This window comes from Polyodon spathula, chromosome 2 (genome assembly GCF_017654505.1).
Source record: "Polyodon spathula isolate WHYD16114869_AA chromosome 2, ASM1765450v1, whole genome shotgun sequence".
Lineage (NCBI taxonomy): Eukaryota > Metazoa > Chordata > Actinopteri > Acipenseriformes > Polyodontidae > Polyodon > Polyodon spathula.
The window spans coordinates 77,635,433-77,923,790 of record NC_054535.1 but is presented as its reverse complement, the minus strand read 5'-3'; the positions used below and the strand labels follow the sequence as shown (position 1 = coordinate 77,923,790).

Genomic DNA, 288,358 nt, shown 5'->3' with positions numbered 1-288,358 from the left:
TCAGTTCTTTCCGCACCAGCCAATCCACTCCCTGCTTGCTTGAATGAGGCCCCGCCTCCAACAACAAGTTTTGAGTCTGACTCAATTCTACATGTCCAGATAAATTATAATAAGAAAGAGTAAGACCCTAATAAATAAATGTTAGCAATAATAATAATAAATAATAATAATAATAATAATAATAATAATAATAATAATAATAATAATAATAATATTTTCTCTATGTGTGTGTCGTTTTTCTATTATAATTATGTTAGGGACTATTTTCCTCAGTGGAATGTTACCTGCCGAAATATCAAAAGTTCAAGGTAAATATAGGTTTTAAAGTTCTGTTGTTTTTTTTTTTAAAGAGAAACTAAATAAATAAATATTTTTCTAATAGCGATAGAGACCTTTCGATGCGGGCTCTACCGTGTGGTAGATGACCTTGACTTTTGATTGTCATGCCTGCATCGACTGGCTCTATCGCTTAAATATATGGGAGTTGCTCTTTCCTTCATTTAAGATGTGCTGTGTGAAGATTAATCTAAATTTAGACACTCATTCCCTACATGTTATACCAGTATACTGTGTATTGTATATCAGGTTACAAGAAAACAAGTAAAGACTGCTGTATGATGGATGTATAACTTAATAGTGACTCCTGTAACTTTTTATTCCAATGCACAACCACCTGATTGACAATCTGTACCTGGCTTATTTTCATTCCTCTGTTTCATTTGCTGGTGTTTAGTGTAATACCTATGCTAGGGATGGATTGACAGCCCTTGTGAATTGGCCCATCTATATGTAAACCACTAATTACACAAGCCTAATGTCTTGGGATTACACTGTGACCAGAGACTTATTTAACCAAAGGTGTATTATTATAATAATAATAATTATAATTATTATTATTACAACATGTACTGCGGTTTTGTTAAACATTTTTCCTCATACAGTAGGCCTGTATTGCATGCTTTCATATCCCTCCTTCAGACTACTTTGTGTACAGGTCTTATATGTAGGCCTGTATTGACCACTCCTTACATACAGTAATGCATGTGCCGTGGAAAATCTGTTTTTTGCTACAGTGGTAACAGAGGAGCTTGTTAGAGGGTTGCAACTGGTAGTATCATAATATATCATCACTTCAGTTCAGAATATACAGGGTGTGCCAAAGTAAAAACTGGCAAATTAATTGCAGGAAATGTGGTTGTATCAGAAAACCAGCCAACTAACTAAACTCCTTGGTCTTCTATGACCAATAGAAGACTATACAACATTATAACTATTTATATATATATATATATATATATATATATATATATATATATATATATATATATATATATATATATATATATACTATCTACTGAGTGGTTGTACAATGCTCAAATATTGTGTTTTTTCTTTTAAATCATACTTGTGAATATTTCCTGTTTTATGGTTCTGTGACTCAAGTCCTGGAGCTTCTCTTCTGTTCTTGTTGCTGCTATAGAAAGCCCAAGCTAGATTATCCAAAGTGTTTATATAGAAATAAGAAACATTGCCATCTAGGAACAGGATCAAGGTTGTTTTTCAAGTGCTGTTTTACTTGAGTCAGCCTGCGGAGATACCGTAGCTCTACCTCTCCACTACAATTGTGTCCACACTCTGCTTCGCCATTTAATTCAATGGAATGAAATCTATTAAAATACGAAAGCACAGTTTGTATGGAATTTTTATTAAGCAGATGGTCGCTTTAACAAATAGTTTTCTTTTAGATTTAGCAGTTCAATGCACAGACCCTACTGTTTCCATGTAAAGAAAGTGAGCTACTACACAATACTGTAGATGCTTAAGAAAAAAAAATCTGTTTCTACTTGATTTACACCCACAGAGTGAAACTGATACTTCAAAGGAGACCATCAAGTAGTCTACGCACACTGAGCAATACCTTTATATCCAGATGCTTGCCCAAACTTGCCAGTGTGGAATTTGCTTTTTTCAAAAGACTTGAGAAACATCAGAAACCAGACCCCAATGACTATGTGGAGATTTCAGTTATTGCATTTGTATTCTGTATTCGGTTTCAAATTCTTGGATGATGATGCCTTAGCCAGACATATAATTCCAAAAGTACAGCTTTTTCTTTTCTTTTTGCTAAGCAGTAGACAGGAATGTTATTTTGAATACTGACTTTAAATAGATAATGTTTGACACTGAGACACATTCTCATGACATTACACAGTCTTTAAAAGTTGAACTGTACTCAAAATAGAAAGGCTCTCTGAATGCTCTGTATATATAACAAATGCGTCTCGCTGAGGCAGTTTTGTTAAAATAAAATCAAGCGTTTGGCCAGTATTTCGATTTTCTTGTCAGCTTTCTGGGTCAACTGGAAATGCAGGCCGCTGCCTTTCTTGTGCCACTGTTACGTCGTATCGTTGACACACCAGTGAACGCCGGCAGGGTGAATTATATTGGATTGCAAAGCGTTCGGGTGCAAAAATAACAAAGGAAAAACAGTAACAAAAAGTATTTTTGTGTGTCTAAGCCTTTTAACCAACAAAGGGCAGCCATAACTAAACAATGGCTACATAATATAGGAAGGGGACAGCCGCTCAATAGAATACTGCTCAAGGAGGCTGGAAATGCGTCAGAAGCTTTAGTTAACATGTTTTCTGTTGAAATGACTATATGTTCATTTGCATTACAGTTCTCCTTTAATTTACTCCTACAGAATTTACTTCAACAAAAGTACTCAGTCATATGATTTTAGGTCTTCAGTTCTCTCATTGTTTGATTCTCATTTTGTAACATTAACATGGACATTTCACAATGCATTTTAATTAAAGACTGGGACTTAAATCTATCCCTTCATGTGTTATCAATGTTTCAAAGGGTTCTACACCAAGGACCAATTAGCCAATAGAATTGTTATATTTGAAATGATATATTTGTTTTATCTACATTATATTGCAGCTCGGCTGTCTCCTAACAGTGAAGGATTACACTCTATTTTATTAAAGCAGTTTTGTGTCACTCTGGAAGGGTGGTGGGTAATTCACTGACACAGGAGACAGACAGGTGTACGTGAAAACACCACACATGTGCCCAGTTTTATTTTCAAGGTGTGGTTTTTCCTTTTAGCCCGCAGAGGGGGCTGTTGTCCGTGGTCTGCTTACCACCTATGGTAAATAGAACCACAGGAATACCAAAAGACAGTAAACAGTTCAGAGTGCAGGAGCACTTACAGGTGCTCCAAAGAATAATCCAAAAACAGAAGGTGAAAGGAAAAAGGAAAATAAAACAGTAATAAAACTACAAACAAAACATGGCAGCGTTATCCTGGTCGTCGCTACCCGCACGACCCGGATCTCTAACCTACTCTAGAGGCTCCCTCAGCCTGCTATATAAAATATTTCAGGGTCTGCCTAAGGTTTCCCCACTGTCTCAATCTTTCTCCCGGCAGACTTGAGGAAACAGTAAAGCGTTATCTTATAGGGCTAACAATCTCCCCAAGACCAGCCTCCCATCCACTCAGAGAGAGGGAAAGTCCACACACACCCTTTTCCCCCTCCCCTTGTCACTGCCTTGACCCACAGGCGGGTATTGAACGACTGCTGCTCTCTTCCTGCAACACTATGAACACGCCAGCAGAGTCAGCACAGATCTCCCCCTGCTACACACTCATTCAACTTTTAGCTTTAATTCATTTTCTATTCTAATGGAAGAAGGTGATGTGGCAAATGTAAAGAGCCACTTGGTATGGGTTTGATTATTTTCTGTTTCCATTCATTTTGGATATAATGTTCTGTTTCTGATGCCACCTCCTTTTGACTCTAAAATGCAGAAGTTTGAAGCACCTTTGTGGCCTCAACAGAGCGCTCAAACATGTCTAATCTCTAAGAACAGCCGGTACAGCAAAGTATCGCCAATGCCATGCCCCCCTGCAGCACCCTCTTGGAGATGAAAGAAACACATCAGTAAGGAATACCCAAGAGAACCAGTGTGACATTTCTTATTTCCACTGGGGGGCAGAGTGTTGCTGATGGACAGGTTAATGGTTACACTGCATATGTGATACAGTATTTTATACCAATACAATGTCGCTTTTAGATATATTCACTTTTGCAATAGTTATGCATAGTAATTAAACATGTACTAAATAAATACTAAGAAAAGAAAACTGCCCTTTATCCTTGCACCCACTAGCTTACAAATGTAAAAACTTAAAAACTTAAGTATTTATCTTCACAACACCTATAAATAGTGACAGGTCTTAATGGAAATAAGATCCCAGATTCAATCATGGGTAGTTATCTTCAGATAAATGACACACTGCTTATTCTTAGCTAGAAAGCATGGAAACATCTAAATCTAAATTGGTTTTCGTTGCTTTTGTTTACCCACCCTGTCACTGATAACATGCTACACCCCCACCCACAGCACAATCCACCCGGAATATATGATGCCTCTTTAGCTGGAGCAATCGCCTTGCTACTGACTGGACTGTTTTGCTTCATATCTGCCAAATCTTCACTGAGTTTCACCAGTTGCTATTCATTGATAGGGGCAACACCAATTGCAATGTACTGTAACTGCACCTGTCAAATAGGCTTGAACTTTTAACAGCAGCAGTGCTGCCAGAAATCTAGTTTCTACAGACATGTCTTCTCTTGCAAAGACAGCTTGCTTTTGTCTTGCATTTCATTGAAACCTGTTGATAAATGTTGGTTTCCTTACTTTGTCATTGAATGAATTGCACAATACCCACACTGGATTTTGAATTGTAACTAAGCTGTAAAAAAAAAAAAAATAAGACAAACAACAATAAATAAAGACTGGCAGCTTGATTTTTGCTCAGATGTACTATACAGTATAAGGACCCTTCGCTGATTCGTTGTTTTCAATATCATAACATGTATTTCATGGATTACCAGTATGCTTTGTTTTTTTTTTGTTTTTTTTTTACTGTATTTCATGTATTATGTATTTCTCTGTATTTGAAGTATTATGGATTTTCTTGTTGTTACTGCATCTTGTAAAGTGCTTTGTGATGGTGGTCCACTATGAAAGGTTTTGTGATATGTACATCAATTAGCGAAATAAAAAGGGAGCACTGTAAACGATTTACTTTGATCATTGTTGAAAACATACATACAGCTCTTTAATATTGTAACATTTCAACATTTAAGGAAACTAGAGAGATGACGGTGCAGTTTCCAATTTACGGTTTATTTGTTGTACAATTGCTGGGTGCCAACGGAACTTGTGGTAGGAGCTGGCAGTCCCTTTAAACTAACAACAGAAGCAGCTGCAATTAACTGTTTACATGCTTCTGAATGCACTTGGTCGCTGCTGGCTTCGACCACGCAAAACAACCATGTACTGTATACAACGCAACTAGTCTCTTCATCTGCTCACAACGCTCTCCTTGTGGTGAGGACGCACCACTGCTTTTATAGCACCCCTCACCCCACCCCTCCTGAAGTCAGCTCACCAGTCCCATGCAGTCATAAGAACATAAGAACATTTACAAACGAGAGGAGGCCAATTTCAGCCCATCTTACTCATTTGGTTATTAGTAGCTAATTGACCCCAGAATCTCATCAAGCAGCTTCTTGAAGGATCCCAGGGTGTCAGCTTCAACAACATTACAGGGGAGTTGGTTCCAGACCTTCACAATTCTCGATATATATCTCTATATATTCGAGCATCTTGTTGGCCTTTTTTTATAGCTTCCCCACATTGTCTAGATGAAGAAGTCCCTTTACAGCGTTCCATAGCAGCCTTAGTTCAGTGTCCCTTTTCCTGGTAGTTTGACTCTCCATTAACAATACCTTGCAGCAAAGTCTGGTGACATTAACCTTGCAGACTACTGATGTTACAATACCTTCTATGACACTGACCTCAATCAAGCTTTATCCAGCCTGAATGCAATAGTTTTGTACATTTTTCCTAAAAGCTATGTGTCAATTTCCTAAGTTTGCATTATTATATAAACAACTATAAACTATACAGCATCTGGATTTCCCACCCCACTTCTTATGAAGGCTGCAGAGCCCTAAGTATCCTTCCTCTGTGTACGTTGTCATGCAAACAAGACGGCAGTGTCTATCGATTTTTATACAATGACACTCATTGACGTCATCAGACTCATCAGTGTTATGTGTTTTCATACTGCTACAAAACGGATGTTTATGGAAATGGTTCAGGTGACAATGAGTGTTAATTTAATGTATAATGCACTTTAATAACGCGATGGGACATGTTTTCAAAGCGTTTACGCAAGTCTTTAATTAACTCCTATTTTTTAACAGAGAACATTTAATATTAAAGTTACTAAATGAGATGCGAAGGGTCGAGGCTGCTTGGGAGACTTCTAAAAACTACTTCGTTTTTTTTTGTTTTGTTTTGTTTTTTTTGGTTCTAGCTTTGACAGATGTTTTTCTCCAGCCAAAAAATAGGAATAAACACTTTGAAAATATAGAACGATATACAGTTTCAACATAAAAAAATCGCAGAGTCACAAAAAGTGTCAATTTAGAAAAACGAGTCTCTAAAAAGACATGTCTTAAAGGTGACCAGTTGAAATGAATGTGCAATATTTTACAATCCTGTAACTACTGATCATGGAGAACGTTCACTTGGTCTAAACACAGAATCCATAAAAGAAGGGGATAGTGTGTGTGTGTGTGTGTGTGTGTGTGTGTGTGTGTGTGTGTGTGTGTGTGTGTGTGTGTGTGTGTGTGCCTCCTACTTGTACTTTTGCCTTTTAAAAGTATGTCAGATTACAGGTTTTAATATTTACATGTTGGTGATGTTAAGATCCACCACGGTTTCACTATAGCAGTACGCTTATTGCCCAAAGTAAATTATGTTTTGTGATGTTTTTAATGATATAAATAAGTAAAAGATGATAATCAATAGCAACAATATGTGATTAAAACAAACTTCAATGTAAAGGTTATGCAATCCTTTTTTTAATAATTAAAAAAAAAAAAGTTGTACTGTTGTGGAAATATTCCCATTACAATTACAAGCACATATCAATTAAAATTATAAAATTGTATTTAAACATCTAATTTAAAAACAACAAAAAAAAAAAAAAAAAAAAAAAAACACGTAGAAATAATAATAAAACAGGTTTTAACAAAAAACATTTCATTAAACTCTCTCTCTCTCTCTCTCTCTCTCTCTCTCTCTCTCTCCAAGTGGGATTGGCTTAACCTGCTAGTTTAACCTGTCATCCACACCACATGTTAACTTTCAATAAGATCTTGATCGCAAGAGGAGTTGCTGGTAGTTTTTATAAGAGTAAGTGAAGTGAAGTGAAGTTAGAACTTTTGGTCATCTTCAAGGACAAAAGCGTGACAAGAAAAATACATCTGAAGGGTATCAAATTAAAATATTGTTATACGTTTTGGCAAGACAGTTTACTTACATATTCCTGTTTCTAAAGAGACCTTTCTTCAACAGCCGAAACACTTTGAATAAGCGTTTTTGGAGAAGTATTTTTGAACTGCCTGGACCTAGCTGATTTACACAGTTTAGGGATCTAATATAACATTTACAATGTCGGAGAAGAAAAGTGGAAGACGTGGAAATAAAGGGAAAAATAAGAATGAAGAAAAAGAAAAAGTCGACACTGCTCCCATAGAGGACACTTCAGAGCCAGGTAAATTAAGCATAGCAAGCAAAGGCAACGTGACACGTAATCAAAATTATATAGTTTACGCTTTTGTCAATTAAATATTACCTTCCTATGCAAGCTTAGTTGTGTTGGACATCAAAATACGCTTTAACAAACGTACAGAAAAGTATCGTATTTACTAACTCTACAGCAGAACCCAATTCCAAACTGTGGGATTTCATGTGGTCAAACCTGTGCTTCAGGCCGGCGAGGAAGCACTGTACAGGTGTAGTCACTATGAGATTACATATCTTTACACAGGTAACTCAAAACCAGTTGTTATCAGTTTTTAAAGCTGTTTCTTTAATTTGTTTTTAGTTTGCTTTGCCAGTTTACTTTGCGTATATTATTAATTCAAATTTAGGTTTCACTTTTTGTATCGCCTTCTAGCGGCAGGTGTAAAAATAACGTCAAATCGATACCGTATGGACTGTACTTATAAAAAAAAAAAAAAAAAAAAAAAAAAAAAAAAAAAAAAAAGAAAAAAGAAAAAACTTTTGCGTGTAGAGAAGGTGATGCTAAGCTCATGCTGTACAGGTTCAAGAGATGCAATACGTTATGTAATATTGTTCTTAAAGCCATAAGGTAGCCTATAGTTTACAGTGTACTGGGCATGAACACAATATTGGAATATATTGAGTGAGGGAGAGAGCACACGCTTTTGGTGCAAACCGGATTCCCCTCACTCGACTGATTTGTCAATAATAGAATAACTTCCTGTTACAATCACGTTTCAGTTATTGATGGGTAGGATACGCATTTTGATAAAGGTTGAGAGTAAGGCAGCATATAAGGGTTGTTAACTGTAACTGTAGCTGAATTTATATGTTTGTTGTTTAATAATGAGGGTGTTAACACACAAATAAAATAAAACAATTGTCATAATACTGTCAACATGGTGTAGGGCCACCTTAAGGTAGGATGCACCTACCAACCAAGCACCTTGTCTGTGTGGACTAGACCTGAATTGGAAAAAGGAGAGGCACCTTTTTGCAAGTTACTGTAAAAGACTGGGTTTTCCATTTGCATAGCATCAGTTATCAGTTAGCCCCTGAGTTCAAGGTGCTGACACAGCTGCTAATGATAGTGTTTGCAAAATAAAATATTTTGTCACAGTTACAGTTCTGTAGGACTTTGCAGTTTCCGGTCATCACAGGTTTGTGTTCATGGATTGGGACCTGCAGGTGAAGGATGCTAACAGCTGTTTATATCACAACCACGAGTATACAGTTGTAGTCAAAAGTTTACATACCCCAATGGCAATTTTATAATTTCTAGAAATTTCTTGAAAACAAGGAATCATAGAAAAAAAACTTTTGTAGCAAAAGTTTTGCTTTTGTGGACGAGGAGAAAGTCCACAAAAGCAAAAACAATTATTTATTTCAGCAGTATTTTTGCAGAACTCTAAGAATGCTGATGTTTTTAAACAAGGTGATCAGCATTCTAATGTGAACAGATAGTTAGGAAATTTAATACAATTAAAGTGCTTTGATTTTGATAGAAATGGAAAACATTTCATTATCACTAGTATGCTGGCAATAGCGTGCAACACTGAGAAAATGTTTTTAAAGAGTAGACCTATACAGTGTGCTACATAGAAATGTGTTTTTAAATGTGTACAACACAGAAATAAACAATTTACTGTCCACGGGGTTAGGATCTGACTGAAGCACAGTGTCTTCGTTTTGCTGGCCTTACAATATGTAGACCCGAATTACATGTAAGGAGTTTGTCTGCTTTTAAAACTCATAACGTTTATGGCAAAATTTATATTTTTCCTGTACATTCCAAATGTTAAGAAGGAGCATTTGGTGGAACAGTAAGTTGGACATTAAAATAATATTTCTGTCTCACTTGTAAGATTTTTCCAAATCCTGGTTAACACTAATCCTGGCTTAGCTCATGTTACCTCAGGTAAGGCAGTCCAACAATAGTGCTAATGAGGGTCTGTGAAACCACCCTACTATAAACCAGTTACTCTCCCAGTTTATTTCTCACATGGAGCGTAATGTTCTGTGTGTATGAACTTCATAGTGCTTCATGGCCAGTGTTCGTGGATATGTAATACCAGCAGCACCTACTTGCCTCAGGACCAGAAAGTCACATCTGAGATGGTTGAATCCTGGCAAAGATTAACCTAGACGTGCACCATCTGTGCAAGAATGAAAGAGATGATGCTACGAGTGATCTAAGACTTGAGTTACTTTAGCAACATTACATATCATCAAAATATATGTGCCATGTTTGTCTTTCATTCAGAGCGAAGTGTGCTAAGTTAACAAGTACAGTTTTCAGTCAGTAAGCATACAGCGCTCACACGTGAATTGAGTTTGGCCGCTCAACTTATTCACCAGTAGTCCGAATACAGCAGAAACACAAACGCGTTTAATGAATTAGGAGAATACAAACAAACAAGGACGACGTTGAATCTAGCTGGCAAGTTAAGGAGGAATTTACTAAGTTTGTGTACCTGTCATAATTCTGAATGTAATACACAGCAAGCCACTTGCAGTGCTGCAAACAGATATGTAGGGAATGAATGATGTTTGTCCCTGTGGCCACAGGGGAACCCTTTTATGAACAGTGTGTCAAATACAACTATAACATGTTGTAGGTTCATGCTTGTGACTATCTCCCCAGATGCCTGGCTTGTCTCTTGCTTGTTTAAATTGCCTCTTTCCGAATACAGCTCATCATTATGCCGCTGACCCCCTTTTTGTTTATATGAGTGGTTTTTCGGTGCATACGTACAAAATACAATTATGTTTATGCATACACTAAATGCATACAGTACTTCCTGTGTCTTTTACTCCACTTATCCCATTCTAGCCCTATGAACAAAAGGGCATGAGTTTCCGTGACCTACCTCTCGCTAATAAAATGCAAAAAGGAAACCAGTGCCACATATGTGGCTGTGGAGTTGGACGTTCCAGACAGATCTATTTAATCAAAAACAGATATCAATTACGCAAAGTAGTCACAATATTCCCTTCTTGTAAGCTGGAAGGTTGCTCGTTCCTAATGCTATCTGAAAACAGTATTAGATCATAGAATTCCTTGGTAACTTTGCCGGCATTGAAATGGAATGTGGATCTTTATCCGTGCTAATTTGCGGTTGAAAAACATGCTGGAGAGCCCCAAAGGGAGAAGCACCATGACATTGTAAAACAGCTGGATGGCCAGACCTCAGTCTGTGGCATCCAGGCCCTGAGAAAACAAAGGGATGTGAGTGGGGTGATTCTTTACCAAAGTAACACTTGCACTGTCTGACCACATGGTGGCTTCAATGCAAATGTTTTTGAAAGTAGAACTCGACATGTCATCCATGGTTTTGACTTCACGCGGCATCTTGGATTGTTAATAAAAAGCTTGGAATTTTGTAAACCTGTAGTCACTGGTATTTTTTTTAAAGGGTCACCTTTTAAAGTCAAGGCATTACTGATTTTTATCAGGAAACTAGAGAGATGAAAAAAGAATCAGAAAGAGCCGGTACAAGACTGACCCCTGTGGTGTAAAGGAGGTAGTGCATGCTAGGAAATACTTGAACCTTGGCTGTCGATCCACATGTTTGCACCACTCCAATGTATTCCTTCCCTAATATAATAGTTTTGAGTTATCATTGGTTTTGCAAAAAAAAAAAAGTTACAGAACTGTTATTTTTTAACAGCAGAGGGCCAACAAAACATTCAGCAGAAGAACTGTTTGAGTCTATATGACTCAATATGAGTAAATTTCCCTATGTGTGTGTGTGTATATATTGTATTTATGACCATTATGCAAACGTCTTCATGCACTACTGCTGTCAGCGAATGTTCCCAGAATGTTATCAAGCAACTTCTTCAGCACTGAAATATCGAGGAGGAAACAGACAGTGTAACTGGTAAAACATAATAAACATGATCAAAATCAGTTGAGCTGCGGCACACTGGTACAAATGTGTCACTCTACAGTTAATATTCAATTTCTTTTGAGCAGGAACCGTAAATATTTGGATGCAGAGCTGTCATTGTAAACTCATGTGACAGCAGATTTGCAGATGATAAAAAGCGAGTCGGATTCAGATCAAAGAGGAAATGCCACCCATAGTGCTGCACAGAGCTGCTGCTGGTGTTTCTCCAGGGTCTAAGTGTTCTGTACAGACTTGGACTTGATAATCCTGAATCCTGAAGCTGGCCTAGTTTATATTCGTTTATTAATAGGTTACTGTATACAGTATAATAACTCCATAGTAAGTTATTTTAAAACACAAAACTACTTTTGTATGTTCTGTGCTTAGAATGACATTTTTTACAGGTCGTAAGATGTGCTTTTTAACAAATCCTTAACTTCATGCCTGGTGATTTATAATATATAGTGTTTCACCAGTAACACCAAGCATTTTGGAACATTTTAATAAGATATTTGTTAAGAGCTAAACAAAAAAAGAACCTATTCAAATGACTGTGTTCAGTACTGTTATTAATAGGTGGCAGTGGTTTAAGGTCAGTTTGCATACATTCAAAAGGCACATGTTCTTTAGTGGCATGTTTGCTACTCCTTCTATGCTGTTTAGGAGTTCTGGAATTTATTTACTGTCAATGAGAAGCACAATGTCACGGAACACACTGAACACGTCTGAGTGTATTTAAGGGCAAAGGTTTTATCTGTTTCAACACCACTGAGTGCATATTTCATTCATTAAAGTACTTTTTTTCATCTTGCTCTTGCAAAAGGCCCAGCATTTGTTCCAGCTCAGAAGGGGATTAGAATGATTATGCTAGATTAGGAATTAAAGACAGCAGTGTTTAAAATAAACACACAACAAATTCAGTAGAACATCTTCTTTGATAGGAACCCAACCTTCTTTCTAAGACCAGCAACGTGGCCTTTTTACGTTTATCTGAAAGTAAAGACATTATATTTTAACCCATAACAAACTTGTGCTCCTCTGTTGGAATAGAGTTTTACGACGGTAATTTACAATGATAAAATAGGCTACCAGGGGATGCTGTGTGCTGGACTGTTGACTTTTTGTTAAAGCTGCAGTGTCCAATAATCATGTTCAGTTTTACATTATAATATAATTACAGGGTGAATACTTGCTAAATTCTTTCATAGTTTAGCCTTCACTAGAAGCCATGCATTAGTTAACCAGTTAGTGTAACTAAAATAGTTTTAGCCGCAGGCACATAAGCTTCCTACCTCCACGAAGCGTTTTAGCCATAATGTCACTCTGGGAACAAAACAGTCAACTTCCAGCTACAAAGAGCCCGGGGGCTTTAATTCCATATGTAAACTCTAGTTTACCTCATTTTTTCACCTTTTGTTTACACTTTTTGAATACCGATAAGAAGAAACGCCTGTGGTATAAGCTCATATTTTCAACCTTTTTTTTTTAAAAACTATTCTCAAATGTAAACACAAGAGAAATATGAACCCACAGGCTGCTTGATTTCAGCAGGAAACCCTGCATTTTCTTTCTAGGTATGTCAGTTCAGGTAAAGCCAGAGGCACCTGATTAATGAAGTCCTGTTCATTAACAGCACAGCGCACCGTCATTGGAGGTAAAGTCACAAGTGTATTTCAAAGTTTCCCTTTGGGAGATTAACTCATTCCTGTCCATTAATGCAGACTCTATAGCAGTTTTTTTCCCCCTTCCCATACCATTCCCATTTCTGATGTTTGCTATCTTTCTTTATAACTGTCTCTGCATTTCTTTAAGAAATCATTTCTAACTGTGGCCATTTCTGGTTGGTACCACCTGCTCTATGGCATAGTACTGTATAGTATAAGACAAGCACTTACCATATTGCATTATTAGTCCTGTATCTAAAAGTGGCTACAGTTTTTACTTTACCATGTGCAAATATGAATTAAAAAACAACACTGTTAATCTACTTTCTTTTCACAGTGCAGTCTACCATTCCACACATGTGTAAAAAATAAAATCATTCAGATAAAACATTGCGGTGTTTCTATACTGCATACTGTGTTGTGCAACTTTAGATGTCAGAACATTACAGTACTGTATAGTCAGCCTCAAGTGATCTAGCTTGATCTCCAAAGCTCTGCAACAGAGAGCCGGTAGTGTACTTGTAAAATGAGAACATTGTCTGGCAGAACTATAATAGATTTGTTATTACTATGAAAATCAAACGTTGCAACCACATCTGAATACATATTAACCCGCTGTCCAGCTACATATGTCAAACCAAATAAAAAAACAGTAAAATAAAAAAATCAGGAGACAAAGCTGATTTCCATACAATATCTACATGCTGTAAATCAGGAACCACTCGGGTCTATTACTACTCAGCACTGGCACCCAAATGCATTGATTAAAAAGCAGTCACTTACAGTATGCACCAAGCTGTTTTAGTGAATGTGCTCAGAAAGGCTAGAATGAACCTGCATTGAATAGAAACAATAAAAGGCTCACAAGTTCTGATCTTGAGCGCAGGTGGTTCCTGTTGATTTTGTTGTTTGAACTAAACAGAATCTTGCTTCCTGGCTTTCTGCATGCTGCCCTCCCAGTGGTCTTTATCTGAAGGGAGGCGATACTGCTTCTGTGTCAACGTATTGCTAATGCCGTCCTACATTGTAACCTCTAGCTACTGTTGAGGTCTTTTTGTCTTTCTTTTGGTTCAGGACACTTGATACAAAATAGAACTCAGGCCACTGCCCCACAGTCATTATAGACACATGCACATGCATTCAGGGCACACAAGTAAAACAATAGTACATGTGTAGTTCAGTTTATAAACATAAATCCCCTTTTTAGATGTCGGAATTAGAGGAACACAATGCACTGTTCTTTAATATTGATAGTGGATTACAAAGATTACGAAGCTGCTGTCACCTCCAACATCTATAGGTGTCTAGAACACCAGACCTTCCAATAAAAGGTTCTGTTAGTTTTGTCGTATTGCTGTATTTACGCTCGTCGCATCGCGTCTGGTGTGTAGGGGCCTTTTAGTGTAGTTGAGGTAAATCTTTGTATAATTTCGCCAGGCAGTTTTTTCAAAGGCTACCACATGTGGATACTGTTCACACATTTGTGATGTTAGTACAGCACAGAGCAGCTGTGGGTGGCAGGGGCTTTGTCAAGGCAGCCAGTGTCTTTGACAGCTGTGGAGAGAGTCGTGAATCAGTGCTTATTCATGGCATCGTGTTTCACATTTATTTCTTTGACTTTACAGAGCACAGGTTTTTTGCTTCCTCTTCATTAACATTTTGGCTATCGTGGGTAGGTATCGAACAGTGATAGCACTGTAATCACATGTTATTAGACAGTGATCATCTGTAAATGTTTATTTATTTATTTATTTTTCTTCATGGTTCTAAATTATTCCAATGATTATTCAAATCCTACTTTGGGAAACCCTAGATATTCTATGTCAACCAATATCTCAGCATGAATTAAAGTGCTATGGACAAATGCTGTCTGCTTGGGAGGGGTTGGGGGGGTGGGAGAATAAACAAATAAACCCTCTCTAAAACAGCTAAGAAGTGGTGTTTCAAGAAATGCAAACTTGATTTAATCAGTCTAAATGTGCTTTAAAAAACAGTCCCTAACAAAACATTCCTTAATGTGACTCACCCTAAATGACTTATTGATGAAGTGTGTGTTTGTAAACACAAAACTGTTGATAAAAACTTGTAAATCAATCTGTTCAAATACATTCAAATGAAGCATTCTATCATTATAATAATGCTGGGAATTAGTCCTTGCTACACCTGATACATATGTTCATTAATTATGTTTGTGCCACTGTTACCAGTGCGAGCAGCTGTGGTGGTGACACATTTAATTAGACACATGTGTCCATAAAGCTCCTTGGAATGCCACTGCATAGAAAAGGGGAAGATATCATGTTTAATAGCAGTTAAGTTGGATGGCCAGTCTTCTAGTTACTGCTGCCACAGATTAGATTGTCTACTTTATAAGTCAAAATAAAGGGAAACGTGAATGGGTTATTTTTTTTGTAATCTCTTTAAAGTGCTATTGAAAAAGATTTGTTTCGGCTACTATAGTGTACAGTGTATATTGTAATGAGTATCGCTTGCTCTTGTTTTTTCTTGCTCCTGTGCCTTAACCTGCATAGGTGTGCTGTAGATTCAATACCACAATAATAAAACAAACAACACCCCCCCCCCCCACCCCCGTAGCCACAACCACACCCCTCACAGTCCAAACCAGGCATGACCTGTCATAACTACTGAAAACAAACATAGGACCAGACAAATATCCATACTGTAGCATGCTATCTTACACACCCTAGGCCGGACTTACTGGTCGACAGTCCTGTGGTCTTGTTATCCCTGGGGGTGGTAATCGTGCATTTCACATGTAATTTTGGTTACTCGGGTTGTAATATCGTGGAGAAATGATCACCATATATATTATTGACCTTACTTTAGACTGTACTTGTGGAGGGTATACAATTAATATCCACCAGGGGGCACAGGTACAGTAGATGGGAAAACTATACTGTCCATCTAGACTAGGGAAAGTATCAGGATTGATAGAGTAGAAAGAGTGGAGTGTTGGTAAAGACATTACAGCTGATGAAATAGCTCCATAATTCTTACCTGCTGTGCAGCCCATTCACTAAAGAGGTCTTGCATGTGTTCTTGTAGAAGCACATGTTATGGTAAACCATGTCGTTTCAGTTCACCTGTGTGTTTGCATGCCCTACTTTCAGGTAGTCTGCTACAGTGTATGTGTGCGTCCAAGATCATTTCACCTGGAGAGTGACATTCTCACTTTCAGCACCTTTTTTCCCCTGTCATAAACCAATCAGCTGGTTCCTGACGAGTGACATGCCTTGCAGCCAGTCACACTTTGATTTCAAAGACATAGCCGAGGTGAAACGACAGAGGGAATGTAACAGCAGTTTAAAGCAAGGCAGTGGGTGCTTTCTTTTGTTTAAGTATGGTACCTGATTTAAACAACAACAATAATACATGAAAATACATATTTCCTAAAAGGTGTGCTTTTTGCAAACTGCGCATGTGAAACCTACGTCAAGAATGGAAGTTCATGACAGGTAAGGTGTATAGAATTATTCCATTAGCTGCTGTATAGTACATCTACCTTAATGGAGAATTAGTTCTGCTGCATGACCTGTGAAGTGCATTTGTTCTGCATCTTTAGCAGGTTTGGATCTGCCTTGCAGGTATGAATAAACATGAGCACTGGTTAAAGTTTGCTTCATCAGTCATTGTATACCCATGGGTACAATATTTTAATTTCCCGTGGGTGGATTTTATCTATGATTATGATCTTTTCACTCTGCGTACTTGTCAAGGGTGGTTGTATGAGGCGGATTTTCTTGGCTGATAAATGGGAGTGGGTGTGCTACTGCGTCACAGGTCATGTCCCGATACTGTGCAGCTTATCCTTCAAGGCGTTAGCTTAGCATCCTTTCCTCTTTTTATTACATTTCTGTCGCATCACTAGAAGCTACTTTCATGGTGCTTGATGTTGCTGTGTGTTGTCTTTGTGTTGTAGCACCTTTGGGAATAGACCAGTCTCCCAGTCCATTCAGGGCAATCAGCAATTAGTCCCAGTGCAATGTAGGTTTCATTTTAGGCTTCAAAAGAATTCCAAATCATCACTAGAGTCTAAATTAAATTACCCAGAACCAATGTAGAGCAAGTGAACTCAGCATTCCCCAGTCCAGATCAGATCAAAATGGAAAGCATATCTTTTACTGTACAGGCTTTTGAAGCCAGTTTCAGTCTGCAGCTGGGTCACATGTTCATTTTATCACAAGTAACATCATTCTAAAACACATTTTTAAATCACAGTTGATGGGAAGGAAGAGTTTGGGAACAGACTATGCTATTAAAACTGATTGCTTTAAACTTGAAATTGCACAACAAAGAGGATTGGTTGATGAATTTCACAAGAGATTACTGTAACACCTGGGCTGTTTTCAAATATTTGGGCACCCAGGAGAATGCAGATATATTTTTTGTACATGTTGCTTTGAACGTTTTGATTCAGTTGCCTCTAGAGCCCCTTTCACACTGGCACTCCTACCCTGGTCCGGACCCGGGTCCTGGCTAATCCTGTGTAGTGTGAAACCACGTACCTGGTGTCGGATGCGGGTCAACCCAGGACCCAGTGACCCACCTCAGAATGTAGTTTGACACGCTTTGCCTTGGGTTGAGCGAGATCAAATGCTTGATGGCCATTTTTGAGCCGATGCAAGGAACGTTTCTGTTTATTCTTTTTAGCCATATTTTTGTTGATTGAGACATTCAGATTGCAGAAGGAAGAAGCATTTGCTCTAATTAAAAATGTGTCCGACAGTTCAATCCAGAGAAGTTTGAATGGAAATGTCAGTAACAAGCTGCTTCCGGGGCATTGATACATGCATTGTGTACTTGCGTCTGTTATCCAGGTCAGCCCTGCTTTATGAAAAGCAGTGTGAAATCACATACCCGACCTGCATTGCATTGGGTCCTGCCCGGGTAGGTTCTGATCTGGGTAGATCACGCCAGTGTGAAAGGAGCTTAGGATCCACTGTCGTATTATCTAATTGTTAAAGCCTCTGTGGCCATGCTTTTGTTTCATTAGGGACAGGAAGCTGTACATTTCTATAAACTCACTAAAGGGGATTTAACATACAAATACAAATATATAACCGTGTAGGTCATGTCAACCTAACTTACTATCAAACTAGCACAGATAATAGGAATGGGGGCATTGATCATTAATGAATGTATAGTATGTAAAAACTGAATTTTCCCAGCAATGTATGTGGCTACAGTATGTCCACTTTAATAGAACAGTTCATTCAATTGTGACAAAGGGGATTTGTCTTTCTTCTGTATGACATCTGGGCTACTTTTTCACTGTAATGACACCTGACTGGCTGAGCTGTAAAAAGGCTTTATCTTGGGATCCTCATGTCTAAATTTGATATAGCTTTGCATGTGCATTTGTTTAGAATGTATTCCACATACAGCACAGTACTGTAAAGGTAACTCATGGTTTGATTTCGTGATGACCTACTTTTGTTTGTGTTTTTTGATGTCTGAAATGTTGTTTCTATGCTTGGCAGGGGATATGTTTTTCACTGACACACTTTGATTTCCTCCTGTGTAGTGGAGGGAATCCAAACTCTTTGTAGTAAATACTTTACAATAAAATGCTTTTTTGTTCTTTGTTTAACAGCAGCCCCAAAGTTAAAGAAACTAAAAAGCCTTGAGGTGGAGGAGGGGAAGAAAGTGGTCTTAAAATGTGAAGCCAGTGCGGGAAATCCCAGGCCGGACCTCACGTGGTACAAAGATGGGAAACCATTGAAAGGAAAAAACAAACCCAAAGACATCAAGATCAAACAAAAGAAAACGTAAGAGGACTTTATCACTTTAGATAATAGATACCTTTCAATATTGGTCATCACTGTTTCATACATACAGTATCAATAGAAGAGGATGGATAATAACTTTCTATGGTTATTTTCCATTCCATGTGCACATATTGTCTTTATCATTACATAGTTTTGTTCTCATTGTATCTAAAAAATATATATGAAGCATAAAACAGTGAAATCACTCAGTGCCTCTTCAGTGTTCAATTTTGTTCAATCTTTAAGGTGTAAAGACTTTCTGAATAAAAAAAAAAAAAATTATTTATTTACGAAGTGGCACCTCAGTGAGCTTTTCTTAAAAAGTCAAAGTGTTGTGTGATGTGTAAATGTATGTTTTTTTCTCCCCTCCATTATATTTTCTGCAGTGGGAATTCATCAAATATTCAGATTCCAAAAGCAAAGCTTTCCCATGCTGGGGTGTACACTTGTGAAGCTACCAATAACCATGGAAAAGTCAGGTCCGTAGGCAACATCACAGTCATTCCAGGTAGGTGTCTTTTCAGATCAGTTCAAACACAAGTACTGGTTTGGTGGAAATCTGTGATGCTACACAGGCATTATTCAAAACTGCACACCTGCTCTTTGGTTTAGGTATCTGAACCCAGCGCTTAGCTCTTGCAACATATATATACTTTCTTTTATTGTTTTTTTTTCTGTCACATGTAAAAATACACTACTGGAATCTCAAAGTTGTTAACGCAAAATTATCGTTAGTGTTATTTTTGTCTGAAAGGAAAAAACACCATTTGCAATTCTGAAATGAATAAGAAAGAATGTCAGATGTCTCACAGATCCTTCAATTTAATGTCTCAGCTGTTTATTTCTGGTTTGGTAACTTCAGTGGATGCATATATGTGCTGTCTGAAAAAAAATGTGCTAATAAATAGCTTTGAGAATCTAGCCCTATGTGATGGTTTTCAAAGCTTGTTGTGTTTTAAATGACCCGTTAAAGTTACCCCCCCCACTTCAAATAAAAAACTATAAATAAACATGTTAAGTGAAGACCTATTAAGTAGAGTTAGTTTTTTTCATGATCTGAAAGGATGTTTCTTGTTAAGTTTTTAAAATAAAATTACAATTTGAAGTAAAAAGCTTTTTAAACCACCCCTTTTGATATCAATTTTTTTTTCTGCTATTATATGCAAACCCATTTGTCCTTTCCACTTTCCCCTTGTTTGACGTTTACAAAAGAGTCATTGCTGTGTAGGCTGGTTGAATCTGGACGCTCAATCATTTTTTTAATTAGTGAGTAGTACTTTTCTGAAGCAGTGCCAAGTTGAAATAGCTGTGTCATTGTTTTGTGTTCTGCACCAAGGAAGAGCTGCCCGGGTCATCTGCCAAAAAGGTTTTAAGGAAAAACAACCCCTCACTGCTCGCCAAGGTCATAGGTAGACAGCAGCTAGAGAAAATTACATTACACAATTGAAATCCAGAAGGGTTTGTCTTTGTAGTTCATTTTTCTTGATGTAATATAAAAACTTTCCGGTTGTCTGCTTTAACCAGACAGTTAACCCCCAAAACGACTTTGCTTTTTCAAGTACAAGTGAATGACTTGGAAATCTTGAATAAGCAGCGACAAATGATCAGTACATTTTGTGACCAGTTAATTCAGGTTTTCTTATGTCTAGATCAGCTGCAGTTTATGTTCATGTGCTGTAGGGGTAAACCAAGACTGTTCATTACCTTTTGTAAGAAGAGGGTTGTGAATAAATTAAATATCATTTTTTCCACATGCAACTTCAAAGGTCATTACGTCCCTATTGATTTTTTTCCCCTGAAAGAATGAATTTAATTCCTTTGTTTTAATGGCATTCATTGTTAATACATTTAGGTAAGAGATAGTTACAGTACTAAAGAATGTCAAAAAAAAAAAAAAAAAAGAACAAAACATTATTGGTGTCGACTGGAAATGAACCATCTCACTGGCATGTTGTTTTAACCTCTGTACAGCAAGGTTCATCCCATCAGTGATACAGATGATTTCACATTTCCATTTTACCAGTGGCCCTGGTTATCTGACCTTCCCCTTAGATTGTGGTACCAGAAGGCTTGGGTTTTGCTCGGTTTGTTGCTGTGGTGAAACTGGGAGTTTTGTAGTTTTAACTTTGCCTCAGGCTAAGCAGGTGTTTTTCCCTGTAGTGCATAATGATTACCAATTGAGGGAATAAATGCCAGTAACCAGTTGGAGGTTTTCTTTCGAGCTCCAGAATATCTGTCTGTGCTCAAGGCTGTCTCTGCAGTATTTAAGTCATTTATTTGCCTTTCACTCTGCAGTAATATTTTAAAAACTCGCTGGCAGTCCTGAAGTTGTGGCCAATGGGAGAGCTTTCCTTGCTCAGTCTACAATATAAATTTCGTCACTGGCTAGACAGCAGTCCTACTTTTCAAATGTAACCCTTTTAAATAGGACAACAACAGAAATAAAAATACACAGCACAGTTCAAGCAATATTGAATGAAAAAGCCTATTTTAAATAATAAAGAGAAATATTATAGAACTGAAAATAACTCATCTACGCTGCTGGTACAGGCAGTATAATAACCCTGCATGTAAAAATGTAATTATACAAAGAATGACTGATCCAGGTAAAATAGTAAAACAATAGATTAGACATAGACAGAAACACTGGCAGATTGCAGTTACCACTAGCCTTTATTTCAGGGAGCTTTTAGTTTCACTTCCCCCCCTAATAAATAATAATAATAATAATAATAATAATAATAATAATAATAATAATAATAATAATAAACCTTCTGATGCTTCCAGTAAGTATCATTCGTTTGGAGTAAAGGCTTTCATATTCTCTTTGTTCTGTATGATAATAAAAAGGACCTGCTCACTGGCTTTGGACTAGATTCTCACAGGTATGAATCTCTTGGCAAGGGATAACCTTGACTGGCTGCATTATACCAACACACCAGCGTGTGTGTGTGTGTGTGTTTTGGGGGCTGTGTTGTAATTGGTGATGTCCTTCAGATAAGGTACCCTGTGCTGTAGAGATATTGCAGCAATCAGAAAAGGCCGACCTTTGTATTATCTTTTACATGTTTAAAAAAATAATTTACACCCTGAGCTCAAAAAATAGAATACATAGCACGTACATTCGCAAAACTCTTTATTTCACAAACATCTTTAATTCTAAAAACAACACATGCAAAACTAGAAATAAACTTCAGAGCTGTTGAAATACTGTATAGGTAGTTTTGTAACTTCAATGTCAGTTTTTTCCTTTCAGAAAATTGTGAGTGAATGTGAAATTTGGAGTGAATTTCACCCCCATAGTACAGTATATGCTTTTCTAAAAACATACAAATATTGCAGAACATCATCCAACTAGCTGCTTATTTCTGGTACTATATGCTGAGCAGTTGCAGTAATGATGAACAGAAAGCAAGGCAGGAAGTCAGAGATGGAAGGTGCAATATTAGAACATTTATTATCAAAAACAACAACAACAAAAAAAAAAAAAACAAGGATAAGTGTGGAAAAATAAACAGAGTCCAAAAAATAAATATTGAACAGGCAGCCCATTGAAAGGTTAAGCTGGGCTTTAACAGAGGATTGGCTTGTCTTTAGCCTGTCCAAACTTACACAGCTCCTGTCTGCTGCTATTTCAGCATATCAAACCACAAAAACAAAACCCACCCTCACTATTGCCTATGTGAGCTTTTATGAAGCTGACTATCATCAGCCCCGCCCTCTAAGCTTATCCACGTGAGAAGGGAGTCATTATTATTTCAAAGTATTTTCACCCCCTGCAGCATGCTACTCGGGGCAGCCCAAACAAACAAATCATGGCCGAATTAAAAGGTGTTTTTCTTTTAACTTTGTAGTTTATATTTTAAAACAAACCTCTCCTACGATATTCTCCTAACAAAAGTGTGCACCCTTTCTTCAAATATTGTGTATTTTGGAGTGTTTACACAGATTACTGACTTTTTCTTTTCTTTGCAACAACACCCACTCCTATCAGTAAGTACACTGATTTACACAAGTTTGCAATACTTGGCATGTGGCTTAAAAGTACAAGCAACTGGTGGAGTAATGTCAGTTCCAGTCCTTGTAACACCGTGCAGTCCTTTTTAAAGCAGCACAACGATAAACACACTACAAAGAAACTGCAGTGTTAGCTTTTGTGGTTTTTGGTGAGGGTTGGAGTGAACAGCTCCCTCGCACTCCTTCATAAGGGAGAAGGTAGTGAGGGAACCATACTGTCCTCATTTGCTGAGATGAAGTGGTCTTGGTGCAGCACGCTATTGATTTGTAGTGCTTCTCTCTGATTAGAGTTCTCTGGCAGGACACACCATGTTAGGAAGGGCCCTGTAATTGAACACCATGTGCTGTCATTAGCCAAGTCACACAGATCCATTTCTAAGTACGTCCGAGCTTTCTTTTCTACTCGTATAGAGGAAGTAATTTTTCATTCATTCATTCTTGGGGCATCATGACCTGCATTTGTCCCTAATATGTTTGGGAAATGAATTGCCTCCGTCAAAGCAGGGAGCCTATTGAGCCAGCATATTCATTTACATGTTCCTGCTTAATTTGCATTCAGTCTTTCTTTCCTGTATATTTGTTCAGCTTCTTTTTCCTGGAAGTTTCAGAACTCAATGTAACAGTAATCTCTTTGAAAACCTACTAGGAACCTACTAGAAACCTACTGTCCAACATTTAGGGAAAAAAAAAAAAAATATATTATTATTGTTTTAAATTCTCTTATAGACTTACAGACTTTATAATTTCTATCTCATAAAAGTTACAGCACAACATTTATATATTAGCTTTTTATATTATTTATTTATTTATTTTTAAGTAGATTGGCAATTCTGCCTCCCTCTTTTACAGGGGTATTTTATTACAGGTCTTTTTATTACGAGTAGTTTAGTAATGTCTAAACAAAGCTACCAGTATGAAGTACCAACATTAATGTTTCTTTGGACGGACACTTAATATAGTCAGGTGTATCTGCATGCAGAGTATGACATATTGGGTATTCCTGCTTTCATGTGCCCTGTGGCAAGCACATCTTACATGTACACCTATAACAGTGTTCCCTGCTTAATCGAATACATTATAACTCAACTCATGTAAGAAACAGTAGGGAACCTTCTGAGTTTTAAAGGCACATTTGTCCTGACATTATCATTTAGCAGCATGACTTCTGCCTGTCATTCATGGGCAAGGCTTTGTAAGAATGCGTTTACACATCACTCTGCCCACTTTCCTGCTTTGAGACTGTATACTGACACCAGTGCAACAAATGCTCAGTAGGTGCAGAGCTTGGTCATCCGTTATATTGTATTTGACAGTCAAGTTAAGGAAAGGGGAAACTACTTGAAAGATGTAAAACAAAAATACATTTGTTATCACACCTGGGGCCAAGTTTATCAGGTTTTACTTCAAAATACAATTGGCACATACAACTGCTAATGCTGCAAGATAGATACCACTTTGGAATAAACCTCATAGATTGTTTGTTACTACATCGGTGACATAAAACTTTGATAAATCTGGCCCATAGTGGCTGAATATTGGAACTGGGCAATTATTTATACAAAAATAGAAAAATAAATTGTGAAGAAAATGTCAAATTCCTCATTTTAACCTGGGCTAGAGGAGGTCACAGAGTTTGAGAAACTGTTCGTAAAGCATTTCCTGTTTCTCGGCTGCGTGAGAGCATCTTTGCCTGCCCTGAGAACACAAGTGTACATCTCTCAGCTACAGAATGCTTGTGAGGCTCATATGCAAAGGGAACAGTATGTGGCAGTCTCATTTTCTTACACCCCCCCACCCACTGACTGATTTAAAAATGTTTATTGTTTTCTTAAAGCACCACCTGTGGCCTTCTGGCAAAGTTTGAACATCTTCAGAATAGATTCCTATTGATTTAAGACTATTCTTTGTACAGCTTTTGAATCCTGGATTGAGAGAGGGAGAAAATGAACTCAACTGTTTAAAAGCTGAACAAGCTGACATTGCAGTTGGAGTGAAATGGATGGGCCAGTTTAAAATGCTTAAATACAGCTGGCAGAACTGAACAGTATTAGAGATCATTAGCTTTATCCATCTGCGTATTTAAGTCTTGTGGAATAAATCAAGGGTTTTAACTGCCTCAGCAGTCAGCTTGTCTGTTAAATACAGTAATTCTTAAATTATTTTCACAAGTCAAATAGCTTTTTCTGAATACCTAAGTAAGTCTTTATGCAAGCTCAGTGTAGGAATGTGGTGGCCTCTCATGGTGGAAGGACACCCTGGATCATAGCATTTTATGATGAACAACTGGTGTAAATACCCAATACGTTCCCTAGTTTTAATGACTAAATGAAATATATATATATCCCTTTTGTTTAGTGGCATAAATGGGTTCATAGCCTATGGTTTCCGTAGGATCCTTTAATGATTTTTGAAAGTTCAGAGGTTCTGATTTTAGAATTAAATCTGATAAAGCGTGATTTCTAGCACACCCAATGGATTAAAAAAATAAATAAATATATATATATATATATAATATATATATATATAATATATATATATAAGATATATATATACTATATATATATATACCCAGCCACCCTGACTCTGCCAAAAGTATCACTCTCCCTTGCTTCGTCCTCCCCCCCTGCCGCTTTCTGGACTTGAACCCAATAATAGTTGATTATGTTTAAAAAAAGGCTTTCTGTTTACCGTGGCTCAGTGACAAGGGTCAATGCTGCAAATCACAAAACCACGCTGTCAATTTAACATTCCTGGTTGAACACACGTTTGTCATTAACAAACCGTCTCACTCAGAAACAACAAGCCCCCTCCCAACGGCAGGTACAGTAGTAACCCACTAATTAGTGGTGAATGTTTTTATGTAGTCAGTGGCGATGTACTTGGAATGGCTTGCAGCTGCAATGTGGTGTTTGTGCTGAGTCCAGTTTTAGAAGGAGACTATACTGCAGCAGTACCTGGTAACACCCTACACCATGGAGTGTGAAACTGCAATTCTTGTCAGACCTGCTGATGGTATTAAATTATGCTGGATAGGTCATGGAGTTGTGTAGCAATATCAGGAAAGGTTTACAAGGGCCATTGAAGCTTCCTGGTGACATCACTGAGTAGTCTAGGGTGACCAAAAGGCCTTGTCTCTCCCGTGGGGCCTTTACTAAATGTGTTGTTGTTCTTCAGAAAACTATGTCATTATATAAGGATTATTGTTACATTTGTCTAAAGAAACACAGATTTTAACAGACAGAGCATTGGAACATTTAGAATATGAAAACTCCAATTTACTCCCGAGTTATTCCAAGCTGAAAACTTGAATATTAGTATATTATATGATGCTAATGAAACAGTTTTCACCCATTCCCATTGTAATATTATATGCAGTCCCATAGTCTCTTAAAATCAGAGTTTCATTCAGATGCATTTTATTTTGTATTTACTGTAGATTGCTACATTGCAATGTGGTATTTATACGATTAGCTTCATTAGTATCAATTATTCAACTGCTGCCTTAAGGACTGAAATAATCAGTTTCTTGTAGAGTAAATATAAGGAAAATTGTATTATATTCCTGAGAAAATCACATACAGTATACTGTGCTTTTCAGCTATGAACTGAGAACAAATTGTATATAGTTCATAGTTTCATTTTTTTATGTTAGGGAAAAGCTAGGCTAGACTACTGCAAATCCTAAAAACATGTTTCCGATGGACTGGGTCACCTATTCCCATCGAGCACTATGAAGCGTATATTCAAGTGGACAGATTGTCCTTCAGTTAACACTAGAGGAACACAACAACATTGATAATTGCAGTTTGTTGCACAGTATGATATATTTTGACATTGCTGATTGAAACATTGAGCATGTTTACTATCATCCTCCTGTTTGTGTGGCACTTATTGGTGAAAGATTCAAACCAGTGGTTCTCAGCTTTGACCTTTGGCCCGTTACAGTCTGGGTCTTTGTTCCAATGAAGTGATTGGTTAACTGGTCCCACCGAATTAGGATACCTACCATGTGGACTGCCGCAGAGCACTCATGTCACACTGTAGGCAGACTTAGGTTTGGACAGGAATGGAATGTAAATACGTTTATTTTAGTGGATTCAAATTTAAAATAACTAACTGAATACATATATAATATAAAACATCTCAACTGTAACACTGACTGCAGGGTTTTAGAATGGGGATGCAATTTAAACACAATTATAGAGATAAAAAAAGACAAATTAAAAAAGGCACACTGCCTTTTGGGCAGCTGCTACCTGGAATTTTTGTGTACTTGTGGAAACTGAGCTTTTTGTTGATCATCGGAAGTACATTCTGACACTTCTTAATAGATTCATCTTTCCCTGTAGTTAATCTTGTTATGTGTATGAGTTATATAATTAGTCTGCATATTGCCATAATATGTATAGTTATAAATAAGTTTGAACTAGAACCTGTATTCAAAATCTGCACACATTTGGTCCTTTCTTTCCCTTTCATATAATGATAATGACAATGCATTGAAGTCATGTAGAATTCAGTTTTTTGATTCACGTTTTCAGGTTTTTGTAGTTTTGTTTTTATTGTTTTATGCAATCAAGCATATGTTTTTACTGGCTATTTGTTCAGCTCTGTATATTTTTGAAATATGTTAGTTTTTTTAATTTGTGTTATTTTGCACTGCAGTGTTATTTAATGTTGCAAACTTATATTTTGGTTCTTAGGCTGCTTGAAGTGTATGTTGCAGTTTAAAACACATTTTGAGATTCTGACAGGATGCTAACGGGGTTGGGGGAATTGTCCCTCGTCAGTCTGGGAGTCTGCAGCTGGAGAAACAGGTGATTCATGGTTTGACTGCTTTTTAATTTAATAAATAACGAGTGGAATTCTCGTAGACAAAACTTTTTTTTTTCCTCAAAAGGAAATCTCGGCTTAATTCAATCAATTACAACATATAATAAAAGAAACACATCCATTATGACCTATTGTCTGCCATAATGTAACCATGATCAGTAATGGTCATTAAAATAAAATAAAATAAGATAAGGAACAAAGCTGGGTCTCAGGAGCTATACAATACTTGAGTTTAAGCACAGAAGAATATTTTACTACATCCTGCTGTACGCGAAGGGATAAAAAATGACTTTTCAATACTCCTTGTGCTTCCCCAACACTTCCAAATGCTGCTAAAGATAGATCAATAATTTATTACAGCTATTAATACCATAGCACTGTGCATTTTAACAGATATTAAGCAAGAAATATGGACCTCCATTTGTGTTAATGTGATTTACTTGCTATGCAACCTGAAGGAACACAGCAGAAGAAATAGCAATACAATATCATTGCATGGTTAGTAATATGCTGCTATGGTTGAGTGCTTGATTGCTGAAGGATTCAGTTATTTCTGAGATCTGAAATAAGACATAACCACTGTTGTGCATGGCCCACTGACTGCTAATCAAATATTGCTGGTGCTACATATTTTTCACTTCATAAAGTACTAAAGGTTAACAGAACCTTTAGCAGCTAATTAAAAGAGCAATGTATGATTTGTTTGTAAGTGAAAAAGTAATACAGTACAACATAGGCTACTGTTAAGTCTTTACAATGAGACCAAATGCTGTACTGTATGTGATATATATATATATATATATTTGATAGATACAGACAGGTCCTTATATACACGCATCTACAAACACAAAGATATTACATAGGAAAGGGCTGTACTCAGTGGGACTGAGGTCTACAGCAGTGTTTGTGATATTGAATTAGAATTACTGGTCTTAGGTCACAGTACATACTGTAGTTCAAAAGTCGTCTCATGAACCATTAAACTGTGCAGTTTGGCTGAAAAGGTAAACCCTTCCCAAGCACATTTGATGATCGCACATTTTTGTCAGAAGGCAGAATTTTAAATCAGATATATAATGGGAAAAGTACATATTTTTTATATTGTACTGGATTAGTGAACGTATCGTCTGTTCTGTATTGAAGAACAACCCATTAGGAAAGTAGAGGGTTCAAGTTTCAGTGAATGTGCTTGCATTTAAAGAATCACAGCAAGCCAACAATATAAAGTCCAATGAATGTTGCATCCCGCATTAGGGTACTGAAGACCTAAGCTGTCTCCCAGGGCTAAGAAGGTCCGTGATGTCCACCCTTTGCACAGCCACAGGGTTTTAAATGAGATCAATGGTTTGGTTTGGTGTCTTTCTGGGGAGGCTGGCTGTTTTGTTTGGTATGATGTTTTTGGTATGGATTTGTATTTTTGTTTAAACCTATTTTTTGCTTTTGTAGAAGTAATAAAAGTGCACTAAAGCACTGAACTGCAATCTTCCATGTGTGGATTTGCTATTTCTGCCCCTCGCCACTACGCTTCAGTGTGCTGCCCATTGTTCTGCTTTAAAATTGAATGAAAAAAAACTTGACTGGGATAACAAATGTAAAAAAAAAAGGAAAAAAAAAAAAAGAAAATGTTTACAGCATTTGACCAACTAATCAAACAGATTGACCCACAATTACGACCCCATTCTTCTGTGCAGAGAAGATCACAAAGTGGCTTTTGACAGCTCTTTCCTGATATGAAGTTGTTAATCTCTGGCATTTCTAAAGGGTACCCTCAAGGTGGAAGGTTAAAAGCATGGCGTATTAGTAGAGTACCAATCCGATCAAAATCCCTGTTGGAAATGGCATTCCACTCTGATCCTGCAGGATTACAGGGTGAACAGGGGTAGGGATGCAACTGTAGCTCCTGTGTTCAGAATACACTAGGGGGGAGGTGTGGCGGCATGCTGGTGCTGCTACTGATTTACCCCATTCTCACAGCAATAGACAGAATCCACAGGGCAGTCAAGTCCTCTAAACAGCGTTGCATGGGGGAAACTCACAAAGCCTTTTAATGCCAAATGCCCTTTTCTTCTAAGAAAGAAAAAAAAACAAAAAACAATGCGTGTAATACACAATTTAAGAATACAGATGATCCAGTGAATTAAATTAGCTTCAGATATTACACTTCACAATACATTCCTGCTAAATTTCACCTTATTTGAACACATTGCGTTGTAGAATAAACGATAACACGTTCCAGGTTTAATTTTCTGCTGTCAAAAGGGGGATTAGCTGTTAAGAGAATGTCTTCTGTGTTTATATCAAACATTTGCCTCTTTTTCAGAATATACAGTATGTACTCATTTAAGGCAAGCTACTATCTTGTAATTGTTTTAAGTGGTTCCTCCGTCAATGAGATTACATGTATTGACTGCAGAGGATCTTGTGTCAGCTAGTAGCTGTTCACCGCTGTGGTGCTGAAGCCCCCACCCCTATGCAGTGTAGAATTAACGATAATGGAAGCTGTTTTTATTGATGGTCGCTACAGCATACAAAGCTTCCTTAACTGAACAACTGTGTTCCTTCCTGCCCTGAGCTCCATTACACACCCAGCAGCAGCCGAGCAGATTGCTGCTCTGTCAGGGAGCCCCAGAAGTCACGATCGGGTGACAAATGAGTCTCTGTTGCAGGCACCGAACTGGCAGGCTGGGGCAGAGATGACATATCTCACGAGCTTCAGACACAACAAGCCAGCAAAGTTCTGTAAACCTGCCACATGAGAACACGTTCGATTTAGATGAAAACACAGTAAAGAAATACCACCTTATTTATTTATTTATTTATTTATTTTACTTAACTGAATTAATTTTGCTAAACGTATATGTGCTGTACACACTGTTCAACCACCAGTCTCTTGGGCAGCTGTGATGGGAAGTTTTCATCAAAACAGAAGGAATAATGTAAAAACTTCCATGAGTATTTTCTATAACCCTCTTCTATAATGTTTTTTCTCCTTGCATGAAGTTGCAGGGTTTGGCACCAGTGACTATCAGATTTGGCTTCTTATCACCAGAAAGTCCTGTATTGATGTGAAGCTTGTTCTCTTCGAGGACAGCATTTACTGACTGTGTACTGACAGTGTACTTATGATTTCCTAATTTTGCTTACAAGTGATAAAATCCCTTTTTTTCTGTGCGTCAGCAGAGAGATGGCTGCATTATTGAATGCAGTCCTACCTCTGAGACCTCGGGCCTTATTTGTTAATAAAAGTTATGATTTGCTGTTTTTGGCTAGATCCAAATCTCATCTCCTAATGCACTGGCAAACATCCTGTTGCCTATAGCTGGATATTCACCCTGCTTCTCTAGCTACAGAGGGGGAATTTTCTAGGTCATTCTCTCTCTCTCTCTCTCTCTCTCTCTCTCTCTCTCTCTCTCTCTCTCTCTCTCTCTCTCTCTCTCTCTCTCTCTCTGTCTCAGGCACACACTATAAATAATACATATAACTTCCTGTAAATGTCTGCTTGTAGAAGGAGATCATTTTTTTTCCCAGTTTAGCTAAAGGAATACGGTAATTACTACTGATTAGAGTCCTGGTTCATCTTTTATTTAGAACCTCTCTGTTGCTGTTTTGCTGTCTTTCCTCACACATCTTTACTAGTATGCAATCAGCTGGTTGTAGGAATACGTTAAACTGCCTAAATGCCACTTTTAAATAGCTTCTGTCCTGCACACTTCAGCCTTGCTTTATTAACCCTGTAATGCCCAAGCATTTGTTTTTTAAATGAGAAAAGCTTATTTATTTATGTAATTAGATTCTGTTTCTTGTAAAATCTTTTTTTTTCTTGTCTGGCAACAAAATGTAGTACATATGAAAAATTCTGGCTTCTGAGGCTGGATTTTAAAAATAATAATATAGGCTAAGTGTTCTATCATATGTGACACATAAATGGGCATTTTATGTGGTTTACAATACAGTAAGTGTGCCAAATCAAAGTATTTAACTGAATAGTGTTGCAGCAGTGATCAGCAATCTCGTCTACCCTGAAAGATATATGGATTGTAATCATTTTATAAAGATGGCATTATTGTTGAAGACTGGGGCCATAAAATATTAAAACCTAGTTGTTTTTTTTGTTTATTTTAGATGAAAACGAGTTCAATTTAAAAAGGAAAATATCTAAATGGATAAATTTAAGTACATTACATTGTACACAAAGACTAAGGTCAAACAGACCAGAGAGCATACATCATCTAGACTGGAGTCTTTATCTTCATTTTACCTAATTAAGGAAATAAACTTGCTTGAGCCTGAAAGCAGGATTATATTCCCCTTGCGTTGCAATTGTACTGCATCATGATATGGACATATCTTTGGAAGGAAGAAGTCTTCTGTAAATTATCATAGTCACAGAAAATGTCACTACATTCTGAAGCATTGTAAGCAAGGTGCTTGAAATAGCACTCTAATAAATCACTCAAAATGAGTTAATTTAACGGATTTCACTTTTCAATGTAGTAGGTTGAAATGCAATCACAACCTCAGGTTACGATGCCTATTAAACGAAACCACACAAGTTAGAGGACTGTAGCTGTATATTTTCTTTTGGAACTGTATCAGGGTGGAGACTGGACCCGCACACCACAAGTCAGTGCCTTAACCACTGTGCAAAAGAGCCAGGCTCGCATGCATTCATGGTTACATCTCATCTCACTGACGGGACAGAAGCCGCAACGGCAGCCTGTCACACAACATTGCCTGTTACAGAGTCATATATTTTAAATTCAAAGGACATTTTAGTTTTAGGCTAGACAAAATACTGTGTCTTCTTGCTAAATCATTTAAACTTCTATAACTGAATGGCACAATGATGGGCCTAATGAGCCGAAATGAATTTGTGTGAATGGGCCTCCAGAATTCTTTTATGGTATTTTATGATAGTGTGGTAAGTTCCATGTATTATTGCGGAAAAGGCTAAACACCGTCATACTAATATCAAGATGAATAAATAAAATAGTGGAAGTGGATTATTTAGAAAAGTGTGCTAGATGGTTCCAGCGGGCTGTTCACACTCCTTGGGTCTTTGGGTCTTTGGTTTGAATAAGAATGAGTTTGAAGGTCTCGGTGGACATTCCTCATACAATTACATCACACAGCCACCACACAATCTGGCAATGGTAAGAGGGGCCCAGAACTTAATGGCAAGAGATGTTCAGGTCTCTCTTCTGATGCACCTGCCAGGACCATGCCTGACCACAGCCAGCACCATAATCAAAAAGTCTAAATTATATACAGTATTTCAGCATTATTCGATGACTTATCTTTCTAAAAGACATTTGTACTGTAGTTTTCAGTGTTTAATAGGATCTGTCACCACTTCCACAGTAATATTTTTTTTCCACACAGTGATGAGATACATGCCCTACAGTAAAGTTCCAGTGGTTGTTAGTGTATATCTGCTTTGAATGAGCAGCTCTGTCTTTGTGCTAGATTCACTCATTACAGATGCTGCACTGACCGGGACCTCACTCTCCCTAATGCACTTATTTAGCTCTGCAGTGGTTCAGGGCAGCATGCAGTGCCCCCAAGGTGCTCATTTCCACAGCACCCAGCTCCCTTTGCAAAGCAGTTGGATGGGACGAGAGATTAGTGTAGCAGCCGTAGTCTGCTCACACCGGATCTATTAACTGTGATACAGTACAGTGCTGTCTAATATAACTATAACTGTTTGATAATCAGATAAATATACAACTTGATTTAGTAATTATTTTTGACACATTCATTGATAGGTTTTGTAAAGTCATATATTTCTTTACAAAAAAATTCAATTGATCTCAAATATGTTTGAATTCTAAGCAAGTTTTTGAAGAAGCATATATATATATATATATATATATATATATATATATATATATATATATATATAGATTGGCAGCATTAATGTGAAGTCGTTTTTACAACTAATGATTAATGTCTGGGACTGGGGGAAGTGATCACTATAAACGTGATGGGCTAGAAAGAAGGTAAGTGTGGCAATATTCCCAAGGGAATTTAATATTTTATGCTTGATTGCTGCTTTTTGTCAACCCTTTAAAGAAGACATAGAGTACAGTTATGTGTGTTTGCCCTTACAGGAGTTCTGTACGCACTGTTTTTAGTTCAAAGTCAATACATAAATGACATAGTCTCCCTATAATACAGGGTTGCATTCAATAAGAAAGCTCCAACTTTTGGTTACTGACAAATAAGAGCAAATAAGTGAAATAGTATGAAAGACAGATATGTCATCGATCTTAGCGTTTCATTATCTGTGGTGCACTCGCAGGTTCGGAAGGTAAAATCGCCAGGGACCTCGCTGGTGGTGGTCGCTGTGACCTTCAGTTCTCCTGAGCTGTTGTTGGGATTTCCCTGTGGTGAGGGAACGTTATTTGACATTCTAAATTAGGCAGAAAAACAGGGGGGAAATAATTAGGGGTAAAAGAAAAAGAGAGAAAGTTGCACCATAGTAGATTAAGTTTAGGATTGGATGTCAGGAAACCCTACTGTGTGATTCTTGACATCTTGTTTTTACCTCCTCCCTTTATCCCCTCCTTGGCGTGAAAGCATTTCCAACCTTGAAATCTTGAAAGAAACTGGACACTTGCTCTAAACAGATGAAGAGTTCTAATAATGAACAGATTCATCTGTATTAAAGTATCTGTGTGCTTGCCTAACAAGACTTTTTCATAAAGGGAACGTTATAGAGCTAGACTCTGTGGAGACAGCTTTCTAGCTCAGAGCAGAGTAGACTTTTCTATTGACCCACAGTCAAAACACCTTTTATATGTGTAAGCAACCCATGCTGACACCAATCTGGATTTCTTTTTACATAATCTTAATTAGCACAGTGAGAGATTTACAGCTCATTGGTGGATTTCTGTGAGCAGCTTTCTATCTCACAGTGCGGTTTAAAGATTGTGTCTCCTAAACCCAACAATACTTCATGAGTTAGGCGACCTGTAATCCTGACCTTCTTAAAGCTTTTGTCCAGCATAGAAAAGGCAGATATATCTGTTGCTAAAGCTCTGCATCGTGCTAAGAAAAGAAAACGGTGTGTGATTGTTATGGTTATATATTGATTTTTAGTAAGGCATAGGCTCTCCTTTTAAAAAAAAAAAAAAAACCTATGCCTTTTAAACAATTTGGTAAAAATGTTCAATAGGGACTGCCCAAACAAGAACGGAGAATTGTAGCAGTGACATTGAATGTATATTGGCTGGAAAGATTTGTAATTTGTTTAAGTTCGAATGTAACAGTGAAAGGTGTTTCAAGGTCTGTGGACACCCAGGGGACACCCAGTTGCAAAGTGTATTAAAGCATATTAAAAGTGCAATTGTGGTCTCAATCAGTATGTGATAAAAATTGTTAAAAAAAAAAAAAAAAACATGGGCAAGTCTGGCAAATGCTTAATGCATTATAATCACAGGAAACTACAAGATTGCTTTGCAAATTCACTTTTATAAAGGTTTATGTACAGGAAAGTTAAGGCAAGAGAAATGTGTTTCACAGAGTTGTTCTCACAGTTTTTGTTTCTACATGGTGTTCACCACATTAGGGATTCCAGGCTGGACCACATGCGTAGTTTCATTGTGTTTATTGGGTTGCTCCCTCTTAGCCTCCCCTCCCACAGCACAGCTACAGGCACTGAGGGGTTAACTGTTCCCCTGGGTGATATTTTATTTTTCCTTTCTAATGAAGTAGAATTTGGACCCTCTGGACATTTGACATTCTAAATGCACTTCTCATCCATATTTAGGGTATCAAGAACCTTTTGTACACTGGAATGGTTAATGAGAAGGCACACCTAATGTGATTATTCTAGTTGTGGGGGGATTGGATGCTGCTCCTTGTCGAAGCAGCTTCATGAACATGTGGCTGTAGGAGTTTTAATCTTTAGTGTTAAAAGGTTTTAAGTGAGTAGGAGTAGGACCAGTACATCCCGTTTGAATGCTTCTCATAAATGTTGCCCTGGTTTTTATAATACAATTTTGGTGTTTGTTTCGCTAATCATGAAATATAATAAAAATAATATATATTTTTTTAAACCTATTGCTTTTTTCTTCATTAGTGTACTGCATTTTTTAAAGGCACGTTTTATTGTTTTTTCTCTGACGATGATGCCCAATGTTTAAAGTCTGTTTTAAAAGTATTTGTTAATTATATGAAGACTAAATGCTTGGGTTTTCTGACAGTGTCTTAATAAAAGGAGGGCTTTCACGTTCACACTAATACACTTCAAGTTGTCTATCTGGTAAAATGTTTATGTTGAGCCAAAGCTGTTTCCTGATAGTCTTGACAACCCTACACATCCCCCGAGTCAGCACTAGACAGCAGTGTCACTGTAATGTGATTATTATTAGTATTATTTTTACAAGAAACAGTTTTATTCACAGACAATAACATGAAACCAAATCAGAGTAGACTGAATTGAAACTGTGGAAATCGAATTAAGATTATTAAAAAGAAAAAAATAAATCAAGAAAGATGAGTACCACGGATAGAATGTAATACTTTCAGAATATTGCTCTATCCGGACTACTGACAAATCTAATGAATACCATAAATGCATTTATATACAACTTGCTATTTTATATGATTAAACAACACCAAACCTGTAATACAAAAACAGCATTAATGGCAGCTGTAGTGCTGAAGCAGAGAAGCAAGCCTCAAGATATATATGGCAATATTAAAACAAAAGCCCAGTTCTCTGGGGAGGCATCCTATATCAGTTCAGCCGGGTTCAGCGCCAGCCCTTCAAACCTGCAGTAGCTCTTTACATTAACATAATCAATTGCCAGCCTATTTATACCTATCAGAAGAGAAAGAGAAGAGAAAAAAAAGAACAAAAAAGTGCGCTCTGCCTCTGATTTGATGGCTTTCTCTTCTTAATTGGATCAAGTAGGAAGTTGGTGCCAGCCCCTCCGTGTGCTGTGTGTTCTGATTTTGCTCAGTCCTTCTCTTCAGTCAGAACAGAGAGAGAGAGAGAGAGAGAGAGAGAGAGAGAGAGAGAGAGAGAGAGAGAGAGAGAGAGAGAGAGACAGAAACCAGGAAAGAAAAGGAGGAGGGTAGAAAAGGAAGGGGAGTATCCATCCTCCTGGTCCTTGTGTTTTTCTAGTCTCTCTGCTAATGATACACTTTGCCAGTGGTGCTTAGAGGACTGGCACCTGCTGCTCCTTGGTGATTCAGCCTCTTACAGCTGCCGTTTAAACATAACAGGATGTCGCTTGTGCCGCTGCTGCTGCTGCTGCCTCTGCTTAACAGTAGTGTTTACATGAGAGCCGGCTCCACTCGCAAAGTCTTCAGGTGAGTCAGCTGAATTTTGAACACTGGAGTTATAGCAATTCTTCTGAAACTGTGAAAAATCTGAAAGAAACTTATTTATTTTCATTTTTATTACTTGGAGAACCACCATGCCTTGAGAACGGTCCCAAAAGAAGAAGAATCATCGTCATTTATTTGACTATTTATATATTTCTATAGCTTGATGTCTGTATCTATGCCCGCACCATCAAGTTATTTTGTGATCAGATAATGGAAGACCCGCTTCATCGTTTTTGCTGGCTGCTGTCTTGTGCACCAAGTTAGAGTTCAGGCCTCTGGAGACTTTTGTCTGACCAACGGTGTGAGGATGTCTGAGGGAGCTGATGAAACCTCCCCAGGCCCTCCCACCCCTCCCTGTGCTGCTGATGCTGCTGCTACTGATTCCCCGCTCTTTGCCTCCACGGCCCAGGAAAATACCCCAGAAGTGTCCGCGGCAACGGAGGGTGTTGCCGAGGAAAACCGAGCTCTGGGATTGGCAGGTCTGGCTGCTACCTGCTGCATCTGCATGGAGACAGCACAAGTGAGGAGCTGCCTGAACTCTGAGAAGATCTGCGTCTTGCCCATCTTGGCTTGCCTCATCAGCCTGGCTCTCTGTACTGCTGGCCTCAAGTGGGTCTTTGTGGACAAGATCTTTGAGCCCCACACCCACCTCGACCCCAATCGGATTGGTCAGGACCCAGTAATCTATGCCGACCAAACTCTGGTGCCCACTGGAGAGCCACCAGCTGCACATACCTCAGTTCTACCCAGCCACAGCACAGGGCAAACAGTGCAGGTGAAAGTTGACCCTTCTGTGGCGCCTGACCCTGTCCACAATCCAACCTTCAGTAGCCCTACCTCGGCTTTAACTCTGCTAACCACTCCTGCCAACCAGAGACCCCTCACAACTCCAAACGTGAAAGGACCCACCACTGGGCATCCTCTGCAAACAGTGGAAACTAACATAATAAAAATACCCAAGTTGCGTAAGTATTTCATTTTTTTTTTTAATTTGTAACCACCCACCACCACCTTTTTTGTTAAGTCATTGTCCCTTTGCAATTAGCAAGTCTGTACTGTAGACATGCAGGGAAATGGATAGGGACGTAGGTCGTAATTACCTCATGTTATGTACTATAGAAAGTGCAACACTTATCTTAGGAAGGCCAGAATAGGACATTTAGGTTTGGTTTAAAATGACCAGTTGTGGGTTGGCATTTTTTCTCAAACACGGGAATAATAAGTACATTACTTTTTAAAAAAAACAAATACTTTGACAGCTCTCTGCATTCTCATTTTAATGGGGTATTATACAAGAGGCAGTGGCAGTGGCTTGAAAAGCAATGTGTACACAGCACATGTAAATAAGTAAGCACATTATATTAGCTTTAAAGGTCAGGCTGTTCTCTTAGTCTCAGTTTATGTATTTATTTATTTTATTACGTGACTAGATTGAAAAAATAAAAACCTGCATGCCTCACATTGAACCTCTCGTTAAAAATCTCCTCCCTTTGTAAAATCACTATAGACAGGCTTCTTGTAATTAGAGATTTGTATTGACAAAATGACTGATTAGATGATCTGAAATACAATAGGAAAGAATCCCAGAAAACCACTTTATGCTTGTTTAGCAAACGGCAAACGGCACTGTCTTAATATCTCACTTGATTTTGTTTAAATCCCTGTCCAGTATTTAAGACTGTAACATTCTGAGTTCAAAGTAAACATTTTCAATCCAAGATTGAAACACTTTGTGTACTTCTTCGACAACCATGTAATGAAACGGCTCATTTTATCAACCCTGCCGTGGTGAATGTTGCAATTTAGCGCAGATTAAAGTGAAACATACCCTGAGAAGCGCTGGCCTTCCTCATTCCCTCACTACAGAATAATAGTGAGGTCCACATTTGATTGAGATCTGCACAGCTGATCTATTTTTGGAATTGCACAAGATATAAGTCAGTAGACAGATGCTATATTAAAAATCAATAGCTGATGATCTGTTACTTCCTGAATAAAATTGCTGTGGAGCCCAGATATTCTCCTTTCTCTCCTCTCTGAGATCTACTTCAAGGTCAGTGCCTGCTGTGGACTAATTGATTCCTCTTTATCCTGGAGTCTATGAGAGAGACAATCCCAGTAATGCTATCTGCTCAATAACTGCAGTGACTTTGGAAGCAGGGAAATTATTACATTTGGAAAGCTGCCAGCCTCATAGTGTTTTGTCATTTATAACCCTTTTCTTTGTTGCTTTTAGTAAGGATTTTTTTTTTAGTTATAATAATGCATTGTTTCATTGTGGTTCTTTCTTTACTACTGTGTGTCAGTTGTGTTACTTGATGCATTACCCGCTCTCTCCTTTGTAAAATGTATGCATTGATTGGACTGATGCATTAGCAATGCTGTTACAGACTGATTAATGAAAATTAGGCATAAGCCAATAACATTGCGTGCTTACACTACTGATCTGGAGTATAGATTACTGGCTGTCATTACATCTATTGTTTCTGGGGCTTAATTTACCATTTGCATTTCTTTGAGAGGTGAATAATGGTGACCATGCGTGTACAAAGATACTATGTTTTAACACTCTGCACAAAAGTTTTTGAAAATATTTATGAAACATGTTTCTTGTTTTCCTTTTTGGTGAAGTGTTCCACTTTGAATACTAGTGAGTAGCTGTACTAGACCTGTCATAGTATACTACAAAGAGAATACACCTATTAGTTAACGCAGGCTATTTTAATGAAGCCTTGTGTTACAGTTCTAATCTACAGAGGTGTTTGGCAGTCACAGGCAATATCAATAGTATTACAGGGACACACACACATATATATATATATATATATATATATATATATATATATATATATATATATATATATATATATATATATATATATATATATATATATATATATATATATATATATATATATTATATATATATATATATATATAATATATATATATATATATATATATATAATTTCCAAAGACAAAACTGTAGGAACATGTAGTCATTTTGGATGGTACAATAGTATTGTATGCGTATTGGTTTTGTTTAAGTGCGTCTATTGTTGCTGCAAAATGCACATAACACATTTGGACCAAATTAGCCATTTGAAAGTTGTACCTTTTTTGGTAAGAAAGATTTATCATGTGGTTGATGATAACAATCCTATTTAGTAGGAATTGAGGTTCTGTTATGAGATTATTTACATCTGTAAATCTACCTTGTTAAGCTGGCTCATACTGATATACAATAAAAGTAATATCTGTTATAGTACATGGATTCAAGTTTACATTTAATACAAAATTGGTTCACTAGGGTACAATAAGATATAAATTCTGCCACCTTATCAGTGTTTAAGTTGTTGTTAATGAAGACCAAATCAGCTATTGCTTTGATAATGGGCGGTACAAACCCAAGTTATATGAAAAATCTCTTTAATACCTTAAAATCTACCAGAAAACAACCTTTCAGAGGTACGGTGAGTAAAAAAAGAAAGATAATCAGTCCATGTTTGACTCCAAAAGATTGAAACGGGACAGTTCAGTATCTCAGGTTATAAACTTACAATACACAAAAATAGCTGCACCACAGTGACTTCATTTAGATACCAATTTATGCTGAGGCAATGAAAGGTTAAATAATATTCCTGTACAGTCGTTCTTACCAAATGTAACTGTAAAGCAAAAGAAGGTAAATGTGTTTGATCTATTCTGCTGACCCTAATGGAAATGCAATAGGCTGTTTCAGAAACCTAACCCTAAAATCAATAGCAGGAGAATAAAGCAGCTGGCTGTGTGTGAGTCAGCGAGAGAGCGTGATAGGCATCTACTGCAAGGGTTACCCGTGAAGGCTGTTCTTCTTGTGTTAGACTCAGATAGAAATTATAAGCTAGAACTATTATTAAAGGCTCTGTGGCAAATGTATTCATTACAGAAGCTGTTTAAAAGCAATGTGAGATTGTTGAGCGGGAAGTTTGTTACGCTTTGATTATTGAGGATTAAAAGCTTTTAGAAATGCTACCTTGTCAGCAGCTGTTGTCTTGAAGCAGTGCAAGCATGCATTTTTAAGTCTAAAGAGTGACAGAAAACAGTTGCTTTGTAAGATGTTAAAAGCTTAGCCTGTTAATAACAGTTCTGTGCTTTAGTTTTCTGAATGAAATATTTAGTTTATATTGTGTACATCATATGGTAATGACTAATGCATAATCCAGTTTATTAATAATCCATCATTTACAGTTTGGACAAAATCTCATTTTGATTTGGGGTCTACCAGAGATGCTTCCTGTGAAATGCAAAATATATAATTGAACATTTTTATCTTCCACCTTGTGTAATCCAGACTGACTGACTGGTTTTAAAAACAGTTAGCTAGTTAATTGTGTATATTATTAAGGCATATGTTTCACTTCTGTATGCATTAGGACACACAGGGCCAGATGTCAAGGTGCAATCTCAACAATTTCAGGTATTTTTTATGAAAATGATACTTTTGCAAATCAAGTTAAACTTAGTATTCTGGGTTGCTTGGTAATAGTCTATTTATGGAGCTATAGCTCCTTTTTAAAAATACGATCCGTCTTTCCTTTTCTGCCTCTTCCAGATCACTTTAATTGATTGAGATGTGGGTCTTCAGCTTACTCCTGTACAAAATGTATTTACAGTTTAAATTGGTTAGCTTAAAATGAAACCAACCTTCGGGCAGCATTTGTTTTATAATTGACCCAGTGAAAGAAGATGACAGTTTATGCCAATGTACAGCACTGCTTTTGTGATAAAAGCGTTCAATCGAGGTCTCAATCCTACAGTATCTGCTAGATTTAAACTGTGGTATGCAGTGCCCTATTATTATTATTATTATTATTATTATTATTATTATTATTATTATTATTATTATTTTAGATAACTGTAATGGACAAATAATGCAGTTTTCTTTGTAATAAGCTGTTTGAGACACTTTGATACAGCACACACACTTATTTTCTCATAAAGAACCCCTATAGTAGTGCCTTGTTAATAAATGTAATAGTGATAGATTGCTACATGACATCCAACTACAGTTCATCCCTTGTTAACTGATCCTGTTGAAGCCATGGAGTCAATGGTGTGATCAATATGTGCGATCGATTGCGACCCATTCGATGCAGCTCCAACGTATGTTAGATCGCATCAACTTTCTTATTACACATTCTCACATCACTATCAGCACTATGACTACAGACGTCGATAATTAATGTCAGTGTAACTTTAAGGATTTACCTAAGTATATTTTATACTAAAGCAGTGGTTCACAGGCATAAATTTATGCACTTAGACCCTTAAGTCCATTTTGAGGTTGTAAACTTATGTTCTCAATTGACTTATCTGGATAAGTAAAGGTTTTGGTTGATTTATTGATTGATTGATGTTTTTGTCACATTTTACACATTTTATGCTAACGGTGCATTAGGTTTAACCCTACATTGTCCTTAATGACAAGATTAATGAGAATCAAAAGTATAAGTCTGCCCTGCTTTTGTATTTCAACTCAAATTGAAATTTCTGTTTGGCTCAAACTTTTTTTTTACGTAAATATGCTAATATGTAAAGAGCATTTTTAGTTCCAGTTGTATTATCAGATATTTACTCCATCTAAGTTACCAAGTTTGAAATGTTGAAGTTGTTTTTACTTTTATTTATTTAAATAATTTATGATAATAATTAAAAAATGTAGAACTTGAAAAAAGGCAAGAACAACTTTGGCAATAAATACGTTTTTTTTGAAAATCACACTTGTATCCTTTTATTTGATATATTAATAATAGATGTTTTCTGTAAGCTTTTGGTTTGTTATATTCTGTAATGTTTTGGTTTGTTATAATCCAATGGGTCAGTTAATGGAGAATGTTCTAGAAGTTCAAAACATAAAGGTTTCCCCCATGGTCACTAAATGTATTTATTTATTTTTTTTCTCACCTTGAAATCGATCATTGGTCAAATAATGATGTCAATGCATGGTCAGAATACTTTATTGCTTTTTTCATTGAAAATGTAGATTATATGCCATACAAAACATTTTACATTTAATCAATATAGATTGATTAATTTCACAGAAAATGCCCAAATGTGGAATGATTACAAAGAGGTATGTTTTAATGTAAAAGAGTTGGTGTGCAAAACAGTGATTCTGCATGCTATTCTCAGGAGGCTGGTTAGGGTTTTAAAGCAAGGCTTTTCCCTGGATAATGAGCTTTCTCCTGACGAAGTGTAATCTCCAGAGATCTGCACCTGAATCAGCAAAGCCAGGAAGCCAGTTCACTTATAACTGCATGTTAGATACCCGGTTAACTGGAATTAGAACTAAAGGGTTATTTGTCTGAGAAATGAAAAATCCATAGGCAGCTGAGCGTACGACTGTAAAGAGTACTTTATCAATACTGCTCCTCTTTAGCCCTACAGTGGATCACTTAGCTTGGTAATGAAGCCAGTAGAGCTTGTTCAAATGAAGTACAAACTGTAATCCAAAATCCTCTCTCCCCTTTAGAGACAACAAAAGAAGTTCCCGGTCATTGTAATTCTTCATTTGTTAGTGGCAAAAAAGAGGTGGGGGGAGGTTGTCGTGTCCACCTAATGTTAAATTTATTTTGAAAATCTGGTAGATAATCATTTTTCAATGATTATCTAAAATGTAGGAATTCTAGTCTTAAAAAGCTACTTGGATACTGATGGGTTCTTCTTGTTGTTAATATTTGCTTTGTGTAATTTTCTGTTTTCAGTCGTCACATTTGTGTGGTGTTTTAAAACTCAGATGTTGAAAGCACCCCTGTGGCTTCACTAGAGGTGTAGCTCTCAGACAGCAAGAGGAATACTATAGTCATGATAGTTCTGATTTTACCCCCCCTGAAAGATAAGACTGAATACAAAATGATTTAAAGATGTCAAGTAAAGTTCAGGCAAGAGTAGTCTGTTCAGCCTTTAACCTGGAGTCAAATGATGTTCAGACAATGTTTTATGTGTTTATGTATTTATGTATTTTTGTGATACTTGTTTTATGTTTGGCCAAAGTTTATATTTGCTTTTTGGAATCAGATACATTTTTAAATGAGTCACCCTTTAAGCCTGTAGCTGAGCAGTGGGATGTACAGTGTAGCTACACTCTATGTTGCTTGCTGCTATGCTGTCTTGCTACCCAGCACTAGAAAATAACCCAGCTCATAAATTTATGAATTCAATTCTATAAGTGATTCTCAGACTACAATATTAGAAGGGAATAAATCAAGCTGAGTAATGGGTTCCCCAACAGTATTTGTTTCCCCAATTCAAAACAAATGCAATTTTTCTTAATGTGTTCAGAACTACCTCTGAAGGTACACTGAATAATTAATAGACTTTGTGCTTGTATCCTTGACTGGTGTCTGCAGTGAGGCAGCATGGTTACTGCACTGTGAAGTAACAAACGACAGAAAATATAAAGGATATCGTGAGTCAATTAGCTGCTGCCATTATTAGCTGTTCCTTCATAAAAGTGATTCAAGGCATTCACACTTAAAATAAATAAAATCCTTAGTTTTGTTCCATGCATTGGTGTATTGATTTGAATAACTGAGCCCTCTACACCAAAATATCGTGGAGTTCTCTGAAAATAACTTTTATTATGCTTTTAAATTGGAAAAAAAAGTGCTATTGTGTTTGCTGAGCTTCAAAGTAAAGAGGCTGTTATATGTATATGCCATTTTTATCTCACTAAGGTGCATATCTTAAACAAAAGCACTTGCTTACACCAATATAATATTCAGTGAAATACATATGAATGTAATTGTTGTCCTGTCAGGGCTTTGTATTCCAGAAGGTGAAAGTCAGCATGTACAAGTTCATTCTTAACTACAAAACCTTAATTAGAATTTGAGGAGGACATCCATGCAAGGTTGGCCTATTTGATGAATTCGTAAAATGGAAGCAGACTTCTTTTTAACAGAGTTGCTTATAAACATAGCAATTTAAGCCATTACAGGTGTCCTAAAGCTCTTAGTGAAACCAATAATGCCCAAACTGGTTTTCAATTGAAGTCTTACAGTATTTCCATCCCAGGTTAAACATTCCAAACATACGTCAATATATTTTAAAACACATGGTTGTCCTTCAGAACAATAGTCAATTACCTTTAAAAAAAAAAAAAAAAAAACTACTAATAGCTGTTTGCAAATTGTAGTAGTGGCTCATATTTACAACCCTTCCTTATGGCTCTGTGCTGCACTGATAACTCATCCAGCTGTTTGAGCTGACAGGGCTTCATAGGTCATTTTTATGGACTATAAAACACAATCTGTACGTGTGGTCTTGCAAGAATCGTTCTCGTCAGTACTTTCTGGTGGTTTTAAACAATGGGAGAAGCATGCAGGCAAACCTGGAGATCTAATTGGATGTCACGGTAACGCAGTGTACTGGTGTGTGCGACGCCCATACAGACATCAGTGGAGGTAAATTCACGAGATACTGTAATTTTTGTTGGTTGGTGCTCCATTTGATTCATCACCCAGCTCACCATTCATAAAGTCACATGAGTCACTTTATTGCACATTTTACTTGACAAAAAATAATGTTGCTTGGGCATTTAACTGAAATGCTATAAAAAAAACCCATAAATTCTGGCTTCTGGTATGTGTGTGTTTGACTTAATTAAATTAGGTAAAACATGCATTAATTTAGTATAGGCAATAAACTATTGCCTATACTAAAATCCACCAGAAAAGGGTGGATTTCATAAAGATTAAGAATGTGTACGTTAGATCAATATACACTGTGCAATTTAAACTGCAAAATTGTACGGTGTTACAGTGTTTAATAAAAGACAAGATGTATTTATCAAGAATGCAGGGGTTATTTATAAAGACTTTTATAAAGACAAAAAAAATTACTAAATTCTTTTTAGACATAAAAGTTCCATTAAATAGGATGTATGAATCTGTCTGTCTGTTTTTTTGTTGTTTTTTTTTGGTGTAGGGGATATTCAGATCCAGCACTGGTGAAACGTGAAATGATGCAGTAATCCCCAAATCTGTTTCTGTCCGCCTTTTAATTCAACAATGAATAAAGTGAACTCTAAAACAAAAGACAGAGATAATTGGTTTTCTAAAAAGGACCCTGCTTTTGTGTTTTGATCAACAACATAACAACCACATTTAGAAGTCTGTAATATGATTATTTTAACTTTAAATGTAATTATACAGCACTGAAAATCTGTTTACCTGATTTATACCCAATGATGTTAGGTCAATTGTTGGGAGAATTGCAAGTCAGAAACAGTTCTTGACACATTTGCATTACAGTACTCTTTATTCCTAATACAACATAAAGAAATTGCTATCTGTAAGCCATTTTTGTCTTGCATTTCCATTTTCAATTAAACCAGACACCCCCTGTTTCCAGAAGTTTGTGATTCCCATTGTTAAACAGCAGTAATTTAGACAAGTATAATTACTAAATAATTAACTATGCAAGGTCAGGAATGTGCTGATGCTAGTCCCACTGGTACACACAATTCCAGTAGAACAAAAAACATCCCTTTCAGGTCATGGCTCACGCTGTTTACCAAGTTATCAATCCCTGCACTCCCAGCATCACTATCAGTGTAGTAAACCATGTAGAGATATTTTCAGTTGTGAAACCTGCACAGTTATGCCACAAGAGAGTCATCTTTTGCATATGAGAGTATTGCCACAATACTTTCTGATTGTGTAACACAACCAATATAAATGCACTAGTACTACGACTACCCTGATGCCAGTGGAAATGACCAGAACTGGTGTAAACTCAATCCCAGTGGTAAATGAAAATGTGGCATCATTTTATGTTTTTATATCCCCCTTGTGGAGGGGTATTAAAGGAGGTTGTGACATCCTTGGATACTGTACTGTAGTCCTGTGAGTTTGATGGGTTGTATTTGACACCTTAAGGTGTGGAACCAGGTAGGTTTCAGAGATCTGGCTACCTGAGCTGGAATGCTAAGCTTGTTGTAATACATAGACAGTCTTCTCAAAACAAAATGTTATTGATTGACTGATGAGCCAGCTTCCTACTGAGTCATTGCAAGACCCTATTCACCCACTGAATCCTTTAGCACTAGGATGACTGCTTTGGATTGAGACTAAGCACACGCTATAAAAAAGGGTAATTTTATATTATATGGCGGCAATTATGTGGTGTTTAAATTCCATTGCCAGCCAATGGTACGGAGATTAAAAATGTATTCAAATGAAAGTATGATTAGCATGTGCATTTTTTTTTAAATATATTTTTACAGAACACACATACGTTTCTCAGTACTTTAATGTAACTGTAGTCCCAGTGCAAACAGCTGCTGGCATTCTGTAGCCTCTGTTCTCATGAGGCATGTAAACCAGGAGGCTGTGCCACTAGATGAGGTGTATTAGTGAATACTGATTAGCAGTTTGTCTTGGATATTCATTTTGCTAGCACTCCATTTAACTGGTTTGAAAGGCTAATTCGTTTAACTTTATGACTAAAGATGGTAAAGAAACACATTTTTGTTTTAAATAAGAACAAATTATTAAATAACTTGAACTGCATTAATTTGAAGTAGAAGCTTAAGATTATATGTAAAAATACAAAACAAAAGACGGTGAACTCGGTTGCTTCTTTTCCCGATTCAGTGACTATAGCCTCCTCTTTAAGAGAGGAGACCAAGCTCAACATCCTAAAAATAGCCGCTATCAGCACAACTCAGATTGCGTTGTTTACCAAAAGAGTTCAGTAGTTTTTAAGAATTCAGTAAGATGAAATGGCAACAGGAGTTCTGTATCGCGACATGTAAATCTAACCCATTAAGAAAGACAATATACTGCTAGCTTTTCTTATGGCAAAATGACATAGCTTAGCATCCAGTGCCATCCAGTTATAATTTGATAGAGACTGATCTGACAAGGCACTGGAGCAAGAAACAATGTCTGTCACCCTCTTTTGAAGGGCAGCGTCAGCGCAAAAGGGAGAAGACGAACTTTGGATTCTGAAGACCTGTTTTCATGCATATTTATTAATACAATAGCTAGTTTTTTGTAATCCTTTTCATATTGTTTTGCAGTATGTGATATTAAGTGAATGTTCTTGATTGTGAACTTCAAAGGAGAAAATGGGCAAAAACAGCACAGCCTTGTATCGTGACAGGTTTTTTTTTACTGGGAGTCTGCTGAGTTAATTTCATGAACTGCTGTTCTGTGTTAATATTGTGAAAGTAATGATGTAAATCAAAACACAAGTTTATTTTCAGCTTTTAGGAAATTAAAAGATGTAAAAGAGCAACATGTAATAGATTTTAACAGCATTTCTTCAATATTGTGAAAGGGTTAAAAAAAAGGTGTTTATTTTGTGTTTTTTTAAATGTACCGTAAAATTTCTACAGCATTTATTAACAGTATTTGCCAGCAGACCCGGTGCGTGTTGGAGACTATTAGATCTCTAGCTTCACATGCTTCATGTGGTCATGGATAAGCTGCTAACACACAACCTTGTATCAACATCGTAACTCAATTTAAACATTCCAGCAACTTTGTTAAAAGGTTGTGTGTCAGTGCGAATTAAGTAACAGTTTTGTTTTATAACAAAATAACATTCTTCCACATTGTACACCCTCAATTACAAAGCGAATGTATTATTACAGTCTTTTTATATGCACTTGTTAACAAGGATATGGTATGCAAAACATTGGAAAATGAACAAGCAGAAGTACGAATTTGTATTTAGAAACTAAATTAGATCTACCATTGTTGTTGTTAATAATAATAATAATAATAATATATAATAATAATAATAATAATACAAACTTCCAAAAGGTTTAAAAAAATTAACAGTAAAAGCAATAAGTATCATTATCAAAAATAGTGTATTGTTGTAACCAAGAGCTTTGTATCTGGCCTACTTTCAGCATGTGCTTAAAATGATTAAAACTTTTAATAATGTAATAACTGCAGTAAACAAATATTCATTACATGTAGGCCTACATTAAATTAACTTTTCTATTATTATTATTATTATTATTATTATTATTATTATTATTATTATTATTTATTAATCCTGAGAGTCATTTTCATCGCTGTCACTTATAAGCAGTTCATTACGCTCAAGTTCCTCCTCATCTTCCAATGGCAATGACAGAGACCCAGCGTTTAATAATGACCCAGCATTTATTTACAATATTTGCCAGCAGACCCGGCACATATTGGGGACAGGCGACTATTTGAAACCCAGCAATTATTTGAAGTTTTATGGTATGTATTTATTGTTAAATGTCTGGTAACTGTTTCCTCCCCAGATCCTAGTCAGTGAGGACCTAAATCTAAAGTAAAAAATAAATTAAAAAATGTACTTCAAGCATCTTCATTTTTATTTCCACTGCTCAGTGCAAATCAATTTTAGGAGATGTATCATTTCCCTTTCCTTGTGCTATTGTCAAGATACATGCTTTTAGACATAAGAATCTTCTATTGCACAGTGTATAAAGGGTAAACAGATGGTCTGCTGCTTTTATCTGAATCCATAATTATCTAAAAAACCTTGAGAAGGAAGCCCTTTAGCTGTTTGCCAATTTCTATTACAGTTGCTGCTCCTTTAGTGTGGCAATAATTCAAAAAGCTCTGCCGTGCACAGGCAGTGTGGTATTTAGTCTTGCTGCTTTCACATTGAGTGAAGTTATTTACTGGACTGGAGTCCTGCCAGCAGTATAATGGGTGATGAGCGAGTCGGTTTCATTCAGCTTCTTAGCAAAGTCAGTATGTCCGACAGCATGTGATTTACTTTTATTTGGGAAGCTTAGCCAGTGCTGGGTCAAGGAGTTTTTTTTTTTTTTTTATTCAGCATGTACAGTGGAATTCAAAATACAGGATGGGCTGCAATAGTGTAGATGTTGATTTCAGTGAAAAAGGGACAGGACTGTGTTCCACTGTTTCGCTTACTTCTGTACGTTTTTTTAAGTAACATGTCTGAGCTTCAGCTTTCCAATACGACTGGTTTATAGATATATAGCAAATAGATTTATGAAGGAATTATGAGACCTGAATCTGAACTCCCTTCTCTCATCTCCCGTCACCCAGGGCTAGCGTTAGTGCCCGGGGCCCGGATGGCAGAGGGGGGCCCACACACATGCAGAAATAAAATTGCAAATATGAGTAAACTCATATTTCATACCGAGTAAACTCATATTTCATACTTTCCAACAATGAAGAATTTCATTGTATGAAAAGCTTTTATGAGAGAAAAATATTTTTGATTTGGGTGTTAAAATTTGGGAGGTCCATTGCCCAAGGCTCACAAAAACCTGGCACCGGCCCTGACCACACCTGTAGTGTGCATTCTCATGCATAACTGACTCTCTCACAGTTAGTAAATTGATATTGTAAATTGAGCTTGTCGTTTAGTCAAAGAGCAGCTTACCTCCTCTTCATCTTTGATGCAACTCCATAGTTTTGATGCAACAAAAATCAACTCACTTTAACATTGACTCAATCAACTTGACAGAGATTGAGAAGTTTTGTAAAGAAGAATGGCCAAATATTGCCAAATGTAGGTGTGCAAAGTCGGTAGAGACCTATCCAATAGACTCACAGCTGTAATTGCTGTCAAAGGTGCTTTCACCAAGTGTTAACTCAAGGGGGTGGAGACATATCTAATTATCTTCCAGTTTTGTATTTTTAATATATAATTTTTTTCTCAATAAAAACTTTTTCCCCCTTAACAGTGTGGAGTATGGTGTGTAGATACGTGCAAAAAATCCTCATTTAAATGCATGAAACTCTGAGGCACTGACACAACAAAATGTGAAAAAAGTTCAAGGGGGTGTAGACTTTCTATAGGCTTTGTGTGTGTGTGTGTGTGTGTGTGTATGTATGTATGTATGTATGTATGTATGTATGTATGTATGTATGTATATATATATATATATATATATATATATATATATATATATATATATATATATATATATGTATTTGAGCATCAAAAGAAACTTATCACTTATATTTGGATAAAATTCACTAGATCTGATCGAAACATGACAAACTCTGTTTTAGAGCAGATGCAGTGACTTTTTATTATGCTGATTAACAATTGACGTCATAAAGATGCTGCAAAATGATCTGTCGATCTTGGGCAGGTGTTGTAACTCTTGGTCTCCCAGTTCATGGTCATTGACAGACTATGTCTGGTTATGCCCTCTTGCCAGGTTTGAAATTGCTGGCTGTGAGCACCCAAGACGGTGAGCCACAGTACGCTGCCCTAGTCCAGCCTCCAACATGCCGATCGCACGAAGGAGCTGCTCTCTTGACAGACATGACATTGTGTTTTTTTCTATGATTTTCTTTTATTACTTTTATTCAAGCTTGCAATTCAACTGCTGAAATCACTCCATATCCAGTGTCCAATCAACTGTCTCACTAATTAAGTGATTAACTGGATATGCTTCAGTCATAGTCACTCAAGTGTGTCATGGTCAAGGATGAATGATTGAGTGATTAAAAAGAAACCAAAAAACATTTCATCAATGTCCATCATTTATATACCTTTGTTTTTTTCGAGAATAAATGTATTATGATAGTGATAAGTTTCTTTTGATGCTTAGTGTGTGTATGTGTGTGTGTATATCTATCTATCTATCTATCTATCTATCTATCTATCTTAGATATATATATATATATAGATATATATATATAATATATATATATATATATATATATCTTATATATAATATCTATTTTTAGTCAGAAGATTCTGAAAAACTCACCACTAAATTATGACTGAAGCCTTCATAAGATTTTTTTTTTTTTTTTTTAATTTTTTAATTTGCAAAGTGTAAAATTTCAATCTGTTAGTAACACCTTAATTGATTTATTATGGTTGCAAACATCTGTCATTATTTATATCTTTTTGCCACTTTACTTTCTTAGGAATGTGTGCAGTTGATTATGTTTAATAATGATACATAGCGATGGGACAGGTGCTGTATTAATTATAATTGAAAAATGACAGTGTTACACTTGCTTCCCTTTCAAATGTAATATTGATGGAGTATGCTGTGTCCCAATCATGGAAATAAACTGAATCATTAAACTAAGTCACTTGTGAAACAGGGATTCTGATTGGCTCAGACACACACAAATATTGAATCTGGTGACTAATGCACTGTGCTGGAATGAAATCAATTTTCCATGAAGATTGCCCTTCAGCACACACATTCAATATTTACATGTCAATCACACTGAGTAAAAGGGAAATGCCGTGCTTCTCTGCTTGCATTCCTCACTTTAAAAACTAGCGTGGCATATTAATAACAACACTTAAAACTGTAAAACAGACCTCCATGGAACGGTGACAGGGTGACCTTCTGTTAAACTATTGCTAGATTTTAGACAATATAAGCTTAAAATTGTGTTTAAAAAGTCAGTAAACTAAAATATGTCATACCTATACACCTTTAGACTACTGGTGGTTTGTTGCTTTTTTAAATGAAAACCTTTTCATGGTGATTTGGTTGAAGCAGAATTTAAAGTGGATAACTTTAAAGCTGCTCAAGGAGATTCTGGGATCGATAAGCTACTAAAACTAAACGAGCAGGATGGGCCGAATGTCCTCCTCTCGTTTGTAAACTTTCATATGTTCTTAACTGCAGTAACTTTAAGCAGGCATTGTAGTTGTTTCTGGTGTTTAAAGGGCTGCTTTGTTTTGATTTCTACATGTAATAGTGTCTGTGTTCTGTGTAGTACCCCGTTGTTGTGTCTGCTTAGATCATTGTTTTTAATGGGGATGCTTATTTTCTGGGAAAGCATGTCACTGTTGCTCCAGTGCACAATGCTTCACCTATGGGTTCAGTGCAGAGCAAAGCACTACCAGTATGCTTCCCCACCTGACTGCAGAAATTCTGCCTCGATGAGGATGAGGCTTTTCAAAAGTAAGCATGGCAAATAATAACAGTAGAGAATGTAATAGGACATTCAATGAATCTGAATTCAAATGAATATAACGTATTCCTTTAATTTCTGTTCTAACTGGATGACTACCGAGCTAAGCAACTAAATGCAATAGTTTCTATGCTGTACAGAGGAGGCCAGTTTGGCACGGCAGTTAAACTGTAGCCCTCCAGGCTGGCGTATGGGCTAACTTAATATGTACTTTTGGAGCAAAGGAAAAATAGCATGTTGCAAAAGAGTCTGATGCATTGCAAAAGTATTTTTCACAAGGCTCTAGCACTGGTTAAATGTAGGCTTGTTGTCTTTTGGTTCTAGGTGAGAGTTGTGAATTCAGAATTGTTTTTGCAATAGTTTTTTTTAATCACCACATGTTTATTACCAAGCTTTACCATGTCTGTGTCTGACCATGCTGTACTGCACTTCGCTATGTTTTTACATTGATATAGATGGGGAAAAAAAAACTAGGGAAATAAAGCGTGAAGATGATTCACAATAAAGGTATTTCTTCACGCATGGGATGTATTGCGTGTGCAGACAACACATTAATCACCGAGAACATCATGATGATGATGATGATGATGATGATGATGATGATGATGATGATGATGATTATTATTATTGTTATTGTTTATTATTATTAGTAATATTATTATTACTACTATCCTTATAAAGTTTACCATGGTATTTTTGCATAGTGTTTGTGCAGTTTTACCTGCTTTTCCCATGGGTATACTATGCATTAATCATAGTTTACCATGTCTATAGTATTAATATGCTTTTCTGCACCTCGCTATTCTTTACAATGCTTTCCTATGCTTTCACTATGCTTTATTTACTATGGCAAACTTTTAGAAGGGTATTATTATTAGTAGTATTATTATTATTGTTAGTAGTAGTAGTAGTAGTAGTATTGTTAGTAGTGGTAGTATTATTATTATACTGTTAATTTAGTTATGTAAACCTCACTGGCAGTGAGCGTGTAAAAGGAAAGTGTTTTAAATGGATTAGGCTCTCAGACTAAGCTATAAACACTTGCTGTTTCCTAACGGGATTGGCATGGCGGCTGTAAAAGAACATGTTGTGTATTGTAAAAGCTATATTTGGATCCATTGACAAGAAACAGAACTGGCAATAAAGATAATGTAGGACATATGCCCCTTGCATATGGATCCTGAAAGAATTGTGTGGGTTTTGACTAACTGAACAATATACATAATGCATGCAAACCCAGTTGCATCTTGACTTTCTTCCATTTCATCTTTAATGTTGTATAAAAGTGTTTTTGCTGCGCAGTTAGCTAACCTTTAGACCTCTCTCTGTCTCCTTGATTCTACTGAGAATTAAAGAAGAAAGCAACGGCATTAAGTTATTGATTAGATCTATCGACTCCCTTACAACCGTCCAAAGGAATGAAGTGTGCCTCTCATGAGCAGGATTTTCTGATGACCAGCATTAAAGGCTTAGCAGTTCATATTTCCTTACAGCTTCAGTCTAGGGTGTACCTCCGTTCAGCTTAAAGGGATCTAATGACCTTTTAGTTACCTACAGATTATAGGTCACTGGATCTGTTTATCTAACAGACAGTCCTGATGATAGAGGATGCTGTACGACTCTTTGAGGTATTATTTGGGCACATTTTTTCTGCTTGACGCTGCAGTCATTTAAATTGTGAGTGTTTTCTGGAAAGAAAAATATATGAAAAAATTAAAATTAAACTTAACAAATGAATAGGAGCTGAAAGTTCCTTGAATTTAGAAATAGGTAAGCATATTCCTTGCTTGGTGTTCTGCTGTCTGAAGCTGTCAGTGCAGTATTCCCTATGATGTAACTTCAATTCATTTCATAGCTATTGTCAGAACAGGTAATGGAAGGTTTGGAATGGTTCTTTTTAGTCCACAGCACTTCCCATGTTGCAGAATGTGCCGCTGTTGTGTCTTTTTGGCTGTGTAAACATTAATGAATGTGATGGCTTGCTGCTTAGCAACAGTGAACTTTATCTTTAACAACACTTCACATATAGCATTTGAATAGTTCTACCAGTGCAGCCTGTGACTTTCTCAACAATTGAGCCAGTTAAATTACTATAGATCACTTCCTTTTTAAGTTCATTTTTGTTAATGTTAATAGATGAAAGAAATCAGGCTAACATACACTGATGGGCTTCTCAAGCAACCCAAGATAAATACAAACGTTTTAAATTAAAAGCTACCATACTTTATTCATAAGAACCCAATACTGGCACAAAACCCAACAGGCATATTACAAATTAAAAAGACGTTTTATTTTTTTACACAAGCTGGAATGCATTTATCACTTTTCAGAAGTTTTGCATCTGCAAAAGAGGCTATGTCTCTGTACTGCTCCAACCATCTCCTTATTTAGTAATTAATTTAAGTTTTTGTTTAAGGGATGTACTGTATACAAGGCTGGCATAATATCACTTGAGTCATATCCATGCATGCTGAGTGCTGTATTTTGGTGCGGCACAGAACAGGCCATGACCAATACAGTGATGCAATTTAAAAGCTCATCATACCGCATGGTTAATTAAATAGGAAATTCTAAATATAAACACAGAAAAAACAACAAACTGAAAATGTCTGATAGGTCAATGAAACATGTCCCCCTTCACTTCAACAATAGCCGACATGCTAGGGAGGACATGATTTACTATGCAGCTGCATGGAGAATGCCTTTGATTACATTTTGTTAATTAACTATGTCTATCGGACATTTTGAGCCCTTTTTAATTTTGTTTTTCATAGTTAAGTAACCTTGTACAAGTACGTGCTTCAATACAGATTTGTTATTGCATTTTTGCATTCCCTATTGTTTGCTGTATGCCAGCACCAAGATTCCACACTCTACATCAGCTAGATAAAATTTATGTTATTTTTCAAAATAAATACTATACGTAACACTAGGAGAACATATTTTATTCCTTTAATATATCGTTTTTAACAGAACATAATCTTGACGGGTACTATCTTATTGTTCTTCTGCTGGTTTGAATTGGGAAAAATGCTTGTCTAGCAATACTTTACTGGTGGCCATTGATCTAGGAGTATTTCTTCTCAACCCGCAGCCAGTTTAAAAAGGGGGGGGGGGGGCGGTGTGCCAGACTAGCGCTGCACTTAGATGAGTCAGGAGACTGCAAAGCGAATTCAGATAAATCATGAAGTCGATTAAGGAAATGGACTAAGGACAGTGCCTTCCTCTCCCCAGTGCAAGGCTGGTTGACACATCAAGATGTATTCATGTAAGAAAGCCCTTCTTTGCGTATTAAATCTTTGCTCGTAATCCATCATTAATTAGTCACTTACTCACATAAACACAAAGGGAGAGGATAGTGGCAGAGAGGGAGAGACAATGTTCCTGCTTATAGGTCTTGCTGCTGAAGGTTTAATTTCACCTTGGAGACTTGTTTGCACTGTCAAGTTATGGATTACCATTTAGAGAGCATTAAAAGGCTCATGGTAACGGAAATACATACTGCTACTAGCAATTTGCCTTTTTATTTATGCTAGTACAGTTACCTTTTACTCATTGTTTTCAGCTTTAAGTTATTGGTTTTTCAAAGGAATGTTTTCAAAGGGAGCTTTCCTTACAGCTACCTTTAACATCACCTTCAACAGTAAGCCTGTCACATGGTTTGGTTTTACAATAACTTACGTAATTAATCCTAGGCAGCTATAAAACAAACAAAACACAAGACTATACATTATAAAACCTGTCCTCTATGGTTTGTTATTAGGGATAGATGAAACTAAGCAAAATATTTCATCTTTTGATAACACTGGCAAGATAGCAGGCTTAGAATTCATAACAGCTCTGGTATCTTCTGTTACTATGTATAGCTGCTTATGAATAGAGTAATTAAACACTTCTGAGCTCTCATGGTAGAATCTGAGTCATAATTGTATGCACTTGCGGTTAATTGCTTGATTGCGCTTACCAGACCTTAACGGTAATTAGCATTCTGTAACAAGCTTACTAAATAGAAATCTCCTCTATGCTGCAAATCTATTTACAAGGAAAAGAGGGGAAGCGATAAGAGTTAACTGAATCAGAAAAAGTCTTTAGCATTAATAAATCATCTTCTTTAGTATTACGAAGATCAAGCAAAACAGAAAGGAGTTGTCTCTAGAGTTTATAAGAAGGCCGGGGCGCCTTTTCTTTGTAGAACTAACACTGATCTACACCCAGTGCTTAGTTTAAATATTGCAGGATTAAGTCCTTAGTCTAATGAAGTGAACTTCACCTTCACGGTTGATGTAATCCTTTTTTGTCAAATAACAGCATTGTTAGCATCTGACAGCTTTCCCTGCTTCACTGATAAATTAGGTTGGTGTGCCTAATTTTTAAATTTTGTTTTTGTATTTTTTATAATGAATTTTTCTAGAACTTTAATGAGGTTTTTGCGTTGGTCTTTAAAGATTTGTTTAAAGCCTACATTGCTTTGCAATGCCTGTACAATAAAAGTACCTACTGACTTAATAATCACAACATAATTATTTTACTATGTGTATATCTGGGACTTTTATTCCTCTTATTTCTGAAATGTTTTTCTTGCTTCAGTCTAAAGTAAAAATGCAGAGTAATAGGTACATGTTTTCCATATTTGAATGAAATGACTCCACTGAACTGAAGGATTTGTGGATCAGTGCGCTCCTGTTGCTTGTCTCCTGACTTTAAGATTTATTACCATGTCTTCTGTTCTCATGGCCACTTTCACGTTAAAATCTGTCAACTCAAAGACAGTTCCATATGTTGGAAATGGAGCCTGTAGCTCTGGCAAGGAGAAGAATTAAAAGAGCAATGAAATTCACAATACAAGCTAATGACTCAACGTATTGTACAGCGCCACAGGCTTTTACACTTGTTTGGAGGACTGCGTTGTTGCGAATACATTCGTCTTATTCACTTCAAGTGCTTTGTAAGGAAGGATAAATAAAGTTGAAGGAGTTTATGCCATGCATTCGTGACAGTAAGGTGTAAAATAGAATGCATCAGTATAACAGTGCATATTGTGAACACATGCAGGCTTATCCAAATCTATATCTAATTGATTCATTTATTAGAAAACAATTGTGTGTACTTTTATCCAACATACTAAGGGTATTGTTGAAATAAAAGTACCTAGTTTCTAAAAGTACCTTCATGTAACCAGTTGTATTAATGTTTAATATAAGGGAATGTTTGTTACACTTTGTCATAGTCCTCTTTATTGATATTATTTACTTCTTTCGAAGCCTGTCTGGTGCCTGGGAAGAAACTCTAAGAGCTAAAAGCAAAAGATAAATAAATAAACCTAACAGCTGTCAGGATTTGCAAGGCTCTGTTTACATGCTGGCATTGTGACAGAAGATTGATGACCGACAGCATGGGAGTAATTAACAGCTCTATGTGACTTCACTAAGTAACAGACTATTTTTAATTCTTGGATTAAAGTAACCTAAAGTAACCATTGTCTGTTAGTAGGATAAAACGCTACAGTTGCAACCTACAGTAATATATTCATTACTTACGGGTGACAATGGCAACCTTTTTAATTGGTGGTTTCCTGTTTAATGGGTGGTATTAACCAGTGCGTCTTATGAGTCTTCAGTATTCTTGTCATGGGCTGCAGCTGAGTTGGGTAATCATCCACAGCAGGCTTTTTTAGGGAATTCATGGCAAGTGATAACAAGCCACCACCTGCCTTGGTTTATTGGTTCAATCAAGTTAAACATGTTTATTCCTGCTGCGTATGTTTTAAAAGGTCTTCCAAATAACTAAAAGCTAAGAAATGAATAGTCGTTTTAGCATGTTAAAGGACGCTTGTACATTGTTTCCATTCTAGAATACTGTATATGGGTAGATAAAAAAAAGTTCTGTCCTCCAGTATCCAATTTGTCAGCTGAAACGAGTCTCCATTTATTCCCAACAACTTCTATGACATGATGCTTATGAAGTTTTGTGAGGTACCCTGGTAAAATGCATGGTACACTATAGTAAAAGATAGTGAAAGTATGGTAAGACATAGGCGAGCATGGTAAAAAGTATAATACATGTACACATAATAGGGTCAGACTTTTCTGTGGACAACACTAGTTATGGTCAAATGCCCTCCTCATGTCCACAGATTACAGTAGCAGTCCTGGTGACTTCTATGCAGCCCCGATGGGTGACACGGTACCAGCCACAAAGCTACAATTGGAACAGACTGTAATAACTTGGATTTTTTATTTAGATGCTAAACCAATGCCATCCCATTTGACTGAAACATTTATACTGTATAAGATCTTTCACATGAGAGTGCTGTAACACTAGGGGGAAATATTGTTCTTGTTTCAAGGTCGCATTGTACCTTTTAGCTTCAGGAAAACGTTGGGCTCGACAGATTTGCTGGGTGGTTGCCTATTAAAATGTAATCTGTAAATTAACAGGTTGAAATTAGTATTCGTTAGGGCTGTCTGAAAGCCGCTGCTGGGTGTTCTAGATAGCTTAATCACAGGGATTTCCAATGACTTCAAAACATTGCTTAAAGCCTAATTAGCTATGCAAGCAAGGCAGATCATTTAGCGGCTGTACTTAGCAGGAATTTATTCTACTGGTAGATGTCTCCACAAGGCTGCTTCATGCTGCAGTGAGAAGGTTCCCTATTTGATGATCAAACTACCCATTTCCTTTTAGCTGTCAGAGCTCGATGTAGTACTGTATTACATGTGAACACATGTTACCACCCATCATGGAAGTTAGAGTTCTTTTCTTTATCAATTTAGTGGTGTTAAAAGCTGCTTTCCACTTCTCAGATTGTCTGTCTTATTTCTGTTCTGTCAAACTGTTTTACCAAATCACAATCAATTGGCTCAGCTGGGCTCCCTATAAAACAAGCATTTGTATAGAAACAGCCCTTGCCATTGATTACAATGTTCATTTGCAAGTAGATTAATAGATTTTCATGTTAGATTTTTAGCCATGCTAATATAACATATCCATATAGTAACACAATGTGTCATTGTTTAAAATCAGAAATTGATTATTTCCACATACTGAGAAAGCAAACATATTTTGCTCACTCATCAGCGCCCCCTGCTGATAGAAGCCGATTTGGATGAGCAGCAGGCTCTCATGCAGACTTAGCATATAACGATTCCTGATTGTTATGTGCTGCCAGCTTTGTATTTTGCAATATATGATCTGTGATGGTATCTCATGCATAAATTCACACACTAGGGTCACTTCTTGAAACTTCACATAAGTTCATAGAAGTTCATTGTCTAGTTTTAAACACACTTTGGTGTGGTATAGATTTTGTAGTTTATAGTCATTTTTTTTATCCCATTGTATCACATATCCAACAATTTAGCTCTTAATACAGATGATAAAGGCAAAGCTTGAGTTTCCCTGTAATCTTGGTTTGGCAATACATGCTTCAAAATCATTAGATTGAGCTGGCTTAAGGTTATGTTTCCAGATATCAACTACCCTTTCCAGCACCTGGGATTATGACCTATGCATGCTGCGTCATTCTCTCATGTTTCAGACTCCTGCCAGGATTCTGACTAGAATGCACCACCTTAGTGCAGAAACACATGGAAGCACTTATTGTCACCTGACTGCCTTTCAGTGCCCCTGCATTTAGTACAGCCAGGCTGTGACACACTAAGCATCTATGAATTTGGGATTTTTTTTTTGTTCTAGGTGAATAACTTAAATGAGGTATTGTCCTCTACCAAGAGGGAGGACACAAAATTAATCGGCACTTTTGAATCCCCAACTTTACTAACCTCTATCGCTTAATAAGCTCAAGTTTTCCCTATCTGTGATGTGTACAAATTTAACATGCAAAGTCAAAACTATTGCTAACATTTGGAATGCCCCCCCAAAAAAAACCCACACAGGCCAGTGACTGAACTTTCTTCACTATTAAAAGACAGGAATGTTGAGCAACGTCATACTCTTGCAAAACAGGATCAAGATTACTGAATCATTTTTCAGTCCAAAGGTTTTGTTTTGATTGATTTTAAAATTTTGTAAAACTTGATCCTTGCAGTGTTCCACTGAGAAACAAAGAATCTGAAGCTTGTTATTTTACTGTTGGGTGTCTTTGTACTTTACTGTGTTGTGCTTCCCTGGTGTACAGCTTTACACTTAACTCATTTTGCTTCATAATGTTGAATGAAACCTGCTGAAACCATACACCTTTGTAGCTTTCCATAAACTTAACGATATGATTTTGTATTTTATTTAATTGCATGATGTTAAATAACAGATATAAATGATGTGTGTGATATATATATATATATATATATATATATATATATATATATATATATATATATATATATATATATATATATATATAATAAAATAATATATATTTTTTTATTTTGTCTGAAGCCTAAAATTCTAGGTAATGCAAAACGTTTGGCCACAGCAGTATAATGTATTCTGTATCCTGCAGTGTTTCATTAGATTATTGATACACTGATGCAGTGCTTTTTAATCTGCCCTTGGCCAGATTTGGACGTGGATTCCTTTGAATAGGGCTGCTTCAAAATAACGATGTGCCACTACAGCTAAAATATGAGATGTATACGCTAGTGGAGTAAGCAAGTAACTGTCTGTGCAGCATTGCAGCTTTTTTGCCTTTAGGTTTTGTGTTACTTTTCCACAGCATATGTAAAGAGGGCCTAATCAATTTTTAGTGTCGAGTTCCGATCAGAACATTAAAAACAAAAAACGCCAGACTCAGCTCTACTGCATTGAAAGGAAATACTTTGTATTTTCAAAAAGACTTGCTCAAAAGTAGCAGCGGCATTCCTGTGTGCAGGAAGTCAGGATAATGTTAAAGCCTTTTAATTAAATTCCATTTTATAAGTCAACAGTTTATCACTGAAGCAATTTATGCTTCCTTGAGTTCTAACAGATACTGCGTACTGTCAATGTTTTTTTTGTGAGAATTTTAATTCACGCAGCATGGAAGTTTTTTATTGACTTTTAAAAGGAGAAAAAACGTGTTAATTTAGCAAGCTCTTTGTTTTATTCTGTAGTTTCTAACATGGGATCTTTCATAAACTTACGTTGTGAGAGTACATTTAAGACTTGAGTAAACTGTTTCAAATGTTGTCACACAATACTTACTGTTCTAATAGTGAATATCTAGCCCAGTGGGCTGGTACCTCACTACTTTCAGTCTCTTGTAGCCTGCACAGAGTCAGTATTGTGGGGAAAAAATGTCCTGATTAAATGTTGTGTTTTGACTTGAATACACGCTGGTATCATGTCTCCGAGCAGAACACACAAGAAACGTGACAGAACACACAAGAAACAAGTTTATTAGAAAAAAAGACACAACGTTCATTCTCGCTGGAAGTGGTTAATGTTTGTTTTCCTTTAAATAATTGAAGTCATTCTTTTTTGATTAGTGTACTGAAAAGGGTTGGAAAATTACCATGGGGTCTGTTTCCATATAGCTTATAAAAAAAGTTAACACCTACAGCACCTAATCCAACCATCAACTGAGTCAGACTTGTTGGTTTTCAACATTACCCATCATTCGCCTATACTGGTTCAAGATAGCATTCTTTACGTAAAGAATCAGTAGCTGGGTAGGGTTGATAGAGCAGTTATTGTGAGTGCTGGGTGCAGTGGTGCTGTAAATACTTCTTTATGACCAGTGTTGTCTGCCTGTGGACATATACTGTACACATGTAGATTTTGTGCTACAATTTGGCTTTTAGAGTCTCAGTTAGATCAGCATGTCTGCAAAGTGAAATCTCTCATGATAACAGCTGGACCCCCTTGAAGAGACTTGTCGTCCTAAAGGACCAAATACTGTGCCAGCATCAGAAGCTGTGCATTCTTAATGATCCAGTTTACAGGGTCTGCTTCTCTTTTCTTTAGGAATCCTGGCGAGGTTTGTGTGAAAGATAGCCTGATAGTGGAGCACAATTGTCTGGAAATTCGATTTACTGTCACTGCGTGTTACTTTTTAACAGTCTGTGGAGCGTGGAAGCACTTTTTGTGTATTCCCTTATGCATTGCATGGTACTGTACTAAAATTAGAACACATGTAAGTGCAGAAGAACAATATCCACCCATTACTGTAGGTTGTGTGGTGATTATCAATATGGGCCCTATTCACAAAACTGTTTTAAGGAATGTTTTTTTTTTTTAACCCTTTCATGAATGGCTATCTTATGTGGGGATGGATGCAAAATCTCCATGGGACATAGGGAAGACGCAAATGCATGATAGCCTCATATGAGGATGCAGTGTTTTCCACATAGAATGATTTTTTTTCAATGAAAAATATGTGTATTGTGTTCAAAATTACTTAAAAAAATATTCCATGCATGAAAGGGTTAAAGAGCGCTTCTGAACGTTCTCTTAGGTTGATCAGTGCTTTGAAAAATAATATTTACTAATAAAGCCTCTCTAAAAGAGTCACAGACTTGATTTACTTAATCAAAATGGAAAAATAGTCCATAACAAAAACAGTCCTTACATTTTTGTGACTAGTTATACTCCAGGGAATTATGCACAGAAAAAAATCAACATTATACAAAATTTTGTGCAAATATCTCATACTTCTCTTATACTGGATACCAAAATACTAGCACATTAGTTAAAAAAAAAAAAAAAAAAAAAAACCCTGCATCATTAATCATTAAGTAGAAACCAATGAATTTTTTTGTTTAACATAGTCTTTCTAAATTGCAAGATTGATATAAAGGAACGCCAGCTCTTTCAGTTTAATTTAAGATTACCTTTTCTTGGTTGAGGTTATACTCATGAGACAAAACACACAACACCAGTCGATGAAAGACACGACAGTAGACTGAAATGTTCACACAAAAAGTTAAAATAAGTGAAATAGCCATGTCACCATTAAATTGAGGTTAGGCTGGACTAGTGAGGGACGACAGTATATTCATGTTTTAAAACTGGCTGTACACAGCACATTTACTACTAGTCCCTGCATCTACAATGTTATTAGTTTTAGATAGCTGATGTTAGGGCACAAAAGAAACAATTGCTTGGCATAGATGATATTTCAGTAACAATTTGTGTTACAGAGGGGGGCCTGGAGAGGTCTGTGACCCATGAAATCATTCCAGATTTTAAATGACAATCTAAGGATAAACTCAGTTGTGTCTGCCAGGAAAGACAGAGGGTTCAGTGATGTCTGCGGTTTTTAAAAGGTTGCATTACAATGCTAATTTCAAAAAGCCTCTATTGATGTCACACAGTATTCGCAATTACCCATCAGGGAAGATAGGCAGGGACACTTGGACGTGCCCAAGTGGGGATGGGTGGATTTTATGGAACACCAGAGGTTTCCAACAACTTTCAACCTTTTGTGATTAGATTAACATTTATGAGGCTTTAGGTAAATGGAGCAATTAGTATGAGAAATCACGCTTGGCATTCTCTGCCTGTACTTGTGGCGCTCCAGGCTTGCGTTCCAGACTGGTACTGATTTATTGTAATAGCATTTTTGGAGGCTGATTTACGTGCTTCCAATCAGCTCTGATCCCAAAAGCACAGAGGAGGAACGTGCCTCTCAGTTCAGGTGGCATACTTGTTTATGACATGCCAGCTCATCTATGCAGATTTTGTTCTCTTCAAGTGTCTGTTGATGTCTTCTTGCCACCAGTTATTGGAGCGCATAAGACCTCTGATGCTGTCAGTGACGTCTGTTTAAAATAGTTATGATCTTTAACGCTCCAGAAAGCGGAAGCCAGATATTGGTGGGGTAGGATTAGCTGAGATCTAGAGCACACAGATAAAAGTCTTGAATCATCTGAGGTAGAGAGCCTAAAGTGAATCTCAGTGCTTGAGGAGAGCCGACATGCATCTGTACCTTCCCAGACACTTCAAAGCACTTTCAGGTAAGCCCTCGAGTAGATACTTCTAGTTTGTATAGTGTTTAAAGTTTATATACTGTAAGCTGTTTTTATTTTTTTTATTTGTTTTGAAGCGTTTTACATTCAAACAACAGTTCCTGTAATATTGTTGTCCATTTTGGGGGAAAGGCAGAACACCTATCTAAAACAATAAACACATACTTCTGAGGTAGAAAGTGATATAGAAATAAAACACTTTCTTCTTTAAATTACTTAATAATAAAAAAAAAATTGTGTAGGTTTATTTTTTTATGGGCATTTAAAAAAATATGTAAATCTATAATATACTTAATGTGATACTTGGACTTTTAATTTACTGACAATATTAATATCAATGGATATGATATTGTCATATTTACTGTTATTAGCTATTCAAAAATACAGCCACAATTATTATAGCTCATTACATGGTCGTTTTGTAAAACATATTTTGCAATAATAGAAAGTAGCTTATTTAACAAATAAAGGTGTTAAATAAATGCTAAATTGTATTCACAAGAACCAGACCTAATCCAAAATGTACTCAGAGCAGTTGAACAGTGGTTCATACAAGTTTCATTCTCTTTGTTTAATTTCTCTTTGTAAAGAGAAGTATATACAGTATGTACATGTGTGACATACTTCACATGTAAAACCCTGTTGAATACAGAAATTACAAATGTGCTTTCAGGTGTTGTAATTCATCTTATTTCAATTCAGATACATACTTTGGTTTATAAAACAGTAATAGAATTAACTGTTTTTTCTTGCAAATACCATATCGTTCAAGGTGACCTGTCGTGGATGGCTGGAATGACATTGAGTATTGTATTCTCCACAGATACCCAATACAGCTTTCATGTGGTAAAAATAGATTTTTTTGGGGCAGGTGATAGGAGGTCCTGACCATTCTCTGTTCTGAAGTATTAAAGTGGCATTTTAATATGTTCAACGATTTGTGGTAACCCGTAGAGGGATTGGAAACAGTGATATTGTGTGTGTGTGTGTGTGTGTGTGTGTCTTTTTAGTTCTTCTTTACCTGCATAGCCAACTGGATGTGTTGACTTTTATACAGTGTCAACCCTGGTGATTTAACATAGCACTTTACAATAAGTCTATGAAAACAAATGGTCATGTCTCGGATCTCCCTGCAAAGACAGCTTTGCAAGCTTTTGAAGCACAGTAGGGTTAAAGAACAATATCATACTGTATGTCCCCTTTTTTATTACTTTGAAAATGATAGAAACGTGCAATTAATGCAACATGTCAGTTTCAGTCCTCAGAAATAGGGATCATGCAGCCAGCTTTGAATAGAACATCTGTTTATAGCACCCTTTTTAATTGGAAGGGAAGCATTACCATAACAAATCACGCAAAGTAAAGAGCTTTCCATTAGAGAAGCTTTTGACAGGTCTTACAAGTGATCACTGTGTGTTGATTTTCCTAATGTACACAGTGCAGTGTGTAAGCAGGGCACACACATTCAGTGTTCTCATGCATGACCTGGAGTTTCTGTGAGAATGAGATATAGAGGATACGCCATGGCCCAATTAAAATTATCAAATTTATTTTACGAGTTAGCCATGGCCTCTTCGCCTTCACGAAGAGGTTCGAATTATCTATGAAGGCATTGATTTCTTAGTCTAGTTACTCTGCCTCACTGTGATTGGTACGTGTGCTGTCTGCTTTCAGAGCTGTACCATTTGCCGGTTCCTGTTCTTCGTTCATTGGATTCATCTCAAAAATTGAATTCAGTCACTTCCCTGTTTTCATTTTGATGGCTTCCGTTTAGGCCTATATATAAGGGTCTTGATCAGACTTAAAACGTTTGAAGTTAATGACTTTTTGAGTGGTGTTTTAAAACAAAACCCCCCCCCCCAAAAACCAAAAAACACAGAACTTCTTAAACAGAAATACTGTACAGTAAAATTAGGTCAGGCTAAGAAGGAAAAAGCACCTCTGCTATGACAGGCATGTCATGATTCTTTTCTGTGATAGGCACAACATGTTATTGTTTGTTATGATGCGTCATAAACATTGTGTGTATATAAATGTATGTGTGTGTATATATATATATATAATATATATTATATAATACTTATATAATTATATATATATATATATTAATATTATATGTACCCACATCACTACAACACATACTGATATCACTTGTCTGTGGTTTATCTATGAAACGCATTGTGTGTGTGTTTATGTATGTGTGTGTATATATATATATATATATATATATATATATATATGATATATATATATATATATATATATATATACACACACACATACACACACATACTGATACTGTATATCTTTGATTTAAGCTTGACCCAGTTCAGTATTAAAATGGCTCATGGATATTTAAACCATTGTAATATTGTACATACTGTACCACCAGAAATCTACTAGATCTAATACATTGTGCTTCAATAAAAAAGGAAAAGGTTATTTGTTTTATTGAGATTCAAAACTATGTAAAATCTGCAGAGCTCTTTATAGATGTGCTGACCTGTTCAGTATTTATGTACGATAGAAAATGCATCCATATCTTAAGTGTTGGAAGCACTGTACTTTCAAGTTTAAAAAAAAAAAATGTTCAGAGGTCATTAAACAAAGTGTTCCTATTTAAAACCATTTACTCATGTTGTTAAGTATTATGTGCCTCAGCTTAGCTATTTACTTTCATATTAACATATCTGTTTTGTTTTAGCAACCACAACTGCTCCTACGCTAGGAACTGGCCATGTCATTAAGTGTAGCGACAGTGAGAAGAACTACTGTGTGAACGGAGGAGAATGCTTCATCCTCAACACAATCCCAAGCAAAACTAAATACCTGTGCAGGTAAGGGACAGCAGAAGCTGAAAAATCACCAGATAAAACAAACAAGGAACGTTTGCATTTGTAATGTACTTGTAGAGTAGATTCTCATTTTTTAATGGTCATTATGTTGATAAACAGTATTAAATGTAGCAACATATTTGCCCAAGATTCAAACTGCAACTATCCAATCCAATTACCTTGGGAACTGAAAATTAATGAGTATTTACTTGGCCATATTGCCTCAGTACTAAAAGGAGATTAAAAAGGGAACAGGTGGAGGCTCCTGTCTGCTGGGAGCCCTGAACCATACATTATAAATGTATTTACTTTTAAAAAGACAGTGGGTGATTTTAAAGCCAATTTACTAATTACAAATATTGATTCCTGATCATAAAACACAGGTTTCAGAATATTCTGTATAGACAGCATTAAAAATGCATTGGAATTCAGTCACTCCCTCCATTCAACTTTTGAAATACTTTATATTCCTATATTGAAATTAATGTTGTCATGTTAGTCCAGTGTCCCTAGTGATCAGACATCCACCACAAACTCAGCATACATTAATTAAGCATACTTGCTGCAGAGTGAGATAGCGTGTAAAGGTAATGGACAGAAGAAGGATTAGGGCACAGTTGATGTGTATTCATGGTTTTGAAAAAGTGGATACTCTCACTGTCACTGCTTTCACAATGAATAACCATCAAAGATTTACATTGACCAGCCACAGCTCATAGGGTACTAACCTACTGGATTCTGTAGTGGTTCTTTGTGTACTGGAGCAAAAGCTACCCCTACGTCTGCAGTCCTGCCCCCTTCCTCTCCTTTGCCCATACGGGCTTGACATTATAAAATAAAACTGCAGCTAGTGAATTCCTTAATAGCACTTGAGAAGATAATTGACAGCGTTACAGAGACACTTGGCTCCTGTCCATAAAATGCATAAGAGAAAGTTTTACAGTCTATCTACAGGCTTAAATTCTTCAATGACTAAGCAGGAAAAAAAATGTTGCTGTCCCTAAGGGCTTTTGTTTCCTTTTAGTAAGTGCTGCATGTTTTTCAGTTATTGCAGTTTGATAGAAGTAACAATGTTTGTTGTAGACAACCTGCAGCCATGGGGGGAGGGGCAGCATACTATATACAAGGAGCGCTGTACAATCTATGAACTACTAGATCATTCTCCAGTAGACATTACACATAGCTAGAATCAAACAACGGTACATATCACTCATACCAACATCAACTGGCAACATTAAGACACAACCACACCTACATTTCCATTAATTAGTCTATCAATATTGGATGTTTTCTGTTCAGTAGCTGTAATCTGCTGGCATTCTGGGGAATAACCTATTTTTGTTAATGCAATTTGGGAGTTAATATAACCTTATTCATAACCCACTCTGACTCAGGTCTCTGACTCACTGCCAGGCAGGTGCTCCAAACACTCAGCTTGTCTCCTCAGCTGTAGGTTGACGTGTGAACTACCACCCATGAAAACACGCAAACACGCATCGGTGACATATGTTACAGTTCTACTATGTCATCATAATACATCATTACAGGTCAAGTGTAGGAACAAATTGACCACTTTGGGAAAACACAAGTGAAAATGTGACAGCAAGTTTTAAATAACAGGAAAATGAGCAATAGTAATGGAAAGAAGAGAGAACAATGTAAAATATTGACATTAGTGTAACACGCTACAGTGACATTTTCTGTAGCGCAGCTGCAGAGGCTCAAGAACTCTGGGAGCTGTCAGCTCTGAGCGATTTGCCCATTGTCCCGTAATTGTACTAAATGCCTGTTTCTCTTGTTTAATAGAAATGCAGAGCTGTAATTAATGTAAAGACCAAGTCAATTGTAGGAAAGCGGAACACAGATTACCCAGATGATAACTGGGATGATTGAAAAGCATTCAAATCTACTAACTGGGCCAAAGGAAAGGGAAGTCAGCCAGAGCTATTTCTTTTACAGTGAATATCCAATGCCCCAAACCCTGAAGAGTGTAAGCTCACCATCAGTATTGCATTTGCAGACTCCAGCAAATGTGTAAAACAGTGTAGAAACAGACAGGTGTGCCACACACAAACCAATATGAAAACGCATCCCTCTTTCATTAGTGAAAATGCTTATTTCAAGTTTAAAGTGTTTCCTTTTTTTTTTGTATTGATAAACTGATTTAAGTTAATATGAATCTGTGTTATGAATTACAAGACAGTACCCAGACTGACAGCTCCAAGTTTTGTTTTTGTTTTATTTTTTTTGTTTCTTATTACGTTTTTGCTCTTTAGGTGCACACCAGAGTTCATGGGAGAACGATGTCTAGACAGAATGCCGCTGAAAATCCAACGTATGTCCCTTCAGAAGTAAAAAGAGATCTCTGGTGTTTAATCTCTGTTAAAAGTATCAACGCCTGTGTCTTCTGCGTCTTCTAGTGGGCTGCTTTAAGCCGGTGCAATCAAAAAATCTAATTGAATCTTCTTACTTTCGATTTGAACAAATTTATTTTACAGGAGGGATTTCCAAAATTGTTTCCATGGCAGGCCAGAAAGGCTAGTCATTGGTTGTTAGCATTGCAGATGTAGTTTTGATTGGACGTGGAATTTTCTTTCCTGTAACACACTAAACTGTACTCCACATTCATTTTCTCCACTCACATCTCTCAAAGAATCATTAGCGGTCAAATTATTTGCACTTGAATTTGATAAACGTTGATTGTTATCATTGCTTTTTTATTTTTACAAAAAAAAACTATATTTGTTGTCTACTGCGGCGCAGACACAGTCTGGTACTTCTTTCAGCTAGGACGTGTGTTACAAACAGACCCAGTCGTACTGTAATTGAACGTCTGTTTGTTAAACACATTCTAGTTTTTCTTTTTAACAGTGATCAACAACGGTGATACTCGCTGAGGTGAAGGCATCTACTCTGCTGTAAACTCACTTCTTCTCTTGTTTCTTTTCTTGGTGGTTTTTGTTTCCCTCTCAGGTGCCCAAATGAATTTACTGGTGATCGTTGCCAAAACTACGTAATGGCCAGCTTCTACAGTACGTCTATTTCCACTTTCTGTCTGTGCTTGAACCCAAACATGCTCAATCAGTGCTATTTCCTGTTGCTTCCATTTTTTTCTCAAATTCTAGACAGATTATTTCTTAATTGGATTTTTATTGATCATGATTTATTTTGTAAAAATAAAACAAAGTAAATATATATATATATATATATATATATATATATATATATATATATATATATATATATATATATATATACATACACACACACACACACACATACACCACATGGAAGATGGTTGCAGTCTTAATTTTTAGTGCTTGCATTAGGGGGGTGAGCAGAGACAGGTTAAGAAGTGGTGCAGATATGTGAGCGACAGACTGACTCATATTAAAAATGCAAACTGGAAGGTGTACCATCCATATGTTTTAAAAACTCAACAGTGCTAGACATGCTAAAATAATGCATTTAGAAATGCTCAAATAAACTTAACAAGTAATGACAAGTGTTTCAACTAGTAATCTTTCTCAAACACTCAATCACAAAATATAAGGGAAGTAGGAAAAGAGGAAATTAGCATACAGGAAAAAAAAAAGATTATTGCAGTTTAGAAGGACTGAGGTCAAAGAGGACACAAACAAAAAACATGTGTAATTGTAAATGCGCTGAGGTAGGTGTTCTTCATGGGTGTACAGCTGTAGCTGAGGAGTTCACAGGCAGCACCAGGAGGTATATACATGGATCATGGGGAAGGATAGATGTTTGTGGTGGTGAGCCTCCACTATAGTTAACTAAGCCAAATAAGATTCATGCAAAATACAGAAACTTAAATGTATATAGTTAGTGACTGATCATTGGAGCAGTTTATTTCACAGTATACATGAGAGCTAACCGGCAGTGTCGGGGTGCAGCAGAATAAAAGGATCCCTGTCCTTTAATATATCTAGTCTGCCTCTACTCAACTTCCTAATGCAAGAGGCTAAACATGAAGGACTGCTCTTGAGCACTTGTGTAACTGCATTGCTGTATTTATCATTTTAGATGAAAAATGAAGTTTAACAACACGATTGCACAACACAGACATCAATATAATGTGCTGTATGTTGGACAGAAAGAGTTTTCAGGAATTAATGTGTTAATTACATTTTAATACAAACAAACCCTTTAATTGTCCAATGTGCATTGCTTCTGTGAGGCTGAACTAAGATACAATGAATACACTGGGCTTGGAATATAAGCTCTAATAAAGCTCTTTTGGCAACAGATAAATACATAAACATGAACATTAAAAATGACTGAGTCTTCATATCCAGCTAAACTGTTTTTAATTAAACCGTCCAAACAAATGCAAGTGCTCAAATGATCACTGCAGTCATTAGTCATTAGTCATTATAGATTTTTTTGTTAGAGGAAATTTAATAGCAAAACCATGACCAATAAGGTCAGTGTGCTTTTAGATGCGGGTAGTCTACCAGAGTGGGACAGGCAAGAATAGCTGCTGCCTAAGATAGTCTTGGCATCTGGGTTGGTGCAGCCTCCAAGAATAAATGGATATATTTCAAGGGTATTTTTGATCAGTCAGAACCTTTCTCAGGAGTTTTATAATTATTCAGAGAAGCAGTATCGCAAGAATCAAATGATCAGGCTATTAAATGTAGAAAGTCGTGGGGGCTTCCGAGTGTGCATCCAGTAAAGGCGCTCCGTCTGGATGTGCACTGTAGCCTAGAGATTGCAAGTTGGAATCCAGGCTATTTTACTGCTGACCATGAGCGGGAGTTCCTAGGGGGTGGCGAAAAAATTGGCCCAGTGCTGCCCAGGGGAGGGAGGGCTAGGTTGTCCTCAGCTTACCGTGCAGCAGCCACCCCTATGGTCTGGCGGGGTGCCTGCGGGCTTGCCTGCAAGCTGCCCAGAGCTGCGTTGTCCTCCAACACTGTAGTTCTCGGGGGCTGCATGGTGAGTCTGCAGTGTGTAAAGATGCGGGAGGCTGATGGCACATGCTTCGGAGGACAGCATGTGTTCGTCTTCGCCCTCCCGAGTCAGCGCAGGGGTGGTAGCGGTGAGCTGAGCCTAAAAATAACGGGACAAGACTAAATTGGGAAGAAAATAATAGAAAAATAATAATTGGTGACGACTAAATTTATAAAAATAAATAAATAAATAGAAAGTCGCGGCAGTAAATGACAAGTTTACTCAAAGAGATTTTTTAGGTTGTTATTCAAAGTTTGATCTGATAAATATGGACTGTCTGTATCCATGTATAAGCAGGAATTGTTTTGGGCAGTTATAAGTTTCAAGTTATACAATGCACCAGCAAGTTCTACAATGCACCAGCTGTTGCAGCTCCCCAGCCTGCTTACTGCTGCCTCTGCCTTGTGTCAGATAGGTAGCTATGTACATTTCTTTTAGTAATTTTTCAATTGGATGGAAGCACTTAGTTAAAGCAGAAACACAATTTTAAAAGTTGTAAAGCAGCTCTGCATTTGGGCTGCTCAGCAAGTCTCTCCTATTTAAAGGGCATATACTGGATTTAAAATCCAGTGAGATGATGGCAAGTGTTCAAAATCTATTGTATTAAGGTGCTCTGTAGCAATGTGCAGTCTTAACAGCAACATACTGGTGGGTCAGTAATGACTTTATAACAACTCCCATCGTGGCTCAGATTGAAAATCCCATTTTGTTACTATGTCTAAATTCAAATGGACTCCAGAACGAAACTTTATGAATTATTTAATGCATGTCTTATTGGAAAATAAGAGCATTGACAAAACTTCAATTGAAAGCAAGTTTCTTTTTTTGTTTTTTCTAAAAAGTACATAAATATTTGTGAAAGATGGGAAATAGTTCCTGGGCAGTGACGTATTTTATAAATGAAGGCAACAGGATATATATATATATATATATATATATATATATATATACATATATACACACACACACACACACACACACACACACACACACAAGTATTTGATTAACATGGTTATTAGAGTACTAGACAGTGCTCTGAATAGTACATTCAGTTTATATTGCTGTTTGGGTTGTGGTTGGGAATGAGTTGTGCATGTTTTTCTCAGCATGTTTTCCTGTGAGAATTATGGATAGAATATATTCTGATTCTAAGTACTTATTTCCCATTGAATTAGTTAGAATTGAAGCTGCCTGGTAAAAATGACTTCCCTATAAATGTGATTACAGTTGAACTACCAGCCTTACATTTGCAACAGAATAACTACAGTGAAAATGTATGCATGAGCATGCCCCTAATTTTGCTAGCTACTTTACAAGCTCTCTGCAGCTAATGCAGTACAGTATGCATCATTTGCAGTGCTCAGATTAAATGTTCTTAAAAAACAATATTATTATGCATGGATTTAACCTTTAGACTACAGGATAATTATGTACATGTTATACAAAGCATGTTCTCATTAACTAAAATCAGAATAGTTTAGTGCTTCTTAACCTTTCAACAACAACAAATTACATTGTCGCATTATATTAATAACGTTACAGTACAAAATGCAATACAATAGAAATAACCCCTTTGTCCGAATTTATTTGTTAAAATAAATCTCATTTTATTGATTTTTTTTTTTTTTTTTTAAGTGGAACTGTTACTACTGCTGTATGTTTTAGTACCATCAGTTTTACTGCAGGCAAAATTAGACAAAGTACAGCTCTAAAAACCTTGAGTGCTTTCACTTTCTTTTTTACATTTGTCTTTTTTTTGTACTGTAAGAAAGAGAGTGAAGTCAATTTAACCAGTCCAATGTAATGAAAACCATCACTATAAAAAAAATAAAGTCTCTCTAGATAACCATTAGCTTATCTGAGCACAGTCTCATTTTAATGTTTGCCACTGGTTACATTTTCTGTGTGAAAGCAGACTAGTCATGTGTAATTTGCTTTTTGAGTACAGAGTAATGCTCTCTTCTGAAACTGTTTTTCCTTTTTTCTTTCTTTTTGTCAACTTTCTGCATTGGCAGAGCATCTTGGGATTGAATTTATGGGTATGGACCAATCATTGCTTTTAGCTTGCGAATTTAGGATTCTTAGGAGCTTAAGACTTTTCTTTCATTCCAACTAGTTTCCTTATGCTTAAGAAGGGATCATACAGCTATAACAGATTTAGTTTTACACAAAAGTAGTGCTAAAGGAATTACTCAATACAATTTACAAACCTCTGAACTTACTGACAATTCATTTTAATTATAAAGCAGTAACTGGCAAAAATGTTTGGCAGTGATTCATTAAACATCTACTACATACCAATTCAATATTTCCTGAAAATAAATGGCATTTCTTCAATTTAATGTAAACATTATACATTATGGTAGTGACCTTCTCTAAATCACGTTTATACTGTAACAGTAGATTCCTGCATGAGTCATACACTTGAGGAACATTCAATATATCCTTCATTCTTTATGCACCTTTCATCTCAAACACTTATGAATGCTGGGAGTCAAGTCCTCAACTCTGCACTGCCATAGGACAGTACAAGCACCATATACACATTTGATGTAGAATTAGTTTACATGTATTGAGTTTGATCCTAAGTCTGCAGAGTCTGAAAATATGCATTGGACACACTTGAGCAGAATGGATATTGATTAGTATCTGTTCAGTTTAAGCACTGACTGACAGTAAAGCCACCTAAAGGAGTATAGTACATGCCTCGTTAGTTGGCCATAGTAATTTAGTCGTTATGCTGTATGGGAAATCCCTTCGAACTTTGCTTCAGCCTTTCCAAGCATTCTTCATACTGTTTTTTCCAGTATCAAGCATGCTGTGCCAGGCCTACAGTTGACTCCTCCAAACTCTGTTTATTTTTTCTTTTTTGTTGTTTTCTTTTTTTTCAACTTCTGTTTAATTGAGTGTCTCTTTGTGTCTTCCTCGTTATGTGTGTCCTGTCATTTACTACACTATTCATGTTAATTTTATAGTTGTCCTTTGTCTCTTTTAAACAACCTTAATTTTTCTGCCAATGATTATTCAATAATTGTATTGTGGTTACATGCTTACCTTACCAGGGTTTGTTCACAGGAAATGTACATGTAATGCTAATTATTATGCTGATTGGAATAATTCAACTCCTACACACAAAACACAAGCATACTGTAGCATGCTACTGTTCTACAAATTAATAAACATTCAGTGCTACATGTTGCTATGCTACATAAAAAATGTAAAACACGTGTATACAGATTCAATTAGTTACATTCCTATTCTAAGGGAAACAACTTAGATTCTCTATTAAGTATGGGATTAAGATTTCCAGTTTAACTGGGAGAGGGCCCTATTATGTGTGACCTGTGAACAAAACCTTACATGTACTGTACAATATGTAAAGATATATGTTCTATATATTATGCGTGCATTGAATGATATGTAATTTAAAATTGTGTTACATTTAAAATATATAATACTTTCACCAAAAATATATTCAAACATTTGAAATAGTCCATGTAAAGTAAACAGCTGTTGACTACATGCATTCAGGAACTTGGTGTACAGCCACTCACAAATATTCTAGTGGAATTCATTTATTATATATATATATATATATAAACCATACCTTATTTAACATTTGGTATGTGCACCCTTGTTTCCCATCACTTTCTGCACTTTATTCAGTATGTTTATGGAAATCAAAGAAGAGCTATTACCAGAGTGGCTTAATACTAACTTCCACCAAGTTTTAAATAACTGAAATAAGGGAAGGAGGCAGGTCTCCTTGTAAAATGAAAAAAATAAATACATTAAAAGAGAACACATCAGTTTTGAAATTAAAATTGTACTATGGTATGCAATTATCTTGTTTGTATGATAAACACCGACATCATGGTTAAACACATAGCTTTAAATAAGTTAAGTTTAGTAAAGAGTGGAAAACTTAAAACTGTATTATTTTTTTCTTTTTAGAAGCTGAAGAGCTCTACCAGAAACGAGTGCTAACGATCACAGGCATCTGCATTGCTCTGCTAGTGGTTGGCATCATGTGTGTGGTTGCCTACTGCAAAACCAAGTAATGCAGTTTTCCAATTAATTCAATGATGACATAGTATAATGTGAATAATTATACATGTTGAGCTGATACAGTACAGCAGTTATCACCCACTACTGTATATACATATGTGTATAATCGTCAACATTTAAGTTCAGTCTTATTTGAACAAAAATATGTAGAAAATCCAGTGAACCTCCTATCCAATTGCGAGGAGACTAAAGTAGAGCATTCTTTAGCTCTGTAGTTAGGAGGTGCTTGCCTGTCTGCCTTTATGCATGTACCAGTGTTCCACCTCCATTTCTACTTACAAAACAGCTTATCCAACTTTGCTATTGTCTGTAGATACCAAATCATGGTTATTTTACATGTATGTTGGAAGCGGATTAAGAAACATTTAAAAAACTTTGAATGAGGTTCAGACAAGACTCTTCTGCACTGCACAAGGAGTTCAAGCCCCTGCTGAAGACATCAGAAGATATTTGCAAGTCCTTATAAACTTGCGGAATTAAAGACCTGATTCTAACTTTTTCTGAATGCAGCTGAAAAGTAAATAACGCATTGAACAAACGTACCACTAAAACAGTGTACTTATCAGTGATTATCTTTACTCAAACAGGAAACAAAGGAAAAAGCTTCACGACCGCCTAAGGCAGAGTTTGCGATCCGAGCGTAACAACATGAATAACCTTGCAAACGGACCCCACCACCCCAACCCACCCACAGAAAGTGTACAGCTAGTGATTGTAAGTGTAAAATGACATATACTGTTTATATGGTAACAAACATGAAGACATTAACCAAAAGTTTGTGTACTTTCTTTCTTGCACATTATGAAATGTGTCATATCACACTCCCAGAACCAGACTGCCATGTTTTACAGAAGTTAAAGAAGAAAAAGTAGAACAAAAAGCAATACACTTACAAATCTGAAAATGCTGTTCTGTTAAAGTACATTTTTGTGATGTAATAGTAGGCACCTTTTGTGTGCAGCTCATGTAACATTTAGTTCATGAAAGAAACTAAATAAATAAATGGGTTTTTCCACTATTGAAAAAGTAATGCAGTAAAATGTAAAACAAAACTAACAATCATGAGAAAAAAGCGTAATCACACAAGACAGTAACGACACATAAATATAATTGGCTAATTATAGGGTTTTTTTTCCTTCATTGACAATTAGTCAAAGGATCATAATGTCTAATTTTTTGTATTTTTATGACATTATTGTTCTGTTGTCTACCATTTTTCATTTTATTGATATTTGTAATGACTTGTTTTTTTTTAATTTCAGCAGCATGCATCTAAAATCACCATGACTGCAGACCATATAATTGAAACAGAAACATCATTCTCCACAAGCCAGTACTCGTCAACCACATGTCACGCTACCCCTGTCACCCAGACATCGAGCCACAGGTAACTACAGACCTTTGTTTCAGTTCAGTTTCATACAAACTTAAACAACCAGCTTCTGGTTCTTGCCAAAACTAACCATGTTGTCCACTTCCCTTTTCAGTGCATACCTACAAAGAGCCATTTATACTGTCTTTGACAGTTACTTTTTAGGGCACATTTACAGGCTGTCTGATGCTATTATTGTAGAGCACTGCCTTCCAGTTAAAGGCTTCATTCCATTGGGTGCATTGTCCCAGAATGAGTACAGTGTTTTCGAAATAGTCTATTATTGCATTGCGAAATAGTCTATTATTCTAATATTCTGTGATGTCTTTGTCATTAAAAGTTGGAAGATAAAATAACGATTGTTATTAGCTATGGTTATATCCAATATGCTGTATTATCTAATACATCTTGACCTAGTTCTTGTATGTGCGGTTGGCTTGCTTAGTGTATGGAAATTGTGATAGATAGATGGATGGATGGATGGATAGATGGATGGATAGGTCTATAGATAAATAGATAGATAATATTTTTACAGATGTTAACAGAAAGTGAAAACATGAACTGAATTTGGCTCTTTTTTTCCTTTGAACCTTTTCCCAGCTGGAACAATGGAAACACTGAATGCATGACATCACAAAGCCGTTCTGCCCTGGTGACATCTTCAATGGGAACCAATGGACAGACCGGTCCGGTTGGGCACCGAGGTCGTCTGAATGGTACAGGCTGTGCTCGAGATCTTACCACTTACTTAAAGAATACACAGGACTCTCCCGAGTCTTATAAGGACTCGCCACACAGTGAGAGGTACGGACGCAATTGCTTTTTGATTTTTTTACTGTGGATATTTCAAAGAGACCAAGGAGCCTCAGAGAACGTCTGTTCCGATATAATGTAACATAAAAACGCATTGCTGTTAATCTCTGTTCAGTTGCATTGCCTTTGAAGTTTTGAGCTTCACATTTAGAATATGGAGGGATCAGCCATAACTTCAAACACACAATCATTAAATCTTAAGTAATCTGAAATTATGAACACTGAAAAGAGAGTTTGTTGAATTGTGTCTTTATCAAAACTTAATCAATAGACTGCTGTATTATGCTGACTGGCCAAATAAATGGAGAAAGTGAGATTCCACTGTCTTGTTTATTGGAGCATCCAAGGAGGACAGGAAGCCAAGAGATCAATGTTTCATCACAGCTCCTCCTCACATGCGTTGAAACACAAAAGTCAGGGGATTAAGAAAAAAATAATCAGCAACTGAATATGTATGGGTATCATAACTAGCAGAATACATGCACATTTGTTTTTTAATTATACATTTACACTTGGAAAGCAGTAAATCCTATTTTTAAAAAATCTGCTTAATATCCCATAGAAAGAGAAAACTGCACATAAAATAATTTGTTTTCCTTCAAAACTTCTGTGCTATAAATCAGAATATAAAGCGATGGTTTTATAAAAGTAGGTATGGTAATTTAGCTATATTTACGCTTTGAACATAGCTTGACATAAACATTTCTCTTCTGTAACACCCATTCCAATGAGTGTTTGTAATTTGAATGGAGAATGTACAGTAGTTCTGATTCTGCCATACTTTTTTGTTATCAAAGTGTTATTCAGTGTATCAAAATAGTATAAAATATATCAAAAGTAGGTTCAGCTTTTAAGTGGTCTGGTAAAGCATTATTATTTCAGAATTCTATTTCAACAGTGATTCAGATTTCTGTTGATAGTGTTGGAATGGAAGCATTTATGGTTGGAGCTCAGGCAGGTTATAACTTTAAACATAGTGTACAAATGTTTCAACAAGGTCCCTTTTACAATGTCTGATATTTTAAAACAAGTCAGTTATTAATAAACACCTTGAAATGTATTTGGGCAAACTGCAATTTAGTGTGGGGGTTTTTACAGGCAAAAGTGTCAGGGTATTTACAGGCAAAAGAAGATACAACATGTACTGACATCTATTTCATTGTATGAAACATCATGCTCAATACAATTTTAAATATATTATCAATGATATGTATTGCCTGTGAATTCAATGTCTTTTTTTTTTTTAATGATAGCATCACTTGTTATGATGCATTATATTTTCTAGAGGGTGGGGGATTCTGAATGCAAAGGCAAATGAAGGAGGCTGTAGGAATAATGTGCCTGCTTTGTTTGTATTTCTGTGGTTCTCTCTGCCCATCTAATACGGTGTCTTTTCCTTGTAATGCTGACAGCCCAGCAAGTAGCACACCTGCCTCGGGGACAGGGGGTCATTTCAGATGAGAGGAAAAAAAAAAGTCTCATCTGTTTTCTCAACACAAAAAACGACACAGCAGTTGAAGCGTAAAACTAATGTGAAAATGTTGATCTGCCTGCTTTTAAATTATGCATACACAAATCCATATAAAATGAACACACACTACACAGTTACGTTTTGTTTTTCAGTGTTTCTACATTTTCGACAAACGTTTTGTCCAGCGCCTTCAGCAGTGAGATGCATTATCCTATGCATTATTGAGATAGTGTCTTCATCAGAAGCTGGACTCTGAAAATGACAGGGTTAGAAAAAGGGCTCCTAGTTTGAACTGTTCTGTGTTTTAAATGAGCCTAATCAGACGCATCTGAGCTTCTTATCTTTACAAATGGATCAAACAGCGTACTTCGATCCCTAAACACCTTTTCATGGTATCTCTTTTTGTTGCAGAGGTTTCTGAAGTCAAAGGGTTGAGAGTACCGTTTATCTGTGTATCCCACGTGTTCACTTGTTTTCTTCTCTCTACTCGCTAGGTACGTGTCTGCGATGACGACACCTAACCGCATGTCCCCTGTGGAGTTGCAGTCCCCTTTGTCTCCGTCTTCAGAGATGTCCCCGCCCCTTTCCAGCTTGGCCACATCTGTTCCCTCCATGGCCATCAGCCCTTTGGTGGAGGACGAGAGGCCGCTCCTATTGGTTACACCTCCACGTGTGAGGGAAAAACGGAACGACAATACCAATAGCAGCCAGCAGCGTAACTCTGCCCACTACAACCATGGTCTTGAGGCCCACAGCCCTCCTCCCAGCCCACTGAGGATAGTAGAAGATGATGAGTATGAGACCACCCAGGAGTATGAACCACAACAGCCTGCAAAGAAGGTTGCCAATGGCCGGCGGGCAAAAAGAACAAAGCTCAATGGCCACATTCCACACAAATTGGAGTCCGACAGCGACTCAAGCTCAGAGAGCAGCAGCTCTGAGAGCGAGACTGAAGACGAGCGAATAGGGGAAGACACACCTTTCTTGAGCATACAGAATCCCATGGCAGCAAACCTCGAGTCAGCCCCAGCATTCCGGTTGGCTGACAGCAGCAGGACTAACACAACCCATCGGCTATCCACACAGGAGGATTTGCAAGCTAGGCTGTCCAGTGTAATAGTTAATCAAGATCCAATTGCTGTGTAAAAAAAATAAATACTTATACATAGTCACCAGTAAAACTTTATTTTATATAAATGAAGTATTCTGAAAAAAAGAAGAAAAAAATACTTAAACTATTTTATTTTAGCAGTAGTGGAATAAAACGATAGTCTTTTATAAATTAAATATATGTATGTAAAATGCGTTTTGAGTTTTGAATGAATGTGCCATATGTAGCAGTTTTTACAGTATTTCAATGGAGAAAATTATCAATGGTGCCTTTTTGTTCTGTTATGTTAAGAGCAGGTTTCGTACAGTGATTGGTGTCCCACAGTATTTCCACAAAACTATTACACTTTACAATGGCTTGCTGTTTAGTGTTTGTCATCAATATATCCGATGCTTCCTAAGTAATGCATTATGGGGATTTGAATAAAGAAACTCATGTTAACTGACACTGGCAAAGGGTAGTCATAAACTGCCTTTCTTCTAGTTTGTTTAATTAATGCATTAAAAGTGTTGGCCATCAGCTAAACTATCTTACTCTGTAAAGTCCTTCATTCTCAAATAGATTTCCCTTTCAAGTGGTTTTGTGTGAAGTACAGAAAGAAAACCATAGCTGTTCTTACTCCACAGACGAGTGCCCTGCCACAAATGTAATAACACATAACAGGATATGTGTTGAGACTGAAAAAACTAAACACACACAACACATAAAAGAAGACTGGTAAAAAGGACCTTGAGGAGTCATACTCCAACCAAATTCAAAAACTATCAATACCATAACAGAGAAGACTACAAGAGGGTTGTAGTGTTTGCATTCATTAAGTAGTTGTGAACTTTGGCCTGAAATCTTTTCAAAATTTCTTATTTTAATTATTTATGTATTTATGTATTTATTTATTTAACTTTTAAAAGTATTATTTTGAAATAAAAACTGCCCATGTACCATGTGTCAGGACATGCTGTATGCCACTGGGGCGTATACACTGTCCCCTGAACAAGTACAGGACACCCTGTGGACAGAGAGTAGTGCACACATAGGAATACAAGCAGGCTCACCCCATGATGCTTTGCTTTAGAACAAGGGGCCAACAGCAAGACATAATGCAGTTACATAGAAACAAAAATCTACAGCTACAGTACAGTTGTTGGTTTTTTTGTCAGTAAAAGTGCAATAGCTCATTTTTATTTCTTTTATTTTTAGGGTTGCTTATTTTTTTTAAACAAGCATGATTATAAAGGTTAGCAGTGCACCAGTAATGTATTCCTATTATGCAGCTGTTAGTAGGAGTAAAAATGGTGCCCATGGTTCAATACCAAAGCCTTATTGGAACTATATACTGCTGAGTGAATGACTGTAACAAAGGCTGTTAAACTTGCTTTGGTAAACCAGAATACTATAACATGCACGCACATTGCATTGACCAGACCTACAACTAGCATGCGGTGCACTTATATAGTGCATGTGCATGGAAGGGTTTGGATGACTTACAAAACAAAGACCTCCTGTAAGTGACAATTATTACATAATGACAGAACTATTGCACCTTTGTTGCTTTAACGCCACTAATTCCCAGTGCAAGCCACTATGAAACAATGTTTCCTTTCTGCAGTGTCCCCCACCAGTTATCAACTGTCAGAAAACTGGTTTGTGTGTGTGTATGTGTGCACATATATATATATATAAAATTCAGTCATTTCCCACAATATATGTAATACTATATAGAAACAGACACATTGTATGGGTATCTGCATTATATGTCATTAAGCTCTTCTTAATTTACCTTGATCAGACTTGACCAGAAACCCCAATTGCTATTGGTCAATGTCTTCTACATTATATCAATTATTTAAATATCACCAGTTCACAGCTACATATCTGATGCTATGGGTCGCATAATAAGTCACTGGCCCTGCAAATAATTCTGCTAGCTATTAATAATGCTACGCCTTTAGCAATGACGCTGTCTTTTTTACTGGTCAGCTCTCTGGTTTTGACAAATATAAATGTACATTTGGCTGTCTTTTATTGTAACCATCTCTTCATAACATCCAAATCCATTTCTGATGTCAAACAATACAATACATTACACTTAGTCTGTGCCTGACAATAGAGTCAAGTCACTGTGCAGTAGAGAATAATAAAGTCAAATCAATAAAAATAATATAATAAAACTCACCTTGTTTTGAAAGCAACACGCTGTAAAATGCACTTGAGATCTTGAAATCAGCAAATCTGTTATTAGCAAAGCTCTAATACTCAGAAACCCTATACAAGGTCAAGCAAGATAAAACTGAACTGTTCCCACCAAGCTGATAACTGGATCAGTGTTGAACTTGTATAATAACTGAAATGCAAGATTTAATATCAGTCAGGTCTGAACCAAACACACCATTCTGTTCTTTTATAAAATATATATGGAACCTGTGCTGCATCATCATGTATACAAATGCTATTTTTTCTCATTGGCTAGTCTTTAGAAGTTATGTACTATAGACAGTGGCACTCTGATCAATTAAGTGTATTTACTTGTCAGTTATTTATGGTTAACTCTTTCCAGAAGATGTTTTGTTAGGCTGTATGAATGTATACTGTATTCATAAAAAATATTTTTGTTTTTTGTTGTACTATGTTTTTTTTTTTTATGTAATTTATTGTTGAGAATAAAGAATGTATCTTTGGAAAACGATAGGAAACGTTGCAAGCTGAAACTATAACTTGGGAAACTCAGCAATATATTATTATTTATTTATTGTTTTTTTAAAGAACTTACATTTTGTACCCTTTTCTTGTTTATTAAATGGTATTATGTCATCAGATTGGTTGTTTTTTTATCGTTGTTTGTTAGTCTTTTTCATTGATTTTAAAATATAAAATGACCACGCTGTCTTTTTTGCTTCATATTCACCTCTATTCACCTGGGATAATGTCATTGTTCTGTTCAAGCTAGGCATTATATTCTCCCTGATATACTTGTACCACCCACATGGTTTTTGTTTTTTCTTAATTATCCATTAATTAAAGGTATGGTATACAGATCTGATGTAAGGTTCAGAGTTGGTTTATGTTGATTTATGCAGAATTAATTTAAATCATAGAGGTTGACATCTTTATGGACGTTTGTAAGGCAAACCTTTACCTTTCAGCAACACAGTGGCATGACCAGGACTTTCTGAAAAACAAGACAGTAATAAAGTGATTGTTGCGAACAAAGTAATAATATAACTTACCTGCCGTGCACTTTCATTCGTTATCTAACGCGTGTCTCAAATGTCCAGTTTGAAAAGAAACACACTGTTGTAAACGTGTTTCTATTATAGACCATGATACCTGATTCTATACCTCTCTTTATCAATGCTTTCAGATTGTGTTGCACTTGTGTTGTGTTGTCCCCACCCCTGAAATTGATTATTTCCTGTCATTAACCATTCAACTGCTTCCCTTAATGACTTGGAATGCTTTCAGCCAGTATCATCCTATGACCAAGAAGATACTACTGAGGTGAAGTGATCCAGGGAGTTTAAATGGAAAGACAGATTCCTGTGGCAGAATGCAGAGAAAATTGAAATGTCATTTACTTCACGTAGTAACAGATATCATGTTTTAAAATGAAAATACATGTTTGCTAAAACATGTTTTCCTTTCAAAACTGCACATTTGAGACCTACAGTATATGGCTAAAGGGCGTGTGTGGAGAGGGATATTTAAGTAATTAATTTGTTATCTGCAATCCCTTTAACAGTAGGCACCCAGCATCACTTTCTGACTGCCATTTTGCAGATGTTTTCTTAAAAAAAAATAATTTTCATAGTAAATGATCAAACTGGAAAATCAAGAGAATCCGTGATACAAGTATACCGTATGTGGAAAAATAAAATCCTCATCGAACCTGAAACAAAAGCAAAAATGATTTAACTTTTTTGAGTCAGTACATGTACATGGTGAAAGGCAGTGCATCCCAACCCTGGTCCTGGGGAGCCCCTGTGGCTGCTGGTTTTCATTCCAACTGAACTCTCAATTACTTAACTAGACCCTTAATTGAACTGATCATATGCTTAATTAGCCCTTTTTAATTGTTTTTGGCTCGTAAACAGTTGCAGATTTCAAGTTAGCAATACAATTTTTGGTTGGGAACCACTGGTGTAAGGAATTACTCCACAGAGTCCTTAACAGCATAGAAGGTAGAAACTGAGGATCGAGCCCCTGCCTGAGCAAACTAGTGAATGCTTAAATATATTAGATATGTTAAATGTGCAGCTGGCTTTGTACCAGGTATTGCCATTTAAATAAATAAATCCCTTCTTTAAATTGACACGCAGCCTAGTTTATAGATACAATTTTTGACCAATCTGATACGATCATAAGTCCAGCTGTCATTTATATAAACAAAGGGAATTAATGGGATGATTACACTGTTAAACTTTTGCTTTTGTGGAATGTACTGCACATGCAACTCAAAGTCCAACTTTAGGCAATCATCAAGCCTTAACATTACATCAGACATGAATTCCACACATATTTCAGAGACGACTCATCCAAGACAGTTTAAATTATTTTGAAAGATATGAAATCATTGCCAAGGTTTTGCCTCTATACCCCGCCGAGATAAACTACCACTGGATTTTTATTACAGCGCTTGGGAATTACCCTGGATTGCATGAACCACCTATCAGTCATTACCCCACGATTACTCCTGAACATAAGTGATGGCTGTAATCCACGTGGATTTTGTCACGCTTTAATCAAATGAATCCTTTTAGTGCAGGACTCAGCTTTCTCAAAACATTGGCTTGACCACATACCTCCCACTCAGAACAGATCACAATATTGTGTATCTGAGTGAAGGGTCTGCTGTATTTGCTGATAATCAGATGATACTACAATTGTCAATACCCAAAAACAAGGCATCACTGCAGCAACTTCAGGTCATATCAATACTGTAGGTAGGGAAACTAAACTTGAGTGTTCACTGGTAGAGCTCTTAAGATTAGGATAGCTTCAGGAAAATCAATGAGTAAATCAATGAGTATCTTAATATAAAACAGTTTTTGATTCATGTTCTTGTTAGTGTAAAAAAAAAACTATTACAAAGAACAAGGAAGAAAAAGCTACAATATTTATAGTTAACAATTTTTGTCAACATGGAATACAGCATGTGCCGCAAGATTCAAAACTCACTTAGTATGCCTATCGATTGACATACTCAACAGGTGTTACAAACACAATCTGATCAATTTCATTGGAAGAATTGTGTCCTAGTTTTATAATACAGTATGTGCTCAATTTTCCTGTGAACCAAATTATCGTATTTTCTAGCCCTGCCTGAAAGATTTGCATTCTTCGGTCAAACTCAGGTCTGAATGTCAAGCAAAAAAAGTTCAGTTTTAGTACTGGTACCTGAAGTGTACTGTATGCTATCTGTAATCTTTGATCTAAAGTTTATTTTCCTGACGTTTATTTTCTGCCTTGAAAAGCAGTCATTTAATGTGCTCCTCAGCTTCCATTTTCAACCCTCAAAGGTCCTGGAGTGTAAAAATTACAAGAGGACAAAATAGACATAAAGCTAAAAACACACCTGAACCGTAAACCTGAATCCTGAGTCTGTTTGGATGGCGGAGAATAAAATCCACTACAGATCAATGAAGAATCCATTTTAACCTTTAAACATTACTATAAATTCCACAGAGGACACTGTTGTCCATAAAGGCCCCAGCAAGTCGTCTTTTTTATGGTCAACAGACCTTCGACCTTGTTAGGCATTGAAGATCACGGATCAGGTTTGTAGTAGTGATTTGAGAGTCTGTATCTACTATGTTATTGCTGCTTGGTGTACATCTACAGTATCTGCCAGGACTAGATATTAAAATTAACAAAAGCAATAAAGGAAACTAAAATCAGTGATCAGAAACTACTTCTTGATTGTTACATGTTATTTATTTTCCTTACACTAATGAAAGCACCAGATGCAGCGTTTGTTTACATGACTTCCTTCATCAATCAGATAGGTGAGCTGTATGCGGTAAAGAAAACAAACTGGTCCTGCTTCTGGAACAGGAGAGTGGATAGAGAAGGGAAGGGAACCTAAAGTATTATTTCTTCTTATTGTGTCCATTCAAATGCATGGGTTGCTATGACGACAATGATATTCTTATGTTTAGAAATGCTTTGTCAATAATGTCGTTGCTCTATAAGAAAAGCAAACTTTTCTACAATAGCAGGACTATTACATTTGGCTTAGGAAATACTGAAGGCTCATGGGATTATCACACATCCCAATTGTGACTTTTTTTTTTTTAGAACAAAGGTTCCCATACCTGCCCAGACATGTTCCCTGAACCGAAGCCATAGTTACGCAATTACATTCCACTGATTGTTTCTCATTGAAATCACAATCCACCTGGGAGCAGGCTAATCCCATTGGCCTGTGGGTTCAATCACGACTGCTTGGAAGGCTCTGCCAAAAGAATGAAGTATGCTGCTCACACAGGTCGTTGCACAGGGTCCCGTGCTGTGTAGTCAGTGACACTGTGATTTTGTGACTGAGGATGGCTTGGAATTTGCACTGAAGTGTTTCTTGCAAGAAATGTTTTTGATCTGTTATGCATTAACTTTGACATATATCACTGCGGACTGCCCTTTCACAAGCACAGTTTGTTTAAAACGTTATGGAATGACAAAGCACTCCTACCATATGAGATCTCACAGACTCCTCACAAATTTGGAGCAAGATCCCATTTAACCGCTGTCCGGCCTGTATCGTTTTTGTAAGTGATTGATTTCACCTAATTCAGGTTTGCCATGTCACTTTATCTGCAACTATCAGTTAAAAGCAGATTCCTCAGTGAATAGCACATAGTTATTGCTTTGTAAAGACAAGTAAAGCTCAGCATTTTCTTTCTGAGAACGTCAGAAATGTGATAAATATATAATTATCTAACCAAGGGGTGGCTGCAAAGGAACTGATTAAAATGCCAGCAATGCAAAGACCTTTCCACCTGCTGTGTTCGCGTGGTACTGAAACACAGGTGCTAAAAATAACTGGCACAGCTTTGCTTTCACACCTGTAATTGATAGCCAAAATATCTGAGCTGCTTTTAAGACAAAGGCAGACATCATGGGGGACTTCCCTTTCCTATCGCTAGCTCTTCCCAAACTTGTTGAAACTTCAATGAAACTCACCTGGCTGTTGCTGGCTTCCTCCTCCTCCTTGTCCATTTTATTTGCAGACAGTCCCCATGATGGTTGAGGGGGTGCGTGGCTTTGTCAGACCAGCTCCTCTTTGAGGGCGGTGTGATCCGTTGGTACTAGCATCACACACACACCAAAAAATGCAACCATCATCCATACCATGAGGCTGTGTGGTCCAGCGTTTAAATAAACGGGCCTTGTAACCAGGCGGTACCCAGTTCAAATCCCAGCTCAGCCAAGTCATTCTACCTCCTTGTACTCCATCTTTCAGGTGAGACATTGTTGTAAGTGACTGTGCAGCTGATGCATAGTTCACACACCCTGATGTAAAGCGCTTTGTGATGGTGGTCCACTATGAAAGGTGCTATATAAAGATTATACATTGAATACATACTGTATATGGCATACTGGGTAGAAACTGTAAATAGGTATTAATTATATTTGCAAGTTACAGGTAAATTATATCCTACTCAATACGCAGGATTATATGACCTAGTTAGTTTATTTTAGTATGTCTTAATTCAGCACTATCAAATGTTTAATAGATATGGATATTAGATATTAGTTATGAATGTTAAATGACCAAAGAAGGAGCAGAGGTTTTACTTGGGTACATTAACAAATAACATGAAAATAGGGTTCTGAGAATCTGATTTACTAATTTACGTTTATGAAAACCTGTTCCTGTCCCATAGTTTGGGAAATAAAACTTAGTTTGTTGTATAATATACTGCATAGTACAGTACATGCTATAAAAATTAATACAGTATATACAGTACTGTAGGTCAGGTATGCTGGAAAGCATAAAAAATAGGGCATGATTTTAATATAAATGTCTTAGTGGTTAGGAAACACTGATACTGTATGTTAAAATATTAATTTTGTAAAAAACTGATAGATAGATTTGGGTACAGTGCAGAATAATACAAAAAAAAAAAGATTGATAAACTTAGACTATAAAAACCAAAAAGAAAAATGTCTCATGCCACTAAAATTTAAAATTAGACTTAATTGATTTACAGTTACGGCTTGCTGCAGTCGTTGTTCTCGAAAGGCGATTGATCTCCCGCTGTTACTGGAATTGTGTGTCCAGATGCTGGCCTTGAAATGTATTGTGCTGGACCTGGAGTTATCCATGAACCCATGTAATGAAAAAAACAAAAAACACCACAATCTGAGTCCCTATGCTCTCTCTCTCTCTCTCTCTCTCTCTCTCTCTCTCTCTCTCTCTCTCTCTCTCTCTCTCTCTCTGTATATATATATATATATATTATATATATATGGATATATATCGTATATATATATATATATATCCGCAGAACATTACCTGCAGCTAATTACTATAGGAATTACCATAGATTATAATTGCATCCCTGGGTGCTGGGTACACATTCTGAAAATGGAGTAAAGCATTAATATTGCATTGAGAGGTGCTGCTGGGCTGTATACACATGAATAAAAATATAGATTTTAGCGGCTGTCCAAACCAAGCTGCCGTTGGTGGAAGTTGCCATCTTGAGTTGCCAAGGGACCTTCGTTAATCTTGCATCAGGTGGTCAGCAAAATAACAAGCACTTCTGAAAAAACACTAAACAAAAAGCAATGTGTGTGCATAGTGTAGTCTGGGAATGTGTTGCTGTATTGGTTACCTTCACTGCAGTATTTATTATTAGCTCTTACCTGATTTTTGAGCACTATGCCTCTCAGTCACTTGCCTACCACGTATCCCACCCTATTCACGTGCAGCATAAGAACAAAACTAACAAAAAAAACCCCAACAACAATAAAAGTTTGTTACATAAATCTTATAAAAAGCTGTGTGGTGTGCAGACACTAAATACCAGTAAATCCACGCAGTAGAGCAGTATGTTCTTTACCTGTCAGACTTTTGTCAGTAGATTTTTTTTGGACTGGAATTTGGAAGGTTTGTGAGTTCTAATCGTCTGAGAAGCCAAATTATGTTTTTTATAAATATTTTTGGTTTACTGCTTCCACAGTGACTGCGCCAAATGAATTGACTGTCAGGGGCTTTATGCACTACCTGAGTCAATTGTTTTGCCTAATTTTGAAAAGGCAGAAGCTTTTATGAGCAGGCAACTCATCCAGCACAACATTAAGATTATCCAAGCTAAACCTGTCTTGTTCTACTCAGAACAGAAACACACACATAATTGTGTACATTTTTTAACTATTTTGATGAAAACTAAAGGTGTCTTATATGCCTAAAACAGGACAGATGCCTCCTGATGTGTTATTCTGTCTGCTCCAGTGTGTGGATCTATTTCTATATCACCAATTAAAATACTGTTCAGCTTTTTTATTTTTATTTTTTTTTGTGTCTGCATAAACTTTTTTTCGCACCAAACTTTATTGGTGCTAATTGTTTACCTACCCAAAAATATCCCATTACAGCCATCTTTTACTTCTTTGCTCAATAATCCCTACTACCGCTGTGCATTCCAGGAACTGCACAGTAGGGTTACATCCTGACAGGCATTTGGCTACCTGAGTACTTCTGTGGTAAGTACATATATGAGATGCAGTGGTGTTGCAAACCCAGTCACTTGTGGTGTCCCCCAAGGATCTGTTCTTGGGCCCCCTCTCTTCAATATCAATGCTTCCCTTGGGTCACTTCATCCGTCAACACGCTTCATGTTTCATTCCTATGCTGACGACACCCAGATCTATTTAAAACTTGACCCTGGTAGCCCCTCTGTCATGGTCCGGCTCTCGGCTTGCATTCAAGACATCGAGGTCTGGATGTCTGCCAATTTTCTTCAGCTGAACACTAGCAAATCTGAACTCCTAGTAGATCTAAAACTCAACTTAAGAATCTAAATATAGCTGCCCTGAACCTCGAAAACTGTCTGCTGCTGCCTTCCCCACAGTATGAAGCCTTTGTGTACTTCTTGACAGCAACTTCTCCTTTGATACCCACATCTCCTCTGTGGTCAAATCTTCCTTCTACCATCTTCGAAACATCTCCAAAGTCCGACTCTACCTTTCCCTCCCAGATACAGAGATACTCTGTCATGCATTTGTCTCCTCTCGACCCGACTACTGAAACTCTCTATATGGTGGTATCCCAGCACACGCCATAAAACAGCTGCAGCTAGTCCAGAATGCCGCTGCCAGGATCCTTACCAGATGTAAAAAACGTGATCACATCTTGCCCAGCTTCACTGGCTACCTGTAAAGTTCAGAATTATTTTCAAAACTCTCCTGCTCACCTACAATGCCCTTCATCACACAGGTCCCGAGTACCTCCTCAACCTGCTGACACGCTATGTCCCTGCCCGCAAGCTGAGGTTCTCCGAATGGCCTGCTTCTTATCCCAAGCAAAAGTGCACCACACTTAGAGAACGCTTGTTTAGCTTCATGGCTCCGACTCTTTGGAACTCTCCCAGCTTTGGTGCGTGATGCTTCAACCATCGCTCGCTTTAAGTCAACTCTCAAGACCCACGTGTTCTCTTTTGCTTTCCATGCTCTCAAAGCCTGATATCTGCTATTAGCTGCTGTGTTGCTGCTACTATTTTATGTATTATGTTACTAACGTGTATTATGCACTTTCCACTGTAGTTAATGTATTATGCATTGTATTATGCACTGTATATCAAATATTATGCATTTTTCTGTATTAAAAGTATTATGGATTTTCTTGTTGCTATTGCATCTTGTAAAGCACTTTGTGATGGTGGTCCACTGTGAAAGGCGCTATATAAAATAAAGATTGATATATATATATATATATATATATATATATATATATATATATATATATATATATATATATATATATATATACAGCTCTGGAAAAAATTAAGAGACCACTGCAAAATTATCAGTTTCTCTGGTTTTACTATTAATAGGTGTGTGTTTGGGTAAAATGAACATTTTTGTTTTATTCTATAAACTACTGACAACATTTCTCCCAAATTCCAAATAAAAATATTGTCATTTAGAGCATTTATTTGCAGAAAATGACAACTGGTCAAAATAACAAAAAAGATGCAGTGTTGTCAGACCTCGAATAATGCAAAGAAAATAAGTTCAGATTCATTTTTAAACAACACAATACTAATGTTTTAACTTAGGAAGAGTTCAGAAATCAATATTTGGTGGAATAACCCTGATTTTCAAGTACAGCTTTCATGCGTCTTGGCATGCTCTCCACCAGTCTTTCACATTGATGTTGGGTGACTTTATGCCACTCCTGGTGCAAAAATTCAAGCAGCTTGGCTTTGTTTGATGGCTTTTGATCATCCGTCTTCCTCTTGATCACATTCCAGAGGTTTTCAATGGGGTTCAGGTCTGGAGATTGGGCTGGTCGTGACAGGGTCTTGATCTGGTGGTCCTCCATCCACACATTGATTGACCTGGCTGTGTGGCATGGAGCATTGTCCTGCTGGAAAAACCAATCCTCAGAGTTGGGGAACATTGTCAGAGCAGAAGGAAGCAAGTTTTCTTCCAGGACAACCTTGTACCTGGCTTGATTCATGCGTCCTTCACAAAACTATTTTGTTCTCTGATGTTTCCACAATAAAGACTTTGTTGGTTCTGATAATTGTTGTCCACACTATTTTATTGCAAAGAAGAGGAACATTACACCCTATTGTTAAACACAGTACCTGGCCTGTCATCACTATCATATGGCAATTTTTAAACAAGAAGTCTGGATTCCAATCTAGCACCTAGCATGCTTTGAAAATGAAAACTTACAAACTGTGATCTAGTTGTACCATATATATATATATATATATATATATATATATATATATATATATATATATATATATATATATATATATATATATATATATATATATATATATACAGTGCCTATAGAAAGTCTACACCCCCTAGAACTTTTTTCACATTTTGTTGTGTCAGTGCCTCAGAGTTTCATGCATTTAAATTAGGATTTTTTCCACTTATCTACACACCATACTCCACACTGTTAAGGGGAAACAAGTTTTCATTAAGAAAAAAAAGATATATTAAAAATACAAAACTGAAAGATCATAATTGGATCACACCCCTGAGGTAATATTTAGTGGAAGCACCTTTGGCAGCAATTATAGCTGTGAGTTTGTTGGGATAGGTCTCTACCAACTTTGCACACCTACATTTGACAATATTTGACCATTCTTCTTTACAAAACTCTTCAAGCTCTGTCAAGTTCCTTGGGGAGCATTGATGGACAGCACCCTTCAAGTCATGCCACAAATTTTTGATTGAATTTAGGTGGGGGCTCTGATTGGGCCACTCAAGGACATTTACCTTTTTGTTCCTTAGTCACTCCAGTGTAGCTTTGGCTGTGTGCTTTGGGTCATTGTCATGCTGAAAGGTAAACTTTCATCCCAGTTTCCGCTTTCTTGCAGAGGGCAGCAGGTTTTCCTCAAGGACTTCTCTGTACTTTGCTCCATTCATTTTCCCTGACAAGTGCCCCAGTCCCTACCGAGAAACATCCCCATAACATGATGCCGCCACCACCATGCTTCATCAGTAGGGATAGTGTTCTTTGGGTGATGCGTTCTGTTGGGTTTGCGCCAGACATAACGCTTTGCATTTAGGCCAAAAAGTTCCATTTTAGTTTTGTCAGACCACAAAACTTTTTGCCACATGGCTACAGAATCTCCTGAGTGTTTTTTTTTCATACTTCAAACAGGATTCAAGGTGGGCTTTCTTGAGTAATGACTTCCTTCTTGCCACCCTATCATACAGGCCAGATTTGTGGAGTGCTTGGGATATCTTGTCACATGCACACTTTGGCCGGTCTTGGCCATAAAAGCCTGTAGTTCTTGCAAAGCTGCCATTGGCCTCTTGGTAGCCTCTTTGATCAGTCTCCTTCTTGCTTGGTCATCCAGTTTAGAGTGACATACACCTTCCACTTCTTAATAATCGTCTTGACTGTGCTCCAAGGGATATTCAAGGCCTTTGATATTTTTTATACCCATCCCCTGATCTGTGCTTTTCACAACTTTGTACCGGAGTTTTTTTGAAAGCGCCTTGGTGTTCATGGTTGAGTCTTTGCACTACCCAGCAGAGGGAACCTACAGGAAATGTTGAATTTATCCTGAAATCATGTGAATCACTACAATTTAACACAGTTAAATGGTTGGTTAACCGATGGTTAAACCTGAGCTAATTTAGGATTGCTATTACAAGAGGGGGGTGGACACTTATCCAACCAACCTATTTCAGTTTTTATTTTTAATTAATTTTAGATTCAAATTTGTAGAATATTTTTTTCACTTGGAGGTTGTGGGGTAGAATGTGCAGATAAATAATATATATATATTAATTCCAGGCTATAAGGCAACAAAAGCTGAACATTTTGAAAGGGGGTGTAGATATATATATATATATATATATATATATATATATATATATATATATATATATATATATATATACAGCTCTGGAAAAAATTGAGACCACTGCAAAGTTATCATTTTCTCTGGTTTTACTATTTATAGGTATGTGTTTGGATAAAATTAACATTTTTGTTTTATTCTATAAACTACTGACAACATTTCTCCCAAATTCCAAATAAAAATATTGTCATTTAGAGGGTTCAGGTCTGGAGATTGGGCTGGCCATGACAGGGTCTTGATCTGGTGGTCCTCCATCCACACCTTGATTGACCTGGCTGTGTGGCATGGAACATTGTCCTGCTGGAAAAACCAATCCTCAGAGTTGGTGAACATTGTCAGAGCAGAAGGAAGCAAGTTTTCTTCCAGGACAACCTTGTACTTGGCTTGATTCATGCCAAAGCTGCCCAATTCCAGACTTGCTGAAGCACCCCCAGATCATCACCAATCCTCCACCACATTGGGTGCGAGACACTGTGGCTTGTAGGCCTCTCCAGGTCTCCGTCTAACCATTAGACGACCAGGTGTTGGGCAAAGCTGAAAATTGGACTCATCTGGGGGTGCTTCAGCAAGGCTGGAATCGGGCAGATTTGTCTTTGTGAAGGGTGCATGAATCAAGCCAAGTACAAGGTTGTCCTGGAAGAAAACTTGCTTCCTTCTGCTCTGACAATGTTCCCCAACTCTGAGGATGGGTTTTTCCAGCAGGACAATGCTCCATGCCACACAGCCAGGTCAATCAAGGTGTGGATGGGGGATTGCCAGATCAAGACCCTGTCATGGCCAGCCCAATCTCCAGACCTGAACCCCATTGAAAACCTCTGGAATGTGATCAAGAGAAAGACGGATGGTCACAAGCCATCAAACAAAGCTGAGCTGCTTGAATTTTTGCACCAGGAGTGGCATAAAGTCACCCAACATCAATGTGAAAGACTGGTGGAGAGCATGCCAAGACGCATGAAAGCTGTACTTGAAAATCAGGGTTATTCCACCAAATATTGATTTCTGAACTCTTCCTAAGTTAAAACATTAGTATTGTGTTGTTTAAAAATGAATCTGAACTTATTTTCTTTGCATTATTCGAGGTCTGACAACACTGCATCTTTTTTGTTATTTTGACCAGTTGTCATTTTCTGCAAATAAATGCTCTAAATGACAATATTTTTATTTGGAATTTGGGAGAAATGTTGTCAGTAGTTTATAGAATAAAACATAAATGTTCATTTTATCCAAACACATACCTATAAATAGTAAAACCAGAGAAACTGATAATTCTGCAGTGGTCTCTTAATTTTTTCCAGAGCTGTATATTAATGACATTCCTTACCACATCAGCTCCTAAGAACTGCTCTGTAGAAGGTCCTTACATCCAGGATCTTGAGAGCAGATGTCGCTGACTACTGAGCTGTAGAGGACAAATGCTAGTCCTACAGGAGTCCACAAGGTTACTGGGCACCTGGCAAGTAGTGTAGCATGTTGATAAGAAACAGTGGCTGCCAATAACTGATGACAGTCGAGTGATGCAAAAACTGCTTTTACACCATTCTTTATTGAAAGCGCAAGGTGATACATCATGCTGGAAAAACAAGTAGTTTATGCCCCCAGGCACTGCTGAAGTAATTCATAAAATCTATTTTTGTCAGGAAGGATAAATTCTCCTTGACTAAAACAGGCAGGTATGTGAGGATGCAGCACAGCACACAGCATGCTAATTTCCAAGCTTCTCAACTGTGTACATGTGGTTTTGAGTCTGGTGTAACTGGCAATGTTGTGTGCTGCACTGCCATTACAGATTTTCATAGTGCAAAATGTGGTATGCGTGGTTGCCAGTTCACGTCCAGCTTCCACTTTGTTACACTGGCACAAGTTACAGGTAAAACAGTTTTTGATTGTCTCAATATCTACTCCAGGGGCACATTAGTTCACCCTATAAACCCACCACATAATTTGGCAAAATTGGCAGCCCAGAACAGCTTGATAAAGACGCAGGATTGAGGTGCGCTCTACTTACATTTTTGCTTCATTCCACCCACCAGTAAGCAGGAACACAATAGAAAAATTCAAGGTGTGCTAACTAAGATTGCTGGGAACTTATTATAATGCTTTTGTCAACATCCTGACAACTTTTACACCTCCACCTGCATACAGCACATTAACAATGCATTAAAATCAAGCCAAAATAGATACAGCGGGTCGGCATCTAGGATCCCTGTTCACAAAGCTTGAAATCATGTTGTATGCATTAAACCTTTCAAAGCTGTTGTTAAGGAAAAGAAAAGTTAAGCTACCTACCGTAACCCTCATTCTCTGAAAGAGAAGACAACCACCGCCAGATAGGTATGGGATAACTTATACCAAAGCCATCGCGAGGGAGAAGGAACGGCAGCAACTGAGGGATGCACAACACTGTCTAACCCAAATGTTAGCGGTGTGAACTTACACCCTCAAGGACCCTTGTGCCTACAGAAGGCAATGCAGGGTCTACCACATTAATCTGGTAGAACCTGGAGAAAGTATGTGGCGTAGCCCAGCTAGCTGTAGTACAAATATCAGACATCGAGGTGCCCTTGAAAAGGGCCCAAGATGTAACCAACCCTCTAGTGGAGTGTGAGGCTACCCTACTCAAAGGGTGCAAAATAGCGCCACCATATGCAGTCGAGACTGTGTCCACAATCCAGTGTGACAGACGCGGCTTAGAGAGGGGTTGTCCTAGGGTTGTGTCCTGTGACAGACAAAGAGCTGGTCAGATTGATGCAGAGCTCTTGTCTATGCGGTAGCATCTCAATGCCCACACTGGGCAGAGGAAATTTAATCTCTCATCCTGCGAAGAAGCAAATGGAGGGGGATGAAAAGACTCCAGTTCCACCAGTTTGTTGATGTGGAAGGCTGTGATCACCTTGGGGAGGAAAGCGGGATGAGATCGACCTGCGCCTTCCCAAACTGTTCCCAAATGCACTCCACCACCTGAGGGTTGAGTCCCCACTCCGATGGATGCAGGCAGCTCCTGGAGAGGAGGTCCGCTGCCCAATTCATTGTGTCGGGAATGTGCATCACCCATAGGGATAGCAGATTCCTTTGAGCCCATATCAGTAGCTTGAAAGCTATGCGATGCAACTCCAGGGACCGTAGGCCACCCTGGTGGTTGACATACACCACCACTGTTGTGCTGTCCATCCGGATCAGCACAGGTCTGCCACTCAGCACTGAGAGAAAGTGGTGAAGAGCAAGGGACACCGCTTGTAACTCCAGCATGTTTATGTGCAGGGATGTCCAGCAGTCCAACCAGGATCCATGGACTCCTCTGCCTTCCCAGACCGCTCCCCAGCCCAGGTTGGAAGTGCCTGTCGTCATCACTTGGCGGTTTAGTACTACTACCATTTGTACACCTTTGCGCAGGTGAGAGGGAACCCTCCACCAGCGTAGGACTGCTGAGCAAGCGTAAGACACCATCAGCCGTCTGTGTCTGTCACGTTTGGCATTGAGGTGAAACGCATTGAGTCATGCCAGCTGAATGGCTGACATTGCTGCGGCCATCAGACCCAGTAGTTTCTGGCACAATCTGAAGGTGACCTGCGTTCCCTGTTGAAACAGGGAGAGGCACCCCTGGATAGCTGCAGCTCTGTCGTATTGGAGTCCAGCTAGAGCCCCAGGTATGTGGTACACTGCACTGGTGTAAGCTGACTCTTTGCATCGTTTAGTGAGGCCCAGCCTGACCAGTTGTTAAGTCACAACCCCTGTGTGGGCTAGTGCTCCCTCTCGCGACCGGGAACAGATCAGTAAAGATCAGATCGAGTTTATTACTTTGATACCCTACAGCCGCAAGGGAGCCAGGATAGCGTCCACGAACTTTGAAAAACGTATGCGGAGCGAGGGAGAGGCCAAATGGCAGCACAAGAAATTCGTACACGCATCCTAGAAAGGAGAAGCACAGGTACTTTCTGTGCTCTAGATGAATGGGAACATCAAAATGTGTCTCACAAGTCCACGGTGGTGAACCAGTCACCTGGTCGAACAGACTGGATGATGTGACGGTGCGTCAGCATTCGGAACCTCCTTTATTTTAAGAACACGTTCAGAAGCCTCAAGTCTAAGATGGGCCAAAAGCCGTCATCTTTCTTGGGTACCAGAAAGTACCTCGAGTAGTACCCCTCTATGAGATGAATGGCTCGCTTGTACAGCAAGGCAGTCACTTCTTTCTGAAGTACCGAGGCTTGTAGAGTGTCTGTCACTAAAGTATTTGTGACACCTCGAAAGGGAGGAAGTCCCAAGCAGAACTGTAATGCATAGCCCTTTTGCACGGTGGTGAGCACCCAGGAATCTGAGGTGCAAGCACGCCAGTACTGCAGCTGTTGTGCCAAAAATGGGGTCTGAGGCCATCAGCCTTCAGGGGCCCTGGCCGGGCTGCTGAGGCTGGGGCTGGGCAGTTTGGAGTGAGTGTTTAGGGCTCTGGCCCTGAAAACATCTCCTCTGACGTGGTTTTGAGGACTGACCATGACCAGCCGGTAGGGCTCGGTTACCAGCTGATGTGCCCTGCAGATGATGCCTTAGGTCACTCAGCAGAGCTGAGGGGACTGGGACTATTCTAGTGAGAGTTCGAGTCTGGGGAGCTCGCCAACGGCTCCACCCACCCCATGTGGACGCATGGGGAGGGAGCAACGCGGCCACCTGACGGGACACTTCACGTTCCCGGTGAGAACTTTGTAGTACCTCCTTCACAGCTGGCCCAAAAGTGTGCCCTGGAGATATGGGCGCGTCAAGTACCACAGCCCTATCCTCATCAGGGACCCTGGCTTGTGTCAGCCACAGCTGTCTACGAGCCACCACCAAGCTGGCTCGCCCTTGGAGACCGAAGTCCTGTAGGAGCGTAACTCGGAGATCACCGGCTCAGGAAGCTGGGCCTCACGCAGTACACTGTCCAAATATGTGGTAAGCACACTCGCCGTATTGGTTAACCAAGTTGCCTGCACTTCTGCTGTGTAAGCTCGCTTCAGATGCATCCAGGGCCGCGATAGTGGAGTCTACCGGGGGAAACCTCGCCAGGCCGAGCTTATCCGTGCCTTCCAAGGAGATGAGAGGTGTGGCCTGTTTAAGTAAACTAGGACCCGAAGTCAGGCGATCCCAGGAGGAGCATACTTCCTCCATAAAATCTGCTGGGAAGGCTGGGAAACTCTGAGGGCGCTGATCCAGCGCCTGTGTCCGAGAAACGGACTGGTGTGGTTCTGCCACTGGCCTCCAGGGGACCTGCAGAAAGGCTGCAGCCCGTTCCATGTGAGCCGAGACCAAGCTGGACAATGGGGTGGAACCAGTCTCTGAGAACTCTCTCTTCCTCAGCAAGGGTCTCACCCATTTGCATATCAGAGGAGAAAGAAGCTTCATCCCCCGGAGGCTGCTATGGAAAGCGTATCTTCCTGTTCCAGCTAAGGAGGCTCTCCCCAACCACCCTGCGCTCCCATAGGGACAGAGGCTGGGCCGCTGGCGCCTGCTTGGTCAAGAGCTCTAGGACCTGTGCCATCTGAGCCTTGAGGTCCATTATGTCCCTCGCCTGCCTAGAACATTTCACCAGTCTCAGCTGAGGAGATGTATGGGGAGTGACTGCTGGAGGCCTGCACATTGGCAACGTCCAGCAGGAGATCCTGGGACATGCTGTTTGGGGTACCCAGAGCCACTGACAGTCCAGCTGTAGACGACGAGGAGCTCATCCTCCTGGCTCTCTCCAAGCGGGCCTCTTTCAGCTGAGGCTGAAGGTCCACACAAACACTACATGCCATGTCCCTTTCAAGGGAATCGGTGGCATGAGGAACACCTAAGCTCCACACACAGGGGTATGTTTATCCCCCTGCGAGATGACAGCGTTACAGGCCATAATGCTACGCAAGAAGCGCAACGTGCAGCTCATGCACTGCTTGCACCGTGCATCCCAAGCATCGTGCGCACTGAGTACCGTATACTACATGCACTGCGTACCATGTTGCACTGTGCGTAATCGCACTACTTGGCAGAGGTACTAGTACGTGTACAACAGGTGCATCGTGCATACTGAGCACTGCATACACCGAGTACTAAGGACACTAAATGCACCACGTACCGTGTAGCATTATAGTGCACTACTGTAGAGGCGCTGGCACCATGTATTACTACTCTAAGCACCTGAGCACCAAGATAGAGGAGGGAGAGAAGTACATCTTCTGTACAAGGCCTGACACACCGCAGTGGTAGGCCTGTAACCGGCAGAACTACTCGACAATGGGGATGCGGCCAGGCCTAGTCCCAGCCCAGTGGAGGAGAACGCTGGTGGAAGAGTAACTTGACAGTGGGGATACGGCAAAGCCTACCCCTGAGGAGAACATATGCACTCTCACAGGCTCTACATGCACTGTGGTACCGCAGCACCGGGAAGGCCACTATGCAAGGTGCCAACTCTACCGCGTGGTCAACCCACACACACACACCTGTCAGCGTGTAGCATGCACCAGGGGTGGGGGGACGGAAGGCCAAAGCCTCGGTGGGCGAGTTTAAGCAGACAGCAAAACACGGAAAGATAGTCAAAGGGAGGGAGAGTACTCCTTTTGTACAAGGCCCTAACCACTGTAGCGGCAGGTCTGTGCCAGCAGAACTACTCAACAGCGACAATGCTACAAGGCCTAGCCCCGTGGAGGAGAACGCAGCTGCGAAGGTCACTCAACAGTCGGGACACGGCAAAGCCTAGTCCCTAGAAGAACACGTGTACTCTCAGAAAGAATAGACAATCATTTGCGGATGACTGCACAGACAGTCACTCACATACGACAAACAGATAAAAAGGAGCGACCTACCACACAAGCGAGGAGGCCACTGAAAGAAAGAAAAGCAATAAAAGACTTGGTCTTTTTTAAGTCGTTGATTCCAGGAAAGCGGCAAGCCAGCTTTCAGCACGAATTCTATCAATACACTCATCTCAACACAGAGGTCTTACCGTACCGTTTTGAGAAGGAAAAAGAGGAGGATCTTCCTGTGAATGACGGTTTTATTCCATCGGTAGGCGGGACCGAGTACGTCATCACGGGAAGGGGCCTATCGGCAGTTCTGGTATAGTGAGCTCAGTGATACCTACCTGAAGGGCAGGAATATCCCATACCTATCTGGTGGTGGTCATCTTCTAATTCAAAGGGAACAATATAACGCAATATATACCATCAGTCCATCAAAACAAAAGTTATGAAACCACTAGCATAGTGATATTAACCTAGTCTTGAACTGAAGACACAGGGGTCTTCTTTAATGACCTGAATAGCAGTGCATCTAAATAATAAAGTTACAGTTTCATCCGCTTTTTGTTTCCCCCAAAGTATTTAGTGTTCAATCTGTTGCTCCTGGCAACATTCTGTCCACAAACCAGGCAGAAAAGTGAGAGGCCTTGCTGGCCTGAAACCATGGTCCCTTTGTGTCATTATTCTGAGAATTACAGAAGTCATAAGTGAGTGAATGACTGTCAGACCCTGCTGTATGTGAGAGACACTCGATTTCACACTTTTAAGTATCACATATTTCAGCCTGTATCTGTTTCTGTATTACAGGTTCAGATCATGTCTTTTTTATTTATCTGATCAGAAACTCCATACTGTTTTTCACTCAGTTTCGTGTGAGACAATCCACTCACTGACATAATCTGGATGGGGGAGTAATAGAAAAAAGTAAATACATCTGGGCTGGATTTTTAACTTCATCTAAATGGTTTGGAAACCATACATCAAAATCTCAATGTTTTTTTTTTATTCATGGAAAAAAAAAGATTATATACTTGTACTTGTATTTTCCTTGAGCAGAGTGACATTATGCTTTGGAATTTACATTTATTTTGAGAGGGCTGCAGGAGGGAGGGTGAAATTGGCAAAAACTTGATGACATAGTACATCTCCATTCCAGGTATTGCTAAGGATTTACGTAACATAGCCCAGTCAGGCTTCATCATTACCACAGAGGATAGTGTATGCATGTTCTTTGCATTATTCAGTGCCAAATGCATATTTTGTGCCCAGAATAGCACCAATCGCACTGCTTCTGTGTCAGAATTACTTCTGAAATGCCGTCACATGACGCATGAACATTAGGGTTTGCATTGTGTCATGTATTGTTAAAACTAGGCTTGAAACCAATGGCTTGAAAAATAACTCACCTCAAACCTCCTTGTAAAAAAAAAAAACACTTTTTTTTTATATTAAGTTATAATTTACAGTGCAATTATATTGTGGTATTCTCAGAAATAGATATATCTTATTTTTAGGTAGTTACAGCATGCAATTCAATTTATTTTAATGGCATTTCAATCCATTGTTATAACATTTAAAGTATCATTAAAATATAACATAAATATTTCTGTTTCCACTTAGCCTTTTTCCCGCCCGTGGGCAACAATGGAACATTCTTAAAGATTTATGTTGTTAATGCTTTAGGTCAACTACCACAGCAGCTGCATTTAGAAAGGAAAAAGATGTAGAGAGCAATGACAAGATCATTTTAAAACACATTCTTCAATATTTCTTCAGACATTCTGTCGATATGAAATGTGTATGCTTACATTTTCAGTCCTTATTTCAAAACCTTTTCAGAAACTGATGTGACATTTTCTTTAGTACACTATTTTTAAATGTATGAAGCGATTAGTGGAAAGTATGTATGTTTGTCTACATGTTTGTCTAATGCATTGGGTTGTAATTAACAAGGTTTCTTTATGTACACTATGTCTCCCTGACTTATTTTCAAATCTTGGTCATTTATGTTGAGTAAACATCTACTAAAACAGTGCTGGGACAAAAACAATGGTGCTCATTTGGTGCACATTTTGTTAAATAACAAAACTTAACTGAAGTTATATTTAAATTGACAAAATAACTTGTGTAAACTTGACCAGTCTCTCAATCTCCTTCTGCCTCAGTGCACCAGCTGTAAAATGTAGCAAAGGCAATTAACTATATTGCTACACATATCTGTGCACCTGCAATGGGAATAGCTACCTTGTTGATTTGATTCTAGGTCAACCTAAATTACTCACGGAGTAAATTACTTACAGGTAGTGGACAAAAAAATATAAAAACCAATATAAAGTCACTTAAAAGGGCGTTGGGCCACCACCTGTGGCCAGTACAGCCTCTATGCACCGTGGCATAGTCTACCAGCCTCTGGAATTCTGCAGGAGGGATGCAGCACCATTCTTCCACTGAGAAAGTCAATCAACTCACTCCTAGTTGATGGAGGTGGAAAACGCTGTCTCAGACGTCGTTTCAGAATATCCCATAAATGCGCGATTGGGTTCAGATCTGGTGATTGCGTAGGCCAAACCTTCATGTGTCATGCTCATCAAACCATTGGGCAACCACACATGCTCTGTGGATGGGGACATTGTCATCCTGAAGCCCCCCCCACCCCCCCCCGGCAGGAAAGAAATGCTGCAACATGGGGTGAAGATGATCACTCAGTACCATTAAGTAGCGATTAGCATTGACCTTGCCTTCTAAGGGAATTAGTGCACCCAAACCATGCCAGGAAAATGCAGCCCAGACCATTACGGAACCACCAGAGCCCTTCACTGTTGGAACCAAGCACTCAGGGCTGTAGAGTTCTTTAGGTTGGTGCCACAAGTGCACTCGTCCATTTGTCGAGAACATTGTGAAGCATGATTCATCTGACCATATCACATTTCTCCACTGATCGGTAGTCCATTGCCTGTGCTCTTTGCACCACTGGACTCGCAAACGTGCATTGCCAGGTGTGATGAGCAGTTTGTGCACTGCAACCTGACTATGGTATCCCACTCTGTGGAGTTCTCGACGGACAGTTTTTAATTAAACTGGCTGCTCATCTGTTTTGCCTTGCACTTCGAATTAATGCACGGATATCACGATCCTGGAGTATGCACTTCCGCCCACTGTTGCCCTTTGCTGATGATGTCTATCCCTCTGAGTTCCATGCCGACATCACCTTAGACACCATTACTTATGAAACATCAACAAGTTGAGCTGTCTTGGTCACTGAAGCTCCTGCCAAACACGCCCCAACAATAACCCCTCTTTCAAAGTCACTGAGGTCTCCTACTGCAGCCATGCTAGCTATAATTATAGGCAACCAGGCCTGTCCAGAATTTTTTATACATGAACCTAAGCATGCTGGGATGTTATTTACTTAATTAACGCATGAGCCACACCTGTGTGAAACCCTTTGCTTTTAATATACTTGGTGTCCCTCATTTACTCAGGTGTTTCAATTTTTTTTGTCCACTACCTGTATATGCAGTAATAGAGTTTAAAAAGTTTTAAAATACCACAAAATAAACAATCCTGTTGTCTCCAGGCAAGTCTTGGGGAAGGCCTGGAGTTGAAATACAACTAGCCCAATGATATTTGTTTTTAATCCAGTGTGTATTTTGTTTGCCTGCATGTTGTTCCTGATTGCTACTAAGTAACAAAACTCATTTCACTTTTTTTTTTCTTTTGTAAATACATTGGTTTTTTGTTAATCTAGAAAGTAAAAAAAAACAAACAAAAAAAAAACAACAGGGTCTGTAATGAATCTAGTGTATGGCAAGTCAGGTATCCAAATACCTGCCAGTAACTTTATTTTGAACACTGACAGAAGTGCAGTGTTCAGCATCACTTCTCTTATTTACTTCTGCTGAGTGCATTTTTTTATTATGCATCTTTTCTTAGTAAAACGCTTCCTGTCCTCTGATTAATCCTTATTCTTGGCACACAAGGGGGTGTTCATCAGGAACCCAATCAAAGCTCTTCTTTTAGCTTCCAAAATGTCTTCAGAATCTCTGCTACCCAGGAGCTTGTACATTCACAGGGGGAGTGCTGTCCCTGAACCTTCAGAGTATGCTTGTAGAATAATTTCATCTGGAAGGGTTTTTCAATAAAAATGAAGCTAGCGTACACATGTTAAACATAGATAACATTTCTCATTAAATCAAAATTTTGCTGTAGAATACGATTTCTATTAACCATTAACAGAACATTAAATAGTTCTTGCTGCTCCAACACATACAGCATTTATAAGTACTTTATTTTGCTAACCCCACCTGAGCCTTGCATTCGTGTTCTTTGCAGCCTATTGCAACTTATGTGTGTTCAGGTAGGTAGGGTCCTAATAACTGTAATGCAGGAAATACACAGTGAGGGAAAACCAATTATTTTCTTCAAACAGAGCATTGAGGCAGGATAAATGGTCTACATTGGCTTTAAAGTGAAATTAAAGTCTGGAAAACAAAGCAATAAACAGAAAAACAATAAAGGGGAATGATGTTATTTGCTAATGAGAGGTAAGGACATTTGAAAGTATTGATTATTTAATCAATAGGACAGGAACATTAGTTATGTCCCAAACTGAAAGGATAAGTCAAGGTCCACTAACAGAAAATTGAGCCTTCACATTTCTTTACAAAGAAGGAATGTGAAATCCAAGACATAAAAAGCTAATGGGATGATGTTACTGAATCATTTAATCCCTGTGCCCTCTTAAACAATACAATGCAAAGCCAATCATTTACCCACAAGGACACATTTCACTGACCATTGGCATTGGATCAGGGTTTTGAAAAACTAGAACTAACAAACGCAAAGTTAAAGCACAGTACAAGGACACACACTTGCTGATTATAGCACATGACCTATTTATTGAGGGCCTCAGACTAGACAGGTGAGCTATTTTTAGGAAAACATATTAAACCAGTTAGCTCTAGGCACTGGTAGCAATCAGGTTGCTGACAGCATGGCACATACTGCATGTTCAAGGAAAGTCCAATGAACATTTGGGTGTCATGGGAAATAGGTTGTTTTCTAATAACACACAAAAAAAGGATTGAAGTGCTGGTGTTGCACCAAGAGGAAGGTGCTGATTAGAGTTTCACACTGTCACAGATAGCACAGTAACAAATTCATTTACCCTGGCTTTTTTCTTGAGCACAAACCTTTCCAGACAGCATTACACAGAATATTTTACTGGTTACTGAATCCCTGCTAGCCTTTGTTTGCTTCAATATCCCCGATAATGATTTGTTCATAAACAGAATTCTACCCCCCTGTCACAAAGACAGCCGGAGTGGGTGGTTTCAGACCAGAGCCAGGAAATAAACAACGAGAGATGGATTTTGGTGGAGCTGAGCGAATGGCTTCATTCAGCATTTAATGAGTCAACAAAATAAACGGTTGTATTAAACAAAAAACACAGGACACGGCACTGGTAGCAACAATAAACTGACAAACAAAACAGAATATACAGACAAAACACGGTGAGCTTCTTTTTAACGATTATTATTATTATTCTCTTTACCTCTGTCTCCAATCTCATTCTCCACTCACCGAACACACAACCCCGAGTATGTGAAAACATGTTGCTTTTATGCAGCTGTACCGAGACTCGACTGCTAATCAATCATTCAGATGGAGTCTCAATACAACTGCACGTGAATAAATAAAGTGCAATTCCCCGTGCTCACATATTATTACTTTTTACCTGCACGTGACGTGCTGTGCAATCCTCATGCCTATATACAAATATACATTTTAAACACTTGTGTTACACAGACCCGTTTATATCTCGTGTACAATGGTTATACACCAGCATTAACTCACAACATATAACAGAAAATACACACAGGGGCGGGCACTTCGCCACACCCCCATAAAAAAGACATTTTTAGAATGACCTGCTTTGAAATATGTTCCCTTGCCCCCCCCCTTTTTTTAACTAATTTACCTGGTATCAATTGCATTTTATTTTGCATAACATAATGGCTTATATGCTTGAAACACACAGGGTGCATGTCATCTCCTAAAATGTTTGGTATCTACCACATTGCCCTATTGCTGCAGTTTCATAAAGTCAGTCCTCCACCGACATATCTATAGAGGTCTGTGACAGAAAGACAATGATTCTTGGTGGTAAATCTCCCTCCCGACTTGTGAGGGCACTAAGTAACGGGAACAGAATACTCTGGACTACTTGACCTGACACTTTGTTCCGAGGGTTAAAAGGAAGTCGGTCACGTAGAAAGGAGACGGAGCTTTGGTATACTAACTCATTAAGCCATTATTGTGTGTTGCCTTGAATTATTGTTTGATCACCAGACCAGGAATATAATAAATAAAACCCCTGTTAATTGCGCACTGCATTACTCCTGCACCTGTACACAATCAACCACGTTGCCACACGTGGTTTCAGAACACAGGATCATGGACCACAATGCACTGGCAGAGCTGCTGGTGGTGCTGGACAGCAGACGGGAGACAGAGGAGAGAAAGAGGGAGGAGCACTACACTGCGCTCATTGAACAGGTAGGGCTGGTGTTTTCCACAGCACCAGCCCCCACAGGATCATCAGCAATGTTGGCACCGAAGGCTCGGGCGATGATGATGTTGGCAAAGGATGACCCAGAGGCGTACCGTTTGAGCAGATGGCCACCACTGTGACATTTTGTCATTATACAATGAAGCCGTGAACAGCTTTGTCCACACTATATTAAATAAATAAATCAATTATTAAAAAAACAAAAAAAACATAATGTACTAAATCTGTGATAATTGATGTATAATTTTACAATAAAGTTAATGTTAATCTATTACATTAAATTGGCCGATGATAATCCAAACAAATGTAAATATAGCACGTTGAAAATGTGTGCTGAGCTGCAAGGTTTGGAGAAGACATGTATTCTGTGTCGTTGACCGTTTCCTTCAAAATCATTATCAAAATACAATATCAGTTCACAAAAGGATCTTCCTCAGACACTTTGCTAAGTACCATCGCTTGATTTAGAAGAAGAGTGTTTGCAGTTGAAAAAATGCGTTAACCGTTGTATAGCCGAGTTATGATAATTGCAGTGTAGAATAAAAGAAACGGTATTAATACCGTAATGTACCTAAACCGCGGTAAACCAAAAAAAAGGTATACCAACCCAACCCTAGTCTGTTTATCATCCACAGACGGACGGTTTGGTGGAATGATTTAATCAGACCTTGAAGCAGATGCTGAGACGTTTTGTAACTCAAGTGCAAAAACATTGGGCAGTGCTCCTTCCCTACCTCCTTTTTGCAGTGAGAGAGGTGCCGTAGAGTTCGATAGGGTTCTCCCCTTTCGAGCTCTTGTATCGCTGACAGCCTCGCGGCATCCTCGATCTGTTGAGATAGGGGTGGGAGGAGCACAAAGGCTTGTTCAAAAATGTAATGAAGTATATGCTCCTACTAAGAGATTGCCTGGATTTGGTCAGTCATTTGGCCCAGGACAACCTCAAATTGGCTCTGCAACGGCAACAGCAGCATTACAATAAAAATGCATTAATTCTGATTACAAGGTAATCCTGCTGCTTCCCTCCTCAGAATCGAAATTATGTGCTAAATGGCAGGGGCCATATGAAGTGATTCGGCCTATAGGAAAGGTGAATTATGAAATTAGACAGCCTGATGGCCGTAATGAAAGTGAAATTTATCATGTAAATTTATTAAAACCCTGGCAGGCAAGGAGGCCTTATTTATAGCCCCAGGTAATGTAGAGGGTGATTTACGCCCCTGTCCAGAGACCCCTAGCACTAAAATCATTTTGATGGGGGAAGCAATTGATTCCAGATCAGCAATGCGAGCTGAGTAAACTTATTAGGGAGTTCAACAATGTTTTTAATGACTTCCCTGGCAGAATTAACTTAGTTGAATATGACATTATCTCTCCACCAGGTGTCACAGTATCAGAGAGACTTTACCGGATCCCAGAAAGTCGACAAAGTGAAAGGTTTGTAAAGAGATATGGAACATGCTCGAACTTGGGTTGATTGAGCCTTCCAGGAGCGAGTGGTGCAGTCCAATTGCCACAGTGGCCAAGAAAGATGGCACCAATCGCTTCTGTGTGAACTTCCAGAAGGTAAATGCTATTGCCAAGTTCGATGCGTTCCCTATGCCTTTGGTCGACGAACTTTTAGATAGACTGGGAAAGGCTAAGTTTATCTCGACTCTGGTCCTGACCAAGGGATGCTGGCAAATCCCCTTAACCTGCAGTTCTAGACTAACCTCAAAACCAAGTCGTTTGGGCTACATGGTGTGCCCGCTGCCTTTCAGAGACTAATTGACATGTTTTTACGCCCACATCGTGAAAATGCAGCAGCGTATATCGACGATGTGGTAATTTACAGCTCCACCTGGCAAGATATTTGGCTAGGGTTACAGCTGTCCTTCAGTGTCTAAGGGTAGCCTGACTGACAGCTAACTTGAGAAAATGTGCGTTTGCTGAAATGAAGTCATTGTTGCTATCACAGTTCGTGATATCTTGGGCCTGTCATACTCGAATAACATTCGCAGCGCACATTTTCAAGACACTTTCAAAATAACTTATTTTGTCAAATACAGGAGCCATTGGAACGTCATTCACATTACCGCCATGTTGTGTTAAGACCTGGCTGATAACAGATTAAGATGTTCCCTTTCCTATTATACATGAGAATATTCTGCTCACTTATTAAGAGTTGAATGACAAAGCAGAAATCAATTACCGCTGGTGTTGGAGTTAACGCTCCAGATATGATTTGACCTTACTTTCAGGTCCTGTTTATATGAAGCAAAATAGCAAATGCCCATCAAAATGAAATATGATTCAAAGTTTACTAAACAGATTTTTTTGTTTGTTTTGTTTTTTTGCTTGGGGATCCAATGGTTTATTCTCCATTTTAGCAAAAACAAAACAGGGCAAGAATTGAATAGTTTGGCAATACCCTCTGCTCGGATTAACCTGGTAAAAAGAAGCTGTTAGCTAGATAGATGGAGGGGGCAGCTGCTGATCTTCAGTTCTCCAGACTCTGTGGTCTGTGGTGAGGTGACATTCAAATTGTGCATTAAGAAAACTGGCGTAAATATACAAAAAATAGATTTTTTTTTTTGTTGAAAAAATTTATGGAGATACAAAGGACAGCTCAAACTCTCGAACTGAAGTAGTTTTTCTTAGAAAAAACAGTAACTGTGAGGTGAGCACTGGACCGGGGTAACCTGTTCACATGTTACCTGTTTACATTGTATTTGACATACTGGACAGGTGTTTACATTGACCAAGCCACATTTAAACACATATTCCCTTGAGGCAAACTGTCACGCCAGCTGGGAATTATCTAGGGTGGAAATGTCTTGCAGCTGGACAAATTGAATGAGATGTTTTCTTAATAATATGTTCTTGACATATTGTCAAGATGCAATTGGTCGAAACACTGTAACTGCTGCCATTTGACATAGTGATTTATTCTAAGGCAGAGTTCTGCTTTTGGTTGACCAGGCTTAAGCAGCAAGCACTGTAGCAGGACTGAGGAATTATATCACTAGAAGAGTATATACAGTATATATCACATAGGAATGATTTGGAATGATTATATTATTGGTTACAGGAATGTTCTTTTCTTTTTGTACAAGCTAGGCTGCTATCTGAATACAGCTAGACTTCTGTATGTTTGTTTATTTCAATATGTTTTTTGACTACACGGCTACATTTTTAGATCCATTTTGGTCAACTTTGCAATGACCTGTGTTTCAAGGCATTATTGCACATCCGTATACTGTCAACCCTGGAGAAAAGTGTCTGTAGGTCATGAATTCTTACTCTCCTTGGAAATGGATGTTACCAGTTGTACAGTATTGTATTCATAGCTATACATTTTTTTAAGTTATTTTTCTAATCTAATCCAGCCTTTGGTGTTATTCGTGCTACATTAATAACTACGCACAAATGATTTGGAGTACAGTTCGTAACATCATTAAAGTGTATAGTAGATTTTATAACGATTGTGTCGCATCAATTCCCTTTTAAGAAAAAGGTTCCCTTTTGTATTACAAAACACAATTGCCTTAACCTAATGTAGTCATATGTTCTATTTTATAGTACAAGGAAGGAGGGAAGGACATACTAGGAATGCAGGCTGCAAGTTGGGACAATATTATTGCTGCAAATATAACTGCAACACTTTGTTTTTATATCAGGTTAATGCTGCCAAATCCTTGTTTCTGACAAAAAAGTTAGTAGAGTAGGAAAACCCTTAAGAACAAAGGATAAAAAACACAACTGGTGCCTGATTTCTCTGTTGGTGCTAACAGAATAAACACTTCGGAAGCACTAAATCCCTTCTTGTTTCATTAATAATAACTGGATTCATATTTATCACACCAAGCGTTGTGCAGTAAACGTATATACTCATGACAGCAGTGCAGGGAGTGAGACGCATGTCAATAAACACTGTCAGCCCTGTTAATGCTACTTTAATTATGTGGAGGAAAGTGCACAGCTCTTTGTAAATGATTCACTGTCGAATAGTCTAATGGTGCATGTGATGGTATTAGTAGAAAGACTCCCAGATGTCAGTATTGTGGAAATCGCTGATTGCATGGGACTGCAGAGTGATTAATTCAACAAATATGTAAAACCCCTTGGGACAACAGTACATGTCTGTACTTTTTAAAAGATATGTCTGGGGCTCCTCTTCTCGGAGTCAAAGTTTCTAGAGAATGTGAGCTTTTTGTTTTTGTTCTTGTTAAAACTGGGCAACGTACTGAAATCTTGTGTGTGTTAATATAGTACTTGTTCTCTATCTCCAACAGTGGAAAAACATTTTGCAAGCTTTACTTATACTGTACAGTATGTAGATCATGTATTTTTGTTATATACAATACATTTAATGAATGTAAAGCAGGATTCCAGAGACAAATATAAATAATGTGCATGACATTAGCATGTTCCCTTGACACATGAGAACAGTGTACATGTTACATTTTTACGATAGCCTTCAAACCAATCAGGCCACATACATGACTATACACCTTACTATATTCATTCCTATTATCTGACCATGCCCTGATCATGAATTCTGAAACACACACACACACACCTGCTGCTGCATTCACATTAACTTCCTGAGCTGGCATGTGCCAAAGCAGTAGCTGCACTGACATGCAATCAGGGTTTTTGTATGGATTTCTGAATACACATTTTGCCCATAATAGATTTTTCTAGCATCTACTATGCCTATTTGGCTGCTGGGTGATCCATTTCAGGACTATCGGTAGAAATGCACTGTATGATTGACATACAACAGCATCAGTGTTCATTAATGATACCTACACTAGAAAAGCCAACATTTTACTTTCACTTCAGAGCTAATTTCCATTAAAGTAAAGCCAATGATCAATCACATACCTAAATAAACACAATTGCCAGGAATGTACAATGCAACAGCATGACAATCAAAAATAAATATGCACATTCTACCTTGCTACATAAAAACAAGTATAAAAACATTCCTCAACATCCATCTGTGAAACTTTCAAAAGAACATAATCTGAAAATCCTGGAATTAGACTTTATAATCTGCAAGACTTTCAAGATATCCACTCAAATGGTCTCAAAATATAATTTTTTTTCTGATTTGTGGTTAATCATGTTTTTTTCTTGTTTTAGAAAGTTTAGTTTCCATGTTAATAGCACAATGAGACATTTTTAATGTTGCACTTGTTTCATGGCAGTAATCAATTAGCTGAGTAATACACACATGGCAAGGATGATAATGAAGGAGGGGGTAGGTATTCATTGAGATGAATTCACCATGAAGCACGTGGGTGCCTAATAGGGTTCGCAATCTTTATTTGCAAAGACGTGGTCCTGCATAAAGAGATGCAGTGAGATGGTGGCCGTCGAGTCCCCAAGGAGCTTCCGTTGCCAATCAGCCTAATGATCCTCAGAAGCGTTTGTCATAGCTTCCTTAATAAGCTTGAGCGGGGATTTGGGCTGAGCAGAATCATTTTGAAAAGAAAATCAAAGAGGCTGTCAGAATCCAAACTCGCAGAAAGAGTTCTAATCCACTCAGGGAGGTATGGAGACAGTGAATCGCTGAATGCAGCACTTCTTGATGACAACTGAAAAGAGCTCCAGGTGGAATGCATTGATATATTATTAAACAAAACAGACTAAAAGGAAAGATTAGTTGAGGAAACACAGAGGAAAGCAACTCTAGTTGCATTCAGTCACAAAGGGCTATTGTGTTCTACACCCCAGTGACATCTAGTGGTAAAGCAGATTATTATTACACCCTCACATCTTACAAGAACCCTTGGCAGTTGGCATTTAAAAAAACAAACATGGGTTGAGGAATATTATATTAATTCCTTTTTAAACTGAACTGGTTAAACATGTTAAATAGAACTTCATATTCTTTTGAATGGATGGTAATTTGTATTGCAGTCTGGGTGTGTGGGAAGGAGTATGTTAATATGCTAATTCAGGGTATTACTCACAAAAAATAAGGCATGGTGAGTTTTGACATTGAGTCTATGTTCAAAATAAACATGGTGCATTGTTTGTTTCTGATTACGATATGCATGGAGGGAGAGTATGTATCTGTCAGGCTTGCAATGGACAGCTAAACGACTGAGACACACTGGGGTCTGCTTAAATCAAGACCCTTTGTGTATATTAAGTTATTAGCAGTGCACTTATTAGACATACTGTACAGCTGACCTTCAAAGAAATTAGACAATCATTTCATCAAATCTCTTTGACAATGATGTCTGTGTTTATACACATAACCATACACACATATATGCAAAACTCATTGAAAGTCTTTTTATTTCTATTGTGAATACACACATTTGCCTTCAAGAAAATGTAATGGAATTCATTGCAACATAAAAAAAGTCAATGTTGGTCTTTAAACACCAGTTTCCAAAATTCCTCAACTGTAAAGTTTGCATTCCTCTCAGCCAGCTGCCTCAGTGCTCGAGCCTCCTTCTCGGACTGCTCAAAGCTGGGTTTCCACACCTCCCTCAGAGATGACCATCTTGTGGGGCCATGTGACAGGCTGAAGGCCTTGGGTTCTGGGCAGCTAAGATGATTTGCTTGTGCCTGCCACAATCTCGGCACCAACCCCTGTCAAAAAAATGATACATGTAAGACAAAAAACTAAAATTAAAATTGACTTAATGGCTTTACACTAATTCTGTCATTTATAAAAAAGCTTTGCAGATACAGAAGGACCAAAAATGAGAGACCATTGAATAGCTTTTCAAATGACAATGAGCGTCCTTCTATTCATTTCCATGGGCTATGCGATGTCATCACCATGGTTACCTTAAAACCTTTTTCTTTGTTGTTTTTAGTGTCATATTACCTCACAGCCATTGAATAATCAGATTATGGCACTCAGTGTGTGTGTGTGTGTGTGTCATTGTGGGATAATGCCACTTCATAACACACCCGAGGCAGATCCAGCAAGAAGATAAAAAGCAGGGTGATCAAACTCAAATCAAAGCACTTTACAGTCCTATTCTTTCAGTATTTGTTCAAAAATAAGAAATGGGGAAATGTAAATGTAAGCTAAGTAAGTGCACTGAACTGTTATGAGTAGCACACAAGCCAAGCCACAAACAAAAGCAGTAAGAAGTCTGAAGATGGTACAGTTGAGTAGAGATGCAGCTGAAGGCCATGCATTATTGCGTATAATCGGGGTGCGGAAAATTGAAGTGTTACTGTACCATAGAAACAGGTGGTGCACAATCTGCTGAAAAGGCAGTAAAAATCAAGGACTTTTCCTAACCTATCCTGGCAAAGAGAGAAAAAAGTAAACTCTCAGGAGTAAGTCCTCAGTACCCAGTCACTGCTTTTCCAATAACTTGTGTGTTTTCAATGTCCATGCAATTTTCATGTTACCCTTCAGGCAAATTGCAGTGATGTGCCACAATGAGATATATTCAAAAGGACTGATCAATAAAATACAAAACCATAAAAAAAAAACAATCTATCAAATACAATGGAAAATGTGAGATGTATGAAGTGATGGTAATAATATTTTGTCCTGGTTAATCCAAAGGAATTTCAATGCAGACATTTCAACAGACTATTTATTGATTAGTACTATAAAAGGGTTAAATGCAAACACCATGTACCTGTTTCTTTCTGTTGATGTTCTCCCACACCCTGTTACACACCATACATTCAAAGGCATCGATATAGTTATCCTGGGACATATCTTGAACTCCCCAACTGCGTTCCTTCATCGTGGTCAGAAGCAACTGGTTTGAGATTTCACCGTTCCACTTCCACTCCAGGTAGGCCTCATACTTTTCGTCATTTTGGTCAAGATCCTTTATATACACTGCCAGGTCTTGCGGGGAGGCAAATGTGTTGACTAGGACCGCGCTTTTATTACTGGGGAGCCACTTTGCAATACTGGGAGATCCATAGTATACAGGGACCACTCCAAGCTTTAGGGGTCGCCAGAACTTTTCTGTAATGTAGTCGTCACACACTGCATTTTCAAAAGAAAGGCTGAACTTGTACTGGGCAAGAATCCCGTAGAAGTGATGGTCATCCATTGCGCTCGGGTTCTTCAGGGGAGGAGGCAAGTCCCTGTTATGGAGACACTCCCCGTAAGAATCCACCTCAATGTACTTCATGAGCTCCCACACGTAGCTATCCCTATCTGAAGGTGGGTCACAGTCAGACTGCACATAAACCAGCGGAGCCAGCTTTTGTCTCCGGCTGTTCTTCTTGGATAAAGGAACCAGGTAGGTGTGTGACTTCAGCACCTCCACACTTTCCAGGTACTGCGTGGTGAGAGGCATGTGGGAGTGGCTGCTGAAGGTTGCTGTGTGGTTGAAAAGAGTGATGGACGGTTCATGGAAGAGTTTATAGTTGTTTTTAGGGGACTCTTCGTGGAACAGGGCCCAGTGATGACTGGGTTTGCGAGGAAAAGGAAGGCTCTCTATGTTGAAGTCAGTACCTGATAAATCAGAAAGAAATTACAATGCGGTTTAAGGCTAGACACAAAAAGTAGACAAGTCCTAAATCTTGTTAGAATAACTAACTGTCAGTTATATTTGTCTACAGAAAAACACACTCCCACATGCTGACCAGCAAAAAAGCGCTTCCCTGTTTCTTTTTTTTTACTATTATTATTATTATTATTATTATTATTATTATTATTATTATTATTATTAATAATAATAATAATAATAATAACAATAATAATTAAAGCTCAATTAACCGCCCTTTAATTGGTTTCTTTTTCGTTAAGAACAACATCCACCAAACATCACTAATTAAAGGATGAGTTATAATAATTAGTAAATGGGCCTTCCTTATCTGGGAGCTCAGCCATTACAGGTTTCAATATAATAAAAGGTACTTGATATTAAAACACATGAATTTACCTAGGGCCTTTCCATCTAATATCAGCAACAATCAACTAACTGCACTGTACTGATACCTCTAAAAGCACAACACGAAAGTTCAAATTCAGAATGTCACTGAAGATCATCCAGATTCTGTTCTGTATTAAACTGCCACTGCATTTCCCCTGGGTGTCTTACCTCTTTCTTTTTTTTTGTTACAGTACTAAAAAATCACGCCTCTTTGCTAGATAACTTTCTGCAAAAATGTGCATGCTGTTGCTTTTCTATTAAACTGGAGTCTGGGAGCACAACCAGCCATAATAAACAGGACTGCCCTGCACAATTTAATTTAGTAAATCATGCAGATCTTTGTCAAGCTCTTTAACCTGGACATCAACACAGAAAACATTATGAACCAAAAACATGAATTCAATATCTACCTGCACTGTGTGCTAGTGATGGGCTAAATATATACACGTCTTATACCAGTATATATATATATATATATATATATATATATATATATATATATATATATATATATATATATATATATATATATATATATATATACACATACACATACATACACACACAGTGCCTTGCAAAAGTATTCAGACCCCTGACCAATTCTCTCATATTACTGAATTACAAATGGTACACTGAAATTTCGTTCCGTTCGATATTTTATTTTTAAACAGTGAAACTCAAAATCAATTATTGTAAGGTGACATTGGTTTTATGTTGGGAAATATATTTAAGAAAAATAAAAAATTGAAATATCTTGCTTGCATAAGTATTCAACCCCCACAGATTAATATTTGGTAGAGCCACCTTTCGCTGCAATAAGTATGTACCAGCCTTGCACACAGTGTCGGAGTGATTTTGGGCCATTCTTCTTGAGATTTTTCTTCTTGTGCCATTCCAGATTTGCTCCAGGTTGTTCAGGTTGGTTGGACGACGCTTGTGGACGCAATTTTCAAACAGTGCCACACATTCTCAATAGGACTGAGATCAGGACTTTGACTGGGCCACTGTAGGACATTCACCTTTTTGTTCTTGAGCCACTCCAATGTTTTGGATGGAGCAAAATACAGGAAAATACTGCAAGAGAATCTGCTTCAGTTTTTTAGCAGACTGAAGCAGATTATCTTGCAGTATTTTCCTGTATTTTGCTCCATCCATTCTTCCTTCAATTGTAACAAGATACCCAGTCCCTGCTGATGAGAAGCATCCCCACAGCATGATGCTGCCACCACCATACTTCACTGTAGGGATGGTGTGTCTTGAGGCATGGGCAGTGTTAGGTTTGCACCACACATAGCGCTTTGAGTTTTGGCCAAAAAGCTCTATCTTGGTCTCATCTGACCACAAAACCTTTTCCCACACCGCAGCTGGGTCAATCTCATGCTTTCTGGCAAACTCCAGACGTGCTTTCAGATGGTACTTTTTGAGTAACTGCTTCTTTCTTGCCACCCTCCCATACAGGCCAATGTTATGCAGAGCTATGATATGGTTGACTGGTGCACCATTACTCCACTCACAGCCACTGAACTCTGTAGCTCCTTCAAAGTGATTGTTGGCCTCTCTGTGGCTTCTCTCACAAGTCTCCTTCTTGTTTGAGTGCTGAGTTTTGAGGGGCGGCCTTTTCTTGGCAGTGCCTGGGTGGTGTGATGCAGCTTCCACTTCATGATTATTGATCCAACAGTGCTCACTGGGATATCCAAACACTTGGATATTATTTTGTACCCTTTCCCTAATCTATGCATTTGTATTTATCTCTAACTTCTGTAGAATGCTCTTTGGTCTTCATTTTTCTTCAGATTCACAGCCTTACAAATGATCTTTCAACAGTGGGGTTTTTATCCAGAAAATGTGACAGCAACTTTAATGGTTCACAGGTGGAGGCCAATGGTAAGGTAATTGTGTCCTTGTTAGGGCAATTTCTTTCATCGGTGCAAACTGGGAGCTTCCACAGCACAGGGGTTGAATACTTATGCAAGCAAGATATTTCAGTTTTTTATTTTTCTTAAAAATATTTCCCAACATAAAACCAATGTCACCTTACAATAATTGATTCTGAGTTTCAGTGTTTAAAAATAAAATATCAAACAGAATGAAATTTCAATGTACCATTTGTAATTCGGTAATATGAGAGAATTGGTCAGGGGTCCGAATACTTTTGCAAGCCATTGTGTTTCTTTATATATATATATATCTATATATCTATATCTATATCTATATCTATATCATATATATATATATATATATATATATATATATAAATTTTGCCTTGCATAAAGAAGGAAAAACATTGAGTGAAATAGTTCACATCCCTTGATTTTCAAGGTGTGGTATCCAAAGCATAATCAACAAGTACAGAGAAACATCATCTTTAATTGACAAACCCAGGACTGGAAACCCAAAAACCTGTCTAACAAAGATGAACAATAATTGATAATATCATTAACAAATAGAAAGACGACAAGCTTTGAATTGGTAACAGAACTGGCAGACAGCTTTCTGCGTCTTCCAGTCCTGGGTTTGTCAATTACAGATGATGTTTCTCTGTACTTGTTGATTATGCGAGCTACTTCACTCAGTTTTTCCTTCTTTATGCAAGTCATGCTTGTTATAATAGAAGAAAACACTAGTGGAGGCTTTGAATAAATTGTTGATGCTCACAATCCAACAGAGCAGAAAAATGCAACATGTCTAAGACTGTTGCACAGCAGTGTGTATATATACTGTAGCGATCTCAGTTAACACAAGCAGGCGCATCACGCAGGGCAAGGCAATCCACACACAGGACGGGTGCGAACCCGGGTCCTCTCGTAATAAAGCATATCGCCGATGCCTCTGTACAAAAGAGCCAGGCCTCTGCAAGAAGCTATATCAGGCTTATGTTTTCTGTGTAATTATGTGCCCCTTCCCCCATGCAGGCTACACTATATATATATATATACATATATATATATATATACACACACACACACACACAGTACTGCTGTCAATGAATAGCATTTAACTTCTGCAATTAACGCGTACATTTTTTGAGAGATTCATTTTTTAACACACATTAATCACACTCCCGTCTTGTCCTTCTTAGCATACCGTTGTTCATTTCCTGCGGCAGTATTTTAGTGCACGCCAGGACTGAACGAGTGTTGTCATCGTTTGAATATAAAGTTTGTCAAGAAACTGCATTAAGTAGCAAAGCGCTCAAATGGAAAGTATCACAGAAGTGCATCTAGTCTGCTGTACCACCTGCGTGCTAAACATGCTTCCACTCCTCAAAATAATAATTCTGCTACAGACAACAACAAATGAAACCCGTCGGTTTCACACAATACTTTTAGAAATTCAGGATCACTGCAAACCCATGAATCAAGCTAAGTACGATACTATAGCCAGTGCTGTTGGGCAGCTACCGACTGCAGACCGTTAACATTGTAACTTTGTTTTATTTCAATAGCCAAATTTATTTTTAAACTATATTATTTACACTTATGGAAGCTATAACTGTTATTATATTATTTAAACAGCAATGAAAAACATCAGTTTATCAGTAAAGGAAACTGATAATTGTAAATGCAGTAAGGTGAGCAACAAATTGACTCCACTGTGATATAGCAGTTCGTTCGAACAATTTTAATTGAATATAAAACTATAACGAGAACCCAGAAATAGGAAAACAGGGTGTTTATGCTTGGTTGTTTTTTGGATAATAATAATAATAATAATAATAATAATAATAATAATAATAATAATAATAATAATAATATAGGCTGGTAAAGTGTATGTGTGCTCTTCAGAGGAGCTGGCCGGATTCATGAAGTGTATAAACAATGTCCAAACGAGATTTCGCTGTTCAGTATTCTTTATTTCCTTGGCACAGGTCTGTTGCTTTTAGTTACAGCATTAGAATACAGCGCTCAAAGTAACCTTTGGTAGGCCGCCAGTGGCGTATTTTTTTAATTGCTTCACAGCCCTAATATATATCCAATATATATGGTGTCATCTCTCAAGTAATGAGCCCCCTCTAGTGTTTTGTTTGTGAAATGGAATAGTAATGTGCAAATGCAATCTTTAAAACTGAACTCTTATAAATTAATTACTTTGAAATATTTGTATTCTTGTTGACATTACTCTTAGTTTTGACAATTTCATTTGAATGTTTAGACGCATTATATATATATATATATATATATATATATATATATATATATATATATAGAGTGGGAAACTATACAGACACACTGCAACGTATGTTGCTGCTTCCCGTAGTATATAGTATATATAGATATATATTATATATGACACAGTATGACACACTGCAACCCTTTTATAACACTGTAGTCGGGAGCCACAGTTGAGACTGTGCTGTTTGTGTTCCGCCTTCTAACAAGAATACTAGTGTTAGTGTAATGGCATTATGGGGTAAAATGGAGCCATGACCATACCGCCTTATAAAGGGAGTGCACTGTGTGTGTGTGTGTACATACATACACACACACACACACACACACACACACATATATATGTATACATATACATATACAGCTCTGCAAAAAATTAAGAGACCACTGCAAAGTTATCAGTTTTTCTGGTTTTACTATTTATAGGTATATGTTTGGGTAAAATGAACATTTTTGTTTTATTCTATAAACTACTGACAACATTTCTCCCAAATTCCAAATAAAAATATTGTCATTTAGAGCATTTATTTGCAGAAAATGACAACTGGTCAAAATAACAAAAAAGATGCATCAATATTTGGTGGAATAACCCTGATTTTCAAGTACAGCTTTCATGCGTCTTGGCATGCTCTCCACCAGTCTTTCACATTGATGTTGGGTGACTTTATGCCACTCCTGGCGCAAAAATTCAAGCAGCTCGGCTTTGTTTGATGGCTTGTGACCATCCATCTTCCTCTTGATCACATTCCAGAGGTTTTCAATGGGGTTCAGGTCTGGACATTGGGCTGGCCATGACAGGGTCTTGATCTGGTGGTCCTCCATCCACACCTTGATTGACCTGGCTGTGTGGCATGGAGCATTGTTCTGCTGGAAAAAACAATCCTCAGAGTTGGGGAACATTGTCAGAGCAGAAGAAAGCAAGTTTTCTTCCAGGACAACCTTGTACTTGGCTTGATTCATGCCAAAGCTGCCCGATTCCAGACTTGCTGAAGAACCCCCAGATCATCACCGATCCTCCACCACATTTCACAGTGGGTGCGAGACACTATGGCTTGCAGGCCTCTCCAGGTCTCCGTCTAACCATCAGACGACCAGGTGTTGGGCAAAGTTGAGAACTGGACTCATCAGAGAAGATGACCTTACTCCAGTCCTCTACGGTCCAATCCCTATGGTCTTTTGCAAACCTCAGCCTGGCTCTTCTTTGCTTCTCATTGATGAAGGGCTTTTTTCTAGCTTTGCACGACTTCAGCCCTGCCCCTAGGAGCCTGTTTCGAACCGTCCTCGCCGTGCACTTCACCCCAGCTGCCGTTTGCCATTCTTTTTGTAGGTCACTTGATGTCATCCTACGGTTGCTGAGTGACATTTGAATGAGTTGGCGGTCATCCCAGTCAGTGGAGAGTCGTTTTCGCCCTCTGCCGGTCTGTAGCTTTGTTGTCCCCAATGTGTGCTGCTTGACCTTGTTCTTATGAACCGCCGTCTTTGAAATTTTAAGGATGGAAGCAACCCGACGCTCACTGTATCCCTCTGCCAGTAAAGCCAGAATTGAACCCTTCTTTTCCTCACTCAAAACTTTCCTTTTCAACTCTTTGGGCATGGTCAATAGTTATTTTTTTTATTCTAATTACTTTTGAGGTACTACTAGCACTGTTTTGCCATCCAGCTGGTCCTATTGCAAGAAGATAGTGATGACCACAGGAGTGGTTTTTATACTTTTTCTTGTTAAATAAGATTTGGTTCATGTGATCCCCTAATCAGCACCTCATTCAGTAGAATGAAGTGTGCCTGTGTTGGAATTCAACAGACACTGGAATGGAATGGCTGCCATACATGTAGAGATGCTGATTTAAGAAAAATTTGCAGTGGTCTCTTAATTTTTTCCAGAGCTGTATATATACACACACACACACACACACACACACACACACACACACACACACACATATATATATAGAGAGACACACACACACACACACACACACACACCAAAAAGCCAGCTGCCCAACGTTTCGATATGTTATACATATCTTTCTTAAGGGAGCCTGTGTTTGAATCAAAACATTGGAGGTATTTATAGGTGTTTGACTGCATGACAACTACTTGTTACTGTTCATATTCAAATCCATGATTTATTCTTACATGATGTAATGGTGTTTTATATATTGTGACCTGTTTACTTATATCTTTAAATCTATAATTATAATTATATTATTTATAATTATATTATAATGATACTTTCATTGTGATAACACTTAAGTATTTTTTATTAATGTATATTTGTGAGTGTAGAAGACTAATTCCTGTTTTCAAACGCTCCTCATAATAAAATATAGCACTTTACAATAATTAAACAAATACTGGAAAAGGAGCGGCCATCTTGGGCTTTTGTGGTAAGGTAACTCATTCTTTTCAGATGTAACTTTTCTGTACAGCATTTTTAATTTTGGGATCTGTTTTGCAGGTTTATCTATAAAAGTCATTATTTTGATATTTGGCCAAAGGGTTTCAATATTTCGTTATTTTTTACTTAACTTATGAATAAATCAAATTCAGTAAATGTGACTGAAAAGGCAATTTTGGTTGCGCAAACGATACTAAACCCTTGATGTTGCTCATTAGTCATAGTTAAATTCCGCAGCCTGTTTGTTTAACATGTTTATATTGATGATACTTACCATAAAAAAGGAACCCCTCTGTCATGGGGTGGTCATAGTAAGTCTTATCAATGGTGAAGAAACAAGTGTTCTTCCCACAGTCTCCTAACCTGCCCACTTCACCAGTCAGAGGAGACCACCACACAAGAATGGGATACTGCTGGCCTGGGTCAGACAGTCTTTGAATACCATTCAGCAGACTGTTATTCTTAAAGAGATTAAGCTGTTCCACATGTTTGTTTCCATGCAGATCAGAGTGACTTGGCTTCTTTTTTTCAAACTGTCCCAATTCCACCAGAACCTAAAACACACAAAAAGAAAGATCCTTTAACGGACATGTTCCTGCATAGATTTACAATAACACACCACTAATATACACACTGCAGCTATTGGCACACGTTAAACGGGACATACTGGAATACTCATAGTATACCTTGGATTTTGTGAATGGGAATCTCAATTAAAAGAGAAATAATCTTGCAATATTGGACAATGTGAATTACTGCCTTTGATTCAGAGTAGATTGCTGACATTTTGCCTATTGTTGGTAAGGGAGTTAGCGTGTACTACAAGAACAATTATGCAGTTCTGGAAGCAAACAATGATTTAAAAATATATATCATAATCCTTGACCTTACAGTAAAAGCTGTACAAAATTAACTGCAAGACATTTTTCAGTGTTCATGAGATATAGTCACAATGAATTATAATAAAAAGAATACAAAACCAACATATCAGACAGCAGTACACAGCCTAGTTGTTTTAAGTTATTGTACATAGAAAAAAAGAGGAAATATTCTCTATTACTATAGCCTGTAGAGTTTCACGATACTACTACTGTAAATCTTTTAAATACCAGGAGCTGTCTTTTACACTTCTAACATAAACACATTCACCTACACTAAAATCTTTAAGAAAAAAAAAGTGGAGAACACATTAAAACACATGAACTTAGCGGCAGGAATAGTTAAACGTGGTTATTAGGAAAGATGAGGAATGAAACAGGCTGAAATACCAGGAGAAAAGGAAGAGCAGAAGGGGTCAGTTTTTCATCAGGGAATGAAAGGAGGAGCAGCAGCAGAGGGATTTAAGTCTCCCTGCAGAGGCAGATCAAGGGAGGCAGATCAAGCCTGCAAACACAAAAGAACAAGCCAGCAGAAATACCTGACCGAAACGGAAATTGCTTTGGTTCTTATAACCTGTACAATGCCCAACACCACTGCCCCACTGCCCCCCTGCCACCCCATCAAGCTGGTAAAACAATACACAAGGCATATTAATGGAATGTACTCATAACCAAATATTTTTAAGTTTAACTGCTCTTAAGTCATAATCGCTGTCTGTATATTTTTTCTCATTTGTATTTGCTCTTACTACTGATTTTATTGTATTTTATAGCTGCTTTTACCTGTAATATTTTGTATTGTGATATTCTGTAATGTGATATTTTGTATTGTGATATTCTGTAATGTGATATTTTGTAACAACGGTAAGTCGCCCTGGATAATAAATAAATTATGTATTGTATTTTGTGCTTATTAAACCATACTTCAACAGTGATTCAGAATATACCCAATGCATAAGTATGTTTAATTTTAGGTGCAGTGAACTATAGCTTAAATATTCTCTTTATGACTTGATGAAGGTATGGCTGAATAATTACTAAACAACCTAATTCTTCAGGAGTCCAAGTAACACGCAGGGAAACATAACATATAAAGCTTGTATTTGCAAAGAACCCCTGTTCTAGAAAACGTTGTTATTAAGAAACATATTGTCAATGAATTTCCAAATCAATACAAAAACATAAAAAACAATTATATATATATATATCGATATGGCGTGCCCCCATATATATATATATTATATTATATATAATATAATATATAATATATATATATGACGGCTGCTCTGCTTAAAAAAAAAAAAAAAATAAATAACTGTACCATTTGCATCTATATATAATTATATCCAGCCATGCGTGCCCACACTTGGTTCTGTTTTCTTAGAACGATGCTGCGCTACCTACTCTTGAATTTTATCAATTGATAACGGGAACTACTCGCTGTGAGTTTGTCGTGTTTATATTTTAGTAAATAAATACAACCATTTTCAGAAAACTACACAGTCACGTGACTTAGTAGGCACACTGTAAACGGAAGTCTGATTATGAAGATTAAATTACGGCGTGCTGTCTATTTAGGGTTAGTATTTTCAGCTGCAGGTGTTAGTTTGTAAACTCAATAAGTTAACTGCTGTTCTGCGTTTAATATAAACCTAATATTGTGCATGCTTTACATTATGCAAAATTAAATAAATGTGCTTTGTTTGTACCTGGAGCGCAACAATAAGAAAAAACAGGACTGAAAAGCAAAAACAGTAAACCCAAAGTTTCTTCACACGCAATCTTGCCATTACTCTGCAACTGCAGTGTTTGAACTCCGCTGATAATACTGTTGTTTTCTGTGAGGTCCTAGTTCTATTTTAGACCGGTACTTTACTACATTGTTTTTATTTCAACACAAATACTTCTGTTCTAACTCCCACCGTCTGGAATTGGAAGGAATTTTCACCTATCCTCACCGCGTTACACCGAGACCCTTGCATATTATTGTACGGTGACTTTGTCAATCAATGACATCTCCTGAAGCGGGTCACATAGCTGCCATGTTGTCTAAACCCTCGTCACGTGACAGTAGATAATTCTGGTATGGTTGGAATTGATTCTGTAAAATAAAATAAAAAACATTTATATCACAATTAAATTTGTTTATTGACTTTTTTATCATAATAATTAAGATAATAAGAAATAGCTTAAATATATTCACATTTTATTTCATGGTCAATTACTTTAAATATGTCAAAAAATATGTTTAAGTATAATCTCTCTCTCTGTATATATATATATATATATATATATATATATATATATATATATATATATATATATATATATATATATATATATATATAATGGTAATTTATAAATAAATTAGTACATGGAAGCTTTCTAGTGTTTGAAAAAAGATATAAATAAATCAAGATGCCTAACTTGTATTAAAATACTTCACCACACACCAACGGGACAATGTACTTGTTATATGTAATTTATCTCATTCGCTGCAGAAAATGCACTCCTGGTTGGCGTGTGGGAGAAAAAGACGATACCAACACAGTGTCTTCAAGGGGCTTGGACCCACCAGTGAGCAGAGAGGGCTGTTTTTCTCAGAATGGACACTATTTCAGACCTTATATCACTGTTATCAAAGGAGACCAGAAAATTACCTCTCTAAGAAGAACTACTACCAAGTTGTTTTTTTTTTTTTTCAGAAATATGCTACTTTAGTATTATATTCAATCGTATTGTTGCAGTCAGTGTGAAATTAAATATCGTGGCATTCATTTGGTTGTATAGATTAATAAAAAATGTGTATAAAAATCAATTAAATAAATATTGCCCTTTATCAAATAGACTGGCAAAAGAAATGCTTAATAAACTATTACAGTCATAACCAAATAATAATGTCCCATGTGCAAGAATGAAGCCTATTTGAAGATGCAATTCACTACAGCCTGTCATGCATTCAGCCGCCCACCAGAGGGAGTCTTTCAATTCAATAAAACACAATCATTCTGCAAGAAAAGGTTCCTTCATTTTGCTGTTTATCTCTATGCACTGTGTTTTAATTAGTTCTGGTCTGTAATTACCTGCTGTCTGTACTTTGGAATGGTTCTGCTGTACATCCGCATTGTGCCTTAGGAAATATGTCAGACATGACCTAGGAACATAATTTCCTTCAAAATGAACATTTCCTTGAAAAGTTCATACAAAAGTGTGCATTTCTATGTTTATCTAAATCAGAGGATGGGTCTCTCTTTAATTTACTTCCAGCGCTAAAGGAAACAAGTCCGTGCCTATCTTTGGAACGGTGCAAAAGTGAGTCCATATTGAGTGAGCGCATCAGTTCTGCAATCCATTAGAATGTTGAAAATAGAGGAATCGATTGTGCTGTTGAAGAAGTGTGGGCCCCATCCATAGCACAACCTCAATCATCTGCCATTTTAGTAAAGCGAAAACTAGCTAGATTTGACAGTTATGATACTTTCAGTAACCTTGATTTTTATGGGCTTGTTCAGATTCCAAATGATAACCTTTTTTTATGCAAAACATCATAAATTTAACATCATCATTTACAAACTCATTGGTCTGATGTGCAACAGGTAAAATTAACGAAGTCATACATTATTCAAACCTTAAAACCAGTGAAGGGCAAGTCATTGATTTCTTTTTTATTTCAGTATTATTTACTCCTTTTTAGTCTCTGCTGATCTTTTCAACGCCGATTATTTATAACTTCTCAGCTCGTTACTGTTAAGAAATGCAGTTAATCAATTGCTTCAATTCAATTTGCTTCAGTCGTCTGACATCCCTCAGTGAACACTGCCGACAAAAAAAGAAAAACATTCTAATTAAAGAACATTCTGATTGCATTGGACCATCTCCTTTCCATTGGCAAACTAGACCATTTTGGACATGGATCCAACCTGCCTTCTGTGTGTCTGCGGTATTTTATACTGTGGATCATTCTGTTTTGCTTCGTCGTCTTAAAGACCGTGTAGGCTTGAGTGGTACTATCTTAAACTGGTTCTTTTTGTATCTTTCAAACAGGAAACAGTTGTTCCATTAGGAGGGTTAGTATCATCCATTTCTGAAGTTGTTTCTGGTGTTCCACAGGGCTCCAGGTTGGGTCCCCTGCTCTTCTCTATTACATGTTGCCTCTGGGCAATATTATTCAGCACCATGGAGTAAGCTCATTGTTATGCTGACGACACTCAGTTGTACCTGTCTGTCAAACCTGATTTGACTGTAGCTGTGCTGTCTGCTTGTCTTTCTGACATAAAAAAAAATGGATACACCAAAATGTCCTTGTGGCAGGCTGGCGAGTGGAAAGAGGCCCAGAGACAGACTGCAGTTCAAAAAAATAACTATTTTATTATAAATAAACACAAAAATGAAAGTGCACAAGGGCCAAAACAAAGCAATTTAAACACAAAGAAAGACAAAAAGCAAAACTTACAAAAATAACAATTTCCAGGCTGGGCAATGCCTTCACTGGATTCAAACTTTCCAAACAACCAAAAAACCCCCCCCCCCCCCCCCAACCCCCCAACCTGCTTCCTCAGCTCCCTCTCTCCAAATGAGAAGCAGAGGCCTCCTTTTATGTCAGGTGGCTGGGCGCTGATTGATCGTTAATTAAACTAATCATCTAATCAACCCCAGCCACCTGAACACAATGAACCAAGGCAGGTAGGGGAAGTTAACCCCATCCCTGCCAATTTAAAAAGGGCAGAGCTTTGCTCTTCCACAGTCCTGAATTCAGATAAAGCTGAGATAATGTTTCTGGGTTCCTGTCATCAGATTCTAAATATTAATTTTACAGGCTTTGTCGTTGATAGTTTTGCACTGAAACTAAAATCTAAAATGCAGAACCTGGGTGTATTTTTAATCATGAGCTCTCATTTGGGGCCCATATTCGTAACATCATTAAAATCTCCTTTTTTCATCTCCAGGCTCAGGTCCTATTTATCTAGCCTGATACTGAGAGACTTACCATGCTTTCTTTTCTTCTAGGACTGATTATTGTAATGCTCTCTTTGCTGGCCTACCTGAAAAAGATCCACGACATGTTCAGGTTGAACAAAATGCAGCTGCAAGGGCGTTACCAAATTCTAGGAAATGTGATCATATCACCCTGGTTTTTACCTCATTACACTGGCTACTGGTATGATTTAGAGCTGATTTTAATATCCTTACCTATAAGGGGTTACATGCTATTGCTCCATTATTTCTCACTGTATTGTTCTCTCCACACATGCCTGGCTGTATATTACACTCACAGAATGCCAGGATGTTGTGACTTCCACAGTTTAAAATGCATGCCAGGGGTGAAAGGACATTCTCTTCCCTCTCGCCTCACCTTTGGAATTCCTTACCACCTTTGGTCAGAAAAGTAGAGTCTGTTCCTGTTTTTAAATGTCATTTAAAAATGTATCTTTTTCAAAAAGCATTTCCTGGTACATTGCCTTATGGCTCTGAATTGATTTTAAATAGCTGACTAACAAGTAAAACGTTTCTTATTCATTTTAAACTATTCATTTCTAATCATATCTACTCTGCTAAAAGTTGTTCAGCACTTTGAGAGGACCTGGTCTTGCAAGGCGCTGTATAGTGCAATGTTGTTGTTGTCATGGACGCAGTTCCACCCTAATTGAAATCCCCCAGGATTCCATTTAATCTCCCATGTTCTTCACATCTAGATGCCACCACTGGGGGCAATAATCCAGAGATACGTTCCTGGTTTTCACCACGATCTAGGTCTAGCTGTCGCTCTTAGTAGTCCTGGATGTGAAAGTCTAACGTCTAACGACATAATGTGTAACAAAAGGGGGAAATACCATAAGCAAGACTATTCTTTAACAATCTTTTCAGTTTACAGCAGCAAAGGTAAAATTAGTTCTCTTCATGTAGTCCTACTCCTACAGTCATACCAACGGGTGCATCAGTTCATAACTACGTCTACGTCTGCAGCTTTGTTTAACTCACCCGTGACTGCTGCTGCCACAGTCTGCCCCCAGTGAGCATCCCAGTCCTGCATGGAGCGTTCTAATTTGCTAGTTGGAGGTCAGTTAACCAATTACGTGCCCTCAATTGGTGCATGTGGATTTCTTTTCCATGCAGACTATATTGTCACCCTGCATCTAATACTGTATACTCACAGTTCTCTATGTGCTGTGTGCACAGTTAAGGGGTAGTGTGTGCAGTTCAATGTCATCTTTTCCACATTGCCCTAAAAGCCTCATCAAGCCTGCCGTGGAGGGCTTTGTGCAGTGCTAATGTGGAGGGGATATGAGCAGTGCTAATGTGGAGGGGTTATGAGCAGTGCTAATGTAGGGTTATGAGCAGTGCTAATGTAGGGTGATGAGCAGTGTTAATGTAGGGTTATGAGCAGTGCTAATGTGGAGGGGATATGCGCAGTGCTAACGTAGGGTAATGCACAGTGCTAACGTAGGGTAATGCGCAGTGTTAATGTAGCCTTATGAGCAGTGCTAACGTAGGGTAATGCGCAATGCTAATGTAGGGTTATGAGCAGTGCTAACGTAGGGTAATGCACCGTGTTAATGTAGGGTTATGAGCAGTGCTAACGTAGGGTGATGCGCAGTGCTAATGTAGGGTTATGCACAGTGCTAAAGTAGAATTATGAGCAGTGCTAATGTAGGATTATGAGCAGTGCTAACATAGGGTTATGAGCAGTGCTAATGTAGGGTTATGCGCAGTGCTAACTGCAGAGAATTTGAGGGCTACATGAAGACCACCTGACCCATTCCACTCACTTGACTTCAGCCCATGAAACCCAAGCCTCTGGGGGGAATATGCTGGCCCAGCCTTTGCCAAGTATTTTTTTCCCTGTAATTTAAAAACCAAGTATATAAATTTGAAGTATGTCATTTTTTTATTATGAATTTGCTCTTATTACATGCAGTAATGCATTTTTATTAATGGATGCCCCACATCACTTACAGCAGAAAAATGCCTGTGTGTACAAAATGGTGGTGTGTCTACAGTGATCAATACTTCCTTTAATAGATTGCCTGTCTTACCCTTTTTCAGCACTCTGATTCAACACACTGATTGTCTTCTTGCTCCCTATAGAAGAAAGCTAATGGAGATAAATGGAATCATTTTAATCTAAATGGAATTTAGTATCCTTTTACACAAAGTTAATTGTTCAGTAACTGATGAGGAAAAACTCTGAAGATCCACAGTAAAAATAATCTTCTTATAATTTATGTTTGCAAACAAGTTTTTTTTTAATGTTACATCTAAAGTGTTATTGTTACATCATTGTGTCTTGACTTCACCTTTAGTGGAATTTGATTGAGATAATCCTAGAACACAGCTGTGTACCAAAAATTAATGCAGAAACCTAGTAAAAAGTTACATGGCCGCAATATGGCAGCCAGCAGTAATCTTACACTGTAAGAAACACATTCTGTGAACTTTCAGAGCCCATAACATTACAAAACTTTCTCACAAGTTTTATAACATCTCTGATGAATCTTCCTGTCATGCAAATAGCACATTGTGTTAAGACTTTATTTTTAAGTTGTGCATTGTATTGATCAATACGTACTGCTTGTGCAGTGAATATCAAGTGCACATATGCACCTCTGTGATACTGTCTTTATTTTCACAAGAATGTTCCACCTACAGAACAGTCCAGTGCATTTGATCAGCTTCATTGCACACTAACCCATTTAACAGAGGTCAGAGGTCAGGTATAGCTGACAAGCAGTCATCAAGCACTGCTGGGGTATGTCTGGCAGCAGACTGACTAACAAGAACTGAGAAGGGTGACTGAATTTTTATTCTTTGTGACCTTCATTTTTCCTACAGGCTTTGATGAGGATGAATTGAAGGGTCTGTTGTTTGCCAAAGATGAGATGGCAGGCACATACAAATTCGAAGCGCATTGGTTTCCTTCTGTCACATCATCTGCTGTACATCATCCGTAGATATAATTTTCCATTACTCATGTCCAAATAACCACAGTGGTTCTATTAATCCCAAGTCTGCACTTATTATAGCAGCAAGCCAAGATGCTGAACTTTGTTTCCGGTACAGAGAATGTAAAATGTTTATTTAAAAATGAGACACTAACAGGATGAATATATTCCTGAATTCAATTGCTTTAATTCAACTGAACCTGTTTGCATTAAATAAAGACATATATTTTTTAAAGAAAATAGTCTATTATGAATTCAGGAACCAAACTATATGTAAGAATTCAAAACAACTCTAATAGAAACATTCATTAAACAAGTTATGAGTTAAAATGTCCCACAGGGTTCAGTTAGTGAAGGGAACTTGGATTGTTGAGAAAAGGATCATTGTATTGGCTGCCACTTGTCATTGTTATACTTATCGAGGCCATCTGTCTCACTGCACCCGATTTATTGTATACAAGTTATATAATATACATATGTATATATATATATATATATATATATATATATATATATATATAATATATATATATATCAAGCACATTTTGTAATTTATAGTCCTTTTATTTCCAGCCTTTTGTCTCTTTTGTGCAGACAAGTTTCCCTATAAAAAGGTTTCACATGAGATCCTCCCTCTTTAATGACCTGAGAAGCTCATGAAATAGTTCCATAAATCTTACATGTCGTGCAGTTCTGTTCAATTTCATACTTTAATAATGTTAAAAATAAAAAAAGTTAACGCTTTAAAAATACACCTCTACACAGTATATACAGGATAAATATTGACCCGCCGTAAAATATGATTTTGTTATCCTCTACCAGTATTTAAAATTAATATTGTTCTGGAAGAAAAGCTGGCATCACACAGGGCATCACATTTGGTTGTTCGGACTAGCTAGCTAAGGCAATTTGTACTAAGCTATGCATTCAGAATGATATCCCCTTTAATGAAATCTGCCCGATTCAATTTCAGCTTGAAAGGCCCAGGTTGCCTGTTCTTAATAATGAGTCATAGCTGAATAATAACAGCAGTTGTGGGTTCCTCAGGATATATTACATCTGCTAATTTTGGTTTTTGGTGGCTTTCTGCTTTCAAGATATTAAGTGCTGTATTTTATGGTCTTTTCTCACATTAAAGTCATTTCTTTGCAGCTCTATCTCCTGGGTCCCAATACGTTACTATTGATGGGTTGTGTGTATATCTTGAAATGTATATTCATGAAAATATAGGGTTATACAAATTGCATCATACTCTTTTCAAGTTATACAAACCCCTTTTTCTAACATCTCTAACCAGTTTTGATACCATAGTAACTGTTAATAAAGCATGATTGGAATGTGATTCTTAGACACAGGCTGTATAAGTTACAGCAGAAGCAGTTGCTAAACTGTATTTTCTTTGTAATCCTCTGATGGACAAAATACAAAGACAATATCATCCAGGTTACCTCAAAAATCACCCAATTCCATTTCCTTTTCTGAGCATTTATGGAATTTTCTGTAAGTGCGAGTTCAGTCTCTCTGACAAGACAGTTAGATAGCAGAGGGGTGCGGTCAATGTGGTATCCATTTAGAGTAGTTTTAGGCAATTACATTTGGAGGAACCCTCTATAGGATTAAGCAGTTACAGATAATGGATGGATGGACATTTGAAGTGGTTTAATGAGCATCAAAGCCTTGACTGACAAGGCTAATGGAAAGCTAATAAAAGTACTAAAACGTTGTACTAATAATAAATATTTAACGGCTACAAATTAGGAAAGTTATATTAATAAAGTTACCTAACAGGTGATGGTGTACTTTTGCTAATCAAGGTAGAGCTTTTTGGATTTTAGTCAAGATGTCCAATTGAAGGACACATATTGCCAACTGCCAACTCAAATGAGTAGGAAATCAGTGCCAACAAACAGCAGCGTGGTCACCGCTGCCAACAGCTAAAAGCTACATTTACTCCATCGATAAACTTTTTAAAGGGAAACATTTAAAGCCTGATACATAAATATTGGATTGCTTTGTATATGCATAAAGATTGCGTACCTAGAATGATAAATGTCATGGAAACGATAAGGACTGAAAGGTTTTTTTTCCATCATAGTAATAGTTTATAGTAAAATGTATTCAATTACATAAAATAGCAAACTACTAAACTACTAATAAACTGCTCTTGTTGTCTTTGGGCTAACATTTTGTACTTTGTATCAGTTACCACAATACCTAGCAATCTGATATGGTTGCTATAGCAATAGATAAAACAATAGATAAAGCAATTTAATTTGGTGGGTTTGTTCGTAATGCCTTACACATATTAAACCATGTCTTTCAAACAGCTTAGAAAATAATTTTTTGTTTTACATTTTAATTTAAAATGGTCAACCCAGCATTTGAATAGAGCAAAACTGTCAATTTAATGATGCAAACAATCTTACATTTTCAGGTTTGCTCCTCCATGAAATTCTGGAAAAGAATATAGATTAGGAGGAGTGGTCTTGGGTTCCCCAGTAACTCACCTAATAAATGCACTGCAATGTGGATTGAGTCATGCAATTGGTATCTTGCAGGTTCTTCACTTAGCTTTGTACCATTTACTGTACATATCCAGGAAAATTACATTTCCATGGCAACCCATTCATGTAAAACCTGACAAATAGTACTACACAAAATGCATTAATTTACTGGAGGTCCAGCCCCTGCTCATTCCTGCATAGATATTATATTTTTGGTATTCTAAATATTTTAAAAATAATACATCTATTGCAAAGCTTTGAGGTTTCTTTGTGTATTCCCCATGGGCCACTCAAAGATTTCAAAGCAGCAAACAAGTTTTGAGATGCAGTGTGTGATTCTTGGTAAAGCAACGGGCGCTTCTAACAGCCTGTGCAATGGTGTGTAGAGAAGCAGACAGTTACAGATGACTATGAAGAAGAGGCTTTCTAATACAGACGCTTATGCTGCAGCATCCATCCAGCAAGGCATTCTCTCAACAGCAGAATACCCTAATTCTTTCGCTAGTTGGAGAGAAGCATGCAGTGCCACTGCCAAAACTGGTTTACAGTAGCTTACCTAAAAAGAGAAACAAGAAATGAACTAGTAATCCCTAACAAGCCACATAAACTCAATAATAAATATACCTATATGTTCAGTATTGGTAACATTACTTAGCGCCTTATGTAATGGTGGTCCACTATGAAAGGCTCTATATAAAATAACGATCGATTGATTAAGGAAGAAGAAAATCATCAAAAAATTAGTCAAATCTTGTCTTCATGACTGAAACCGACTAGCACCAGGGAGGTGCAGCTCTTACAGAGTGAATGCCAGGGAGGCTGTTTGCACAACAGACTCATCAGCTACATAGCAGATCACAGCTGTTTCTAATTGTTTGTCCAATTCCTGTAATTATATACTCTGAACATGATTTCCTGGGGGATGTCACCGGCTGGCATTCTCATCCTGCTCTCATTTCGACACAGATGACAGGATTATGCTCCAGGGAGTGAGACCTTACAACAAAGCCATGCTTACGCCTGCCATGGCTGTAATACCATCCTTTATTTCAGGTTGTTAACTTACATTAAATGTTCTAGAGATTTCTATTCATAACACACGTTCCACATGTTTTTAAAGTGAACTCTTTATTAAACAGCCGTGTATCATTAACACCCAAGTAGTACGATAGTGGCCTGCTACTGTAGTTTGAAAGTACGACACACACAGAGGTAAAGAGTGGACAATAAACATACAACTACTGCAAGGCAGTCGTCACTAAATCTCCCTAAAATGAAAGTAACCAGATTTTGTATATCTTTTTCTTATAAAAAAAGGCTATTTATTAATAAAATAAAATGGATTCATTGTTAATTAGAAATGTCCCTTTAGCTGCATTTTAGTTGACCAGCACTTAATTCGAGAGGAATCATTGTTTTGACACTGGCATCCCTAACGCAGAGCAGCAGTGCCACCCTCTGTCTGTAGAGGTTATGCACTGTTTTCTTTTTTTCTATCAGTTATTTTGGCTGTTTTAACAAGACCTTCAAAAACAAAAACAATGAGTCATTCTCTTTTGTGTTAGTCACTGTGTGCCATAGTAACTGCAAATTGCATTTGCCTTAATGTTTCAAGATATCAGAATACTAAGCTGAAAGACAGCAGTTTGTACTATATATATATAGCAAGAGAGAGCACATAGACTGTTTACAGTTGTGTAATGTTCTGAAAACAAAAACAATAGTTGCTGTGTTGCAATACTACAGCATAAAAACTGGTTAATGTACAATCACAAAACAAATTGATTTCCCATAGAAATGCTTCAATTTCTTAAACTAGAAGACCCCATGGACTAGGTCAAGTGCAGCTTTTATTATTTTAAAATGAGTTTGGCTCAAATCTGTATTTTTTATATTTGAACACTTTGTAATGATGCTGTTTACGTTGAGATGCATGGCTTTAAACTGCAGCTTGTGGGTTCTTGTTTCAATACATTGTTGTCCATTACTGAATCTTAACAAAATCCCACTGCTTTACTCATCACCCTGGTATGAATGTTATTAATCATTATCGCAACATGAAAGTTCCTTATTACCAGATAGCACCCGTTTAGGCGAATACATCCATTGGTTCACAAGGAAGAAAGACAATGCTCCCTTAAGCTAATTTTATTTATGACATTTCCCCACCCTACAAAATATTTGCTGGAGGCCCAAGCCTGCATTCATCTTAATACTGACCAACGGCGTCGAAGGTCAGGGTGTGAGGGGGTAGCCGGGGAGTCTAGCAATGTTTTTCAGAAATAAATGAATATATTATTTTGAGAATGCACTTCTAATTCGACAAAATATTTCACGAAATAAAACTGTAAAATAAATAACCAGACTATAAAATTAAGCCATAGTATAATATTAGACATATTCATTTTGTCAAAATTACAGTGCTTATTGGCAGTGTAGTTCTAAACAGCATTGTGGAGGTGAATGTTTTCCAAGGTAAGAGCCATCAAAGAAAATTTGTCTTTTTTCAATATCCTTACAATAAAAAAACAGCATTGAAATATTTTGAGAAAACTAAAAGAGTTCACCTCGGAGTGTTGCTTTGCTCTTGAAACAATGTACGCTGCTTTTTAGACACAGACTCAACTGACTGTTACCAGAGTTGTAACGAGTCACCAAAACTGGGACTCGAGTCGAGTCAAGTCACTGGGAAGTAAAGACTCCAGTCGAGTCGAGTCTTTGACATTCCAAGCTCGAGTCCAGTCGAGTCACAAAATACTATTGTCTACGATTTTCATGCAATCGGATACAATCGCCCTGGTGAAGTATCCAATCAGTGAGCAAATTGGAGTCACATGACAACATCGACCGTGGCAACAGGAAGGAGCTTGAAAAAAATTAATCAAGTTTCCGCTGCGTCTGTATTCAGTAATACATGTAAAACTGGTAAGTTAGTAAAAAGCTACATAGGCTACATTTAGAAGTATTTTTATCAACATACACGTTTACAAGAACCTGGTAATTAAAATAAATAAATAAATAAAAATAACGAAAGGGGCAATAAAACTACAACGTAAAAAAAAATATGAGCAAATTAATCAGACATTTTTTAGTGATAACTTTCTTCGGGTTTAAACAGTCAACACGTTAGGCTATATTTCCCCTTTCGTAAGTTAATGTTTTAAATAACGATTCAAAATAACAATGGAACTATTTCTCCAGTTTAAGGAATACAAGCTCTCCAGTTTAGATTGGAAACTCAGAACAACAGGTAAGGCTCAGTAAATTAGGCTATGTAAAATTACAACGCAGGATTTCACCTTAAATCCATCTATATAATACTGTACTTTTAAAATGAATCATGAGATATGGAAGCTTCAATAGGCGTTGGCAGTATTTACACTCTTGGTCTTCTCTGTGTCTTTTCCTTTTCTACTTTCTACTCAAAACACCCTTCCCACTCCCCAGCCCTGCTTCCAAACGCCAGTCATGACGTGGATGTGGTCGCGTTGCACTCGATTGCACGCGATCGATTGCATGCGATCAGATTGCACCAGAATTGCATAGTATATCGTGGCCTTAATATTAGTTTAGGTAAACTTCCAAATGTTTGTAGTTTTTATTAGTTTGTATTAGCTTAACAAATGTGCTGTAAACAATGCTCCGCCGGTGGTTCCAGGCGTTTCAGAGCAGGACGTGGTGATGAGCAAGGAAGAGTAGGACGTGATTTCTGTCACTGCTTCCTGGGATGAGGACTCCTTCCCAAGGTAAGAGACACAAGAACAAGACCAGACACAGGAGACAGACCCAAACTCTGAGCTGTGAAATTCCCACGCCCTCGAGCTCAACTCGGGTACTTATGGAGCGAGCCGCCAACTTCTGTGTTCAGACCAGCGCAGGCTTCAACCTACGGTAATTGTATGACTGACATGTTATATTTGTTTTGCCTTATCAGAGCTTTATGTCTGATTTTTTTTGTTTTGTTTTTACTTATTATACTGTGATATATGACTGTTTTTGATATTTATTTTTTTTTACACAAATATTCTGTGCATTGCTGCAGCACGGCATGCTATAACCCATTTCGAACATGGTTCGTGGCACTGATCAACCAATGGTAATAACACAGATGACGCCATGTTTCCAAAGGGTTTTCTGTAATACAGAAACAGTGATTTCAGATGTCAACTTTACTTACCAAAGAGTAGAAAACATGTACATAAGCAGTTATAGATTTTTTTTGTTTTTCAAACTGCACTTAAAATTTTTTTAAAAAGATTCTGTACTCAGCAGTAGTACGTTTTTCCAGCAAATTTGTAGCTTTAAAGACAAAGCATAGGAACTATTTTACACTGGGGGAAGGATAAATTACATAATTTGTAATTTAGAGTGTAAATGTTTTTTTTTGTTTTTGTTTGTTTTATTTGTTAGAAAATTATCATAGAGCCATGTTATAGTGCAGTAACCCACTCCAGGGTTAGCTCGAAGACATATCGTGCTGCATCTCTGAGTGATTGAAGGAACTCTGGCCCAGGCCTGTTTTGGGTTACTACTTACTAAACTAACTGTGACTTACTTTTTCTTATTTGTTAATACTCATTAATACTATTTTTACTTAAAAAATTAATTGCTGCAGAAAACAAATTTTTCTCTTTGCAGATTTTAGGAAATTTTACCGCAGATTTCCATGGGGACTAATTAAAGACTGGAGTACATGCTTTGAAGGTAGATATTAAGAAGATAATCCTTCTAATTAGTATAGCCAGTCATAGCTGTAAATAAATACTGCATTTAAAATGAGGATTTACATGCGTGCAGAAACAAAACCCATGTTGGCAGACACTGTGGCACGTTTTCTGTTTTTATCATTTTGAGGAAGTCAATGCAGTATTAAAAAGGCAATACAAGCTGGTTCAGAAGCACTTCGGAGGTTCCTCACCATGGGCATGAGCTTGCCCTGCTGCTGTATGCTTCTGATTTTGAACATTATCTTCTAAACTGATTGAAATGAGACAGGTGATATGCCTGTATGGATTTCAATCACACCGTTTCAATTCAGTTTTCTTAAAATGTATTTTTCATTTCAGTATGTATTACTTCTAAAGGATTATTGCTTATTCCTACGCAGTCTTCCTACTCATTGTTCAGAATAACTTTCAAACCCGACTGCAAGCAGGTAACCAGGCAACAGACACAACGTCGAGGGATCAGAAGGAGAAGTATGATTAAATTCAAAACAGTGAAATAAGACCTTCAATATCCGCTTTAAAACCATAAAATTGTAGGAACATAACACAGGTTAATAAGATCTAGCATCTTTCTAGAGGCCGGCTAGCCAAGTCTCCATGACAACCAGAGAGATAAGGAGTGGTGACCCTGTCCGTTTGAGTTACACTTATTTATAATTGCACTGCAACTCCACAAATTGTAAACAGAAAATGAAAAAGTGAGTGAGACTGGCTCGAAAACTATAGCAACACAAAGTTTAAAGCCATGCTCGACCAAGCTGATAGCTCAATCCAGCCATTGTGATCAATGAGATATATTGTAAGTGAAAAAACTTCAAAGTCAGAAAAAGAAGAGCCTGCCTTTGTTTCAGTTAGTTTGTATAGTCAGTGAGAGAGTGAAAAGGCAGCATGTAACATCTTGAACTGCCTGCTGCTAATAACATCCAGCAAGTACCCATATGCATGAATCATGTCAGAAAAGGGAAAGGCAGGCACTTGAATTGGCCGCTGCTAACAACATCCAGAAAACCCAAAATAACTGCAAATTGTTGCAACTGGAGAAATGAACAGCAGCATATTGTAGCGTTCCAGGGAAACCAAAGGGAGGTAGACGGCCACAGCAAAAGCTCATTCCCGTTTTATTGAGAAGGACAGCACACCACAACACAGCCCACAGCAGTGTGTAACCCTGTGAAAACATGTAACATTTAGACATAACCAGACACGTTATTGGACAACATTCACAAGCACACTGGGACCACGACTCAGTCACGCTCCCCCCACCCCACAAGTGCACTCGTTCACATGCACAGGCACTCAGGACAATGACAAAACACAGAACAGCAACACAAAACCATATAACATATAACACAAATAGTCCAGATCGCTACAATATGAATAACCAGAACTGTCAGCTACACAGAACATCAAGAAAGCACCCTGAGTGATTCAATTGGAAGAAAAGATTGTCTGGAGAACTTCAGTTACAAAATGCGCCACTAGCTAGGTTTATCAATGAAAAAAAGAACAACTAATAATTAAGTACTTCATTAATGGACTGAACTGACCTACCGTGGATTGGTTAATTGTACTGGAAGAATATCTGTTGTTGCACAAAGCCGGGCTCTGTCAAGTGTCACGCTGTATCAACCCTGCAATCTGAATGAAGTATTTTCTCAAATTGAAATAAAGAATAGAGAATCACAGAAACTATATTTGGGGAATGTAATATGTGTATATTTGCAGAAAGGTTGATGTTTTGAAATTTGATAGGGGGTGTCATATACTGGTTTATAAAAGGACTAGTTTAAATCGTAGAATAATTACAAGGCGATCTATGAACTTGAATAAAGGGTGTTGGATTTTATTTTCCTTAAAGAACAAATTAATTAGTGTTAAAAATAGTTTGTGCAGTGATTCTAATTAAAGGATATATATACAACAGATTGATAAAGAATTAAGTGTGATTTTGTAATATCCTATTAATTGTAATTCACTGAATTTATATTTATTTACTGACTCATAATTGAAGTTATCCTGCTTGCATATTCATATTATATCTACTGACTTACAAATAATGTTAGTTCTTATAGAAAGACAAATTATATACAATTATGTATTCTAGCTTTCACATGTAGTTAATATCTACACTGAAGACCATTATTGCTAACTGAGATTAATGTGCTGATTTATGCTATTTTGAGATTAACATTCTTTTCTAACTTTGTACCATATTTTATTTGCAGGCATTTCATAAAATGTATAAAAGATATAACAGTGTTGCGTATTTTATTGTTCAATTGTTTCCTCGCAATCTTGAGCTCCACTGGGAGAAATTTGTAACTAAGAGTGCTAACTGAATTAAATAACTTACACGCATGAATTAATTGTTTTTATTTGGGTATGCTAAACACCAATTCTTCCTACAAAATAAAAGTGGACCATTCACTGCAAGTCATCTTGGGCAGTAATTATCTGCTTTATGTTTTTTATAAATAAAGCTTTTAAATATTTTAACCGACCGCTCCGAGAACTTGCTTTCAGTTTGTTGATTCTCTTCAAAATTACATTGTTTTTAAAAAAATCCCATGAAAGAAATGCTAGACAAAAAAAATTGTTGCATAATTGCAGATGGTTTTAGTTCTCCCACCTCAGCACTTAATTAATTTATACACACAAACTTCTGATTGTATTTGATGCTATCTGCATCATAAAAGCCATTTTAATTAATAATTCCAAAAAGATGAGAGTACCTTTAGAAGAAACAGAACTGAGGTAGTCTTGATTGAGAAAACACAAGTACTCTCAAAATCTTATTAACCCTTGTGGCAAAGTGGCTGGTGAAGGGGAACAGGTGTAGCAGTGATGCGGTGCAGGAGTGACAGGCAGACAACGGTAATCCAGTGAAAAAGTGCTTTATTTCTTTTCCAGGTCTGGTGACCGTAAAATAAATCAATCCCCGGCGATACTCAACAATATGTAAAGCACGGGGATAACAAAAACGGCACAGTCCCTAACAAAACGAACAGACCAGTCCTGGGTGAGTGCAGTCGTGATGGTGGTCAGTGCAAACACAGATAGTGCGGTGTGCAGTGGTGCTCCGGACAGTGCTGACCCTCGGCAACAGCTCCGGAGTAGTGCTTTAACTGTCTGGTGGTGAAAAACACAGACAAACACGACAAAACACAACACGTAATTCTCTTTAACAACGAGAGCTCCTCAATCCTCTCTCCAAACGTTAACCTAAACGAAGGAAAAGATCAGCGTTACCCTGGCCCCTATATGTAATCCCGCATGACATCTAGGTAAACGGTTGCAGCTGCCTTATTACTTGCAGCTGCCCCTCGTTTACCTTTCAGCTCAATAGGGTCTTACAACAGAGTCTCGCTTATTTCCAGGCTGACCCACTTCCCGGTCAGGCCAGCCCTTCCAGATATTTCTCCTCCCGTTCTTTAGCGCCCTCACAGGTCGGGAGGAAGATTTATCACCAGAACTTATTTTATTTCTGTCACATATCCCACCGCTCAGAGTGGAGCCGAAGGAACACTCGGCTAAATCTACCTTTCCCACTACTCCCCCCTCCCGGGAAAAATAATTTACTTTAATAATATTTAATATTATTAATATTTAAAATAATTTGTTTAGTAATTTTCATTACTAAACCTTATACTAGATAAGGACCTTGATTGGTGCTCTCTAATCAAGCTAAAGAGCACTTAACATCAGAGTCTGGCTTCATGTCACTACAATACCACACCGGTAACACTTCCATTGTTCATAGGTCACAACAGACAGGGATTATATTGTACACTTGTGAATCACGTACTTGCATACACAATAATAATGTTGGTTCATGCTGCCAAAATATATTTAAAAAAAAACAAAACAAAACAATAAATCCCAAATAACTGTATTTTAACCTGACTAGTATTTAATATATTTTTGATAACTAAAATAGTTTGCCAATGAAAACATGGAATATTATGATTTTATTTTACACTTTACATTGTGTCTCTAATTACTGTGTATTTACATTGTAATTACTTAGTAAATATGAGTGTGCTTACACATAATTACAATTGTATTATGCAGTTTTGTATTTATTGTGTCTTTTTGCATAAATAACCCTAACCTCAACCCTATTCCTAACTCTTAACCTAATCCTAACCCTATTGCTTTTTTGATGCAATTGTACACTTACAACTTTGCATAATAACATTGCAATTATGTGTAAGAATACATTTATTTACTTAGTAAAACTACTATGTAGATACACAGTAATTAGAGGAACAATGTAAAGTGTGACCTTTATTTTTGCTTTGCATTTCTTATTAACCTAATGTTCTATTACATTCTAAAAAACATCAAATAATATTGTGCGTATTATAGCTCAAAGTAAGGGCCTGATCAATAAAGATGATTCATGAGGTATATCTCAAATATTTACTGTGGAATAGCATTCTAATATGTCTTTGCAACAAACCCCTGATTATCAGGTATTGTCTTGGGAGTTGACTTTGTCTGTTCCTGATGCGGTCCACTATCAAACAGCAATGCCCTCTAATCAGGACTCCATTACTCAATTAGACATTCCAGGATTCGTATTTGATATACCTGTATATTTTTGTTTGAAATGTGCTGTACAAGCTGTTACCATTTTTGGACATTCCAATGGTTTTCCATCACTATAGTGATATAGTGGTAAACTGTTGCCTTATAAACAGCCCCCCAGTTCATTCTACTGTATGAATGCACTAATGCAAGTATAACTTTGCTGGGAAAACTCTTATCTGTTTTACTTGTGAGGGCCTGTTTTAACTGTAGGGACAATAACTTTTTGACTATTGACTGCTAAGTGATATCAGGGGTCTATAGTTCTTTCAATATTGGATTCTGAGTGTCTATTTGTAGAGCAGTTTGTTTAGCTTTACTTAAAGGACTGTCCACAGGTAATTACCTCCAATCCTTATGAACCCTAAAACAGCATTGTATTAATACCTATTTATGCCTCTGTGGCAGAGCAAAGCTCTGCCCTTTAAATTGGCAGGGATGGGGTTAACTTCCCCTACCTGCCTGGGTTTATTATGTTCAGGTGGCTGGGGTTGATTAGTTGATTAGGTTGATTAACGATCAATCAGCGCCCAGCCACCTGATATAAAAGGAGGCCTCTGCTTCTCATTTGGGAGAGAGGGAGCTGAGGAAGTAGGTTGGTGTTTGTTTTGTGGTTTTTGAATTTTCTAAATCCAGTGAAGGCATTGCCCAGCCTGGAAACTTTATTTTTGTGAGTTTTGTTTTTGCTTTATTTGTGTTTGAGTATCTGTTATTTTGCCCTTGTGCACTTTATTTTTGTTTATTTATAATAAAATAGTTATTTTTTTGAACTGCAGTCTGTCTCTGGGCCTCTATCCACTCGCCAGCCTGCCACAGCCTCCTAAAGAAATCTTTAGCAATGTACTTTTATTGTGTTACATATATACTGTATATATTGAAAACATTCTCTACTGTGAACATCAGCAGTGTTTATACCTTGTACAGAACCCCCAGCACCAAAAGACATTACACAGCAGTGAAATGATACATTATTGGGTTCCCTCTGGGGCATCTGAAGGTACTGCCTATGCTCATTATAGAATTTAAATTTGTTATCTTGCAGGTTTCATCACATTTACCTTGTAGTAAAAGTCACTGGAGCTAAGTCCTGTTGTACTGTATTCCTCCCCAGAGAGCCGTTTACCTTGCGGCAGTCAGCTGTCAGCCACTGAGAAATGAAAGACGTTTCATTGTTTTCCATTTAATAGCAGCTATTCACCAAGCAGGCTCTCCACAATCCTATCCCAATGTGTGTCCTTCCATCTCAGTTCCAGTGAGAATGGATAACAAATTGGATGATATCGGAAAAGAAAGTAGGCACGACACAGATAAGACTTAGAGCAGGTAGCTGTAAAACATATTGATGCAAAGATGACTTAAAGGACTGTGGCTTTCTAAAGCAGGGATGGAAATAAGGCCCCATTGCACAGCAGTTTGATCCATTTCTGGTTTTACAAGTTTAATAAGACACCCGAGCTTGTTACCTATACATGTATATGACTAATCAAGCTCATTTTAAAACCTGGAATGGGCGAAACTGCTATGCAATAAGAGTTATCTCTATTCCTCTAAAAGCATCAGGCAATGACCACAATAACCAAGACATTGAATCCAGGTAGAATGTTAGTATCTGCAAAGGAGATGACACAGTATACACTTAGCAAGCAGCAAGCACCTCTTCCAAGGGCACGCAGTATTGTATTCACTTAAACTCTAGTACAAACACATAAATATACAGGGGAATAGGCAAGGTACCAATCTGAGCAATCCAAATGTACGTTAGATGGGATTAATAAGACATATTTACAATTGTGAAGCATTTTGTAAATACAGAGTTTATATTACCGAATGAGAAATGGCTTTTGAAAGACTGGAGAATGCAAATAACTTTCAATATTACGAAGGTCTGTGTAATTAATCAATAATAACTAGTAAAGCTTTGTTTTTATTATTTCTGTAAAGCATCCTTCCATGGGTAATTACTATAATTGAGCTCCTTTTCAGCTTTATAAAATATCCAACAAATCAGGCTGGAAATCATGTTGATAGTTATTTATGCATTTTAATAAATGTTCTGCTCTATTGCTCTGTTGATACTGTATTAACATTACAGCTCACTAAATGAATTTTTCTATTGTGCCTGGCATTAGATGCCTTTTTCAGGGAGGAGTGTAGAAGCTAAGGCAAGAACACCCATAATTATAGAAACATATGAGCAGAAGAAATTAAAACCTCTTGCTATTTAAGTGCATCATTTCCCCTGGGGGAGAATTTAATTACTCCTTGAATGATCACAATGTCTTAGGCTCCATGACCTCACAATGCAGACTATCTACAATGCCCACATGTCATTTCCTCAGTAGAAACAGTAGGGCATCCCTGCTTCTGTTTTCATTGTTTGTATGCTCCATTAATGGCTCCTGCTATTACTCTTGTTTATTGAAACTAATTAATGTTGTGTAAAATATTCACATAGCTAAGTTTTTCAGAGGGACCAGTCTTAACAAGATTCAATAAACAGATACATTTATGCAAATATATTTTGATAAATTAATGACAAATCTGGTCTGAAAGTGCTTTCATAAATCTCACCTGTTGTCCATTTGCTATATGGTCTCAATTTGTCTCTTTGCAGGTTTAACCTCTGAAAAAGAGTCAGGCTTTTCTTCATTTGTGGTTATAGATCTTTCAATCTCACCTCAGACACAGGGGTCAGAACTTTCTGTAATTAACCAATCAGCTACATTGTCCCATATCCTGAGTAAACAGGATTCCCAGATTGAATGTCTGTTTATAGAATAACAATCTTGTCATTTCTTTCTTTTAGAGTCCCTTTGTATATATGTCAGATGTTAACAACCTAGCCGGTGACCCTTGCAGGATACTGTCCCAATACTGTCTCACAATGAGACATGTCTTACAGGCACTTTCTGTTACCTTTATCAATTCTTTATTCAACCATATACTTTACCTCTGATTTCAGGCTGCTTTAGAAACAGTCTATCATGTACAGTCTATCATGTAAAGCACCTGGACAATCCAGACAGATTTTGTCACGTGCCCTGCTGCTGTCTGCTTTATCAGCAACACCCTGAAGTCCAGGAGGTGAGTAAGGCAGTGTTTCAGGAACACATAACTCATCAGATCTATGCTGATATATATACTGGTCTGGCTAACGTCTTTAATATATTTGCTTTATCTCACTGCTGGTTTTATAACACAGTGTAACAATTTTTTTTTTTTTTTGGTTCCTGGGTAGTAAGTGTTATTTCCTAATTGCTTATGCCTCAAAAGTATAGAAAATGGCTATTATTCCCCACAAACTTTGCTTTTGTGACCAGGACAGTGATATTTTGAAATTTACCTATTTTCCAGAACATTCCAGATAGATTCAGTGCTGAATAAACTTGGAGTAACTTCTTGAACTTTCTAGAACTTTCCAGTAATATAAATAGTAGTATAAATACAGGGGCCTTAAGCCCACCAGTTCAGTTTAGTTCCAGCTGCCTAAATGAATATATATCTGCATTTTTCTGAGATGACATCAAGAGGCTGCAATGGTGGCATTCCTGATGGGTCTCCAAGGCAGTTTTACCAAGTTTCTCTGCTATCTTTGCCTTTGGGACAGCAGGTACACCAAGGCGCACTACCACAGGCGGGACTGGTCACAACGGACCGAGTTCTCTGTGGGGAGGAATAATGTCAAGTGGGAGCCACTGGTGGACCCCCGGAAGGTGCTGATGCCACCACTGCACATCAAATTGGGCCTTATGAAACAATTTGTCAGAGCTCTAGATAAGGAGTCGGCAGCCTTCAAGTACCTTCAAGACTTCTTCCCTAAGCTGTCTGAGGCAAAGGTCAAAGCCGGTGTCTTCGTCAGATCACAGATAAAGAAGATCCTGGAGTGCAATGAATTCCCCAAGAAGCTCACTAGTAAGGAGAAAGCGGCTTGGAACAGCTTTGTCGCAGTGATTCGGGGCTTCCTGGGCAATCACAAGGCCGAAAACTATGTGGAGCTGGTTGAGACTCTGGTGAAGAACTACGGCACAATGGGCTGTAGGATGTCCCTCAAAATCCATATCCTTGATGCTCATCTTGATAAATTCAAGGAGAACATGGGAGCGTACTCGGAGGAGCAAGGCGAGCGCTTCCACCAGGATGTGCTGGACTTTGAACATCGCTACCAAGGACAGTATAACGAGAACATGATGGCAGACTACATCTGGGGGCTGATTCGTGAAAATGATTTACAGTATAATCGTAAATCCCCAAAAACTACTCGCTTCTAAATCTTTTGTAGTCATTTTTGTATTACTTTAGTATAAATACATGTTAATTTGGATTCATATGTTGTTTTTTTCTGGCTTTATGTGAACGAAAAGACCATTTTCTCATTGGAAATAGGTAAATTTCAAAATATCACTGTCCTGGTCACAAAAGCAAAGTTTGTGGGGAACAATAGTCATTTTCTATACTTTTGAGGCATAAGCAATTAGGAAATAACACTTACTACCCAGGAACAAAAATTCTGTTACATAGTGTAATCATTGTTTCTACACTGAAGTAGTGCACTGTGCTCACTTAAATGTTGCCAACATAATGGCTTTGTAATTTGACTTACCCGTTGCTATTATTCACTTCCTAGTTCTTTGTTCAGTTTATCTAGTTACTGTGAACTCTCTTTTACTTGGGTGCTATTCATTTAAGCTATTTTGTTATGCATATAAAGGTGAATCAAAAGGGCTTAAAAAACTGAGTATTCTTCAATTTTTGCCTCAGTTCTGTTCTTCATGAAATAATTGAAACTTGTTTTTAATAAGTTAAATCTCAGCAAGGTTCATAACCATTACCCAGCTGCTGAAGATCATTTCAACTTGCCTGTTCAGTATTCCACAAGGGCTTCTTGCATTATCACTGTGAGACTACAGGTGAGAGTGAGGCAAATTGCTTTATTAGTCTCATCTTCTACACCCTGCTGTCAATCAACTCAACCAAGCACAACAGTAAGCAGGGGACTCAAATAACATGAATGACACAAGGATACGAGAACAATCCATTTTTCAAGCCCTTTCTGTTCTACCTTTGCATTGCATACTACGCAATACAACAGGTGTATACTTCGTATTCTTTGTCCTTCATCACTAAAGCAGATAGGGTTGGATATAAAATGGTATAAAAATATAAAACTGTAGCCCATGACTAAATATACAGAGAATGTAAAATAGGCTAGGAGAAAATAATTGAATATATACACACACAGTATGTACTGGTGGTCAAGCTAAAGCAATCGGTAGCTTATGTAATTCTTTGTACACTAAATGCAGATATTCAGTTAACATTAGCCAAATTTGCAAATATATAGACTTGCAAATGAGTTTGAGACAGATTGAAGGGCTTGCATTGTGTACAGAAGATCAAATCACTCAGCTAATAATGCAGCAATGTGAATATAATGTGGGTGTACAGCTTGCTTTATCAGTACTAGTCAGTAAAATTGCTACATATTTTTCATTTTTTCATTTTTTTTTTATTATCTACCTATGCCCAGATTTTGTATACAATGGCTGATAACTGCTGTAGCTTCTTTTCATCTACCTGTTACACCTTTATTTTGATAACATAAGCAACCAATTTGATGATATGGCTGTTTTTTTATTGAATGAATAGCAAATCGAATGCAAGTTCTAATTAGAGTATGCTAATTCAAGTATTAAGTCAGTGATTACTTTGTTTCCTACTGTTGTTTTTCCCTAAACAGTGACAGTGTAAACACCATCCAGAAACAAATTATTAATCCTAACATTGTAAAACTGGCAAATTAAATGCAATACAGTGCAATGGGTAAACACAAATAAATGTAACATGGTTAAAATATAGGCAGTTGTGTCTTTTGAGCGCCACTGTTTATAATGATCAGAATAGATCATTGTTTGCAAGACCGAGACAGTTCATCTCACAAGAAATGATTTGTTACATCAAAACAGGCAAACATTATGACTGCTTTAGATTTTCTTTCTTTTAAAATGTACGCTGTTACATTTATGGTTGCTGACAGACAGACAGTAGCCTTCCCTTTGGGGTGAAATAATCTGGCACCTTACTGTATTATAATGATCTTCTAATTACCACTATTCTATGGGTTCATTTGTCTTTTTGAGAGTTTCAATACCTACATTTCCTGTGGGTTACATAAATGAATAGGCTGAAACATTTTACATGTTGGTTGTATTGGTGAGATAATTCAATGTCTAACAAGCAAATCTGTATCGCTGTATTCCAGAGAACTGTGTAACGTTGTTATTGTTATTACTATTATAATATTTAAATGTTCAGTTGACGAGCTGGTACAGTAGGGGGCTACATTGCATTTACAGACATGAATCAGTTTTACAAATCAGACTTTAAATTGCTGAAATCTTCTGACTTCAGCATTAGACCTCCACAAACATCTGAGTATGGATTGCTACCCCACACGCAACATAGTTGTAACTGAAAGTAATACACTTTTGAATGAATAAACAATTAAATAAACAAACACATCCAATTTGTAGCAAGGACAGGCCCCCGCTCCGTTACAGATACATATTTTGCAATCATGCTAGGTGCTTAGGTCTACTGGTATCCTTAAATCGATATAAAACATGCAATGACTTTAGATTCTAAATACTTACTGCTGTAGTCTCCAATGTACTCAGTGTTGCAAATGTATTTAAAATGAATTTCATGATTGTATTTTAATATGATTTTTCAATGTCAAAAAGCTACAACCCTCCTACAACTATTACTTTTCTGCATATTCTGTAGAAATATTGGTGTTTGTATCTAAACCCGCAAAACACATTCCAAATATTGAAAACGTACGCAAAAGTTAGGTCTTAAAAGAATGCATCAACTTCCCACAAAAGCCATTCAAGATGGTCTTTGCTTTTTCTTGCAAATTGCTGCTGCAGTATTAGTTTCATTATTGTAAAGTAGGCTGTCAAAATATTTTGAGGGCCCCTAGTGGTTGAAAACGGTAATTACAATCTAAATCTGACAAATACACAGTAATTAACCACATATCGAAAATTATACTGTATTTTGGTAAATATGGCAAATAGACCACCCCACCAAATTTCACAACAAATCCATAGCTGGTCGTTGATGGATCAATGGTTTTAGTTCTTAGTCTATAGTACTTTGCTATTTTACAGGATATTTGACCAACTTACAATAGACTTACTTTAAATGCAATAGGAACCAAGTTCGTATCTAAGCATTTAATTCTACAAAAAACAATCCCAGTCGGATCAGGAGGTTCTACTACTATTCTGAGGTGGTCAAAAACAGAGAATCGGATTAGTATTATGTGACCTTGAACTGCAGGTCAAGTCAAATGCCTTGGTCTACCTGTGTGACAATGACCTCCATAACCTACTTTGTGAGTTAAGAGTGTGAAGGATGGACAGAGACCTCCTCCCCACCCCCTCCTTTAGGAAACTAAGTATATGTAAATAACTGAGGAACAAAAACATTAAGATGAAATACAATATTTTATTTGAGTCCTTCTGAATTGTACATATTATCTGAAACTTCAACGTTGTTTTATTTTTGACATAAAAAAGAACCATTTCCAATGCCAATAGTATTACTAACAACCAACAATACAGCCTGTAATTATAATAAAACAGAGTGATAGTTATATTCTACAACATTTACACAGCTAAGGATTGCACAATATCAGTTTTCAGAAATGTTCCACTGCCTATGTGTGTGTGTGGGCGTGGGTGTGTTTAGATTAATAGAGCCATTCTGGGGCTAAATGTGCATACTGACATGCAGAGTAAAAGCACTTGTACGCATATGTGTAAATATATTTGGATGCTTCCATGTCTATAGTGGATATATTTAATGAAATACCCTATTTTCTTATCCTTCAGAGATTTGACTTATTAAAACTTATTTTTTCCAACCTTTCTAGAAAATTCGTGCCGATTTCATTAAAGGGAGTGTGTTTTGTCTCAGTAGAAAAACATCAAAAATGTAATGAACAAAACGACCACAAGATAAAAAGGAACAATCACAGCTCAACACCACCAGCTGACGTCTACCAGAACTTACTTTACATGTACTCTTGCTTAGCAAAGTTAACTAATGTAAACCATGAAATCTTTCACAATAAAAAGATCACACCAAGAACCGCACCTAACTTTGCCTTTTTAAACAGCAGTTATGAAATCCTGCAGCTAGTTTTGAAATTGTCTTCAATTAACTCCAACTGTAGTAGTAACAGTTTGAAAAGTTAGTTACCAGCATTTGTGGAGTTAGATTTTAAGATAAACCTAGCAGTGTGAAAATGTACCCTTTTATTGTCCTGCACAGTACCTTGTGTTATATGTGTTTATTATATATATAGTTATATATATATCTATATATATATATATATATATATATATATAATATATATTATATATATATATGTACAATACCCTACATAACACAATGTATGACATGCACTTTCAATTTATGGGACTTGGTTTAAGTTCTATACTTATTTAAGTTCTATTAACTATTTAAGTTCTGAATATCTATTCAATCCGATATTTCAATCCTTCATAAAATGTAGTAGTAATATATTATTGCTAAGAAATGTATTCAGAATGTATTTTATGTGAATATAACAAGTGACATTTTATAGTAAATCAATGCAATTTGAATGGAAAAAAAATGTATTGTAGTTTTCAATTGCAATTTGAAAAGCAACTGTAACGTGAATCTGTTAACGTATGTGTTTATTGTTCCCACTTGTAATATGAGGGCCCAACTCTTATTTTTTTTGTTCTAGTGCAGTCTTTTATAACATTTTAATCATCATGTTTTCCAACTTGTTTACAACAAAATCAATTAGGATGACACATGGGATTCCAGTAAATTATCATGGAATATTTGTACCTTGTAAGAATGTGAATATTAAAATTAGCTTTATAAACCTGCAAGTACCATAAGTGAAATCGAGGGACAGTCTCTAAAGACACATTTCTATTGAAGCTAACATGGACATTTAAATAAAGACAGTATGCTTGCAATGGGGCCATCAAGCTCACAATGTGTACTTTCTCCTTTAAGTTCAAGGTCTTGCTTAGACTTTAAATAAAACCTCTCTGTCAAAACTTAATAACGGCAATAGTTATGAAAGTAAAACTGCACTTTGTTATGTGTATGCCTCCCCCTTCTCTACTGCACAACTGAGCTGAGCCATGAAAGATGAAAAAACAAGCAGGGAAGCAGACACTGCTAGAATTTCCATTCCAAGTGACTTCTACTTGTAGCACTAATGATATCCATCTAGAAAAGCGCACATACTGTCATGCTGTCTTCTGCACTGAGGTATTAACACAAACTAAGTATCAGTCTACCCCTTATAAAATGTTTGAAACAGATTTAAAATGAATTTATAAAGTGCACTATAAATACTAGTTCTGTCTTTACAATATAACATATAATCAAATTAGAGTTCAAAAATACAGATAGAAGATTATAAAAGACACATAATAGGATAGCTGGCATTTACACTACTTAAAGAAACATATATATATTCTTTTTTAAACAGATTGGATAAAATAAACAGCTCAGCTACTGAAATGGCAAACTCTGGTTCCTACATGAACGTTTGCTGTTCACACTTGAGTCTAGAGTCTTAACATTTCACTACATACATACTTAAACAATATAAAGGGCTGTAATGACTAGTTCAAAATCAATGCATGCCTTACAGATGATAATAATGTACAGCTCTAACCTACAATGAGCTTTTAAGCCTGAGTGGATGACGGAACAGCATGTATATTGTGGTAATTGACTGAGAAGCCAGAAAACTTTGGATTAACAGCCAAGTTTTTTTTTTTTTTTTTTTTTTTTTTTTTAAATAGATTCTTTCATTTTAAAAGCAAAGCAAAAGTTTGTACACCATTAATACTTTTAACTAGTGAAAAATGAATCGCAGTCATTACTTACACCCTGACATTTAATCCTTACATTTTAAACTAATCTAATGTTAACACTTTAAAAAAGGGACCACATTTACAGTCTCCTCTCATAATATGTTGAAGTGTGCCCTTTTATTTGTCATCTACGTGAAACTACAAATACCTTAAACAGGTTAACTACCAATCAAGTCTGTCCGCACTGGCATTTTATTTTAATACTTTTTATACACAGATGTTGGTTGGGTATGTTTCACTAAATTGATACAGTATATATTATATATATATATATATATATATATATATATATATATATATATATATATATATATATATATATATATACTGAAAAGGCAGAGAAATGATTGTTCTGAAAAGGACCCAACAGTTGAGGACAAGGAAAGTGTCACTTATCTGAAAGCTTCAGAGCAAAATAAAATCCACAACAATTTATACAACAAGCAACAACAAAAAAATATCCAACATAAATTGCCACACAGGCACCAGTCAGTCAGGGACTATTGTATTATTTGTTCATTACTGTTCATTTATAACAGTTGCCAGATAAATAAATTACTTAAAACATATTTCACAAATATCTGTATCTGATGGGCTTGTTTTGTTGCATTTCTTCCGTTTCCTAGGTGACCTTTTCCTTAGAGCTGGGTGTTTCAGGCCGGTAGTCCTTCCTTTCTGAGACATTGCGCTTGACCTTTGCGCTGGCTGGTGATAACTCCTGGTTTAGCGATGGACTTGACTGGGATTTCTTCAGTCCACTGCTGTCACTTTCTTTACTGCCAAGTACCTGTTTTACTCCCTCCTTCAGAAGTTTAACATACATCTCATAGCGGTTCTCCTGTCGAGGAAAAAAATTATCACAAATGAGCTACCAAACACAATTCACTTACCAAGACAGCATCTACATTGTTTAAACATATCCGTGGAACAGTACTGCATGATTCATTACCAAGGAGCTTTAGGTAAATGGGTTAAACTGAAGGAAATAAAGCGCCATACAGAAGAGTACAATGTGCAATATGATGGGCTTGCCTCGTGTTTTTTGCTTGCCTCGTGTTTTTTATTAGAATAGGGACAGGCAAGAGGCTGTCAATTAACATGAAACATTGTTATTTAATTCCAATAATAAGAAATGTTGTGTTACCACATTTAATTAGTTTTACACATCAGGAATGTTTGGCACAGTTAAACAGGGAGTTTCTTGCTTTCCAGACATTTTCATATCACGAAACAAGGACTTTCAAGAATGTATGTCTTGTTGAAAACTAAGCCTGCTCTACTCCTTAATAAGTTATGCAAAATCATTCCTTATACTTTCACAGATTGTCACAGCCAATCAGGTTCTAAATAGAGCTGCTATTATCCAATGGTAGATGCTCGCTATGCAAGTAGGACCTGGGCAAATGATAGTGGCATGAGGAACAAGTTTCTATTGACATGTCACTATAAGGTTGTGTCTGTTGTTACAAAGGTATCCCTAATGTTATTCTAAAGGCAAGTAAGGTACCTACAGACAAATACATACTTTGCCAGGCTACAGTACCTGCATACATTATATTTTTAAAAATATCTTTTTAGATAATGCTAAGGAATACCACACAGGAACAAACAATTATCCTTTATCAAAAATACATTATGAAAATGTAACTAAAAACCATGTGGTACAAATACGGTTAGAGCCACTGCCAAGAATCATGAGTTCAATCTGTTTGTGTCACTCAAGACTATATTGGTCAGTTTCTTCTGATTTTCAGATGCAAACACCAGAAGAGACTTTTAAAGCATTTGTATATAAGTTGTTCTTCATAAGATTCCGTGTGTCGCGAGATAGGTACATTTTTCCAAGACCAGGATTCTGAACAATAATATTAACATGCTGGATAGCATACATGCTTGATTGATTTTCAGGGCTTAATGTTTTAAACATGAGCTCAGAGAGTTTTAGCACATACCACTACTGTACTCTAGGAGGGTGCCCCGCCCCCAACTATCAATTTGTGTTAGAAATGTTGGTCTGATTTATTTATCAAAAGGATACTCAAAAACATTTCTTGGATACAATTTTCTTAAACCTACTATACATACTCCATGTTCTACATGCACTAAAAACCAGACAACAGCAGTTTCATTATAGACATGTATCTACTCAGAACCAGAGAACACAAACAGAAGCGGAATAAAAGTTCTGGCAGGAATACATGAGAAATAAATGCAGTTTACAAAGCCAAATAAAAAGAACTGTTATTGAATTCAAAGTCAATTTCTGTGCAGCTAACTAGTATTCCACCACATCCTACGTGGTTTCTCATTACTCCCATTGCCAGGAAATGTGGGATCAAAGAAACAAACGTGAGCACACCCACACAGAAATATACACATTTACATCTACTAAAAACATTTTCGTTTCAAAACGACTTTCAATAGGTCCTTAACATCACTGAGATCCTTTCTGCCACTCTAAGATACTTCAATCTCTACAAATCTGTTGAAGTTCAGCTTTTGGACAGCCTGTTGATGCCTGCTCATGGGAACAGGAAGTAATTGTGGCATGGCACTAAATTGCTCAGACAGTTTTGAATTACATGGTCTCAGGTCTCATACTTGTGTTCAATACGTACTGCAAAATTGAATTGCTAAACTGATTTCCAAGTTGTCTGTCATTCCACACACACACACACACACACACACAGATCACCAGAAGAGTGAAGAATGGAATCGATAGATACTGCTTTTCTGGAGTTACTCATCTGACATGCCTGCAGCAGAGTTCAGTATTCCTCTATACATTTAAGAAAATTTGGGACAATCATCTGTTCTAAAAAGTTCTAAAAAGTTGGAACACATTGCTTGGACGTATTCAGTGAACGTGGAAATTGCATGCCTTCTTCACGTCAGTTTGTGTTTGCGTTGAAGACTTACCTCAAACTCCAGATAGTGCTCTTTGAGTCTGTACTCCTCAATCTCCTTTGTTTTGACCTTTTTATCAGGTGGGTAGGATCGGTGTTCAGCCAGTTCAGTGGTGATGTGCTTCAGCTTGGCCTCATGAGATTTTAGCTGTTCTTCCTGCACAGGAGACAACGTAATTCTAATGATGCACTTAATTGCTTATTTTAAGCAGAAAACAAATAATTAAACTAAACAAGCAAAACATTGGAAAATCAGAAAATCACAATAATTAAACTACAGTACACCAGGCTGGGTATTTTAACCTGGAAGTAAAATGGTTTAGTAAGTGTGACATCAGTAGTTAATATCCAGCTTAAATAAATAACTAACAGCAGGTACTATTAACTGGGAATGATCTACTTCCGGTACATTACTGTTATCAGCAAAGAAATATCTGCTCTCCAAAAGTTAGTGCTTTTATACATTTCTATATAATTACATTTTAACAAATGTATTTAATGCGGTTGTATTTTTCCTTCTCTTATACAAACACCCCCTTCAAAAGACAGCTTCATATCCCCATTCTGTACCAGCTGTTTAAATGCGTTGATTACTTTAACCTGGTTAAAATCTCCATCCATTTCAGTTGTTACTCCACACCTGACTGCTTTCCAATATTTAATGTTTTTTAAAAACATTTTTCATATTAAACTTAAAAGATTTTATTCTGTTTAGAGCATAATTAACAAAAGGCTTTGCACATATAAAAGAACAGGCTCTGTCTACTGGGTTTGCACAGTAATGTGTCTTGAAAATTTCCCTGCGATTCAAACAAATCCCCCATGGTGCAAAAATCCTGTGTGCTGCTGAATTTTAATAGCTTTTTAAACCCAGCTCTTGACTTGTAAAATCCACTTTTAACAGACTTGCTTGCCTACTGAATGTTAGGAATACAAATGACTGTGTTTTACATGCGCCATGACATTTTCTATTAGCATCAACAGAGACAACCATTTACTGAAGTCTTTACTGCCTGATGGACAGCAAACTACCAAATGTGAAGAATCAACATTAACCAGTTAATGTAGAGAACCAATACCAGTTTCCAGGCAGATTAATAATTCTACCCAATTCGGTTTTTCGATAACATTAACCAAAATGGTTACAGATCAGACACATGAGCATATCTAAATGAGAAACTTCTCTTTGAAACAGGAGTACAACACCACTGCCTTACTTGTGACATCCTTGTTGTAGTTGCAGGTAAAAGAGGACGGCTGAACTTCTTCTGTGAGCCAATCGCAGAAGGAAATGATGGCGCGGAAAACATGGCTGCCACTGAATTGATTTTTCTTATCCAAGATTCCATTTCTTCAGGAGTCCTTAGGGTTAAAACAGAAATACGCTGTACACTTCTGCTATACTCAAATAAAACGCACACACGCACATTGTGAATGGGTTTGATCACGTGTGAAGGAGGGATTTGATATTCAGATTTGTTTTAAGAGAAATTAATTTTGATTACAAATATGAGACGATAATGAAGGGCATTTAATGGGCCAGACAGGATTATATTCCACTTGTACTTAATTTTTAAGCCATACTATTGAATAAATTACAACAGTTGTCAAATAATGTCAGTATTCTGAATGAAATTTCTCATTGGCTTTTAGCCTTGAATTAATTATGTATTCCTGCCAAAGTAGTAATGCTAGGAGACGGAAGATTAAAAAAAAAACTGAATACTTTTAAAGTGCAAACCCTAAATTGCAATTGATCGTCTGGGAAAAGTAGGGGGCGTTGTTTTAGTTCACAAAGCCTTAGTGGAATGTGTTATCTAAGTCTGTTTCATTGATAAGCACTTTTATTACTTTTTCTTTGAGTAATAAAATAACACTATAGAATAACACTTGCAGTCTCACGTACTAACAATGAAGATAAATGTGTTTTCATTTTATACTCCATCCAGAGCATGAAATTAAATTTCCTTCCAGTAAAGCTCCTTATATTCCCAACATATCGATACACCCTTCAAGCCCAGGGAGCAAAACATACTCTACAAACTGGAATTGTTTAATGCAGGACAACAGCACACATACTGAGCTTGGAAAAGGAAGACTCTCCAATCAGCTGTTTTAAGCTTCAAGACATTGGGTTTCTTCTCATAGTCCATTGCCTTTATAGCCATAGCATGATGTATGCTGATTGCATTTTTCAAATCGTCTTCTGACAATGCATTCTCTGGTTTATATTCATCCTAGGAGGAATAAAGAGACACAATATAAAATCCACTATCAATAAACTGGTAAAACACTTTAGCACAATAGAGCTTTTTGGCCTCCACGCTAAGCCTAACACTGCATATCATCCTGAGAATTCCATCCCTACCATGAAGCATGGTGGTGGCAGCTTCATGCTATGGGGATGCTTCTCTGCGTCAGTGCCTGGAAAGCTGGTGAAGATAGAGGGCAAAATGGATGCAGCAAAGTACAGAGAAATCCTGGAGGAAAACCTGCTGAAGTCTGCAAGAGACCTGGGACTTGGGAGAAGATTAATCTTCCAGCAGGACAATGACCCCAAACATACTGCTAAAGCTACACTGGAGTGGCTTAAAAACAACAAGATTAATGTTCTTGAGTGGCCCAGTCAAAGCCCGGACCTCAATCCAATTTAGAATATGTGGAAAGAGTTGAAAATTGCTGTTCACCAAAAAGTTACCCATCCAACTTGACAGAGCTTGAGCAATTTTGCAAAGAAGAATGGGCAAAAACTGCAGTGTCCAGATGTGCAAAGCTGGTAGAGACTTATCCAAATAGACTCATGGCTGCAATTGCTGCCAAAGGTGCCTCTACCAAATATTGACTCAAGAGGGTGAATACTTATGCAATCAATTATTTTCTGTTTTGTATTTGTAATTAATTTAGAACAATTTGTAGATTTTATTTTTCACTTTGACATTACAGACTTTTTTGAGTTGATCAGTGACAAAAAATAACTAAATCCATTCTGATTCCATGTTGTAACACAGTAAAATGTGGAAAAGTCCAAGGAGGACTCCATACTCGTGAGAGCCACTGTATGTACCAAACAACTACACCAAACTATCATAGAAACATGCATCACAGTAACCTAATAAAGCAGTTCAATTATTTGCCTAATCATATGTCAAACAAGAAATTAGAAGCATCGCAAGGCTTAACAAAATGCCAACTCGATGGGTCAATGTTTATTTTTAGACACAAATCCCCTACATCAAATTAGTGGCTTTTCAGAAGGTCAAAACAATCTTCCATGTTCTTTGTGTATTTGCAATCAGTTTTCTTCTGACAACCAATACAACAAAAAGCAAGTTGTTAGGGACACAAAGCAGTGGGGAGATTAACTGGTCTTCCACATCCCGAGGCCTAGTGTTGGGTACCTTTGCAGGCAATCTTACTGGCTCCATCACCCATTAACAAATAATATTCCTGTATCACCAAAAAAAAAAAAAACACTAACTGCTTTATCATACCAATCTCTTCCAATGTACCCACCAGTAAATACAGGTTGGTTTTTTACAAATCAGTATCAAAATAATAAGTTACTAGAATAAGACAGCAAGCTTCATACAGAGCTAACAGTAGACAGTTGGTTGAAAAATGTACCGATGTATCAGAAGGTGGGCTCCAAAAGCTCTGAGAGCTCTCATTTGGGAGAATTGATTTTGCTGCACATTTTCACCACTAACTAGGGGTGGTTTATTTTTGAGGAATTGCCATGTAACCCAACAGGAGGAACTGTTGCAATGTCAAACCAGTCCCGTCCTGGCTTCCCATTTCGGCCCGACACTAAACCGCAAAATTCCTCAAGCAACACCTTTGACAATAACAGTAAATGACAAACCACCATCCTTAATCTGCGACAGGTTTTAAGTTGCTAAAAAAAAAAAAAACAAACATGATATACAATCCCCATAACAAAGTACAAACACCAGCCCAAAGAATGTGGCTCAACACAAGTAGCTTTACCACCATTCATCAAACTTGAAAAACAGCCTTTGTATGCTCCTTAACCAGGCTATAACTTTAACAGTTATCTTAAAATAGAAATTAATACATTTTAAACCAGGGCTTCACATTGCAGCTATTGAAGCTGCCACTGACATCTTAAGTCAAGCTGAATGACATGATAGAACATCCTGCATCAGTTAGTGACATTAGTGACATTAACAGCAATGTACAGTCGATTGTACGAGTACCTTTCATATCTTGGCATATCATTTTAAAACTAGAGACAAAAACAAAGAATATCTAAGATTTTGTAAACATGAAGTAAAATGGTTATGTGAAAAAATTATTGATGTAAAATGTTTAATGGAGCCTACTGTATCTGAGAAAATCAAAAGAATACAGCTTTGTATCAAACATTAAGACAATAACTCAGAGTACTGTCTTTATACAGTAGAAACAATGACAGTCTGACCCCAGCCTGATAAGGACCAAGGACCATTTGCAAAGTACCTTCGTACTGAAAGGAAATGAGGACTCATGCTATAGAAGCCGAAGTATGTATTGTGCTCCTGACAGTACCTACTGAATTTGCCAGTACATGAAGCAGCCGCCTTGAGGGCCTCGAACACTGATTTATTCTTCAGGTATAAACCTCTGGCTTATGTGAAAATGGGAGAACCTTCTGAAACAAAATCCATAAGAATATATAATCAGCCTTTAAGCCCTATAAAACTGGAGGGACGCAAGGTGGCTGGCCTCCAAGTGGCAATTCTAGTTGCAAGCATATCACTATATAAAAGCAATACTTCCCAACTGTACTGAGAGAGTAAAGGAATCCATGTAATTTCTAGGATTACAGAAGATAGCTTCTTTATTTCTTTTATCTTACAAGTGCACTTCCAAGATGACCTTGAACACTTATTGGCAGCTGTAACCAAGGACGGCTGAGAAACTAAAGCTCTCTGCCATTATTACACACCAAGCACTGCCAGTCAGCTTTTTTTATTAGTTGAAATGGCAGTGTACAAGACTCCCCCACATGCTTGTACTGGTTTCCTCTAAATTGAGATGCACAGAGGATGGAGTGACACCTGTGTCCTGCTTATTCCTGAGTGCAGGTTGGTTAATACCCCCACAATTAACAGCAACTTCATTGTTTTAATCATCTTCACAGAAAACATATTTGCATCTGTTTTAAGAACCCAAGTCAGCCTTGGCAGGGAGTACTTTCAGCCAAGATCACAAAGATGTTGGCTTAAATGGCTAAAATGTGGTGATTTGAAATGTATAAAATGAGGGTAGTGTCAATGTTAAGTGTCAATAAGAATAACACAGAGAATCCATGCACCCCCGACCCCACATACAGACAACATACATGGGTGAAAAAAGAACATCAATTATAGGAAACTATGTACAGTAATAAAAGAACATGACAAGTAAAATAAATAAATAAATAAATAAATAACACAACAATGAGTGGATTAGAGCAATGGCCTTGTCAATCAGCAGCTAGATGACACTCTTACAACAGCTCACATGACAACATGTGCTACATGTAGTGCCACTGTGGGGTAACAAGGGTCAGACTAGCAAACAGTCCTGGCAACAGCAGATGCTTTCATAAAACAAAGAAAGAGAAAAGGGAAAATATATGGCTCTATTGGAGAAGTAATTCCAATTATCAGTTACAACTGATTTCACAATGCTTAACTGATTATAAAAGTACTGGTAATTCAAAGTCACTCGATGCACATTATGTTTATAGCAAAATAGCATCTGAGTTAATCTGACACACCATGACATCTTTAGTAAAGTAGCATTGCACAGGAATCCTTGTGGTGAAAATATGAACATTATATAATTAAGAACAAAATAAAACGAATCATGTTAATAAAATGAGTTAGTTTGCCTATTTCAATGTTTTAATGTTTAATACGAATTGCATTTAGGACACTGCAATTCTGTTCTTGATTCTTTATTTCTCTGTTTGAAACCTTCCGGTTTTGGAATAATTGTATTAATGCATTTATTGCTTCACACTCACCATGTTTACACTCTTCTGTGTAGTATTCTTTATTTGGCACATAGGTACATTTTATAAAACTTAAAATATTACTTTACTAGAACAGAATCTACAAAATACCAAATGCCTATAAGCATACCTTAACCACTATGATCTTTTTTTTTTGATACACATTGCTTTGGTTATCTAAATTCTTTCCCTTTCTTATGCTTTAAGGATGATCATTTCAAACCCCTGTAATAAACTAAACTGGACTTTAACTTAAATGCAATTGACTTAACCAACACTATCTCAATGTGCTTGCTATTCACTTTATATGTAAAGTTGAAACTTTTTTTTTTTTTTTTTAAACAAAAAGCTAAAAATCTCTGCTTGCGAAGTCATTACTGTAATGGAGTACTCACATCCGATTTCCTATTACCTAGAAAGAGCGATGTGATTTTAAAAGTTAACCTGCAGAGCAAGTTGGATTAAATCAAATTCATTTCTTGTCACTCAGGATCATTTAATTTAATAGGGTCATTATTTAAAGAACCAAATGCAAATGAAACAGATGCCTCTCTCTTTTCGTACCAGTAACTGTGGCCTAATCGTGATAATGATTTTTTAGTTCTATAAAACATTCCTGCTTTATTTCTCTTTTTATTGTGATGTGTATGCTGTACGCTGAAAGTCACTAAAGCATTTCTGTAAATTTGACAAGGCCAGTTTCGTGTACCATTTACAGAAATATAATGCATATCCAATGTTATGCAAACTAAATATCTAATACTCTTCAAGTGGATATTAGACTGTAGAGCCACACATTTAGTCCCTTTTGTAGATAGAGATGTCATTCAAATGTGTCATTTTCTAACAACGGTAAAGTACCACCTATACGTGCTTATTCACACTTTAAGGCCTGTTCTAAGGAATATTTTGTCGTAAACGTTTTCTGAGTGGTTTAAAAGTTAATTCTCAAACACTGTTTAACTGAAAAGATTATATATATATATATATATTTTATATATTTTTTTTTTTAACATAGCAAAAAAAGTCCTTAATCTTTAAAAAAAAAAAAAAAAGTCACCACAAATTCCTATTACAGGTTACCCTACAATTATTTCCACATACACACATTCAATGTTAAACACAGCAAATAGTTATGAAACTATAATAGTGCTAGTATCTGCTGTAGTTTTCAACCTAAGCAGAACAGATATTTTCCTTTTTAGAGAAGAATTGTCTTTACCAGGTATTCTCTGTCAGAGATTCAAGTAATGCACCTACAATTATTAATGACTGATTTACATTATTTCTGCAAAGTATTACAAATTTGGACAATACATAATTTCTTCCAAAAGCCGTGTTTCAGGACATGATTCACAGATAATCATTTTACAGACAAACACTGTGTACACAGATCAACAAGCACTTACTACTGGCACTTAGTAAATTGACTTACCTTTTGCAAATAAAGGATCATTCCCTTGAGGACAGCATAAAAGGTCTTCCACCCTCTTTTGCCTCGAGGAGCTGAAACATAAATGAAAGTATAATCCTGGTTTTCACTGTACAAAGATTGTGGTGGAAACAAAATAATTGGGAGTTACAGTCGTAAAGAACAAATTACAGTTGTTGATCAGAAAAGGTCAAACCAGTCATAGGGCTAATTGCACTTTACATACTGATGTTCTCTCGTAGTGGACAAAACAAACAGACTATAATGAGACCAAAATATATAATATCTATTTTCTAGCATCTCATTAAAATGTAATTTAAAATTAAATCTAAAATATTACCGATTCATTGTATCATTCATTCATATATATGAAACTTTTTTTTGCATAATACACAAAAGATTTAAATCATAAAAAAAAAAAATTTCAGGACTTTGGACTAAAGCCCTTAGCTGTGCATTTTGGAAAAATAAGTTTACTGCACTGTAGCAAAAAAAAAAAAAAAAAAAAAAAAAAACACAAAAAACTTTTCATTGTGTACGCTGCAGTTATACCGCCTATATAGCAAACCTACATTAAAAATCATACTTGTATATATTATCTTATTTTAAATTGACAACATTAAAAAAAATTTAGAAAGTTGATAAAAGGATATTATCGTACTGTAGCATTAATCTGTATTTAATCAACTTTGTATTGAAAACAGACACAGTCTATCGCATTGTTGGGAGCATCACATACCTGCCAACATTTAGAAATTGTTTAGTGGGCCATATTGAATTGGCATCTGACATGAACATGAAATGGACCAGGTAAACTATAGAAGTGTTGGCATGTATTTCATACTGTGATGTTCTTTTGCAAACTTGGAATGGCTTCATGAGCATTTAAACCTGTTGTAATTTGGTATTTATGTTTTTCTAGATTTTCATCATTTCCACTGTACATCTATTAAATCACATGAACCCAACCGTGCAACTTACTTTTCTTTCCATCCATGTCTGCATGGATTTTACGGGCAAGAAAGCCCGATTTATAAACTGCAGCATTTGGATCATGGGAAATATCAATGAAAGGGTTACTGCCACTGCCAATTCTACTGATGCCTTTTAAGTGTGCATTATCAGATTTGTCTGCAAGCTCAGACAGAGATTTCTTCAGCTCATCATCATCTCTACAATAGAAAGAAGAAGAAAAAAACATTAGTCATAAACAGAAAAACAACTCACATATGGGTCTATCCAACTGACCTAAAGTTAGTTAGATCTAAATACCATGGACCCCCTGGCACTTGACATATTTTGTAGACAGAAAATCCACTGCAGATGCTGACATGCATGGTTAGATGTTTGATTTTTGTAATACTGGCATACAACTTCTAATTACCTCTGGGGCAGTGTGACAGGGTGCAAGCCTGCATGGGTAAATAGTGTGGGAGTGTTTTTATTTACTTTAGCAGGGATGGGGTGTATTCCATCCCTGCAGAATACACCTGTGGAATGTGGCTGCGTCTTGATTGAATGACTGATCGTCAATCAGGTCTCAGCCACATGGTATAAAAGCAGGAGAAATCCTTTGTTAGAGAGAGGTAGTAGGGAGGTAAACTCTGCGAGTAGCAGGGTGTGCTCACAGCTAAAGCACTCTTCTCCCTGGTGCCAAACTCTGCACAGGCATAGCAGCTGGGAGCCCCTTCTTTTTCCAACCGCCGTTGCTGGCCATGCCAGTCTTCCATTTTTTTTACCGCAGTCCTGTTCCGAGTCACCAGGAGGCACTATCCCACTACTAACACCAACGTGAAAGGGTAGTGTCATGGCCCAGCCTGGTTACCATCAGGAAGCAGACTCGGAAACGGGAGTTTTTTCAGTAGAAGCACAAGAGCGCATATTTATTAACAAACAAAAAGGTTTAAAAACAAAACAAAACAATTACACCAACAAAAGAAACATGTACTTAAGCAACTGCGATCTCAGCGCTTTAGCTGTGAGCACACGCTGCTACTCCTAGCCTTTACCTCCCTACTACCTCCATGAACAAAGGATTTCTGCTGCTTTTATACCACGTGGCTGAGACTAGATTGATGATCAATCAGTCATTCAGTTAAGACCCAGCCACATTCCACAGGTGTATTCTGCTGGGATGGCATTAACCCCATCCCTGCCAAACAAACTAACTAAACACCCTCCCACACTATTTACCAATGCAGGCTTCCACCCTACCACAAACTAATCACTGTTTAGATCAACTGAATACCCTCTAGTATGTACTGCACACTTTTGGCTACCAAAAAATATAAAACAAAGTTACAGACAGTCATCAGTCAGCCATTTTTGATTGGATTGTTGCAGTTTCTAGAAGACCAGAAAAACAACTGCTGCACTCAATACTTTGCAATATTCATTTTCCTTATATTTGTTTTCATATTCCTCTTGGTCCTCTTCACCAATGTACAGTGGCAAATAATCAGGAGCCAGTTACCTTGTTAGTAATAATGAACTATATTAATGGATTACACTATAATGCTTAGCAGTTCTGCACTGTGCTGCTGAAAACCTTAACTGGAATGTACAGTATAAACTAGCCATTACCTTCTACAGCAGGGAAGACAAACAAATGTTTCACAAAGTTACTGATTTGTTTGGCTCCGCTTACACTGTTTGCATAATTAGAGAACTCAAAAGAGTACATGTTTAACAGTTTGTATGTTTTCATCAACAAACTCACAGTTTAATGCTGCTCCAGAAAAAGCCACAAAATAAAACAATATATTTGTTTAGTGTTTCAAATACTAAATTACACTATGTGGCCTTTGGTAAAAATGAACTCGACATCCCTGCTCTACAGGAAAAGCAACTGCTAAAATATATCATTAGCGCTACAAAAAAATCAATAGCTAAAAACAGAATGGGAGACTGGGTTATAACTCGCAACAAGATCGCGTCAAGTAAATAATGGTGTTGAATTCCAGTAACAAATATTTGTTTGTTTTGCCCCTTGTCCCCCTCCCCTCAAACAAAAGTGAATCTGACTTGCTCATGTTAACATGATCAACAAAATAAGATGCACAATTATATGAAAACAATCACTAACTCGCCTACTGTACTAGTACTAATCAAAAACATGTTTCTAATGAGAAATAAATCAAACTGGTAGCATTTTCTTTCCAGACAAAAGCATGAGAAATGGCTTTTAAACTATAGAGAAAAAACTGCTGTGCTGACTGTGAGCTACATGACTCACATAGTAATCACATTGGAGGACTCAAGCATGCAGACGATATCAACACCTTTAAACTTGCATTAGTGACTAGTGATGCATGATTATGTGCTCACATTATACTGCTTCACTCTTTGGTTCTATTTCTTGGGATGTATGCTATATAGATTGGCCAGTCTGGTAGGAGGGTCAGGATTTATGCTTGCAATATATAGTAAATTGGCCAGTCTGGTATGAGTATCAGCCTACAAATTATATTCTTAGCTTTATTTTTTCTGTGTTACATCTGAAAGGCACTGCAATAAGATATGATGAGTGCTTTAATGTCTGGTATCAGGTACCAGTATAATATTCTTAAACTTCCAGCTTCATAGACATTTCTAGCAACAAACTGCACTCAATTCTAATGCATTATCATCCTTATAGAAATATTACATCGGAATATAGATTTTTACCAGCTACCTTTTCAATGACTTGCTTGCCACCATAGACAGATTTTTCTATCAGGGTTCTCGAATAGTTAATATCATTTGGGTTACAAAATCAGTCATTCTTTTAAGCCCTTACTGTGAAGGTTTATATACTGCAATTTGATAGCAGAATTTACAAGAACCATTTTCCTCACATCATAAATGTTGTGTATGTTTGAATTCCACTAGCACTTTGGAATACAGCTTGTGGTATACTGGTTATAAAGATTCATTTTTAGTGCTGAATACCATTAATGAGCAGACTAGCATAATACTGTTTGAAAAGATAGTCATAAAAAATGGACAGCACCATTTTATGATGGTACATTTTTCAATAATAATTTATTAAAAATGTTACTGGTGTTTTATAAGCCTCAAACAGGACCTTTAATACTAATTGTAAGCAATGAATGATAGATTTAGTCAGTACCTAAAATTATTTAGTACCTAAATTATGAGGAAAGATCATAATTTCAATTTTGTACTGAAGTGTCCAGCTTAGCAAGAAATGGTGGAATGACCTATTTGATCTGTTTTGGAATTAGGTGACTGGTATTAACTGCGTTGTATTGTTTTTTTTTTTTTCTATTTTAGTTTTTTTTAAACCTTATTAACATATGAAAATGAAGTTGCTTCAGGTAACAAAAGTATACATGGACTTGGAAGGACTATATTAAAATACACATTTTATTTTTTGTAATGCATCTCATCACGTAGCCATGGCGTGGTTGAATCTGGAAGGAAAAGGCTGATGAGTATAGATGGGTGAAATGGGGCCGTGGCAGGTCTTTGCCAGACTGACACACTGAAATATCTGCCATTCAATCATAGCAGCCTGTCAGAGAGCATGGGACCTTAGCAAAACATTCAAATACTGCTATTTATTTTTTACAGAATAACTACTAAACTACCAAATCATTTTCATCTAGCACATTTGGTCCCCTTTAAGAACTTATTACCATTTTGCTCTACCCTTTTGTGTAGTATTTTGTGTAACATTATACTAAAATGCATCTGTATTTTATTAAAAACCTCAACTGAACATTTTTAGTGTCTATATTATATTAATAGCACATAAATGAAACACATTTAAAGTACCAAAATCATGCACTGAAGAAGACTGTATATTGGGTTTTATCAGTTTAACACAAGTGGGGGACTTGTGATAACTGGATGCATTCCAGTTTTTACAGTACTATTTCTTATAATGTGCCTATTTGCGGTCTGTGAATCGGACTATGTAAATATAACTATTGTTTTGAATGATGCTGTACTAAGAATATATTGTGTGTTACAATATGCAACATAAAAACATTGTTTTAAGAACAGAACACCCAGTTTCAAGAATCTTGACCCAACTCTTAAGGTTCATCTTTCTTGAGGAGGAAGAAAACCAGCACTTAGGATGTTCTCCACAGATTAAACAGGAAGAGACACTGACAGGCAACACTTTTGGGGAAACCTGCAGCTGTTAGTGGTGTCTGAGCAGGTCAACCACAGGGACAGCAATGACACAGAGGAGAAAATAGTCATTAAAAATGGCAGACAGTTCCAATCTGGGCTCATCCATAAACTGCACATATATTGACTCCTTCCTCTGGGCCATGCAAAGGTCACAAGTCCCCAAGGGTCTACAATACTATTCTCAGCTGGTCCTCCAAACAAGACTCAAAACCAACCAATCAAGCAGTGAATCCTGTTCTTGTCACTACCGCACCAGCCAATCCACTCCACCACAAATGTCGCCCCAGCAACAACCAGTTCAGACTCCATCGTACACAAACTGTTCACTAATTGCTCCATTCATTTCTCAGTCAATGTCCACATTATAAAATGGGGGTTTAAAACCCTAACAGGTTAATAACAAATTAAAAAAAACTATTTACTAAATAAAAACAAATTGTTTTTCTCCTTATATGTACATCATCCTTGTTTTTATTTAAAAAATGTTCGGGGCTATTTTCTTAGAACGTCTTTACTCAGCAGAAAGGTACCCGACGAATCAGTACAGGTTCAAGGTAAATCTAGGTTTTAAGGTTTTTTTTTTTGTTTAAAAGGAAACAATGGCAAAAATTGTTTTCTAGTAGCGATAATGCCCTCTCAATGATGGCTCTACCGTGTAATAGTTGACCTTGACTATCGTCAACGCCCTCGCCTTTGGCTCGGGACACAACTCCCGTCGTGGTCAACTATCACACGGTACAGCCAACATCGATGGGCACTATTGCTTAGATTAATATAAAAAATAGGACTCATTTATATGTTTCTGCAAAAAAAAAAAAAAAAAAAATGTTTGTAAAAATGCTGGAGAATGGAAGAAATAATACATTTTTAAAATAAATAAATAAATAAATAAAAAGCTGGGGGCCTAATGTCTTCTTATTCCAGTCCTTATATGTTTTGCTGCCTCTTTCTGCAACAATACTTCTCTCTTTTTTCAAGTCTGCTACAGCAGCATTCTGCCAACCCATCTTTTTCTCCAATAGCTGATCTCGATTGGAGCTGGGCTGCTAGAATCTTTTTAAAAGTATTTTTATAATTAGATGTGATAATGAAAGTCAGTACTGACCTTCATGTTGCCTCTTTGCATAAATTGCCAGTCGTTTCAAAAGACTGGAACACATCCAGAGTTTAATGGATTTTTTTTATGTATTCATAAGTGATGTAATAACAACTGCCAAACCACTCAGAATTACTGGCTGTTATGAGATCCAAGGGACTGGTGCAGGTTAGAATTAATTTTAGTTTTACTAAAACAGAAACTTTAAAAGAAAGGGAAATTATATATATATATATAATTTAGAACCATATCGAAACAATATCTTTACAATACATGGTTCTATATTGTTGTTCCTGCTTATACCATTATTTAGCATCTGAATACCAGAAACCCTGTCATTTCAGTAGCAGAATCGGTGGTTGAAATTTTTGCCGAATAGTTAGGAATCCTGGTAAACAATGATCTTAGCAGAAATAATGGAGAATGACAGAGAATACAAGGTAAGAAATTAAACAGGTAAAAAATGACATTTTTAAAATGTAGATCATAACAGTAAGTATCAATCTGGTTTTACTACAGTACATGCCACTCAACACAAACTAAAGATAAATATGTTATTGCAATCATAATACAACAAAAAAAATAATAATAGAAAACAACATCAATAACTTAGATATTCCAAAGGTGCATTTGCATAACAAAATAAGTCATCACTTAAGGACCATCATTTTCAAAGTTGCTGTTTCCATTTTCAATATCTTGGAAATATGCATTACAATTTTTTACAAATAATGTTTTTTGTAAATGAACAACAATAATATAAATATAATCTATACTTACATAGCCCATTCCAGCTTTTCATTTTTGATTGAATTGTAGAGGGCCTAAAAAAATAAGAAAAATAACTTATTAATAATAATAATAAATAATAATAATACATTGGTTCTAAATATACACTATTTTATTAATGTAAACGTATATACTCCTTTCACTTAAGATATCTGATTTATCCACAACCTCCTTAGTCAGGACCTTGCCTGCAGTATTTTTCACCAATATGGTCTAATGAAGGTGCAAATCAAAAGTTTGTAAGCTGGTATCCACATGTGTCTAATGAGCAGAAAAGGAATCCAGGCTCTGACACAATACTAATGGGACAAATGTACACAGGTGGAATTACAATTCAAATCTGAGTTAGATCCAGCAATTTTGCACTTTCAGGCATGGGTTTGAAGCGAATCCATGTAAAGACACGTGTTTCCAGTATTCTTTCAGTTATTTACAGTGGCTCTCCCCCCTTGGACTTTTCCACATTTGATTGTGTTACAACATGAAATTAAAATGGATTTAATTAGGAGTTTTTGCAACTGATCAACACAAAAAAGTCCATAATGTCAAAGTGAAAAATAAAATCTACAAATTGTTCTAAATTAATTACAAATACAAAACAGAAAATAATTGATCTGATGTTTCCATGGAACATGCGTGCTGTTAAAGAAAAGATTTTCCACATTAGCAAACTTATGTATAGTACTAAAACACTTGCATTAGTTTAATGCAGCACTTTTAAATACAAGAACACTACATTATTACTGTAGGTTGTAAAAGGTTTACACCTCAATCGTGGTGATCAGCAACCCCCTGCCAGGCCTCCTTGCCAAAATGAAGTAACGGAGTGGTTTGGTTTTAAAGATTATTTCACCAGGTCTCAGGACAAAGGTGGTTATATAATGGTTTAATAAGCATGACACCAATGTGAGCCTTTCAGAAGCACCCCAGTCCCCAAGACATTAAACCATCCAAACTTTAGTAATATCATTTGGAGGCTCATTATGCCAGCTGGACAAAGCTGTCCTGTGTGGGGATACTGTTGCAATAGATTTGATTCCAAGACACATATCTGCAGGCTTTTCTACTGAACACCAGAGCACACACTGTACACAGAGAGTGAGCATAATAAGCTAATTGTGCATCTGCATTCTTGATTTAAAAAATAAATAAAATGATATATCAGGGCTGTCAATTTATCACAGTTAATTGTGGGAGTCTGGAACCAACTCCCCAGTAATGCTGTTGAATCTGACACCCTGGGATCCTTCAAGAAATTGCTTGATGAGATTCTGGGATCAATTAGCTACTAACAAACAGCCAAACGAGAAAGATGGGCCAAATGGCCGCCTCTTGTTTGTAACCTTCCTTATGTTATTATTTCTTGATGTTTCCTTTTTTTAAAGTTATTTTTTGTATCAATACACCGTGCTTTTATCAGCATCTAGTTTGCTTGTGCTCCGGGCCGACTGCTTCCTGATCCCAGTTTTCCCTGTTAACGGAGGGGCGTGGATTGGGGAAGTGCATGCACAAAAATAAAAAATTCTGTCTTGCAATAAATGTCTCTCTCTGTCACAGTTGATGTGAGGCAGTGATATGCGATATAACAAAATAATCATACCGAGCGTAGCATCGCATGTTCAGAATACATGTATTCTTCGCATTGGGGAAATTCGACTACTACTGCAGGTACTTTTTTTTATTTTAAATACACACACACACTAATATATATATATATATAAGTATAAATTTGGTATATTAATGCTGACAGTCTATACATTACCCTGACCTGAAAACATATCAATTCATCTCAACCTGACAAATACTGTGTTGCCAACACAAATAATATAGCCATGTATAATAATTTCTAAGTGTGTATGTTTTATGTATACAGTTTAACGTGGTTTAAATTAAAACACTGAATGTCCCTACCTACAGAATGACACACACACACACACACACTTATATATATATAGGAAACTGATAAGAAAATATACAGCATAATTTGAAATGCATTAAGGCAAGTAACAAACTGACTCCATTGTGATTTAGCAGTTACTTTTCTGTATAACTCTGTAAATAAATATAAAACTATAAAGGGGGCAATGATTAATCCAGAAACATGTATTTTATGCTGGGTTCTTTTTTGATGATGATTATTATATTATTATTATTATTATTATTATTATTAATAATAGCATCTAATCAAACAAACAAATGAGTTGGATGCAGTAACTGTATTGATTAAATATGCGATTAAAACTAAGATTAAATAAGATAAAAAAAACGTAATTGCGATTAATTATATACATATATATACACACACACACATATATACAGCGCCTTGCAAAAGTATTCAGACCCCTGACCAATTCTCTCATATTACTGAATTACAAATGGTATACTGAAATTTTCGTTTTGTTCGATATTTTATTTTAAAACACTTAAACTCAAAATCTATTATTGTAAGGTGACATTGGTTTTATGTTGGGAAATATTTTTAAGAAAAATAAAAAACTGAAATATCTTGCTTGCAGAAGTATTCAACCCCCACACATTAATATTTGGTAGAGCCGCCTTTCGCTGCAGTAACAGCTTTAAGTCTTTTGGGGTAAGTATGTACCTGCTTTGCACACTGTGTCTGAGTGATTTTGGCCCATTCTTCTTGGCAGATTTGCTCCAGGTTGTTCAGGTTGGTTGGACGACGCTTGTGGACCGCAATTTTCAAATAGTGCCAGATTCTCAATGGGGTTGAGATCAGGACTTTGACTGGGCCACTGTAGGACATTCACCTTTTTGTTCTTGAGCCACTCCAATGTTGCTTTGGCCTTGTGCTTGGGATCATTGTCCTGCTGAAAGGTGAATTTCCTCCCACGCTTCAGTTTTTTAGCAGACTGAGGCAGATAGTCTTGCAGTATTTTCCTGTATTTTGCTCCATCCATTCTTCCTTCAATTGTAACAAGATGCCCAGTCCCTGCTGATGAGAAGCATCCCCACAGCATGATGCTGCCACCACCATACTTCACTGTAGGGATGGTATGTCTTGAGGCATAGGCAGTGTTAGGTTTGCGCCACACATAGCGCTTTGAGTTTTGGCCAAAAAGCTCCATCTTGGTCTCATTTGACCAAAATACCTTTTCCCACATCACAGCTGGGTCACTCTCATGCTTTCTGACAAACTCCAGACGTGCTTTCAGATGGTACTTTTTGAGTAACTTCTTTCTTGCCACCCTCCCATACAGGCCAGTGTTATGCAGAGCTCTTGACATGGTTGACTGGTGCACCATTACTCCACTCCCAGCCACTGAACTCTGTAGCTCATTCAAAGTGATTGTTCGCCTCTCTGTGGCTTCTCTCACAAGTCTCTTTCTTGTTTGAGCGTTGAGTTTTGAGGGATGGGCTTTTCTTGGCAGTGCCTGGGTGGTGTGATGCAGCTTCCACTTCCTGATTGTTGATTCAACTGTGCTCACTCGGATATCCAAACACTTGGATATTATTTTGTACCCTTTCCTTAATCTAAGCATTTGTATTACTTTATAGAACGCTAACTTCTGTAGAATGCTCTTTGGTCTTCATTTTCCTTCAGATTCACAGCCTTACCAACGATCCTTCAACAGTGGGGTTTTTATCCAGAAAATGTGACAGCAACTTTAATGGTTCACAGGTGGAGGCCAATGGTAAGGTAATTGTGACCTTGTTAGGGCAATTTCTTTCATTGGTGCAAACTGGGAGCTTCCAAAGCACAGGGGTTGAATACTTATGCAAGCAAGATATTTCAGTTTTTTATTTTTCTTAAAAATATTTCCCAACATAAAACCAATGATACCTTACAATAATTGATTCTGAGTTTCAGTGTTTAAAAATAAAATATCAAACAGAACAAAATTTCAATGTACCATTTGTATTTCAGTAATAGGAAAGAATTGGTCAGGGGTCTGAATACTTTTGCAAGGCACTGTATATATACACACATACACACACACACTGAAAAATGGAGAAAGGCATATCAATGCGATTAAAACCAAGATTAACTAAGATTATTTTTTTTTAATATATATATATATATAATATTATATAAGGTTATAAGATAAATATAATATATATATATATAATATATTTTTTAATTATATTTAATAATTAAAGTCTGGTTAATTAGTTCATTTCTTAGTATTAATCAAGTAAAGAATCATATAATTAAATCATGCAGTTCTATTTTCTCTGCAGCAGTCCAATGATAAGCGAGCGGAGGCAGGACATACATATGTTAGGGTAGGGTGTAAGCATAGTTAAATTTCATGCAATATTGCTAATTATATAGACAGTTAATGAGAATTATATTGAGAACTTCAAAGTAATATTTCAAATTGCTTTTTCCAAATTAAAAAAAGTCAGAAGACAATGGAGACATAGTCGATTTGGTTACGAATCCATTTTCAAGAACTTTCTCAGAAATAATGGAGGTATACACCAGAAATACCTGAACTGACAAAGACACCAATTCTTCAAATAGGGGTAATTTTGTGGAATTACTTTCTCTGATTTCTGACCATGACAGCATGTGAAGCAATCACTTGTCAATAGCCACAGTATTCTTGTGTACCTGTGACAAGATTCTGAATGGCTTCAACTCTTCTGTGCCTCAGGTTCTGCTAGATTCAGAAGTACAAATCAGTCAAGTACATAGCTATGTAAACAACCAATGTTCTGTGAAAATGTGTTAAAATAATAATAAAAATGCTTTTAAAAAGACCAAATTCCCATTGGCTTTTTTTTTTTTTTTTTTTTAGATTCTAAAGATTTTTTTAGTATTACTATGCAGGACAGCCGTTATAATACTGTTACCTTTATTAAAAATGTGCACGGATTAATCTATCGATAAATCAACTTATGTCCATAAATTAATCAATCAAAAACTGTAATCGATTGACAGCCCCAACATATACGTACGTACATACAGAGGTCACGTTAATGCAAAATCTTGCATGCTAGACACAAAATACATCAATTGGGACGGAAAAATATTTTGTTTTGCATTCAAGGGAACGACTACAAAGCTGTCCAGAAGAAAGACGATGGCTGGGTCGCTTGCGGGTGGTGCAAAGTAAATAATAATACAAGTGGTGACCTGCACATTATAACACAGAGGATAATAATAAGTTACATTTTAAATACTTAAAGTTTCTAAGCAAAAATGTTCAAAGAAGGAATTTGTAAAGAAGCACAATTGAGACTGCAGTTGTGCATATAAATGTATAACAATAAAATCAATTTTGTTGAAAATAACTATACCATGGGTGCCCAACCTAAAAAAGCAGTTGACATTGTATTTTTTTCTTCCCTATGTTTTGTGTAAAATAAAGCTGAAAGTAACACGACTAGCTAAAATAAACTTAAAAACTGAATCTTTACACCCTTGCAGATTTTCCAACTTCAAGTCACAAGCAAACAACATCCGTCTGTTTGAAAACCCCTTTGTTGCTGAGGTGGATAATGTCCCTGCTTCTCTTCAAATGGAATTCATTGACATGCAGTGTAACTCAGGTTTAAAGGATATGTTTCATGAGAAGAAATTGGTCGAGTTTTACTTCCTGCTTCCCAATGATCAATTCCAAAATCTGCGCTTGACAGACGACCACCTGCATGATGTACGTTTGAGACAAACTTTGAGAAACTGGTAGCTGAGAAACAACCTCAAAGTTCTCACTAAGTCAGTAAGTGCAGATTTTTCTTTATTCATAATTAGAGAGAGTTATGTGTTTTTTTACTGTTTTTTTCTTCTGTCTTTGGCAATCTTATTCTTGTTCTATCTGACAGGTGCAGAGTGTTGTGTGACATTTTAACTGTGGTTTATTTATTTTATTTCGAAAGAGATAGTCCTGTGCTCAGAAACAAGCATTTGCAATTTAATAACAAGCTAAACACAAATAAATAAATACAGATGACTTTAAATTGGCCGACATTGAAAACTGGAACCTATATTTATGGTTCTTTTAAAATCTTATGAAAATATCTTATTTGTTTGGCCCACACAAGGTTGCCCTTTGGTCTATGTGGCCCACCCATGCAAAAAGGTTGGGCACCCCTGTGCTATACTACTGTTGTCCACCTGGAGATGTATAAGACTTCAAATCAGACTACTATTATGACTACTGGTACCACAAAGAAAAAAAATACTATGACTACAACTGTACAAGCAACACTAATAATAATGATAACAATAAAACAGTTGGATATATAAGGATGTTCAATAACTCAGATCTACAGATTTTAAAAGTCCAGCCTTTATTTTACACCCGAGTTGCCGGAGGTCAGGGTGGTAGCCTTTTATCAAAACAAGACCTGTTTTGTAATGGGACAGCCCATCTCTAGTATGTCCAATAGGAATGCACGGGCGGGGTCATGTGTTTATTTCCAGTCTTTTGGATCACTTCCAAGCCATGTCTGGTGTTGACCGACATTCGGCGACTTCACTCACGTCACTGTGTCCAGCGTGGATGCAGCTTCAGACGTTTCTGGCACCAAACTAGTGTCTGTGACAAAATGGCAAAGCAGATTTTTTTTTACTGTACAGTCAGATGTTGACTGCTTAAGTACAGTAGTCTTCATGAAACACTTAATTGAACACTTCGCCTAAGGAAACACACTTTGGGTGAAACCGTTTTTTTCTCATTATAAACAGGAACTTTGCTTAAAAGAACAGCTTCTTGACACCTATAGTGATTCGTTCAGAACGGATACAGTACGGTTTTGTTACCTAATAACTCATTATCATCAAACTTAAATTCAAATGGTTTATTCAGTCTTTTCAAAAGCGACTTGTCATCGCAACAGTGTCTTGAGGCACACCGATTTGTTTATTAAATCTTTCCAGAACAGCCTTCATATCATTGACTCATTTTGTATTTTGATTTCTACGAGTGCACCTCATTGCTACAAAATGGCACGTAAACAAAAAGGCGAAACGTGCCACTGTTTCTCTTGCTACAAAAAACTTGAAATCAGACACAAGTCGACAAGCAATTTGGTGCTTCCTGTTCTGGTAAGTTGCTTCACCATTCTGTTCAATAATGTGCATGTATTGTTTAGTGCTGCTGCATTTTTTAATGTGTGTAGGGGTGCTGTGTTCATTTAGTTCGACAGTTTACTGACTTTAGCTTGTCTGTTACGTTATTATTATAGTTTATCAATACACTTTTCTATTGCTTTTCTTTTACTTATTCAGTTAATTTCATATTTTGATGTGCATGCATCATGACAAGTATTACATATTTATTGATTAATTCATAGTGTGTATGGTGATCAACTTCGAGAGAACGCTTTGCTTGCTTCCCGAGGGGGGTTCTCTTAGGTTGAGACTACTGAGCTACAGTGACCAAAGCAGTTGCAAGCAGTAGTAATACAGAAAAACACAAAAAAAAAAAAAGTTCCGAATTCTGAATGGTAGATGATGTACCCGTGGTTTGTTTATTGAGATGACAAGAGGCGTGTGTGAAAAAGTTTCTGGGCAAAAAAATGCATACACACATACACACAGAGATGTACAGATTTTCAAGAATGCTAAATAAATAATACACCTAATGTAATCTTAGAATTAGTATCAAAATTATTTCAAACTGCCAGGTGTACCAGGTTATAATATGGTAAGTAATTAATTGACACAAAAATGTATATGGGAAATGAATACATTTAATTTCAATAGCTGAATATATTCAAAGCTTTCACTTGAGAGCTGTTTACTGAAGTAAGTAATATAGTAAGCATTGTTTCTAACCAAGAGCTAATTAAGGTTTTTAAAAACAAAGGAACTCATTATTTATTTACAAACACTGCAGGAATGATTTCAAATTCATGAATTATGTTAGTATTACCATGCTGCCACATCTGCTAAACTACCCAATATGTAACACGATCAGCATTTCACTTAGCAATGCATTACAATATACACCAGGGGACTCTTAACAATGGAAACATTACATTACCCTCCTTCACAAACATCTTTAAAGCCTCTTTACACACTCATTTTACCTCTTCTCTCTTCAGCGTATGTTTTCTTCATTGTAGAGCACAACTGATACTTTAGAAAGCAGTATTTTCATATTTAAAAAACAGATGAACACTATCAATTGCCTAGAAATAAGGTTTCAATGCAGAATGAAATCACACAGAAAAAATAAAATAAATACAAAAACAAACTGCAAATGACTGCTGCAAAGGACTAGCTCAGTTTTAATAAAACCTTGCAGATTCACTGCAGCATACAATAAAATCAAGCTATTGATGATAAACTAGATCACTGGTGCCACTGTTGTTTATACCAGTACTATTACTTACTTAAAAAGTGCATTTTAACAAATCTTGCTATTTCTGACATTTGCATAATCTCACTAGATCTTGCCAGTGCATAATCAATCTTCTGTTCAAATTGACTTGAATACTTTGTGGTATACAACACATTAAATTATCTTTTTTTATTTCAGATATTTGTACAAATTAAATTATTATTATCATTATCATTATTATTCTCCTCCTCTCCTGAAAATATTATAGGTAAAACAGCACTCATTATTGGCCCAAAGATGTTTTAACAAAAAGGATTGAAAAGGAGTAAGATCAATGACTGACCTGGCAGTATACATTGTTTTGTGTTACAGGCATGAATCACAGCCACTTTAAAAAAACAAAATTGACAATCACAAGCTGCGAGGCAGTGCTATTGATGTTTCAAAATATGAAACATTATACACGCTGCCAACCATTACTGCCTACCCTCACGAAAACGAAGTGATGTATTGCTTTTATACTACATTTATAAACCCGATTAATCTTCTCTGGTTTGCAAAGTGAAAATAACAGAAATGCAGTGTTTCTCTACTGTAAAGAATACACAATACATATTGCAGAAAAACTATCATCATACACAAGCATGTTACAAATAGGTATTTAGATTGTACCCTAAACCAACAAGTGGTTATTTTGCAGTCATAAATATGCATGCTATGAAAAAAAAAAAAAATAAATAAATCAATCATCACCTTACAGGAAAATAAGCTTCTAGCTTAATTGAATTATACTGAGGTTACATCAAATATGATAATAAGCTTAAATACCCTGCATGGATTTTTACACAAAATAGGTTTTCACATAATATTTAAAATGACAATTACCAATATCAGTCTGCCTACATAACTGACCTCATTAGAAAGCAGCAAAGTAAAAGGTATTTTTTAGTGTTTACATTCGCAGTAGGTACTTTTTTAAATTTTTTACCTTGCTCTGTTTGTGGTGTCCGGCAGAAAATTCTGAAGAACTGGACACTTTCAAAGACTTGGAACGAAGAGACTGTCGACGGACAGCCTCATCCCTGGCATACTTGACTGAGCCTGGGGGTCGCACACGCATCTTGCTGCTACCCTGGACGCTGTTCACACCAATCATTTCCACAAAACAATTCCAAAGGCTATTGTACAGTCAACTCAATGGAATGCAAAAATCAAACAGCACTCCCTTGTGTGCACTGGACGAGAGGGAAGTCCTCAGCTTCAATGCACTATCACTGTCTCAGCTAGCATCTTCCACTAGTGTTTTGATTCAGCCTCATAGTTCCATGGGAAGGCACACGTCAGTGACTGGGAGTTAAAGAAAAAAATAAAATCACCCCCTCTTATGCACCGAGCCAATGGCAAAGGGCCAGGCAGGCAATTCATTTATAGTCTAAATAGCAACACTATTGCTCGTGATGCCGAGCTGCAAGCCCATTAATGTCTGCAGCATGATGACACAAATAAAAGCTTCGAGCAGCCTGTCACTCACCATAAAGCAGCCAGGCTGAGGCTGAATGATCAAACAGCAGGTGCTGATGAGCTCAGGAGTTGCAGGGTCTTCTAGTGTGTAGCTCAGCTCAAAACAATCTGTTCAGTTAGACAGAATGTCATGTGACTAAAATGATCATGATACAAGAACAAATTCCACACTAGCTTCTGTAACTATGCTAACCAATACTGCACTGTCATTTATGTAAAGCTGTGTTTGCAGTTACCTTCCTTATTTTCCTTTAAGCAAGCTATGTGAAAAAAATATTCTACAATTCCTGCTCTGTGTTAAAATGTTAGTGACCACAAGCCATGTGTTATTTGTCAAGTTTTACATTTGAATGATTCTGCTTTCTTTCATTTTATCACTAAACCTGTACACTTGCAGCCAAGCATCCCGTATGAAGAAAACTGTTTTTGTGTGTGTGTGTGTGTGTGTGTGTGTGTGTGTTTTTTTTTTTTTTTTTTTAAGTGATCAGACTACTTATTGAAGAAATGTAATATTGATAAGAACTAGGATGATTCTGGTACACTGAGAATGCTATTTCAGAGTCAAACCATTCCAACGATCCAACAATTACAGTATCTATCGAAAGCTGCATTCCAGGGTCGTCTTTCTGCAGTCACATTTAACTGAATGTCAAACATCCTTATTGGTTGTTGTACAGAAATATTAAAAGCCACCTAGAAGGTTAAGAAAGCCTCATTAAAGTACAGACATGCCCTTTCCAATGAACTTTAATCCTTGGTATGCTGGAGGTCTCCACTGTGAGAAACAAACAATTTCCTTTTCACATACCCCCGGTTGACATAGGAACTGTCTGGGATACACAAATATTTTTTTGGTGACAAGAAATGTCCGTCTCCCATTTGTTTAACTTGCAAAAAATAATCTTAAACTGGGGACGACGTAAATGAGGTCTGTACCTTAAATAGATAGGTATAAATAAATCATGCCTGTAGCAATAGAAGAATGATTGATATCTGCATTGAAAATGCAGTGTGGGAAGAAAGCCATAGGTTATTACCATAACCCTGGTTCCCTGAAATATAAGTGTAACCATTACGGTATGGGTAAACACCCAATTTGTAATAGTTACATTTTGTGCTTGAAAGGGAATCAATAACGTCACCTCGGGACCTCTCCAAGCAGACCCTGCTAAATTAAAAACCAATTTTGGGCACTTCTAGTGATTTATTTTGCCATGTTATGGAAATGTGTTCGAATGATAAACAGCAGCAGCTCAGCATTTACAGAAAGGTAAGCGAATTAGAGCATGTCATCAGCACCCTTGAGATTATTTTATTAATTTGCATACCAAGATGTTAAGTACCATTACTTACATTACCTAGGATTTAATGAGTCTTTAGGTTAAAAAGTCAACTCCATGAAAATCAAAAAAAAAAAAAAAAGAGCTGACAATACCTTTTAAAAGAACTGCAGTTTTTAATGACTGATTGAGGGGTTAAGTCATACTTCTGTCCACCAAATGGTATTCTGTGTAAAAAATGTTGAATCTCTGGATTGTTCTTGGTTAAAACCTATACTATACTTACATTATCCTTTGTTTAATCATTAAAAGAAGCTAGTAATATTCTATTTAGTCTTTTATACCGTCCTCCAGCATATCGGTCTGGAGGCTGCTTGCCTAGTCTCTATGACAACTAGATAGATAGAGTGTAGACTTTTATTCTTTAAATTGTACTGAATCTGCAAAATTGTTATAAGAGGTAAAAGGGAGTGAGCCTAGCTTGGTAACCATAGCTACACTGATAAGTGAAGCCCACAGGCTCCACCGAGTTTGACTCCCTACAATTGCCAGTTGTAATTCAATATACAGTGGTTTGCAGAAGTATTCACCACCCTGTAAAGTTTTCACATTTTGTTTGCTCTTGAATGTACTCCATAACGCTTTCCAATTAGACTTTACACGTAGAATCTACACAAACTACTCCACATTGATAAAGTTAAGAAGTGCATATAGAATATAAATAAGATTTACAGAGAAAAACATATTAATCTCAGTTGCATAAGTATTCAACCATTTTGCTACTGCAGCCCTAAATCAGCACAGGTGCACATTATTTGTGAAAGGTCACAAAATTTGTGAAATGGTTTGACATGTGTACTCAAAGTGGTTTAACTTGCAGATAATTTCCCTCAGGTATATAAAGACTTTCAAGCTGCAACTCATATAGTGATCCAACAAAGCAACCATGAAGACCAAGGAGCTTTCGAAACAAGTCAGGGATACAGTAGTAGAGAGGCACAGAGAAGGAGAAAGGTACAAGAAAATTTAAAAAGGCACTTATTATCGCTCTCAGCACAGTGAAGTCCATCACTAAGAAGTGGAAGATGCATCATACCACCAAGACACTACCCAGATCAGGTCGCCCTCCCAAACTGAGCAGCCAGGCAAGCAGGAAACTGGTTCGGGATGTCACTCTGAATCCAACAATGACCTTGACAGATCTACAAAGTTGTGTGTTTGAGATGGGAGTCAGTGTGTGTGTTCACCCATCAACAATAAGCCGGTCCCTACACAAGGCTGGCCTGTATGGACAGGTGGCAAGAAAGAAGCCATTACTCAAAAAGCCTCATCTTAAAGTACGTATGGAGTTTGCAAAAAAAGCATGTAGATGATACTGCAGACATGTGGAAAAAAGTTTTGTGGTCAGACGAGACAAAAATTGAACTTCTCGGTCTAAATTCCAAGCATTATGTCTGGCGCAAGCCCAACAGTGCACATCACCGTCAACACCATATCAAGTGACAAGCATGGTGGAGGCAGCATCATGTTATGGTGATGCTTCTCTTCAGCAGGGACTGGGAAGCTTGTCAGGATAGAGGGGAGAATGGATGGTGCAAAGTACAAGACTGAAACTAGGGAGGAAATTCACATTTCAGTAGGACAATGACCCAAAGCACAAAGCCAAAGCCACACTGGAATGGTTGAACAAGAAGAGAATTAATGTTCTTGAGTAACTGAGACAAAGTCCTGACTTCAAACCAATCGAAAATTTATGGCGAGACTTGAAGATTGTAGTCCATCGACAATCCCCAACAAACTTTTCCTGTGAAGAATGGGCAAAAATGACACCATCCTACTGTGCAAAGCTAGTAGAGACCTATCCAAAAAGACTAATAGCATTAATTGCTGCAAAATGTGCTTCTACCAAGTACTGACTTAAGGGGCTGAATATTTATGCAACCAGTAAATTTCATTTTGTACATTTTCTTTGCTGAAATTTAACCTCCTCCTTATATAACAGTGTTCAGATTAACCACTACAGTTTTGAAGAAAAAGAGTTTGTTTGAAAAACTGCGCTTCCTTATGGTTGTAATTCAACAAAATGTGACATTATTGGTAGGGGATCAATACTTCTGCAAACCACTGTAGTTATTGTGAGCAATGGGAGATATTCTAAATTAGGAAATCTTCAAGGGCAACCAAGAGGCTGTCTTTGTTTTAAAGTGAGTTTTAGTCATAGAAAGGAAACTTTCTTACAGAATAGACAAATTATAGACAATTAATGTATTGCTTTCACTTGTTATTGACATTTACACCGAGATTTTGCCTAACCATTATTCCTTACTGAAAATAACATGCTGCATTTTATTTACAAACCTCTGATAAAATGTATAAAAGATATAACAGGTGTTGGGTGTTTGTGACAGAAATACAAATACTGGTTATAAATCTCTCTCTCGACCTGTGAGGGTGCTAAATAGTGAAAGGAAAGGTATCTGGACAGGCTGTCCTGACAGTTCGTTTCCAAGGTCAGGAAGTCGGTCAGCCTGGATGGAAGCGATACTGCAGGTCAATGCAGGAATGCATTGACCTGGAAGGTAAACGGGGTAGCTGCTGCAAGCTATAGACGCAGCTGAAGTCGTCTACCAAGGGATCATGCGGGGTAGCATAAAAGGGGCCAGAGAAACACTAATCTTTTAATTCGCTTGGGGTTTGCACTTTAAACCTGGAAGGCCTGAGAGCTGCAGTAGAAACTGACGAGGAATATTCTTAAGTGTTTGTTTGTTTTGTTTGCTAAACACGTTCCGGAGCTGTTGCTTTTGGGCCAGCACAAGCCGGAACTGTCACCAAATAACCTGTTATCACCCACCACGAGCAGTACTATACGCACCAGTGACTGGTGACCGTGTTTTAGTATTGTGGGGAGGATAACGTTTATTGCTTGGGACTGTAAACCCGTTTGTTTGGCTCTGCGCATTATACACTGTTGTGTATTGCCGGAGTGTTTTTCTTTTGTTGGTCACCAGACCCGGATTACAATTAAAACCACTTTCCTACCAGATTACAATTGTTTGCGATTCCTTCTGCACCGCATCACCTCTACACCTGTTCACAATCACCGGCCAAATTGCCAGTGTTTTATTGTGCAATTGTTTCCTCCCGATCTTGAGCTAGTTTGAGAGAAATTGTAACTAAGAGTGCTAAATTAAAACTTAATTAATTAAAACCATTATACATAAATTATCTTCATTGGGTATCTACAGCCAATACCCCCTACACGTGACATAATACACAATGGCTAATGGTCTTCAAAACTGGGAATAAGGCATTTAGGAGTTTTAGAAATATCAGCTCTAACTTACCTAATTTCAAGGGACACCGTGTTAAATTACAGCAGTACAGCCCTGGTAACACTTCACTCTAAATGTACTACTTGTTGCCTTTTGTTTGTTTAGTAGTTTTGAAACTCTCAGGTGCAGTATTTACATGATGAACTCACATATGGACACTTTTCTATTCCATGTATTTAGGTACACAACAAGTTGCTTCACTTTACAGTAAAATAAGCTGCCAAAATGCACATTGTTATTCACATTTGTTTTTTCTTTAAACATATTTACTGCATTTATTTTAAACACAACAGAAATCCAGTTGATATTTATACAAGCTACAATACGTTTGTTGGGCAATGGAATCTGCTATGTAATGTGCCACTTGGGGATGATACCAGACTGGCTGCACATAAAGTATGTGATATTACAGTTACAGGCATATTTAAATCAACAGCGATCAACACAGCCAGATGGAAGCTGACATTACAAATGTTAGGATTTAATTTAGACTGAGACAGCAGGACTGAAGGCAGCCCTGCTATCTGGCCGAGCCACTGCTGTGCCTTCCATATGTAGACTACATAACGCTACCAGGCCTCACTTGCACAATAACCTTTTCAACATATGTCCAAAGATACTTAATACGGATAAGGTGGTTTAATACCAATCTATGTTAAGTTAATTACATCTGGTAGTTATAAACCTAACCGACACCTGATCTTTTCTAATGTTGAAACTGGTACATTTATGGTGGTGCAGCATTTACTAGCATAAGCATTTTTTAATTTTTACCTCTGGAGACCTTGGTCCAAATACAGCAGGTTACATGCAACATAAGATTGATGGTCCCAGCTCAGTCATTATTATAAAACCACCATACCAGTCAACATTTAACATACTCGTATTGTAAGAGAGGGATAGGACTGAAAAGCAGGGGGGGGGGGGGGGGGGGGGGGGGGGGGGTACTGCCAGGTCCACCGTGCATCACCATTGAAGGACACTAAATTCAAAACATGCTGCAGGGCGACAGAGTCCCTCCTTGGATATAGTGCATGTGCACATGCTACAGCTGGGCAATTCCACAGGAATGTCACCCCAAGAGTTAGTTTTTTAAAATCATCCTATCGCAGAAATGACACACATTTTACAGGGCATTTGGTCTACTTTTAGGATTTATAAAGCATTACCAAAGAAACATTTGGATTATAGGTGAAAACATAAATTTTTTGTCAATAGTCGATAGCCAGTTACAAAACTTGATGGGAAATTGATGGAGTAATTACATTTTTTTCATGTTACTAAAGAATAGATTTATTTAAATATTTCTTTCTAAAGCAGAATGTGTGAGCTTAATGATAAGTGCAAGCTGCTAATTTCATCATCACTCAATTTTATTAAATTTAACAGTGTTTACAGTGACACTGACTCTCAGTACGTCCAACACCGAAAATTCAATTTTTTTTTACTTTGCTCCTGCTTTGAGTTTTGAAATAACTCCATACTATACATTTAATGTACAAATGGTACCCTCAACATATTTAGGAAATATTCGTAAGTCGGCATTAATCTGATTGTAAATGTTTTTTTTTTATTGTTCAGAAAGGTTCTTAATATAGCTTATATATTATACCAAACACATTACCCCTTTGCAGTCTATTTATTCAGCGCCTGTCAGGCGCGTCGGGTCCAATTCATTTTCATATGCGCTGTTTATTTTAAATGTGCTGTTTAAAATTTTTTTCCAAATAAAACAGGTATAAAAGGCACTGAATTGCAAAAGGACACTTAGTACTGTATCTCCAGCCAAGCCCCACCCCTTGTTCGCTGTATTTTTCACATACCTTTTTATAGTGCATACTGATAAATCCTCTCCTGATCACTCGTTTTATCACCAAACTCATCAATAATGCAATCCAAGTCATTATTTTATTACTATAACATCTCAAAAAGCTCTGCACATGTCTGCGATATTCTTTGAGCGCTGGATGAAGAAAAAGCTATCTCCTTTGTTATGTCCGTGTTATCTCTGTAGTGCATGGGGTTATGAGATACGCCCTTTTTTTCGGTTTCATTCAGCTCCTATCGGTCACACTCAGACATTGAACGGTTTTCTTGGCTTTTTCTGGAGAAAAAATGACTAGAGACCTGTGCTTTATGTCTTTGATGCTTTACGTCATCGGACTGGAAAGGGAAAATTGTAATGTCGGACTGCAAAGGGTTAAGGATAATTTAATGGTGATCAGTTGTTTTGTTCCTTGGGACCTCAAAATATTAAACTTTTTGATTAAATCCTCATGTACACCTCCTCATATTTGCCCTGAAACCATCAACAGGCCTCCCAAATGACATATCAGCTTTCACCGAAAGGATAGTCTGCTGTGCGTCAAAGGACTGCATGACTATGATTTGCCCTGACTGCAAGGATGAACTTGATAAGTATACACCTCAACTAAATGAAGTCACATACTCTCAAAGAAGGCCTGTGATGGGTGCAAGATAGTTGTCCAAGTTGATTTTGCCGAAAATGCTACCCTGAAAGATCAGAACGAAATCCATTCAGTTAATTGGAGCCACAATCAAGCCACTCTCTTCACATCATATGCTTGGATTTCCACAGAACCTGAAGGAGAGCATTGTTATCATGTCCGATGATTTGAACAATACCAAACTAAGTGTGTACATCTTCGTGACCCATTAAATTGAATCACTTAAGAACAAATACCCTGCAATCAAAGAAATTAAGATCTTTTCAGATGGGGCTAGCTCCCAATTCAAACAGCGGTTCATCTTCTCAAACCTGTATTTGTGGGTGAAGTTCAGCTTCAAAGTGAGCTGGCATTTTTTCGCAACATCTCATGACAAAGGGGTTGTTCACGGGATTGGAGGAACAGTGAAAATATCAGTTTGGCGCTATGTTTGTAGTGGAAAGGGTCAAACAACAACACCACTTGCCTTCTACAGAGCAGCTAAGGAGAGAAATACAGGAATAAATATTCTGTACATCTCAACAGAGCAAATTGAAAAGGAAAGGAATATGAATGAGTCTCACTGGAAAGTACCATGGTAATTCCAAATACTAAAAAAATTCACAGCATTCGACCAAAAGTATACTTTGGTTGTAGCTGAAACGTATGACTCCAGTCATTTCATGGAGGTGCCAATTATGGACAAAGATCTGGATGAGACGCTTGATGAGTCCAACAGTCAGCCAAATCAAGAAGATATCTCTTGCAAAGAAGTCTTGGTAGGGGATTAGGTTCTAGTGAAGTATGATGGCAACATATTTCCAGGGGTTGTCACCGAGCTGAGTAAAGAGGATGGTCAACACATCTACAAAGTCAATCCCATGTGCCCATCTGGAACAAAATGGAAATGGCCAGATACTCCTGACCAAATTATATACTTCCAAAAGGATATAATTAGGAAGATTGAAACTCCAGCAGTTGCAGGAAATAGGGGAAGTTCACTTTCACCACACCATTCTAGGCTCTAGATTAGCAGGTCACATTAGGGTGTACTGCACTTCAGGAGTACGTCAGGTTACTACAGTGTTCATGAATCCTCCATGTAATATACTGTATGTCAGAATGAAAGTTAATTTTGGGCATTTAAATACATCTTGTGAGTTTTCATTTCTAGCTACACATTGCTTTAGTTACACCTCATTTCAAACTCTGAAAGTAAATAAGGATTATTACTGTATTACTTGCACTTATCGATAAGAGTATCCACTGTAGCTGTACAAAAGGCTTAACACATATAATCAATCAGTTGAAATAGTTTTAAAAAGTAACCCTTCCATTGACAGCTTAGGAGAATTTATGATATTTGGAATTTTTTTTTATTAAAATAGTATTTCCATGTCCAACGCTAAGAAACTGTACATCCGACACTGAAGAAAAACATTTCTATTTCAGAACAAATGCATGTCATTTGAAATTCTTAATATACAATTCATTACTTTAAGTCTTACCTAAAAGATAAACAGAGTTTATTATCAGTGTCTTCCTAATTCAGAGCGATCTGAAAGTTTCTGTACCAATGCTGGAAAAATACATTTCTCTGAGTACGTCCAACACCTAGTGTTTTTAGCCCCCACTGGAGTGGATATTTAGTATTTGACAATTTTGACATGATGAAACAACTATACTAATAGAGGCATATATCATACCATAAAAGAAACCTAGCAAGTTGTGTCAGTATAGATGCCACAGGTCTGCAAAGTGTCCAAAATGTACATCTGACACCGTGGAATTGCCCAGCTATTAAAGTTGCCTTGCCTAACATTAAAGCCAGTATTTGTACCTTGTTTAATACTTCTGAAATTTCTAGAGCAAATAACTAAAATGCAAAAACATAGAGGCTAAAAGGTTCAACAAAGCATTTATTTTTGTTGTTTCTTATGCAGTTAATATGCCCTCGCCTTTCCTTGCTGTTGACTTGTGCAGTCATTCAAAAAACAGTGCAATCCTCCACTGAAATGAGCAATTACCTCTATTAGTATAATGAATAGAATATTCAATCTCTGGCCCTGTGTCTAAATAATACTTCTTGGCTCCACATCAGAACATTAATAAAACTAAGACAAACACAGTAATGAAATGACAAATTTAGTGCCCTTGCCAAGACACTACATTTTGCTACCATGGAGCACAATCAGGTGCTACAGCATGTCTTGAAAAACATGAAATTCACAGCATGACAAAATACAGCTATTTCTAAATATATATCCTAATATACATATTTGTTAAACAGCCCTTCATTAAGAAATAGCAAACTAACAGAAGTAAATAAATATTTTGCAATAGACAATAATAACCATTGAACTTGCTTTTAACAATAAACCACAGAAAAGATATATATTGAGGACTGCAACAGATTTGGGTGGATACTACATCCATGTCCCATCTCCCATACTAATTCACTGCAAATGGAAACAGTGTAATCCACATCAAGTGACTGCAAATGGTGAATGTTTAGTACAGTAGAGAAAGAATCTTAAGAATCTCAAAAATAATTTAACCTTGCCAGTGGATTTTCTTTCAAGAAACTATGACACTTCTTAGACACTACATGGTTAAATTTAACCCCGTCTATCTAGCTTTGATTTCTGATTAACCCTTTAAGGTACACAAAGGATTGAGCGCTTGTTGTTCAAATGGTTTCTTCTTAAAATACATTAGAGTGACTCAAGAATCACAAGGAAACTGACAATTTAGATAACCATATTCAACCTGCCAGTAAATGTTAAACCCAGTTTCGTGCACCTCATTGCAAAAATAAGAAAGTCATCATCATTTTATTTGTGGGACACTTGTCCCTTGTACCTTAAAAAGGTTAAGATGTTTTAAATGTAACATTGATTTACATGCATTAAATCTTTTTCAGCACCCCTGTAGCAGGTAGATGTGAAAATAGCAGTATGGTGGCCCACAAAAAAAAAAAAATAAAAACCCACAAACATTGCGGGATTGACAATGACTGAATACGTAAGAAAATTTAATTAGATTAAACAAGTCAGTCTAACAGATTTATTTCCACCGATACATGTTAGTGAACAGACTGGCTATTTAGACACACGCAGACCGGCTATTTAGACACACGCAGACCGGCTATTTAGACACACCCAGACCGGCTATTTAGACACACCCAGACCGGCTATTTAGACACACCCAGACCGGCTATTTAGACACACCCAGACCGGCTATTTAGACACACGCAGACCGGCTATTTAGACACACGCAGACCGGCTATTTAGACACACGCAGACCGGCTATTTAGACACACGCAGACCGGCTATTTAGACACACCCAGACCGGCTATTTAGACACACGCAGACCGGCTATTTAGACACACACAGACCGGCTATTTAGACACACACAGACCGGCTATTTAGACACACACAGACCGGCTATTTAGACACACACAGACTGGCTATTTAGACACACACAGACCGGCTATTTAGATGGCTGTTGCCGCCAGAAGCTAAGAAGGATAGAAAAGTGGTTATTACATATTATTACATATTTCTGAACTTTCATTATTCTTTTACTCCTTGCGTTCCTTTACTGTTATTTGACTTCATCAAAAACCTGTCACTTGGGACACCCTCTTATATTAACCACATAACTGTCAAGGCAAGCTGATGGATACTTCAAATTAGGAAGGAAATTTCACATTTAACACATCTTCAAATATTTCAGGAGGAGTGATGCATTATAAAACAAACAGTTGGAGTTGCATGCATTCAACAAACCTTTGAAGCATTTTGTTCAGTAAGGTTCGCTCGCCAATGCCAAGTCACATGATGCCGCATAACCCAGTGTCTCAAGTAAAAGGCATCACTAAAATGTAACAGAATACAGAACTATATACAATATTTTAAATTATTATATAAAATTGACAATTGCACTGTGTACGTTGTATCATTATCTTGTGTCATTCATACACAATATTAAGCAATTTTACATTTTCTAGGTAGACTAGAATGTAGCCTATAATTTAAATATGCTACACCTTTTTTTTTTTTTTTTTTTTTTTTTTTTTTTTATTTATCTCCCTTATTAAAATCGTAGTATACTGCAAGTATGCCCGGGTCAAAATATTATGGTTTTACTATTAGTGCTGTTATGCTATACTATTTTACATTTAGTATACCAATATTTTTATGAAGGTTGTTACATATTGCCCAGCAGTTATTTATTTACCTATTTATTTATGTATTTATTTGTCGCCAATTTTTTACCCCGGTTTTTCTCCCCAATTTTGTTTGCCCAATTATTATCTGTATCCTCGGCTCACCGCTCACAACCCCCCTGCCGGCTCGGGAAACGGCCGCTGGAACATGTGTCCTCCGAGATGTCATTTTTCGCACTGCGGATCCACAGCGAGGCCACCAGACCTATAGTGCCGGAGGACAACACAGATCTGGTGGCTCCACTGCAGAATCACAGGCACCCTATCAACCACAGGGGTCGCTGGTGTGTGGTGAACCATGGATTCCTCTGTTGAACTACGCTCTCCCTACCCGGGCGGTGCTCGGCCAATTGTGCGCCGTCCCCTAGGAACCCCCGGTCACGGTCGGCTGTGACATGGATTCAAACCTGAGATCTCCAGGATATAGGGCGCATCCTGCACTTCACGCGGAGCACAGTATTTATTTATTTATTTATTTTTAAAGCCATAGACAAGTTGAATAACGTAATATAGACAATTTAATGTTCATGTGACCGTAAATGATGCACAGTGGTGGTGGGCTTCTTTTGCAAGTCCAGTTGGCTTTTTTCCCCTCAGAGATCTGGCAACCCTGCTCTTGCGCCACTTCACTTGCTAGCTACCGGTATCACTTGGGCAGTGCTTAATTTGTAAAGAAAAAGGTGCCAGGCGCAAGCAATGACAATAATACCGACCTTAAGAAGTGCATATTCAAAATCAGAACACGTTTATTTGAAAGAGTACTGTATGTACTAGTGTTAGATGTTTACAATCACATATTCTACGTTATAAAAGTAGGAGTAGTACGTGCAGAGAAATTAAAAGCAACCGCAGGGCAAATTAAAAAAAATATATAAATTTAAAAAAAGCCTGTGTACATGTTTTGTTATGGTTTTGCATTTGAATGGTTTAAAAAACAAACAAATTAAAAGGCATTCAGAGGACTCCAGAAGAAAAAAAAATAAAAAATACTCACCCCAACACGAACATTGTTTTGACTCACAGTCTGCACTATTGTCAGCGATGTGTATGCAACAGAAGATGCTGATAGATTAAAAAAACTTAGGCTAGGTAGTTGTTATCTTAGTATGTATGTTTTTATTCTTTATTCATTAAATTATATTAATTGAAAAAGGCAAGAGAGAACCAGATCATTATAATTTTTATTGTTTTAGTTTAATATAATATAGCAGGCTAATGTTCCTATTGAAGTAGGCTACAATAGTTTCTCATTAAAAAGCTGTTAGTTGAAATTAATGATGTTCAGCTTTCATATTTTGTTGTGTACTAGTCATTTAATCAAATCAAATAGTGTAAGAAGTTGCTTGTATCATTCATGATGTTTTTCAAATCAAGTAAGCTTATTTGTGCATAAAATACTTGAAAGGCACTCAAGCTGAAATCGTAAAGTAATTTAAAAGTAAGCTACAAACGTGGCAGTGACTGTCTCTCTTTAGCGCACTCAAGAACATGCAGACTTAATACAACTGGGTTGAGAATTTAAAAAGAAAGCATTTCATGAGATTTTTAACTACAGGTGCAGGCGCTATAACTCTGCATGCCCAAAGGTTCCGGGTCTGAGCCCCGGCAAGCTCCGGCACAAATTAAGAACTACACTTGGGGGGAAAACAACTACCTATAAGTTATTCTGAGCAGATAATACTGTAATGACTACTGCAGAATGTAGTGTCTAGTTGTTGCATTGTTTTCTCCAAAGTTCTCAGGGAGATCTTACAAAGTGCCTTTTTATTAAATTAAAATAACATATTTAGGCTTTTACTTACATTGTCATTAATTATTAATGAAAACATTAAATCTGTTACAGTTCAGCTTGTGTTGAAAAGAAACTACTAAAAACCCTACATTTATTTTCTTTAATTTACAATGTTCCTCGTTTGTTTCTATAACATTGTGCTAATTTGTTCCCTTTTTTCTGAAATTGCTTTGATTAGAAAGGTTTTTTTTTTTTTTGTATTTTTTCATGCATTTCTAGCTTCATCGTTGCTGTTAATGTATCAAACACTTGTGGTTATAAAAAAAACAAACTAACTAACAAATTACAGATTTTTAAAACCAAAAAAAGTCAGGAAAAATTCAAATCTGAAAATTCAAAATAATAAAACGGATTTCATAGGGCCCTACAGTCTGTTAAAGTACAACTTCAGTTCCAGACAATGACCTTTAAGTTGGGATAGTTATGAAAACCAACCTCTGTAATTAAACAATGACATTTTCTATTTGTATTCAACTGATTTATTTGGCTTTACACTATTTACTTTACACCAACACTGTTGTAGCAGTGACGGCTTTTACAACATCTACATTATTTATTTTTAATATTCTATCGACTTGTATTAACAGAAAGTCAAAGGGGATCAAGTGATGCCTGGGCCATGAGATCAGTTTTCCAGCTTCAATGTGTTTAAGCGATAAGGATCAGGAGCCCACTGAATAGTCAAGGCATTTGTTTACATTATTATCACTATTTTTCAAAAACCACTCGCCATGCACCATATATTCTTTGAGAAATTACCTCTCAATATTATTCTCGCAGACCCTCTTATTGTCACGCTTTGTGCAACCTGTCAAATGCTGCTTGGCTGGGCTTTACTAAGTAACCACAGGATATAATTAATTTCCAACGCAACTAACAACCAATAATCATCTCGGCTGATAAACTGACATTTTGTGCAGCCTGTCAAATGCTGCGTGGGCGGTCACGGAATACAGACTCTGTTTCAAAACACCAACGACACCAAATGTTTCTTCTTTAAGTCAGTCTTATACATATGCACACAATTCATGCCTTTTTTTAGATAATGACACAAACCGCTTTGTTCCAGTTAATGATACACAATGTATTTGTCTTGTAGTAAACTATATGCATGTGTTTAAATGTAAATAACGACTAAATGTACATTATTAAAACACTGCTCTTTAATTCACTGTTAGTTTTCTTTCTTTTTTCCCCTCGCAATGTGCAGTAATAGGAAAACGTGAAACCCGGTTTATATCATGACCCGGTTTATATGCATAAAGCAGGTTCATACATTTTAGATATTTTTATTTAATAAAATATCTGCTTATGGCACTGCGTGACAAGTAGCGTCACAGCCAAGGCTGGTGAGTGACAGGAAGCACACCCAGAGGCGGAAAGCTGCAGTTTTACCACTTTTAATTAACAATACAGAAACACTTCAAAAACAACACAGCAAAAACAGCACTCAAGCTGAGCTATCATGGTGCTTGGACTGCTAGCATGCCCTGCAGCACTCAGACTCCCTCTCAACTAACCAAACAAAGGATCTGACTCCCTTTATATAGCATGTGGCTGGTCATAATTGATCCTCAATTAATCAATTAAGCTCCAGCCACATTCTGCACAAGGGTTTCCAATTAACCCCATCCCTGCCAAACAAATACAAAAATAACAAAACAGAGACACACAATTTATACGGGTAGGGATAAAAAGAAGAAAAAAAAAATAAACTGGCCTAACTGAACAGAACATCTGTAGTTGTAGATGAATTCTAGTGGTTAGCAGGTGTCAGTTTTCATTTCTCATTTAAAATGTTCTGTTCAATCTTTTCAAATGCATTCCTGCAACCTTTGTAGTTTTCCTAGTTCTATTTACCAAAATATTGCAAGTACAAAAGCTAACCAGGTGTAGAAAATGGTTTTACTCTCAGAAAATTTGAGCCTTTATTTATAATTGAGGAAAAATAAAATTAAACCTAAAGATTTTATATTGAGATTGTACAGTTTATGCTTATTCTTTACATTTATAATATTGAATATAGGAACACAGTTTAAAGTATGAATTATCCCACAACATGAAGCATTATTCATTGTTTACAACTCTGTTTCTAGCGTACCAGATGAGCACATTTGTGAAACTACTCATGTATGCGCACAATGCATGGGTTGCGCGTTATACTCTAAACCACGGGTCTCCAACCCCGCTCCTGGGGAGCTACAGGGTCTTCTGGTTTAGTTTCAGCCAAGCTCTCAGTTACTTTATTTCACCAATTAATGGCTCAATTGGTCAAGATTAACAGGTGTTCCAGATCTTTAGCAATTGATGATGTAAAGACACCTAGAAAACCTGCAGGACTGGGGCTCACCAGAACTAGGGCTGGAGATCCCTGCTCTAAACATTACAGGAAATATTAAAATAAAGTTGCATGTAAAACTGCCATCTTTAAACGCTCAAAGATGCTTCATCTGCCAGCCTTCATCTTATAACATCAAAGTTTTACAATTGGTTTGGGATGAGCCATTTCAATGCCAGAGTATAAAATCGAACCACGTTAAACCTCAGAACGTGTTCCAGCCTGATACGACAATGGCTACCACTACAACTGAGCTTACAGATGAGGGTAAAGACATACCCATTAAGTGACTGACACTTAATTTCCCATGCAGACATTAACCTTTACTGGCTAACATGCTGTACAACCCCAACATGGCTAGCAAATTACAATTTGTAACTCGATCAGATCCCCAAATGGGATATGTGATACAACCTCCTCATAGTTACTGTTGAATATTTAACAGTGGTAACATTTTTTCCATGCATACCACAGTTTGGCAAATGCTTTCAAAACCTGACCCCAATTGTTTTGAACATGATCTTTTGTCTCACTCATAGTGGATCAAGTCTTGATGGTGGAATCAGATTTTTTTTTAGAATAATCTGATTAGATCTGTTTAGAATAAACAGGCTTTGCTTTAAGGCAACATTTAGGAAGCCATATGAAAAGAAACTCCAAAGCAATGACCAGACCAGTATTTGGACAGTTTGAACAACTACAAGGTCAATTCATCGAAATATCACAAAATAACATTTTAAACCTGTCAGCTTGGTAAGTAGAATTACAAACTGTATTTACAGTGCTTACTCGTTCATTCACCCCCAGTTTTGCAAAGCCCCTCTTACAGATTAATGAGCTACAGAGAATGGGCTGATCATCAAGCTGTAATGAATGTGGTAAAAATTATATAGTAAATATAGATGGAGTACAAAACAAACAGCAAACTAACATTTCTGAAAAATAAACACATCTCCACTTCCCTGATGAACGTAGTTTCAAACTATGCTTTACTTAAGCAGCTCACTAGTTGCAGAAGGCAGTAATAATTTTTTGTTTAGTTTAATTAAAATAATCATGACAGGAATATTTTAGGTAACAATTGTAATATTTTCCACATATAGCCTTCCCATATTGGCAATATATGCTAGTTTTAAAATATATCAATTGGAAAAAATATATAATTTATATATGTCTAATATATATTTTTTATAAATCTAATTTCATATGTTAAGTTCAGAAAGACGAAAACATTTCATAATTTACAGGAATCATGCCGATTTAAAATAATAAAATAAGTTACAAAATAACTAGGAATAATGGACATAATGGAATGGAATTTGTTTTTACTGGGGTGTGTGCCTTGGTCTCACTCCCAGAGCCAGGCTGCCAAAATCAGACTAAAAACATTTCACCTCACTAGACACACAAAGTATAAGCCAAGTGAAGAAAAATGCAATAAGTTAATGGTGGCTAACTTGCCACTCCGAGTGCAACAAGAACTACTAGCAGCATGGTCGTTTTTCCATTTTTCTTTTTTTTTTTTTTTTTTTTAATTTAGTCGTTGCCAATTATTTTTATTTAGGCTCGGCTGACTGCTACCACCCCTGCGCTGACTCGGGAGAGACGAAGACGAACACAAGCTGTCCTCCGAAGCGTGTGCAGTCAGCCAACCGCTTTTTTACACAGTGCGGATTCACCATGCAGCCGCCCAGGAGCTACAGCATAGGAGGGCAATGCAGCTCCCGGGCAGCTAACAGGCAAGCCCGCAGGTGTCCGGCCAGACTACAGAGGTCGCTGCTGCGCGGTGAGCAGAGGACACCCTGGCCAACCTAGACACCTCCCCCCCTGGCGACACTCAGCCAATTGAGCACCGCCTCCTGGGAACTCCCATCCATGGTCGGCTGTGGAATAGCCCACACTCGAACCGGCGACGTCCAGGCTATAGGGCGCATCCTGCACTCATGCAGAACGCCTTTACTGGATGCGCCACTTGGGAGCCCCCTCAGATATTGCATCTTTATATGGCCGATCCCTTTAATCTTACTTGGCAGGAGAAGCCATGACTATCCAGGAGAAGCCATGAATATCCAGCCCTCTGAACAAATCTGCCAATCCACACAGTGTCTGGGTGTGTGATGCACACAGTATACACATAGTTCAGACATTTATTACCATGTATTTATTTTCTTAGATTTCTACTGCAAACATTCTTGATCTCCTTTACACCAGGGTACTGCCACAGGCTCCCTCTCAAGTATGCATTAATGCTGAAAACAACCCTGAAGAGCGGGAGCAGGCAGCTGGTTTGGGAGCATTATCTAAGGCAGTGGTGCCCAATCCTGGTCCTGGAGGGCCAATGTCCTCCTGGCTTTTGTTCCAACTGTCCCCTTAAATTACTTAATTTGACCAATCAAGCACTTATTAGAAGCTTAATTGTTCCAACCTAGGGGACAGTTGGAACAAAAGCCACGAGGACATCGGCTCTCCAGGACCAGGATTGGACACCCCTGATCTAAGGGGAATAACAAATCAGATTGAAATGGTCTGTAAACATGAAATGTGAAACAAAAGTCATTTATCTCAAATGTTTTATTTGTTTATTTATTTTCGCACTAAAGACCTTTATTCCCTAACCAGCTGGCTGCGAGCACCCAACAGGGTTGTTTTCCGGGCTCCTGCTTTTTCTGAGCATCTTTCAGCTGTACCCTGCTATTGCCACTTGATGAACACGAAAAGAGAGACCAAGAACAGATTAACGAGTGAAAACTGCCAATTTAACACTGTTTGAATGCACAATTGTTCACACAGCGGCCTTCCATAATATCATCCCCTCCCACATACATTATGTGGCATTATCAGCTAGAAACAAACACAACCCTGTTATTCATCCTTGAGAGCAATGAGACATCTTTTGAGGCGCAAGACTAAAATGAAGGTTAGCACGATGCTGTACTGTACATGACTGCAACAGAACACCTACAAAAAGGAGAGAAACACTCTTACGGAAGACTCTAGATTGCACATAGATTTTATTAAAACTGGAAACAAGTCAAGTTCTTTACAAATGTTTGCATAATCAATATTAACTTACGGTTGCCCCACCATGTAGTTGAGTAAGACGCTATTATCTTAATGAAAACGTCGACGTAAGCGGTTCCTACAGTGACAATTCATGACTAATGTGTATTAGTACTATGAGCAATTAATTTGCTCTAGACAAAAGTAAATCGGTGGACAGGAACAGTGTTTTTATTACCACAAAAGGACAGCTATTTTAAAAACTACTTATTAAACTGCACACGTGTTTATATTGTTTCTCCACTTTCCCTTGGAAGTACAACAAATACAGTACAGTTTCAAATCTCTATATATGTCATTCACTTTGCATTTAAGGTATCTAACAAAATGTAAATAAAAATGGAAAACATTAGAGAAACCTATTACCATTCTTTATGAAAGTAAAGGTTTACATACCAAGTACTGCTATAGAGGATATTGTACATGTATAATTACTATTAATACTGTAACCATAATTAGCAGGGCCCTACCTTAAGGAGGTCTCTGGGGAAATCCTGCCCTCCATTCAGCCCATCCAGGTTGGTGATGAACTCCTGGCACGTCATCTTCTTTCCAATATTCTGAAATAATACAGGAACACGTGTCACCTCTTATCATTTTCCAACTTCTTCATTTTACTTGGACCATCATACTAGAGGAACATGTCATTAGTAAAACCGGAACCTTCACAATGTGTTGATTAAATGAATGAATGAACGAACGAATGCCTAATCAACACAGGCAGCCCAAAGTATCTCTCTCTTATTAAATCCTGCAGTTGGGGGGAGGGGGATAAACAATATAATCCTACAGGGCCAATGTTTGAACCCTGTCTATTACAGTATGTAACTAGCTAAAGTCTTAAATATGAACACAGCATGTGGGATGTCCAATACTTCACTGCCCAGTCTGTTTAGAATCAGTCCCACATGACCATCATCTATTTCCTCCATGTTGAACTGAGAGATGTCTTGTGTGTGTCTGAGACCATTGGGTTATGCACGTAACCTTGGTTTTGTAAAAAACCTTCCATATTCATTAGAATGAATATCTGAACATAATGAATACTGCTCCTTGAAATAAACATTTTATAAACAATTTCAGCAAGGTATTTGCTAATGTACTCTCTATTTCAATAAAATTAATGTGTGTGTTAAATTTTTAAGTTTGTATGTGTTTAATTTGTAATCCAAATAGGCCTGCAAGCACCAAGGCAAATTTGATGATACATGTTTCATTTTGTAGGTACAGTATCTGACATTTGGGCTGACATGGTTTGTTCTTCAATGTTTTGTGAAAGTGATGGTGCAGCCAACATAAACAGGGATTGTACGTGGGTGGTAACACATCAGAACAAGCTACATAGCAATGGTGTTAGAACAGGACTGTATATGTTACCGTAAAAAAGACAGTTTTACCAGTAAATGTCAACATGTCCGAAATTATGATTTATTGAAGCGTACTGGTAAATGCAGGTATATCATCGAAGATTTATTTATTCCTGCATATAAATTGCCAATTAACAAAATAAATCAATGGGTAGAACAATATATGTATTTCTGCATACAAATGTTCCATTAACATATAAACATTAATGGTCAAAGAATATATTTATTTCTGCATACACATTTTCCATTAACAAAAGTCATTAATGAGAGCAATTCAACATGGTATTGAACAATATTGTGATCCACTTATGTAGAACAACCAACATTCTGGTAAATTTCACAATGGTGTTGAAGGATATTGTACTCCAATTACGCAGTAGTTTAATGAAAAATAACATTATATTAATGCAAATTAAATCATTTAGGACCTTTGTTTTTTCAACAGAAAATCACACTTTGGTTATGACACAAAACATAACAAATACAGGCATAAAACAAAAACAAATAGAAGTAGATAGATAATTAATATGAAATAAAAATGGAAAAGTCATGATTGCATAAGTATTCAAACCCTTTGTTGTGGCAAACCTAATTAATTGAGCTGCACAAAATGACCTTAACAAGCCACACAATTAGTTGAACTGCCTCTGTCTGTGTGCAATATTAGTGGTTCACATGATTTCAGAATAAAAACACCTGTCTCTGAGGTTCCTTGGTCAGGTAGTGAATTTCAAGACTCAACCATGAAGACCAAGGAGCTTTCAAAGCAAGTCAGGGATAAAGTCATTGAAAAGCACAGATCAGGAGAAGGGTACAAAAAATATCAAAGTCTCTGAATATCCCTGTCAGCACAGTCTACTCAATCAATGGAAGGTGCATTGTACCACCCAGACACTGCCTAGATCAGGCCGTCCCTCCAAACTGAGCCGCCGGGCAAGGAGGAAACTGGTGGGGGATGCCACTGTGAGGCCAACGACAACTTTGAAAGAGCTACAGAGTTCAATAGCTGAGATGAGAGAAAACGTACATCAGTCTACAATATTCAGTACACTTCACAAAAGCAGCCTGTATGGCAGGGTGGCAAGAAGGAAGCTATTACTAAAAATAAGCCATCTCAAAGCCCGCACGGAGTTTGCAACAAAGCATCTGAGACACTGCAAAAATGTGACAAAAAGTGTTGTGGTAAAACAAGACCAAATTAGAATTTTTTAGTCTAAATGTCAAGCATTACGTTTGGCGCAGACCCAACACAGCACATCTCCCAGTCAACCCAATCCCCACAGTCAAGCATGGTGGTGGTAGCATCATGCTATGGGGATGCTTCACCTCAGCAGAGACTGGACAGCTTGTTAGGATTGAAGGAAAAATGGATGGAGTAAAGTACAGGCAAATACTAGAGGAAAACCTGCTTCAGTCTGCTAAAGACTTAAAACTGGGGTGAAAATTCACCTTTCAGCAGGACCATGATCCAAAGCACAAGGCCAAAGCTCCACTGGTGTGGCTTAAGAATAAGAAATCCTTGAATCCTACTGAGAATCTGTGGAAAGACTTGAAAACTGCTGTCCATAAGTAATCCCCAAGCAACTTGAGAGAGCTTGAGCAAATCTGCCAAAAACAATGGGCACAAATTTCACCAAGCCGATGTGCAAAGTTGGTAGAGACTTACCCAAAAAGACTCACGGCTGTAATTGCTGCCAAAGGTGCTTCCACCAAATATTGAGTTGACGAGTCTGAATACTTATGCAATCAAAATAGTTCAGTTTTTTCTCTTTGTTTTTGCTAACATTTACTGTAACTTACCGTACCCTTAGAAGTCTTCAGTTTGGGCATTCAAGTTTTGAATAACATATTAAGTTTAAAAAAATGTGTACGCATCATCTTGTAATTTCACAAAATGGGACACCATAGGAAGGGTCTGAATACTTTTGCAAGGCACTATATTTACTCATTGCAGCATGGTAGACTCTTGTGTAACTTGGAGCCACACAGGACTTACAATGTACGGAAGTACACAATCTGTCATTAGGCAATACCACTTGGTTATTCTTGAGATTTACCGGTAAACTTCCAAAGTAAATCAAGTTTAGGAAATGTCCTGTTTTTCAGTTTGTAACATGTTCAATTGTACAAAAACTTTTTTTTAAAAAATACAAATGTTTTTACATTTGTAACATCCGTGATTTATATATATATATATATATATATATATATATATATATATATATATATATATATATATATATATATATATATATACACACACACACACACACACACACACACACACACACACACAGTGCCTATAGAAAGTCTACACCCCCTTTCAAAATTTTCACCTTTTGTTGCCTTATAGCCTGGAATTAAAATGCATTAAAATATATATTATTTTTCATTTATCTACACATCCTACCCCACAACTTCCAAGTAAAAAAATATTCTAGAAATTTGTAGAAAATTAATCAAAAATAAAAACTGAAATAGCTCCGTTGGATAAGTGTCCACCCCCCTTGTAATTGCAATCCTAAATTAGCTCAGGTGTAACCAATTGACTTCAAAATCACACACCAAGTTAAGTAGCCTCCTGTGTTAAATTGTTGTGATTCACATGATTTCAGGATAAATTCAGCAGTTCCTGTAGGTGCATTTCAAAGTAAAAGACAACCATGAGCACCAAGATGCTTTCAAAAGAACTCCGAAACAAAGTTGGCACAGATCAGGGGATGGGTATAAAAAAATATCAAAGGCCTTGAATATCCCTTGGAGCACGGTCAAGACGATTATTAAGAAGTGGAGGGTGTATGGCACCACCAAGACCCTGCCTAGATCAGGCCGTCCCTCCAAACTGGATGACCAAGCAAGAAGGAGACTGATCAGAGAGGCTACCAAGAGGCCAATGACAACTTTGCAAGAGCTACAGGCTTTTATGGCCAAGACTGGTCAAAGTGTTCACGTGACAATATCCCAAGCACTCTACAAATCTGGTTTCTATGGTAGGGTCGCAAGAAGGAAGCCATTACTCAAGAAAGCTCACCTTGAATCCTGTTTGAAGGATGCAAAAAAACACTCAGGAGATTCTGTAGCCATGTGGCAAAAAGTTTTGTGGTCTGACGAATAAAATGGAAACCCAACACAGTGCATCACCCAAAGAACACCATCCATACCGTGAAGCATGGTGGTAGCAGCATCATGTTATGGACTGGGGCAATTGTCAAGATAGAAGGGAAAATGAATGGAGCAAAGTACAGAGAAATCCTTGAGGAAAACCTGCTGCCCTCTGCAAGAAAGCTTACACTGGGACGGAAGTTCACCTTTCAGCATGACAAAGTCCCAAAGCACACAGCCAAAGCTACACTGGAGTTACTAAGGGACAAAAAGGTAAATGTCCTTGAGTGGATCAGTCAGAGCCCCGACCTAAATCCAATCACAAATTTGTGGCATGACTTGAAGGTTGCTGTCCATCAATGTTCCCCAAGAAACTTCACAGAGCTTGAACAGTTTTGTAAAAAAGAATGATCAAATACTGCCAAATCTAGGTGTGCAAAGTTGATAGAGACCTATACCAACAGACTCACAGCTGTAATTCCTGCCAAAGGTGCTTCCACCAAGTATTAACTCAGGGGGGTGGAGACTTATCCAATTATGATCTTTCAGTTTTGTATTTTTAATAAACATTTTTTTTCTCAATAAAAACTTTTTTCCCCTTAACAGTGCGGAGTATGGTGTGTAGATAAAAATGCATGAAACTGAGGCACTGACAAAAAAATGTGAAAAAAAGTTCAAGGGGGTGTAGACTTTCTATAGACACTGCATGTGTGTGTAATTTATATATATATAAAACACTATGTAACACAATTTTTGTTCCTGGGTAGTAAGTGTTATTTCCTAATTGCTTATGCCTCAAAAGTATAGAAAATGGCTATTATTCCCCACAAACTTTGCTTTTGTGACCAGGACAGGTAAATTTCAAAATATCACTATTTCCAATGAGAAAATGGGCAAATGTGTCTTTTCGTTCACTTAAAGTCAGAAAAAAACAACATATGAATCCAAATTAACATGTATTTACACTAAAGTAATAAAAAAATGACTACAAAAGATTTAGAAGTAAGTAGTTTTTCGAGATTTACGATTATACTGTAAAGATATAGGCAAGATATTTCAGTTTTTTATTTTTCTTACAAATATTTCTCAATATAAAACCAATGTCACCTTACAATAACTGATTTTGAGTTTCAGTGTTTTAAAATAAAATATCGAACAGAACGAAATTTCAGTGTACCATTTGTAATTCAGTAATATGAGAGAATTGGTCAAGGGGTCTGAATACTTTTGCAAGGCACTGTGTGTGTGTGTGTGTGTGTGTGTGTGTGTGTGTGTGTGTATATATATATATATATATATATATATATATATATATATATATATATATATATATATATATATATATAATACAAACAGATACAACAATAAAAACTAAAACAGATATATACATATTATAAAAAAGTCATCTCAAACAAACATGTTTTTAGTCTGGTTTTAAAAACAGATGGAGTCTCAGCTTCCCTCATATGTGCTGGCAGCTCATTCCAAAGTTTGGAGGCTCTACAACAAAAAGCCCTTCCTCCCCATTTAACAATTTATTTTAGGGATTATCAGCAATCCCACATTCAGGAATCTACGATTACAATTGGGGCTATATGGGGTAAACAGTTCCCCTAACTAGGTTGGTGCCAAATTATTTAGTGACTTACAAGTATTCTAAAATCAACTCTAAAATGTACAGGAAGCCAATGCATAGAAGCCAGCACTGGGGTGATATGTTCCGTTTCTCTGGTTTTATTCAAGATTCTAGCAGCAGCACTTTACTGAATCAGTTGCAAACGAGACAATAAACACTTTCGGATGTCAGAAAATAACGCATTACAATAATACACTCTGGAGGATACAAAGGCATGTATTAGTCTTTCAGCGTCAGATGTAGAGATTACAGGTCTGTTTTGCAATATTTCTCAAATGATGAAAAGACAATTTTGTAATTTTTTTTACATGTTTCTCAAATAAGAGTAGGGTCGAAGATCACACTTACATTTCTCATTTCTAGTACAAGTTCAGAAGGTAGTCTGTTAAAATCTAGACCAAATGATTAAGGCTTATCTAGCTGGTTTGAAGAAACCACTAAAGCCCTTAATATCAGTAAGACAAGATACTATATTGGTCCCAAAAAAGGCATCACCAGGTTTTAGAGACAACTACAGCTTGGTGTCATCTGCATAAAAATGGAAATTTACTCCATGTTTGCTTCTAATATCACCCAGAGGGAGCATATAAAAAATAATAAAGGACATAAAATTGAGCCCTGTGGAACACCACAAAGTAATTCAGACAAGACAGATTTTTCATTCCCAATAAAAACAAACTGAGACCTATCAGAAAGATAAGACTTAAACCAGGATAAAACAACTCCAGATACACCCACAAAATTTTGCCAGTGATTGATTAACATAGAGCGATCCACGGTATCAAAAGCAGCACTTAGATCTAATAAAATTAAAACTGATAAATAAACCAGTCATTGCCAATTAATAGATCATTTAATACTCTAATAAGAGCTGTCTCAGTACTATGTGCATGGTGAAAACCAGACTGACATTTTTCATAGATGTTTTGTGTCAAAAACTGATGTAGCTGATTTGCAACTACCCTTTATAATATCTCTGCAAGAAAAGGAAGGTTTGAAATAGGCCTATAATTATGTAGAATTGTTGGATTCAAGTTAACCTGTTAAACCCCCAGCCTCCCACAGGCAATTTCCGCCTGGAGGGCTATGGCCTTAAATAAATCACATTATCTTCCAGTATAGGCAGCACAGGCATGGTTCAGGGCTTGAATTCTAGGTAACCCCCTGGCCATTAGGACTAAACAGATTTGATGTAAGTCCTACTCAGAACCACACTGGAAGGAGATATCCAGAAAAGAAAACATAAAAAACAAGAAACACTTTTCATTTGTTTATATTCTATCGTCATTTTTTCACCTTGTAGCACAGGAAAAGAGCCAGATTTTTTTCTAGTGCTTCTCCAACATGTCTACTACAGTGGATAAAAAATTGAAACAGATTGAATAAAGGGATCCAATTCTACATGAGTTTTTACAAAGCTAGGTCCAAGGGTCCCCAAACCTCTTCAAAAATAAATAGTGTAAATGTTTATGGCCAGTCATACACTAGTTTCTTGAGCAAGTTCTAAAAGGGAGGTTACCTTCTGGCACCTCACATGCTATAAATTGCCACATGAATTAGATTTTGTAATCCTCTTTTTACTTAATTTGTCCAATATTTCATTCAAAGGTGGCCTTTTTGGAGAGCTTTGGGGTGCCCGAAATGTATCCATGATGAGTATGCACGACAAATACTCTCAGTTCATATGCCACAACTGTCAGGTACATTGCTCTCACATAACTGTTTGTGCAGGAGAATGTTGCTACTGAGATTTTTTTGTAGCTCTCTAGGTGAGTAACATCACTCCTTATATTCATGGAAATATAAAAAAGTTTGCTAAACACTCCCATGCAATAATCTAAATCAACAAACATCAATGAGAAAATAATAAAGATGGCCGGGAAGCAACAATTACTTCTTGCAACTTGTATTGCACCGTAAAGATCAGGGACCGTACACAGCTGTACAGCAGATGAGACATGGCGTTGCTCTTTACTATGCAATAAAAATTGTTAAAAAAATATTATTTCTATGTGCCCCTTGAGAGTCAAATGGTTGCATTTTCTAATAACATTTACAGTAAAAATGCATATTAAAAATGATGCATCATAATAATAATAATAATAATAATAATAATAATAATAATAATAAATGTAGTGTGGATCCATTACACTTACAAATCCTGAAGAGGCTCCAACCCATCTTCAAATGCTGCTTCACAGATGTTGAATCAGCTCTCTCCAACCCAGAAAGTTGATAATTTTCGCAGTCACTTTCACTATTATCCATCTCCTCCAAAACTTCAAAAAGACTGAATCAACTTCTTTTGGGATGCTTTGGAACACTGCTTGCCATTTCGTTCGATTTTATAAATTTTAGAAATTGAAAAATGATCAGAAAACAGTAAGAAACCTTGATCCTAAGTGTGTAATACTGCGCTCTCGCTTGCAAATATGTGTCTTGTTTACATACGCACATTGATTACTCTTCAATGGATTAGGCTACAAACAAAGTCAAGGTATGATTGGACAGCTTGTGACCTCCCCTACAACGAGATCACGTAGATTTCACCATCAACAGATACATGCAAGGCCAGAGCAGCGAAACGCACAGCTACTCGATTGAAAGTTGTTTTTGAACCTTGAGGTACTAGACACATTGCGAAGGAAATACCTCAATGGTGAAATGGCGAATTCGAAAAATTCCTTTGCTGTTTGACGGTAAGAAAACAACGTTTTTGATATTGAGTCAGTTTTTTTTGCAGTTTTGCTTTTGTAATATTACAGATGATTTTTGAAACATAATGTGTAATTGCAGTACCATGTTCCGCCCGCGAAACAGGAGGGCATAAGAGGTTAACTGGGATTGTTTTTGCAGAATAATGTTTCTCACTAATACCTTGCCCTTCCCTAGATCTTAATCTAAAAAATCTTTTAGATAGTTTTCAAAATGTGCAGCGAGCCTACTTGCCCCAGTATTGTTCAAATGAAGCCCATCTTTATGACATAGTTCTTGGTGGTTTTGTTTTTTTTTAAGTCCCAGTTGTTAATGTATCCTATCTATTCTTGAACACACAACCCAGCTAACCAATTATTTATTGAATAAATTCTACTATATTGTTCATCACCTCTGCCAAAAACAGGCAGTAAATCAGAAAGAATGGGTTTGGAATTTAGCTCTTTCAGTTTCTTAGTTAGAGACTTAAGTCTTTGTTTCATCACTTCTGATTTTCTATCTTTTAAGTCATTAGTACCTACATGCACAGTTACTACCGGCCACTTTTATGTTTTATTGGAACCGTTTACCAGTTTGTGTATTCTAAGATCAATGTCCTCAATTTCTGCTCCTGGAAGGCAGGTTACAGAGCTGTTCAATGGATCTTTACGAGTGAAAGCACGATCAACATAGCACATCAGAGTCACCTACCAATAAAACATCAACATTTCGGTATTTAAGACTTGATATTTGTTGGATAATACAATACCCTCCGGTTATTTATTTTTAGGTGTTCTATGGCTTTTTCTAGTTGTCACCCATGGTCTATTCAAGTTAACATCCTCTCTACGTAACCCGTCCATAATAGGACATGCAGTGCTTGATAATGAGTTTGGTTGCTCGTAAGCATTTCAGACCAATAAGTTAGAGATCTCATCTACAATATCTGAAGTTAACCAGGTGTTGTTTACCTCATGAACATGGTTTTCTATAAACTGCTCATTTGTATATATCTCCGAGTGTTACGATTTAATTTTCAAGTTCAGCGACTTTCTGCATTAATGTACTTATAAGAGAACATTTCTGGCAATAAAAGACTTCCAAATATTGTGATGGATCAACAACTATATACATTTCGCATCAGCTGCACTTCACAGCACGCATTGCAGATTCCATATTTATTATAATACTCGCCTGATAATCATAACATTTTTTGTTCTCTCCTCAGTTCATCCCCAAATCTGAGCGGCTGCAGAATGCTTCCAAGTCGCAGACAAGCTCTGTACTTGTCGTGCCACACTCTGCATGCCCCGCTTGCCTGCGCTGTAGTTGTTATGAAGCCGTGAACCCTGAACTTTCCCGCAAGGTCTCCGCTGTCACCAGAGGTTGCAAGTAGTGTAGGGAGATGGAGTTGATTCAAGCTGTAGTTTCAGCGAGCAGTGTAGATGAACAAAAAGTGCGTGAGGTACACAGGTACACTAAACACAGTACCTCATTTGAATTAGTCCAGCACAGGAGTACACACAACAGTTACAGTCCAGCACAGAATCAAAAAAGCGTTGTTTATTATGTAAAGAGATTCGGTCAATAACTAAAGACATTTAGTTATTCTTGGTAAATGTCGACATTTAACAGTAAATCTTAAGATTTGCCAATATTCTGATTTTTACCGTAACATATATACAGAGCCTCTGCCAGTGAAAAAAATATAAGAATATGCATGTGTTAGCAAACCCCATAAAACTGATAAAGAAAAAATAAATAAAATAAAACTTACCACCTATTGAGAAAAACAAAGTACAGGAAGGAGATCCAGTGAAAAAGAAATTGTGAAGAGGAAATATGTGAAAGATTTGGTTAGTAATCCTCATGCAACTTGCATGCAAGAACATTCCAATTAGCAAAAGCAGAATGAATTTCACTTACAGCATGTCCTAATCAAATTCTAAAAGAAATTACCCAGAATATTCTTTCTAAAATAAATACGTGCCACTATATTTTAAGGAAGCTTATTGATCTTTATACAAAATCATGATATAAAAAGGACCCTAAGATTCCTCTTTCTGGCCTGTGGTACAAAATGAGTGCTTAAAGAGTTTATAGGAAGCTCTGGCCACTAGAAGGAAGATGCTACTGCAAAGAAAGAGGTGGGTATTGGGACGGACGGGGGACGGACAACTTCAGACTTTGAGGCAAGTCCCGGATTTAATCAGTTGAAAAGGAAAGAAAGAGAAATGAAAATGTAAAAGGGTTTCAAAGCTTTATATTGCCTCTGCACAGAAATAGCAAATAAAATGTTACATTATTACTGAGAATACATGAAACCCTTCAATATCTAAAACATGCCAGGAGTAGAGAGACACATTCAGTTTGGGAACTCATCTGGGATGTTCAATACAAAAAGGAGTCAGGGATACTGTATTAAAAATGAAGCATAGCTGGTCTTTTCAATACAGATATATTACCTTACCTTGAATTATATTTGCTAAGAAAAAAAGTCACACACATAAAACTATAATTCAAGTGAGTTACACCAATGCTGTGCTGATTTGTCATTTATTCTTTGAATGTTTTAAACATGGACAGTTCCTTTAAGTTTTGGTAAGTGTAATGTTTATGACCAAAAAATTTCATTTTTTTCACAAAGCCTATGAACATGTTGTATTGTACATGGTTTTAATCTTGCTCCCTCTGTCCTGTCTCTCTATGCATCTATGTACTGTGTGTGTGCATAAAGCACATGAACACATCCACAACCAAATTAGAGATAATAATAACTGAACAAACCATGCCATCTGGTGGCACACACGTTGTACTTTCTATTGCTTTGTACTGCTAATGTATTAGTATATTTTTAATGTTATGTTGTATTGCATCCAACATTGGATTTTAAAAGATTTTTACTACTTACATGGCCATGAAGGTCAGTATTTAGCAGCATCAAAGCACAAGTAAGGCAATGAACTCCATCTGCAAAATTAGATCATTTCATCTGTCAAGCCAATCCATGTACTGATAGATTTACTTACCAATTCTTGCCACAATGCATTTTAAAGATGTCTGTTTTGTTTTTCACCTACCTTACATTATGGCGTTTGATTTCTGAGTGGTAGTTTTCTGGTCAGGTTTAATAATTGCTCTCTATATAGTAGCTAACTAACTGAGCTTGCTTCAAGCTGGCCTTGTTTGACCTTGTGTCTATATTATGTCTATGGTAATCGTGCAATACTGTACTGTAGCATAATTGACAAATGTCTTTTTCACTTTTCCATACTGCACGAAACATTCTAAATGTATTCCATTTATTTTACTTAAAGGAACTCAAAACCCTTATGCTTCATGCATTGGCCCACATCTGAGAACCAATCAGTGCTTTTCCTAGGACTGACATGTTTTAAATGTCATCTTTCTTCAGGCAACCGCTTGAAGTCGACCGGAAGAACATTTTCTTCATTAATATCGTCAAATAAATGACCATCAAAAAATCGAAATCACACAATGTGTGCATTTTTGATAGAAAAGCGAGAGGCTAGGGTAGCGTTTACATTAATAAGACGACAATTCCATCAGCGGACATGTTGCCTCAAGTAGATCAAACAAACACTCACTCTGGAGTACTGATAACTTATTTAAAGACAACATGTTATGCAAGTTCATTACCTTGTGAAGAAACTGAGCCAGGGTTACAATGATAGTATCTATTGGAATACTGGATTAAAACCCGCTCTCTCTCCTGGGTTTCACCCATTAGTGCAAATGCTTTCAAGAAGCGTCTGTGAAAATAGAATAACTAGGTTATTAATCAATTCTGTATCCTATCTTACCATTTATCATACACATTGTGAAACAGGTACATCCCTTATCTGCTTTAAATCAGGTGACAAAATTATTTAAAACAATGAAGTATAACGTAAAAACAACAAAATACTATTTGGTTGATCCTCTTAGACAGACTGGCATGGTAATACATCAAATAATATAAAAATGTGTAGAACTAAAGGAAGAATTATTCAAGTAGTTTACCTAAGAGATTGGTCCAATGTCATTCCAGTGAAGTCAAAAAATGAGAGGTACTGTTCAGCTACAAGCTTGCTGAAGTCATTGCTGTTGGTAAATGAAATACACAGGATTTCTAATCTTAACATAATTAAGCAGCAAGACAAATAGAAGTGCTTTAGCAAAGCAAAAAGTCAGTCACAAGTTTAAAAAAAAAAAAAAAAAAAAAAAAAAAAAAAAAAAGGTCAATGTTACAAGTACAAATCTCTGGCCTCTGTCCCCCAAATCTGTATTATGACAATGCTATGTAATACTAACCATGTCAGAAATGTGACAGCTTTTTAAAAAAAAAACTACTTATTAAAAAAAATAAAAACAGATCACTAATGCAGTCCTTCCCCTACCGGTTACTAGTGTAGTTTTATATCTAAATTTCAAATTATTATTTATAGTAATATAAAACAGCTCCTGGTCTGCACTGATCATGGTGTGCTGTCAGCCCAGCTCCATACAGACTTTACTTCCCTGCAACACTCTGTCCGTTATGCTCACTTATTACTGCACCTTATGTCATGTCTCATTATTGAGCGTGTGAGTAAAACAGATGAGCCATTGTGTGAATCCATACAGGAATACAAAAAACCGGAAGTGTTGTTGGAAAACATGGATCGAGAATTGATTAGCAGTGTGCTACGCATGTGGACTGGCAGAGCTATACTGGTGTTCTTTTCTGAAAAGAGACTAATATTGCAGATAGCAGACTGTTTGGTTCAAATTGCATGTACTGCTAACCATTGATAGAGACGTTGCGTCTACAAGCTCTTGCCCAACATTGACTGCAAGCTAATGAGATAACAATGCTGTGGACTAGAAGGGAACAGGCTCTAAAGACTTCAGAGAGATCGAAAGAGATAATGCCACTAGGATCAAAGGGGGTCGCAAGAAGATAACAAAAGGCAAATGTATGGACCTTTTGTCTCCAGGAGTGTGAAGAATGCACTGAGTTCAGAGGTTGTCACACTACACACAGACACACACAATAAATTAAATTACCTTTGCAATTGGTTAAGTGTCAGCGAAAGGGGAGGTGGACCATCTATACAGAAGGGTATTTAATGTCATGCAAACATTGTAATGTTGAGTATTGTGTTTGTCCTGTACCTGGGACCAGACTCCCTGCATATTTCAATAAACCTGGCAGCTGATTGAAGAAAAGGACTCTTGAATCTACTTACTCACCATCATTTTTTTTTTTTTTTTTTTAAGTTACTTCAGTTGTATTTTCACTTATTAACAAATGCTTATGCTTTTATGAATTCTCAAAAATGTGTTAATGAACTGGAATGGGAACGTATCATCTGATACATTTAGATCAAATCATACAATTACTGTATTAGATAAAAGAACAGCATCTCGGGTTATGGTGCAACATTAAGTTATAGCAACACAAGAAATTATTTGGTAATACAGCCAGAAAAGTGTATGTTTAAACTGTATTAAGGAAAAGGAAAAAAAAAAACATTAACTTAACACATAACTAAAGTTGCACTTACTTTTTTCCCAAGTGCTTAGCTACATCCGAGCGCTTGAACCCCTCCAAGTTGTACAGCCGCTTAGCCAGTCTCCTCGCTGCCTCCACGTCGCACCTGTTGCTATTGCCGAGAGTGTCAGTGCTGCCTTTCAGTCGCTCAGTGCTGCCCATCTCAGAGTCAAATTCCAAAAACCTTTCCTTCAGTCCAGCATCACTACAGCAAGAGGAGAAAGGTTCTCATGAACTACTCCTTAGGTTAAAGCATCATGGACAGAAAAATGTATCTTCTCTCTTAGTTATAATGATAATAATAATAATAATACTACTCATTGTGAACAGTAATTCAAGCACCATTAAAAACCCAAACAAACTTAACAAAAAGACAAGAGGAAAGACATGATTCCACAGAACCTCTCTGGAGTTACCATGATGAAAAAGGTGATGGCATAGATCAGCAGTACAGAATATTATAGAAGACAAATTAGCCATGAACAGTTTAATTACCATTTAATAAGCGGTGTGCCAGCAAAAACAACAATGATAAAACCAAGTTATATATATGAACATGTAAATGTGACATACAAGTGGACAGTCAGACACCCCAATATATATATATTGTGTGTGTGTGTGTGTGTGTGTATAATTGTATATATTATATATCACTATATACTATGCTAAATAAAGTTAATACCATGTTTCATGGCAATGGGATAAACGTTCTTCAGATACATAAATGTGTAAAGTGTGATGTACGTCCGCATTCACCATATCCCCTTTGTAGGGGATTTCACCCCCAGAGGGGAATAATTAATGTCCAACAGCATTAAGCACCCACAAGTGTGGTAATTTAACAAAGCAGAAGCACTTCTGACATTTTTGGGATTCACAAAAAAATATTAATGTATAATGAGCAAGCATTATTTGAAATCTAGCTGCAACACTGTTGTGCAGAAATATGGCATAATTCCAGTGCGTCATCTTTACTTCACTATGTAGCTTACACAAAAAATTGTGATATGATGAAAACAGCTAATTAGTGGACGGCACTTATAATACATAGTATAATTTACTGTCAACGTGGCATAACTGTGATGACCAAATTCCTGAAAATGTGAAATAGAGGGAGCACTGTATGTACTATTTGGTGCAACACAAAGTATTTTAAAGTAACACCTCAATACAGTAATTAATAATGCAATGAACATGTTTTCAGTAATCCCAATCTTTTTGGTATAAAAAAAAAAACCCAAAATACTCAGCTATGCAGTAGTGGAAACTATTTAGTAACAACTATACTCACTACAAACTACGTGGTAGTAGGACTGCCTGCCTGTGTCTGTTAACCCCAGTACATTAATAGACTTAAGTCACAACAGATTGTACATTGATATATCAGACTAGAGGGGCACTGGGTTACTTAGAGTAAACCACAATATTGGGTCATGGTCCTTTGCTGTATATTTTCAGTTTTTAATCCAATAGCACATTGAGGTTTTAAAAGAAGAAAGTTGAGGATAATGAAAACATATATCCCCCAGACATGTGTGAATAATGTTTACACTACGCTACTGTAGGTAGAAGTTGTGGTGAATCCAAATGAAGGTCAAAGTCTAAATCAGACCATTTATTTGGCCAAAAATGGTAAATTGATAGTATATGCCATCACTAAAACAATAATCATGAATCATTAACTAGATTCTTATCTACAGCTCTTTTCAGAGCAGAAGGTACAGTAGAAGTATCCTGGACCTTGTTGAATACATGTGGATGCTATTGTTCAATGTCCCAGAAGTTTTCCAATTGCACTTGAGAACATGGAGAAATAATGGGAGCTCCACACTACTTGTGAATCTCAGTGACTGGAATCACAACACCATGTTCAACATGTTTTATCCCACATTGTCTGGTTGCTTATACATGTAGCAAGCAATGAATTTGTTTTTCTTTATGTTTACAAAGAATTTGCACAATACAAACTTTGCAAGTACAAAGACAAAGGAAAAATGTTAACCGATATAGCAAACAATAATATCCAGTTTGCCATCCTCAACCATGTCTGTAAAACACACTAATTATAAAGCCTCTATCCTCAGACAGTTGGCCACCGTACAATACTGTCAAATTTGGATTATAAAGGGTTTGTGGAAAACAACATATTCTCCATATAGTCGTTTGAGTGTTATAGCATAGAGAAGCATAAATACCTGCTGCTTTTTTTTTTTTTTTTTTAAAAGTTGTGAGTTAATTTATTCTCACTTCCCCTTCAGACATTTCTTCTACTCAGCAAATATTTGTGATCCAAGTTATGTTAATGCCAAGTTTACAAATAACTGCACCCAACTAAAAAAAAAAAACCTTCACATTCTACTTTAAAATTACATACAAGAAAGATGATTTTACAAACTTATTAGCTGTACATTGTATACTTTCCAAATATACACTTCTCCCTAGACCACACATCAGGGAAACATAGGGCTCCACTGGCAGTTATCCAACAGCCCAATTTCAGGGGTCTGATTCTGCACCAAAAAACTAGGAACCAGTCTGACAGCTAACTCTCAAATGTGTGATTTAAAAAAATATATATATTTCAAGCTGAAGTTGGACAGAGCTATAATACGAACTGTCAGGACTGTGACAGGCTATTGTGCACATCATTTTATTATCTGCCCAACATGTTTGAAAGGAAACCACAATTTGTAAGGATAGCAACTTTAAACTACCATTTACTAATTATACCTGTAATGCTGTGTTGCTATTTGCCACTAGGACTGACTTGAAAGGGTTCTGAAATCATACTTTTTCATTTCCAGCAGCAGCAGATCAAGATCAAACTGATTTCAATTGGGGCAGTCAGCCCCAGTAAGGACTCCAGGCTGGCAGCGCTTGATCTCACCAATTCACATGGACAGCAGTAGTTACCTAATGACCTTCTAATATGAAGGATGTGAGAGGAGGGCTTTAAAAAATATATATAAAATATATGCTTAAAAATATATATATAAAGGCCGAAAATGGGGGCTATATATAAATTATACTCTGAGAAATATTGGAGGTTAGTGAATTAATTTGTACCTGACCTGTTTACTGTCTAGTTGCAGGTTGGACTGTAGACCACAGAAGGCACCGGCAGCGGCTCAGTTTGATATTGAAACAAAGTGAGGTTCGGTTTTACAGACTAGTTTCATGGTGCAGAGATGGAAATATGGAGTTTAAGGTATAGCCTATAATCAAATATTTGGACATAACTTGTACTGTATTACAACTGAAAAGGTAACAACAACAACAATTAAAAAAAAAAAAAAACCCTAAAGATATAACTCAACTGCTTGTTAAATTCCTCCATTACTTTAAAATAAGGACAAAATAAACTATACTGCTTGTGACAAACACTGACAGATCGAAACTTGCAAATGTACTACAGCATTGACTCAGCTGCTGAAAAACATTTTCTTTAAACTTCTCTCTCATAGGCTTGATGAATTCAGACAGCTGGCTTTGGTAAAAAAAAAAGTCACAGCCTTTATTTTTTTCTTTTAACCCTATGTACTGCTCCTTTAGAAAGAACAATCAACTAACCAGATAGAATAATTACTGTAATAGAAACCCATCCCCTGAATGGCTGTAAAACAAATACAATTTTAAATAACATTAAATCAAAACCAAGTTACAAAAAAGTGTTCAATAAAATCACCAAGACAGACATGTTGTCTGCATGATTTTAAAGTTTTATATCGTAACAAAAAAGAAACTACCTTTTCATACAAACTTAACCAACCAGCCCAAATTAGTGAGGTTTACTAAAAACATTAAAAGGCAAGCACTGGAAACGGGTCACCAAATGTGTCTTCAGTTCATTCTCCAGCAGAAAACACGTTTAACAAACGCAGTGTGAATACAAGCGGTTAAACATTCATCTATCAACATTCATCTATCAGTTCTCAATAAATGCAGCACTGTCCTGAGGTTTTAGGTTCGCTACCTGCCAAAAATGGATCATGCAACTCCTAAATTCACTCTTGGTACAGTCACATCACATTATTACAAAATTATTAAAACAAAAAAAAGAGAGATCACTGTAAAAAAGGCACACGAAGGTTTATTTAAAGTTACAGGTATCTGAACATAAAAAACAAACTCATTTATAATCTACATGTGTTATAGAAATTATAGAAATGTGACCTTAGCACTAAAATATTGCCGGTTTCTTTTTTTTTTTTTTTACAAAAAAAACTTGGCAGCACTTCCTCAGCTAAAGTAAAACTGAGCCGCACAGCATGCAATAGTTGTAATTCTCTGATGCCCTCTAATTAAATACTTTAAAGCGTGTTTTGCATTAGTACATGCAAACGTTTACCTGTGTTCCTACGGATATTCCAAGCCATCCAGTACGCTAACACCACTGAGTTCCACTTCGTTGTTTTTTTTTGTTTGTTTGTTTTTGCTGCTACTGTTATTTATTTATTTCTGCTCAAACAAATTAGCTTCGTATTTAAAAGCATACTTATACGCCCTCGGTTGGAGGCGTTTACCCCCCTCAGATTTCAGAGAATAGAGTTTATTTCCATTTGGTTGCAAACTTCCTCTTCTGTGAGGGAACGTCTCAGCTGCTTCTCTGATCGTAATGTGAACTCCTTTCCCACAAGCCACTGCATTCATACACCACAACCAGGCAGGGAGAGCCTGCATATTTAAACTTCAAGTGAAAGTTTGAACATCCTGCCTCTTTCCAATTAAGCCACTCCACTTCTATTGACAAGGCTCAGAGAGCAGCGTGCTGTCTCTCTGTTTGTATAGCGATTTAGCACCCTACAGCAGAAATAATGCTGCTATACAGATTCAGTCCGAGTCCCCTATATGTTCCCCTATATGTTCAGGGCCTCTGTAACTACTGTTTCTGCACGATGCATTATTATTATTATTATTATTATTATTATTATTATTATTATTATTATTATTAACTGAATATGTTGGTACACTATCTTCGTAAAGAAAATGTAACAATGGAACTTAAGTATTGCAAAGTATGGTATGTCACAAGTAATTATCCAGCAAACGAAATAAAAAAGCATCATGCAACCTATGGGGAGTGCTGTCCAAGCTAGTTTATGAATTGATAATACTGGATTCAAAATGAACGTGTCTGATGGAACATGCATATATATTTTTTTCATAAATATGTAATATGATGATGCTCATGTTAAAAAATGGATGCAAACTAGAAAAAAATGACCTTAAAATGAGCTAAACCATACAAATGGACCTAAACAGGATTCAATAGACATGTGATCTTAACAGTGCAGCAATAGGCAAGTCCCTTTCTGCAAATATAACTGATGGTAGTTCCATAAAAAGTAAAATTACTTAATTTGCTTGGCCGTCGTTTATAGGCAGCATTCCAATACTACAGACCCTTATAGTACTTGAATATTTAAAATACATGTATGATGTCACAACTTTTTAGTGCAGAAACGCATACACATACAAAGGCAGAGATGTGTTATAACAATTCAGAAATAACACTCAGTGATAGGTCAGCTTATACTACATACTGGTAGATAAACTTCAGGGACCTGAACCTCCTTTAGGGGAATGATGTCACTGTGGTCTGGGAGTCAGTGGAGTAAAGCCTGGGGCAAGCAATCCTACACCCAGTCACAATAGGAATCTTACTTCTTTTACATCACCAGTGACCTTCTGAACTGTTTTTGGTCTGTCCACAGAGAACAGAAGTTGGATGAGACCACACTAGTGGTGTTTGAAATTCTTGGGCCTTAAGACTTTAGGAGTTTCTATGCACAGGGAATTGAGCAGCTGTGTAAATAGATGTAGTGTTAAAAAACACAGTTGTTAAATGTAATTGTGTCCTGACATTGTGGAGGTTAATCACAGAGGAGTACTGCTGGACTAGAAGACTCTGCTGAGGAAATGGAGAGGTAGCTGGGAGTGATTTAAGGACGACAGGTACAAATAGGTAATTGTGAAATAAAGCAGAATATAAAAACTTGTTTGGTATAAGCTATTCTTTCAACTGAAGCAACCATCTGTACAGAGAGTGGTAGTTCAACATAATGATATGTATGTTCCTTCTCCACAAAGTGTTTAAGAATAGTTGCTTTTAATTTCTGTAAGGAAATGGTCATTAATTTAGGTAGGCTAAGTTTAGGTAAGTTGGAGTGGGATAAGTCTTTCCAGCGAGTAGGGTCCTTACTGTCCCCCAGATTCGGTTTATGCTCAGCCTTCTTAAGATTTATCTCACAGTTTGTGTCAGAAAAGTCATGTCTTGCATGCAATCAAACCATTAAACACAACCTGTTACTGTATGATGGTGACATTTAATAGACTTAGCTCCTGGGATGTATTGAACAAGGAAGCTATGCTGTTAATGTTATGACACTTTTTAAGGAGCGTGGATCTGTACTTTATCAGAGTACCTGCTGCATTGTTCCTGCATAATGCAATTAGTAGCCACTAGGGATAACAAGGCATGCAGACAACTTACAATACAGAGGAAAGATTCATTTTCTTAGCCCTCAGACATGGGAAGTTGAAAACAATTATTTTTCCAATACTGTCTAGAAAGCAAACACAGATGTGTGAACTTTAACTGAACTTCATAGTACATGGCACACGGAATGGGGTCATGCAAGGTACTGTATACGAACAGGAAGGAGTTCATATCTTGACCCACAGGAACCTGGGTGTGCATGGCCTGGATGTGTTTTAGCAGATCTTCTTCTATTGTGCAATTCATCCCCACGGTCAGGTGTCAGCTGTTTAGTGGTTTCATGTAGCGTTATCAGTAAAACAAGAAGGAAAAAAAGAGAATCCATAGTTTTAAATGTGTTTTTCTAAAAACACCTTTTGGGAATGTACACATTCTAGACTGGAAGTCTAAACTATGGAAGAGTCTACAGACGCAATCAAATCGTTCTTTAGTTTGAAGCTGATCAAGATTGTGAGGAACTGCAAATGCTTCTCTATTTTTTTTTTCTATAGGCAACCGTTCCGCTCCATTGAGCTGTGCGTAACACTCAGCTCTATAGTTCCCTCAGACTGGTGCTGTACAGTGATATCTGATTGAAGCTACACGCCGCCCTCACTAGATAGCAGGCTGTGTCTCATTTAAAATGCAAGCTCATCAGTTTTACTGACCATGTTTAATATAAGGTGTCTTTCCCTTGCAATAGTTAGCCTATCATTAACTATCAAATACAGAGAACACATGTCTAGAGAGGAATTAAAACTCAGTGTGTGTTCACTCCTGCTCTCAGTTCATCAATTCAATTTCCATTCCCCTTATTTCCAGATAATCTGTTTTACTGTAACCTTTAAAACAAATATGCTTTCAGGCTGGGTACTGTAAATTATCAATCTGCTAATGCTGCAAACTGTAAACTACAACATTTTGGGCCCTATTTTCTGTGGACATGATTTTATGATTATCAGTATTTTTCTTTACTGAGTATCATTCAGTTGCATAAAGCGCTCCCCAGCGATAACAACAATTTGAATAAATGATTTCAAATCTTTGTCACAGTTGCCCAAACCGCCCCCCCCCCCCCCCCCCCCCCCCAAAAAAATGGTCTGGTTATTCAATTATATGTGCTGATTATAGTGGAATCCTGCTAAAGGTACTCATGAAAATGGTCTCAAGGACACCTCTAAATTTAATGGGACTGACAGAGTTGTGCAGTGAAATTCTCTTTACAGTATGTGGAGCTGTCCAGAATATAAATTTTACTGTAATTATGATAGAACACAAGTTATCATGTGGAGTACAGTTTGTTGATCAAGGAATTTTTGAGCTGCCTTCAAGGAGGCATTTCAACTGTCTGCTTAACATCAGCCATGTTGTATCTGTGACTGTGAATGTAGCCAAAACTGCTTTGGCTTTCTATAGGACTGACAGTTTAAGACCACAGATGAGAATACTGTCAGAATCCCTCAGTCAAATTCACTAGGCAAGTAACAGTTATTGATTTCAAATCTCTTCTGATAATCGTTGTTGTTCCCTTACCCTTTATGATTTTTGCAATACTGGAGTGGTTTTGTTACTCTAATACTGAGCTTTAATCTAGTTTCAGCTACATTTCCAGTGGGCTGGACCGCTATCCAACTGTACAGTTTTTGATTTTCATTCCTGAAATGTAATGCGTTTGTAATCTCTCTATACTATTAAAATGTGGGAGCCTAGAGAGGTGCAAGGTCACCGCATCACATGAACTTTAAGAATGAGACCAGACAATTGTAAAAAACTGGGATAACTTAATTATCTGTGTAAGAAATTATCTCAAACAAGCTAGGCAAGATAAATAATAATAATAATAATAATAATAATAATAATAATAATAATAATAATAATAATAATAATTAGAACTGCCAGGCAGTTTTACGGCTTCCAAGCCCCAGTACCCGTATCAAACACTTAAGCAATTACTGGAAGAAGTGGGTTTAGTTAAAAAAAAAAAAATGCATCAAACAGCCATTTTGGTTTCAGGTCAACACCATTTTTTTTTAAAGTCAGTTGAATTGCTACAGTGTCAAGGATGATGCTTGTGAAGTTTAGAGTTAGTCAAGTAAATTGTTTGTCAACCGACGCAGGTTTAAATTTCCAATGTAAATGTATAACTGACGGCCATCTTGTTTTATAAAACATCACCATTTTGACATATTTGTATTCCACTGTTACTGGGACAATAACTTCCAAGTTTGGAGTTTGTTGGTCAAACAGTGTTCAAATAGCAGCAGTTTGCTGTTAAGGGCGCGTTTGGTTAAAGTTTGTGGCAGCCATTTCGACATTAAAATTTATCGCAGAAACTTCTGCTTCACAAACTTGATGCAGGTTTGGATGCTGATGATATATGCCAAGTTTCAGATCAATCGCTTCACCGGTTCCCAAGAAGATTTCGAAAGATTTTATCAAAAAATGCGTCACGGCGCCAATTGCAAGGATGCAGCAGCAACATTTTTTCGGCATCTGACAAGCAATGTATCCAGCTTTTTACCTGCCAAGTCAGAACCTGATCAGTCACAGAGCTTTGAAGCAGCAGCAGTTTAAAGTTTTGGGAAGAAAAAAATCTTAACAATAACAATAGGCTTCCCAGCCTTTGACTGGGAAGCCTAATAATAATAACCTACCTATTAAAGAACTGCTTCATTGACACTTCAGTACAAAATGTGGGCATTCCAGGTTTCCCAGGATGCTTAGAACACATCAGCGTAATCTGACAACAAATTCAATCAGCAAAAAAGGAGAGGAAGGTGCTCCATGTGGCATTCCTGGATTTGGCTAATGCATATGGTTCAGTGCCACATGAACTTCTTTGGGCAGCATTAGATTTTTTCAGCGTACCGATGACAACAACAATATTAGTGAAAGCCTATCTTGGAGATTTGCAATTTAGTTTTTCAACTTAAGAATTTAGCACTACATGGCGATGCCTAGAAGTTGGAATAATGGCAGGATGTACAATTTCTCCATTGGCTTTTACCATGGCAATGGAAGTAATTATAAGGGCATCAAAATGGGTAATGGGAGGACAGCGCTTGGCTTCAGGAATGTGACTACCACCAATTCAGGCATACATGGATGACATGACAACCATGACTACAACAGTAGCCTGCACTAATCGGTTATTGGGCAAATTAACCAATAACACTGAATGGGCACAAATGCAATTCAAGCCCATGAAATCAAGGAGCATCTCTATAATTAAAGGCAAAGTAGTAGATAAAAGGTTCTACATTAATGGTGAAGCAATACCAATAGTGTCCAAGAAGCCAATGAAAAGTCTTGGTAGATGGTACGGCAGGGATCTAAAGGACACAGTTTGTGTGAGACAAGTTAGACAACAAGCAGTGGAAGGGTTGAAGAGCATAGACAGCAGCGCTTTACCGGGCAAACTGAAACTCTGGTGCTTTCAGTTTTGTCTACTGCCAAGACTGCTGTGGCCACTGACTGTGTACGAGGTTTCCTTGACAGTAGTTGAGAATCTGGAAACTTTAATCAGTTCATACGTCAGGAAATGGTTGGGAGTTCCATGCTGCCTCAGCAGAGTGGGACTTTATGGTAAAGGAATACTGCAGCTACCAATTTCTGCTCTAACCGAAGAGTTTAAGTGCTCCAAAGTCCCCAGAGCCAGCAGTAGTTTTAACATCTACTCTCATGTAATGGGATAATAATAATAATAATAATAATAATAATAATAATAATAATAATAATAATAATAATAATAATAATAATAATAATAATAAATTATGTTACAATCAACACCCCTCATTAGGCAAAGCAATCATAAAAGCACAGACATCATTTAAAATATTGATTATGAAAGTTATTGTATTTATATCATATTATATATTTTTATGTGTTTTTAACACAACGAAGCATTAAAAGAATTACACCTGGCAATAATGTAATGAAGGACACCTGCCTGTGATTAAGCAGGCAGGTATTTAAACAGGTCTGTCTGCCACTGCGCGAGAGCCCTGTGTCTAGGTGTCGACCTGTGTCTAGGTTTCGGTCTGTGTCAGTGTAATAACTGTGTGCAACTTGTTTTGTTGGACACATAGATGGAATTGTTAAACGTTTAGTTGGTACTCCTTAGTGGATTTAGGCTTTTGTTTGGTTTGTTTTATAAATACACATACAGGTACCACCCTGTTTTACTAGATCTGCTGTGATCTAGAATAGTTCTTTTGCATTAGAAGACAGTGATAAAGGTCCCGAAACAGTGACAACGTCATTAACTAACAGGGAGTAGCCTAAGCATAAGCTACTGTACCACTAAAACAAAAGAACTGTGAATCAATCAGTGAAATAAGCCCAAATAATAGCTCTTCACAAAGAAAGCTGTAGTCAAAGGAATGTTGCAGAAAAAAAAAGGTTGCAGTGTGACAAACATTGAATTGTTCCAGGGAACTAATGTCTTGCAAGGTTAGGGCAACCAATGAAGACTTCTGTTAAACAGAATATTGTTATTAGGGGAACAGCATTTCTGAACTGAATACACAGATACTGTATGTACTTCTCCTCAATAGCCCTGGGGATAATAAGGGAGGAGAGGTACTATGCAGTACAATAGTGGGATGGGAATCTGAAAGAAAATGACACCTTGTCCTTCATGTGGGATATTATGTAATCATGTCTTTACACAGTACTAATTCGTTTGTAAATGACAGAAATACCATGTGAAACTTGGGGAAGTCTAAAAAATATTTTACCCTAGTTAATTTTTTTTTTTTTTTAGCAATTACAATATAAGAGCCTTCACTTGTTAAATCATTTTAGTAGCCTGTATCTAAACCAAAACCAAAAAGTGCTGGATTATAGAACTGTGAAGAGAGAGACAGCACCATGTTCACCACTTGCTGAAAAAGAAAAGTTCCTTAATATTTCCAGTTGAACATCAGTTAAAGAAAAGCAAAAGGCAAAGAACCTCATTTTATTACTCTACTCTTTATCTTTCCAGTTCCAGTTATGTACTGTCTAAATAAAATATTTTAAAAAAACAAGCATTGATGTACTGTATTAATTATTAAAACAGTATTTTACTGAATTAACAACTAGAGACAAGGCAGTTGCCTACTGCACAGCAGTGACTTAATATCTTGCTAACGCTTGTTACACAAAACACCTACTGTACTACTGTAGCCTATTATTATTCAGCACCTATAGTCAAGCAATATTCTCACTGCCTATCAGAAAGGCTGTGTTAAAACATACAATACATGCTTTATTTTTCACAATTAATTAGCATTTACATTAATCCCTATTTGAGTTCCACAAGTATTCCATGTATTTTTTAACGACAACACAAACATGGTTATCATCAGTGCTGCACCTCTTGATCACTACATACTGCACCTTTATTAAAGCCTATATGCATGCCTACAAGCAAAGGCATCACCCCACTGCCTTCTGTAAAAGCTCCTCAATTAAGCCAGCAAAGCAAAATCTGCCACTTACAACCTTCACTTTATAAAGAGATTAAAAGCATCCAGGCCAGCATGCTGCTCAGTAGAGCCACTGCAAAGCTCACAAGCTAGAGGAAACGCTGCCTGTTCTTTCAGGGTATGGAAAGCACTAAACTGCTATCGTCATGACAATAAACGAGCATGTCATGCATACTGAAGGTGACTTACTGAAAGGAGCCATGTTCTGCATCGGATAGGCCAGGATGGGAGAAACACCCAGACACAAAGGAGCCCATATGAGCCTCTAAACTGGAAAAGTCAGTAATAATCACCACTCTTTCCTGAGCCATGTGACTGGCCTTCAGTGGCAGTGCTGACCTACATGGAGACAGAGTAGTAGTTGTTCATTGGCTTGGAGGACACAGGTACTAAATTCTGCTTATTAATTAAAATAATGTTAGAGGGGACTGCCACAACTTCCTGAGAGCTGAATGGTAATTCTATCGTGAGGTCGGTCTGAAATCCTGTTTGGAAATGATTTAGCTTCTCCTTTTAACTCTGTCAGCACTGCAGCAGAGGACTCGCTGCAGTCAGCACCCAGAGCATCATGCTGTTAACATTACAGTACATTTCTATAGATCACTGTAAGATATGTTGCAGCTTGGGTTTCAGTGTAATTGATTTTACTTGTGCTTCAGCTTTATTGTCACGCTCTGTTGATGTGCGATATTGTTTTGTGTTTTATATAGGTGCCTGCCACTATATCTCTGTTCATTACACCAGTTTTTAAATTATTTTTTTTTAAATAAGAGTGACATGAGATTTTACGAGAAACAAGTACCTCTGTAACACACATCCCCTGCCACTGCAATTAAGAAAAGGGTGATAACCATGACTGACTATATATACAGAACAGCATACAATAAGATGAAAACTGGTAGAGGGGTAGACACATTCCCATTATAAAAGTACCGTAAGTGAAAGATTAAAGACAAATACAATCCAAAATATATAGGAGGATAGGCGTGTATAATAAAATAGAGTCTAGAAACGTTATAAGCAATCCAGGTAATTCTTGGGTGCAAAATAAACTTTGAATGCATCATTTATTTTTACGATAGGTTAATCCAGCAAAAAAGTTATACAGTAGGTTATCGTAAAGAAAAACTTGCCCCAGTCCCAGTGAATAACACTACTTGTGAGGAAGATTGCTTAATGAAACCATGGCCACATTATACACCTAAATTATTTCAGTCACAATGTAGCATAATACCTTTTTCTGACATCACTACAGTTTACACCAGTGATTAATCTACCATTGCTGCCCACAGGTTTGTCCATTTTGTGAAGAAGCTACAGTATCAAACACTGTCATTTACATACATCTTCTTTAAGAAACCTACAGCATTGCACACTGGATTTGTGGCTCTGGAGTTTTCCCTACGTATGTCTAAGTTGATAGAGTTGCAGAACTTGACACCACAGAAAAAGTTAAGTTAAAGGTGTATAAGAAACATAATACTGCAGGTGGTTCAATAAAGAATGTTACATGATGATTTAATTCAATAATTGAATATGAAATTAAGAATTGTTATAAATCGTCTATGATGGAAAATTAAATAATATTTTGGTACAGGTATGAATCTATATGAATTGAAACAACAAGGACTCATTAGTTAAGATACTGTAACTGTGATATTTTTTACCTGTACCAAGTAGAGAGGTTAGTGGAAGGATGGAATAACAGTAATACAAAAGAAAGCAGAGAAATAGAAAAGAAAAGAAACATTACAAAGGGAAATTAAGACAGACCTGCAGTACAGCACAGTACAACCTCAGAGTTATGAACAGCAAACTTACAAACTGAAACTGCCCGGTAAACCAAACACACCACTTTTAGCTGGAGGTATGCAATCACTCAACCATGCCTACAATGCAACCAGAATCCAGTTTAAAAAAGTGCAACGTTAATCTATTGATTTGGTAAGACCTAGGAAATGCAAATGTGTTAGAAACATTGTAAATATTTTTAACAACTTGACAGTGGTACCGTCAGCAGTAATGGGAATACAGTATCTGGAAATTGTCAGTGATATTAAAGGCCAAGAAAAAATGTAACAATTTGCAAAAGAGATGCTTAATTCTGAGCACTGTTTAGCTTGTGTTTACTCAGCAAAAACAGGATCAGTTCTGGTTTAGTTGACGCAATAGTTGACAACATTTTACAACACTAATGTATTTACTTTTAACCCATCCTTACTAAATGATCTTCAATGACATTGCAGTGGTTCAATAATGCAGTTCCATGGCACCTAATCAATACCAGTGTATGTTCATATAAGGACCACTGTTCCAAATACTGTACACTGTGTTGTCATTGCTGTGTATTCTGCTATAGATTCTAATGGTTATTACAGAAGTATTATAATGGTATACAAATGGTGTTTCTTTACCTTTCTATGTCATGAATAAGTAATAGAAGATAAAATAAATAGCAGAATTTGGTATAACTACTGTACTTACCTTAAAAGGTTATGCAGCCAGTCAGAATCTTTCTTGATGTCTTCAACATCCTCATGAACTCCATTTTGAACAGGGCCCACAGAAGTAGTATCTAAAATGTGGTCAGATTTGCTGTTACTAAGTGGAGTCCCAGTCCTGACCTCCAGGTATGATGATGTTACCTCCAAATACCCTTCTCCTGTTCTACTGTCTGTAGACACACTCAGGATCTCATGCTGCCCTGCCTCCAGAGTGCTCTCCAGGAGACGGCTGCTCTCTTTGATGCGCTGCTGGATCATCGGTGTGAGGGGCAAGTTGAAATTGAAGTGCATTTCGGACTCATCAGCAGAAGAGAGGGCATCCAGGGATTCCATGCTGCTGTACAAAGTGCCCTTTGACCAATGCGATTCCAAAATGCTTTCAAACTGCGAACTAAACACATCAGTTGCTTCCTCACCCTGCGTTGTCAGCTGTGGGTTCTCTTCACTATCATTGGTCCTGCAATACACCAAAACAAACATGCCTTAATTGCAATGCTGCAATTTACGTATTTCTTTTAGATTTCAATACAAACAGCTTGTGTTGTTTATGGTAAGTTCTAAATAGTTATTTCTTTCCACTCATTCTTTGATTCCATATTAAGATGGATCATGTTACTTAGCAAGTTTGTTATTGTTTTCCATCAAATCTGTCCTCTTCTACAGTAATACAGTTCAATTAATGTGTCCCCAGATTTTGTTATAATAAATAGTACACAGGAGGTCTCTTTCACTGATTAGTAAATTACCCTGATTACTTTTTCTTGCTTTTAAGTACATACACATAATTTATTGTACTGTCGCATGAAAGGCATACTAACAGCCCCTGGAGTCTCAAGAGAACACAGTAATGCATGGTTGCATATTCCATTCTTAGTGGATTTATTTTTAATGGCCACATCTGGAATGTATAGTACAGAGAATTTCAGAGTACACTACAGGGGATTCTACCACCTTAACAGCAGACTGTGGCAGAAGCCGATTGGTTGAGTCTCCAAAAATGCTCTTTTTAATATTCTTATAATGTTTAATCTGGATTAAGGTTTTGTTTTGTTTTGTTTTTTTAAGTACACAAGGTAACTGTTTAAGATAAAGTTGCAGAATTTGCCAATTTTTGCAAAGCAAACATGTGGATGTTTGGCATTATATCAATATACTCAACTTTAAATTAGAATTAATACCAAGACGTATGCTCTGAGGTTTCAATTACAAATGTTCCTTAAATGTTCAGTAGAATTACTTGAGTAGGTATAGAAACTGGCATGCAGTCAAATCTCAACCTTTACAGTATACTCATATTTGATCTTTTGAATTTGAGGGAACATATTTTTGGCCAGAGTTTAATAGATGTATTGTACAGAGAGTGCTTAGAGCCTGAACCAGTGGTTCACTGCAACCAAGCTCTTGTAGACATACAGTATTAAACAGTATGTCATTGTCTGGCAGTCTAAGCAGAGACACGTTCACTATCACTATTTTAATAAAGGTTTCTTTATGTTACTGTAAGGCTTGAAATACTGCTTTGGACTGCTGCGTTTTCACCGGCACTCCCCCACATTTCACTGCCCAGTCTTCATTGTACAGTCAACACAGTACATCAAAAGCTTTTGAAATGTCTCGCTACACTTTCTGATAATACATTTTCTCTTTTACGGTACAACGTTGATTGAATTGAATTTCTATTCTCACAAAAGGGTATAATGAGTAGGTACTGAATTTATAAAGAAATAAGGACAAAATAAATTACCTGGCTTGGCATATGTCAAGTGTCACTTCACTCTCTGGGCTCTCAACATTTACTTCTGGAATCCTCCCAAACACCTCATCTTCTCCCATGTCCAGTTTAGAAGCAGGAAGCACAACATCTGAACCTGTGCTACTCTCAAACCACGCTTCACCTTCATGACTCCCCATTGGTCCACTCGCCTCCAGGACAATGGTGGAGCACTCCTTTTCAGTTTCAAGCTCTAAAGTCATATCTGAGGTTTGCTGTAAAAGGTCCTCGCACATCTTTAGACAATCTGAAGCATCTATTTTATGTTCCACAAACATTATTTTTTTAGGTGTTTTTTCTCTGACGTGCGCTCCATCCAAGAAGGCAGTGAAGATTCCTGGAATTTCAGCAAGTATTTTACGAGATTCATCCACTGGCTCCTCGAATTCTTGTCCGTCTTCAGCAGAAGCAGCCAGTGTCTCAGTTTTCGTTTCTTTAACAACTCCTTCACCCAGCTCTCCTTCTGTGGGTACCACAGTCTCCGGTCCAGATGTTAATTCAGCTTGAGCAAGTATTTCTTCTAGTTTTTCTTGGCTTGAGAGAGCTTTTAAACTGTCTCTTTTCACCTCTCCACTTGAGGAACAAAGCTCTTTTTCCTTAGTCGTAGCAGAACAGACAGAAACTGTATCCTTGGTCAGTACCTCAGTATTTAGTTCAGAAATCAGTCTTGATTTCAAAAGCAGATCAGCAGGTTTTTTCAGACTAGAAGTTTCCATACTTTTATCTATGTCAGCTGACGGCTGAACCTGATTAGCCATGTCCAACTGCTCACCACTAGCCCCATTAAAGGATATCATCGTTGGGGGTGCTTTGGCAGCCCTGCATGGTTTTTCTGATTTTATATCCAAAATAACATCTTGCCGCTCATTTGGCAGAATAGTTAGTACATGTGCATTTCCTGTCTCATTAGCCAAAGCCATCGGCTGTTCAGATGGCTCATCTCCAGTCCCGTCAACTGGGCCATACTCAGAGAATGAATTAGCAGCACTGCTGCCCTCCTCAGGTACAAGGTGGTAGCTTCCTCTTGAAACTGCAAATATAAAACATAGACATTAGACTAAACACTGCAGAAGAACAATGGTTCACACACAGTGGAAAAATACAAAGAGATTCAATATTTTAAGAAACAGTAACAAGCTACAACCTACATTACATCCGCTTGGGCAGGCCAAGAGGCCACAGGGTCTGCAGTGTAATGTACTCTGTATTGCACCCACAATAAAACATGAATCTCTAAAGTTGAAGATTATTGGTGCAAAGTAACAAAAAACAACCCCCAATCCCAATATATATTATGGTCAAAGCATTTACTGCACCAATGGATTGGTCAGTAATCTCCAAGAACAGAAGGACAAAAGCTGCATTTATGCGAATACGAACCCAGTACTGTAGATGGACTTTTGTGCATTACTGCATTTCAAAAATTAATAGATAACAAGAAAATTAAGTATGTAGATTTCAACACAATAAAACATATCTTTCTTACTTTCATTTATTTTTAACCCATAATAAAAAACAATATAAATATGCAATAGATGTTTTTCAACATGCTTAGTGCTGTGTCATAAGAGACAAGAATGGATTACAAAACACACACACACACACACACACACACATATATATATATATATATATATATATATATAATATATATATATATATATATATATATCACGTTAAGTGCAATATGAGGGTGAAATATATTTTTTAAAACAATATAATATATTAAGTATGATAGAAGTACAAGCTGAAAATGATAACATTCCAATTTACAATTTCCCTGTTGAGCAGATAAATATGTCCCTGCAAGATATTTAGTCCAATGTAATAACCCTGCCAATACATATTCTACTAAATCTGAGGATGCTGTCATGGGTATGAAGTCATGAATCCATGAAGCCATTCATAATGCTAGAAGGCTAAATTAGTAAATTATATTTAGCTGACTATTCAAGGAAGTGTAGAGTAAAATAACACTTTTGGCTATCAGTCAGTTATTATGCTGTCTGCTGGCAATCAGTCAGTTATTATGCTGTCTAAGAGTTCCACAATTACCACAAAGGTATTAGACTTCAAAGAGGGGAAAAGGGATACAGTTAGGATTAATACTCTCACAAGTTTTCCTATTTGTGCCATAATGAAATTGGCTTCCAGTTCTGCTATGATCAAAATAAACTACACTACCATTTTATTAAAGCACAATCTTATCACACACGGATTAGTGGAGATACTGTCAGGAGGTTAGTGACTTGCAGGTCTCATTATAGTATCTGCCAACTTGCTAAACCAGCATCTAAAATAATTACAACAGTCTTTATATTTTTAATTAGATTAGATTACACCAGAAGTACAGTGCAGTGTTACTGATACGGTTACCTGGTACACTGTAAAACCAAAATATTTAGGAATTAAATATACTTTAGATGCACAAAATTCCAAAAATAAACCCAAAAGACATTATAATTGAAAGTATTTCAATACCAACATGTGTTTATAATGCATACATGTCTAATTCCTTCATGTAACTTCCATCCATATTTACTGGTTTCTTAATTTTCAGAAATTCAGTATGGTACTTGCTTCAGAACTAAAGAAGATCCTAACTGTATTCTGAATTTCTCTGAAGCATTTACTTCACATGGGGTAAATGTGAGACTACAGTACATTAGCGTTTTCTCAGGGTCACAAAACTGTAGCCTTTTCACAATATTACATATTACACTAATGTATCTTTTTATTGTTTATATATATATATATATATATATATATATATATATATATATATATATATATATATATATATATAGTACTGTGCAAAAGTTTTAGGCAGGTGTGAAAAAATGCTGTAAAGTAAGAATGTTTTCAAAAATAGACATGTTAATAGATTATATTTATCAATTAACTAAATGCAAAGTGAGTGAGCAGAAGAAAACTCTAAATCAAATGCATATTTGGTGTGACCACCCTTTGCCTTCAAAACAGCATCAATTCTTCTAGGTACACTTGCACAAGGCATATAGTCAGGTGTATGATTAAACAATTATACCAAACAGGTGCTAATGATCATCAATTTAATATGTAGGTTGAAACACAATCATTAACTGAAACAGAAACAGCTGTGTAGGAGGAATAAAACTGGGTGAGGAAAACCAAACTCAGTGAACAAGGTGAGGTTGCTGAAGACAGTTTACTGTCAAAAGTCATATACCATGGCAAGACTGAGCACAGCAACAAAACACAAGGTAGTTATACTGCATCAGCAAGGTCTCTCCCAGGCAGAAATTTCAAGGCAGACAGGGGTTTCCAGATGTGCTGTCCAAGCTCTTTTGAAGAAGCACAAAGAAACGGGCAACGTTGAGGACCGTAGGCGAAGTGGTCAGCCAAGGAAACTTACTGCAGCAGATGAAAGACACATCATGCATACTTCCCTTCGCAATCGGAAGATGGCCAGCAATGACATCAGCTCAGAATTGGCAGAAAACAGTGGGACCCTGGTACACCCATCTACTGTCCGGAGAAGTCTGGTCAGAAGTGGCCTTCATGGAAGACTTGAGACCAAAAAGCCATACCTCCGACGTGGAAACAAGGCCAAGTGACTCAACTATGCACGAAAACACAGGAACTGGGGTGCAGAAAAATGGCAGCAGGTGCTCTGGACTTATCAGTCAAAATTTGAAATATTTGGCTGTAGCAGAAGGCAGTTTTTTCGCCGAAGGGCTGGTGAGCAGTGCACGAATGAGTGTCTGCAGGCAACAGTGAAGCATGGTGGAGGTTCCTTGCAAGTCTGGGGCTGCATTTCTGCAAATGGAGTTGGGGATTTAGTCAGAATTAATGGTCTCCTCAATGCTGAGAAGTACAGGCAGATACTTATCCATCATGCAATACCAGAAGCAGCATGACAACGACCTCAAACATGGTCATTACGAACTATCTTCAGCGTAAAGAAGAACAAGGAGTCCTGGAAGTGATGGTATGGCCCACACAGACCCCTGATCTCAACATCATCGAGTCTGTCTGGGATTACATGAAGAGAGAGAAGCAACTGAGGCTGCCTAAATCCACAGAAGAACTGTGGTTAGTTCTCCAAGATGTTTGGGCCAACCTACCTGCTGAGTTCCTTCAAAAACTGTGTGCAAATGCACCTAGAAGAACTGATGCTGTTTTGAAGGCAAAGGGTGGTCACACCAAATATTGATTTGATGTAGATTTTTCTTCTGTTCACTCACTTTGCATTTTGTTAATTGATAAATATAATCTATTAACATGTCTATTTTTGAAAGCATTCTTACTTTAAAGCATTTTTTCACACCTGCCTAAAACTTTTGCACAGTACTGTGTATATATATATATATATATATATATATATATATATATATATATATATATATATATATATATATATATATATATATACATATACACACACACACACACACACACACACACATACACACACACAAACTGTATTTATCATATATTTTATATTAAGGCAGGATTTAATAACAGCTATAAATAAATCTACTTATTCTCCACCAATCAGAAGAATTTGTTTTTATCTACTGAATTAATTTGGCTATTTATTTACTTATTTATTTAGGAGAATCAAAACCTCAGAAGTGGCAGCCTGCAACTTTGATCCCATCTATTTATAGGCATTAGCATTCCTTTTCTGAGCGGCGTATTTCTAAATAAAAACATATAAAGTAGGCTATCTGATTAGTGCTCTCAAGGTTTAGATCGCATGGCTTTGCTTAATGTTTTTAATTAAAATTATTGCCATCTAAAACATTCTTTAAACACTGCATAAATCATTCATGTGAGAATAAATTTTTACTTCAGTTTAATAAAATTAATTAATTAATAAAACCAACATTTTTCCTCTCAAGCATTTTCTTCTTTAATCTGCATGTGCAGTATGTAGGTCTACATATTTTCTCTAATTCACTGAATTAAATTTCCTGACCAAGTCCCTAACAATTCTTCAAAGTACTGTATGCATTTTTTAATTTAAAGAGAAATTAATCTTCAGCGTGTGCTGGAAAATGACCACTCACAGATCTATTAATACCCAGAGTACAGGTGTCGTCAGAATTTTATAGAACGATTTGTTTTTTAAAACAATCTTCAATTGTGCACGTTTACCAGTACGAAGATGTATACAAATGTTCAAATCAATACAAAATGCTCACAAGTTATAAGAATCACAAACTGTCTTTGAATTAAACATCCATACAAGACAGTGTACAAAAAAAGTATGAGAGCGGCAAGCTCACAGTATAGTATTACAGGTAAACCTACCACGCAGAATGCCCTCACAGCGTACACGCCAATGATCCTTAAGGCCCCAGCACAATATCTTATCACACACAGCACCCATGTCAATTGAATGTATTACTTCACACAAATTGTTTTGTTTTTTTAAGACTTGGCTGAAACCCAGAGGAACGGTTGACAGTTTACTAATCAAAATGTCAGACATTCCAGAGTATTCAATTTAAAAAAGATTCTGGAACTATCAACCACTCCAAGGGATCTTAATAAGTTACAGTACTACTGCTAGAATGACACACAAAACAAGTACACTGTAGGTGTACTAGCTACGATAAAATGATGTACTACTCTACTGCATTAAGCCTAAAATATCTGAAAACGGCCAGCGATAAACCCATAACAGATTAAAGCTGCCTGTCCCACAAGCAGGTACAGTTTTACACCACAGTACTGTAAATGCTTGTTTAGCTTCTTTCATTGAAATTTTACGACAGTACATTTCCATCTTTAATATATAGTACACCACATTGTCAAAAAGTTGACCCCTGCACTGAATTTTTGTGATAGATATAATTTCAGGGGGTATGCTTACAGATCTGGCAACATCATCATTTGGCTCGTAACAGCAGTATATATTAACTTTGCAGTAAGTCACATGGCCTGACATGAAGCTAGACCAGGAAGTGATTTTGTACCAGGAAACAGTTGCAACTTCTATAGTGTTGGCTTTGAAAAAAGCTGCATATTACATATTTTAACTACTGGTAATTACTGTCTAATCAGTGATAATATTGCTACTAATGAGAGGTAAATGTATTTTAAAAGCGTGATCAGCACTCTAGCTATTGCTATTTTTTGACAATCCTTATTATCTCCCAAATTAAGAAAATAAACCTCCCACGAGGTAAAATTTCAGCAAAAGTATGTACCTGCTATAATGCTGTGCAATACAACAATTAGGCAAAACTGGATACAACTAGAAAAAGAAGAAGAAGAACTACTTCAGCAGCTAAATTGTTTTATTATTCTGTAAAATGCAATTAATCAGTTATTCACTAGATGGCAGTGTTTACCACAGTAGAATACAGACGCCGCTACATTTCTAACCCATCAAAAGATATGAAGCTTAAAAATCTTCATATGTATCAGAGGCAGCTTAAATCAATGAAAATAGCAGCATTTTTTCTTCTAGGCAAGGCTGAAACTGTATAGCCGAATTTGAAATGTATGTTTTACTGTAGATAACAAATAAGTACATCCATTTTGCTGATGTAGCTCAAAAGAGCAGCTCTGAATTTGCTCTGCTCCTTACAACAGGAAGATGATGACAGCTTGCGTGTTTTTGTAATTCCTTGATTTCAGTAACAGATTTCCCTCCAACAGCTGTAACTGCAAGCCTTGTAGAACAGGGTCCTGGATTCATCCATTCCACTACACCTGCATGAAACGTTAACTTTCAATTGTGATTCATAGCTATTTTTTTACAAATCACTCTCCTCACAGCAGTCTCCAGGAGACTTGATATGTGCAATATCATCTTTAATTACATAGCGATAATATTGCACGAATGATAATTTTATACTGTATTCATGTTTTATTGATCTTTTTCTAATAAAAAAACAATAGATGTATGTACTTTTGTATTGTAATGGAATAGTCCGTATGGTGGACATTATTTCTGTGGTCCTAAATGTGTATTTTACTGTATCCTCACTTGACCCTTTTAATTGTTTTAACATTTCAATTTACGGGCACGTAGAAGTGAATGTGCTATGGCCTGCTGATTATGCACTAGGAGTGTTGATATACAGGTAACCCATAGACAGATGATCACTGTCAGTACATTTTACAGCCATATTCAGAAAAACCTATTGACTGTTAACGTGTACCAAACTAGTTACTGTTCATACTGAGAAAGAACCCTTAAGCAAGCATTACAACTCAAGTGTAGTTTCTGGTTATATTAATACAGTACAAACTTAAAATGGCTGGGTGTCATGAATGGGGTTTTTATTTGCTCCTCAGCAGCGTACTGTAGAATAAGATTGAACATACAGGCATATCTAATACTAACTACATTAAACAGAATCTATATTGTTCATAATAATAATAACATAATCAGATTTGTCTGTCATTAATCTTTTCAAAACCATACCAGAATACTGTTCCATCTGCAATATATACTGGTATTTTAATACTGTTCCTTTTTGGTCCTTTAAATATTGAAAATACTATTTCCAGCATTGTGTTTCAAAGGTTTTGGTTTGCACATGACTTCATTTATTGCTGCAGCTGGGCGTGCTTGGTGAAGAGGATTAGCAGCTTCCCCGCCTCTGACACTGCTGTTCCACATAAACAGATTTAACAGCTGAAACCATCTGATAGCTTAGTCTGGCACTGTTCTAATAAATGTCAAATCAACAGTTAAGACTGATTTCAACAGAGTAAGCTGGGACACGTGGACCGGGTAACAATGTGCACGGTTACAGAAACACAAACTATACCATTAGCAGACCAGGAATTTTATAAATGTCCCCTGGTGAAAACCAATGGAAAAGGATGACTAATAGAAACCAAAAAATAAGACTGGCCTGTTCATCCGAAACACAAACTTCATGCTGTGCTTGTTTTTTTTTTCTCTTCATTTTAATGCTTTTACAGGAAACCTGACAGATTCAAATTTCTAATTTAATTTAGCAGTGCCATTTTTAAGCTCAAACCCAATTAGCAAAGCTAAGTGCTATATGACTTTCAGCCACTGCTCAGGGGAAAATATTGACGAATAAATTACCCTTTTCAGATGCAGGTCCTTTAAAGCAGTGTGGAGAGGCAGAACAACAGAGCCAGGTACTTTCTGCCCTCTCTCTACCCATCACCATTTTCTGACTCTTTTCCACTTGGCTGTTTTATGAAGCTTTCACTATTGCACAATGCTTGAATGGAGTGCCTCTCTGACATCTTTGTCTAATCTTGACTCTGAAATCTGAATAATTGCTCATGTACTGTAAGTATTCCAACCTAACAAATACATTTGCATACCCTCTACCTTTGTATTTCTGTAACGACCCCAAAAAGAAAGAAGCTGTAGGTGACATCATTCAAAACTGACGTAAAGGCTGACTTGCTGAATCAGTGCTTTGTACTTAACTAGGTAAAGGTAGAAATCAGTATAAAAACTATTAGAATTCAAGCAGAAACTAAAAATGTAAAAAACTAAACAACCTACTACTTGTGGCCTTTGCTGTGCATTATACATATCATAGTGAGTAGGGCCAGTGACTAGTCTCTGCTGCACTGGCCAGGCAGGGACAGTTAAGGGGAATGGCAATCACAAGTGAAATGTGTAATGGTTACCACTAGTTACAGAACGTACAGTACAGATTACAGAGTACCTGACAAGTGCAGAGATAAGAAAATGATATAAAAACACTTCTGTTGGAAGAAATGCCTGACTTTTGTTGAGAACTGTTTTCTGATTCCGTTTTAAATTGGAACCTTTCTCAGAAGCATGACCTGTTTTTGGACTCTTAATTTGGACTCGTTTCGGCATGCTTATTGGAGTTTGGATTTTGAAATAATTTTACAAAGCATTTTTGTTGGTGTATTTGCACCGTTTTTTCCAGTTTTACTAGGTATATTACAACCCTTTCTCAGATGGGGGTACGCTGTAGAGTATATTGTTTGGAAAGTGGTGCAGGGCCTTAAAAGTTTGAAAACCACTGGAATAAATCATTTCGAGATATCTCAAAATAAACAGGAAGTCATTTAGAGGTATGTTAAATTGAATTATTTCAAGAGATCTCAAAAACATTTTGAGACATCTTAAAATTATTTAAAGATGTCTTTAAATATTTGACTATATATCTTCAGATATTTAGAGATATCTGGAAATGATTTAGAGATATCTTCAAATATTTAAGACATTTAATATCTATAAATTAATTTGCGATATCTCTAATTTGGTGCCATAACATACAGTGGTTGAAAAAAAAAAAAAAAAACTTTTTGTATTTATTTATTTATAACTTTTTGATTTATTAAAACAGAAACAACAATGGAGAAAGCCAGAGAATACACATTCATAATAATAAAATATTCTGAAAATGTATAAAGTAATCTCTTTTAATTTACATATTTTGGATACAATTAAGAACAGCATTTCTGTGAAAATAGAGTAAATGTACAGTTGTTTTTGTGAAAATAGCAAGTATTATTATGCAAAACAAACAAAAAAAAAAGGCTTTAAAAGTAAAATACATACCGCTGTCTGATGGGGTAGCCTCCTCTACTTTTCCAAATAGAAACTCATATTTGGCCTTTGCCACACTTTGTGCATGTGGTGACGTGCTTTTGACCCAAACAAATGTTTCTGCCTGTAAAGGAAAGAAGTTAATTAAAACAGTATATAAACAATTTAAAACTAAAATGCCCTCACCATTGCACAGCCATTTTATTTGGTCAATCTGAACTTTATGTCTCTGTGGTCTGTCTCATTAAAAAGACAGGTGAGCTCACAACAAAACAAGGACTGGCCAAACTGCTATGCAATGGGAGTCTCATTTCCATCTCTGAAGTAACAGGTTAGGCACTTACTGTTCTGAGTGCACTCAGAACAGCTGGCACGATACATTTAATAAGCCACCAGAAAAAATCTTAACAAAGACTACTTCTTCTCCTAGCACTACTGTATTTGTTAAGAAAATGTGTAAAAACTATATTTATTTTTAACAAAATTCATGAAATTTGTAGACGAACAGATTGATAAGTTGGAAAAAGTTCCTCTTATTAGACGTAGATGATGATTTCAGTAAGTTAATGGCATGTTATTTTTTTATCTTGTCATAATATACAACAATAAGGAGGCACAGCCCTCCAACCCTCTCCCTCTGAGAACTACACAACCATGCTCGGTAAAGTGCATTCAAGCCAGATTAAACTGGTCCTATGGTATGTACTGTAGTACAGTATCAAAAACAGTTACCCCACACATCCGGTGCAGCTCTGTAAATAGGATGCTTTTGTAGCACAAAATAAGGCCTGATTTCCATTGTATCAGGACCTGGAAACAGAGCCAACAGTACTTCCCATATTGTATGTAATTTAGGGTCAATGTGTGTTCCAAATACAGCAATCCTCTCAGAGAAACAAAGGTTACTATTATCTGATACGCCTACCCTGTTATTGCCACACTTAAGGAATACATTTTATTAGGAGACCAAACACATAGTTGTAAAAAGGAAATTCCTAATGTCCTTGTTAATGCTACAGTACTGGTTTAATATGAAAGACTAGGACACAAACTAGGTTTTTCATTTGTTAAAAGACTAGGACACCAATTTAATGCAAATAAAAAAAATATGTCCCAAGTGGTATACTTCTTTCATTGGAGTTGGTGTGACTTTAAATTAAAAAAAAAAAAAAAAAAAAAAAAGATAAGAATGTGGCAGGGCTGAGACCTTGCACAAGTAAATAGCGTACTGTATTTTGTTTGTTTTTCTTTGTGGCCAGGTGTTAACTGATTTATTAATTATCAATTAGCCCTGGCCACATGCTATATAAAGGAGCTGGAAAGCCAGTTCCTTTGTTCTCTGCAAGCCTGAGATGGATCTGCTGAAGCCTCACAACTCTGGGTCTCGCTAACCAAGTGCACAACCACCATGTGTAAAAAATCTGGGTTGTTAGCGCTAAATTTAGAACAGGAATTAATTCAGGGGATTTTAAATCCCACAAAACGTTTACAGAAGGTGTGTTAGAAGAGGGTTCCTGCAGTGGGGACACAGCCCAAGCTAACTGTTTGGTGTACCTTTATTTGCTAGCTGTGTTTTTCCCCCATTGTATTTCATTTCTTTTGTTTACACTTGGGGGCATATCCTCCCACCTAGGTACAGTAACACCATTGATGATACCCTAGTTTGTTCTCTCTCTCTCTCTCTCTCTCTCTCTCTCTCTCTCTCTCTCTCTCTCTCTCTCTCATATTACACCTCACTGATAATAAATGTACATTCTGTGATCAGGATTTATTAGATGTAATAGAGTTATTTTAAACAATACAGAAGAAACCACGGTGACCACACGGATTAGACATTCTCCAATGTGAAATGGGAGCATATGCTTCCGTCCATTTTTTAAGGCTGCCATGGCTGCCGCTGTACTCCCTGGGAATGCTGTTGTCATGACTTCGCAAGGAGTACAGGCCACTGCCCAGAGTTTCACAAACATTCAGGATGCCAATTTCACATCTAAGCAGTCATTTGGGTAATTGTTATTCAAACACTAGAGTACTGTATGTCTGAATTCTAAAGCACTAATAAAGTATTTAACCCTGTTATATTAAAATATCAAACAGTAGCATACTTACAGCTATTACAGGGCTGTAGCTGTATTAAACCACAACACTTGTAGACATGCAACACGAAAACTGTTTAGCTCACACAAGTTAAGTTTTGGCCTACAACGGTACATTTTTAGAGTTGTGACTGTTTTTTTTTTCCCCCAATCAAGCATTCCCGGTAATAGAGTTTTTTTAAGTCTCAATTTTTAAAAATGTAAAAAATGCAGCAGGCTTGAAAACAGAGGTTTTGTTGACAAAGGTGTGTGGTTACAATGTAGCTCCCAACACATTTAAATACAACATAGAGGGAATTACTGTATAGCTGTGCACACCCATATTTAAAAGCTCAACTTGTTGTTTTAAGATTTCACTGGGAGGGACTTTGATATCATTGCTGAATTGTAGACGTGTTAATACTCTACACACCTGCACCCAGTTTTATATGTCTACAGGCAAGAAGCTAATGACACTGCAGACCACACCTTTGCAGCAGGATTACCACAAGTTTTGCTTGTATCTTTGTGCTACAGGATGACGTTTTGGCAACTATTCAACTAAATCATTTCAAACTGAACTGTTGTACTGTTTATAGGCATATTCAAAACTGCAAGCCTAACCTCCACTAATGCATTCCTGTTCACTCACATTTTACTGTAAGAAAGACACACAAATCAAGGAGAGTATTATGCTGTGTATTACTGTTTTCTTAAGTGGAGGTTTACAAAGAGACAATACAGCTTTAAAAAAGAAACAAAGTAAAAATGATGGTTGATTCCAGAACAGCAATGAAAGTGCCAAAGAGCAGACAAGTGAAGGAATAAACTGGATTAGCAGTTCATGAAGGATTTGAATCTCTGGGGTGTTATGTCACATTTAATGTGGTTTAACTCTCGTGCCATGGAAGTAACCTGTCAATCACTCTTCAATGACAGGTCCTGCGACTCCCGGGTTGCCGAGGCAGCTGCAGTTTCTGACCGCTGCAGAGCGTACTTTCTGACAAAATAAAGTCTTCCAGAAGCATTCAAAGGTTTAAACTGCCAAGTTCCATTCAGAAGTCCTGTACAGGATACTGTACTGGGGGCTTGCTTTGGCATTTTTCCAGAGTTGTCTTCAACTGCAATCTGTCCAAAGCACTCTCTGGGTGTCATCCTTGTTGCAGTTTTTATCATTTGATAATGTATACCAGATATCACTTTGTAACTGTGTATAGAAAGTCCTTCAGCTACCAGGTGTCAAGAGTTACAACTTTTGCGCAGTTTACTGTATGCCAGATTAAAATGGAAATGACTCATTAGGGTTAACTATTGTTTGTCTTCATTAAGCGGCATTGCTGTCTGTGTGTAAAAAGACATGTGGCATGTGTATGACCGATTCTTCTCAAAAACAAGGGTTTGTCAAAATAAAAAAACAAGTTCACTGAATGCAAAATGTTTGATTTGTTGAAAAATCTTTTCAACGCTAGTGTTTTACTTGCATTTAAAAGTACATTTCCCCTTTCATACCACAGGTTTCTCTAACATTTTACATAGCTAATGTTCATATTAAAATGGCTACTTGCTGCAATGGTGGCGAAGTACTCTGTGCTTCCAGGACAACAGCAAACTGACGGTTTTCTTATGTCGAATCTTGTGCAGTGAACAACAGCTGAAACAGGGATTACAGAATGATGCAACATGTGCTTGTATTAAAACACAACAGGACATGTTATGTAAAGTTAAGGGCACTACAATTCCAGAAGAATGAGGAGAAAATGCTGAAAGGTAAAAATTAAGCAGACTGTGCTTTTTTTTCAGGTCTGGAATTGTGTTCTTTGAAATATTTCACCTCAGTAGACGAATCTGAACATTTGAAGTGACACACATTACAGTAGGCCCCTACATCTCGGATCACGTACATTGATTACTGTCTGCTTTCAGTTAACTGTCAGTCAATACCTTTAATGCTGGTCAGGAGATTTTTACCAACCCCTACAGCTGCTTCTGATTTCACTTTCTCTTCATTCCATTAAAACACATTTTGATTGTTACTGTACTGTATGCCAGGACTTGCATTGTTCCACTTCCTGTAAAGTTATGGCTGTTGAAACTCAGCACTCAGAACAGACTACAGTCAGGTTTCATAGTTGATCTTAAACATTTGTCTTTGACTGTAACACTGCATTATATGTTCCATTGGAAAGAACGATTAGCTATCTATCACCATATATACCATATCTGAGGAAAAACTAAACCGTTATATAAAGATGCATTTACAGAGATACAACCTCAATTACACATATAAGAAAACAACATTTGCTAACACATCAAGCATTACAGTTATGCACTGCTTCTCGTTTCCAGTCGTGATTACTCGCACGTGTTTTTCTCCCTTTTTGCGAAGTGTGGTATTGCTTTGCATGCAGAAGAATAAAGGGGTCTGATCAGCATTTCTGATCTGTCCAAGCTGGTGGTACAGTTGGTTAGAACAGAGCCAAATAACAAAATGCTGAAATTGTGAAAGCTTCTCTTCTAAATCTTCACAAAGCTAATGACACTTCTTGGGAAATGGCTGCTGTATGTCGCGGAGGTTTCGATATCAGGCAGTAAGGTTTTTGTTTGTCTTTTCTCGGGCAGTCAGTGAAGTTCCTGTTTGTGTACTTGGGCAGTCACATCTTCTGTATTAGCGATTTTATTACAGGCATCACTGTACTCAAATTTGTGAGAATAAATTGTGTGTCTTAAAATTCAAAGGAATACAGTGTACATCAGTATGCCGCCTTGTTTTTTTGGGTGTTTTTTGTAATGCTTGAAATGAAAAAAAAAGTACAGACACCTCCACTTGAAAGGTGAGAATGCAACGGCAGATGACAGAGACACCAAATTTTGGTATGATTCCCCAGAACTAAATGTTTCAGCTTTGTATGCTAATAACATGGATTCTGTTCTGTCACTGTCCTGAATAGAGTTATTTAAAACAACCTCTCATACAATGCACATCGCAATTTAAATACTGCATAGTTCATTTTTTTTTATAAATTACATAAGGCTATGGACTTTAAATTTGTAAGGATGAGCTACAGCAACAACGAGATTTAGGGTATGCTGATAAGAAGGATTTCACACAACTTGGAATCCTCCACACTGGAACATGATATAGGCCTATAAAGCAATATTTCAATTTTAATAAAATTATTTTTGGAAAACCAAGCTGACACTTTGACAGCAACAATATGTTTTAATTGCTCTTTGTTTCCAAGGGTAAGGTAACAAGTGGTCTGCAGATAGCACAGTAATTTATTTCAACTATTGCATCAATTAATAGATGTTAAGCAATACCATTTGGCAACCAACAGGGCTTTCATTTTTTACTAAACTAAAGGTACATATTCCATACAGCAAAGGAAATTGCTTCAGAAGGGGTTAAGGGTCAATGCTTTGAAATTGTCATGGGGTTATCATTTCCAGGTATGTACTGTACTTTCTGCACAATGTAAGCCGCACATTAACTCAGTTAAACATAGCGATTTTAGGAACCTGCCAGACTTTAAAACTTTTAAAGGGAACAATTTGTATTGTTTTGACATGTATAACAAAACATCAAATATTTAATTGATACATTGATGAAGGCACCATATTCTTACCGTGCAAGTTTTACTTTGCATATGGCCAACACATCACCTGTAAGGCAGAGTCTACAGTTAACAACTGATTCGGGATTAAGGCTACAGTTTACTGTATAGCACTATAAAACACATTTGGTAGAAGTGCTTATAGTGTAAATTTTAGGCCTGACTGAAATCCCATTCATGAGATGCAACTCATCAAAGTTGACCCGTTTTGGTTATAACTTCCTCCATAATTGACACAGACAGGTAGTTTTGGTGTCGTTTTAAAGCTCTTGAATAGCACAATCTTCTCATTCTATGGAAGGTTCTGTGAAGTGTAAGACAGAAAAGCTGATTGATTCTGTGACCACTGACCAACTGAAGGAAAAATGTAATTCAAATATCAATCGAAGTCAGCAAGTTCAGGTGTCCCACTGTCTTGGTCTATGTAGGGGACTGCTGCTGAGTTTGGTGCTGCGTGCCACATGTCCAGGACAGCCAAGGCTTTACAGGAAGAGAAGGTATGCCTATGGGATCCAAATCCAAAAATTGGAGGGAGAACGCTAACAGAAGAAATTGCTCAAATGGTAAAATTGTTCAGCCGGAAAGAAAGATTTTGTTTCTGTTTACAATAAAGAGTCGGGAAGGAGGGAGCACCAACAAAAACGACTTGTTTTCTGCAATCTTTCAGAGGCCTATCATTTCTTCAAATTACAGCACCCTGACATTAAGATGGGCTTCTCCAAATCTGCAGAGCTGAAACCAGTGGAGTGTGTATTGGTAGACAGTAGCGGTACACATGCTGTGTGTGTCTGCACAACACACCAGAATGTAAAGCTGATGTTCAATTGTTCTAAGCTTCCAGAACTGAGTGCCAGTAAAGTGGTGCCTTTGAATCACTGTTGGCATTTCTTATCTTATCTCATGTGCTCCTCACCTAACGTTTATTGCCACTTAGGAAAGTGTGAAAATTGTCCCTCACTTGAAGATTTTAAGAGTCATCTACAGATGCTCTTTCAAGATAGCCTGGTGGACGCAGTGGAGTACCAGAAGTGGAACAACTGACAGATCCACCATTCAGACAATTAATGAACCTGTTGATCAGTTCATAGAGACTTTCACAAGAATCTCCAATGTCTTTGTCGACATGATTTCACTGCAAAGATGCAGACTGCATAATATCAACAGCTGAGGGAGGAACTCCTTCATGAAAATGAATTCCTAGTTGTTGGTGATTTTGCAGAAAACTTCCCTTTCATTATTCAAGATGAAGCACAATCACGAGAGCAGAGAGGAACTCCTTTGCAACATCTCATGGCAAAGGATCCTGTGTTGGTCTAGGAGGAACCATTAAACAAATGGCAACAAAAGCCAGTTTGCAGCGTCCATACCATGACCTGATCCTGACTCCACAACAATTGTACAGGTCTGCAAAAGACAACATTCCTGCTCTTGTTGTAGAATACTTCACGACAGCATAATGGCAAGCTGAGCAAGATTTTCTGGAGCAACGATTCCTCAAGGTAAGAATTGTGCCTGGCACACGGCATTTCCACTTCTTTCAACCAGTTTCTAAAGCAAAAGTCCTTGTACAAGAGTTCTTCCAGTCAACAAAACAAAGAGAAGAATCAATCACAATTAAAGAGGATGTCCTGCAATTTGACCAAGTGAAAGGATATGTTACTGTTCAGTATGACAGTCACTGGTGGCTCGGGCTGGTGGTGTCTGCTGATCTGAAGAAATGGGAGACTGAAATTAACTTCCTGCACCCAAATGGACCCGCACAATCATTCTGTTTCACACGCCGTCCAGATCAATTTATTGTAGACATGGGTGATGTGCTGACATCAGTGAAACCAACAACTGCAACAGGAAGCACATTCACCGTGAGAGACAAGGAGACGGTCATAGTATCAAAAGCCTTGACAGAGTGGCTATGAAGGAAAGAGGCAACTTAGGCATAGGTGAGTGGTAAATTGTGTTGCATTCAGAAATATAAGGACTGAGACCTGAAAATGAAATAGCTACATTTCTACCACTTCTAACAATATGTTTTCTTTTCCAGGCTCAGTGATTCATTGGATTTGAACAGTGGTAATTATAGCTCCGAGAGAAGCATCACTTAAAATACCAAACATGCGCTGACAAAAGTACCACTGGTGGGGACAAAATTAAATGTGCACAATTCAGTATTGCTTTATATTTAATTCACACATATTTTTTTTTTTTTTTTAGCCAAGTGTGTAAATAGGGCAGCTTGGTTAATTAATTAATAGATTAATAGCTGTTACAGCTGCACCAGTTCACTACAGCTTCAGTTTAATAGGAGAGGAGAGTATACTCAATTGCAAATAAATATTTTTGTTTAATTGTATTAGGTGTGTAATTGCTTCAATTAGAAGAGTCACCTAACACTCTGTATTCAACTCTGTGCTGTGCCTCAACCAATGGCAGGTACCTAAAGGGTCTAGACTGCAATCTATCAAAAACTGACAAAAGTCCAAGGTTACACGAATTGACCTGTGTGAGGTCAAACGTCACAGATTCACATTACTTTTTTATCTTGTATTTCACAACAATTTTAGATCAGATAGTCCTATTTGAGACCATTAAAACGACAACATCATCAGTGTTCTATGTCAATTAAGGAGGAAGTTATGACCAAAGGTAGGGTGGGTGTCCAAATTAGGTCAAGCTTTGATGACCTGTATCCCAGGAATGGTAGGTCATTCAGTCCTACAATTCACAGTGTAACCATTTCTTCCAAAGACAATATATATGTGCAAAAGTTTATCAAAATCAGAGGCAGTCAAGTGAAGAAATGCAGTTTTCTGATTGATTTCATATGGCATGACCCCTCAGCAACATATCCAGAATTTGCCACTTCCTCACTAACTACTCCACGCAGCTACTAGTTCAGGCCCTGGTACTGTCCCGCCTTGACTACTGTAACTCCCTCCTGGCTGGCCTCCCTGCCTCTGCTATCCGGGCGCTCCAGCTTATCCAAAAAACTGCTGTCCACCTTGTCTTTTCCCTTTCTTGTTTCTCCCATGCTCCACTCCCTATCGCAGCTCGCATCCAAGCTCACATCCAATTCAAAACTGTTGTACTCACCTACCGCTGTCTCGACCTTTCTGCTCCCTCCTCTCTCCTCTCTCTCATTTCTCCCTACACACCCTCTCGCCACTCCGCTCCTCCACCACCGAAAGGCTAGCTGTACCCACATTTTTGTAATTGCTCTTATTTGAAATCGTTCTTATCCATTTATAGTACTTACTGCGTGCTCTTAATGGACTTTACTCTTATAAGCAAATACCTTTACTATAAGTTTAACTGCTCTCAGTTCAATTCGCTCTTAAATATAATTATTAACTGTATTCTTTATTTTGCTCTTATTTGAATTTGATCTTATTTTCTACCTATTTTACTGTACTTTATAACTGCTCTGAGTTGTAAGGTGATATTGTGTTACTTTGTAACAACTGTAAGACGCCTTGGATAAGCACAACTGCTAAAAAATAAATTAATTAATAATAATAATAATAATAATAATAATAATAATAATAATAATAATAATAATAATAATAATAATAATAACTTGTTAATGCAAAAAGTATACATGCCGGTTATACCTTACTTGCCCAAGCCAGTATCCTAAAATACATATTTACTCTGACTGCACAGTAAATGAGCAACACTTAAATAGCACTTAATTGCTAGGTTTACATCATATTTTCGTATTTCCAATATAGGATATTGTGCGTTATCCACCAAGGTTCCTGCATTGGACGTAAGAAATAATGTACTATACAGCATGCAACACTTCAGCAATTTGTAATCTGCTGTACCTAGTGACTAAAAACTTGTATTTGTATTTGTAAATAATACATACTGTAAGATGTTTATTGTGAACCGACCTGCACGGTTTATTCTAACATTAAAAGAAGAATCCACACGTCAATACTCCGGTGTTTCTTTCTGTTTGGTTTCAATATATGAATGTCAAAGCATATCTGAGTGCACAGTCACATACAGCAACTGCGGAATAAAATAATTCAAATGCAATGTCTCCAGATTAATATTAAAGCTGATTGCCGGCACAATGTTCACACCTCTTTCAGCTGAACTATTGCCTGTGATTCACCAAGAACAGCTATTTTACAATTTAATATTGTTTCCTAATCTTAGCATATCCATAATCACAAGATGTCCCTTTAGTGGACCAAACATGCAAATCACTGGGGAAAATGTCTGAGCTGATGTTTTCCCTACTAAGTTGAGTGCACTGATCCAAAGACACAGTTCAAACTGTCAAAACAGTGTTGTATGGTATCTGGGATGAAAGGAAACAAAATAATCCTGGCATGTACAGAAGCCATGCAAGAACGCATGCTCTGGGATTAAAAACTGGGTATTAACTTTTTTTTTTTTTTTTTGGTATTGTTTTGTATTATCAATTACTATATCCTGTTTATGTAACATGCTCTGATGTCATTCTAGATTTAAATTGATACATTTATTTAATAAAGCAAAGCCTGTCCAATAGAACTTGTCAATTGTAAAAAATGAAATCGTGAAATAGACACTCAATTGTGATGAAACCCATCACAGCAAGTCCCTGTTGATTAAACTGAGCTAACAGGGAGGAAAACGCACTTGGGGAGAAATACTGAGGACTGTGTAACAGAGTTACAAAACGTGATTCTTTGCATTTAACCACTCTCACGACTGGAGAAGAACACATTTTGTATTGCTACAACTACAGTATATGTTACGTTAGTTCTAGCTATGTTTCTTTTCCGCCTTACATTTTGTTTCATTATTTTCACATTTTATAGTAATAAGTAATCTGTGTAGACTAAATGTTCCAGGCTACCGTCCCTATTTGACAGAATATACTGACATGAAACAGATCCCTTGATACTTTTACAGTATGACTAGGTTAAAGTTGATTTCATTCAAACTTGAAATAACATAAAATAAAAACAAGAATACAGGAGTGCGTCCACACATGACATTGGTGCTGTATTGTCAGTAAATATTACATACAGTACTGATAATAGTATAGTCACTGTACACTGTACCGGTACTGTTTCTGTTAGAATATTAAAATATTATACACATTATTCATTATGATTACGCAAACTTAAGTGACAAATTTCTACTTGTTTTCACCAGCCATTAGCATTAGTCTCTTGTACATTTTCAATCAGGAGAATATAAGAGAGTACGGTTGTATGTTGTATTTATTATATAACTATAAATGACATAAATAAACTACCACATCCATTTTTTACAAAGATCACAGTATTTCTTTTTTCTTAGGATAATACAAACTGGAAGAAAGCTGCGTTACACACGTTACAACTTTAGTAGTTGCAGAAGTCAAACCACGAGTCTCAATTTACAATACAAGAAGGTAAAAGTACGGTAAATAAATAATGCAGAGCGCCTTACCCCATCATTACCTTCTTCCATATCCCTTGATATCTGACTGCCAGCTTTTCGCATTCACTGTGTAGATCGCTCTACAGCACCACTTGCTCACATCTTTTAGCCGCATAAAGAGATCCATTTGTTGCTAAACATACAAAAGTCTCGCGGTGTTCCTTCCAGGGAACGCTGGCCTACATTTTAATCGTGACATAAGAAACATTGTCTGATTAATGTCAGTAAGTAAGCAAGGAACGGGTAGGCGTGACAGTTCATTCCAGGAGAATTCAAGGGCTGTGAGAGAGTATGCATTTCTCTGTAGCCTAAGATATATCGGTGACAGTATTCTTTTCATGGGCAAAAAGGGTACTTACCGAACATAGCTCGCCTTCAGACTTCAGTATTGCCTTTTCGTTTGCGATTTAGTGTGGTTTTTCCACAATTACACTTTGACCGGCTTGTTTATCTTGACATCTTTGTTTTTCTAACTCCACTCCCCCTCAGACATCGAGACACTTGGTACATTCCTATGAAAATGCTTCCAAGTTCTACCTTTCCCCCGATGAGGTCTTGTTTGGACAGTTTATGATGGTACTTGAGTTCTAAACGACAGGACTGAAATAATGAATGGATGTTGTGTTGGATTAAAACCGAGAAAACCAGGATACTGTTGTGTTGTGGCTATGTCCTCAGTGGTTAAGAATGTAAGCGACTGAAACCTATTTCCTGTCTACACTGTAAAGTGACAGTGTGAATTTAAATCAGTGACTATACACCTGGAATCAAGAGCAACTGTTAATTTTATAGTGTCTGATGCACTAAATTTGAAATACGTGTTTTAATTAAAGAACAAAAGCCAAAAGGGCCTGAACACAGCAAGATAATGTGTCCAATATTACAAAAATGGAATTTACAACCTTGATTTATATCAGGTAGTGGATTACATATTTTCTCCAGAACATTCAGGTGTTAAAGGTGTTAAACTTCTGTCAGTACTGCTGTGTCGTATACAAATTCTGAGGTTTGTTGTAATCAGACGTTTAAATCAAGGCACATTGATATATATATATATATATATATATATATATATATATATATATATATATATATATATATATAGAGATAGAGAGAGAGAGAGAGAGAGAGAGAGAGAGAGAGAGAGAGAGAGAGAGAGAGAGAGAATGAGAATCTTAATTCAGCACAGCTGCCCCCGACCCCCCAAAAGATGCCGATTTTGTATTTTCAAGTTGGCTTGCATGTAAAATGTACCTTGTGTTTATTATAAGAAACAAACACATAACGTTCATGCTAACGCTATTTCTTCTGTGGGTACGCTCCTAATTGAGCTGATTCTATTAAATAATTACTCAGAAAAAGCTGTGCATTACACATCTTTGTTTTTACCTTCATGTCTTGCCTAAGCCTAATTCTGGTGCCCGCCCTTAATTTTATTTCAAACAGAGCTGACAAATGACGTGAATTGTTCATCACCGATCCTACTTTTAACTCGCATTTCGTGCTTAATGTAACGTTGTGCATATGTTGTTTTCCCCGCTAGTTTATCAGAGATGTCATCACAGATTTATTAATTTTTTAATCATACAAATGACGATAATATCCAGTAAGGAGTATACACGGATAGTTAAAGTCCTTCAGACCCCTAAGTATTTCGCCAAACATATCAAAGGCCATTTTGGGAAATTGGAGGATACAAAACAATGTAGTTTCGTACAGCGTCCACACTTGTGATAAACCGCACTACCCGATGCGATCTAATTTAGAAGCGGACTCAAGACTACCCCCCTGAGGTGGTCTAGAGTATGGCATTAGACCGTATTTAGCACCGGTTAAGCCGTTTTAAAGGCATCGTATGGACAGGGCCTTAGTTCTTGAGATCGGTTATGTAGTGTGGATAGGGCTTTTGAAACGACGAACAGGATACAAATATCAAGGATCCTGGAGTAAAAATATGTTTTTAATAAAACTTATTTAAAAAAACACTGAGAAAAGACGCACTTGCGTTTTGTTTCCTTTGACTAGACTGATCGCGTGATGAGTTTAGTTTGGCATACTTTTTGCTCTGTGACTGTTGTGGTTTTTCTGATGGTTTTTATGCTGAACTGTAAGACTAGTGTTTGTTTACATGTACCGTCCTGGAAGCCCTGCCGGTGTAGTGTGGGTGTCTGTGGCGGAAGAATAGGCTGTGCAGCTGGAGTAACTGCACAGGGCCACGCATAAGGCAAGCCACCGAGACCTCAAACGTATTGACACAACGCGTAAGAAAGAAGCCAGTGAGAACCGGTATTGATCAACGCGTAAAGAAGATTGTGAGTAGACAACTCGTCCTATAAACAACGGTAAACAACATTAAAGTTTCATGATTCATTTTTTGCAAGAATATTCCAAGCTGATTAATATTTCTAATCACGGTTATTTTAAAATATGGAATAGATAATTAAGTCAATTTACAAAAGTTACAATTGTTCAGCACTGCCATTTAAACATTAAAATGTAAACGGTACGAAACTAATGTTGTTACAGTATATTTGTGTCTCCTCTTAGGGTGTCTACTCCCTCTCCGTGGATAAATGTGGAATTTAGGCTAATGAGCAATTAAAACTTAAATATTATTTAGGTTGCAATATCATGAATTAATTTGTAAATTAGGCCTATTTTATGCACGAGACGAGTTAATGACCTTATCTACATACAAAGTTTTAAAAAAAAAAGCCTTGATTGGCTGTTGCGTGAATTATTACGCCCCCTAAACTATACTATTCCCCCATTGGCTCTTTGTGCTACGCGTATCATATATTTCACTACGCGTTGGGTTTTAACATTATGGCCCTTTTGGTGTTTACCATTGTTTTTAGGATGCGTTGTCTAATCACAATTTTCTTTACGCTTTGATCAATACCGGTTCTCGGTCACTTTCTTACGCGTTGTGTCAGTATGTTTGTGGCCCCGATGGCTTGCCATAAGCTTCTGACTCTGGGTTTGCTTTCCTGCCGTTGAACAGCATTATACCGCAAGGCTACCAGCCAGCAAAATGATATAACTGCTGGTAAAACCGCTTCCAATGAGTCAGCTCTGCGCCTGTTAAATATTGCTGTACAGTCAGTGAACAGGATTTTTCACTTATAATTCTCTGAACAGCACACAAATATAAATATATATATATATATATATATATATATATATATATATATATATATATATATATATATATATATATATATATATATATATCTATCTCAGGTACCATAATAGTAGTCTTGCACTTCCTTTGTCATTTAACTTGGCGAGTGAAATTGCTCCCCCCTATTATAATAAATGCATCTTTGTTTACATATGTTTAGCTTCTCTGGGCTACAATGGATTGCAGATTTAATTTTTAATGTCCTGCTGTATTTTGTAGAGGTGCAGAGTGGCACAAAGATGAAACACAAGGTAAACAAATGGAGCAGTCAACATGATCTGGAGTGTGCATAATGATGCACAATAAAAGCAATGAAGTAAAGAAGAATTATAGGGCAACATGATCTGGAGTGTGCATAATGATGCACAATAAAAGCAATGAAGTAAAGAAGAATTATAGGGCAAGAATGAAGGAACAGCAAAGCGTCCGTTTTATTGGTCGATTGACCTCCCCAAGACCCGCCTCCTGACCACTCAGAGAGAGAGAGAGACGTGACACACCCTGTCATTGCCGTGATTGACAGGGACATCCCACATGGCTCCTGACCTCCCCCTGCAGGATCATGTATACGCCTGATAGCCAGCACAGGTCTCCCCTATCACAGGGTAATAATTAGTATGCATTCCTTTCACTGAACCTTATGGAAATCAGGCTGTTTGCTTGCCATTTTGGTGCGATGAGTCATGACTGATATATTGTTAACACATGATGCTGTTAAGATCATATTGCATGCTCATTCCAAAGTCACTGTGACTTATGTCCCATGATTAATCCATTATTAAGGTCACACAGGTTTATTCAATCCCTTTTTTTTGCAAGACCAAAACAGCAAATAATAAAAATTGTGAAGATCTTTTTTGTTGTTTTGAGTGAAAGGTATACTAGACACAAACATGAATTACCATTGGGAGGAAAGATCACTACAGCATATGACAGAAATTAAATACATCACAAATGGCTCATTATTCCAAGAGCGAGTAACGGCTTTGCTAGATGTAATGGATTACAGTATGGAATGATTAGACAGTTTGGCCCTGGATCTTGCCTTCCAGATCTAATAGGATTCACCCTCAATTGAGGTCAACCAAGGCCAGGTGGCAGAGGACCATTGACTGCTGGGATTGGAGAAGCAGTTGTGAAGGAGGCAGTGGAGAAGTGAAGGAGAAAGACTTCAAGAACATTTTGTGAAAGGTAAACTCAGTTTTTATAAGAGAGTTTAATCAAGACAATTTAATCAAGGCACCTATAAAAGTATATCATTATATTATTAAGCTTGGTATTGTCCAGTGAGCATTGTGCAATATATACCTGTGGAGATATATATAAAACATACTGTAAGTGAATTATTAAACGTTTGCACAAGTCCTTCTTTCAGAAGAAGGTCACTGAGCAAATCCATTGTGAAGACCGTTCTCAGCACTCTATATACGTATCTCTTAAGTATAATAATGCCTGTCACTCAGAAGTTATGTGTATTACTTTAATGCAGGCCACACCCTAAAGCCAGGTACAATTACATAGAATGGCAGTATCCAATGACCTTGAGAGCAACACTGGTATAAGGGAACCAACCCTATGTTGCAGATATACAGACAATCCTTGAACCTCACTGCCTTGTAAGTCAAGAGAGTGGATTAATATAGAGCAGGTGGTTTAGACATATAAGTTATAAAAACAAAGAATAGCAGGAGAAGCTGCAGCTGAAAACTAGAGTATGTGTACAGAATGTAAAGAAAGGGTTAAGCCAACATACCCTGGTGTCTGATCTTGAGTACACATAAGTAAAAACTATAAAAAACAACATCCTCTCGTAAAGATGACATGGTGCAATCAGATTTGACTATTAAAACGGAACATACCTGAGGTATTCTTGCTTAGTGACTGTGTCATTCAACAAATATCAAAGATAAAAACAAGTCTAGTCAAAAGGTTTGTTTCACTTAGAGGTAGTTGTATAGAATACTGTTAAAGTGCTACATCTTGACATCCAGTCAGTGATTCAATGTGCAATTACAACTATCTCCCTGAAGCTAAAAGAAAGTGCCCTTGTAAAGTGAAATATACAGGGTCTAGGGTTGTATTACATTATTGATACATTTGGGACTCATAAAAAAGTAGTTCAGAACAGACTGAACACATCAAGCAGCATGTGTTTTGCCAAAGAACAACTATGGTTTAAAAAAAGGACAGAAATAGCTCTGGTGTGTATGCATGCTGAGCAGAATTTGAGCGGAATCTTCTTATTCTGCATACTGTACATGTCAGGACATCTGTTTCATAAACACACAGGGTTAGATTCTCAAAGGACTTTACTACTAATCGTCACCCGCACAATTTCTTCAGAGATGAAAAAACACCCAATAAAGTTACCAAACAAGAAATAAACAAGTCAAACGTATTATTTACGAGCCCGTAAAGTCAACGCCAGTTTCTAATTTGCTTTAGAGTTGCATGTGATGTGTTTTCTTCACAAAAGGGCTTGCATGTGTAAATGAGGAACAGACAAATAAAAGGGGAACCATCACTGCAATGGAGTTTCTTCTTCCTTTTTGTGATTTTTTTTTTTAAATTGATTGGCCTAGAGAAATTAGTACTGGATAAAGAATTGTTAGTGTGTATTGCTAGTGTTATACCTATTCTATCCTTCACTTTTTGGTGCCGTTCGTTGGTTCGGTGGTGGCCACTTGAATCCAACCCAAACCAAATTCACAGAATGCCCATCTAAACCCTCTTCCCAAAGAAACAAAGACGTAAGCTGTAGAATTGTGCTATTGTCAGTATGCCCGCATCCTTCATAATGCCCTTCCTGCAGCTTTCGCACAATCAATAACCAATCAGCCAGCTCACCTCAGCTGACTAGAGAATAAGATGCTACAGCCACATCTCTCAATAATTCGTCTGCAACACAGCTGCCCTGAAGTGAACACTGTTACACAGGGCAGATATGCTGTCTTCTAATACAGCTACAGTCCCACAGAACGCAAGGGGGCGTGTTTACCCTTCTCTGTGCATTTCACTAGATGTGGTTTTGGGTTTGCGAGTAAATTGTTTAACAGCTTGAAACTAGGTAAAATGTATTTTGCATGAGTAAAATATAACAGCCTTTAAATCAAGAGTACTTTTGATAAATGCTACTTTCAGAGGTAACTTGAGTTTGTATTAACCATTACTTTTAAAGTGGAATGTTTCCAACCAAGACTGCATGGCGGGCAGAAAACAGCAGGACAGGTCAGGCAGACCTTTAAAAGAGAATGTACAAATATGTAAAAATACAGGGTTAAATATCTACACAATATTTTTGTGGTCTGTTTCAAATACAGATACCTAAAAACCAAAACAGGAAAGATCCCAGGAATGCCATTCTGTATATTTAAACTCTGCAAATTTATAATGAGCCCCTTCATTGCTTCTTGAGTAAGGTAAATATACCACGGTGGGAGCTAGTATGTACACTGGCAAAGATCCTAAAGTCCAAACCTATAAGATAAATAACAGCTTATATTTTTACATATACATAGTCAGTCCTGAGATAACATGCCAGATTTGAACAAGATTTGATTCAGTTTTGAAATACATCTGTGCCATTAGACTTATTCTTACAGTATATATGCAAGGAGAGAAGACATAGCTTTAGAGCAACGCCAGTAAATTCCAGGGCACCTTGTTGTACATTCCAAACAAGTAATTCACAATGTAGAGCACCCTTTCTGACCCGGGTAGGTTCTGACCCAGGTAGAGCATGCCAGTGTGAAAGGGGCTTAAGCTGCTCCATAAATATATTTGGAGTCTTTCAAATGATAGCGTGGACTTGCATAAAAGAAGCATCAGTCACATCATTGTATGCATGAACATCTTATGTTATGTATTAAAAAAGAAAAATATTTTTCAAGAAAACATGCTGACAAGGTCTGTTGAACGTGAGAACGTTTTAAACCGTTTCACCCACTAATATACCCATACTTTTGCATTCTTGCTCAAATGCTACTCTGTAACACATGTGTAATTTAAAATGAATCAAATTAATCTCTTTCAAAACAATCCAAAATCAAGAAATTATATCTGACATCTTGAATTATCTACGCCTCTGGAGTCCTAGTTGCCAGCCTCTTTTGCTTACTTTGTGATTCCAAAGAAATCAAGTGATTGTTCACTCTGCGACCCTACCTTCTTCTTCTTCATACTGTTACTATGAGGACAGAAGAGTTGAAAGGTCACCACTCTTGTCCCCATAGTAACAGTATGAAGAAGGTGGGGTCAGTAGAGTTAAAAAGGCACCACATCATGTGATTTATTTGGAATAAGAAACCACTCAAAAGGAGCAAACAACTAGAATTCCATAATATTAGATAATTACAGGTGGCTTCAGATGAAACAATATCCAATATTGAAGCAGTAGAGCAAATCGCCACTCAGAAAGTTAACAGGATGGCGAAAATAAATGCAATTGCAGTATATTTGAAACATCTTAAAAATGTAAATGTTTTGTTGTGTCTGTGAACGTTTCACAGAAGAGGCTACCTTTGAAATGTGTAAGTTAATAATTCAAATTTATTGCTTGCCAGTTTCATAACTTTTCTCAGTATGTTTTCTATTTTTATTGGTTGATTCAGTTTAATTTATTCTTTCAATTGTAATTTTCACAGCCTCATACTACAGTAGAGGGCGACATTTTACTGCAAGCTAACATATGCTCCAGAGCCAGGGTAAGATAACAAGAAGATTGAACTTAAAATGTCAAACCTCCTCCCAAGTGTGACCGTAAGATCAGATCCTCTGTGTTTTTGTTACTCTCACTGTTAATTCATGTTATAACCACAATCTTCTATTGCTATTACTCATATTACAGTTTGTAGACTTATGACTGAAGAAAGAATTTTAATAATTCAATATTGCTTAAACGAATTGAGGGGTTTCATCACTCTAAAGAAACGGGGAAGTGTACTTGAGATAACCAAAACAAGTACAGTAGAGAGTCAATTATTATCTAAACTAATTGGGACCGATATACTAGTAATATCACTGCTAGAATGCTGACTAAAATCAGAAAAAGTGAACATATTACCCCTGTTTTGGCCTCTTTACATTGATTCCCTGTGCAGTATAGAATTGATTTTAAGATTTTGCTGTTAACTTACAAGGCCCTGAATGGATTAGCACCTAATTATTTGCAGGAGTTAATGACCCCATATCTTCCACACTGTACTCTGACATCACAGGATGTGGGGCTGCTGGTTATTCCTAGGGTCATAAATACTTGCTGTTAAGGCATTGTAATAACTTGCAATTGAACTGAATAAAATAAAAGTTCTTAACTGCTCAATAACATAGACGGGATCTCCAGCCCTTAGTGACGAAATAGAAGAAAAATCAATAACGAGGCGACTGTTTTAATTTACTTAACTGCGACAATTTAAAGCACACAATGCTCCATCTAAAGTTTGGGTGGTCTGAATAATTCTGTAACATCATTTGCCTCATTCTGCTCATCGTCGTTTTAGCAACAGAAGCTGTGTGCATAATACACCACACATAATTCATAACGTGCTTGCAGGTGCGTTCGGATGATTAGACAGATCAAAGATTGGATAATTGACTCTCTACTATATACTGTACTATTAGCTAACATCCCTGGCCACAGGGATGTTAGCTAATTTAGGGTAGACCGATCCTAAATTGTGACATGTGTACAGCATCTGCAATGGGGGTAATTAATACTTTTTCGCTCATAAATATAATTTTTACATACAGTACATGCAAAGAGGCACAGTGTGTGGGAGTACATGGGGTAATTTCACCCTGAAATTTGAAGGAAGTGAATTTTTAAGATGCACTAGAAGTTCAGATCCAGTTTGGTGCTTATACAGCACGAGGACAAAGGAAAAGGAGCAGTTGTTTGCTCAAGGAAGCACCTGAACATTTCAAACTGGCTGGAATGACAAAATGTAAATACCAAATCGACGTTGGATTGTCTCCTAATGCAATATTATATTTTACAAAGTTGTGTTTAATACACTTTCCTTTCATTTTCACTGTACTGTACCTCAGTTCCTTACTTGAGATCCATAATATTGCCGTGACCAACAGAGTTTTACTTCCAGCTCTGAGGTTTGAGATTTTACCATTGTTAAAAATACTTTTCTCATCATTGCTATAACTTATAATAAGAGTATATAAGGTATTTGTGTTAGTATTAGGAAAAATATTGTGTTAGGGTAGTATTAAGGCTACTATTAAAATACCTTGTAGATCTAAATAAAACATTTTTGTCATAGGGAAGAACTGTCAGTCAGAGTTGAATCCTACAAAATCTATGTCAAGGATATCGAATTAGAAACTCTAGGGGGGGGGCTAAAATGGAGCATTCAGCTTTTACTATTAATAGTTACATTATTTAAATGTAACTATTACATTTCATGCAGCCTTGAGTGGTAACTGTCTATATTTAATTGATTTATAATTTCTTTTAATTGAAATTGATTTTATTAATTTGATTGCTTGATTGATTTTTGATTGTTTGGATAGTGTATTTGGTAATACCAGTGTATTATAATATTACTTTTAAATAAGGACGTGGCATAAAGCAATTACAGTATGTAAAAAATATATTGTATTTAATTGCTCTTTTATTGTATGAGTTTGTTTTTCCTCAACTCTTTTATTGTTATTTGTTGTGACTTTAGAATAGCTACCAAGTCAGTTTTAACACAAAGCAACAAACCATTGATGCAGAAAATATAAAGACAGGAAGGGAAGCAGTATAGGGTCGGGCCAAACATTAAAACCATGAATTACAGCAACACAAAAGCAACTTCCTTCAAGTAATAGAAAAACTACATCAAAGTATGGGGCTAGATTTACCTTTTTCTTTAAATGCACTTGTTTTGGGGTTTTTTTTGTGCTTTTAAATAACAACATTCCAAACAGCTCCACAACATGCTAATCCTTTATGAAAATGAACCATTGCAACACTAGTTTTCATTCTCAAGATTAAGAGCATAATAAGCATAATATATTTGCACAATCTGTCACAGTTTTCATATACTTATTATATGTCTAAAAACATCTACAAATAATATTTTATGACACCTGACATATTCTATTTTTGAATACAGCTAAATGGAAAGCATCATGCTATACTCTGTACCTGTGCTTTGAGAGTTCCGCAGATTGAATTGCAGTCAGTCTGTTAGGACACTTACTGTAGCATGCATTCTTTTAAAATGATAGGGAGTTTAATGCAAGTAAAGCACAACCTGTGTATTTAGTTTCGCACAGATATATATATATATAAGAATTTAACTGTGTAAAAAATAAAGGCAAGCATGCTCCTTGGAAAACCATTTTGAAGAAAAAATACTTTAATATAAATATACATAGCTCTTCTTTCTTGTACTGCACCAGTATTCATTTACCTATGAGTGGATGGGTAACAGGTGTAAGGAGTAAATTACATGAATAGGGTTCCCTGAACCCTGTTAGGAACTGTGTGGACAAAAACCTAAATTTGACCACAGGTCAAAATCCTGCCACGCACAGAGGGGTTTGCTCCAATGTCTTTCTGCACCATTACCAGACAGGAATGAAGACCGGACGACTCTAATTATATCAATCTTTTTATCTAGGTGGGAGCTATGGAGCTTTAGCTTTTTGGACTAGTTCAGTGTTCTCATTAAATGACTCACCAGTGTAGAAGATTGGTGGGCTCTGATGAGCCATTAAACTAGCCAAAAACTTCAAGCAAATAAAATGCTTCTGTGCATTTATTTAGCAACCCTTTTCATAAAAGGTTTTAAAACTGTTTCCACAATAATCAATAAAGCAGCCAACTATCCAAAGGACTTTGGTTTGTCTGAAGAATAAAAATATAGATAGATAGATAGATAGATAGATAGATAGATAGATAGATAGATAGATAGATAGATAGATAGATAGATAGACAGACACAATGTATGTAATCACTTACAAATTCTGGAAAATCATTCTCAAAATCTAAATAACATTGATTAGTTTTGTTAGCATTACTAAATATAAAGTGGGGTATCTTTCCAAAACTAAAGCACAATATTGTATAAATTATAAATTTACACCTTTTGCATAAATTAAGACATAAGCCAGTATGCTGTCTTACCGTTTGAACTGTCCTAGGGCTGGGTGAAACCCTCTTTATTGTGCACGGCTGTTGTGAGACAGGTGAGGTGGTGATAGGGTTAGTATCTCCTGTTTTTTTATATAGTCCAGTTAATTGGGCTGACCTTTCTATGACAGCAGATGTAAATGTTTTGCTTTCGGGGCTTTTGTAGAAAATTGGTGCATCCACCAGCGTTGGCTTATTGACTTCCACTTTCCACCAGATTCCATCCTTTTTTGTGGTGGTGGAGAGTGGTTGACTTCTTGCTTTGGAGATGTAGCCCCTGTTTGTTGGAGACTGACTGGTCAAGGAGTTTGAATGCTTCAAGGGATTCTCACTTTCTTCAGCCTCTGTGCTCAGTCCAGGACTTTGAATTCCAGTCTCGTGTCTGTCTGTAGTCGCTGCTGAATGTAGGTAGTTTGTGTTTTCGCAGTTCACTATATCAGTAGGTACTGAATGGGAAACTGGAGTCCCACTCCTAGCCGGAGGAGCTATTTGGCTCATTTCTCTGCCACTGCTGTTAAGGTGTGACTGCATGGGAAACTTCAATGTTTTCTCCAGGTTCCTGTAACCGCGGTCGCTGTCCAGCCCACTGCAGAGACAGTCTGAGCTGTTGCTGTTCAGGCAGACGGCTGCTGGCTTTCTGGAGTCACACACAGTGGCTGACTCATTTCTTGAGATGTCTGGGGAAAGCCTTTCCTCCCAGCCAGCTGCGCAGACTGTGTTGGCAGGACGTGTTTGAGCAGATGCCTTGGTTGGTGACTGCAGTTGGATAAAGAGGAAGGAAGTCTTGACCTGATGATGACCATCCATTTCCTCTACATGAGTTTTATCTCTCAACTGATTTTGCGGGGGGAGGCAAGATGAAATCCAGCTATAGAATGTGAATAAAAAGACCAGCGGGAGATATTCCCAAATGTTTCATTTTTGTTTTGAGTGTTGACCTAAAAAAAAAAAAAAAGAGCAAAAAATTAAGCTTGCCATATTTAATTTAACACCTTAGTGTCAGTTTTCGCAATAAATGTATTTTAATTTGTATGGATTTGGTTTTTAATAGTAGAAATTCTTTTTGGAGATTGAGTGATCTGGAGATGACAGGAGACTATGTACTGTACTTGGTGGTCCCTTGGTTTTATACACCATGACCCCAGAATTTGAATATATCATTGTTCTTTATTTTGAATGATTAATCCAGCAGTGCACAAATAGGTGAACCTCATACAAAAGTAACAGGACAGACTTGCAGAGGGATATTGTATGTACAGTTGTGGAAGGGGTGTGGGTAATTCACTGACCAGGAGACAGACAGGTGTACTTGGAAACACCACACAGGTGCCCAGTTTTATTTTAGACCGGTTCTTATTTTTCTCCGGCAGAGGGCACTGTTGACCGTGGGCTGCCTATCAACGATGATAGACAGCACCACGGAAATACCACAGCTGGTAAACGAACAGCAAATGCACTCGCAGGTGCTCAAAGAAATAATAATGAAAACAGAAGGCGAAAAGAACAAGGGAAAATAAAACAGTAATAAAACTACAAATAAAAGGTGCTGCACTCGGCAGCGTTATCCCGGTCACCGCTACCCGCACGACCCGGATCACCGCCCTATTCTGTCAGCTATCTAGCCTGCTCTTTTACAATACGTCGGGGTCTGCCCAAGGGTTCCCTGCTCTCTCTTTCTCGCTGTGAATCTTTCTTTTCTCCCGGCTGATTCCCGGTCCTGAATCAAAGCTTCCGCACTCTTGGTGCGTCTAAGTGGGCAGACCTGAGGAAACAGCAGAGCGTTATTTTATAGGACCAGCAATCACCCAAGACCCGCCTCTCAGCCATTCAGAGAGGGGGAAAGTCCACACACCCACTTTCCCACCTCCCCGTGTCATTGCCATGACTCACAGGCGGTTGTTGGGCGACTGCCGCCCTCTTCCTGCAGCCCGTGAACACGCCAGCAGAGTCAGTACAGATCTCTCCCTGTTACAACAGTATATATGTACAGTCCTGTTGTAAACCCACATCTTCTCACCAACACCATTTAGAATGACATAAGCCCCTTGAGTAATGTAATTTAATGCTTGCTTGCCCTTTCAAAGTCTCTGATTTTGGTCACATTCACATACAACTGAGCAGACACAGGCTGCTTAACCAGGTATGAGGCAGATAGGTTTATGACATAAACCAGTGAGCTAGTATGCCTTTCTGTTAGCCTACAATAAGTATAGTACATGGATATAGTACAAACAAAAACATCTCAAAGTATGCTGTCTCTATCATGAGAAAACAAAAAATCTAAAGACCTTGGTTAATATCAGGGTCAGTGACATACTTGGCCTGTAGTGTTACTTTGCAGATGCAGTTCCTGAAATGGTCTCAGAGATATGAGGTGGTGTGACTGGAACGTTCCTGCCACAAATGGTTGTATTTTGGGAATCACTGAATACAGTTGTGTATCGAAAGTGAAACTAATAACTCAAAACGTTTTGTCTCTTCAGTCTGAAAAAAATACACGACCACAGTGTTGGCAGCCATATTTATTAGCAGGAGTTTCCATATCAAGGAAAATATGAAGTCAGAATCTGATACAGTTTAGGAGACATGAGCTGATGAAAAAGTGTCTTTGGCAGCAGACTAACAAAACCACACCGCATAAACAAAAATATTGGAAGTTTATCTAGATAAAACTAAAATAGGGTGGTACTGTGTAGATCATTCTGTAACTGAAAATTAACTTTCGCAAACTGCTACTGGAGAAAAGGGAACTTGAATAATTGAAATCGAGCTGCAGCTTTGCTGAAGTTGCCTGGTTTGCTCTTTCAAGGAACCGGAAGTCACATTAAAAGGGAACTGCAGTCACAAGAGCAAGTTTACTAACTTTCTGTTTTGCAAAGCATAAGATACTTGGGTGTAATAGGGGGTGAAAAACCAGAACTTGTGATTTCATATTGTATTTCCAATATGAAGACAGTCCAATCTGGCACACAGATAGCTGCCGCCACGTTAGTACTTTGTTTCAGGCTGTGCTGAAATGATATTGTAATTTAGGTTAGACACTGTTATTTTAAGAGACAGCCACCGGGCTTTTACTCAGCAGAACAGAACCACTCCATGCCTGTAGCTGAGCCAGTGTAATTTAAAGTCCTCTTAACAGGAGCCACCATGGCATACAGTAAAGGACATGCTTAGCAGTAAACTGATGTAGGATTCATATTTATTAGTGCTCCAAATTGTACGGTATACATGTATAATGCAAAACCACAAAACTGCTGCCACAGATGTTTATTTACAAAACAAAAGAGTTTTTTCCAAAGCTTTTTTACATGTATAAAACAAATATGGCATTATTTTCAGTAATTACTGTTGTAGGTTCTACATGCCTAAGTATTAAACCGCTGCATTGCCATACATAGTTGTGCTACTGCACTGACATTGAAGAGCATTTAGGATGAGATCAGTTTGTGGAATCAGTTCCTGTGTGGCTGTGTTAGTTCCAGAGAACCTGTTCAGGGCCACAGGATGAAGAAATAATTACCTGTATTCCTCAGACACGATAAAGTTTTTCACACTTTCATGCTACAAGCATCATTAAACTTGACTCGTAGAGCTCTTCAGCAGTCACATTGGTCACAAATGCTTCAGATTTGTCGTCTCAAGTTTCATGTCTTCTTGGTATGGTTAATTTCTCAAATTTCCTAATACTATCAGAAGGTGTAGTCATTATTTTTCTCCGGGTCATTATGTGAAATAATGGAATCCAACATACTGTAGCTACTTCCCCTTTAAAAGAGTGAACTAATATACCAGTACACCCCCACCCAGGCCTTAACGCAGTTGTTACTGTGCCAAGAAAGAGTTTGTGAACCCCAGTGATAATTATGGAAATTCCGTAGTTTTACCATGATAGCCTTTCTTAAATATTCAATAGGGTTTATATTAACCAGTTCCATCTCTTTTGAAACAAAACGATGTATGAATTAGACAAACAATGAGTAATTAAGATTCAGGGTATGTGAAAAAGTATGTGAACCCCTGGTTTTATCAGCTCAGTTAAGGCGATAATTAGAATCAGGTCTTTAAATCATTAGGTAGATCTTCAGTGGTGAGTTTGGGAGGCCCCACCCTATATAAAGATCAGAAACTTTGTGAGTTTGGTCTTCACCATACAGGTGTGTGAAAACACGTCATGACATGATCAAAAGAAATCTCTGAGGACCTCAGAAAAACAGTTATTGATGTTCATCAGTCTAGAAAGGGTTACAAAACCACTGTCAGACAGATTCAAGACTACAGTCATTCTACCCAGGAGCAGTCGTCCTACCAAAATCTCTCCAAGAACAAACTGGAAAATCATCAAGGAAGTCACAAAGAACCCCACAGTAACATCCAAGGATCTGCAGGCCACTCTTGCCTTGGCTAATGTGAGTGTTCATGACTCAACTATCAGAAAAAGACTGAACAAGAACGGTGTTCATGGAAGGATAGCCAGGAGGAAACCACTGCTCTCTAAACAAAAAATTGCATGCCCACCTAAAGTTCACCATAGAGCACATAGGTGATCCACAAGACTTCTGGTACAATGTTTTCTGGACAGACGAGTCAAAGGTAGAACTTTTTGGCCTCAATGAGAAACGTTATGTTTGGCAAAAACCAAGCACTGCGTTCAAACAGAAGAACCTCATCTCAACTGTCAAGCATGGTGGTGGGAGCTTGATGGTTTGGGACTGCTTTGCTGTCTCAGCACTTGAAGGGCTTGCCATCATTGACACAACCATAAATTCTGCATTGTATCAGAAGACTCTAGAGGAGAATGTCAGGCCATCCGTCCGTGAGCTGAAGCTGAACCAAAAGTGGGTCATACAGGAAGACAATGATCCTAAACATACAAGTGGATCTACAAAAGAATGGCTGCAGAAGAAGAAATTCCACGTTTTAGAATGGCCTAGTCAAAGTCCGGACCTAAACCCCATCGAAATGTTGTGGCAGGACCTGAAGCGAGCTGTCCATGCAAGGAAGCCCTCAAATGTCACCGAATTAAAGCAATCCTTTAAGGAGGAATGGGCCACAATTCTTCAAAACCGATGTGAGAGACTGACCAACAGTTATAGGAAACACTTAGTTGAAGCCACTGCTGCTCAAGGGGGTGCCACCAGTTACTGGATCTAAAGGTTCACATACTTTTTCAAACATGGATATTGAATGTTGAATCATTTGTGGATGAATAAATGTTGAAAAAGTATCATGTTTTGTGTAATTTGTTTAATCAGGTTATCTTTATCTATTAATAGGACTTAGATTAAGTTCTAATGATATTTTAGGTTTGAAATGTGTGAAAATCCTAAGGGGTTTTCAAACTTTTTCTTGGCACTGTATGTCATTTTACCAGTTACTATACTATAGGAATCCTCAGGAACTAAAATACTTGCATAAGTATGCATCCTCCATTTCCTCTCTAGTATAATAAACATATACCGAAACACAAAACTAATAGAAGACTGTAACGGTCTCCCTAATCAAAATATAAAACAGAGCATGTTAAAAAGGTATGCAGGAGTGTTTCAGTTAGGGGTAATAACATATGGAGTGCATTACCTATACCAAGCATAGGACATTACTGGGTTCAAGAGACTAACTGTGTTTCTTGAGAAGGAGTTGATGGAGGGACATGTGAAGAAAGCAGGAAAGAGAGAAGAAAATAAAACAAAAAGAGGCCAGCTTTGTGGTGCTTAATAGTCTTTTCCTGTTTCTAAATGTTCTTGTGTTGTGAAAACAGATTTTGGTTTCCTTGTGACAGACCTGCCCTTTAAGTTGTATTTCCAGGTTTAACTTACCAGTTTGATATTAGCATTATGCCAAAATAGGAACCGGTTGCCACAGTACCATTCCAACAAAGAATTATATGATTGTAGCTGCCCTTATGCTACCATTGCCCCTAAAGAACTATTACTGTACATTGCCATTGAAGATTGTGTAGCTTTTTTGTACATATTACATAGAAGGTAACCTCACTCTGCAGTCCTGAAAACTTGTATTTATATTCTGTTAAATAAAATACTGTTGTATCAAATTCAATGCCTGCTAATACAGCTAAACTCACATTATGATTGTAATAATACACAAAAACATGTGTGTTCTGTAATGAATCTCCTCTGAGCGGCTACTGATGAGTTAATAATACTAACATCAGCATAAGACCCGTACTTCCCTCTTAATTACAGAGTTTGCTTTTTAGCTGAATGGCAAGGTGTTCTTCTTTGAACCATATGGTTTGCAGTGCGCGTCCAGCCCTTGCCTTTCCATTCAATTCAATGGGCTGAGATGCCAATTCATTACAGTTCAAAGAGGTTCTTTCTCCCTGGAAAAAATAATCACATTCTTCATATTGCCCCAGCAATTGCTGTGTGTGGCAATTTTGTACAAGGCACCTACACTGTAGCCAAGGAAGCACTACAGTTTTGCAAAGTAATACTAAAAGGTCAACCTCCAGAGAAGTATGGAGAATAAGATTTAGTAGCTGGTAACTATTCTGTTTACACGAGGCAACCTTGTAACCAATAAACATTGAATTATTCTCAGTTCAGATGTTTTGGTTTATAATTTTCCTAGAATAGGACTATTGGAAATCATTACCATGAATCTATGCTGCATTATTGAGGGCTAATAGAGCCACACAAAACAAGTTCAAACAGTTGGGCCTGGTTTTATTACCCACATAAGTGTTCTATTAAATAATTACACAACCTTTTTCTGGAAATATAGTGCTGAATAAATGCATTTTCATATTTGGCAGGTTAGATTCATCCAATATAAATAATAGAAAAGCTACTGCATGGATTTAAGTTTTATTAGCGTTTTAATATTTTTCAATATTGTCCGTCTTTTTAGAAAGTTGTATGTTATTTTAAAATTGTTAGTGCTCTTGCCAAAGTTTTTCTTAAACACTTAATAAATTGCAACAAAGTTTGAACTATGGTGGTGCTCTCTCTCCTACAGGAATTTCAAATCAAATTTCTAAATAGTCACACTCCCTACACCTTTATATGCTTATAATAATTGTCTTCCATGTATACATTAACACTGAATTTACAAATGTATTTAAGGCTAAAAATAATATGATATGATACAACAAAATGTGGATTATCAAACTATACTAAACTTTTCATGTCAGTTCTTATGGCTTATTGTCTGTCACCTAACCCAAACAAAATGATGTAATCCATTATTAACAAAGAGGCACACATGTGCTGTTCACATTTACCTCACATTGGTTATTCAGACAGCAACATTGAGACTGAAATTCAGAATGAAAAAAAGCATGGTCTTGTAAGTCTAACAAACAATTCTGAAGGCAGTAATAAACAAGACCACCCACTACTGAGAATCACAGTCTCGTTTTCATTGCTTTCAATGTACCACGACTGCCTGAGAATGGAAAAGCTGAGAAACTTGGAAACTTTTTCAATATTGTATGCTTCTATTACCACTCTACCCGTTGGTCTTCAAAGCCAGTGCCTTTGCCACTTTGCGAATGGGTCAGATCTGTTTACACTTGTAATTAATATTACTAGCATCTTTACAGGACAGGATTAACTATATGATGTTCCCATTGAGAGCTCGCTCATAAGAGGCAGCTAATGAATGAACCTTCAAGTCACAGCACTAATGTACGTACAACTGTGAAAGGCAACAAGTACAAACTGGGTACCTCCCAGTAAGGCTGCCTGTGTACGCACCTTCAGTAAATTAACCTGGACTGTTAAACTTAGACATTCGTTGAATTGTTCCAAGGTTTTCAAATAAGTACATTGTAAAATTCCAGAGGTGCCACTAGTTTACAATAACAGTGGGTTCAATACGTGCTAATCACCACTTCACATTTCAACTTTCATTTTCTAAATTCAGGGTTTCATAGTAAACTTATTTTTTCCCCCACTAAGAAAAAAAAAGGTCATGTTTAGGTGCTACTGTAAAGAAGAGAGCTCTTTCTATACAGACACTTAGTAAAACAAAGTAACAGCCAGGGAAAAAGAGGGAGTTTGCACTGCGGCCTGCAGCTGTGTCCCAGGGGGTGACGAGTGTCGATTTTTTTGCAGAAAAACAGTGATCTCTTTATAGAGGCACTACAGGGCTGTTACGGAATGTTTCCCCTACCAACAAATCAATATTTAAAATTCTTGCAATATCAACACCTATAACCCTGAAGAAAGCATGCTTTTATCATTTCACTTTGGTTTTTTATTCAATGATCATACTGTCCAGTATCTGAATTTGCTATAGAGCAGTTTTCTTTTAGGCATCCCAATCTATTTTATTATGTGTTCATAAAACATATCTAATAAAAAGTTTTATATGAAAAAGAAGAAGAATATTGTGGGAAAAGATGGCTGTTTAATGCATTTAAAAAAAAAAAAAAAAATTATATTAGCAACTTTTTTAATGTTTCCAAATTAGGTTTGTCATTTATACTCTTAACAGTTCCAGTTACCATAAATGCTACCAGAACATGTTTAGAATTCAAACTACAATTCCACCCATGTATTTCTACAAAAAGAAATAGGAGCATGTGAAAATGTATTGCCGCTTTACCTAGAATGGGTAAATGAGTGATGGTCAACATGAGTTTTTGTCATTTATAAGATACAAGAAAGAAAAGCCAGCACTAATACAGAAGTTTAATGACAAAATATTATTTTAGTATTACTACATTTACCACAATGGAGTGTTTTAATAGTTAAGAAATATATGTGGAGATGTGTGAATCAAATAATAGTATATTTATCATTATAACAAACTACAGATTATACTGTATAATAGATAAAATAGCTCTGTTAAATATTTAGTTTAATGTAATAAATGCAACACTGTTGTAAAAACAGCAGCATTAGTGGCACACCACTCAAACTGATATGCTGGTTCTGTGAATGTGTGAAAGCAGTGTGGTTTATGAACAGCTTGAAATTCCTCCCTCTAACTTGTAAGCACATTTTTTAACTCTACCCATTCGGAACTGATGGAATCATTTAGTTTTTTTTTTTTTAAGTTTTTTTTTTTAAGTCTTTTTTTATCTATAACCTTTCTACAAAATGGCAAAATAATGTATATATATATATATATATATATATATATATATATATATATATATATATATATATATATCGGATACATTAAAAAGTGTTGTTGGTTTGTTTAAAAACTCTTATAGAAAAGTTGTGCGCATATAAAATAATATTTAATACATGAAACAGGCTTTAAACAAAATATACAAATGTTGACCTCCAAAAACACTGCACTACAGTACTTACAACTCTTGGAAATATTTTTGTAACTTTTTATTGACCTTACAAAAACCGTTTACATGACCTGCAAATAAAAACATGTCTTAATTGAGTCCACCAACAGCTGTTTATGGCCATTAACACTGTCCACATGTTAAATGACTGTACTATTAACTGTACTATCAGAGTGCTGCCTATACGGATCTGTGAATGGCTTTGCAAACGCAGCCTCAGGTCTCTGCTAACAAAACTCAGCTCTCTCATTCTAGATCTACACTACCACACATGCAGCCTCAATAGTGCAACAGATCAAATGACTTACCATACTGAGAGCACTCTTTATCCTCCCATCAACAGTAAAACCCATAAAACCAAGAAAAAGCTCTCTGATCCATTTCCAGTATTTGATGGCGAGGCGACAGCAGGCTATCAAAGTTGTGACACACAGAGCTCCAGCAGCCCATGCGTGTGTGCTAAATGAAAACAGAAAGCTCCACACAGCCCCTGCTGCTGCTGCTCTACAGTCCTCGCTGGTTCTGCATGCTGAGGAGTCCCCACAGTCACTTCTCAATGTCTTTCTTCTCTTTGCTGTTTCCTCACTCATTTCTTCCACATGTTTTCCAGCAAAACCTTCCTGGTTTTCCTTAAAGCGGGGGTCTCGCACAGCATCTCAGCCTCTGCCCTCAATCTGTTCAGGGCCAACAGGAAGAGATATGGCCACTTTTTACTTTCAAAACTGTTTTTATTTATTTTTCTCTCTTTGCAAGAATAAACTGTTATTTTGCCATTGTGCATTAAGTGCAAATGTTACTGGAGATTTGAATACAAAAATAGAAACTAAAGATTAAATACTTTTAACACTGCAACAAGGAACAGTCTAGTGCACCCACAACTGTAAGCATGTGTTGCATCTCAATGTATTTTTGTACCAACTGACATTCTGCAAACTGCACCAAAAAAAAAAGGCCTTGTGAACATTGGTCAATGAGAGACTTTTATAGTTTATGTGAAGATAATCTTCTAATTTTCTTATCGATCTACCAGTGGTTGGCATAACATGTGGAGTGAACCAGAAAGAACCTGTGCATAGGAGTTGCTGATTACTAAATATATTATCAGTGTCCCATGTTTGTATGTGATAGTATATATGAACCTCTGTTTTTTATTTTAAGCATGTATTCTTGCCACATAATCTTTTTGTTATACATATTTTCAGGGAGTGGTCTTATATACATTTTAATGCAAAGCAGAAAAACAAACACTGTAATCAATGTACTAATTCTGGGATTGTACATACTGTAGTTAGAAAAATGTTTTCTGGTTTTCCAGACCCCTCCTTACTTAATGATTCTTAACTCGATCATATCAGTGAAATAGGTTTCATTTAAAAGACAACAGTACATTTTAAAAGTCTACGTTAACTATCAGCGAAACACATTTGTTAACATGCTGGTAGGCTAGTAATATAAAGTTACCACCAAAATAAACCTTAAAAGTAAGATTTCAAAAGATCTATCCATTATATATTTGTATGTTATGAAGTAAGATATGTGTTAACAAAGAGATCCCCTGTTTAAAAGGACTAGTAGTGATGATATAAATCACTTCCTTGCTCCCCACAGTTGTTCTCTGAAGTCCTGTGATTCAACTTTTTTTTTTTCCAAGAGGAATCCAACAAAAGAAAAATCATTGTACATGTTGAAAAACAAAATCTGAAGTGACAGTGTATGAAAAGCAAAACTCCTCTCTATAAGCCTTGAATAGAAGTCTATAGTTACTGTGAGTTCTATAATTCAGAAATAAAGAACTTGCACACAGTAAAGCAAGTGTCTTTTCCCTCTGTGTAAATACAGAATTATTTTAGCACTTGATACTTTCTCAGCTATTGATCCTCTTGTATTTTGTATGATGTATGGTCCCTGAATGTTATAGATCATCTTTTTGTGTACTTAAACAATGGATCCATGGATCCCCCCTTTCCTAATATTTTTTGTGGGGTTTAAATGTGCTAAACTAAGAAATACTCAAAATGCAGTATTTAAGTTATACACATCACATTCTGTTAAATATAATAAACCATCCAGACCACTGAATAATTTTTTATTACTGCTTTTGTAACCCTCCTATTATGTTTTGGGTCTATTTGACCCGACTCTAGTTTCCAATTAAATACTATTTTTCCTTTCATTTTTTGTATAATATTTTATGACTTTTCCTAAGTTGGGGGTCATTAACTTATACACAAAAAACAGAATCTTTGAGAGGTTTAGTTTTTAAAAGAACAGGTGATGTATACAAATAACACGTTTTGGGTCATTTTGACCCGTGGCTTTTATCTATGTAGATTTGTGTGCAGAAGTAAAACAAACTTCTTGAATTTGTTATTTTATTATTATTGTTATGATATTTGTATTATTATTTCTGGAAATGGCTGCACCTGTCTGGCCTAATTTTCTCAGTATTGCAACAGCATCTCACTGGTAAAGACATTCCCAAATAAGAGCTCCCACGTTGGCAGTCAAAGAAGTTTTATTACGGCTCCTGGACTAAAAGAGCATAAAAGAGTAAAACCTTTGCAAATAAAAACATGTAATCAATTTAAGACTGTTTAAATTAGTTTGAAATTGCATCGGGTCAATATGACCCAAAACATTACAGTTGTACCTAAATTCTGAACATAGGCTGGTTAAGAAGAATCACAGTACATTATGCCTTTTGAGTTCAAACAAAATGCTAATGATAATTTCTTATTGCCAGTACACTAAAACATAAATCATAAATCATCTTCTGCAGCAGAAGAAATAATGTGATTTCCCTTTAATGAAGTTTCCACTCAGTCAGCCGAACAGCAAGCAATTTGAAATGATTTCTTTCCTGGGTTTGTTTCCTTAGAAACTATTCATCCATACCGACAGCCCAGGGCCAACTCAATTCAATTAACTGTTCAGTGCCTATCTGCCACACAGAAAGAGAACTAGAGGGAATAAATACTCTATGTACTGTACAAGACAGGAGCATGCCTCTGCTGTTCTCTTGTCTTTAGGAATGATGTAATCTTCTGCTTGGTAAACAAAGCAACACAACTTCCTTTGTGTTACTGTATAATGCAGTTATGAATGTTCACTTACAGTTCAATGAGCTTTGACAACAATCTTATTGTACAATACAAGGGTTAAGCTTGAATATTGCAAACAAAACAAGGAACACACAATGAATGTGCAATACATCATTCCTAAAGACACTAAGCAGTGTGGACCAGTGGTTAAAGTCCAGGGCTTGTAAAGAAAAGGTCACAGGTTCAAATACCACCTCTGCCACTGAATGGCTCACTATGTAATCCTTGTGTTTCATTCTGCGGAAGAGATGTTAAATCAATGTCCTATTGTAAGTGACTCTGCATATAATACACTGTTCACAGCCTACCTCTAAAAAGCGCTTTGCGATGGTGGTCCACTCTGAAAGGCTCTATATAAAAATGAATATATAAAGCAAAATAAGGGACGCATGAAACACCTTCTTACATGAGACATCTTTTGTGTGAAAGGTCCCTATGTTTTTAATGGGGAAAGAAAAGACGTGGAAGAGACACAGATACATTGCTAAGGCAAGAGATCCAAGAAGGATACAAAGATTATTAAGGATTTGAAGCATGTCTTGTTCAAAACCTGCATATAGGAAATCCAGCAATGGAATATACAGGGCACTGATGCCACACACAAATTAAACTTACAAATGAGGGCCCTTACTAGAATTACCTTTACACTGACAAACAAAATAGATTTTCTAGCTGTACTGGAAATAAAAAAAAAAATCTCCATTACTATTGGTTGTTTTATTCTCTCCCAAACCCCTAAAATACAATACAGGTTGTATTACTCAAACCACAGTTTTTTCCTGGAAACATCAGTTGGAGATTAACAGTACAAATGGCTTGTATAGAAAGTGCAACACACATTTGTTTGTGACTCATTTTATTATTCCTGGTGCCTTTCCATTTTGATTAATGTACTTTCCCCATTAACAAAAATAAACTATGGAGAACTACAAAGCGGTATGTAGTTCAATATGTTAACATAACATTATTGAGCAGGTTTCATTTGTCTTTATGAAGCAACATGTGCTAATTCTAGAGGGTGCTGCAAAACCTTTGGCCATAGCTGTATATATAAATGTTGTAAGTATAAACTTGTTTGTGGAGTTCCATCTCAATGCATAGTGCTGGCTTTTTTGTTTAGCTTGTTTTAGGTGAACTGAAGCTTTTCTGGTTTCATCTAGAATAGAGGTCACTGGACTGGTAAAGGCTGTGTTTACAGTTGTGTGCAGTGATCATGGGATAGAGGAAGGAACGCATGTAAAGGCTGTGTTTACAGTTGTGTGCCGTGATCATGGGATAGCAGAAGGAATGCATGTAAAGGCTGTGTTTACAGTTGTGTGCAGTGATCATAGGATAGCAGAAGGAACGCAGTGATGTCACAAGAGGCATGGTAATAGTTGCCCGCATGTTTCTCCTTGGTGTTCCTGTAATCGAAGAATTTGCACAAAATCACAATTTCTAGGCCAGTTAGTGTATAATGGCAGTACCTCAGACATCGTATACTAGCTTTATAGTTCTTGTTATGGATAAATGCAGACTTCATTTTACCATACTGATCTGTGCTTTGTCATGCTGCATATACTATTAGCACAACTGTATCCTTTTACTCTCCTTCACTACACTTTGCTCTGCTTTTAACATGGTATACTGCTGTGCAGTCTCATCAGAGATAACACTATTTCTAAAGAACTTATCATAATAACAGTATGTAAGCCTCAAAAAGCATAACAGGGGAAGCAGAACACATTGGGAATGTGTACATGATTCTAAATGTAGCTTTCCACAGTGATTTAAAACATTCCCGCCTCTCTGGGTTTAATCAATTAGCCAACAAATAGAAACAATTACCTCCTATGATGTGACTAGCTGGGGGTTATACAGTCCCTGCATCATAGACTGGAGGCTCAGAGTCCATGACAGTGAAGGCAATGTAAATCAGCACAATAATGTTTTAGTTAATGTACTACCGTTCTTAACTTTTAACGTGATCTAAAACAAACGTTTCCTTTCAAAGACCAATTCAGAGGCCATTATTTGCTTCCCAAGATACAATAAAGGATTTTTTGAGCAAACAAAATTTAAATGCTTTTGGAACAAATGTATTAAGCCTTTGCTTTAAGTCTTCAATGGTTTTTTAAAATTAAAGTTACAGTATATAGAGAGCTTATTGGCTGTGAGAAGAGGTATGATTGTGCAATGTGTTAACAAATTTTACTGCAACAATTTGGCAATTATGAATTTCATAACAGTGTATTCTATTGATGATGCTGGTGTTTTATCACTGGGGTGGAAACATCAAGATTCTTGGCCCATAGCCTAGACTATTTCTTCTGAACCCAATTTATCATTGCTAGATTGAGTTGCAGATGCTGGTGAAAAAAATACTTCAAGTGCTGAGCAATTATAACTTATCTGTTGAGAAGTAGCAAAATATAACTTATGCAAAAAGCTTGTACATACTGTGAAAATGTGACCTAAGACTGCTGTGGAGCACTCTGTACACCTACAGTATCAGCCTTGATACAGTAGTCAGACCTTATGGGCACAATCCATTTAAACCACTTGTATCCGCCTTGGTGGATGAACTACATCCGGGCAGAACTGCCTTGAATAAAATCCTGAATGATATGGTATGTGTGATTGTATGTGGCTTGGTGATGCATGTATTTGCAGAGGATTAAGACCAAACCAATGGAGCATTGGGGAGATAAGGATAGCATGGCAGGCTAAGCTACTGCCCATTACCATGGGTATGTGTGCCCCTTCAGATATAACTTTACTTCTGTAAATACCATCTAAATATAATGAAGCAAAGTGTTGCATGCAAAATGAGCTTGAAGCTCCAACAGCTTTCAGAAAGTCATATTACTATCAATGTGACCTTATGACTTTGGGATCTGGGGGGGGGGGGGGGGGGGGGGGGGGGACACGACACGACAACGACTATAAGCCTGTCTGTGAGAGACAGTGAGTGATGTCACTGAAGTATTGTTGTGCCGGACCAATGGAATGTCACCAGTGGAATGTCACGGACAGAATAATGGGAAGCACACACTTTGTGTTGGTTGGCTTCACAGCTTGGTTCAATAGATACAGTTCTTCTGCCATGAATGGAATGCTTTTCCCTAACAGGGGGTTTGATGTCAAGTGCAAGAGGTGTGTAATGACTGTTTTTCAAATATTTTGGCATGTTAAGTAACTTAACACTTTGTTAACTGCCATGAGATCTGTAACAATTTTATAACATTAACTAAATAAAAAAAATACATTATTCAATGTAATCTAAAATACCCTGTTTTACAAATGAATCTACGGAGGATCTTGTAAACTGTATATGAAAATCGATGATGCATTACTACATTTCACTAGGGATGCATTAATACATTTCACTAGGGATTACCTTGACTCACCTTGCATTACAAATCAGTTTCAAAATTACACCCATGTCGGAAATAATGCTTATTACAAATTAAACTAAAACAACTGCACTCACTGAGGGTGAAGACATCCCCTTATAGCATTGTCCATCCCCAGCATCACTTTTGTTTCTTCTTCGGAACTCAGCCTGCTTAGCTGCTGTTTTCTCTGGCTGTGCCAGATATTAAATATGATTTCCCTTCTTAATTTATCTCTAATGTGAATCCACCCCCTGTGGTTTGGAAAACAGTTGTGGGCTTTATTTCACAGTTTCAAAAGCCTAGCAACACTGGAGCAGTTCAGATGATGCTGGATTCAATGTTTCAACTAACATTAGTTATGAATTTGTTCATCTAAGGGCAAATATTCGGATGTTTGAACCAACATGCATGCAGAGTAATCATGTTTGTATTCGTTCCTATAACCGATTTTGGCTATCATCAAAAATGTATCATGCAAAGTAAACCAATGCAAGGCATCTGAAATAAACAACACATATTCTACTGTAAGGAAGACTGATTCTCTTCCTTGTTTAGAAGTTCATTGGATGGTGTAGCAGGTTTACTTTACTGAGAGATTTCTTCACAGTGATGCTATCTAATTCATTGTTCATTTGTTTTTCCGCTAATTTGGAATGATTGAATAGTCATTACATTTCAGACTAGCACTACTTTTTCTGTTTACTACATTGTTTAAGTTTCGCCTTGTGTGATCAGTTTGAACTTGAAGAACATCTTTTCTGGACAGACCTGTTTCTCTTTTCTGAGTACAACGTTTCGCAAAGATCGACATCCGTAATAATTCGCTTCCGCTCAACTATGAATATTTAAACAGAACGACTGTATAAAACACAATATATATTGTATGTGGCGTGTTAAATGTTGGTGTGTGTGTGTGTGTGTGTGTGTGTGTGTGTATATATATATATATATATATATATATATATATATATATATATATATATATATAGGTGTACAGGGTATAATGTGGGATATGTGTAGCACGAGTGATTTAAAACATATAGTTGTATTTAGGCACAGGGGTTGCACAATCACTTCACATGCAGATAAAGTATGTAATAGTATGTGAGCACAGGGATTGCATAAACTAGTTGCTGAATGTGCTGGGATTCAAGTGAATAATTACTTAGTAATTGAATCTTGGCACAACTGTATATGTAGAGGCAAGAAGCACTTACCCAGGGTTGGGTGTTGAGGGCGAAGGAACGAGAGACGTTAGACATGAGGTGTGAGGTGTGAGGTGTGAGGTGTGAGGTGTGAGGTGTGAGGTGTGAGGCAAGAGTTGAATAAAGAAAATAACAATTGCTATCGTGCTGGCCCTTGTTGTGTGTTTAGTGTTCGTGCCTTGTTTGTTAGTGTCTATTTGTTTTGTTTGTCTGTTTTGGCTGCTGTGCAATTTTATTTTACAAATTGTTTTTGAGTTCAAACCTTTTATTCTGTTTGTTTAAGAAATCAGCGCTTTCATTCATACCCCAGTCTGCTGTGGGTTCCCTTTCATTCATACCCCAGTCTGCTGTGGGTTCCCTTTCATTCATACCCCAGTCTGCTGTGGATTCCCTTTCATTCATACCCCAGTCTGCTGTGGGTTCCCTTTCATTCATACCCCAGTCTGCTGTGGGTTCCCTTTCATTCATACCCCAGTCTGCTGTGGGTTCCCTTTCATTCATACCCCAGTCTGCTGTGGGTTCCCTTTCATTCATACCCCAGTCTGCTGTGGATTCTCTTTCATTCATACCCCAGTCTGCTGTGGATTCTCTTTCATTCATACCCCAGTCTGCTGTGGATTCTCTTTCATTCATACCCCAGTCTGCTGTGGGTTCCCTTTCATTCATACCCCAGTCTGCTGTGGGTTCCCTTTCATTCATACCCCAGTCTGCTGTGGGTTCCCTTTCATTCATACCCCAGTCTGCTGTGGGTTCCCTTTCATTCATACCCCAGTCTGCTGTGGATTCTCTTTCATTCATAAACCAGTCTGCTGTGGATTCTCTTTCATTCATAAACCAGTCTGCTGTGGATTCTCTTTCATTCATAAACCAGTCTGCTGTGGATGCCCTTTCATTCATACTCCAGATATTGGAAGTTATTTCTATTGTGTAATTTAAGGGACATCAGGTATTATCAAAGTCCTTGATTATTTTAGCTTGCTACGGTACTGAATTTAATGACCAAAGTATACCATGTTAGCAATACGATCTGTGCAAGGGTTGAAAGGGTACCTTTGTTTAAAGCATTGATTAATGAAATGTGATGTGCAAGAGTTGCATTAAAACAATAATTTCAGGCTATCTTGACAGCATGCAGAGACACAGATGTTGACCTCTGGAAAGGTCAGCCTAATTGCACTCAAATGTGTTTAAGGAACTATTTCAGCCAAACAACAGGAGGTCTGAAAGGGGCATTGTCAACCACATGTGAGGTTGTGTGGCTGCTTAAGATTTGGCCAGATTCACAATAGGTTTAAATTTGCACATGCTAAATTGCACTGTTTCCAAAAGCAGAACAAATAATGTGTATTAGAGTTTTCATAGGGCACATGCAGTATTATACTAGTTTACCACAATGAATCCTAACATGTTATAAACTTAAAACTGCTTAAAAGCTGCACCTTGCACAAACAAGAGGTGACCAAGGAGTTTGCTACTTGTAATATTGCATTTTTGTGTAATCCTTCAGAGCTCAGGTTAGCTATTAACAGTACTGTCCTGTCAACATGGCCTAACCGGGAATTAACCAAATTAGTGAACGATTCAACCATGAAATATCTAGGCAGCTCTATATTTTGAAAAACTTAAACCCTGGCAATTTCTGCTGGTCTTTTTCTTTGTATTTATTTGCACAGAAATGAATAATATAAAAAAAGCAGAACATGGACATAAATATACCAAAAGATTTACCTCTGAAATTAACAGTGTGGTGTGCAGTCTGATACAATCACACTGGCAATACTGCATATCGCCTGCACACTGTGTGTATGGCAGACATTTTATAACAGTCCTCATGATGAAGTCATTTTAAGCATTTCAACCTACTTCTCAGTTTTCCATTTGGTCAGCTTGTTTTTCTCATTCGTTTTACACGGTTGACAGGTAACAAAAGGACCTCTGTGTCAGCATGGCACCCAAGGCACAACTATTACCACAGAAGCACTGCATGAAAGCAAAACACATTCGATAAATTTGAATAAACCCTTTAAAAAAATGTGACTCACAACAAGTTATATTCAGTATTCTTTTTTTATGCAGAACTTACTGACACTGAGACCATATGGCAACTTCTGACATTTAAGTATAGTCATTTTTAAGCATCATTGAACATCTTATGACAGTGAATCTATTAGTAAACATAAAATGTGTCAGATCAAGACTGCATATCCTGTTGTCATGGATACAGTGGAGTTGCACCATGTCACACATTAGTTTTTATGGTGTATGGAGGCTGTCTGTCGGTAGTTTTATTACAATTGGACATGCAGTTCTCTAGATATACGCAAGTCATACATGACATACAGAAAGGCAGTTGGACGGACAGATATGCATCCCCATTGGGGAATAATAAACTGCCTTGTTGATTGTTGCTGACAGCATCCTAACTAAATGGTTATAGATGATTATTTATGGATCCATGAACTACATTGTGCTCCTTGCATCCAGCTTGCCTATAAGTCAAACAGTAATAAAAATGGCATTATGTAAAGGTACATCTTTCAGTGGTTGATGCAGCTAGCACTATGTACAACTGGACTTTATTACAGATGAGGAAAAGTAGAAAACAAAGGGCCCTTTCACTGAGAGCAGGAAAAGGTTTGAAAACAAGGGGGGGGTGGTCACTCCTACATTGCTGTGGCTTTCTTCAGTAATCATGGTCTGAAACAACATTGGTCGTTTGAGTCAGTGTGACCTTGAGACCCAGTCACTGTGAGCTTGACTTGGGTTTTGGGTGTCTGCCAAGCTATAAAATCATCCAGACGCCCCAAAAATGTCTGTTATATGCTAATCCACAGTTCTATTTTGAATATTATCCTCTCACAATGTTAGAGTGTGCATGTTCTAAACATCATGGAAATGATTTCACTCTCATTATACAGTATACCGCATATAAGGAACTACTTGATGTAGGGCCAGATGAGGACCTACAGTAATGCCTATAACACAGTTCAGTAGTTTAGAACAAACCCCTACAGCACAGACTTTGAAATGAATGGTATTTATTTGATGATTATGGAGTATGGTATAAGTTCAAGCATTTCATCATGGAGTATGGTACAAGATTAAACATTTGGTCTCAAACCCACTTGGTTTAAGGGGTCTGCTACTTTGGACGAGATGATAGACGAGATGATGTGAAAAGATTGAATGAATAGAGGTGTAGGAGACAGGTCAATTTTGTATTTTTTCACATTTGACTGATATGTGATGTAGTGTGCGTGGGGGGCAGTCCTTCCTTCCGAACAAAAGTTTAAAACTTACATGAAGAGAATATGGAAAGATAGAGAGGCTTCCCTATTTTAATAATGACAGCATTTTAAAGACTTGGTTATTGAACATGTACCTCTGACCTTATAATATTTATTTTGATTGAAGTAAATACAGGATTTATTACAATTTGTTTTTATCTTTACCTAAAAGGCATAGGTAATTGGCAATGTTACGTGATGCACTGCCTTTATGAATTCTGGTGAGATGAGGTTAAATACAAGCTCTATAACTACTCCTGTGGAAGTTAAAACCAATGGCTCGCAGTATGCATGGTCACTGAATGTCCCATTCAGTCTGCAAACATCAGCCACTGGCTAAAGCAAACCAACTATATAATATACGATGAGATCAAATCAACAGAGGTATTTGGAAAAATAGATTTTGTTACGTGTGGATCAGTGTTGAATTATGCCCTGAGATAATAATGGAAAAGCTTTTAAGAATAATTTTTAAAATAAAATTGACTCTTGAAATTGATCTTGTCCTACACAAGTAAATATGATTATTTACTTTGGCTAGCCAAGTCAAGATGCAGTACTTCCCAGCTGGGCAGCACTGAGCAAATAAATTGATCTGCATTAGGTTAGTTGATTAATGTACTTTTTAAATATTGGTTACAGTTTATGTTATCCTGGCAATTACAAACCTTCCAGTTTCATCAATACTCAATTAGTAGAATTAGTTTGAAGACAATAGTAACATATACAAATTTTACTAGGGCCTCTGGTAATTCAAATAAGCCTATCGTCTGTTTAATGTTATTTTCTTCCCTATAAAAAGCCCACCAATGGGGGTTTCTTAAGGCATTTCCTCTTTAATCCAATTTATTTTGTAACATTAAGTTTGTTATTCCTCTTTGAATAAAACAGTGCCAAATGCATTTTGGTATAAAGACCTTAATAAATGTGATTCTTGGTGATAAATCTCCCTCCCGATCTGTGAGGGCACTGTGTAAAGGGAACAGAGTGCCCTGGACTGGATGGCCTGACAATTAATTCCCAGTGTTAGGTGGAAGTTGGCCATCTAGAAAAGGAGCACAGCTGTGGTACATTAAGTAATCGCTCTGGAGGAAAAGCGATGTGGCAACCGTGAATTGGAGGAGAAACGGTTGCACTCGCTAACCAAGGGGGCGTGACTGTAGGTATAAAAGGGGTCATGGCTAGGTGATCTGTTCCTTTGTAATGGTTAAGAGAGAACCGCTGAAGGACGAGTGTAAAATAACCATGAGTTAAACCCAGACAACACCGCACCAATGTTCATAAATTAAAATTGTATTTCACGACGAGCACTACAGCACTCTGGACTTCGTGACTGACCCCCGTGTTTATTGAACTGTGAAATACACATTGTTGTGTATTGCCAGACCTCCATTTCTTTACTGTTGTCTTCAGACTTTGGATTATAAATAAATCACCATTTCACCAGTACTTTGTTGTTTGTCATTTTCTCGAGCAGTGCATTACCTCTACACCTGCACACTGCAAACCACTTTGCCACAGTCCTTTAAACCCCCACTTGTGTAACAGTAGAGATTCAACCGGAATCGCATGCAGACCTTTATTCAACTGCTTTGACACACAGATGTTATCAGTGGTTAATGATTCACACCTGACCATGAGTACAGAGTTGATTAAAACTGGGTAATGCAGCAGACAGCAGTCCATAAAAAAGCCATCCCATAACCAAACATTACTGGAATGGTTCAAAACAATTGTCAGCTTGTTCGCATTGCTTGGCCATGTCCAATGAGAGGGCTTACAAGTTCTGGCAGGGGATCAGTGCTGTAAAACGAGATGCTTGCACCAGCGAGATTTACCCAGACTCAGATAAAGGATGACAAAACACCATTCATTCTTTGTAGTGCTCTCAAGTGTTCTGCATTCAAAACCCTCCGCAAAAATGCTTTGATGATAAAGCCTCCCCACCCCTTTATAAAAGCTTATATAGCAACTCGGTATGGATATGAAATTGTATCCTTACTAAAGCAACCCACTTCTTGTTTAAATTCACTTGCGTCATGTTGTTTCAGTATTACCACAATGGTGACTTTTCATAACACTCCTATGACCTCAGTGGAGCTCTCTGAATCATGTCTAAACTAAGCACATCTGGCCGCAGTGTAAACATTAACCTGTCCTTCTACCCCTTGTGGTTATATGAAATGCCACATCTGTTTATATCCACTAGCCGCAGATTGTTGCACAAGGTTAAATTGGAATATATGTACTATATGCACCATATGGAATATATGAGGTTTGATTCTGAGACCTCTAGTGAGGGGTGCTTTAAAGTTCTGGAAAGAATATGATGATGTTGCACTTAAAATCAGTAAACCCTGACAATGTAGAAAAGCATAGAGAAAGAAAGGGAAAGATAGGCATTGCAAAGCACATATTCTTATGTGAAAAGAATGATAAACTACAAGTTATTGTTTAAATAATAGCAAATCTGTTGATGAGTTTGAATGTAAGTAATATAATAGTCCTTTCTCCACTTCAAGCTAAACATTGTAATTATCAAAGTATTTTTGTCTCTGTTTTCTTGTGTCCCTGTCTTGGTGAAAAACTGCAGTTACTGAAATACTGTATAGATGTGATAACAGTACTTGTTCATCAGCAATGCCAAAGGCTACTGTGTGTACAATTCATTCTGACAATAATAATATATTTATAAAGCACCTTTCAAGTGGACCACCATTACTTTACAGAGTTAGGCTGTAAACTTGTGCTCCATCCTTACAATAGGACATTGATTTAACTCCATCTGCAGGATGGAGCACAAGGGGATTAAGAGACTTGCTCAGGGTCACACAGTGAGTCAGTCAGTGGCAGAGGTGGGATTTGAACTGGTGACCATCTGGCCCTGAACTTTAACCACTGGACCACACTGCCTCCATGGATATACTGCTGCTTTTCTTTGCACAGTTTGTACTGAAAAGCTCAAGGAAATGGGTAAAGTATTGCTTTTTATTTCTAAAGAGACACATCTGTGAAGCCTGTTCTGTGATGAGCTCGACTGAACCATTGCGAGGGTGCTCAGATTCCTGGGGTTTCTGACCTGTAGCTCCGGAGGTTTGGTAATTGTTTTAGTTTGGAATAGCAATTGCTCACATTTCAGCTTTAAAGATATTGTGAAACAAGTTTAATAACCTTTGCATTCATGCACACGCAGCAGGAGTATTCTCATCGGTATGGAAATCATTAGACAGTTGACTCACTGCCAAATTACAAATACATTTTTTTTTCCAATATATGACTTAAGATTTAGTGCAGTGTACCAAACACTAAGCTCACACTAATGCCTTACATCTGATTCTGTTTATAAAGTGAAATGGAAATGTTCACGAATACCAGTAATGACTATAATATTTCCTACCAATAATTAATGGGACTGCACTGAGAAACATATACATTAAAAGTACCTCTGTGTATTGCATGTAATATTTATAGAATTAAAATAAGTGTGGCTTTTCACAAATTATTATTTAAAAAAAAGATAGATCTTAGTAAAAGGCGATGAAAAATCAATGTACCTAGGAGAAATTACCAAAGGACTGTGTGACTAGACAGGAGCACATTGTGATAGGACAGGATATCTAACCTAAGTGATAGGAAATAAAAATCAATGCCATTAATAACTACATTTCAATTCATGTCATTGAAACTATCTATTAATTTATATTAGAATGTGTGCATTATGCATAACAAAAAAACAGAAGAAACAGCTGGGAAATAATAGAGCTCATCAACATGTACTGCATGCATTGGTAACACTTTAAAATAATGGCCGCAAATTGAATACTGCAGGAATAACACCTCAATATCTTCTGCACTTCCTCTGAGTTCTGAAGTAATTCATTTTGAATTCAGCTCATGTTAATTCATGTGGATTTAATTACCTGTATTTATTTCATATATCTTTGTAACAAATTATGTTAATCAAATGTGTAAGGCATGCATGAATTAACATTGCTAACACTGCTGAATGCATGCCTTGTACTGTACATGGGATCAACATAATTTGTTACAAAGGAATATTGAATACATATGGGTAATTAAATCCACATAAATTAACAGGGCTGGATTACTTCAGAATATTCCAGAGTTATTCCTGTGGGAATTCATTATCAATTTGCTGATCTTGTTAGTGTTACAGATACATTAGTTGGGGTTTGCTTGACAGATGTACTGTATTACCAACCACGGTGTAGTTAATTGATTGTATTTCTATATCCAGCAGTTAATCTCTCTGCCTTTAGGGTAAATTACCACCCAAACTGCCCTTAATGTCTTAATGCTCATTCTGTGGGGTCTTTGCTTAAATTTAATGATACATTTGGTGGAAAATGTTACAGCATAATTACTGCACTTCCAAAGAATGATGCAATTGTTGTGAAACCTGATTAATTAGTAAGCATTCTTTAATGCTGATGTTTTAGATATACACACGAACACAGCATCATTTGTTTTATAGTTTGTAAAATCAAATTAGATTCTCTTATAAAGCACTTTTGATAAAAATAAAGAAAGTGCGACTATTGTTCGACAAGGTTTTTTACACAAAATATATTTTTCTAAGAGAAAATCAGTTATTGATAATATGTACATATACTAGGCGAATATATATATATATATATATATTATATATATATAATATATATATATATATAAGATATATATAATATAATATATATATATATCAAAGAAGATGTTATTCAATTAATTAGTAGCATGATATAATGTATTAAGAATAATAACACTTTTAGAGCTATAGTTTAACATGTCTGTATGATTCTCGCTTGTGCTCTACTGCAAAAATACCTTGGGGCCTTTCCCTTTTTCTGGAAAAAAATAAAGTGAGGTTGTGACAGGACTGCTGAATCATGACGTCCAGGAAGTTGACTCTGACACAGGACTGCCAGTGGATGCGCTGGTGCGCGTTATTTTATTCAAAAATAAAATAATTAAACAGATCTTTTTTGCTAGTAAACCTTCGTTGATCCTATAACTTCTATTTACTTTTGTTTTGTTCTCTATTACTCTCGTTCATCCTGTCAAACACCCAGCCCATTCAGCCAAAGCTGTGTGTTTTTATACATGTGATCTTCTCCAGATTAGCAATAAATGAATCAATCCGGAGATGGTCACATTCCACACGAGTTTAGTGGGATGGGGTTTTAACCCCTTCCACGCTGCCAAATAATAACACACATTCACCCGTACTAAATAAACACAACACAATGCATTTTAAATCATAGGACACCCTGCAATAATACATTAAACAGCAGGGCTTCGTCCTCAACTAATTACATGCAGGGCTCTCCTCTGCCCTGCTACAGAGGTTCACAGAAGTGCTTTGATGGGATACTGGCTCTTCTATTTTTAGATCTGCT

General features: G+C 37.1%; 3 protein-coding genes and 1 long non-coding RNA gene across 13 annotated transcripts; 2 read left to right on the top strand and 2 right to left on the bottom strand.

The window, feature by feature from the left end:
* Positions 1-7,238: 7,238 nt before the first annotated feature.
* On the top strand, positions 7,239-84,695 carry LOC121301047 (pro-neuregulin-1, membrane-bound isoform-like). 8 transcript variants are annotated; one of them, XM_041230193.1, is made up of 11 exons: positions 7,239-7,645; positions 18,828-19,002; positions 19,389-19,510; positions 67,731-67,863; positions 70,137-70,195; positions 74,844-74,867; positions 76,783-76,885; positions 77,484-77,610; positions 78,159-78,283; positions 78,869-79,072; positions 81,047-84,695. In XM_041230193.1, the coding sequence occupies exons 1-11, from the start codon at positions 7,543-7,545 to the stop codon at positions 81,696-81,698; spliced, it is 1,827 nt and encodes a 608-aa protein (XP_041086127.1). In that variant the 5' UTR covers positions 7,239-7,542; the 3' UTR covers positions 81,699-84,695. The 8 variants fall into 8 exon arrangements, with proteins under 8 accessions (XP_041086127.1, XP_041086092.1, XP_041086119.1 ...); XM_041230158.1 differs by lacking the exons at positions 7,239-7,645; positions 18,828-19,002; positions 19,389-19,510 and adding an exon at positions 36,987-38,156 and having other exon boundaries at positions 78,162-78,283; XM_041230140.1 differs by lacking the exons at positions 7,239-7,645; positions 18,828-19,002; positions 19,389-19,510; positions 70,137-70,195 and adding exons at positions 36,993-38,156; positions 70,834-70,892.
* Positions 84,696-112,914: 28,219 nt separating this feature from the next.
* On the bottom strand, positions 112,915-126,789 carry fut10 (fucosyltransferase 10). Its single transcript, XM_041230127.1, has 4 exons — positions 126,552-126,789; positions 124,239-124,518; positions 116,141-116,976; positions 112,915-115,124 (listed from the first exon to the last, which is right to left on the bottom strand). The coding sequence occupies exons 1-4, from the start codon at positions 126,630-126,632 to the stop codon at positions 114,894-114,896; spliced, it is 1,428 nt and encodes a 475-aa protein (XP_041086061.1). The 5' UTR covers positions 126,633-126,789; the 3' UTR covers positions 112,915-114,893.
* Positions 126,790-138,168: 11,379 nt separating this feature from the next.
* LOC121301032 lies at positions 138,169-142,542 on the top strand. The gene is made up of 3 exons (XR_005947583.1): positions 138,169-138,211; positions 138,488-138,536; positions 138,945-142,542. It is a non-coding gene; the product is annotated as an uncharacterized LOC121301032 (long non-coding RNA).
* Positions 142,543-154,835: 12,293 nt separating this feature from the next.
* Positions 154,836-272,419, bottom strand: LOC121301016 (PH and SEC7 domain-containing protein 2-like). Of its 3 annotated transcripts, none has more exons than XM_041230093.1 (17): positions 272,283-272,419; positions 262,695-263,638; positions 240,282-240,393; positions 230,723-231,779; positions 228,959-229,435; positions 214,539-214,730; positions 213,013-213,093; positions 212,650-212,762; positions 211,901-211,959; positions 200,661-200,750; positions 171,923-171,966; positions 165,883-166,073; positions 164,905-164,975; positions 159,548-159,705; positions 158,686-158,830; positions 157,482-157,625; positions 154,836-155,400 (listed from the first exon to the last, which is right to left on the bottom strand). In XM_041230093.1, the coding sequence occupies exons 2-17, from the start codon at positions 263,505-263,507 to the stop codon at positions 155,185-155,187; spliced, it is 3,963 nt and encodes a 1,320-aa protein (XP_041086027.1). In that variant the 5' UTR covers positions 263,508-263,638; positions 272,283-272,419; the 3' UTR covers positions 154,836-155,184. The 3 variants fall into 3 exon arrangements, with proteins under 3 accessions (XP_041086027.1, XP_041086043.1, XP_041086032.1); XM_041230109.1 differs by lacking the exons at positions 262,695-263,638; positions 272,283-272,419 and adding exons at positions 251,392-251,561; positions 251,742-251,982 and having other exon boundaries at positions 154,838-155,400; XM_041230098.1 differs by lacking the exons at positions 262,695-263,638; positions 272,283-272,419 and adding an exon at positions 251,392-251,619 and having other exon boundaries at positions 154,838-155,400.
* Positions 272,420-288,358: the final 15,939 nt, after the last annotated feature.

What these genes read in the sequence shown, in the direction of transcription:
- LOC121301047 (XM_041230140.1), top strand. Translation starts at nt 37,499, where the DNA reads ATGTCTGAGGGAGCTGATGAAACCTCCCCAGGCCCTCCCACCCCTCCC. An exon ending in TCTTGGGATTGAATTTATGG is followed by an intron (nt 74,868 to 76,782) that starts GTATGGACCAAT and finishes TTTTCTTTTTAG; the next exon opens with AAGCTGAAGAGCTCTACCAG. An exon ending in GTTGCCTACTGCAAAACCAA is followed by an intron (nt 76,886 to 77,483) that starts GTAATGCAGTTT and finishes TTACTCAAACAG; the next exon opens with GAAACAAAGGAAAAAGCTTC.
- fut10 (XM_041230127.1), bottom strand. Translation starts at nt 126,632, where the DNA reads ATGGCAAGATTGCGTGTGAAGAAACTTTGGGTTTACTGTTTTTGCTTT. An exon ending in AGAGGGGTTCCTTTTTTATG is followed by an intron (nt 116,977 to 124,238) that starts GTAAGTATCATC and finishes CTGATTTATCAG; the next exon opens with GTACTGACTTCAACATAGAG. An exon ending in ACATCAACAGAAAGAAACAG is followed by an intron (nt 115,125 to 116,140) that starts GTACATGGTGTT and finishes TTTTTTTGACAG; the next exon opens with GGGTTGGTGCCGAGATTGTG.
- LOC121301016 (XM_041230093.1), bottom strand. Translation starts at nt 263,507, where the DNA reads ATGGATGGTCATCATCAGGTCAAGACTTCCTTCCTCTTTATCCAACTG. An exon ending in GCTAAGCACTTGGGAAAAAA is followed by an intron (nt 213,094 to 214,538) that starts GTAAGTGCAACT and finishes ATTTACCAACAG; the next exon opens with CAATGACTTCAGCAAGCTTG. An exon ending in TGGCTCAGTTTCTTCACAAG is followed by an intron (nt 211,960 to 212,649) that starts GTAATGAACTTG and finishes CTAATTTTGCAG; the next exon opens with ATGGAGTTCATTGCCTTACT.